The sequence below is a fragment of the Salvia hispanica genome, chromosome 4, assembly GCF_029641045.1.
Source record: "Salvia hispanica isolate PSC_SH4W2 chromosome 4, Shi_PSC_v1, whole genome shotgun sequence".
NCBI lineage: Eukaryota > Viridiplantae > Streptophyta > Magnoliopsida > Lamiales > Lamiaceae > Salvia > Salvia hispanica.
Window position 1 is genome coordinate 817,474 of NC_142695.1, and position 283,385 is coordinate 1,100,858.

At 35.3% G+C, this 283,385-nt stretch overlaps 30 protein-coding genes, 6 long non-coding RNA genes, 3 other non-coding genes and 2 pseudogenes across 56 annotated transcripts in view; 23 read left to right on the forward strand and 18 right to left on the reverse strand.

Moving 5' to 3' along the window:
* Positions 1–5,282: 5,282 nt before the first annotated feature.
* On the forward strand, positions 5,283–8,491 carry PEPKR1 (phosphoenolpyruvate carboxylase-related kinase 1). Of its 2 annotated transcripts, none has more exons than XM_048094297.2 (5): positions 5,283–5,435; positions 5,996–6,704; positions 6,782–7,078; positions 7,338–7,748; positions 7,992–8,491. In XM_048094297.2, exons 2-5 carry the CDS (start codon positions 6,134–6,136, stop codon positions 8,255–8,257), a joined length of 1,545 nt encoding a protein of 514 aa, XP_047950254.2. In that variant the 5' UTR covers positions 5,283–5,435; positions 5,996–6,133; the 3' UTR covers positions 8,258–8,491. The 2 variants fall into 2 exon arrangements, with proteins under 2 accessions (XP_047950254.2, XP_047950257.2); XM_048094300.2 differs by having other exon boundaries at positions 5,298–5,435; positions 6,189–6,704.
* A 428-nt stretch (positions 8,492–8,919) lies between these two features.
* Positions 8,920–15,547, reverse strand: LOC125197352 (tubulin gamma-1 chain). The gene is made up of 12 exons (XM_048096087.2): positions 15,319–15,547; positions 14,743–14,943; positions 14,256–14,367; positions 13,594–13,994; positions 12,604–12,657; positions 12,428–12,532; positions 11,199–11,273; positions 11,074–11,118; positions 10,321–10,449; positions 9,890–9,994; positions 9,719–9,804; positions 8,920–9,124 (listed from the first exon to the last, which is right to left on the reverse strand). The coding sequence occupies exons 1-11, from the start codon at positions 15,445–15,447 to the stop codon at positions 9,736–9,738; spliced, it is 1,425 nt and encodes a 474-aa protein (XP_047952044.1). The 5' UTR covers positions 15,448–15,547; the 3' UTR covers positions 8,920–9,124; positions 9,719–9,735.
* A 534-nt stretch (positions 15,548–16,081) lies between these two features.
* On the reverse strand, positions 16,082–16,153 carry TRNAG-UCC (transfer RNA glycine (anticodon UCC)). The gene has a single exon. It is a non-coding gene; the product is annotated as a tRNA-Gly (tRNA).
* Positions 16,154–16,285: 132 nt separating this feature from the next.
* LOC125196515 (Pleckstrin homology (PH) domain superfamily protein) lies at positions 16,286–22,743 on the reverse strand. Of its 3 annotated transcripts, none has more exons than XM_048095053.2 (10): positions 22,603–22,743; positions 22,377–22,516; positions 21,726–21,813; positions 20,675–21,038; positions 20,440–20,595; positions 19,584–19,640; positions 18,534–18,631; positions 17,601–17,726; positions 17,101–17,190; positions 16,286–16,799 (listed from the first exon to the last, which is right to left on the reverse strand). In XM_048095053.2, exons 1-10 carry the CDS (start codon positions 22,651–22,653, stop codon positions 16,683–16,685), a joined length of 1,287 nt encoding a protein of 428 aa, XP_047951010.2. In that variant the 5' UTR covers positions 22,654–22,743; the 3' UTR covers positions 16,286–16,682. The 3 variants fall into 3 exon arrangements, with proteins under 3 accessions (XP_047951010.2, XP_047951008.2, XP_047951011.2); XM_048095051.2 differs by having other exon boundaries at positions 19,569–19,640; XM_048095054.2 differs by lacking the exon at positions 22,603–22,743 and having other exon boundaries at positions 19,569–19,640; positions 22,406–22,516.
* A 4,169-nt stretch (positions 22,744–26,912) lies between these two features.
* On the forward strand, positions 26,913–28,055 carry LOC148926991 (F-box protein At3g07870-like). The gene has a single exon (XM_089070193.1). The coding sequence runs from the start codon at positions 26,913–26,915 to the stop codon at positions 28,053–28,055; it is 1,143 nt and encodes a 380-aa protein (XP_088926319.1).
* A 1,211-nt stretch (positions 28,056–29,266) lies between these two features.
* On the reverse strand, positions 29,267–32,141 carry LOC125197549 (UDP-galactose/UDP-glucose transporter 2-like). Its single transcript, XM_048096315.2, has 6 exons — positions 31,792–32,141; positions 31,481–31,509; positions 31,193–31,394; positions 30,085–30,327; positions 29,901–30,002; positions 29,267–29,816 (listed from the first exon to the last, which is right to left on the reverse strand). The coding sequence occupies exons 1-6, from the start codon at positions 31,915–31,917 to the stop codon at positions 29,454–29,456; spliced, it is 1,065 nt and encodes a 354-aa protein (XP_047952272.2). The 5' UTR covers positions 31,918–32,141; the 3' UTR covers positions 29,267–29,453.
* Positions 32,142–35,157: 3,016 nt separating this feature from the next.
* LOC125193677 (uncharacterized) lies at positions 35,158–38,648 on the reverse strand. The gene is made up of 3 exons (XM_048091521.2): positions 37,969–38,648; positions 35,975–36,095; positions 35,158–35,897 (listed from the first exon to the last, which is right to left on the reverse strand). The coding sequence occupies exons 1-3, from the start codon at positions 38,509–38,511 to the stop codon at positions 35,362–35,364; spliced, it is 1,200 nt and encodes a 399-aa protein (XP_047947478.2). The 5' UTR covers positions 38,512–38,648; the 3' UTR covers positions 35,158–35,361.
* A 1,277-nt stretch (positions 38,649–39,925) lies between these two features.
* On the reverse strand, positions 39,926–41,158 carry LOC125192801 (large ribosomal subunit protein bL17c). Its single transcript, XM_048090462.2, has 2 exons — positions 40,940–41,158; positions 39,926–40,491 (listed from the first exon to the last, which is right to left on the reverse strand). Exons 1-2 carry the CDS (start codon positions 41,121–41,123, stop codon positions 40,082–40,084), a joined length of 594 nt encoding a protein of 197 aa, XP_047946419.2. The 5' UTR covers positions 41,124–41,158; the 3' UTR covers positions 39,926–40,081.
* A 2,725-nt stretch (positions 41,159–43,883) lies between these two features.
* On the reverse strand, positions 43,884–44,596 carry LOC125196908 (dehydration-responsive element-binding protein 1E pseudogene; annotated as a pseudogene).
* A 10,794-nt stretch (positions 44,597–55,390) lies between these two features.
* On the reverse strand, positions 55,391–56,468 carry LOC125197218 (ethylene-responsive transcription factor ERF027-like). Its single transcript, XM_048095933.2, has one exon. It carries the CDS (start codon positions 56,370–56,372, stop codon positions 55,623–55,625), a length of 750 nt encoding a protein of 249 aa, XP_047951890.2. The 5' UTR covers positions 56,373–56,468; the 3' UTR covers positions 55,391–55,622.
* An 8,149-nt stretch (positions 56,469–64,617) lies between these two features.
* Positions 64,618–66,231, forward strand: LOC125193240 (protein DETOXIFICATION 49 pseudogene; annotated as a pseudogene).
* Positions 66,232–70,698: 4,467 nt separating this feature from the next.
* Positions 70,699–72,775, reverse strand: LOC125192548 (BAG family molecular chaperone regulator 3-like). The gene is made up of 4 exons (XM_048090155.2): positions 72,189–72,775; positions 71,503–71,759; positions 71,268–71,414; positions 70,699–71,179 (listed from the first exon to the last, which is right to left on the reverse strand). Exons 1-4 carry the CDS (start codon positions 72,403–72,405, stop codon positions 70,979–70,981), a joined length of 822 nt encoding a protein of 273 aa, XP_047946112.1. The 5' UTR covers positions 72,406–72,775; the 3' UTR covers positions 70,699–70,978.
* A 9,659-nt stretch (positions 72,776–82,434) lies between these two features.
* On the reverse strand, positions 82,435–86,975 carry LOC125192484 (lysophospholipid acyltransferase 1). Its single transcript, XM_048090071.2, has 8 exons — positions 86,489–86,975; positions 85,240–85,295; positions 84,603–84,823; positions 84,098–84,506; positions 83,466–83,551; positions 83,036–83,099; positions 82,836–82,948; positions 82,435–82,747 (listed from the first exon to the last, which is right to left on the reverse strand). Exons 1-8 carry the CDS (start codon positions 86,794–86,796, stop codon positions 82,607–82,609), a joined length of 1,398 nt encoding a protein of 465 aa, XP_047946028.1. The 5' UTR covers positions 86,797–86,975; the 3' UTR covers positions 82,435–82,606.
* Positions 86,976–87,951: 976 nt separating this feature from the next.
* On the forward strand, positions 87,952–93,440 carry EDA30 (O-fucosyltransferase family protein). Its single transcript, XM_048090070.2, has 11 exons — positions 87,952–88,284; positions 88,478–88,701; positions 88,806–88,893; positions 89,913–89,983; positions 90,064–90,152; positions 90,234–90,477; positions 90,783–90,895; positions 90,975–91,065; positions 91,496–91,624; positions 91,998–92,551; positions 92,718–93,440. Exons 2-11 carry the CDS (start codon positions 88,513–88,515, stop codon positions 93,139–93,141), a joined length of 1,992 nt encoding a protein of 663 aa, XP_047946027.1. The 5' UTR covers positions 87,952–88,284; positions 88,478–88,512; the 3' UTR covers positions 93,142–93,440.
* Positions 93,441–95,224: 1,784 nt separating this feature from the next.
* On the forward strand, positions 95,225–97,611 carry LOC125192069 (actin T1-like protein). Its single transcript, XM_048089523.1, has 3 exons — positions 95,225–95,414; positions 97,145–97,223; positions 97,343–97,611. Exons 1-3 carry the CDS (start codon positions 95,263–95,265, stop codon positions 97,406–97,408), a joined length of 297 nt encoding a protein of 98 aa, XP_047945480.1. The 5' UTR covers positions 95,225–95,262; the 3' UTR covers positions 97,409–97,611.
* Positions 97,612–98,148: 537 nt separating this feature from the next.
* On the reverse strand, positions 98,149–104,774 carry LOC125196022 (putative NOT transcription complex subunit VIP2). Of its 3 annotated transcripts, none has more exons than XM_048094370.2 (15): positions 104,638–104,774; positions 103,995–104,093; positions 103,654–103,765; positions 103,387–103,565; positions 103,259–103,307; positions 103,024–103,170; positions 102,465–102,674; positions 102,292–102,384; positions 101,444–101,550; positions 101,224–101,364; positions 100,742–101,056; positions 100,514–100,566; positions 100,385–100,426; positions 98,600–98,744; positions 98,149–98,514 (listed from the first exon to the last, which is right to left on the reverse strand). In XM_048094370.2, exons 2-15 carry the CDS (start codon positions 104,010–104,012, stop codon positions 98,455–98,457), a joined length of 1,671 nt encoding a protein of 556 aa, XP_047950327.1. In that variant the 5' UTR covers positions 104,013–104,093; positions 104,638–104,774; the 3' UTR covers positions 98,149–98,454. The 3 variants fall into 3 exon arrangements, with proteins under 3 accessions (XP_047950327.1, XP_047950325.1, XP_047950326.1); XM_048094368.2 differs by having other exon boundaries at positions 103,387–103,568; XM_048094369.2 differs by having other exon boundaries at positions 103,387–103,568; positions 103,995–104,085; positions 104,638–104,766.
* Positions 103,657–103,737, forward strand: LOC125197652 (small nucleolar RNA snoR35). Its single transcript, XR_007172185.1, has one exon. It is a non-coding gene; the product is annotated as a small nucleolar RNA snoR35 (small nucleolar RNA).
* Positions 104,775–108,234: 3,460 nt separating the features above from the next.
* On the forward strand, positions 108,235–112,134 carry LOC125196651 (PAS domain-containing protein tyrosine kinase family protein). The gene is made up of 15 exons (XM_048095246.2): positions 108,235–108,589; positions 108,932–109,346; positions 109,424–109,534; positions 109,603–109,707; positions 109,852–110,176; positions 110,261–110,301; positions 110,395–110,463; positions 110,544–110,644; positions 110,751–110,829; positions 110,942–111,040; positions 111,126–111,194; positions 111,296–111,345; positions 111,501–111,582; positions 111,660–111,754; positions 111,834–112,134. Exons 1-15 carry the CDS (start codon positions 108,330–108,332, stop codon positions 111,937–111,939), a joined length of 2,007 nt encoding a protein of 668 aa, XP_047951203.1. The 5' UTR covers positions 108,235–108,329; the 3' UTR covers positions 111,940–112,134.
* Positions 112,135–114,022: 1,888 nt separating this feature from the next.
* Positions 114,023–117,436, forward strand: LOC125193244 (protein IQ-DOMAIN 22-like). Its single transcript, XM_048091007.2, has 4 exons — positions 114,023–114,467; positions 115,907–116,101; positions 116,397–116,474; positions 116,570–117,436. Exons 1-4 carry the CDS (start codon positions 114,132–114,134, stop codon positions 117,230–117,232), a joined length of 1,272 nt encoding a protein of 423 aa, XP_047946964.2. The 5' UTR covers positions 114,023–114,131; the 3' UTR covers positions 117,233–117,436.
* Positions 117,437–117,553: 117 nt separating this feature from the next.
* Positions 117,554–120,240, reverse strand: LOC125196481 (RHOMBOID-like protein 2). Its single transcript, XM_048095011.2, has 5 exons — positions 119,760–120,240; positions 118,579–118,742; positions 118,307–118,470; positions 117,984–118,234; positions 117,554–117,886 (listed from the first exon to the last, which is right to left on the reverse strand). The coding sequence occupies exons 1-5, from the start codon at positions 120,044–120,046 to the stop codon at positions 117,775–117,777; spliced, it is 978 nt and encodes a 325-aa protein (XP_047950968.1). The 5' UTR covers positions 120,047–120,240; the 3' UTR covers positions 117,554–117,774.
* A 2,488-nt stretch (positions 120,241–122,728) lies between these two features.
* On the forward strand, positions 122,729–127,049 carry LOC125191786 (phytyl ester synthase 1, chloroplastic). Its single transcript, XM_089057264.1, has 13 exons — positions 122,729–123,526; positions 123,676–123,727; positions 124,245–124,300; positions 124,374–124,532; positions 124,614–124,718; positions 124,806–124,912; positions 124,987–125,108; positions 125,222–125,330; positions 125,433–125,563; positions 125,639–126,008; positions 126,120–126,233; positions 126,469–126,560; positions 126,627–127,049. The coding sequence occupies exons 1-13, from the start codon at positions 123,100–123,102 to the stop codon at positions 126,925–126,927; spliced, it is 2,145 nt and encodes a 714-aa protein (XP_088913390.1). The 5' UTR covers positions 122,729–123,099; the 3' UTR covers positions 126,928–127,049.
* Positions 127,050–127,154: 105 nt separating this feature from the next.
* On the forward strand, positions 127,155–128,980 carry LOC125191787 (acetylajmalan esterase 1-like). The gene is made up of 4 exons (XM_048089204.2): positions 127,155–127,682; positions 127,770–127,982; positions 128,061–128,209; positions 128,401–128,980. The coding sequence occupies exons 1-4, from the start codon at positions 127,424–127,426 to the stop codon at positions 128,869–128,871; spliced, it is 1,092 nt and encodes a 363-aa protein (XP_047945161.2). The 5' UTR covers positions 127,155–127,423; the 3' UTR covers positions 128,872–128,980.
* A 1,040-nt stretch (positions 128,981–130,020) lies between these two features.
* LOC125191785 (DNA topoisomerase 4 subunit B (DUF810)) lies at positions 130,021–142,497 on the forward strand. 6 transcript variants are annotated; one of them, XM_048089199.2, is made up of 26 exons: positions 130,021–130,270; positions 130,671–130,735; positions 131,667–131,949; positions 132,422–132,536; positions 132,666–132,816; positions 133,111–133,278; positions 133,665–133,757; positions 133,843–134,052; positions 134,120–134,221; positions 134,419–134,649; positions 134,775–134,855; positions 135,168–135,254; positions 135,336–135,518; positions 135,611–135,763; positions 136,788–136,880; positions 137,045–137,116; positions 137,227–137,344; positions 137,798–137,970; positions 138,584–138,668; positions 139,259–139,393; positions 139,882–139,988; positions 140,428–140,505; positions 140,592–140,687; positions 141,027–141,122; positions 141,196–141,379; positions 141,950–142,497. In XM_048089199.2, exons 1-26 carry the CDS (start codon positions 130,111–130,113, stop codon positions 142,099–142,101), a joined length of 3,471 nt encoding a protein of 1,156 aa, XP_047945156.2. In that variant the 5' UTR covers positions 130,021–130,110; the 3' UTR covers positions 142,102–142,497. The 6 variants fall into 6 exon arrangements, with proteins under 6 accessions (XP_047945156.2, XP_088912584.1, XP_088912585.1 ...); XM_048089200.2 differs by having other exon boundaries at positions 130,022–130,270; positions 132,470–132,536; XM_089056458.1 differs by having other exon boundaries at positions 135,168–135,518.
* A 441-nt stretch (positions 142,498–142,938) lies between these two features.
* LOC125193249 (F-box protein At5g49610-like) lies at positions 142,939–144,261 on the reverse strand. Its single transcript, XM_048091015.2, has one exon. It carries the CDS (start codon positions 144,259–144,261, stop codon positions 142,939–142,941), a length of 1,323 nt encoding a protein of 440 aa, XP_047946972.2.
* Positions 144,262–147,236: 2,975 nt separating this feature from the next.
* LOC125193566 (F-box protein At3g07870-like) lies at positions 147,237–150,848 on the forward strand. 4 transcript variants are annotated; one of them, XM_048091395.2, is made up of 4 exons: positions 147,237–147,581; positions 149,064–149,440; positions 149,705–150,353; positions 150,574–150,848. In XM_048091395.2, the coding sequence occupies exons 2-3, from the start codon at positions 149,136–149,138 to the stop codon at positions 150,345–150,347; spliced, it is 948 nt and encodes a 315-aa protein (XP_047947352.2). In that variant the 5' UTR covers positions 147,237–147,581; positions 149,064–149,135; the 3' UTR covers positions 150,348–150,353; positions 150,574–150,848. The 4 variants fall into 4 exon arrangements, with proteins under 4 accessions (XP_047947352.2, XP_047947349.2, XP_047947351.2 ...); XM_048091392.2 differs by having other exon boundaries at positions 149,064–150,353; XM_048091394.2 differs by having other exon boundaries at positions 149,064–150,353; positions 150,577–150,848.
* Positions 150,849–151,459: 611 nt separating this feature from the next.
* On the reverse strand, positions 151,460–151,531 carry TRNAC-GCA (transfer RNA cysteine (anticodon GCA)). The gene has a single exon. It is a non-coding gene; the product is annotated as a tRNA-Cys (tRNA).
* A 3,815-nt stretch (positions 151,532–155,346) lies between these two features.
* AT-HSFB2B (winged-helix DNA-binding transcription factor family protein) lies at positions 155,347–157,104 on the reverse strand. The gene is made up of 3 exons (XM_048096142.2): positions 156,857–157,104; positions 156,222–156,500; positions 155,347–156,137 (listed from the first exon to the last, which is right to left on the reverse strand). Exons 2-3 carry the CDS (start codon positions 156,459–156,461, stop codon positions 155,496–155,498), a joined length of 882 nt encoding a protein of 293 aa, XP_047952099.2. The 5' UTR covers positions 156,462–156,500; positions 156,857–157,104; the 3' UTR covers positions 155,347–155,495.
* A 2,413-nt stretch (positions 157,105–159,517) lies between these two features.
* Positions 159,518–161,804, forward strand: EMB1586 (P-loop containing nucleoside triphosphate hydrolases superfamily protein). Its single transcript, XM_048094588.2, has 2 exons — positions 159,518–159,628; positions 159,892–161,804. Exon 2 carries the CDS (start codon positions 160,001–160,003, stop codon positions 161,639–161,641), a length of 1,641 nt encoding a protein of 546 aa, XP_047950545.2. The 5' UTR covers positions 159,518–159,628; positions 159,892–160,000; the 3' UTR covers positions 161,642–161,804.
* A 271-nt stretch (positions 161,805–162,075) lies between these two features.
* On the reverse strand, positions 162,076–166,801 carry LOC125196992 (uncharacterized). 2 transcript variants are annotated; one of them, XM_048095679.2, is made up of 9 exons: positions 166,703–166,801; positions 166,507–166,627; positions 165,923–166,073; positions 165,556–165,622; positions 165,041–165,098; positions 164,442–164,536; positions 164,232–164,335; positions 163,408–163,536; positions 162,076–163,097 (listed from the first exon to the last, which is right to left on the reverse strand). In XM_048095679.2, the coding sequence occupies exons 3-9, from the start codon at positions 166,045–166,047 to the stop codon at positions 162,323–162,325; spliced, it is 1,353 nt and encodes a 450-aa protein (XP_047951636.2). In that variant the 5' UTR covers positions 166,048–166,073; positions 166,507–166,627; positions 166,703–166,801; the 3' UTR covers positions 162,076–162,322. The 2 variants fall into 2 exon arrangements, with proteins under 2 accessions (XP_047951636.2, XP_088912249.1); XM_089056123.1 differs by having other exon boundaries at positions 166,721–166,799.
* A 2,350-nt stretch (positions 166,802–169,151) lies between these two features.
* TAF11 (TBP-associated factor 11) lies at positions 169,152–171,398 on the forward strand. The gene is made up of 5 exons (XM_048094685.2): positions 169,152–169,213; positions 169,552–169,874; positions 170,718–170,805; positions 170,960–171,059; positions 171,142–171,398. Exons 2-5 carry the CDS (start codon positions 169,564–169,566, stop codon positions 171,267–171,269), a joined length of 627 nt encoding a protein of 208 aa, XP_047950642.2. The 5' UTR covers positions 169,152–169,213; positions 169,552–169,563; the 3' UTR covers positions 171,270–171,398.
* Positions 171,399–176,059: 4,661 nt separating this feature from the next.
* LOC148926992 (uncharacterized) lies at positions 176,060–176,865 on the forward strand. The gene is made up of 2 exons (XR_016137759.1): positions 176,060–176,117; positions 176,649–176,865. It is a non-coding gene; the product is annotated as an uncharacterized LOC148926992 (long non-coding RNA).
* A 1,016-nt stretch (positions 176,866–177,881) lies between these two features.
* On the forward strand, positions 177,882–178,581 carry LOC148926993 (uncharacterized). The gene is made up of 2 exons (XR_016137764.1): positions 177,882–177,938; positions 178,275–178,581. It is a non-coding gene; the product is annotated as an uncharacterized LOC148926993 (long non-coding RNA).
* Positions 178,582–189,915: 11,334 nt separating this feature from the next.
* On the forward strand, positions 189,916–191,262 carry LOC148926994 (putative F-box protein At1g53370). Its single transcript, XM_089070194.1, has one exon. The coding sequence runs from the start codon at positions 189,916–189,918 to the stop codon at positions 191,260–191,262; it is 1,347 nt and encodes a 448-aa protein (XP_088926320.1).
* A 1,335-nt stretch (positions 191,263–192,597) lies between these two features.
* On the forward strand, positions 192,598–193,216 carry LOC125193794 (uncharacterized). The gene is made up of 2 exons (XR_007171632.1): positions 192,598–192,658; positions 193,002–193,216. It is a non-coding gene; the product is annotated as an uncharacterized LOC125193794 (long non-coding RNA).
* Positions 193,217–194,486: 1,270 nt separating this feature from the next.
* On the forward strand, positions 194,487–195,096 carry LOC148926995 (uncharacterized). Its single transcript, XR_016137775.1, has 2 exons — positions 194,487–194,543; positions 194,860–195,096. It is a non-coding gene; the product is annotated as an uncharacterized LOC148926995 (long non-coding RNA).
* Positions 195,097–198,018: 2,922 nt separating this feature from the next.
* LOC148926996 (uncharacterized) lies at positions 198,019–198,621 on the forward strand. Its single transcript, XR_016137670.1, has 2 exons — positions 198,019–198,076; positions 198,275–198,621. It is a non-coding gene; the product is annotated as an uncharacterized LOC148926996 (long non-coding RNA).
* An 8,312-nt stretch (positions 198,622–206,933) lies between these two features.
* Positions 206,934–208,379, forward strand: LOC125193254 (F-box/kelch-repeat protein At3g06240-like). Its single transcript, XM_048091022.1, has one exon. It carries the CDS (start codon positions 206,934–206,936, stop codon positions 208,377–208,379), a length of 1,446 nt encoding a protein of 481 aa, XP_047946979.1.
* Positions 208,380–232,452: 24,073 nt separating this feature from the next.
* LOC125193266 (DNA-directed RNA polymerase III subunit 2-like) lies at positions 232,453–246,549 on the forward strand. 3 transcript variants are annotated; one of them, XM_089057429.1, is made up of 37 exons: positions 232,453–232,699; positions 233,268–233,336; positions 233,758–233,806; positions 234,623–234,665; positions 234,771–234,889; positions 234,965–235,057; positions 235,590–235,656; positions 235,741–235,831; positions 235,971–236,023; positions 236,235–236,299; positions 237,214–237,316; positions 237,402–237,512; positions 237,704–237,763; positions 238,534–238,602; positions 238,692–238,790; positions 239,285–239,344; positions 239,426–239,521; positions 239,627–239,725; positions 239,814–239,924; positions 240,006–240,125; positions 240,859–240,978; positions 241,090–241,170; positions 241,496–241,600; positions 241,716–241,796; positions 241,879–242,010; positions 242,101–242,145; positions 242,851–242,928; positions 242,997–243,136; positions 243,235–243,325; positions 243,782–244,108; positions 244,191–244,321; positions 245,087–245,212; positions 245,312–245,367; positions 245,475–245,545; positions 245,827–246,015; positions 246,108–246,236; positions 246,335–246,549. In XM_089057429.1, exons 4-37 carry the CDS (start codon positions 234,624–234,626, stop codon positions 246,383–246,385), a joined length of 3,411 nt encoding a protein of 1,136 aa, XP_088913555.1. In that variant the 5' UTR covers positions 232,453–232,699; positions 233,268–233,336; positions 233,758–233,806; position 234,623; the 3' UTR covers positions 246,386–246,549. The 3 variants fall into 3 exon arrangements, with proteins under 3 accessions (XP_088913555.1, XP_088913553.1, XP_088913554.1); XM_089057427.1 differs by lacking the exons at positions 232,453–232,699; positions 233,268–233,336; positions 233,758–233,806; ... (5 more) ...; positions 235,971–236,023; positions 236,235–236,299 and having other exon boundaries at positions 236,318–237,316; positions 243,782–243,891; positions 243,973–244,108; XM_089057428.1 differs by lacking the exons at positions 232,453–232,699; positions 233,268–233,336; positions 233,758–233,806; ... (6 more) ...; positions 236,235–236,299; positions 242,851–242,928 and having other exon boundaries at positions 236,318–237,316; positions 243,782–243,891; positions 243,973–244,108.
* Positions 246,550–257,749: 11,200 nt separating this feature from the next.
* Positions 257,750–271,050, reverse strand: LOC125196903 (DNA-directed RNA polymerase III subunit 1-like). Its single transcript, XM_089057341.1, has 25 exons — positions 270,916–271,050; positions 270,558–270,707; positions 269,813–269,990; positions 269,439–269,617; positions 269,204–269,316; positions 268,695–268,794; positions 267,152–267,379; positions 266,931–267,079; positions 266,663–266,804; positions 266,172–266,312; positions 265,279–265,467; positions 264,239–264,434; positions 263,690–263,783; positions 262,175–262,292; positions 261,849–261,947; positions 261,459–261,662; positions 261,076–261,357; positions 260,889–260,991; positions 260,672–260,814; positions 260,266–260,424; positions 260,027–260,140; positions 259,816–259,907; positions 259,252–259,456; positions 258,878–259,080; positions 257,750–258,069 (listed from the first exon to the last, which is right to left on the reverse strand). Exons 1-25 carry the CDS (start codon positions 270,916–270,918, stop codon positions 258,024–258,026), a joined length of 3,630 nt encoding a protein of 1,209 aa, XP_088913467.1. The 5' UTR covers positions 270,919–271,050; the 3' UTR covers positions 257,750–258,023.
* Positions 271,051–278,638: 7,588 nt separating this feature from the next.
* On the reverse strand, positions 278,639–279,093 carry LOC148926997 (uncharacterized). The gene is made up of 3 exons (XR_016137851.1): positions 279,000–279,093; positions 278,855–278,921; positions 278,639–278,768 (listed from the first exon to the last, which is right to left on the reverse strand). It is a non-coding gene; the product is annotated as an uncharacterized LOC148926997 (long non-coding RNA).
* Positions 279,094–282,527: 3,434 nt separating this feature from the next.
* Positions 282,528–283,385, forward strand: part of LOC125196994 (transcription initiation factor IIE subunit beta-like) — a 2,848-nt gene continuing 1,990 nt past the window's right edge. The window contains exons 1-2 of one of the 2 annotated variants that reach the window (XM_048095683.2): positions 282,528–282,686; positions 283,179–283,385. The exon at positions 283,179–283,385 is cut by the window's right edge and continues 39 nt beyond it. In XM_048095683.2, coding sequence (XP_047951640.2) covers positions 283,179–283,385 — 207 coding nt within the window. In that variant the 5' untranslated portion in view covers positions 282,528–282,686. Of the gene's footprint in view, positions 282,693–283,178 lie in introns of both variants that reach the window. The other variant, XM_048095684.2, reaches the window with a different exon arrangement.

The following is a 283,385-nucleotide window of genomic DNA, read 5'->3' on the forward strand; positions in this document are numbered from 1 at the left end:
TAATAAGACATTTAATGAAATGTGATTTTAGAAGCCAAATAATTTTGTTGATAAGGATAGGGGTGGGTCGATACGATATATCGTATCGAAAACGTTGTATCGTGTATCGTATCGAAAATATCGATATGAAAGAATTTCATATCGTTATCGTATCGAAAGTTTCGATATATCGAACTTTCGATATAAAAAAATTTCATATCGTTATCGTATCGATATTTCGATATATCGTACCGAAATTCGATATATCGTTAAATATCGATATATATTGAAAATAAAATATCGATTATCTAAAATATCGATATATCGAAAATTTGCAATATATATCGTATTTTCAATATAAAACTATATATCGCGATATAAGGAAATTCATATCATTATCGTATCGAAAACTTACGATACGATATCGAAAATTCGATAATTTTTCGATATTTTTCAATACGATATCATTTTTTCGGTATTTTTCCCGACCCTAGATAAGGATATATATTTAGTTAAATAGTATTTCCTCCGTCGCACAAGCAAAATGTTATACTCCCTTTTATTTTAATTCTTTTATACGTAAATGAAGATTTGTTCGAACCCGATTAATCCGCAATCTGAATAGAGCTAATCCAAGTAAGTAACATTTCAATAGTACTATTTGACGTTGTATATTAACATAAAAAGAGATAACTCTAGATTATTGTACTAAGTACTTACATGTTGTTGGATATGAATACCTATTTCTCACGTACTACTACTACAACAATTTATTAAAGTGGATATCTTAAATTCATACAAAGAACTTTAGCTGAAAAGTAGATTTTGGCATGCTCATCATTTAAAAAAGGTGAAATTCGAGGCTAAGTCTAGTGAGTAGGGGCAGAGCAAGTATCATGTGCATGATGGTGCACTGCACACTCACATGTGGTGGAAAACTATTGGTACGGACCCTGTCCTCTTCACCATGTTTCATATCCATGTCTGATTCTTTCATCAGTCACACGCCACGTCACCAATGTATTATGCTATGCCCCATCATTTTCTTTTTAGTAAACACTCCAATATTTGCAATTTTCGCTACTTCCTCTGTCCCATTAGAAATGAAACGTTTTCCTTTTTAGTTTATCCCATTAAAAATGAAATGTTTCCTAAAATGGAAATATTTCTATCTCTACTTTTTCATCTCTCTTACTTTACTTTCTCATCATTTACTCACAAAACAACACTACATAAAAACCTGTGCCAATTCACAAATGTTGCATATTTAATGGGACGGAGGGAGTACTTTTTTTGTCTTATAATCTGATTGACTAACGAAATCGGGTCTGATTTACTTAATTGGTATCTACTCCCTCGGTCCCCAAAATTCGTCACCATTTGACCCGGTACGGGTTTTAAGAAATGCAACAAAAAATGGATTGAAAAAGTTAGTGACATGTGGGTCCTACTTTTACATATTAGTTTTATAATAATATGTGAGTGAGACTAAGTTGGTGAAATGTGGGATCCATTACCAAAAATGGTAAAAGTGAAAGGTGACAAATTTTTAGGGACGGACGAAAAAGGAAATAGGTGAAAAATTTTCAGGAATGGAGGGAGTATAATATATTGCTCCACTATATGTAAAGTTATTTCACTTCATAACATAAATACAACATGTATGATTTTGTTGATACTACTATGCTAAGTTAGAATACAATTGTAAAAAATCATAAACATTGGAGGGTAAAATGTATTTTCGTTTATTTGATCCAAATGATAATATTTTTAGTCGTGATAGTACTCTATCATCTTGGGATACCCATAAAATAACACACTATTTAATTTTCTTTTTTTTTGTTTCATCACCTTTTTCTTTATACTCTATCCTCCTTTAAAACCCACTGTCGCACCATATAATATATACATCAATCTATCAAATGGAAAGTGTATAGTATTCAATAATCTATAATTACGTATTCTCTTTTAATTCTGGAATTGCATGTAATGAAAATCAGCAGTGCATCATTAATTTTTTGTGAGATTTAATATAGGATAGATAGTCAAATTTGGTATATATCATACTAAATTTATGGTCCTTCAATTATATAATGCACTAATTTATGACATGGGAATTAAGAGTATGGTAGTACTATTCAATAATATAATTACGTATAGCTTTTGTTTAATTCTATAATTGCATATAGTGAAAATCAGCAATCCATATTATTAAATCGTTGTCCAATTAATATAGACAAGATAGCCAAATTTAGTATATATAATAAATGTCCTTCAATTATATAATTCACTAATTTATGAGATATAAGGAAAGAGTATAGCATTCAATAATCTATAATTACGTATGGCTCTAGTTTAATTCTATAATTGCATATAATGATAATTAGCAATCCATCATTAATTTTTATCGTAAATTTTAATATACAGAGTAGATAGTCAAATTTAGTTTATATAGAATAATATTTATTGTCCTTCAATTGTAATCTATAGTATATGTAGCACGATATCAAGATAATATAGGTTAATTTATTGTTGTTTTCTGATTTTGAGGAAAACAAATCCAACTTTAGCCGCTCATCTTTATTTAAGTATTTTATAATGTACTTGTCACTTTTATTTTATATAGAATTGTTGGTACATTTGTCGTGATTCGATATTTTATTATAAAAACAACAAACATTTTCAATACAATATTTTACTTGCTTTGGATTTGTTGCTCCCAAAATGTAATAAATTAATTAAAGATGATTATGATAGTATCTAAGGCGCATCAAATTATGAAAGCATGTGACATATTTTTCAATGTTTAGATTTTCTAACCAAATCATCGACATTTGAGCGTGATTGAGCCGTCAGTATTTAATATACGATATTGTGATTTATATTTGTTAATAATTGTGTTTTTTTTTTTTTTCACTTTTTGAAGAGACTAGTGGATAAATTAAATTTAAATACTCACTTTTACGCTTTGTAACACACACTCTTATAACTTATATGGGACAATTAGCATAGAACTTGAACGAAATAAGAATTTGATTAGGCCATAATAATATAAAGAAAAATTTAACGTGTTATCATAGACGGATCTAGAAAATGATTATTGAAGGGGCAAAAATACATGTGGAGATATTTGTAGTGTTTGAAGAAGGGCATTTAAAGAAGAAACTATTATTAATTTTTTACTACAATATCTCCTCCTTGCACATTAGATCCGTCCCTATGTGTTAGACATTTGAAATTATGCCTTCAATATAATTTGGACTTGTGATTGTCTTTTTTTTCCGGATATTACTTATTGCTTTATTCGACTCTTCTATTTTGTTGTGGTTTTGCTTGGTTTGGTCAATCTGCTTTGTATATGTTTCGGTCGGTGAGTTGTTGCTCTTTATTTTTTGTTTGTGCCGATTTGGCGACTGATGTATCCGAGACCGAGCTCGTGTAACCTGTAGTAACATTTTTGTTCTCTATTAAATAAATAATTACTAGTAGTACATTTGTATAGCATGTGAACGCTTGTGATGAAACTTTTTACACCAGAAGACAAATTTGTTAGTATTGGAACTTGAATCACAAACTGAGAAATTTTATTCTTACAGTTGTGTGATGGAATAGGCATATTTATATATGTTTGGACCAAAATGTTATCCCTACTATACATATGTACTAGGAGTAATTATTTGCACTGTTGATCTTGAGTAATTAGATGATAATGATTGCTTTTTATGCAAATTAATGCCTCTCATACATTGTATATGTTCCTAGGTTGTGACTTGTGATTTTGTAAGATGAAAAGGGTAATTTTAAAATATGCTCCAAAATTTGGCAATATCTACTGAACTAGACTAGTACAGTACTTTATAAATGAATCATGATCTTTGTTAAATTTCATGTTGTGTATTTTAATGGGCTCATGCATAATTATAATGGGCCTTTTAGCCCATTTTTCAAAGTGGATTCTAGACATATCCAGGCAACATATTTTAGTCAGAAATACAGTCACATGTAATAATAGTCTTTACAGCTAAGCTTAGCATCATTAGATTCAGTACAGCTGGCTTGCCTTCCAATCCAAGATTCTCTTTCTTAAAATCTTGAGTTTTCAAATATTTATTTTTTCTTATATTAATATACTCCCTTTCTAAATTCTAATTGTACCATTTAAAGCAAAACATTTGTCATTCGATATGGTATTTTATACTCGTACAGTGCAGTATAAAATACCAAAAAAGAAAAATAAAAAATTTAAATTGAATCGAGCGAATACTAGTGAACAACATAGGGCTCAAGTCCCTACCAAGTGTAAAAATCGATTGAAATCGTTAGTATTATGAGCATATGACCACTAGGTTTGGATGAAATGAGAATAAATTAAATGTGATTTTATTTGTTTTAAGGCTGAGAATATATTACAGCGACGAAAATATAAAACGAAAATAACAACTAATTGATATATTTTGCGAAAAAAAAAAGAATTAAATGGAATTTTATTCGTGTTATACAGTTATTAGAGTTTTTGTCAATTACTAAAACAGCTAGTTGGCTTTTTTATTGTGGAAAAATGTTATGAAATAATTAATGAGGATGACTATATACATATCCATCATTATGCTTATAAAATTTAATTATTCTCACCCGCACGCAAGCATTCATCAATGCACGCTTACTAAATCAAAAAAACAGCCTCAATTATATTAAATCATAGTAGTACAATTGAATGCCCTTAAGGAAAAAAAAAATACACAATTAAAATATTGTATATAATATTGTCAAATAAAATAGACAGAGTTTTATTGCTTTTCTTAATTAGCCTCGGTGTCTTTCACCGCTTTAGATATTTACAAAATCAAGTTTATATTTTTTATATTCGAACATAGTTTGTCCTAGAATTGTGACAGTACAGGTTTATCATCGTTGTTTCACTCACCAAACCCATTTCCTCGGTCACCTGCCTCGGATTCAAAAATACCGTCATTAATTACTAATAAACCCTAATTAGTGGACGCCATCAAGGAAAATCAATTTAATAAAATACAAATATTACGAAATACATAAATTCTGATTTGCGTCAAACTTGGTCGATAAATTTTCGTGCCCTTTTCGTTAGGCGTCCGGGCATTTTCACGTATCTATTTATAACGAGTTGCATTAACGTACATCGAGATGCTTGAAAACACAATAATCAAGTATTAAAAATCCACATAAATTTACTCTAAAAAGAAAAAAAATTAACTAGTAAAATTTGCAAATTGCAACTAGATTGCCAAATTGTTCAAATAAAAGCATTAAAGAACCGGCATTTCCGGTTCTCAGTCGCTGAACATTAAAGTGAGGCTTTTTGAAGTGCAGTATTTTGGAGTAGAGTTTGAATCAAGCTGAGAGCTTTGGATTTGGGGATTCTCCCCAACGGACTTCTCTTCTTCCTCAACGCTTCTCCTTCTCTTTCTTTACAATCTCAGGTAGTTTATTTCGGATTTACCTTTTTGTGTTAATTGATTTTGTCTTTAACCTATCTGTTTGATGTTGATGGGCTTGTTTTGTTTTGGGATTGGAGCTCATTTTATCTCTTGTGTTGCTGTTTTGGGAAGAAATAAAGTGATGGGTTGTGTGGAAATGAAACAAAGTTTCGATCTTTGCTATGAAGAATTGAAATGCTGCTCCTTTTGTTTTGTTTTTTTTTGTTTGTCTTGAACTCTATTCTGGATCTACTGTGTCTTCTGGAAATATGGGTTTTTGTTAGGATTTTTGTGGAAAGCTTTAATTTTGAAAAGGTTATCAGTCTTTTGTTGAAAGATCAGAACCCTAGCAAGAATTGGGGAATTGGGAAAATGAATTAGGTTTTTATGAGCTGGATGCAAAATAGGTCTGTAGAGAAGTCTTGGATTGGGAATGTGGTATTCTTTGTTTCTGTATGCGGACAAGCTAAATTGTGTTTTTATCTTGCTGGGATGAACATGACTTACCGTGTCTACTTGGCTTTCGTTGGATTGATTAGTGATGCTTTTATTGGCTTAAGCAGGATTTTTGGATTTGTTTATCCGAAACTGAGGAAGAAGAATTGGATGTGTGTTTTGGAAGTTGAGAAAGCATGATTGGGGAAGTTTTGAATGGTGATCTTTGATGTAATAGTGGTATTGTGACGCGAGTTTTGACAGAGATGGGCAGTCGGGACATGACTCTGACTCACCCTTTTAAATGTTTTAAATCTTCAGATATGAGTAACACAATCTTGAATTTGAGCCAGACCGGTAATTTTAGGGAGCGGTATGTTCTTGGAGATCAGCTAGGCTGGGGGAGATTTGGAATTATAAGAGAGTGCTCTGATAAGTTGACGGGCGAAGTTTTGGCTTGCAAGTCTATTTCAAAGGAGAGATTGGTTACAGAGGACGACGTTTGGAGTGTGAAGCTCGAGATTGATATTTTGACTAAGTTATCTGGGCATGAAAATGTTGTGGATCTCAAGGCTGTCTACGAGGAGGAGGATTACGTGCATCTTCTGATGGAACTATGTGCTGGTGGGGAGCTTTTCCATCGGATTGAGCAGCTGGGAAGATTGTCGGAGCATGAGGCACATGCTATCTTCAAGCAGCTGATGGAAGTCCTCATTTATTGTCATGATAAACGCATTGTGCATAGAGATTTGAAACCTGAAAATATCCTATTAGTCTCGAGGTCTTCCTCAACTATCAAATTGGCCGACTTTGGTCTCGCAACACATATCGAACCTGGTATGATATTTGTTTATTAAATATAGTAGCATTCCATTGGATGCTTTATTCAGAATCTTTAGCTTCTCTATTAACAGGAAACGCACTGCGTGGGACCGTTGGGAGTCCTTTCTACATTGCTCCCGAGGTTTTGGCCGGAGATTATAATCAAGCCGCTGATGTGTGGAGTGCCGGTGTTATTCTATACATTCTGCTAAGTGGGATCCCTCCTTTTTGGGGGAAAACCAAATCGACCATCTTTGATGCTGTGCGAGCTGCAAACTTGTGTTTCTATTCTGATATTTGGGATCACATTTCGATGTCAGCTAAGGACTTGATTTCAGGAATGCTGTGTCTCGATCCTGCGAAGAGATTAACTGCAGCTCAAGTACTCGGTATGTTGATGCTCATTTTCGTAGACTTTAATGTGCAGTAGTTTGATTTTATCATTAACTAGGGTGTAATTATCAAATTTTCGAATTCTGAATCTCGAATATTCTTTAGATAGCGACTCTCAACTGAATCTTGAACATTCTATAGAAAATACATATACCAAATGTTTGGTTGAGTCTTAACTCTAGATTGTGGTCTTATTTACACAATCAATTAATTTGTTTTTCATGTTTTGATGGTGACCGTTTCACTTACTTGCAGCGCACACGTGGACAAAGGATGCTCCTCGGGATACTGATAAACTGTATAGACAAGATATTTTCCAATGTGAACAATCAGAAGTCGGCAGCTCTTCTTTCTCGAACCTTACTATTGCAAGGGATCAGGATCTTAGTTTCTGCAATGGATCGCCACCAGTTGTGAACAGTGAGCACGAAGATTCCCCCACTTTCTCATGCCAGTCATCATTCTATTCAAGTCCGATGAACCAGCGCACACCTTCCTCCAAACGAGATGGCGTTCATTCTGGTAGCTGCTGTGAATCGCACGGACCAGAATTCTCGTCTCCAATTCCTTCAATGCCCAGTTTTACCTTTTTCACCCCTATGCCTGCATTTGAACCAAGCGAAGAATCACTATGTTTCAAGACCAAAACACTTTCAATCGATAAAGGTACATCGTGTGCTCTAGAATGTCATCATATTTTTCTTCACATGTTTTTATCTTTCACTAGTATCCAAACACGTGCATAAGTAACGCGGCAAAGATGGAAAAACTGGATATGGCATTATTCGTTTCTATATTATTGTGAAAATGCCTCATCTCCAATTAAATGGAGAGTGTATATTCTTGTTCTGGTTTTGCTTCTTCGTGGATGCATGTCTTGACAATCGGGTGTTGTGCTTGTGCTTTCAGAACCAAATATTAGAAAGCTTATCCTACTGCCGGATTCTTCACCACCCGGACAAGACAAAGGGGAGCAGAAGTCCGAAGTCCGTAGGGGAGGATGGGCTGCCGGCACTTCAAAATCTACAAACTTGCAGAGCAAGAGGAACAACACAATCGGAGTTGGTGAACTCGACCATCTGGACCTCATTTCCACCGTTGCTGCAGTTAGCCGTTGGGCGTCCTGCACGCAGATTCCAAGCGCAACATCACTGCTACCTTCACTTGTTTGCTAGCTAAGAGAGAACTAGAAATGTATTACTATTTTAAATTAAACGTAGAAATGTGTTACTATTATTGTTAAATTAAACTTATATTATTCCAGGAATCATGTATGAGTATGACTGCAGCTGATAGGAATGGAGAGTGTATATATATGTTAGGAGACATTACTGATGTTGAAGGGGCAAAGCTAAGGATGGAACATTGCTTTGTTTTCTTGCTTTCAAATAGAATGTTTGCTTTGTTGATACGCTGATTTTGTTAGTACTTTTTTTGTTTACATTTGAAATGTAAGCTTCTTGTCTTTTTGGCTTGAATGTTTTCTACCAGGTAAAAGAAACTATGGCTGTAACAAATGAGTGTTTTTTGTTGAAAGTGAGTTGGAAAGCTAGTTCTTCATCATATTGTGATCATGGTTTTCAATGGAACTAAGTGAGAAAGTGTACCAATTAATTACAATGCTCAGATAAAAATCCTATTGCAATTATCAAATTGTGCCAAAAAAGTTGTGATGGATTCTATTTGCATCATAAGATTAATACTAGTAGTTCCTACATTTCTTCCCAGAAAATGCTAATTCATGGTTTTATCTGAAAAGTTCATTATAAGTTCGATTAGAAACGTACTAGTATACAAGCAAAACTGCAATAATATTTGACTCACAATGATCTCACAATAGAATAAAAATCACGCGATGAACTGATTGATTTCCATACACAAGCATGTTCGTTAGTACAAACGGAAACACCAAAAAAGGAGAACAAAAGATTCTCAAACTTCATATGTGCTCTGAATATAGGGATTCCTACAGACGATCAACAAGCATAACTGAAAATCAAATTCACTCTTCACCGTTCCTACTCAGCTTAACGCACAGTTCCCTGTCAAAACAAAACCCCACAGACTAAGTGGCAAATCTACAGACGATATATACTACAGAATGGTCATTAAAATAATATTGCAAATCCAATGAAGCAACCCAGTAATCTGTAAGCGAGACGAGAGGCAACAAAAGGTAGTCTCAAAGAAAATGTGTTCCTTAAATTAGTGAGTTATAAATCCAAACAAGTTAATCACTGATTGGAAAATTATGAACACCAATAACTCGAAAGCTCCAAATGTCCAAGCTGTGGCAATTTTTCCTGTTGATGGACTCCCAACATATTTGATGCCGGGCTTAAGCAAAGGCTCAACCGTCTAACTAGTTGGAAAATTCACTAGTAAATACTTACATTGTAGAAGTAGTTACTCAGATCAAATGCACCCAATATAACTCATCTTATATCAGATATGAAAATTGTTGTAAAATGGAACTCTATCGAGGTCTAAAAGTATCAATTGACACGATGCAAAGTTGACTACTATTCCACACAAAAACTGAATTTTAAAACCGACACTGAAGCAACAAACAGACACACAAGATAAAAATGCCATGGAGGCTGGAATAGTACATGGATGAGAAATAGGAAACAAACCAGAAAGAGTTACAAAGTCAAACTGATAGCTTTGGATCCACTGTTCCAGTAGCATTTCCTTCTCCTGACATGAGATGGTCAGGATCCTGCAACGAGTAACAATGACAGCATTAGTTTCACCGACTCAGTGTGTAAAATACACATAAATACACCAGTCTAGCATATGGTCACCTCCATTCCCCACTTGATGTAATCTGGGGACTCACAAGCCTTGTACTCATCGACAAGACTCTCAATCATATCTCTGGATTCATCAAATTCTGAAAGATCATTGTCCTGAACATGTTTCAACATTCTGGTTCAGTCAGAGAGTTCTGATAATTTAGAACTGTGGAAAACCTAATTATATATCCGTACTCAAACAAATGAGCAGCAGACAAGCATATGTCTGTTATCCAATGAAATTTTAAACTAGACATCAACTGGTTCTGCTTACACAGAAGAAAAATCGACATTACACTGTCTCTCTGGGAACAATTGAGCAGATTCACATGTCTTCATAACTATGTAGTGATATAAAATAAGTCATATAAATCAACATAAATTCTGAAAACATGGACTAAATACAGCAATCAACACAGAACAAATGATGGAGAACTTACAGCAAACATTGGGTGATTTCTGTAGTTATCAAGAAAAGCCTGCCTCTTTCTCAGCTTGTCGTATTGACTCAAGCACTTGGAGAATAAGTGGCGGATGCCAGTATGACTGGCTAACATGAGTCCACTCACCTAACAGATACAGAGAAATTATGATCAGGATCTTTCAAATTAAAAAATGTGATTTGTCTGTCTATATATAATACGGAACAGGTTGTATGAGTTTTATAAGTAAATTTTAAGCAGCGGCAGTGCTTAGAGTAGAGAATGAGTTGGCTGAGCAATTTCTCAGGTTTAGGAAATAACTTAGCTGAATTCAACTCAAGATTCCATCCTAGCGAGAATATTAACATTCTGTAGATAAAAACATAGTACTCCACTAAATAGTTGTTTTTATCACTACAGCACCACATAAGTTCTTTGTATTAGTAGGATAGAGTGGACATCTTCTAGTTATCACTTAAGCATGAAGACATAAGATTACATTAGCTATTCAAGCGAGGATAAACAGCACCCAGATATATTCTTGTATTGTATCATGCACTTAATCTTAAAATATTTAGGTGTTAATAAATGATTAGACATTGGAAATAATGTGGTCAAAAGATGCGGACCAACCATGAGGTAATTGGTTTATGGATGAACAATCATGAAACAAGAGTTAGCAAGCCAGTTGAGCAAATGGGACATATTGGCATGTTCCAAAGTCCTGAACAAATATTCTTATCGATGGAAACTAAACAAGTAAAGTCTTACACGGTGAGCTGTTTGCACGTAAGGAGACTTCCTAGACAGAGCAACCTGTCAAAATTGCAAAATAGCCTCATATAATAACCTGATCAGATGACCAAAATAAAAAGGGAAATAAGATCTAAGCATACCTGAATGCTAGCAGGGCCCCATTCAATAAAATTAACAAGTTTTCTTTCACGTATTCTCTGTAAACTATCATGGACCTGGTTTTAGGGAAAGTGAAGTCAGTACTAGAGATAGAACACACGTGCAACATTTAAAAAAGAAAGAAAGTATTCAAACCAGAGCATGTCGTAGGTACTTTCAGATGAAAATCGTAGGCAAGCCACACTTTTTACATGGAGTGTAGATAAGATTGATTTCACATTTACAAGTATAGAAGCATATCATTAATGAGTCTAATGACACAGGTGTCCCATCAACTATAGTTTCACATATTGGATTTTCAGTTGAGGCATTGGGATAAAACGCTGTAAATTCATCTGAATTTTGTACTCCATAGCTCTCATAAATTACCAGTCATCGCAGTTTGATGAAACACTGCTATTTGTACCATTCATACTTTATACTCCCTCTGTCCCATTAAAAATGAAACGTTTTCCTTTTTTGGTTGTCCCATTAAAAATGAAACGTTTCCTAAAATGGAAACAACTCTATCTCTACTTTTTCATCTCTCTTACTTTACTCTCACTTCATTTACTCACAAAACAACACTACATAAAATCCCGTGCCGATTCCCAAATGTTGCATTTTAAGTGGGACGGAGGGAGTACATTTTTTGTTAAGCTCCAGCAAAATTCAATAATATGTCTGAACTAATGTTGTACTGCAATAATAGCAGCTGAACTTGCAAAACTGTAGCTCATGGGACATTTCTTTGCAAAATCATCTGTAGACAAGCTCATCTAAGTCTTGTATTCTATTTTAGTCTTATAGTAAATGATGAAATTTGTAGAATCAGATTTTAATTTACTAACAATTGCAATGTTGAAAACTTGAAACCAAGAAGACAACACCACAACTATCTCAATAGTAGTCCAATGATCTACCATGCCAAATCATGTCAAGGGCATCGTTTAGAGTACAGACCAGACCTCTTCAGATTTAATACAAATAGCACCATCATGCCAAAATTAATGGGACATAGTTATACAAGAAAAGATTCACTGGGTCCAATTCTGAATAATTTTGCGTAAATACAAACCTCACAACCAGTAAATATCCTTTGCAGTTAAACTGTAGATTCTCTTTCACAGCCATAAACATGGTTGAAATAAAATCAAAATGCACTAACTTCCAAGTAACAAACAGTACCAAGGAACCATATCCTAATTTGTTGAGCATTTGGGATAAATACCTGGGTAGGATCCACTTCTCCTTGAATAATGTTCAAAATTGATATATATTTTGCCTGGCTAGCCTCTTTTGTTCGGGCACAAGATGAAACCATAATATTTTTTGTCTGTAAACAAGAATACCATGAGAGAATTTTTCAAAATTGAATTGAGAAAAATGGAGAGGTTTCTATCTTGCCTGAAGAAGTCTTCTCATCACATCAAGTACGGTTGTTTTCCTAATTACATTAGCCTGCCAACAGGAGCAGCTGCATAAGATTGCTAACTTACAAATTCGAAGAACTACACTTTATCGCTAAGCAACAATACACAACAGAGCAAAAAAATTTGAAGTCCAAAACCAAAAGTAAAAACATGAATAACGGTAATTGCTAGTGAGCAGAAATATGCTAATCTGAAATGTTTTTTACAATTAGAGCATTAGTTGTCAAAATACTAATAAACTTCATAAGCTCAATTCTCATCATGTAAAACTCTTTCTGTTAAGATGATAAACTGTGCTTCCACATCTCACACATAACTTTGTTTAGGGCAGAAAATCAAACTGTGATCTTGAAACAATGAAAAAACTAGAGTTCTCAGCAGTAATGGAGCTTAAGAATGTGCTATAGGAGTTATTAATCTAGCCCATGATGTCAAAGTGATGAAGCCATTGTAGCAATATGTATCCACACTCTCTTTCATAAAAAGAATATAACACCATTTGGTAATATCACCAGATGAGATTTGACACTAGAGCCACAGCGCAATAGAAGTTTTCACACATACTGTAACTAATAATGCATACATATGTTGCAATTGGACATTAACAAAAAAAATTGAAGGGGATTTAATAGAAATTTAGTCACTAAAATACAGTGGCAGATGCAGAACTGCGTGGGGAATTGAAGAACCATCTTAAATTACACTAACCAGGCACTGATTATATATATACTGTGTTATTAAGATCTTATAAATGTCAAAACCAATAGAACAGTTATGCATCTACGATAAATTATCTTTAAGAACTCATATACCACTTTGACATTAACAGAAAAACTCAAGCACAAAGAATGATTTCTACTAAAAACACAATCATTTTTTTTGTAATGGCTAAAAAATATTACAAACAACAAAAAAAAAGACAACCAACTAGGTAAATATCTATTGTTAGTTAATGATATCTAACCTGGCGTTCCACAGTAAGAGGCGTATATCCTGTCATTAAAAAGTGGCACCGAGGTGTAGGGATCAAAGAAGCAAGGAGGCCAACCAAGTCATTATTCATATATCCTGGATACCGTAATGTTGTAGTGCTTGCAGACATGACAGTGGAAACTAGAGAATTTGTTTGAGTAAAAGTGGGAGTTGTGATGTGAAGCCGCTCTACAGCAATCCTATTGAGTGCAGTATTGTCAAGAACAACCACACAATCAGCATTCAAGGTCAAACGCTTGAGCGTTAAAAGGGAATTGTATGGCTGTACCACCACATCACTAGTCTCGTTTTGGTTTGGAAATACACTATAAGTTTGTACAAGTTTTTTGCTGTATCTGTCATTCAAAGTTTCCAAGAGATAAGAACCCATCCCTGCATCAAAGAAAATCAATTTAGTAGTAGAAAGCAATTACCACCAGAACCTAGCTACTACATTGGCAGAATTATTTGCTCACTCCATTATGATGGCAACAAAACTAAGTCCTAGACAAGACTCAAAGCCTCAAATTAAAAGGATATCAAACTAATTCATCAATAGCCTTGTATTAAGCATAAAATACAATCCAGTGACTATGCTCATAAGTTTATGAATCTATACCATCTGATGCCACCAGTACTTTCATAATAAGTTACCTGAGCCTGTTCCACCAGCAATTGAATGGCATAGCACGAAACCTTCAAGACTGTCACTGCCATCTGCCTCTCTATCAATCATGTCCATCAAATCCTCCTCATATTGCTTTCCCTGATCAAAAGGATAAAATGTTTCAGGAAAAAAATATTGGAATTCATCAAATGGGTTCATCTAGCAAATGCAACAATCAAATATAGAAAACCAGCATAAAACCAAAACAGGAGATGCATAATTTAACATATCAAAGCCCAAGAAATTCACTAAAGATATAATTTCCCTTTTGACATATTGAATTTTTACTTTTGGAAAGATGATACAAATGCAGTGGGCACTAAGTTAAATTGTGGTGGCCTATAGGCACTAAGCAAGCCATGATGATTGATCATTTTGTTTAAGTGATATGAAAAGAAGAATAAAAAACAAGGGAACCCTACTAATTTCCCTAAGAAACCCCAAGAACTTGAGTAGTTAAATAAACAGCCGTACCTGATGGTATCCACTTGCCCAGTTATTCCCAGCACCTCCTCCATGATCCGCAATGAATACATTCTCATGATTGTAGAGATTCCTGTATTCGCCATTTTGTATGCTATTAATCACCCGAGGCTCCAAATCCATAAGCAACGCACGTGGTATATAATGCTGGTCATCTGCTTGATAGAAAAACACATCCTTACGGTCACCTCCCTGCACAATGCACATTCATCATGTAGATAATTTAGTGAATACAATCACCCAATAAAACTACATTACACAAATTTCCAGCACTTTGAACTGAGATAAAATCAAACAGTCACCTATCTTACTTGCTTGCCATTTTTACTTTCCAATAAGCCATTCCAAAAATAAATCGTGGATAAAACAGTAACACCGTAGTAGCATTAAGTGTGGCAATTAACGATCTTCTACATCTATACAAGTGGCACGAAGTACACAGAAAGAAAACTCCTCACACAAACGAGCATTAGCAACATAGACACACCACTCCCAAAATCCAGACCCCGAGAGAGGGAATTCAGCATTTATGCGAAAAACAAAGCGGAAAAGCAGGGATTTAGAAACCTGGGTTGCAAAATCTTCGAGAATGCCGTCTTTGCTGATGCCGTGCTCGAGGCAGAGCTGCTTCCAGAACTCCATTCCGATCTGGTTGCCACATTGGCCGACCTGCAGCGTGATGATCTCGCGAGGCATTTCTGGTTCTCAATCAGGGTAGGGTTTTAGCGGTTTTTGAAATTGAAATGAAGAGAGAAGAAGAGTAAAGCTACGAGTGAGAAAGATTGGGGATTTTGGAATTGGGTTTTGTTGGATTGGCGGGACCTTGACTATATACTACTCCCTCCGTCCACAAATAGGAGTCCCGTTATTCCATTTTAGTCCATCCGCGAATAAGAGTCTTTTTAGTCAGTCCGCGAATAAGAGTCTCGGTTCACTTTTACTAGTAATAGGTGAATAAGAGTCTCGGTTCACTTTTACTAGTAATAGGGTTCCACTAACTTATTCCACACACATTTCATTTAAAACTAATATATACAAGTAGGACCCCTATTCCACTAAAACTCGACTCGTGTCGCTCATGAATGGGACTTGTAATGGCGGATGGATGGAGTACTATACTATATATTTATGGACTAAAATTAACACTACAAATACTAGTTTCTTTTATTAAATGTAGCTTCATTCATTATTTTATGAATTCGTGATCATGAATTCATTTAAAATGGCGATGAAATAATCGTAAATGAGTATCATCAATTATGCAAAAAGTAAAAAACACATTGAAATGTGAACATTAAAATTCACATAGTAAAATAAAAAGTATAAATGTTGCGTTTGCCGGGAGTCGAACCCGGGTCTATTGCTTGGAAGGCAATTATCCTAACCGTTGGACTACAAACGCATAACATATTAATCAATGTTATCTAATGAATTCATATCTATTAAACTTACTCACCAAATATGATTCAAATACACTATTGTCTCTATATGATGACAAATAATGAAATATACTGATATCTCTAAAAAAAGAATCTCAAAAATTACCAATTGGCACTTTATCATTACAAAATAGTCGTAAAAGCTAATACATGATGATACACAATCCCAATTCAAAGCTTAAGCAAACAATGTAGCTACAATGGAAATACACCTCTCTCCGGAGTAAAAGTCTATACGCCCTTTAAAAGTCTTTAGGTTTGGATGTTAACTCGGTAGCATCGTCGGGAATTGACCGCTTTCGATGCTATCCAGAGTGCAAGCAACCCAATCGATCATCTGTAGGGCGTTTACGGCCTTCAGCATTTTGGGGAATCCTCTAGTTTTACACATCTTTTAAATACGGACCATCACCGTTGTACCACATTTACGCAGAATGGTGATCTTCAGCTAGATGTACAACACACAATGTTTTCTTGGCATTTCTCCGAAACTCAGCCTGCAGGAGCATATTCCTGAATTGCAGCTGCAAGTTTATCCCTGTCCTCCTCTGTCTTCGTTCTCATCAGAAAGGTCCGTGCAATGACAGCATCGTTGTTATCATCATCAGCCTTCAGGAAAAGAAGGGAAACTAATCAACTTATTCTTTGAGAAAGTGTCCATTAATTGCTGGGCAAAATATTAATAGTTGATCAATATTGATGTTTTTGTTTTATCCATATATATCTATACATTTGCTATAAGCAGCAAGAGCAAACCATATTTTGTTGTATTAGAAAATAAAAGGCTAGAATAAGCAGAAGGAATATATCAGAAAGATCCAGCCACAAAATAATGATTATTTAAAAAACACATGTCAAAGAGAGAGAGAAAGCAAAGAACAAAGGTGATAACCAAACTGCAGTAAATTACCTTAGTATGAAATATTGCTACTACTGAATTTTTTTGCTTGCTTGTTTTGATGCCCGGGTACAAAGAAGCATTTAGCAGCAGCTTTCCCACCTGCAATAATTGGAGGCCGTGAGCAGAATGATCAACAGACTTACAGTCTCAAGTTCATCATGTCAACTAATTCTTCAATCGATTCATGCAGTATCAGCACATATGTACTTAGGTAAAGAACACAAGTATCCATTATACAGACCAACTACCTCCTAAATTTGACTAAATAAACAATCTCACTTGAAATAAAAAATTGGTCAGGGCTTTAAAGCAGTACATCTTCATCTCCATTTCTCTATGTATTTCAGGCATATATGCACATAAAAGTAACAAAACTAAGGATCATTTCCAGTTAAATCACAAGTAAAATATCAAATGGTGTGTGGAGAAACAAGATTACAAAATGCATATTACCAGAATTAAATAATCGAATAAAGTGAAGGATTATCAGCATATCATAAGGAACCTACATCATTACGAATAACAATGACCGGTTTGGATTCCTTGGTGCCCTTACTAATGCCTTCTTTGCATTTGATATTAAGTTGACCCACGCCTTTATCTTTCCAGTCACCTTTGTCTTCTGGATCACTTGACTGGTAACAAAGAAAGCATGCACAAGAGTGCATGAAGAAGCATAAATTTTCTGATAAATCAATCATAATCTAGTTTGGAAGTCAGTACATCACGCAGATCACCTCTCATTGAAGAAAACAAGTATAATGCAGAAAATCAAGAATCTTAACGAAAAATAAAAGCTTTTTACTTCATCAGAATGTAATGATATGTAGCAATAATGCTACATTTCAGATTTGCTGAAACCAGAAAAGGAAAAAAAGATTCAAGACTTTTCTACAGCATAATGTGTTCATATTGTCAGACAGATTCATGAAATTGCAATAGCACATAAGGGCATACGAGCTCAAACATGTAAACACTGTCTTATAGGGCGGGTTGGTGAACAAACAACTAGCAACTGCACTTCGGAGTAAGTTCCACAAATTATATTTTTATAGTAGTGACCAAAGTGACTAGACGCCTTCATTAGGTTTCAAAAAAAATAAACATATAGATGTTTCATCAAGTAAGGTAATTCAAATTGAAATTAAACATTAAAGAAATCATTGCTTTAGTTCTTACAACTCATGGAACTAACTTTAGAATTTTGATCCTAAGGAATCCCTTTGGGTAAGTCAGAAGATTAGATGATGGGGGGTGGGGGGGACAAAAAAGGCAAATTCCTTAAGCATGTGAAAACTGTTAGCATGCATGTATACTTCATTAGACGTGTTGCGACTGTAAACAGTATTAAAGACATCTTCTTTCTGTTGACCAAGATTGGGCTCTTTCCTCTATGATCTCTCTCCAACAAGATGGTCAGTCTATTTCTACCACATGCGTACCTTAACATAAAGTTTGCATTTTACTTCATGCACGAGAACAATTCCTTCCTCTTGGCTTTTCTTTACAGATGGACTGCTAGGCTGTTCAACATCCTCATCTGCGTTTCATAAGACCACACAAGAAACAAAGTAAATAACTTAAGCAATCGATATGCAACCTCTTTCCAAACATCTTAAAAAGTAAAGAGCAAGAATTTTATCGCCATTATTCTTTGATAGAGGAACGAGAACTTGTTGCTTTCATGCCAATCAATGTTGCTAATGGCGGATGGTGGGTTATGACAGTTTTCCGAAAACCCACCATAAGGCTAAGGCAGATAATGTGGCAGGTATGATAAAGATAAGATAAAACTAAATTCTAGAGTTTAAACATATTGAACCAGTCAGAAAATGTGGGGGGTGAGAGGTCGTGATATAGCTTACAAACTAAATGGCAAGCTTTCAATGGGTTGGTCAAAATGGGTCAACGGTTTGGTTGCCCCAGATATCAATTTCTTTTCCTATTCGAACTAGCAACGCCATATCTACTAAAACTGCCATAGCTGCCACCAGGGCAGCCACCACAAGCCACCGCATCAAAACTGACATGCCACAGTGTAGTGATAGTGGTGTGGCAGAAACCTCAAAATTACCACATCCACCAGCCAATGCTCATAACAACCATTTAACAACATTGATGTCAGTATAGCAAATGCCACCAATAAAAAAGTTTATCTACCTAAAAATAAGATGATGTGAGGAATTAGATAATGTAGTCCTAGTTATAAACTATGGGATTTAGCAAGTACGGTGTGCGCAATGCATGATGGCTGGCCCTTAACAGAAAAATGGAGGGTCTGAGCTCTCCCCAATTATTAATTCAAATGAAGAGATGAGAAGAAACATAGAAGGGGTGAAAGGAAAAGAAAATTAATATCATATCTTGGTACATGTCCAACCTTACTATATGTGATGAGTCATCACATTGTGCAAGCATATAAGAAGATATAATCTTACTGAGAACCACTTGATCATAAAATTAAGTTCACCTCTTACCCCCATCAGCCTCACCAGAAGTTGCGTTACTTAGTGGAACTGCATGTGAATTTCCAGTGGCCAACTGATTTCCTGGAAGACACGGAAACAAAATCAGATTTCATTCAAATGAGTTAACTGGATTACAAATAACATATTTTATCATGAGGAGGGTTTACAAGGGTTTAAGGTTTAGGTGAGTCATAATGGAATTAGACGATAGAAAGACAAATCATACAATTATTGTTGAAGAGATGAAGACAAAGTGTTCTGCATAATGTATATTTTATCATCAGAGGGAACATTTATATTCGATTTATTATCAACAAATACATCCAAAATGACATTTAAAACAGATAGGTTCAATCAAGATTACCATTCCTGAAAGACTGAATACCATATCTTCAGATTGATTTATAAATCACACAGAGACGGTTAAAAGATTCAGGAAAATATATATTTTAACTGTTTCCACATGAGGTGTTACGATGCGCAGCAAAATTTTCCTAACTTAAAACAGTTTTGCATGTGATGGTGCGAGATACTACATTGCCTTCAGCCAATAAAGGTTCGATTTTTATTTTGAGTTACCATTTGGTAAATCCTTTTTTTGATGCATAGATCTATTTAAACTATTATTTTCACTTAGGGCATGCTATAGCTTTGCTTAAAACAGTTGAGGCTCAAAAAAATGACACATTTCCATTTCATTTCGCATCTTATCACAGAACAAAAGTACTCTGACACAAATATCTGAAGAAAGGACTAAATAGTGCATGTGACACCTGTCAGAAAAAAATAACAAAAAAGCACCTAATACAGAGACATTTGATTCCAGCATATTAGAGCAATTTGAGTAAGAGAACTGCCTAAATATCACAAACATGAATACCTCCAAACGAGAAAGGGGAATTTTTATTAAAGGCACTTCCAGGAGGCCAATTTCCGAAGCTTGGTGTTGTAGCTACAGAAGATTCAGGATTCCCAGGTTTGCCCGAAAATAGGTTTTGACCATTTTTATCAATTCCAGATGCAGGTTTAGAAGCACCTATAACAGAGAAATTTAATTATAGTATAATAGAGCAAATTGTGTAAGAGAACTTCATAAATATCACAAATATGAATACCTCCAAACGAGAAAGAGGAATTTTTATTAAAGGCATCTGCAGGAGGCGAGATTCCAAGGCTTGGTGTCGTAGCTACAGAAGATTCAGGAATCCCGGGTTTGGCCCAAACTAGGCTTTGACTACTTTTATCAATTCCAGATGCAGGTTTAGATTGAGCGTCATTCCCAAAATTCCAACTACCAGAACTTGGTGACAAAGCTGAAGAAAATGAAGGGAATCCCGGTTTGCCCAAAACTAACTTAGGACTGCTCTTTTCAACATCTGATGTGGGTTTCGTTTGAGCATCATTACACCGAAGCTCGCCTGGACTCTCTCCTTTTGCAGCATTTGCTTTCAGCCAGTTAACAACATCAGTAAATTTGTCCTGCAATTGAAGCCAAAAGATTAAAAAAACACAAACAATGTATATAAAATCTAAGCTGTCGTGCAATTTGCATCAATGCCAAATGTAGTATCCAAAAATATTTTGAGTTCAAATGCTAGATAAATTTAATCTTGGATTATCCTCCTAATATGCCATACACACGTGAAATAACCGATATCCCATCCCTGGAGAAAATATTCTCTGTAACTTCCAGTAAACAATAATCAAGTTACAACTTGATCGAGTAGGCTACCTGACAGCGTATATGATATCTATTTTTAAGATGCAAGAGACACATTCCATTGGTTAAACCTCCAGGTAATGTTCAGCAACCTGTTGTATTATTGAATCAAATGTGTAACCTCCAACGCTCACTCAAATTACATATAAATAGGCACCATACATAGGTTCAACAAATTTGGTAAATTTTAAATGCACATTAGAATTGAAACTTGATGACCAGAAGAATCTCCGTTCTTTTCCTAGGTGCTAACGTTCACTCAAACAACCTAGATCAATGATTCAACATCTCATGAATATGCCCACGAAAAGTCTGAACGATAGACAAACAGTACTAAAATTTCATAGGAATCAGACTCTTCTTTCACCATGACAAGAGGTATGTAGGAAATGGTGCAAGACACATGTAATATGGCCTAACAAGGTAAGGAGCTTCTAACCAATTACCATGATGCTTTTAGCATGATTTAAGTAGTCCTGAGCTCCATCTTCCCAAAGCTCATCTGGATGGTTTTTTAGCTGAGCTTGCACCCAACTGGACAGAGAAAGACATGTATATCAGCACGCACACTTCAAAGTTCGAACCATTCAATGCAAAGAAAAACATGGAGACAAGCATCCTGACAGCTTATACACCAAGAACACTACATAGATAAACAAGCTTAAACATATGCAAATTTGAGTTATGGATACAAGCAACATAACATTGTCCATAAATTTGATTGCATAACTTGAAATGCAGCAAGAAAGGAAGATGCAAGCATTAAAAAAAAAATATGAACAACAATGCCTAAAGTTTGTCACAATTGTCTAGACTACTGCTACCGATTTTCAATTCGAAACAAGGAATTGTACGTTGTTAGTTCGTTCAGCGCTTTCAAGCATAACAGTTCTACAAATACAGAATGAACTCTATCTACTAGTATACACTTCCGCATTTACACCATCTCATCCAATCTAATCTAATCATCAGTTTTACGAATTACACCATCTCATATTTTCAATTCAATACTAGCATAATAACAAAAAAGTCACAAAAAATATGAAATAGCAACCAATCGAGAAAAAAAATACAAACTTAACAGTAAAATTTAGGACCTTGCAAACTGGGTGTTGAGAGCTCTCACATGCTGTTTTGATGATTCAGCCCTCTTTGCATCCAACGGCAGCTGGGGGCTCGATTGATCCGGCTTGAGCGCATCAAGCGGCGAACCCATTGTTACTCTCTTGCTCTCCGACTGCACATTAATTTACAACAAAACAAGCTCAATTAAATAAATTAAATTACAAAAAAAGAGGTTGCAGAGTAAGAACACAAACTTACGAATTGAGCGGATTCGGATATGGCTGCTCGCTTCGTCCCTCTCGTGAACATCTCAGCTTTAGCGGTCTCGGCGAATGAAAAAATTAGGGTTATAAACCAGTCTGAATGGAGAAGAACATATTTTTTGAAGTATTAGATATTTTGGAAAATAAATAATTCAATAGTCCTTAATTAATTTGGGATTTTAGAATTAATATATATTCAAATTGAAATTTCATATCACACCCCAACCCCAATAATATACTATATACCTATGATAAACAAATAGTATAAATTAAAATAAATAAATTACATCACCATCAACATACTTTAATAGTTTATTTACAAATATTTTAAATTTGTATGCATAATCATAAACATAAATATCATATAGTTTGTATAAATATCATGACATCATATGTGATATATCTCTCTGTTCAATTTACTATTATGTAACAAATCAAATCTGGTGTCTGCTCGGGAATTCTATTGTATATGACCCGTAGATTTATTGTCATTGCATATATGACCCGTAGATTCATTGTCATTGATTCATACCCAGGTTAGCCCACAAACCCTCTTTAATCCAATGATGCATATGATTCCAATGTTATATGTAAACATATCCGTTGCACCACCCGCATATCCAGTATACTAAATATACATACCATATTTCACCAATAATTCCAACATAATATATATAACATATCCATACTAATTTCACACCATATAAGTTAATTACTCATTCAAATTCAACACATAGCACTAGACCAAATAATACAAACCTGATTATGAGATTTTATTTTAGCCGCTGAGGCCCTAACTTTCCTTCATAATCCTTGATTAAATATCAGTGAATGCTCGATAACATATTTCTTAAGTTTATTTGTTACCTATATAGCGTCTAACTAAAATATGAATGGATGAATGAGTATCCCACCCTAGAAAAACTCAACTATCATCCCTATATACAAATGATAATGCAATATACAAATTTTATAGTAGCTTAAATGAATCAAAAATATAGGCTTGCTTAGCTATTGAATAATTATCCACGTGTAAACATATACCGATACCGTCATTCAAATACATATAACAGACCAATGTTTAAATTTAGTAAGCTATTGCATATTAAAATATTGATAACTAGTGCATACATGTATTTTGTTCGGTATTTATACGTATACCATATTTCTAATATTTATATTCTTGACAAATGTGAAGCTAAGTAATATTATTATCTCATCTATAATATAGATATCAAGTCTATAATATACATATCAAGTCTATATATATTTATCAAATATTATCTTTGTGTACTTAATTAATTAGGCTAATAACAATATAAATATTCAATAAAATATAAATATATATAGAAATATATGTGGTTCGGGTCATGGATGCCACATTTCAGATTCATATGAAAATATTAGAAATCTGCAGTTATTTTCAAAGATTGTGTCTTAATTGAAATAGAAATATATATAAATTTACCATTTTTAATTACTTGAGTATAATGATTTTATTATTGCAATTCACAAGTTCTAAATTTATAATATAACTGTCAATTCAACTCAAATCCATTCAACTCAAAACCCAGAAACGAAATCGTCGCACTCGCACCCGAAATATTGCAGAACCGCAGTCGAGCGTCGAGCCCCAGGACGGGCGGCGACCGCAGATCTCCTACTTCGGCAATTCTGAGAAAGAAGAAAAAGGAGAAAGATGTGAGGTGGATGATTTTTAGTGGAAAATTGATGAAGCGGGTTTTTATTTTTTATTTTTTAAAATTAGTTAAATCAAAACTATATCGTTTTAGTGCATTATCTAAATTTTAGTGGCCACATCAGTTTCAATTTTTTTCATTTGGGAAAAAATCAGAAAAGTTTAAAGTTCATGGTTTTATATTCAAAAAGTAAAGTTTGGGAGAAATTTCAAAAAATGATGAAAGTTCATGTATTTATAGGTAAATAACCATTTATTAATAATAGAAGAATTAGTCTAGAGATTTACTCTGGATATATTAATATTGATCCTAGAAAGAATATGATTCAAAAGAATTAGTCTATAGATTTTCTCTGGATATATTAATACGATCCTAGAAAGAATATGATTCAAAATGACGGGTAAAAGGAAATTTAATTAATAAAAGAATTCGAAATAATTTATTAATAATAGAAGAATTAGTCTAGAGATTGATTCACTCTGCATATATTAATATCGATCCTAGAAAGAATATGATTCAAGAATTAGCATTATAAAATTCACAATCACAACCTGCCTAATCTTGTTCTCTTCTCTCCGAGCTTGATTAATCCCCAATTGCTCTAAACTATGGAAATCGATAGGTTGAATGATCTTCCACAATAAATCACCATCGACATCCTCGCAAGACTCCCCGTTCAAACCATCATGATTTCCAAATGTGTTTGCAAGTTATGGCGCGATCTAGTGGAGTCCCCTTACTTTGTCTCGTTGCATTCTCATCATGCGGCCTTGACCTCTGCCGCCTCCCTGTCTTTGAAGACCTCAAATTCTCAAGGGCTCACAGTCTCTTGGGGTTTATTGGTGGCAATGAAATTATACAAAAACCACCAAAAGGTTCATTTCTCTACACTCATACTTTTCCGGAGCCTAATAAGCCATTTATACATAGCTCGGTTAATGGCTATGTGTAAATGAATTTTACATTTTTCATTTAATTTAAATTAACAAAAAATCCCAAAAAGAGGCAGGAAATAAACTTTGCACCAAGCCAAAAAACAGTGAGAATCCAAAAGAAACAGAAATTTAATTCAAGAACGATACTGAAACAAAAAATTCTTGAAGTGAGAATACAGTCCAAACAGTGAATTTCAAGATTAATACCAAGAAACAGAAAAAAAAATTCAAGAATGTTTGATGATTAATAAACTTATATGCGCACCGTCGACGGCGACGATCTCACCATCGTTGTTGTTCGGAATAGACGACCGTAGTGGATCCATTTTAGTGAGCTGTTTTGCTTTGCTGTTGTGGAACTGCCCAACTGTTTTACGTACTTATAAATATTAAAAAAAAAATTATACTACTTTATACAATTTTTTCCTATTTTTACTTATTTTTTCTTATTCTTTTTTATTTTATCAATTTCTAGTTAAAATCCGTGCGTCCATAAATGAGACATTTTCTTAGACGGATGGACTATTAAACTACTATCTTCTCTTCGTCCTGTAAAAATAGGAACTTTTGAAACGTCACGATTTTTAACGCAAAATTGAAAAAGTATGAGAAATAGAAAGAAGAGTATGCTAGTGGAAAATGAGTACCAGAGAGAAAGAAAATTCTTTAAAAAAAAGTTTTTATATTTAGGGTATTGATCAAAAGGGAAAGAGTTTCTATTTTTAGGGGACGGATGAGGTATGTCGTTTCAAAACTTGCTACTCTATTAGTCTGTCAATAAATGTCTCATTGTTCCTTTTTTTGTCCATTCCCAATAAATGTCTTATTTCAGTTTTACTAATTTTGGATTATGGAGTCCACATAATCTAAATGGGGTCCATATATCCATTCTCAATCGTGGGGCTCACATCCATGCATTTCATCTACCAACTATGACTACTAAATTTTACTACTAGTAAATTTTAGTAGTTGCTTTCAAATATTTTTGGATATTCATCACGACATATGGCACTTTTATAGCTTGTAAATGTATTTTTGTGCGGCTCTAAAAGATAAATAAATAGTAGTACTACATATTTTTTTGCTCACATAATGGAAATGGAATTGCTTCTTATAAGAAAACAATTCCTGTTAAACTAGTATTTGGCAAAAAAAATAGAGTGATTGCTTACAATCTTCTCCACTAAACTATGTTACGTTGATAACCATTTATTAATAATAGAAGAATTATTCTAGAGATTTACTATAGATATATTAATATTGATCCTAGAAAGAATATGATTCAAAAGAATTAGTCTTAGAGATTTTCTCTGGATATATTAATACGATACAAGAAAGAATATGATTTAAAATGACGGGTAAAAGAAAATTTAATTAATAAAAGAATTCGAAATAATTTATTAATAATAGAAGAATTAGTCTAGAGATTGATTCACTCTGCATATATTAATATCGATCCTAGAAAGAATATGATTCAAGAATTAGCATTATAAAATTCACAATCACAACCTGCCTAATCTTGTTCTCTTCTCTCCGAGCTTGATTAATCCCCAATTGCTCTAAACTATGGAAATCGATAGGTTGAATGATCTTCCACAAGAAATCACCATCGACATCCTCGCAAGACTCCCCGTTCAAACCATCATGATTTCCAAATGTGTTTGCAAGTTATGGCGCGATCTAGTGGAGTCCCCTTACTTTGTCTCGTTGCATTCTCATCATGCGGCCTTGACCTCTGCCGCCTCCCTGTCTTTGAAGACCTCAAATTCTCAAGGGCTCACAGTCTCTTGGGGTTTATTGGTGGCAATGAAATTATACAAAAACCACCAAAAGGTTCGATTCTCTACACTCATACTTTTCCGGAGCCTAATAAGCCATTTATACATAGCTCGGTTAATGGCTTGCTCTTCATGATCGACTTTGAATCCATGTCGCAACTATTCATATGCAACCCAATAACTCGAGAGTATGTCACGATCAAGATGGGTCGTGATTGTTATTCATGTCAATATGCATTTGGGTTCGGAGTGAGCAAAAGTGGGCAGTACAAGCTTGTTAGGGTCTATGCTGAATGTAATTTTCCCGTTACCTGTCAAGTATACAATCTAGGAATAGGGCACTGGAAAAGCATCACAATTGAGAGCCAAATGACATTTTGGTATCAAAGGGGACATGCGCCTCTTTTGGTGAATGGGAATCTTCATTGGCTTCTACTTGATGCTTTCTTTTACCCTCAGAGTATTTACTGTCTCGATCTTGAAACCGAGCTATTTGAATCTTTTTCTTGTCCTCATAATATTACTGTTCAAAATCATGGTGGTAGTATGCAGTACTACTCGCTATCTGCTTTGAACGGACGCTTGTGCTTCAGCGACAATGCCGATGATGATGTGATTATAATATGGTGCATGAAGAAATATGGAGATGACAAATCATGGACTAAGGATTATGTTATCAACAGAAAACCATTTATGATCAGACTTCCTGAATATCTTCATAACCATACCATGACTTATATTCCTTATGATTTAGATGATGATTTTATTTCGAATAGGGAAAATCTTGATTTAGTTATAAAATACCAAAATCGCTATCATGAAATGCTTTATCCCGTCAAAGCATTCAAAGATGGCGGGATCTTACTCGCATTGCGTACATCTGCTCGACTATTTTACTACTCGGATGCGACTAAAGTTATTCAAGAGATCAAGAAAGAGAGGAACCATGCTAGTTCCAACTTAGTTATTCATAGTCCGAGTTTTGTTTCGTTAAAATCCTTGGTGATGGAGAATATGAGGGTTAAGTTGCTTTAGTTAGGATTTTATTATGGTTATATAGTGTCTTGTTTGTAAGGGTTTTATTTCATACTACAATTTTATATTGTTGTTTGTTAATTATTTATGTTGAATTATTAGCACAAGTGTAATCCAATTCTTATTATAATAGACCATCTATTTTTTTATGTTGGGTGAATGGAACGAATTAAAATTTGATTGTGTATTGATATGAATCTCAAAGAGAAGTAGAAATTGAGATGAAATCAAAAGAAAAGTTAAAATGGATGGATGGACTGAACACGCCGAAATATTAGAGAAAATAAAATATTCCATAAAAGAGGAAAAATTAGGATAAATAAAGAAAAAATAGAATAACACATTTAAATATATACTATTAAATTGGATTGCGGTTATTAATGGGAGACATAAAAACACGAAAGTTTGACATTTTAGTGGCAAATACTACTACCTGTTAAGCTTGACAAATATTTCTATTCTAATATTTTTATTTCTTCCTTTTTTGAACATGTAGGTATATGAAAAGATAATAAAGGTCCCCTAATATTATTTTAATTATATATAAAAATTAAATAAATAATGTAGGAGTAAAATTAAATTACAACGTCCAATCAGTTCTCGGGAGCGATTAAGGAAAAAATATATGGAGGGGTTTAAATAAGAATTTTAAAATTATTATGCATGAATGTAGAATTAATTAATTCGTGAAGATTTATCAGGTATATAATGAAACTCTTTATTGGATGAAATGCTTCAAGTAGGATCTCGAATACCATTATAAAAAAATTGTTTTATTTTTACCATAGTAAATTTTGCTACAAATGTATTGACTTTATACTATGTTATCATATTTTAACGAAAAATATACTACTCCCTCCGTTTTTTAAAAATAGAGACATTTAAAACGACACGAGTTTTAATGCACAATTTGATAAAATAAGAAAGAGGAAGAGAAAAATTGGTAAGATAAGAGAAAAAGAGAGAAAAATTGATAAAGTAGGAGAGAGAAAAAATAGTAATGGAATTAATGTTAGTGGATTATGGGTCTACTTTAAGTTGTTAATTATAGTGGTATAAGTGGTAAATAAATTGATACATATGAGAGTATAAAGATATCGTAAAATAGAAAGTTTGAAAATTGCTATTCGGTTGAAATAATGCCCATTTGTTGGTGTATTTTTAATTTGTAAGTGATGGGAAAAAGGAAATTGTAGTACAAGCCTCAACCATGTCAAAATATATTTATTCAATCTTTCCTTTTGAATTTTACATTTTTAACATATATGATTTAATTTAAATTAACAAAAAAACCCAAAAATTGGCAGGAAATAAACTTTGCACTTCTCTACTTGCCAAAGCCAAGCCAAAAAACACAAGTAAATGAAGAAAAATTAACTAAAATTCAATTCTTGAATCCTAAACCAGTGCCCTTTTCTCTTCATCTTCCTCTTCCTCTCCATCTTCTGTACTTCCCTTCAGCCCGCTGAATCGCCCCTGCGTGGGGGCAGAATCCGGCCGAGCAGCATGTGGCATGGGTTTACTGTCGAGGACGAGCTTCAGCACGATGCCCATGGCGATCAGGATCAGCCCCGAGCCGTGCTGTTCAGTCAGCGGCTTGGTGAAGATCAGGTACGACAGCAGCAATGTCACGGCCTTTCTCGCTGTGGTTATCATAGCAGTGGTGGCAGCTCCAAAAAGGGCAATGAGTGATAGAACAGAGACTTGGCCGATAAACGTAGCCATCGCTTCAAACACGAGCACTCCGTAGACGTAAGGATGCTGCACAAATACATCAAAAAAAACTGATTTAGCTAAAACAAAATAGGTAAAAGTTTTACGAAAAATTTAAATGAATCTACCAACCTCATAACAAGAACTCCATGCCCTGAAGAGCTCTCCAGTCAAAATCATGGGTGCCAATAGGAAAGGCAAGCCAACGACCGTCGAGCAAAATAGCATCTCCATCTGTGAACCAATGTACGTAGTCAAGACCACATTTTTTCGTCACTGCTGCAACATGAGAGAACTATAATGAATTTATAAGTACCTGGGTTGTTTCGGGATTCGTAGTAAAGATAGCTTCCTGGAAGTTCCCTAGAAACGAGTCCATGACTAGAGCGCCCACAATCATCACGATGCCAATGATATTGAAGTTGGGGGAAGTGTTGGCATCGGCTAAGGTGAAGAGAATTAGGCCGATAACAAGGAGGATAGCTGAGATATACTCGTGGATGGGATACTTTCTTCTCAACCCGGGGATAAACGCACCCATCACCATAACAGGGATCACCTAAAATCCAACATCGAATCAGCTAATCAACTAACTTAAAACATAAAAATTAGTTGGCTTCTTAGTAGAATCAACTAGTACTAACCATAACCAAACAGTTTCCAGACTCTCCACAGACAAATCATGCTACAACACATTGTTAAACAGTAATAAGTGATGCATCAACCAAATCAAAACCGAACCTAAACTCCAACATCAAACCAACCATCTTCTTAGTCAAATCAACTAGAAGCAATCATAGAAGTCTGTAACGATGAATTATGCTACAGCCATAATCGGAAATGTAACATTTTGTTATGTTTATCAATCAAAACAACTAGAACATAAACTCCAATACCAAATTAACCGTCATCTTAGTCAACTCAACTAGAAGTGATCAAAACCAACAGACTATATCGATGAATCATGCCACAGCCCATAGGTAGATAGTAGCCAACAATGCATCAACCAAATCAAAACTGAAAATGTTACAGTTCACATTATTATGCTTAGCAATCAAAACAACAAGTACCTAACTCCATCATCAAACTAACCATTTTCTTAGTCAACTCAACTAGAAGCAAAAGCAATCAAAACCAAACAGTCTCTATCAATGAATTGTGCTATAACACATAGTTAAACAGTAACAAGTGATACATCAACCAAATCGAAACTGAAAATGTAACATCAAAACAACTACTGTAGTACCTAAACTCCAACATCAAAATACCCTTCTTCTTAGATAGTAACCAACAATGAACCAATCAATGAATTATGCTACAACACATAATTAGATAATAACCAGCAATGAACCAACCAAATCACAAGTGAAAATGCAAACAATGCTCACAACTAAATACGGATCAAGAGTCTGCAAGGTTTATACCTTGGTGGACTTAAACATGATCTGAGCCGGGTAATTAAGATAAGCCAATGAGCCCTTCGTTAATCCATGGGAACCCATAAGCACAGCCGAGAGCTTCACATACGTTCTCCACGGATTCACCATTTGCTTGGTGGTGAAGCCCTGCAAGTATATAAGCACCAAATATACAAAGCCTTGCACAAAGGTGAAATACCAACCAAAGCTGCAAAAACCATCACAAAAATCACATACTATTATTAGAAATTTGAAGCGCCGGTTTGATAAAGTCAGATCAAGACTCAGCCAAACCTGAAATTTAGGCGATTGTAGACATATTCCTGCAATTGGATAATAAAAAAACAAGAAAATTCCATCATTAGTCAACTTTCTCATTCACCATCAACATAGCCTGAATTAGATCTGCATTTCATCAACTAAAATCAACACAAAACCCATCAATTCAAATGACATAATGCACACTCTTCAAGATTTCGAGTCAACGAAAAATCCCACAATCTAAAAAATCCCTCTTTCTCCTTTAATCCCACAATCCATCAATCCCAATTTCCACCCAATTTCACCCAAGATTCAAACCAAAACAAAAAAACACACACACACACCTCACAAATCCCATTGACGAGGTAGCCGAAGAAGAACCCAGAAGAGCAAATCAAGAACTGCTGCCACGTGGGCCTCCCAGTCAGAGAAATCCCCAGCAGAGACCTGGCTTGATCCTCCTTCTTCATCTACGAAACGAATAAAGACTGGAGCTTTTATACGGGAATAAATAGTTTAGAGGCAAGAGAGCATTTCTCTTTGCATGGGCTTCCCTGTCTCTAATGGCGGAAGGAATGAAAAAGACTAAAGAAAAGGGGACTTTTGTATTCGCAAGAAAAGCATCAAAATTTGGCACACACTTCTTTGTTTTTCTCTCTGTGTGTGAATATAAATATCTCTGCGCGTCTCTTGCTTCGTCAAAACACATAGATTTATATTCAATTGTGTGTGAGAGAGAAGATGGCGAAATCCATTTGAAAGATTTAAGGGTCAATTATCATTTAATTAAATTTAATAAACGGTAGGATAATACAAGTAAGGTAATACTACTATTAAAGATTTAAAAGTCAATAAAGGATATAAATCTGAATAAGAGATATTTGCAATTATATATCCTATGCTTTGACCTTATTGGAGATTATACCCAACTTTTAGATATTTTATTTGTTTTCTTAACCCATCACTTGGGTTTTTTTTACAAGCTTAGAATTTAAATTCAGACTTTGTCAAATGTCAATAGTTATATATTATTGATCGAGAATTATTCTCATCGGTTTTGTTGTGTGTGCGATAGAATTCGTGTTTTTCGATGATTTATTTTACAGTTTGGAACTAACTCACAATAAAATTGATAATACGAGAGGACATCGAGATAACTCATAAGACGTAAAGGGCTTCAATTGATCGAATTTTGAAAATGTCACCTTAAGCTCATTTAGTAAAACAAAACGGACGAATTTGTCACAAAGTGAAAAATGTGCATTATTTAAATACTTCTAAAAGCATTTGAAATTTAATTTGCAATTTTTTTAGGTACCCGTATATGAGTATTTGATTGATGTAGATTTTAATGAAGTTTTTTGGTAGATTATACGGAAGTAAGTGTGATTTTTGGAAAATAAAATAATATTTATAAAATTAAAATATTATGGAGAATGAAAGATCATGTTTATAAGGAAATACTAGTATATTGTTTTCGACACTAACTAAGATAAAAAATTCAACTTTCTAAATTTCAGAAAATTGTATTAGTAATTACGGATCTAGAAATTTTCGAAATATTAGGCTATAGTTTGAACAAAATTGATACAAACAATACGTAATATTTTTTGGGGTTGTTTGGTTAAATTAAGTCGTGTCAAAATGGAAACAAATCAAACAACGAAAAAAATGTACAAATTACAATCATTTATCAATCTCGAAGAGCTAATAAATTGAGATTTATAAAATTTAAAGATTTAGGAAAGAATGATTGAATAATTTAGAAATAATGTCGTTACCAAGAATCTTTGCCGTTATTGGAAAATTAAATAAAAGAAGATTCATTACTTAATTTATTTATGCTCGTGGTTTAATGTTTGTACTCATCCTAGCAATAATAATTACTTTTGTGCGTAGTTTGTGCGTCACAAATTAATGATTTTGGCAATGATGAATAAATCCAAACCGATTCCTTATTTGCATGCCTTGTTTTCAGCTATACAAAATTATCTATTTCGAAAATCACTTTTTCTTTTCAAAAGGTTTAATTGGATCTATATTTTATAGCTATATTACATTTATAGCACCATTTTCATTTTTCCAAACCTGGACAGAACAATACTCAATCTTTTAATTTATTAAATACTTTTTGAAATTTGAGACCTTTAATTCTAGAAATATTTGGTATATAATTGATGTATTGTGACAAATTTCACAAATAAGTAAACATTATTAGTTGCCATTGTTGAATCTGCTAAGACTCTAGAGAAATTTATACTACTACCAATTAACAATTATTGACAGTCAAGTCATAAGCCAAAATGCTATTGTCATGGTTGAATCAAAAGGCTCGAATAGTAAGAATATGGAGTACTACTATTTAAAAACAAAAATGGACAAATCAATTAAAATGGGAAGTGATATTATCACAATAAATCATAAGGAGGTACCATGTTTTTTAAATAGTTTTGTAATCATATTTTCACAATAACAGGATAGGTGGGCTTTTTTAAGGGCCCAGATGTTTATAGTTGGATCCAAATACTACCCAAAACGGGCTTTCTGGAAGGGCCCATAATATATCCAATGCATGATTTTAAAATACTATTCGAGGTCTGTATAAAATCCCAAATAATTACATTTGTGATGCTATTCCCTAATAGTAGAGGTGCCAAAACCGCCGGTTTCGCGGTTACGGTTCGTTCAGGTTTTAAAATCGCCGGTTTCGGTTCCGAACTGGCGGTTTTTCGGCATTTTTTTTATGGTTTTTCACAGTTCTGAACCGTCGATTTTTTGTGGGCTTGATTTCACGATTTTTCGGCGGTTTTTCGCGGTTCCGGTTCAAATTTTTTTTATCCTGAACTGAACCACGGTTCGAAAATTGACGGTTTCAGTTTGGATAAATTCTCACGGTTTCAGTTCGGAACCATAACCGGCGGTTACGGTTTCGATTTTATCCGCCGATTCGATAAACCTTGGGCAGGTCTACCTAATAGTACTTCATGCACAAAATTATAGTTGTTTGAAATAGAGTTGTAAGATAAATATGGGGATCGACCGACTTCACCGCCAACTAATGGATGCCTCCAAGAATCTTCATGTCAGCCACAGATCCCACAACAGCTCAGCCTTTGCCCTAAGTGTCACCAAGAAAGATATCTAGAGTGAGAAAATGATTTTGGGTTTTAAAAAACTAAATTTGGGCTCAAATTGTTTTGCTTGAAAGATACTAATTCCCTCCACTTTGATCGTTTAAGAAATAAAGTGCAGAATTCCTCATTGTCCGCGCATCCCTGCACCTACCTCTCTATGCATTACCAATCCCCTTTCTTGTTTTCCGGTGACTCGGCGATGATCGTCCATTCCCGTTGCCGTGAGCGCCCCCCATCCGGCCAAACTCTAACGGCCAAAGCCACTACCTTCACTATCATTTTTCACTATGTCCGATCTCATGAGTTCTGTTTCCTAAATCCATCATAGGTCATGCAATAGAAAGGTACTATACATATAATGCAACTATCCACACACATTAGGTCATCAAAATGTACAAGAGTACTCTAATTTAGTGAAAGAGATTATCTTACCTCACGTAACTAGAGAGAAAGATAGACTTTTCCTTGGTTATTATTCCATAAAGAGAAATAAATTTCAATTGGGGAGTCCATATGTTATAGACTATTCAAATGGGTCTCGGTATAGGTCTTTATCCACTTTATTCACCAAAAATATTAAAATCGAAAAAGGCTAAATTAATATTGAAATAAACAAGTACTACTAGCTACTAAAATTATTCTCAACAAGGGGTTGAAAAGCTGGTCACACTATAGCCATGGCCTAATGAAAATAAAATAAAATTGAGAAAATATAGTAAACACAAACTATCAAACTCATCATAACTTATATTTATTTAATTTCTAACTTGGTTTCCTTTCCTAATTCATGATCTCTAGCAACACCTCATTCAATAGGGCATCACACACCTCAATTTCCAACTCCAAAACCACCTCCTTATATTCTTGATCCAATCTCTTCCATTCTCCACCATGTTCCATGTCTTCAACATAAGCTTTCCTGTTCTTCTCCACCTCCCATTCCATGAACAACCCGAGGGGGTCATGCCCGTCCATCCACCCTCGGGAAATCTCTACTAACGCGTTATGATCAGATAGGAATTCGCCTCGTTGATCATTGGATATCCTTTCTCTGAAGAAATCTAACATCAACTTATCTGCCTTGAATTTTAGGCCATAAGATGGCATGATGGTCTTCACTTGATCAAGCAATTCGAGTGCCTCGTCGTCTTCTTTTTCATCATCACTTTCTTCTTCTACTTCTTCTTCGTCTAGGAAGGTGGATGATTCAGTATCGGATTCTAGTTGTGATTCAAATCGTCTAGTTAGGTTTAAGGGCTCGAGCTTCGCTAGACACTCGAACCTTTGAATCTTCTTCAGGAGTTTCTTCCTTGTTCCTACACAATAAAAGATTAAGAGATTGGGAAACAAGCTAGTATAATTTTTTAAAGAAAGAGGAAGGGGAAAAAATCACCTTCCATAAGAGCAAGCCGATGTTGGAAAGGCGAAGAAACTTCATCTTCCTCATCAAATGGACAGTCCAGCACAGACACAGGACTGAACTGCTCCTTCTCTTGATCACTTGTCCATTGCTTCTGTATTTCATCCACACATTAAACATAATTCCCTCATCTCAAAACGTCCAATAGTTAATTAGTTGTTTACATAAGCCAAATTTGCATTTTGAATCATGGAGGTGACATATTTATTGAATCCATTATTATGATGGACACAACTCAAATTTGTTTCCCTACATACAACGCAATCTTGGACATTCTAGTAAGTTAGAATTGTATGTCCAATCCAACAAGGAGGGAGTTGAGTTGGACCCCACCCTACCCCAAGGGCAAAGTTTGTTGATTGAGAAGTTGCATTTCATAACAATAATGTCTAATTAATGAAGAGCTTTTTCTTTGTCAAGTTCCCTCTACACTTGTAGGGGCCTCCCCCAACTCCTAAAAACATTATCAAATGTACTCCAAAATGTTTTTTTTAGTACAAAACACTCAATCCAAAATAAATGGCATGCTAGCAGTACAAAAACAGATCATAATAACAAAACAAGCCTTAAAATTTACTCCATCTGTCCCGGATAATTCGTCTCACTTTGACCGGGCACGAATTTTAAGAAATGTGTGTAGGAATGAGTTAGTGGAATATGAGGTCCATTACCAAAAGAAAGTGAAATGAGACAAATTATGTGGGACGGACCGAAATGGAAAAATGAGACAAATTATCCGGGACGAAGGGAGTAAAATACTAGTAGTACTAGTACATAAATATGAGAATAATAAATTAATGACAAAAAAAAGTAGTGATCTCATTGCAAATCTAAACTTAGAGTTTGGAACAAAAACACTACTTATAAAAAAAGATTAAAATATGCTGGGCCACATATATATGGTATTTTATTCAGTCAATAGAAAATATAAAGCCAACCAAACCAATATAAAATGATTGACTACTCTACTTATTATAATAATTAATAATTAATACTCGTCAGTTACAGGCCGGTATGGTATACCAATTCTCCTACCGAATAAAGAAAGCAAATTATATGATCTAAGCAATCATAGGGTGTCGATAAAATTCAATTTCACAATACTACTATATCTTAAAAAATAATTCAAGACTTCATTCATAGGTTTCAACTGTTCTCGTTCAATTATATACTTTGAGAAGACTTATTTGTTTTCAACGAAAACTGGCGACGGATAAAATTAACTATCGTCACCAGACTATGACCCCTTAACTAATTAATTTTTGTGAAGCAACTAAACAAATACTAAAATTGAAAACAAACAAAAACAAAGGCTAAAAATAGTGGAACAAGTCTAATATTCTCACACACATATTGAAAAATGTCAACGGATCAAAAAAAACATCAACAGGAAAATGTCAACAGAATTTCAACGGTAGTCAATAATTGATGCTATGTTGATATTGTGTTGACATTAAAATCTTGAAATTTTACTGTGTTGATATTGTATTGAAACTGCGTTAAAGCTGTGTTGAGGAGTTTTGAGTTTGTAAAATATATAAGTTTGCATTTTATCACAACCCTATCTATCTATCTAAATATATAAGGGTTGTGATAAAATGCAAACTTATATATTGTACAAACTCAAAACTCCTCAACACAGCTTTAACGCAGTTTCAATACAATATCAACACAGTAAAAATTTCAAGATTTTAATGTCAACACAATATCAACACAACATCAATCATTGACTACCATTGAAAATTCTGTTGACATTTTCCTATTGATGCTTTTTTGTGATCTGTTGACATTTTTCAATGGTGCAGATCATAGTTTTGAATTTATACAATATTTAGAGTTTTCATTTGATCACATATAAAATAAGCCCCCAAAGTCCAAATTATGTACATTTATTCAATTTTTTCTACTTCACATTGTAAATAAAAGCTGTAATTATGTAAATTAATTAATAAGTAAAAATGTGTAACCTTTGTTTGGGTAGAAGAGTTGTTATCTGAGCTTCCGCCGCTGCACGTAGTTGAATCGGCCTCAGGCGTCATAACGACGTCGTTTTTGAGCTGTGGCGGCAAATCCGAAGAGGAGGAATTCCCGCCTTCCGACGCAGTGAAACTTTTGCGATCCGGCGCCGGCCGCCATTCGTCCTCCTTCATCAGCTGCTCAAACGATTTCCACCGCCCGATCTCCTTCCTCTCCGGCCTCCTCCTCCAGAACAGAAAAAACGAGCTGCCGAGGCTGAGATCGCTCCTCTTCTTCATCCTCTCCGCGGCGCCGAGCTGGAGGCGTTTCACGGCGCTGATCGCTCTCTGGAGAGCCGAGAGCGCCGGATTCGCCGGCGGTTTGGCGAATCTCGATCGAGGTCTAGTCTGGCGGCGCCGGAATCCGACGGTGGTGCAGCATTGGCGGCGAGGGAATGATTTGAAGCCGTTGGATGAGCATGAGCTCATGTCTTCGAGCAGATGGTCCTTGAGCAGCAGCGGCGCCCTAATTGGCTTCATCGATCGATCATCCATCGCAACAATCAGGCTATGAAATTGAAAAATTAAGGTGAAGCGAAGCACAAGTGTTTAATTGATCAGAGCCTCATTGATTGAATGTTTGCATTTAAAAGTGATGAATGAGAGAGAGAGAGACGGTTTTAAAGGGTGAGAATAAGAAAGTGAGAATTGAAGCAGCTTCTTATATCGTGGCCAGAATTGAGCTTAAATTTGCAGACTGAGTGATCCAGACAAAGATACTCCCTCCGTCCACCATTAAATGTCTTATGAGTATTTGATAGGCACGAATTTTAAGAAATTGTTCGACTTTATGAAATTAAGTAGATACTCCCTCCGTCCCTGAAAATTTGTCACTTATTTCCTTTTCGTCCGTCCCTAAAAATTTATAACCTTTCACTTTTACCATTTTTTTATAGTGGACCCCACATTCCACTAACTCATTCTCTCTCATATTTTATTTTAAAACTAATACTCCCTCCGTCCGCGAATAAGAGTCCCGTTTTTCCATTTTAGTCCGTCCGCGAATAAGAGTCATGGTTCACTTTTACCATAAATGGTAATAGGGTTCCACCTTCCACTAACTCATTCCACTCACATTTCATTTAAAACTAATATATACAAGTGAAACTCATATTCCACTAACTTTTTTCCACACTTGCATTTCTTAAAATCCATGCCGTCCATGAATGAGACTCCTAATGGCGGACGGAGGGAGTATATAAAAGTAGGACTCACTTACCACTGACTTTTTCAACCCACTTTCTATTATATTTCTTAAAACCCGTGCCGGGTGAAATGGTGACGAATTTTGGGGACGGAGGGAGTAGAAAGTTTGGTGAAATGTGGGATCCACTCACTAAAAATGATAAAAGTGAAATGATATATTTATTGGCAGACAGATAATAGAAAAAATGAGATATTTAACGGCGGACGAATGAAGTTTGTTTTTTTGATATATGGGCCGGAAATGGGCATATAATTTATTAGTGTGATGTAGTTGGGCCTTTGTAGCCCAAACATAGAAGCTTTTCTCTTTAATTAAAACACGCACTATAAATTTTTAAATTAAAAATGGAGAAATAGATCACATGGCATTAATTAATGGGCTGGTCACACAACACAATCATATGGCTGGACTATGGTGAAAATTATAATTTTATCAGAAATGAAAATATTGTACTATTAAACATATAAAAGTCAATTAATTTGTAGTCAAAGTACCTGTATAAAAAATATTAGAATTTTGGTATTCAATCTCTTTGTTTGCACTCAATATAGAAATGTAGAAAAATGTACTAAAAATGAAAACATAAATATAACAAAGCTTCACATCAGACTAATAATCACTATACAATGCACACATTCTACTTCAACCGATTTGATTTCAATAAATGTAGTTAAATCAAATAACCAAATTACAAAATGTTCATACCTGCAAAGCATCCTTTAAGAAAGGAGTGCAAAAATGCATCAACTTTCACTTATAATTCCTCATTGCTCAATTAATTTACACGCACAAAACACAAGACACACCCAAAATCTCTCTACAAATATCACAAAACACAAGCTTAATATCGATCACAGCCTAGACCAGTTCGATGTAAGCCATAGGAGCATTATCCCCCCGCCTCGGTAATGTCCTGATTATCCTAGTGTACCCTCCTTCTCTGTCCCCGTACCTCTCCCCGACCTCCGCAAACAAGGCGTGGACGATTTGCTTTTCGTAGACGAAGCCAAGGGCTTGTCGTCTCTTGTGCAGGGTCCCGTCCTTAGCCAGCGTGACCATCTTATCGACATACTTCCTCATCGCACTAGCCCTGGCTCGGGTGGTCTTTATGCGACCATACTTGAGAAGCTGGGTGGTCAAGCCTCGTAGAAGAGCCTTGCGCTGGTCGGGAGGCCGGTTGAGCTTGGGCACCTTCCTCCCGTGTCTCATGGCAAAGAACCGGCTTCCATTGTCGACCGTGGGGAAGCAGTGCTCAAAACTAAATGAATCTGAGGATCAAATTAACCTTATGGTAAGTAAGTACATTACAAAAGGGTTGAATTCCATAAACATACAACTACATCAAAGATAATGATGATAAGATAACAATTGGTAATAGCAAGATTTTTGCAATCATCATTAATACTATGAAAGAGATGAGATAAAACAAACATATTCTTATCTAACTCATTCAACAGTCCAACAAAATCAAACCTTTTCAGTAGTATCATCAAATCCCTCAAAATTAAGCTAACTTTGACATCTGCGAAGACAATCACTTGTTCCAATTTTTTCATTTATTTTCGAATTCATTCATTCTCCAATATGTACAAAAACCCCTAAATTTATCCATCCATCCGAAAACCCCTAAAATTGAGCAAATAGAAAGCATCGCAAAATCAGTGATTAAACAAAAAGTCGAATTCCAATTCCAATTGCATAGTTTATTTGTGGTACCTGGAGAAGAGAAGATGGGCAGCAACGGAGCGAGACCGACAAAGGAGTTGAGCGGGCTTGGGGCAGACTTAGGGCGAGCGATTTTGAGGTTTGAAGGAGAGAAGCCGTTGGGAAAGCAAATAGAAGGAGGGGAGGGGAGAGCAGCACGTAGAGAAGAGAGGCTAAACGTTGAAGCAGACGCCATTGTTGGATATCTTGCTACGAGTTTGGGTGGAAGAAGAAGATATGCCGCTATCCGTTTTTTATAGTTTGGATTTGGTATAAAACGGTACCGTTTTGGTTCTATGGAGTACTTTTTTAATACTTTTATTTCCTTCGCGAATTCAAATATGCAAAATAAATTGGTTTTAATACAAATCATTTGGTATAAATATTATAATTAATTCAAACTTCCAGGCAAAATTAATTAGCTATCAGTTTAGATTATACTCCTTCCGTCCTCCGTCTCGCATTAGGAGTAGCACTTTGACCGAGCACGGATTTTAAGAAATGTAAGGAAAAATTGGTTGAAAAAGTTAGTGGAATGTGAGACCCACTTTTTAATATTAATCTATACATATATAAAAGGCGAGTTTTGGCCTTAATTTGAATATTTATGAAATCTGGGTATAAATTTGAACATTTATAAATTTTGAGTATAAATTTGAATATTTATAAATTTTAAGCATAATTTAAACATAATTAGTCAATACAGTTACACTCTATATAAAAAGAATAAGTTATTACCGTTACTAGCTTAAATTGATATGGGAATATTTTACTAATAATTATCAAATTTGGTAGATGACGTTTTATGTTATAATTCCATAAGTAATCAAATATTGAATTTTAATTTAAACATTTTATGATTGTGCCAATGGACGGTTTTCAATTGAATAATACTAAATGATTTACAACCGTTACAAACTTAAATTTATAGGTGAATATTTATATTTATGATAATAATTTCATAGGGTTTGTAACATCCAAAATAGTAGGACTCTTCAATATTGTTCTATAAATATGTAGCATGGGCAAGATTATAATTCACTTTTTTCTTGCCTTTCCTCATTGCATCAAAATATACTGCAAAAAAAAGAATTTGATGCGGTACGGTGCAATACTTTGTCAGTCATTCGATGCGGTGCGTGTGTGTTTATGAATTCATTCAACGTGGAGACAAACTCCAATGTAATCTCATTGGAATGTATTTTCCACGACCGTGTGGTATGTGTTTCGTTTCTTATCTTATTACATTTTTTTAGCTATTTATCTAAAACCATTAATTGTTTATTTTTTCCATGTAGGGCACTAGGATTCAAGCCATGTTTAAATCAATTGATCTAATCAAGCAGATCATGAATTCACAATTACTATGTGCTCTAGAACACGAATATCTGAAGTCAACGACTCCAAGTTTTCAAGATTTATGTATACATTTAAAACAAATGATCTAATCAGGCAGATAAAAAAACTGATGAAAAGCCACTCTTTAGTACTCCCTATTTTAGTACTACTGTTGCAATTGTATTAATATTTATTATTGTTATTATTATTTGTGTAATAACATTGTCTTAAAGGATGCACTATTTGACACTTTTTAAATATCTCTAAATTATAATATCATTATTTATTTTTTAACATTGTTGTTGCTTCTATTTTTTATATGTATTATTCGAGCAATTGTTGACTCTGGAAAGATTATTACACATGACAATTCTCAACTTATATAAATTAAAATTGTTGATTCATAGTAAGTGTTAATTCATTGGTTTTTTTTTCTTTTGTTTTCCAACATTTTGTTTTTGTTGATTTATCTAAATTCGTGTTAATAAAATTTATGTATATTGTTTTGCATAGTACTGACGATGCCATGCATAAGTTCTTTGTTTTTATGGGATGTTTTTTTGGCATAAAGAACCATTGGGGAAATCATCTTAAAACCAAAAGACCAAAATTTTATGTTGTTATAAGGGTAGAATAATAAGATTCTTCAAGATGTATGTTGCTTATGTTGTCTTTCAAGGTTTAATATTCTCTAAAGACTTCAAATGTGTTCATTATTTGAAAAATATTCTTTTATATTGTTGAGTTCACCTTTATGGGAGGTTGGATTGATAATAGATTGAACACGGGTCAGTTACTGTCTGTGTTTCGATTACATGATCAATAAAGTCTTTAACATTGTTAATAATATTATTTATTTAATTTTTATGTTTGTCTCTATTTATTTTTTATTTTATAAATATTATTTACTTTTATAAAATTTATATAATTTTATTTGTAATTTATAAATCTTGTATAATTTTATCTTTATTATTTTATTTATTTAATTGGCCTTTTAATTTTATGTGAATAAAATTCAATGGGTCGTGCAACGCACGGGGGTTGATACTAGTTTTATAATAAAATGTGAGTGAAATGAGTTAGTGGAATATGAGACCTACTTATCATTTATGGAAATTAGTAACTCTTAATTGGGAACTGAGCATTGTCCCCACACCTCTTAATTGGGGACGACTAAAATGGAAATTAGTAACTCTTATTCGGGGACGGAGGGAGTACTCATCTCTCATCATAAATAATAAACAATCAGGTTATTAAATGTTTAATTGATCAGAGCCTCATTGAATGAATGTTGGCATTTAAAACTGATGAATGAGTTTTAAAAGGTGAGAATAAGAAAGTGAGAATTGAAGCACTTCTTATAATTATATGGGCCAGAAATGGGCATATAATTTATAGCCCAAACATGGAACGTTTTCTCTTAATTAAAACACGCACTATAAATTTTTAATTTAAAAATGGAGAAATAGATCATATGGCATTAGTTAATGGGAATGTCACACAACACAATCATATGGCTGGACTATGGTGAAATTTCTAATTTCATCAGAAATTAAAATATTGTATCAAACATATAAAAGTTAATTAATTTGTAGTGAAATTAATTGTACAAAAAAGATTAGAATTTTATCTCTTTGTTTGCATTCAATCAACAAGAACTAGTACAATAACTAAGAGTAAGCCTACAAACTCTTTTTCACAATTTTGCTATGGCTGTCTAATCGATGAGTAATCCCATATTAAAAATTCGGGTACCCGAGCTCGAAAATAGCCTATGAAAAATATTTAAAAACTCCACAACTCCAACTCCACCTCCCCGTCACTCTCCACCTCATCCCAACTAAATCTCCGCCCCGGGAACGGCGGAGGCGACATCAGAACCGCCTCCGCCAGCCCCGCCACGCCCGGCGCCTCGCAGACGTCGTACATCCCCGCCTCCGCAGAGGCCTCCCCGCCCGGGCGGAAGGCCTCTGCGGCCGAGGCCGCCGCCCGCCTCAGCTCCCCGGCGTCCTCGGTGGCTGGGACCGCGAGGCGCCAGGCGGAGTCGGGGAAGTTGAGGCGGGCGGCGGAGCCCCGGAGCGCGAGGGCCGCGAGGTCGTGGGCCCTCGCGGCCATCTCCGGGGTGGGGTAGGTCCCCAGCCAGACGCGCTTCTGGCGGCGGGGCTCGCGGAGCTCGCAGACCCACTTGTCGGAGCTCCGGAGGCGCACGCCGCGGTAGACGGGGTGGCGCGTCTCCTTGAACTTCTTCCTGCCGGCGCGCCGCTTCGGGCTGGCGTCGGACGGCGTCGTTTCTTGAAATCCTCCCCACTGCATACTTGACTTGATTTTTGTTATTACGGTTATTTCAGTTAGAGAGTGTGGAGTGTGTGTGGATATATATATAGGTGCATGGGGTGTGTGTGAATGGAAAAATGGTGATAGTGAGAGTGAAGTGGGAAAACATGGGACATACGCAATACACACGATAATACGCGGATAAGAAAAGAGGAAGGTAGTACTTTTTATGTTGACGTGGCACAATACTTTTCTTCTAGTAGTACTACCAAACAACAAATTTGAAATAGGATAATTTAATTTTGACTAGAGATCAACATTGATTCTATGTAATAAGATAGTCTTATGGAGTATTAAGTTTGTAAAGTTTGGTCTCAAACAATATGTTTTAGTCTAAAATTAAGAACTCGATTAAGAACTTAACGATCACATGTATTTTGATAAAATTTGTGGCTGAATTCTGCATCTATATAACTCAATTAATCTAATTAATCTAATGATAATTAATCAAGTTAAATAGATTCAGAATTAAATCATTAATTTGATCAAATCATGTTTGACCATCAAGTTTTTAATGAAATTGTTAACCTTGAACTAAAACATATTATTTGAGACCAAAAAATAATAGACTTAATATATAAGAGTAAAATGTTTTTAAGAAAATGTCGCGGACCAATTTTAGATTTTAGTCTTTAATTTAATAAGCATATGGGCTTTGAAGATACAGTATTACTCTATATTCCTTCCGTCCTACAAGAATAGGGGTGGCAAATCATGCTTGTTGTATCGTTATCGTGTATTCCTTCCGTCCTACAAGATAAAGAATATGCATTTTTAGTTGGGTATGAATTTTAAGGTACAATTAGTAATTAACTAAGAGAGAGAAAAGTAGAAAGAAAAATAATTAAAAGTAACGTTAGTGGAGAAGGAGTCTCGTCTCATTAAAGAAAAAAAAGTTTTTAAATTTAAAAAATGTATATTCTTATGAGATAAATTAAAAAGAAATAGTGCATATTCTTATTGAATGAACTGATTATTATTTAGCTATATTTTATGTACCAATAATAATCTAGTAGTTTTGTTATATTAGTATGGGATATGTTTTAACATGTGCGAAGTAGTAAAATATCCATGAATCTCTGTCTCTTTCAAGCTCTCTTACCCCTGTCCTCTCCGACCCATCAATTTGGTTTTTCTCATTTTAAATCATTATCATGACTTTCCCACGTTTTATAAGTTTGGTAAGAACAAAATGGATTAACTGCTTGTAAAATTATGTGATTTGGTTATATTATAGTTTATGTCATACATTCCAAACTTTGAATGACCAATAAAAACATTCCAAGAAATTGGAACTACCCTATAACCATTTTCCAGGCAAACGGAATGTTGAATCATAAATTGGTGTACACGTAGGTGGCGTTCGATTTTTAAAATAAAATAATATCAAGATATAATCTAGGATTGAGTTGTGAGATTATTTTAGTCATAAGGGGTTAACTATGACTAATTATCCCATGATTATCCATCTAAGATTGAGTTATGAGGTTGAATCTCATGAACCAAATACACTATAAATTTAATCGTGGATACAATCTTGCACACCGAACACCCTCTATTATGGTGATTTAGATAAATAGTGACAAGCATGTGTATTAATGTGACAACGTGAGCGACTTCGTTCTAAGTCAAAAAACTTCTTAAATAATTTGTCAAATAAATTGGTTCATTATTAAGAAACTTGAAAATTCATGATTTATTGTTAAAAATTTGAAAGGTTAAGGATATATCATAAATGAGTTATTCTTCGTGACTATAGGTAATAAACTCAATCATAAAACTAAAATTGAAGTGACGAGTCAATCTATCAAACGCTCTAGTTTTGAATATTACAATTTCAAATTATGTAAAGAAAACATACCCAACTCAATCAAAGGTTATCACATTCTTCTCTCCATTTAAATCCATTCCACAACTCACTTATAAATTTTTTACCATCAAATCGATTAGACGATGAAGTGTAATTTATTTGGTAAAGACACTTCTTCATCTAAGAAGTTAACATTCAGAGTCGTGACGAGGTAGACAGAGAACCATTATCAGACTCTCTTAAATAAAACAATTGCCTCTCATTTGTTCGAAACTCTTCACACTTTGTGTTAAAGAAAATTTCATGATATCTCAGCTTTGCCACTTGATATTGAATAACAGTTGATTGGATCAAAAATAATGAAAGCCCATTGAAGAGCCTTGGTTTTTTTAAGTGTAAATGGGCCACCATATCTTTATTCATTATACTTTAGTAGAAGGTAAATCCCAATTATTTTAATATGCATCAAGTTTTATCAAAGACACTTTATTGGACAATTGAATTGTCACATGGTGATTTCGAGGATGATGTGTTATTGTACCAAAAAAAATTAAGGTGCACACTTGGAACAAATCGTCACTCTCTAGCGCCACATCATGATTTATTATCCAAATATGAAACCCAATAATAAAATTGATATAAAAATCATGATAATGTCAACATAAAATTGATAATATATGGAATACTATAAAGATTGGGATATTTTCATATTTAACAATATTTTCTATCATAACTTTAAATTGGGGCGTTTAAGGATAAAATAATAGGTGGATATAACATACAGTCTGTGCAAAAGCCCAAGTAATTAAAGGCCTTAATTATAAGGTCCAATACAATGGGAATATGAGACCAGTTTAATTAAGTTAGCCCAACCCAAAACTATTTTCCAAAACTATACCCTTTTATATATCGACATTATCAAACTACTATATATATGAGTGGTAAATCGATAGTACCACAACATTTATTTTCTATTTTTTTTCTTGTTGATAGAGTTATTTTCTATCGTTGCAACTAGTGTGTAATTATTAAAAAATTACAATGGTCTTCATGATTTTTCCTAAAGCTAGATATCAATATATGCACATAATAAAAGAATTAATGATTAATTGGGCCTATATAAGCTGGGGCCTTGGAGTTGTACTCCTAGAAAGGGATATTTCCACACTTGTTAAGATAAAGATGACCACTCACTTCTCAATAATTGTACAGTTCAAGTAGTATTACTTTTTAATTAAATAAATAAACACTTATTTTTAATCGTAGCATTATGAAATGACATTTGGTCTTAGTCATTCACCACTCTAACATTAGGCCAACACACCATATTTGATAGTTCAATACTATTAGTCCTAAGACACAGTATATGTTTGCTTGTTGAATTCTACCGAGAAAGTAATCTGATTCCAACTCATGTAACTTACCAAAAATTCTTTATGACTGTTGCCATTGATTTACTCCAAAATTGATATCAAGAAGCTTTAATAAAAATAGGAATTTTTAAATGGTGGTTTTATATTGTTCAAATTGTTGAACTAATACCTAAAAATTTATAGTAGGTCTAGGATGTAAAGTGTTGACCATAAAATAAACAAAAGAATTTTATGAATATTAAAACCAATTTATGCTACTTAGCTCCATTTCTTTGATTACGGTGGTTCTATTTATATGGGACTTTGGCATTTTGTAATACATTCCATCACAACACTCTTGTTCTTTAAATGATTGGATTGTTTTGGTACAACTAATTTAGAAGTATTAATTTGGATGGTAACTCAAACTGTTGAAGTTTAATAGTAGTAATATAAATTTTTGGTAAAGTTTGACTTAGATAATTGGATAGTTGTAGCTTGATTTTGATTTCATATTTAATTTTTTAGATAAATCGATCATTTGTGCACACTAGTACTAAGTTTTCGTCAGTTAATGGATTTACTATTTACTTTTCCATTAGAAATTGACTAAGCATAAATAGTTCCCACTAAAATGAAGCATCAAATGATGACTATACAAAATCTAACAATAAGTTGTTGCCCTAGACCAAAAACTAATTAGTACGAAAAGGAAATACCTCCAATATAATCATTTCAATTGATCAACTTATATAACATAAAGTTTTTAATAGAAAGGTCAAAAAAATCAAAAGAAAATTATATGAATGGACATAATAATTTGGGTAAGTAGGGGACATATTTTGGTGGGCCAATGATGGTTCAAATGTTGACACTTAGCAAAGTATTCCACTTTAAATATAATTTTGTATGATGAGAGAGAGAAATATATCCTCATTGGGATATGTCATTTTTGTCTCATAGATTGCTCCAAATGTTTATGTGTCTAAATACTTGAAAGTCAATGATTACATCCGAATATTAATACTTTAATCTTTCTCTTTTAGGGGTGTTTTTTCAAGCAACCTCAAATTGTTGGAGTAGCTACGAAGGTATAGTTAGTTAACTCACCCAGAAAATTATTGCAAAAAATAATTGGTTTAGCTTGATTTAAGTCATTTTTGTATTATAATTCGTTTAATTATGAGTTATTAAGGTGTATATTATAGATGTTTTTTTTATTCCAAAAAAAAAAACTTTAATAGTACAAAATTTAATTACTATACGTATTAAGTTTAATGCACATTCTATCAAACAATGGATTAATTACAAATATTTTGATACGCCTAATACTCCTATATATATACTAGTATAAAAGATTTCCGATTAAAGTAGTTTATTGAATTTCTAGTGTTACTAAAATCTTCAAATGAATTAACAAAATGACAATAATATACTAATTATATAGTATGCCATATTCAGATACAAAAATTCAATCAGAATCTCTCAATAATTTGAGCTCTATTTTATATGAAAAGAGTCGGGTGAAATTGTAGGAAAGAAATACAAAATCATTTTTAGCTCTTTCCTTGCAAAGATCTATATATATCTATATTTTAGCTCAATTGATCTTCAGTGGATTATCATGAGGTCATTATATATTTATATTTATAGTGTTATACTATTGTTGTATTAATATAGTACTATAAACTATGCAAATTATAATGATTAAAACCTAATTATTCTGATAAGTGTGGCGGCATGGAGATAACAATATTTTTAAGCAGGTAGTTGATATCATGCATGTTCTAGCCTCCAAAAATGGAATATTGGTAATAAAAAACTTAAAATAAAGTGATAGGATTTCATGATATGATTAACTTGGATAGGCCCATTTCTGGGAATCAAGATTGGCAGTTAGTTTTATATTCAATATATATTTGTCTGAATTCTTCCAAACAACCAATTCAGTATATAATTCAAACAAAAGAAACAAAACATACAAATAAAATACTTGATGGGTCATGCATGATGTGGATATTATTTACTGTCTCAATTCACACACACAAATACTACGTAATTGTAAAAATAAAGTTCGAATATTTTTACACCCTTATTTTCACTTCGTAGAAGAATTTAATTTGTAAATAAAAATGAAGGAAATTTCGAGAGTAAAAACAAATAAATAAGTTGAAGATCATAATTAACTATAGGTATAATTTAACTTTAATTAAAACCGAATTCAATTCCCACTTAAAAGTAATTAGTTCAAGAACATGATTAACTATTAATTACAATTCTATTCTTATTTAAATTAAATTGAACTTCTCTTAAAAATAATTAATTATGTTTATGATCATGATTAATTAACTATTAATTATAGTTTAATTTTTACTTAAAAGTAATTAAATTAATTGTGATTTAATTAGGAGGGATGCATCGACCGGAATTCGACTCATCGAATTGTAAGACAAAAATAATTGCAATTAACATTAAGAAAAATAACTGTCCATGAAATGAAATGAAGAATTAATATCATAAGATTTTTGATGTGTCACCTAATCCCTCTTTTCCAAATGCAGTCGTAATTCATTTCTTAAAACATTCAAAATAGGCAGAAAGAATATTGTCTTTTCATTTCTTTTCTCTCTAAATAATTCATTTCCCACTTGCAGATTTTAAAGCTTATGTTTCTTTACTCACATATAATAATATCATTCTTGTCCCTATTTGATTTAACTTAAACCAACTAATTAGATTAAATATGAATAGGGATACGATTAAACCCCACATCATGATATAACATATTCTTTCGCACTATATTATTATATGTAATAAATCCAAGTTTGACAAACTCGCATAATTCCTGACTATAGTTGAATTGCAAATCTATTGAGAAAGAAAGAAAAGATTCGATCTTGTTAATCATATGACCCATTAATGTATTTAGAAACACATTATTCATGTCGACGTAATTTTATGCTTCTATATGTGTCTTCATATATAGCTAAAAAATTGGTCTCCAACAATATACATCCATACCATACACATTGAGGTGGGGCCATGGCCCAACAATTTTGAAAAAAAATTGTAAGAGTATCTTGTAATTTTACATTTATTTATAAATTAAAATTATTTGATATAGAAAATAATTTATAACCACTTACACAACACAAATCTTATAACTTTTCATCGCTCATACAACATCGCATCGCTCATTGTAGTGCGAAGAAATCCGTCCCACATCAGTTAAGTATAATGACACAAGCGAGATGTAGTATATATATCAAATGATCCTTTCTCTCCTGATAGGTTACTCTTTTAGACGATTTATTAAACTAAAATCATCACAAAATTGTAAAATGGTTGATTTAGGCTAGTCTTTGGATGATTTATTTAACTCAAACTTAAATCATCACAAAATTGTAATATCACAATTTAGGTTACTCTTCTGGACGATCCATTAAACGAAAATTATCACAACACTGTAACATGAACGATTTACGCGACTCTTTTTTGACAATTTAATATGCTAAACTAATACCGTCACAAATTTGTAGTATTATGAATTATTTATGTGTCTCTTATGGACAATTTATCAAACTAAAATCATCACAAAATTGTATTTTGGACGACTTAGGCTACTCTTTAATAATCACAAAATTGATTATAGACAATATATATAGGCGACTCATTTTGATAATTTATTAAACTAAAATCATCCCAAAATTGTAGTAGTAGTATTATTTTGTATGACCTAGGTACTTTTTTGCTCTATTTATTAAAAAAATCATCACAAAATTGTAACATCGATAATAAACTAAATCATCACAAAATTTTACCATGGACGATTTACAAAATATATCGTAGAGTAGAAAAAGACAGTCCACCAAAAAACCAAGAAATGAGTATGAGAGGGTGTATTTTGATGTCGGCCATAAATATGTATTTTCAATAGTCAAAGGTAACCTCTTTCAATCATCCAAACATAAGCAATTTCCGGCTTTCTTCTTTCATCTTTGTGAGATTCTGTATCAGACAGAAAACCCCACCAAATATTCACTTTTCTTTCCCTTTTCCCTTACAATAATTACATATTACCCAATTGGATTAATTATTCTAATAAATATTTACAAATCAATACTTATATCATGTGACAATTTCGGACTACTAAAACAACTTTTTTAACATTGGCCGACCTTTACCAACTCTAATCTTCTCCAACCGTCGCCACCATCCTTTGGAATTCTTTTTCCTTATCATCATTATTATTATTATTAGTTTCATATTTATATTTGCATACAATACTTTTTTCTTTAAACGTTTCCATATCCATGAAATATTATTTTTATATTTTGCTTTCAATGATAGCTAGTACAGTATATATTATAAAATCGTGAAAGTAGAAGTACACATCTTTTAGTTTTTGTTAAAAACCTAGCTATATATAATCAAGTGGGTTTATGATAATAAAATCTTGAAAAAAAATCAAAATTAGCCACTTTATTTGGTATGAATTTGTAACGCAAACATCTCCAATTAAGCACAAACATTCGGCGCTAAAGTCCGACTTTTCTCACGGATGATTTTACAATTTACAAGTTAAGCAATTTGAAGAAACTGGATTTTTTATTCTTTAAATTTATTATTAAAGCTAGGCTCATTATGATCTCTTAAGTGATGTCAATATTATTAATTAAATAAAAAATTATGCCCACTACACCCACAATGTCACACGTATTACATTTAAATATCATTAGTTTCTCTACATTTGCTAATCCAATTTCCCACTAATTGATTCGAAAATCATCAACCCTAATTAAGCCATAATTGATTCGAAAATCATCAACCCTAATTAAGCCACCCTTGTTTTATTTTGGTCCGTGAACTTTGTCAAAGGAGTATCATTTTAGGTCCGTCAATTATGAGTTAATATCATTTGAAGTACTCCCTCCGTCTCAGATAATTCGTTTCAGTTTTCCATTTCGGTCCGTCCCACATAATTTGTCCTACTTCACTTTTACCATTTTTGGTAGTGGACCCCATATTCCACTAACTCATTTCTACTCACATTTTATTATAAAACTAATATATAAAGGTAGGACCCACATTCCACTAACTTTTTCAACCCACTTTCCATTATAATTCTTAAAACCCGTGCCCGGTCAAAGTGACCCGAATTATCCGGGACGGAGGGAGTACTTTTTTACTATTTCCAAGTTTTTCTGGACGAAAATACCCTCAATACCTTGAAGAGTATTTTAATAAACTCGATCACATACTCATGTTTTTTTATAAATATCTTAACTATATATTTTTGACAAATTTTATAAATATGATTTAACCTTCAATATTTAGGGATCCCTAATACATTATATATAATTATTAAAAAAATACATTATATATAATTATTTTCTGGACGAAAATACATTATATATAATTATTAAAAAAATAATGGATCCCTAATCAAATTTAAATTGGATGAATATGTATCTGAATTTTACATTAGTTTTACCCTCCCAACAAATGAAAACAAACAGGCAGGTGTGAAATAAATACATATAAATTATAATAAATTAATATATTCAATTTGGAAGATGGTAAAATGGTACTAGGGTTTACCCCTAGTAGACAAATGTCGTGCAAATCTATTGAATTTGAAAGCATTTCCTAAAGATGAGTTGACAAGAGCACGTTGTGTTGCCCACCAATTTCATGGTAAACTCTCTATCTCATTGTACGAGAGAGAGAGAGTCAATGTAGTGTCGAGTGCCCACACGTATACAACTATACATATACATGATACATTGTAATAAACAGATCATAATGTTCTGACTATTTCCTTTTCAAATTAACTTTTTTCTTAAATGTTTGACATCTTTTAAATGACCTAGTTGATGCTTACTGTTGAAACATAGGATGCGTTTGAATTCTTGAAAATTGATGACTGCTGCAATTTATTGCTATTGAGGGGTTTTTGTTCTTTGCTTTTGTCGTTATCCGGCCCTTCGTGCTTTTATCGCTTCTTTTTGCGGTTTTGCCTGTGTTGCTTTTTACGGGCGGGTGATTTGCGTAACAACTCATTTGGCTTGGATGAGATTGGCGAATAACTTCGTAATGTGCTGTATTCTTGTATTCGTCTGTCATTTTCTTTTTGTGTAAAACGTTTGATTTTGTCTTTTATGTTAATATTTTGGTTTTTTTGTTGAATTTTATATTCTAAATTGTTTCCGTACTGCTAAATTGAACAATAGTAACATTCCTCATAGTTATGTAGAGCCGAATTTCACGATCATTGGCGTCCAATGAATTCATCATCTGACTAAACTAATAGACTTATCAATGTTACAACCCTACCTAGATCAGATATAAATATAATAGGATGGTCCCCCCAATCGAAAGAAAATAAAAATAGAGTGACTGATTTTAAGACATTAAATATATCTTTCAACTTAGGGTAAATTCAGAAATGAGAATGAGGCCCACCAGATAAATAATTGCTTTAACTATTAGAAAACTATAAATTTCAAGACTTTTGACCAATGATTCTCTCTCTTGGAAGTAATGACATCTCTTTACCAAGCTACATATGGTCTTGTATCATATGTATACGTTCGATAAAGTTTATTAAAAAAAACTCACATGATTATACATATCCCAAACAGGATAAAGTTTGTAGTATATCTTTTACATATGTGGAACTCCACTAATTACAAATTTAAATTATATGATAATTGGATATTAATTTGTGGAATTTAATCATGAGAATGAAACACAACTCAATTGACTATAATTAAGAAGTGTTTATAGGTAATTACATATTTAATTAAACGACTGATAATGAAACAGAACTCAATTGACTATAGTTAAGAAGTGTTTATAGGTAATTACATCTTTAATTAAACGACTGACAATGAAACACAACTCAATTGACTATAATTAAGAAGTGTTTTTAGGTAATTACATCCTTAATTAAATGACTGACAATGAAACACAACTAAATTATAAGACGTATTTCGGATCAATAAGTTGGTTTAAAAGAGAGGAGAAAATCAATGCTTGATGATGATAGTAATTAGTATAGATAATTTGTGATATGGTTTTTTTGCTTGAGGCAAAAGCAACTCTAAGGACGATTTGGTTTGACCATTACATGTCTAAAATTTCGGAAAGGCCTTTTTTGTTTCTCATCATAGCATCAGAGAAACCTTTTTGTCCCAAACTTATTGATCCGTTGAAACCCTTGTCTAACATGTCATGATCAAATTCAACTTCACCATTTCAAATCAACATTACAAATAATTGAAAATTCAAAATAAATATAACGCTCTCATGTTCAAATCAATTGTGAGAATTAATTTAAAATTAAAACGCTCTCAAGTTTAAATCTCACCAACGGTCTCTAGGTCTAGCCGGTCAAATTCGAGTCTTCAAATCTCTCTCGTGTTTTTGCCAAGTTGTGGTTTTGCATAGGTTTGATGTAATAGAGAGAGATATATAACAATATTCGATCACAATTAGAACCTTAATTTGATGTAATTCTTCCATGCATCCATTCTCAATTAGGGCAAATTATCTCAAAACACAAGAAATTAATTAATATTAATTCGTACTAGTTTATTTCACACACAATGATAACACAAATGCAACTATTCTAAATATCGATTGTATTAGATTTGAATCTAATTAATCAATTACAAATCTTCAAACCGAAAATTAAGAAACTGAAAGGAAAATAGGAATAACAAGAATTTAACCAAATTGAATTATGCAACCAATTTTTTCCTACTTGAACACAAATGAATGTGTCTTTGTATATTATATATATAATCTTCTGCAATAAATGATAGTACAACAATCTTACGTGTCTTGTTTTTTTTTTTCAATAGCTCCACAAACTCTCCACATCAGAATTCTCCGGCGAATCATCCGACGGCGGCGACGCCATTCTCGGCGGGCTAACCAGCATTCCCTCCGCCATATCCACCAGCAGATTCGGCATATGAAACAGCGCCTCCTCATCAATAAACTCATGCTCCGCCTCCGCGGACGCTTCCCCGTCCCGAGCAGCGTCCGGCCGATGCTGCTGCTCATCATCAGCATCAGCCGGCCGCTGCTCGTCCGGCCTCATCAGGAGGGCGGCCGCGGCGGCCGCCCTCCTGATGTCCAGGGCCGCGGGGGAGGCCGGGGCCGGATAGGCCGCGGCCTGGTCCGGGAAGTTGACGGCCGCGCCGGGGCCCTTGAGCGCCAGCGCGGCCGCGTCGTACGCGGCCGCGGCCATCTCCGGGGTCGGGTAGGTGCCGAGCCAGACGCGGGTCGTCTTCTTCGGCTCGCGTATCTCGGACACCCATTTCCCGCTCCGGCTCCGGATGCCGCGGTACGTCGGGTGCTTCCCCCCGCCCGGCGGCCTGGCCGCGGCCGCGGTCTTGACCTTTTTCGGAGACGGAAGCGATTCGCTTCCGATTGAGGGCTGCAAATGTTGAGATTGAGATTGAGCAGTGTTAGTACTCCGCGGCGGCGGTGGTGGCGGCGGCGGCGGAGGAGGAGGAGGGGGGGTGGGTTTAGGGGAAATAGGGGGAGGGGGGGAATGGTGTTGTTGACTCATGTTAGAAGGATGTGGAGAATGGGACATATATATTTATGTGTGGGCACACAATACACATATATAGTGTCGTACGTATAAAGAGTTTAGTAGTTGTAGTATCAAATTTGCTATATATGTAGAGAGAGAGAGGGGTGAATAAGGAGGAGGGAAAGGGGGGGGGGGGGGGGTTTGGTATATAAGTGGAAAGTTTGATGTGGGGAATGAAATTAGGCCGTGGGGAAGTCGTGGTTAGAGATATGTGAAAATGGCAGCTCACACACACACGCACTAGGACAACCTAGTTTTTAGGCGACAAGTGCAAAAAAAACACGTATAGGGAAGAAACAACCTATTCTAACCTGTCCAATGCTCATCAGCCATTAATACTTTCTCTACCCTCATGAAATTAATGTATACATACATATATACATATAAGTTATAGTAACTATTTTTTGGTTGTGGCATGGTTTTCACCAAGAGTTTAAAATGTTATAACTATGTCAAGGTTTTCATCGACGGATTCGGTGACTAATTTCTCTATTGATATGTAGGTACTTGGAAGAATAATTGTTTAATCCAAGAGTTTAGCTTATAGTAACTACTCTCTCCGTTCCAGATAATTTGGGACACTTTGACCTGGCACGGATTTTAAGAAATCTAATGGAGAATGAGTTGAAAAAGTTGGTGGGATGTGGGTCATACTTTTAAAGTATTAGTTTTATAATAAAATGTGAGTAGGAATGAGTTAGTTGACTGTGGGGTCCACTACAAAAAATGGTAAAAATTAAATAGAACAAATTATGTGTGACGGCCCGAAATAAAATATTAGGTCAAAATATCTGAGACGAAGGGAGTACTTTTTTACAGTGAATTTTCATTGGCGAATCCAGTGACTAACAGTCTCTTACTGATACATCAGAAAGAATTAATGGTCCAAATGTTTTGATAATATATTGAACTATTAAGTGAAGTCACATCATATGGACTAAAAGTAGCTTCTTTGAATTACATAATAGTTGCTCTTTTTTTTGGATATATATTTTAATTTTTTTTTTCGTTCAATTGCATAAATTTATACACTATTTGTTTCATGTCATTTTCCTAGGATTTAATCATCGGAAAGAGATATTGATGAGGCATCGAATCAGCTACTAATTAGACATTTCATAGTAGTCATGTCGATGCCAGATCAGTATCTATTTCATAGAATGGTTAAATCCCGAGAAATCGCAAAACATATAAAGTAATTTGTGTATATATTTAGAGAAAAAATTGAAAGTTTGTGTGCAAAACCAAGTGTTTGTACAAATAAGACTGATTATTATTTCTAATAGATTGATTGTATTGGGTGAGTTTAATTAACCTAAGTATAGGGAGGAAGTATCTATTTTAAAAACCCTAGGGTTAATAGTTGTAAAGTTTCTCTAGCTTAGCTCCAAATTATAAAAGAAATTATATAATATTAGGTAATAATGTATTGGTTAGAAACGCTATCATAAATGAAATATTCTTAGTATATAAGTGAACAGTTTGATTCAGATTCTAATCCTTATTAAATTCTATTTAATCAACATGTTACTGTATATGTACATGCAGTAAGCAGTAACTAATAATATAATCAGTCTGGACTAAATTATAAATCACTTAACTCTTAATTCATTGGCCGCAGAAGAATATGTATTGCCCTACCTTCTTAAATTAGTATAATTAAAATAATACTAGACTCTATTATTTGAGCACTAGTTCATATTTATATATATGTATGTATGTAATTGTTGTTCAATTAGTTGATGAAGTCTAAAGACTAGGCTTTAACATCACTGTTTGAAACTCCAAAAGATTTGAACAACCTTAATTAGTTTATTATGTTGAGTTTACTATATTGATTATAGCAACTTTCTTTTATCATTTCCATTTATTTTTTACTTTCTGGTATACCATTTAATGTGATGGTTTACATGTGTATGAAATTGTTTTAAAGAGAATTCTAATTATTAAGAAATATTTAGTACTTTCATTGTGAAATATCTATGGTAAATACTGAATAAGTATAATGAATCAGTCATAGAATTTTACTAGTATTATCTAAGAGCTCAGGTAAATTCTTAGTTTTAGTCATAAAAAGTGTCTTAATATAGTATATTAGGTAGTACGTATTGTATATAATATCAAATCTCATCCATTGATATTGTTAATCCAATGATTGATAGTTGTCGTATATATAAAATTTTAGATGGATTTTTAATGATAAAATACAAAAAATACATGCAGTACTAAATACCAAGTTCCAATAACTATTACTATATGAAAGAATGATATAAATATACTCTCAATCATTGAAATTGGACATTATTCTGAAATAAGAAAAAAAGTATCCCAATCCCATTTTGAAATAATAGTTGCCGTGGATATAAATCACTTGATATGTGTCTTCCTTTATGACCCTATATATATATTGAAGTACAATTGTTTTTTTCCCTCATGGTATTATTATAAATTGAAGTACAATTGGTTGACAATTCTGTAGTTATAAGAAAAAATGATTTCTAACATTAATTATTTGGTAGTACTTGATTTCTTGTTTGGTATGTAGCCTAATTGGCTAATTTTAAATTTTCTATTCCTTGTTGTGGCTCGAAATCAACCACATAGCCTCTCTTCTTTGCAATCGTGCTATCCATCCCCCACCAAATATTTTGAATTGTAAAAATAAATCGTGTAAATATTGTGAATCAAACTTAGGTAGAGTTTGCATAAATTTGATTTATTAATTCATATTTCGAATTTACTATTCATAATTAAATTCTAAATAGGATGAATACACAAACTCATATGGAATGGAAATATGAATTAATTTGAACCTGAACCATAATTTTGTTATAATTATTATTATTATTTAAAAATAATGTTAACACTAACAATTAGAATAACACAAAGGTATCATCCACAAAATAATTTAAACCCTAAGCAATAGTCTTGAAAACGACTCGTCGGAAATAGGTTTCGATGTGGCTGATTCGAGTCGACGTTGCTTTCGTCGGCCCATTATAGTCTGGGCCGCGTGCTATTGGGCCAGTATAATTTTTCCGGCCCGCAAACTATTTAATTATTAAGTTGACTGATAATGGGCTTTGAGCCCAGATATTTATTTGAATAGAAACAGCCCAACTACTTCAGAGAGGCCCAAAGTTTTTTAAAAAATCATTATATAAATGGATTGTGTAATTCAACATAAAAAATGCCATTCAAGTTTAATTTATAAGCAGTACTATAAAGATAAAATGTGGAGTATCACTAACATTAATGATCAATAACAGAGCTATAGAGGATTGGGTCATCTTATATTATTTCATTCTAGTACTACAACTATTATTAATGCAATCCACATCAGCAACACCTTTCATGTTTAATTTTCTTGAATACCTGAACTCAATAATATTTTTATTGTTATTTTAATTGGGTCAATGCCATTTGCAGCAATAGATTAAGGGTTGACTTTTGGTTTTGGGGTTTACTTATTGTAATTCAAACAATAACAAAATGATTTCCCCCCTACTCCATGATATTCAATGTGTACGTCGTAGTATTATTTTACTCAGATTTCAATTATATAAAAAAATGACTACATTATTATATCTAAGCACACGACATTATATAGTATATACCAAGTATATATATAGAATGAATACATACATAGAGATATGGTGAGTGGTTCTAGTGAGAACTTTGAGAACCAAAATTTTCTGATATATTAATATCAGTTAACACAAATCATATTAATTATTAATATTAAGTGAGAAACTGATATAGAGTGAGAAACTATGAATCAACGAACTAATATTAAGTAAAAATTGATACCATGTTTTATGATACCAACTGATATCAATGTATTTATGAATTGATACAGTATTCCGGCTTTAAACAAAGTTCTGTCATAATTCATCTCTAATAATAATAATAATAATAATAATAATAGATCTATATGAGCTACAACTCAAATTATTAAAGACCCAAATTCTAATAAATGAATTATGATCCACGGGCCTAATTAAGTCGTGAAGTCGTGCTACAAGATTTTACTTAGCTAGACCGAAGCGATTGTAGTGCAAACTAATTATACAACCTTTGAAATTAGTCTTTCGGAGTACTTTTTTAGGATGCTTCTATTTTTGTCCCATAATTTTAGTTGGAACACTAAAAATAAGGACACATTTATGAAGCCTTGGTGGTATAATTAGATACAAACTAGCGTTCTTAATAGCATTAAACAGTGTCATTATCCGATTTTTTTTGTTGCAGTGATATTATTATGTACTTTTCCAAATAAGATACCATAATATAATAAAATTTTCTCTAAGATAATACGGATAATATATCACTGATTAAAGCATTCGGCTGAAATGCTAAATAATACTGTAATCTTAATATTTTTAATATACTTTAGATATTAAATATACATTAATAAAAATAAATAACTAAATCATCGATGTGAATATGCCATTGCGTGTAAATATATATAGAATTGAAGAAAACATCTTGTTGCTCTTAGTTTTATTTTTCCTATGACATGCTCGTCAAAATTTTAAGTATTTTGCATTTAGCTTTAAAAACAAAACACATTTTATTAGTACTATATCTCATTCGTATGCACATCATATAATAATAATCTATTAACTTCAATGCAGTACTTTTTCTTCTTCTTCTTTTTTTTATTTGAAGCGTTTACTTGCAACAACAAAATAGAGGCTTGAGATCAACACACTCCACTACAAATAAAGCCAAAATTTAACAAAACCAAAATTAATAGTTGATGGAATAAAGATTCTCTAAGATATTGAGAACGCATCAAAGAATAATCTTTGTTGAAACCTTTATCTAATTAGTTCGTCTCAATTTACATTTACATATTGTATATGCCTTAATTGTACACACGAATGTTTGACATTTGTAAGTAAACAGTGACATATAGTGAAAATTAAATCAATTCTAATAAAGCCTTTCCCATACCTCACTATATACGACATTTAAATGAATCCATAACTATTTAATTAATTTATGCCACATATAATAATGCCTTTAATTTTAAGTCAAAATTGACCAAAATTAAGTCAAACGTTTTTTATTCGAAATCACCATATTAATATAATCTTTTATAATAATAATGATAACTAATCTAACCATACATAATATGCGTATCCACGATGCCATTAAAACTTGATCGATTTTCTTCAACTTTATTCGACTCAATATCATAATATATTTTATTTTTGACTTATGATTTTTCCTTTTTTGCAATAAAATTAATCTCATGTAATCTCAAGCCGATTAAATTTCGAAGAATCACGTGATAAGTTAATATCGAGTAATCGAACACCACTTCAATAATTGCGTAGGCCCTTGTATAACAAAATCGACCGATTCTCTACGATTTTTATTCGATTTGAGTTATAAGTAATGGTTTTATGATTCTTTTTATTCTGATTATAGGCATTACGTATAAACACACTTATACGTGCGAACGAAAAGATACACAACGTTTGACATTTTTTAATAAACAATCGACATATACTAAGGAAGATATTGAAATCAATTTATAGAAGTTTCCATAAGAAATCTAACTAAATCATGCCACATACAGCCTTAAGTATTTAATTAGAATTGACAAATTGAAAGTCAAAACATTTTTTAATCGAAACCACTCTATTCAAGCTGTCAACCGGTCGTATTATTGTCTATAACATGGCCACAAATTTAAGTAGTCCCTCGTCCTTTATAAATAAAGACATTAGAAATGAGGATGGCGTTATATTACTAACTATTTAAATTGCTAATTCTGTTAACTCATCAATACAGTGTATTAAAAATGTCGATACGGTGACATCAAAATGACAACATATAATATCAACACGTTATATTGAAGTTTAACAAAATTATGTGTTAACATTTTAATGTCATAGTATTGACATTGTTAATACACTGCATTGATGAGTTAGCAAGTTAGCAATTGATCACACTCCTTAGAAACGATATATAAAAATATTACTGTAAAATTAATCAAATAAGAAGAGAAAAAAATAATTATAATATTATTAATGGGTAATAAGATCTCGTAGTAATTTGTAGTGGAAACATTTAAAATTGAATTTAAATAATTTTGGTTGACAGACAAAATAGCAAAATAGACTAATTTTAGAAAATATAAATCAAATAGGTTGAATTTATTTCAATGAATATGGAGCATTAGATTAATGAAGCTAATCAACATCCTAATTTTCGATACCTAATTCAGAATTAGCCAATTTCGATAATTTTGATAATTATTAGTCTTTTTAAGGGTTGGTTTACATTCCTTTCAATTTTTAATAATATTGATCTTGCCAACTTTATATATTAATCTAAAATCCTGATTTTGACAAAGTACATCCTAATAGATTTATTCCCTTTTTTTATAATTAGTCAGAAACGGAAAAATTACTTGTAAAAAACCGACCCATTTAGAAAGTCAAAATTAAATCATCATTAATAGAAGCGTGCATACAAGATTTTGCTTCTAAAATGACGATTGAGGTTGACATAAAAATCATATATTCTCTTCGATTATTTGTTTTATCTTATCCCATCATCCCATGATAATGTTTATAAAATTACATATCATGAAATGGAGATAATTTATGTGAGTATCATTTGTGAGCTATGCTCTCGTTTAGCCCACGTTAATCTTTTTTGTTTTGTTTGAAATATTTAATTTGAATTTATTATGATAAATATTATTATTAGTTTTATTACTATTGTAAATTAAATAAATCAAAGCTTGGTTTTTTTTTATTCATTTATTTGAAGTTTTAGAAAAAAAATGCAAAAGATAAGTTTTAATTTTCATATGATATTATAAAATTAATGGTGTCAATATTAAATCTCAACGTATTAGATAAGTTTTATGGACTTCTATCTAAAAATTTTATATATTTTGATTTTTGAGACCTTCTTTGAACCTTTTAGTTTTAAGATTTATTTCGTATTGGGAGTTTGATTTCATTTGATTATTTCATGACTATCCATTTTAGATCTTTAAATACATTTTTTTCTGTATTAGGAAACACATTCATTAATACTAGTATTAGCTTAACTTTTTATTGAGCCGATATTGCAACTGAATTAATTTCAAAATAATTATGCGAAAATAGAAAAATAAATAAATATAATTAATACAAGAAATGTTATATAAAATTTTTAAAGTTTATTACATAAAGATCCAACCAAATTTAAAATAAAAATATTAAATTCTCCTAAATTTAAATGCATTAGTATAAGGAACAAATGAAACAAAATACATTGCTACAAGGATTATGAACCATAATTTTTTTAGAATAACCTAATGAAAAAAAATGTAATAGTATAAGGTCCTCTAGATGTGTTTTGCCATTTATTTTCTACTATTTTGTTCTATGCTTAACAATACTAGTACTACAAACGTTTTCACACCTACAAGTGACATCAATAACTTGCATAAATAGTGTGACGAAAGAAGACAAAATCCTAAACCATACTCTACTTTTTTTCTTCGATATATGTAAAAAAAACACGAAGCTAATGAGAATCTAAACAACAATAAAATTAGAATAACTTCAAATGAACACGAAAAGAGTAACGCATGATCTAACGAAGGACAAAACTAATTAACAAACGCAGTAGACAACAAAAACCATTTCTTTTAGCTGAGATATTAATCTCGAAAACATATTATTCGCAAAACATTTATATTGGGATCAATTGGCAATTTTTAATTCGGCAATCAACATTTTTTCGTGAATTTAAAATCCTACTATGTTACATCAATCTTTCTTCATCTAATTTTAAAATATTTATAAAATATTTTCATTTTGGTTCCGCTAGGAATACATGTCTCATTTACTTCTAACGTCGGGGTATTATCTTTTAATAAATTTAATCTTTAATATATAAACGTAGAAAACTCATATTCCACAAACTATTTTCATCTTCTTGCATTTATAGTTTTTGACATTCAAGATGATAAGTCAAGGTAAGATAAGTAATCACTAATCCAAACAAAGAAAGTAATTTACATTAGTCAAAGAGTTATACATTACTAGAGCCTGTGTTTCACTAATTAATATTATTGTATATAATTAGAAATAGCAGTCTTAGCTCTAACAAGCATTTCACAACCCTAAATTAAGATTTCTTCTTCTTCTTTTCTTCCTCCAAAAAAACGACAGAATCCACTTACTATATAAGTAGAGGGGATTGCAACAATAACATCAACACCACTACCCTTAAACACACACAAACACAATCCCCCTCCAAAAAAAAAATGTTGAATCCTTTGGTTCCCTTCTCTCCAACATGTATTGATCAAAAACCACCAAAAACAACAACAACAACAACAACAACAACAACAACAGTACCAACGCCGTCGCCTTCCAATATTTTGAAGGAGGCCAAAGCAATCTCGGACGTGTCCGTCCCAATGATCATCACCAGCCTCATCCTCTACTTGCGCTCGTTGATCTCCCTCATGTTCCTCGGCCACCTGGGGCCCCTCCCCCTCGCAGGTGGCGCCCTGGCTGTCGGCTTCGCCAACATCACTGGCTACTCTGTCCTGTCCGGCCTTGCGTCCGGGATGGAGCCCATCTGCGCCCAATCCCACGGGGCCCACCGCTTCAAGCAACTCGGCCTCGCCCTCCAACGCGCCACCCTCCTCCTCCTCCTGGCCTCCCTCCCCATCTCCCTCCTCTGGCTCAACATGCACCACATCCTCCTCCTCTGCGGCCAGGACCCGGCCATCGCTGCGGCCGCCCGCTCCTACATCCTCGCCTCCCTCCCCGACCTCGCCGCCAACTCCCTCCTCCACCCCCTCCGCATCTACCTCCGCACGCAGTCCATCACAATGCCCCTGGCCTACTGCGCCGCCCTCGCCGTCCTCCTCCACGTCCCCATCACCTACCTCCTCGTCACCGTCCTCTCCCTCGGCGTCCCTGGCGTCGCCGCCGCCGCCGTCATCACAAACCTCAACCTCGTCCTCTGCATCCTCGCCTACGTGGCGAGGTCAGGGGCCTACAAGAAAACATGGGGCGGTTTCTCCAGCAAATCTCTGACAAACTGGGGACCGCTCCTGAACCTCGCGGTCCCCAGCTGTGTCAGTGTTTGTCTGGAGTGGTGGTGGTATGAGATCATGATCCTCCTATGTGGCCTCCTGGCAAACCCCAGGGCCACTGTGGGGTCCATGGGGATCCTGATCCAGACCACCTCCCTTATTTATATTTTCCCCTCGTCCCTGAGCATGGGGGTCTCGGCCAGGGTCGGGAACCAGCTCGGGGCGGGGCGGCCGCAGGGGGCGAGGACGGCGGCCGTCCTCGGCCTCTGCGCCAGCCTCCTCGCCGGCATTGCCGCGCTGGCGTTCGCGGTCTCGGTGAGGAACGTCTGGGCGGGGATGTTCACCGGCGACGCCGAGATCGCGGCGCTGACGGCGGCGGTGCTGCCGGTGATCGGTCTCTGCGAGCTCGGGAACTGCCCGCAGACGACCGGGTACGGGGTGCTGCGGGGGACGGCGCGGCCGAGGATGGGGGCCGGGATCAATGTGGGGTGCTTTTACCTGGTGGGGATGCCGGTGGCGGTGGGGCTGTGCTTCTACCTTGGGTATGACTTCAAGGGGCTGTGGATGGGGCTGCTGGCGGCGCAGGCGTCGTGCGCGGCGGCGATGCTGGTGGTGGTGATGAGGACGGATTGGGATGAGGAAGCGAGCAGGGCAAAGGAGTTGACTGGAAAAGCCGACCATGAAAGCGATGGCTTGATTTCTTCATCGGATGATATCAAAATGATGATTCTCAGGCTTGAAATTGAATGATTATATTTAATCAAATTAATATTTTGTTAGTTCACCAATTCATTCTCATCTCCTTTTTTTATACTATTTTGGGGTTAGTATAAATTAAAGGATGGGGATAATGAGATGATAGGAATAAGAAATGTTTTTTTGGCAAATAGTCATAAAAACAATAAAGTTTTGGTGAAATTCGGTGTTGAGATTTTGAAAATCAATTTTAATATAAAAAAGTTTTGATTGTTCTGACATGAAAGTTGAAAAATCATACATAAATATTATCGTCAGTGAGTTAAACGATATTATCGATTGAACAGCAACTAGTGTCGTTTAATTATTGAAAAACTACGGTTTAAAAATCTGTCATAAACCCATAAAGTTTGAATTAGTTTGCAAATATTCAAGGACAGAAAAATTAGTGAAATTATATCTGATGTTAACGCTAGTGAGTTAAATGATGTCGTCAATTCAAAAGCAAAATAATGTTATTTGGATTAGATTAAAATATCAACAATATTATATACATGTATGGTCATATTTTTTAGTCTTATTGCGAATAAATCAAAATTTCATGATTTTTCTGACTAATTATTAAAATTACGGCCAGATAATCTGTTAAATTTCATGATATTTCTAGCAATTTACCTGATTTGGCCTTTCATCTTAGTGTTTTTATACCATGCACAGGCAGGAGAGGAACAAAGATTTTGTGTTGATATATGTGACATGCAGACAATGTAAATTAAAAAGGTGTTTATTTAAATCAAATGCATATAATTGATAATGCAAATTAAGCGTGTGGTAGATGTTACGTATGGTAAACTAATATACTCAATTTATGATAGATTTGCATTTATAAATGCGATTCACTACATGTGTGTGATTATATATTTGTGGAATGCATGAGTGGTAAGCAGCAACAACATATGCACTCTTATTTTTTGAACGCTTATTTTTGGATTTCTACTAGGCTAGTTATAGTTTCATTAGTTGAAGTGTATCTGATACGTGAAAGGCAAATCAAATAAACTATAACCAAGCAAGAGTTGATTTGATATTTCCATAAGTCTAGTTATAAGTTTTATTAATTGAATTGTTTTTTATACGTGAAAGGTAGATCAAAGGAAATGATCAATAATGGTATCGAAATATCCCCTTGATGATTCAAATCCCTGACTTATTGGATGAAGGGACAACGTTTTATCGATTCGTCTAATTTGATATTTAAGTTAATTTATTTTACTCCGTATTTTTCAATATAAAACAATTAACACGTGAATATCTCAACATTATCTTGTTATAGCAATTGAAGAAAATCCACTTATTTGCAACCATTATCTTGTCCATATTTGGAATGTCTTAAAATCACCAATAATCAATAATATATGGAAAGAGGAAATGGGGCACCCATTATTGAGACAAGGAATCTGAGATTCAAAGAATTGGAAGACCAAAACATCAAGGTTCTTACCTTTTAAGTCGAGGATTTTGATTCGGTTGGACAAGCTAAGGGCTCTCAACTTACCAAGTATGGAAATTTGACAAAAAATGATGGACCATTCAATCTTCTCAACTGCCGGCTTACGTAGATGAGTAAACAACCCCATTGCTTTTCACACACACACATAGAGAGTTTGAGATTGAATGAGAATGTCTAAAGCATTGGGCTACATATTGGCACGTATTTGAACGGTACCACACAATTTAATTAATAAGACGTTTCTCATCGAATCAATGAATTAGCTAGAGTTTCAAGTGGCCACGATCCACGACCGGTGGTTTATTCGACATATTTTTGGAGGGTGCAACAAATAGTTATATAAGAACTTGTAGGTTGTTATTCGAATAACGAAAATAAATTTAGAGGAAAAATCAATCAAGGTACATATCGCGTAGAAAATCAACTAGTGTAGCATTTAACGCTACAAAGCGTTGCGTTTTAAATTGAGAAATATGGAGCAATATAAACAAAATAATATATTCTCGAGATGGCATCATTTTTATAAATTATTTTCGCAAATTCCAAGTATATTTTCTAACATAGTATCGAAGTAGCTAACGGTACATAACTAATCGTTAGTTTGTTCGTTATCCAACTGGTGTCGCCTGGACAGTTGGCGCCATATCACCATCGAGTGCCCACCAGCATGCCGCGACAACTTTCTTTTTATTTTGTTCCATTTTTCCTCTCTCACGTTATTTGTCCAATTCTTTCATGTATTTCACATTCTAATTTTAGATAAATGAACCGTGGAGTATGTATATTGGAGATATTATTGTATAATGGATTGTTCATGATATAACTTATAGTAATAAATAATTATATAATGTTCCATGAATTTGAACTTTTTTGTTTCTATTAATTTAAATTTAAATGTTTCGAACATGCCTGAAATTGGGCTTTCCCACTAACCAACTTGTCAAATGTCAATAGATTGCATTGCATGTAAGAATAGGTATGTTGTCTTTAATACCCCAACACCCTTCTTATACGTCACGTGTTTATTTATATATAACGTTACATTGAATTAATATATCAAATCAAACTCGCAACTTTGCACGTCTCCTACTAACTTACGTAGCTATTTCTACCTGAATTTCAACTTTTTTCACCCCACCATTTGTCGTCTATAATTTTAGAGGTGTTATATTTGTTAGCCCGACAACAATTAGCTATAAATAGTGTTGCTTTTATATTATTTTCTGCATGTTGTTCGTTTTCGGGGGAATGTAGATATGTGAAATGGTATTGTTAATTAGTTATAACGCTAAGATGGCGAACTAATTATAATGCATAAATTACTCAAAATATATACCATTTTTGGGTTAAATAATTAAATTATTCACCTATTGAATAATAAAAAATAATTAAATTAAATTTCCTTAGATATATTTTGCCTAAGTGCTATTAAATTAAATTGCCTTATATGGGGTATATATTTTGCCCAAAATATTAGCATTGTGTATGCAGTTTTTTTGGCCAAAAATAGAAAAAAAAATTGTGATAATTGTTCACGGTGGGACAATGTTTACTTTGCCCAAAAAAATTTTATTCCTATTTTCTGTAACGGTGGGACATTGTTTACTATTTCAAAATATGATTAACAAAAAATTATTTATTCTAAAAATTCTAATAAATATGCTAAGTTGCTTTGCAATTATGATGAGTTGCATAAATAAATTTTTATTGTCTTAGGTCTCTCTGGGCTTATCAATATCTCATCTTCTCTAAAAAATCGACCAAGCACATTAGAGAATCCTAGTTTTGGGCTTTAATATATCATTGGGCCTATAAAGTTTTCTTCCTTGGGCTATAGCCAAAGCATTGCAAGAATCACAATAATTACTCAAATAATATGAATATTGGGAGAGTATTTTTTACATGCGTCTCATTACAAGTAAGGTGTATTTTTTTTTACATTGTCTTACTATAAATGAGATATTTTTTTTTATGATAAAAATCAAAATTCTATCTCTCTTATTTCGACTGTATCCTACTTTTTCTTTCTACTTTTTTTCAGTCTTAATATTTGTGGTTAAATGAAATATCTCACATGTAATGGGACGAAGGAAGTATACTATATTTGTCTATGAATTAGGAGTATTAAGGATTCATTAAATATATATGGTCTAATTAGTTTTCTCATATATGTGGCCATGTGGGCCTCTTGCCTAGCTAGGTACTTATAAACCAGTACTACTACTATATTGGCTCTGTCATCCTAAATAAATACTCCCTCTATCTTTGATTTTTATTTAAGAAAGGCAAAGAAAAGATAGATAAATGTGGATTATTATTATATAATAGAACTATTAATTTGATAATGAAATATTAGTGGAAGATATTCCATAAATATTTAATAATAGACGGAGAGTGTACTTTTCATTTTATCACTTACTCTATTCTTCTAAATGGTAGTATTAAATACTTAAATCGATGACATAAACTTTATTTTATGGTGCAAAAACATGAAGTGAAAATGAGATATCACTAGTGAAATTTCTCACGCCTGAAGAAAATAAAGAAATAATAATTAATAAACGATATCCTGTGGGCTTAAAAGTCAAACAAAGATTATATTTTGAGAAAAAAACAGTGTAGTTTAGTGAGTAATGTCAAAAAGATGATTAAATTTATGGTTGGTTCATTGTTCCATCAACTTTTGCTGCACCAACAAAAACATTGGAATCTTTGTGTAGGAGATTAGGTAATGATTTTGTCTTCATCAATTACACCAAAATCCTAAATTATTTTCCCACAAATCGAAAAAATGTTTATTTTTTGGAATACATATTCATGAATCTAATGTATAGTTATAATGCCCTTGCTTGTAAAATCATCGGTTGAAGTTAAGATTTTAGTTTTATGTAACTTAGTTAGTTAGATGTTCGAGTCATCTTGCATACGTGAGTGTTTGATTCAAATAGCACTATAAAAATGGAGTATATATTTTTCTGAATTAAGCTAAAGAATTATTTTAACAATATATGTAAATCAAAAGTAAATTGTATAAGAATCCCTTCAACCTCCACTTTACACCAATTTACACCAATTTTTATATACAAATTGGAAGAAGAATTTCACTTCACATTCTAAACAAATAGAGCATCATACAATCACCAAAATCTTAGTGCAGAAAATTAAAGAATGTAAAAACAATCATATTTCCCAACACCATCCATCCATCCATATATATTCAAGATTTAACAGAAAACATATGTGCATAATACTTTCTATACCATTAAAAATCAAATTATATAACTTCTTTTTTCATCACAGCAACTTTCTTGAACTTGAAATTTTTTTGGTTCATCAAAATGTCTCCCATTTTGTTGTAACCACCACTTGCCCATGATTGAAACCCCCATTAATCCTCTTCATTTCTTGCTGTTTTTGGCAAGTTTTCGACACCGGTTCCTTGTAAATCTTCTGGTATTGCTGCATATTTTCTAGGTTGGAATTCCTCATCTTCAGCATGTCAAGAGTTTCTATGTACTTCTGCACCCTTTTCACCTTCAAGAATTCATCAAAGTCAAAACCAAAAAAAATAAAGAAGTGATTTTCATCTTATTTTTTATTATAAATAAAATTAATATGTAACCTGCATTCTTCTCTGGAGCTTTACATCTCCATCAGCAGCAATTGCATCCAACTTTATGAGCTGTTTCATCAACAATTCAATCAAGCCCAAAAAAACTGTCTCCACAACTTTCTTGCCTCCATTAATTTCCAATTCAATTGCTCCCACCTACCAATTCACAACCAATCACATCTCTTCAATTAAAACTATTATTCAATAAATGAATCAATTTTTTTCTCAAGAATAATGGTAGTACCTTTTTTGCAAGGGCATCAACCTCAAATCTGATCTCAGCAATCTCCTTTGATGCCTTGTCCAATTTAGCATTCTTTCTTGATTCAAGGCATCTTTTCTCTCTACTCACTTCATCTTCAACCATCACAATCTTTGAGCCATCTCTTACACCAACACTATCAAGAAATGATTTTGAATCTCTCTCCTTTTCCTTGTAAATCATCTTCTGATCTTGTGTGTGCACCCCAGTTGCCCCTGCCACCATCTTCTTTAGCTCACCTGCATCAAAACAAAAATTCAAATCCCACATTCAAGAACCAGCCAAATCATCATAAAAAAGCAGTCTTTAGCAAAAATGGCATGAGAGTTGATCGCATCTAAATAAAAATTTAAATCCCACAATCAAGAATCAACCAAATCATCATAAAAAGGCAGTCTTGACCAAAACTGACTTCAGAGTTGATCACAACTACATAAAATCTAAATCCCACAATCAAGAATCAACCAAGTCATCAAAAAAATGCAAATAACTGGCTTGAGAGCTGATCACTAACTACATAAAAATATAAATCCCTCAATCAAGAATCAACCAAATCATCATAAAAATGCAGTCTTTACCAAAACTAGCTCGAAAGTTGATCACAACTAAGTAAAAAATTTAAATCCCCACAATCAAGAATCAAATCATCATAAAAATGCAGTATTTACCAAAACTAGCTTGAGAGCTGATCACAACATCATGGTAAACTGAGCCATGTTTCACTCTAACTTTGATGTTTGAAACAATGTGATTACAATCTGAGTTCCTCTTCTGCACCAGCATCCCACCTGGCCGGACTTCCCACCCTCCGGCGACCTCGCCGCCGCCGGTGGGGGATTTGTTGGCCTTGTTGGGTTTCATCCTCAAAATGTAGTCTTTGTTCATGGTGGTGGGAATGTGACACCTTAGCTTATATGGTGGTGAAATGTGTGAAGAAAGATTGGGAAAAATAAAGTGATCAAGAAAATTGGATTGAGATGAATTTGGAAGTGCTTGTGTGCTAAGCTAAGAACATATATATGTATGAAGAATAGAACCAAATTCTGACCCACAAAATGTCAGAGCAACAACAACAACAACAACATGGTATCTTAAGTTATGTACTATATACTTTATACTTACAAAACCCTTAAGGTTTAATAAAAACACACAAAAAAAGAGTACTTTGTTAAGAAATCTGTGTTTCTAGCTAGTTATAGAGGGATTTGTTCTTGGAAATTTTAGAAAGAATATGATATAGAAAGAGGCTTGGTAGGATTGAATTCATTCATATATGTATATATATATATAGAGGGGGTGGGGTGGGGGTGGGGAAAGAAGAATATGACAATATGTCTTGGTTGGGTTGTTGCTGGTTTTCTTTTTTCTTTTTCTTTGTTTAATGATTTTTATTTCTCTTTTTTTTTTTTTTTTCTTTTGTTGTTTGTGTGTTGGTGTTTGGTATGTTAATTTGATGGAAATCATGAAATTTAATCTAGTTAGTTTAAGCACATTATAAACGCTGCATTAAAATTATAGCAACAATTTGGAGAGAGAAAAGTGTAAAATAAAAAAAGCTGGTAGCTTTCATATGGCTTTGGTCTCTATTGGATTCTTTGCTTGGATATGTCTTCTTTATCCATATTGAGCATTAATATCAAATTATTAATGACTTTTACTAATAAATTAACCTTTTTGTCTTCTTTATTCTATTATAAAGCTCTATAGATTAAGCTTCACTGTTTCTCTACTCCTACATCAGAATAAAGTAACAAGTATAATTATATTCAAATATTTAAAATTAGGTAATAAATGTCAATGAAAATATTTGATTATTTTTGTAGATGTCAATATTATAAATAAATTTTAGATTTTAGATTTTAAACTATCGATAAATTATTAAAATAGTCCAATAAAATAACTTTAGTGTGGATGAATAATTTTATCATTTCTGATAAACTAAAATTAATAAAGTTTGAGTTACATAGATGTATTTGCCCACTATAGAACTATATATTCCATGCTATTTCAATGAAAAAACATCTGAATAAGAAATAGACATTGAATATAAAATGTACTTTGAATTAGGTATTCTCAACAACATCATTTAGCACAATCTCTATGACCTCAACAAATCAAGAATAATTAATATATATGAACTCTATACATATATCTCTCTCTCATGGTTGGTATATGATAAGGCTAATTTCATGCATTGGTTATGTAGTGAAAAACATCACATTTCTGCTGGATCTAACAAGATTTGTTAAGCCAGGTGTGTGTGTAGCGCTAGATCCAGGAGATGCTGGAGGAGGATATCTAGCGAGGAGCAGGAACGGAATCACGAGGAAAAGCTAGAGGAAGGAAGCCAAAAGCTGAGGGCAATCAAGTCAATCAATACCTCGCTGGGCCCCACCTCGAAGCTTATAAATAAAGGAGTGCGCAACAAGAATGGCAGATCGGTTACACTCCACACACAGTCACGCTCTTAGCACACACACTAGGGATATGGGAAATTTGGGGTGGTTTTCGTTTTCAGGAGTCTCGTATCAGTGCATCACCGTCCCTTGAGGGCGAAGAAACAATTGTTCTTTTAAAATTTCTGTTTGGTACTCAGTTCAGTCTCGAACTTCACGTTTGGAAGTCGAGCTTGTTGTTTTGTTGCTGAATCAGTTTATCCGTTCTGTTTACGTTTGATTTGCCTTGATGAAGTTGGATTTCGTGTTGATTATTATGACGCTTGCTATTTTGGTTTGTTTATTTGAGATGTTCTCTTGAATTTGTTGCTGAATATTTTAGGAGATTCGAGAATCGTGGTATTGAAGTTGTGTTCGGTTGGATTTTTGTTCGGATGCTTGGATCCGGAGTGGATTTAGCATCCGAAGTGTGGATCTGAACAGGGGAGGTGAAATTTGTGCATGAGATTATGGGGATTTTGTTCTGCTTGGTTTGCTTCGTCTAGTAGTGTGATTTCCGTCGTTGTTTCGTTTACCGTTAAAATTATGTTTCCAATCTACATCTGAGTTTGTTTTTCTCGATCTCTGCATTTATTTGTGTTCGTTGAAGAAGATGAAGTCATTTTCAGTTGATGCTTTAGTTAGTTAGGCTGCAGATTCGATTCTGTCCGTACTTACCTTTTTCAGAGTTTGGTCCCCACTTGTTTTAATCTCCTTGGTCTAGAGATGTTCGTAGAAGTCCCAGATCTAGTAGTTGATTTGATTTAGTTCTTATACATAATTCATTTTTTTGCCTAGATCTAGCAGTTAGCATAGCATACTTTATTTCCAAATTCACTTAGTTAAATTCCTCAACCCAAAATATGCGTGGCAGCAGCCAACCCAAAAATAGTTTCCAATTCTCTACGCATGTATTTTACGAGTCCATCTCTGTGGGATCGATCCCTACTTCCCTGTGCTAGTTTAGTATCTGTGGTTGAGGGTTTTGAAGGTTTGCTTGCGTACCAACGACCAGACTTCCAGTCTTGTGAGTCTCTAGACCTTGTGATCTAGTTGATTTACTGGATCTAGGAAGTGTGTAATTAGAAATTGATAGGATACAGCAAGCAAGAAAATCAACTCTTCAAATGGCGCCGTTGCCGGGGATGGATGGCGTAGTTTGTTTATGTGTTTAGAGATTTGGTGTAAATAGTTTTAATCTTTTGAATTTCGCTTTTGGCAGTTTATGAGCAAGGGCTCAAGGTCAGGAATCTGGAGCAACCCATCTTGGTCAAGGAACGTGCAGTTGAAGTGGCAAGTTAAGGAATCAACATCCGCCATAACTACCAGATCGGGGTTGTCAACTGTAGATCCATTTCCGTTTGAATCAGGGAGTGAAGAAGAGTGGAATTCATCGGGGAAAGAGGATTCACGGTCGTCGTCAGAAACTGAGCATTCGGAAAGGGAGGAAGAGGAGTCTGTAATGGCAAACTTAGTGGACCTAGACCCAGAGATTGGTTCGCTAACTGCACATCTCGACGGAGAGCCAGCTCATGCCATAGTGTCAAATCAACGTCAGCGGTCTATTGAGATCAAGACGAATGTGCTGGGCGTTTTACCTACATTCTCTGGACGGAGGAATGAGTGTCCTTATGAGTTTTTGAACGAGTTTAGTAAGCTATGTAGCATCCAGAAAAGGCCTAACGAAACTACCGAGGAGGACTATCGCCTGCGAGCGATTCCATTTGCATTGAAAGGAGAGGCAAACACTTGGTTGCTGAGGCTTCCACCTGACTCGATCACCACATGGAGGGATTTCAAATTGGAGTTCCTGGACTATTTCTTTCCGTCCAATAAGACAAACGCTTTGAAAAAAGAAATTCAAGAGTGTAAGCAGGACTACGATGAATCTTTAAGCCAATATTGGTCTCGGTTTAAAGGCCTGCTTGACGCTTGCCCAAATCACAGGATGACGGAGGCTGAAACATTTTATCTATTCTACGAAGGGGCAAATCCTGAGTCCAAGGACTTAATGAATTCCTCGAGCGGGGGGAATTTCACCAAGAATAAGGCAAGCGAGGCACGCGAGATTCTGGGAAGATTAATCGACGCGAAGAAGGCGTATGACTGCCCGCGTGCTATCATGAGGAGAAGCTCCGCGAACACAGTTAAGGAACGAGAAGGAGAAGAGGTTAGAGACAGAATAGATCGACTGGAGAAGGCACTGCTAAATGCCATTGAAAAGAAAAATACCCCTGGGTCGACTGATAAGGAAAAAAACCCAGGTCAAGAGGAACATCAGCTTCAATTTTACAATAATCCCTCACTCGATGGAGATTTCCAAGCTCAAGTGAATGCAATGGGGATTTTGTTCTGCTTGGTTTGCTTCGTCTAGTAGTGTGATTTCCGTCGTTGTTTCGTTTACCGTTAAAATTATGTTTCCAATCTACATCTGAGTTTGTTTTTCTCGATCTCTGCATTTATTTGTGTTCGTTGAAGAAGATGAAGTCATTTTCAGTTGATGCTTTAGTTAGTTAGGCTGCAGATTCGATTCTGTCCGTACTTACCTTTTTCAGAGTTTGGTCCCCACTTGTTTTAATCTCCTTGGTCTAGAGATGTTCGTAGAAGTCCCAGATCTAGTAGTTGATTTGATTTAGTTCTTATACATAATTCATTTTTTTGCCTAGATCTAGCAGTTAGCATAGCATACTTTATTTCCAAATTCACTTAGTTAAATTCCTCAACCCAAAATATGCGTGGCAGCAGCCAACCCAAAAATAGTTTCCAATTCTCTACGCATGTATTTTACGAGTCCATCTCTGTGGGATCGATCCCTACTTCCCTGTGCTAGTTTAGTATCTGTGGTTGAGGGTTTTGAAGGTTTGCTTGCGTACCAACGACCAGACTTCCAGTCTTGTGAGTCTCTAGACCTTGTGATCTAGTTGATTTACTGGATCTAGGAAGTGTGTAATTAGAAATTGATAGGATACAGCAAGCAAGAAAATCAACTCTTCAGTATATTGCAAAGGTGTTCCCTGATCTAGTGAACATCTGTGGTGTATTGGTTGATAATGGAGAGCCACTTTTGTATCTAAAATGATTAAAGAGGATAAAAAAATAGTAGGCTAAACGAATAGTAGAGGAATCAATTTCTTAAAGCAACTGTTTTCAAATTTGATTGGTGAGTGAAATTGATTATTGTGGGATGAATCATCCCTAGACAATTATTGGCATTTATTAAAAATTAAAAAAAATTAGTTATTTTTTTTTCATGGATTGTTTCTTTTTTTCTTACCTTTAATTTGTGGTTATCGAATTTATGTCCCCTAAAATAGATAGAGGGGTTTGACAATTATCACGTACAATCCTTGGCTGTTATTTTTGTTAGGAATTGTGTTGTTATTTTATTGATGTACCTTCGAGCATTTTTACATTCGAGAAAAGTATTATTGGTATTTATTAATAGTGTATTGAGATGGGATGTAATTAAATGTAAATTCTAAATATTATATAAATTCTAAATTATGATCTGATCATTAAAAAATGTCAACAGATGACAAAATAGTATCAACAGAGAATGTCAACACAGTGTCAACGGTTGATGTTGTGTTGATATTGTGTTGACACTGTGTTGACATTTTTTATTGCTACTATTTTATCATCTGTTGATATTTTTTAATGATTCAGATCATAATTTAGAGTTCGTACAATATATGAATTTGCATTTTATCACCCGTATAAAGATAGTAGATACTTTTCGTAGCAAAAGGCACAATCCCAAGTTAATTTTCTTTCATCATTAACCATGATGACTTTCCATTTTCTAGATTAGTATACTTCAAGTCAAGACAAAAAAGGAAAATTTTCACTTGCAAGCATAGTACTAAAAGCATCCATATCTAAATATTTTAGCAAGTGCAATGGGTATATGTGCATTAAACTATTTCGATTTAGAAATTAATTTGAGACAATGATGATAATAAGATATAATTGGCTAAAACTTATCCTAACTTTCAAGAAAATTAAATTTTACTAACCTTGCCATTAAAGAAAATGGAAGACTCATTAAATGAAGCCAGCAAATAACTATGCAAAAAAAGAAAATTGTTTTTATTAGTAAGCTGAGGTGATGATTAATTGATGCATCAAAATCTGTGAGAAGTCAGCATCGAAATTTCAGAGGATAATTATAAGTTAGTTAGTTGTCATTTCAATGTGCCAGAGAGACACACAAACATCACAAATGCACTGCTTTGTGAAGTTCCAATCTCTACAAATTTAAATGCTCTGTCACATTTAACTATTTATGTTCACTCTATCTATATGCTTAAATATTCCTCCTAGAGGTAGAGTTTGATTTAATTGATTATAACAACTACCGAAAAAATACTATACTCCTACTATAATAAATAGAATTTTATACTTAATCTTAAAAGACCAATATATAGAATTAGTCTTGATTTATGATCTCGACATAACAATATTAATCTCGGATCAATTTAATTTTGAAATAATTTAATCTTGAATAATTTAATCTTGAGTAATTTAATCTTTAGTTATAACACAATATTTAAATGTTATTATAACAAAAAAAATCTTCTTTCACATCTCTGTGTTTGAACTAAGGATTAAAGAAAGTACTAGCACCAAATTTTATGTGATCGATATCTGAATTTAGGTCCATTTGATTTTATTTTATTTTTGTAATAAAAATATTATTTCATTTTTTTTTATTTTGCTACAACCACTAGAATCGATAACTTGAGGTAATGAAATACGTCTGTCAATAATCACTAGGATCCTCACATTGTTATGTTGATTACCGATTAATCATAGTCCTGCCTATTTATTCCTCTCCACCTACTAATAATTAATTTAAACAACTAAGTGATTAAAGATAATCTCTTATGGTTTGGTTTGGCCTTTATGGTTTCTCAAGAAAAGGGATTGCTCTTGTTAGTGATTCCCTTTTCATGGTAAGAGAGAAATATATCTATTGCTTGGTTTGACTTCAATGTTTTCTATAGTTAAAATTCAGATGTTTGGTTTGTATTTTACGCAATTAAGAATAGCTTGTAATACCAAAAATATCCTCATGTATTTTACTTATTTCCAATTTTATCCTCATCTAACCGTTGCAATAAATTGGTTGAGGAGCTGGATACTTAGAGAAGGTTGAGCGCTTCCGAGCTCTCGAAAAATATTTCTAGGTTATGTTGTTTGTCTATTGTTTTTGTGGTCGAACCATATCTGCATTTGCACAAAAGCACAACTGCAATTAGGTAATTCACATATACAATTTCGAAATTCAGTAAAAGAGCTATTGAATTGCAGTAATTGTAGTTTGTAATCTGAATCACAAGTTAGGGCTTAATTTGATACAAATCTGAAACTGTTTTATCAAAACCCACAAGATAAACTTGTGGGCTTCACTCTTCACTCACGAAATTGATGATTCAGCGGAGAGAAGACGAGAAGAAGAAAACGATGCCAATTGATGAGAGGAAGAATACGCAGGTGGAAGATAACCTTGGTCGTCGTGGGTATTTAACTCGAGGTCCTAGAACAAGCCGATGCTAATTGATATTCAGCGGAGATAAGACGAGAGGAGAGCAGGCAGCGGCAGCAGGCAAAAAAGTGTAGAGAAAGGGAGGTTGAAGAAGATGAGGAGAAATGAGTCATTTAAGTTTTCTAATGAGTGGAAAATTTTTGGGCAGAAAACGTTTCTTCCCAATTTTGGGAGATAAATTATCTAATGAAATGGGCACAAAAGAGGCGGGCCGGACTCATTAATGCAGGCCCCAATGAAATGGTATTCACCAAACCAAACATGAGAAAAGGTTTGTTTTTGGGCATTTAATACTCCTATTTGCCAAACCAAACACCTCCTTATCTCTAACATATCACTAACAACTATTCCCCTCGTCGTATTACTTATAACACATTTTCTTTCGGACACAAATTACTAATAAGTATTTAAGCAGAGTTAAAAGTTGTGTGAATAATAGAAATGTTTTAAAAATTGCAAAAAATTACTCCCTCATCCATAATAGTAGATGTGTTTAATCTTTTGGACGGAATTTAAGAAATTGTGTTATAAGTGAGTTGAGTAAAAGGAAAATAAAGTAAGAAATGAAAAAAGTAGAGAGATAGAGAGAGAATAAATTAAAAGAAAGTAAAATTAGACAGAAGAAATATGTTCGTTTTTTTTTTTTGCAGAAAAGAAAAAGACTCAATTACATATGGACAATCTATAAAGGAATACGACACTACATAGGGACGAAGGGAGTACTTAAAGACTAATGCATGTCACGAATAAAGATGACTTAAAACGAGTTCTGTTAGTGTGTTGTACATACTAGTATTTGTTTATACTATTGAATTTCACCAATCTTAGTAGACTATACTCGAATTTCCGACTTTAAGCATTTTGACACTCATAAGAAAGAGAATTCTCGAGTAAAATATTCTTTTCGTGTTCAAAATAAACTCATTCATGAGCGTGGTAAGAATATTGACTGCAAGAAAAAAGGTACGCTGATTTAACTTTCCAACGCTAGATTTCCGGGCAAGCCAAATTGAAACCTTATGCAAAGTTTGGGATTCTATAAAAGTAATACTTAAACTTTGGTTCATTTTCAAGAAAAGGCTTCAAATTTCAAATCATAATGTCACATTTCATATAAACAACCAAAACAACTCCAACACAAAAAAAAAAACACGATCACACTCTTAGATTCCTAAATAATTGCAATAATAATTTGTCACACATAAATAAAACACTCACATATTTTGATATATATGGTTGAAATTATTTGTCTAGAATTGCAGCTTATCCTTTGAGGAGTAGGGTGGGGTTAAGGCCAGTTCATCAGCTACAACTGAGAGAATGACTATACCAATAATGCTGTGGATCAGCACATGTTAAACTTCGAGAAACAAACACTTTTCTATCTCTTGCATGAGAGAGAGGTCCATAATTGATGATGACATTATTACAATATTTATTTATTCGTAAAATTGGCTTCCTAGTCTGCTATTTTTAAAGAAGATCAATAATGGTTCTTCATTTATACTTGTAGTTTTAGTGACTCTGATTGTGGCCCGAAACACGATACACGCCTTCAGATGCTATCCTTTCGTACAAAATTGGTTTCAAAGCCAGTCATTCATGCCAATTACTTTTTCAAAGAAATTAATCAGTAACGGCTCCCCATATACACTTGTAGCTTTGATGAGTCGAACTTCGCCTGTTAATTGTGGCCCGGAATAAGATTAAACGCCTTCAGATACTACCTTTCCGCGAGTGGGGCCCACAGATAGGGTTGTGGGATCTGCCTCCATTTCATGTGGACAAAACAAATTTTAGTCTAGTAGGGTTTTAGTGTTAGGGATGAAGGAGAATTTAAGGGTTATGTTTGGACTTTTGTTTTTTTCCCATTTTTGTTTTTTTGTGCCATTTTCAAAATGACTAGTGTTAGAGGAACCAGAAATTGATTTCGTTCATGTTGTTGCCAGTTGGATTAATTGAATTATATATCGGTTGTTTTTTGTATAATTTGGTTTGAGGTGGATTATTGGAAACTTTATTTGATCTTGACACCAGAGACACTTTGGATCACACATGGTTATATTCTTATTTGATTGGATTTAAAGATTAAGAAATCAATGAATATTAAAAGTTAATTATTTATCAAAAAAAAAAAGGGTATTACCTAAACTTGTATTTCAATCTATTTCAATTCTAGGCAAAACTAATAATGGAGTTGTATAGTATAGCACTTGAAATTTTTAAGTCTAGTTACATTCCATGTGTCGTTTGCAAGTCATTGGGTTTGGCTTTGATTAAAATATATACTCCCTATTCTCGTCTACAAATAATAATCTCATTCTTTTTTAGTTCATTTATAAAAATTAATCTCATTTCATTTTTATAAGTTTCTAATAATAATTTTTAGTTCATTTATAAAAATTAGTCTCATTTCATTTTCGATAAATTCATCTCTCATATAACGCGGGATTCACCACCACTAATAATAATATTATTTCAATCACTCTTTTCTCTATGTTTCTCTAGTTTATCAATTTTGTAGCATTACTACAATAAAGGTTAAATATTAAAGAATTAATTTAACCACAAAATAGGGCAAATTCTAGAAAACATCATAAAATTTAATCATATTCTAATATTTCTCATAATTTTAAAAAACAGGCAGAAAAATCACGAAGTTTGAATTTATTGACGGTCGAAAAGTCAAAATCACGAAGTTTGAATTTATTGACGGTCGAAAAGTCACGTGAATGTCACCGCTAGTGAATTCAACAATGTCATATGTTCGGACCAAAATTTAACCAAATTTCATGATTTTTAAAACTATTTTGACCTAAAAATTAATATGAAGATTCTTTTGAATATTTGAAGTTTATAGAAACTGAGATCCATTCCCTGGTGTGGTCACTTACCCTTTCAAAAAGAAAACACTCAGTTTGATTTATGGAGTAAATGAAAAAGACCATAATTTATATTATGAAAAGCAATTCGATGTTTGGGATTTTCTTGCCAATGCATAAAATACAAAGAAACAATGAGATGCAGATGAATCTAATCTCTTTCTGTCAATAATCTCAACCCAAACCTCTCATGGATGAAACGGTGGATGCAATTCGAGTTTTCACTCAGCTTTTCGAGCTTTTGATCGAGCTGGCCTTGCCGGCTTGATGATTTTTCCTAGCAGGAGCAAGACAACTGGAAGAACAGTACCGATGTAGTAGACACTCCCATATGCAGTGAGCGTCTCGTGCAGACTCAGTACCTGTGTATCGTGTGTACATCATCAGAGTTGCTCATGTTATCATTTGTCTTGTGAAGCAACGAGTATAAAATTGGAGAAGAGAACTAACCATGAAACCAACGGCTGAATAGTTCAACACGAGAAGGGTGTAAACGAAGTTGAATAAACCGAGTAGCTTCTTAACCAGACCTGCTTGGCTGGCTTGCTGCCATCTATAAAGAGCTGCTCATGAACGAACGATGTTAGGCATTTTGCCTTTGAGAAAATGCTTGGCCATCATAAGTAATGTTAACACTTAAAAGAAGATACCTCTTGAACCAGCAATCATTAAAGCGGATTGAACAAAGAATATGATGTACCCGGGATACAGTCCCTGTGATGAATAAAAGTAAATAACATCAGTATATATATTGCTAAACTCAATTCAACCACCTGTATAAATCTGTCAAGGAAACTTCTTGTACAGTAAGATATTGTTGACGGATACATATATAGTCTTGAATATATTAGTCAAGAGCAGATGTAAAATATGGAAGATGGAAGCTACACTCGATTGAAGGGTGGATACATTTACTTGGAAAATTTTGTGAATATTATTATACAACAGTCGTAACAATTTGTTTGTTAAAATTGCTCAATTCTTAGCTTTAGAGGAGAACTTGGCAGCTCGTCGGACACAGATTTACAAAAGAAGTCAAACAAAAACACAACACAGTACAAGGACGGGATTTATACTTACATGCCACACTGCGCTCACGGTTTGAGTAGCTAGCAACTGGAGGAATCCCGGTTTCTTACCTTTCTGGATCAGCCTCTCATAGACATCTAAATAAAACAACGATTAGATGGATATTAAATTTATGTTTGGATAATCAAAAAGATAAGGCATAGAGCTATAGCACAGCCATATCCAAATCACATGGGCAACATATTTAGTCCACCCCTATCACAATCCTGCAAAGCTCTTTACAGTTTTTCTAACATTCTTGTTAAACAATTAAAACATTATCAAACTACAAGGCTTAAGTTGCACACTGATGAAATTTAAATCTCTAGTAAACAACTAAGAGAATCGGCAGATTGATTAGATTGACAACAAAATAAATTCCAGCCAATCTCTTGATCAGATATTATGTAGAATATCTTTGTGAAAGTACTTCAATTACGATTGTGGAAACGTAAATAGAAGATCATAATATCTAGTTTGGTTAAACAAGTCTAAATTAGTACTCCATTCATCATGGTCCTATGATTTGGAAAAAGAAGTCTTCAAGTAAGATGAAATGCATCCAATTTTCATCATCAGGATTATGAAAGGAGTTGGTTCTTTCAACCAGCAGGTATGCAGTTTATAAATGAGATTGAACTTACAGTGCCTAAGCCAGGTGCTGACTTGAATATTCCACACAAGTGGTATCTGCACTGCACTCTTGGCCAACTCCAGACCTAATATATCGACATTTATTGCACGGTCCCATTTGGGTTTGGGTGGATTTGAATCTGTCCAGCCACTGAATCCCAGTCCGGAAATAATAGTAGAAGCTTCTGAAATTGACCAAATAAAATAATACTTCCAACGAGCAGTGAAACCTGCCATGTACTGGTAACTTAATTTCTTCAAGAACCCATATTCTTGGTACGCTGGCTCTGTGAATCGGGAAAGTGGGAATTGTGGTACAAGATATAGGTACAAGCCCATGCAGATAGCAGACTGCAGAAGAGCTCTGAGAGTTGCGAAATAAGGGGAGGGTGACCGTCCCTTATCCGAAGGCTGCCATATCTATTAAAGTTGATATTGGAACTCTATTAGTATAAGTTTGTATGTTCCACAAGACTGGCAAAGAATTGATATAATAATAGAAATAAAATACAATACCCCTTTCCTCTCAGTCCATTCAATATAGTCTTTCATTTCATAAACAGGACCCGCAAAGTGACTTCCACAACAGAGGCAGTAGCCAAAGTATTCCAATAATGATGGCATCTTCAGCAACCGATTTTTCTTTTGTGCTTCACGTAGATCCTCATCTTTGAGGATTCCATCATTGTAGTTTATGACACATGATATAATTTTCAGAGTTATCACCATCAGAGCACCTGCAAATTGCAAACCCCAAGGACATGAAAAAAATTCACTACAAAATGATGGAAGTTTATCCATTTGAATGGGAGTAGGTTAAATAGATAACTTACTAAAAGAAAACAGCAATAGTTTGTACTTTAAAATTGATGAGCTACTTATAGCAAATAAACACCCATATAGGATTATTGGTTATGTTTACAAGAGTGGATTATCAGAAGATAGCAGACAACCAGGTAAAGGAAGTTGAAAAGGATGCAAAAACATGGCTGTATTACTGGGTTCCGAAACTATGTGCTGTAGAGAAGTTCTTTACATAGGTCATAGAGTTTCACTAATGCAGGTTAACATCAGTAATGGACAAAGATAAACCTCTGAACACAAAAACGGAAAAAAGTCAAAATTCAGCAATAAATAAATGAACCAGTCTGACCTGTAGCGTCAATACCTCCTTCCTTCCATGCATCACCACTCATGTAGTAGACATGGCTACACAGGTATTTCAAAAGTCAATTTATAATAAATGCACAATTTAGCAGTGAGCAAAAAGGATCATATTATCATATGTGATCTTTTAATTAAAACAAATGAATGCTATATCACTAAATAGAGAGAGGCCCTCATTTCTTTTATTTCTAAACCAAAAAAAGATGGCTGCAGTTGAGTGGCTTGCACTCTTCACACCAGTGTTGCAGTGCATGAGTTCAGTTATGTCTTGGATTAAAAAAAAAACAAAATACTAAATATTAGGGTCTGAGCCTCTGAGTAATAATGTGATAAGGCACACCACATTAGACCTCAGAAGTCGACCCCCAGCTACTGATGTCTCCACAAAAATGGCATTACTTGGTACCACAAAAATTAGAGTTAACACCATGTGAGTTCGCTTTCATGTGCCTAAGATAGCTGCTAATGAGTGTAAGAAAATAAAATTACATTTTGTGTAAGAAAATAAAATTACATTTTGTTAATGTAAAAAAATAATGATGAAAATTGAGTTTACACAATTATGACTTTTTGTATTATTCTTCAACAGCTGAAAGTAGAACTCAAGTTCCTTCAAATTGGATACGGTATATGCTTTGCTTATGAAGGAAGTACCCATCTCACAGCTGGCTTTTATTTACAGCCTTTCAAAATACTTTGCTTAAACGAGTAGGTAGAGCTAGAGTTACAACTAACTTAATACTACATCGCATTAATTATAGAGGCTAGCTTCTAGCATTTCAACGGCAAAAGATAGAACACTTCTTATTAGAAATGGGTCACTCACCCCTTAAAAGGCCTCATAAGGGGGAGGGTTATCCACACTTATACAGATTAGATTGGATCATCACCAAGTCGATGTGGGCCAGACTTTTTAGAGAATTTAACACTTCTCCAACCTCTAAAAATCTAGTGTAAGACTACAGTACTGAACAAGCATGCAAAACAACACCTCACAAACATGGAGAAGAAAGAACCAAAATTTGAATCATTGTATTGTTTTCAGTTCCAATTACCACGAAAATACCTTGAATTGAAATTTGAAACATTCCCCTAATCAAATGACAATCCTTCCGATTCTTCGTTTCGCTTCCGCAATTCAAAACAAAATTCTACTATATTCTACAGCAAATAAGAAAGGCAACAAATAGATACGAAAACCGAACAGCAAGGAACGAATCAGAGCTGAAACATACCATCCGATAAGGTACCCAAACGCCAGGAAAAAGGTGATTATCCCGCAGTACTTCCGGCAGAGCGCCATCGACGCGTAGCCTAGCAGCATCGGCACGACGAAATGCAGATTGGAGGAGAATCCGAAGGAGAGGTACGAGAGGGCGGCCCCGGTGGCGGCGGCGTAGAAGTGGCGGCCGGTGGGGCCCCCGGGGAAGAATCGGTGGAGGAAGCTGACAGGAATGGTGGCGACGAAGCACAGAAGGAAGCGGAGGACGGGGACCGAGACTCCGATCGCCGACGCCATGGAATCCATCTCCGGCAGCTCCATTAGCGGCGCCGCGGTGTGTGAATAAGTGCCGATTCGGTGAATAGGAGCTGTAGGGCAAGCGCCGGCGACCTGAACGAGGTGATTGTGATCGTATCGAAGGAGAGACAGAGTCAAGTTTGAAGCTTTTGTAGAGAGAGATTTTGGAGAAGAGAGAGAGCTGTTTAACCAATTGTTAGGTTACTATTTAATGTGCAAATTTTATTTACAATATATATAACCACTGTAGAGGCATTTACTTACATAGATGAGATGGGTTAGCAAATCATTGAAGTTATCAATGATACCATATCGTAAGATTTTGATACAACAACGATATGGATTTTAATATGTCACGATAAACTGAATATGCAGTGTGTATCGAAACTTTCGATATATCGCAGTATATACTGAATACTTATAATAATATTCTAGTACATAGGTAAATGCAATATTGTAGCACTATAGAATATTTTTCGATATACGTAAGGTATGAAACTTTAGATTGAAATTCGTTAGATTATGAAGTATGAGAAGTTAATGTACGATGTTAATGTTGTAGGGTTGTAAATACTAAATGATCTAGGCTTTTGTAAAATTTGTCTGTGGTTTCAAATCTAATTATATTAAACAAAATTTGCATAATAATTTTTCATAAGTTAAGATAGTGAACATCAAGTACATCACATGAGAACAAGTTCAAATATAATGATATTTTCATTCTATTTTGAGAGAACTTTTTATTCATTATTAGAAGCTGGTTTACGACGGAGTGGATATCCTACTCCAACTTAGTTAATCCATTTATACTCCACTTCTCACAACTTAAAAAGATAAGAGTAAAATATGTATGTGATGGTTAAGTGATGGTGGAATTATTTTATTAAGTTATGAGTGGAGTAGGAATGAAGCAGGAAAGTTGGGGTAGGAGATCCGCACCGGGTTTACGAGTATAATTACGAATCAATTATATAAATACTCCTATGAGATAAATAAATCAACCAATGCACCATTTTGAACATTATTCACATTAAAAAGTACTCCTATAATACTATAAAAATCAATCTTTTTCTTAAAATATTAATATCATATATTCATTTTTATAAATGCACTCTATTATCCAAACTTGGATATGAAAGGAAATTGATTTCTTAGATTAAATTATCATAATAAAATTTACGAGAAAAAATTCATAAAATATCGAGAATGATCGGAGCTGCCGACTGCCATCTCTACACTGTAAATCTCTAAACCCCTTTCACTCCATCTCCCACTCTTCACAAGGCGAAGCTGAAATTGAATCAATCCTTCAAATTTTATGGGGGATTGCATCGCGACATCGATCCAATAAAAGAAATTACAATTTAATACACAAATGGTTTCGTGATTTTGACGAAACCCGGATTTTTTAAATCTGCATTGGTGCTTGCTGCATTGGGAATTGATCTTCCTTTCTCTTCAATCACCTGTTTAACTTGCTACTTGGCGCACTGTAGCTGAGCTGCGATGCAGGTTTTCTACTTAATTGCTCGTTTCTCGATTTTATTTCTGTTGCAATTTGTTTGATCGGGATTTGGTTGAACTCAATCCAGATCACGTTAGGCTGGGCAGTATTCATGTATTGCAATTGCGGTTGGTGTTGATTTGCTTGTGTTGGAGGGCTAATTGATTTAGTTACTGTGGGTTTGTTGATTCTGCATTGCAGTTGTAGGGTGAGAAAGTGTTGGAGATTGGTTTGGTATGGCGTGGTCTGAGAGGATTAAAATGAAATCGAAGATAAAATGGGCGGCTCTCGCGGGACTAATGTTGTCGTTTACTTCGATATTGGTGCATTTGTTCCTTGCAAAGTCGAGTGCCAGTCTTGTGATGTACAGTGCAGTCACTGCTTTCAGTGAGGATTTAACTCACTTTGACGGCCCCGTCAGAAAGGTTATTACTTGCTGGGTGCTTTATTTTCACTGATGAAGAAGCTTGTATGGTTCTTTTTTTGGAATGTGTCGTTGATACATGGATGTTTGTCGATGCGAGTGTAGGGTGCTGGTTATAGAAGGTTGTGGGGAAGAGTCAATGCTTTGGAGCACTTACAGCCGTATGCAAACCCAAGAAGTACTCCATATCTCGGTAATTTGTCCAAGTTGTTGCTATAGGATTCATGAGTTTCTAATTGTGGTACTTGTATGAATCTTGTTCTTAATTGAGTTTGTTTGTTATGTTTCGGATAGTTATGTGATCGTGCATTGTCTGTTTCAGCTCTGGGACTTTTTCTTGCCGTTTAAATTTTCTTATATTTGTGAATTTAAACAAGTGATGGTGCAAATTTGCACAGCTTGAAGGAGTTTATACTATGATTCTCATGACTTATTAACTTTCTTTAATGTGCAGCTTTACGATTGCCTCAAAATAGCGTTGAACAGAAAAAAAAGTTATTGCATTTCCGTGTATATACAACTTGAAACAAATTTTAGGCTGAATGATTTGCGGGTATAGCTTATGCAGTATATGTTAGGGACAATGAATTCATAGTTTGCATGGATTAGCATGTAACTTCCAGATACTTTGCCCTACTACTAGTGCTACACGAAACCAAAGCCGCTTTTCTGAAGATAGATAGGATGTTAGAGCCTATAACTGGGTAATCTAATCCCATTCTACTTAGGATCTGACTAAGAACCAGGTTGAAATTGATTACAACATCATCCATAAGAACAATTCCTAATTCATGTATTCTTGAAGTAAGATGTAATTTTCTGTCAGTTCCTTTGGACCGTCTTTATATGCTCAATTGAAGATCTTTCTTGAACTATAGTAGCGATCCTTCAATTTGAAATGTTTCATGCACTTTCTATTTGTAGCCAATAGGCTAGTATGAGCTTGATACGAACTCATTGTTCACTAGGTGTTGAGGCAATTCAGTTTTCCTATGTTTGTTACGGATGCTGTATTGAACTTACTAAGTGATTGCAATTAGAAACTCCACACTTGTAATTTTAGCTTTATATGAACCCTTGATATATTCAATTAACTTTAAGTTGAAGGGAGGTGGTTTGCAACTTGCTTAAATTATCTCTGTGTGATATATTCTTATGTGTGAACTACAGCTATTTTTTCAAATCTGAGATCTAATGGCATCTTTGTTTCAGTTCCCAATAAACAGAACAATGGTTTCATTTATGCTAAAATTCATGGCGGCTTTGAGAAGATTAGAACCTCGGTATTCTCAGTTTACTTTTCTATTCTTTTGATTCACATTCCATGGTTAATGTGATGTTTTAATTGGTTTTATCTTTCTAGATCTGCGATCTTGTTGCTGTGGCGAGGCTTCTAAATGCTACCCTAGTCATACCAGAGATCCAACAGAGCCTACAATCAAAAGGCGTCAGGTTTTTATTAAGTTTATGTAGAAATCATTAATAAACTCCAGTAGCATTTCCAATTACTGAATTGCATTTAATACTCCACAGTTCCAGCTTCAAGAGTTTTTCTTACCTTTATGACGAAGAGCATTTTGTGGAAGCTCTGGTAAGTGATGTAATCGTTGTAAAGAGCCTACCATCTCACTTGATGGAGGGCCGGAAACAGAAACAATATCCAGTCTTCAAACCCAAGAGTTCTTCCTCTCCAAAATTTTATCTGCAAGAAGTTTTACCAAAACTAAAGAGTGCAAAGGTCATTGGCCTAATACTTAATGATGGAGGAGGCTTACAGGTACACCATATGTGTAATTGTCTTTTTTTCATTACATTCTTTGACTTGTTGTACAGAAACTATGGTCACCTGATAGTATTATTTTAGTTCCTGGGTACTATCAAGACTGCAGGTGAAACGATTAGGAATCAGTGTCTAAGTCCAGTCAAAAAGTGAAGTTGTAAATAGTTTGTCATATTGTTTGAGTAAAAGTGTTGTGAGTTTTGTCAGGAAAGCTGACAACTAAACTACCATGAGGGTAAAACTCATCTTTAGATGATTGATAGTGGCTTGTCTTGTAACCTTTGCTCTATATTTCTGATCAGCCCATCCTCCCCTCAAGCTTGGTCGAGTATCAGAGGCTCAGGTGCCGAGTTGGATTTCATGTGCTGCGTTTTCGTGCAGAAATTTTGGAAGTTGCTCATCAAATGGTAGCAAGGCGAGTAATCTTTGGTTTTATGCACATCTTTAAACAGCTGCTGCAGTATAAGCTTCTGACATGTAGTTCCATTCTACAGGCTACAAGGTTCTGGTCAACCATATATTGCTTACAATCCCGGGTTGAAGAGAGAGACCCTAGCTTATCATGGTTGTGCTGAACTTTTTCAGGTAGTTAATGCGTCTTGATCCTCAATGCTCATGGTTTTTCTTTATTTGTTTCTTTGCTTCCACTTTTCCCCCTTCATTCTCAGTTATTTTGAATAGAGGTGGTGGGATTGGATATTTAGAGATAAAAATGTGTATTTTGAACAATTGAGGTTATATTTTGGAAGTATCATCAACTGTGCTTTTGATTTTGTATGCTATTTGCTTGTGGTTAGTTGAAAACTTAATGTATCTTGTATTGGTTTGTAGGTCATAATACAGTGATGGATTGTTTAGCTATTGTAACTAAATAAGTGATGCATAAATCTTTCACATAGTTATGGGAGGATATACACTTGCTGCAAACACAAGATTATTACTGTGGACTTTGTTGGTTTATTTTATACTTATATCAGCTTTGTCCTACTCTCAAAATCTTATATTATCTGATCAGGACATACACACAGAACTCATTCAGTACCGTCGAGCACAGATGATTAAACAAGGATTAGTTAAAGAAGAGCTAAGTGTGGATTCATATGCTAGAAAAGGAAATGGTTCTTGCCCACTGATGCCAGAAGAGGTATTACTTTCTCGTGTTTCCTGACTTTTGTCTTCTAGTCTGGGTATTTATGTTAATAGCTAAGAAAGTGTCGTGTTAGTATTTTGTGCTTCAGCCCTTGCCTTTTGATGTAGTGGGTTCTTAGCTTTTCCTTGTTCTGCTAGATTGAGATATGTATATGCGTTATCTGGAAGTTCTTGACTGTTTTTTACTTCTTCCATTTGCTTAAAATGTTTTCAAGTTATTTTGTAAGATAAAAAAGAGGAAAATAACAGTATTCTCGGTCAAAAGCTATAACATACGGTGTATGGAATCAAACATGAGTCATACAGCATTTTGCTATTATATGTTCCTACTTGAAGCATGATGCTAATTCCATATCTAAACAATTTAGGTTGGACTTCTCCTTCGAGCTATGGGTTACCCTCCTAGAACAAGAATATACTTGGCAGGTTCTGAAACCTTTGGTGGTCAAAGAGTACTGATTCCTTTACGTGCCATGTACGCCAATTTAGTGGATCGAACTTCTTTGTGCAGTAAACAAGAGTTGGCAAATGTAATTGGCTGGGAAAACCAACTTCCCACAGATTCTTATGTATTTCCAGCAAAAAAGAGTGCAAAGCAACCAAAAGAAGATTGGAAAAGGGCTGGTCCGCGTCCCCGTCCTCTCCCTCCGCCTCCTGATAGGCCTATTTATGGACATGAGAGAGAAGGCTGGTATGGATGGATTTTGGAAAAAGATTCAGAACCAGACCCTTCCCCAAATGATTTAAGGGACCAAGCTCATCGTTTGCTATGGGATGCTCTTGATTATATAGTCTCTCTGAAGGCTGACGCATTCTTTCCTGGTTTCGACAATGATGGTAGTGGATCTGCAGATTTTTCCAGCTTAGTCATGGGACATAGGTTGTTTGATATGGCCTCAACTAGAACATATAGACCCGACAGGTATATTGCCCGAATTTGATTTATTTAAGATTTTGCTTACTAATTGCTTTTGTGTTTTGCTCTGAGTCCTTAGCTTTTTCTGGGATGCTGGGGACTATGGTGTTTCTTGATCATGTTTCGTAAAATTGTTACCCCGTCAATGACATTTTCCTGTACATTTATACAGGAAATATATTACCGAACTCTTAAACACCACCAGTGATCACATTTACCGTCCTCCACGCAATTGGACTCTTGCTGTAAGAGAACACCTCAACAATAGCATGGGAGAAGACGGCCTTGTGAAAGGGTTTCGTCGGGTGAAACCAAAGTCATTTCTTTCGCACCCCCTGCCCGAGTGCTTATGCACAACCATCAAGCGTGCTGATCTTAAGCAGTTGCAGAAGAGCAGTAAATATAAAACCATATACGAAGGCCAAGATGAGTGCCCCAACGGAATTGCACGACCTGGGCCACGAGAGAGCAGCGATGAGGATACCGAAGCACAAGAAGATGAAACTGATACAGATATTATCGAATCTGATGAAAGTAGCCCAGCTGAGACGATTCCCTCCATGGAGCAGGACGAGGAAATGGACCCCGATGATTAAGGTCAGTGTATAGTTACAACTCTGCTTGATATGGCCAACCGATACTGTTCTATTGAGTCGAAAGAGTGGACATTTTCGTGAAGAGTGTAGCTTTTCGAGGCGGTAAGAAGGCTTCACTTGTCGAGTCATACACAGGTTTTGAATATAGCTTTAGTTGAATATAGATTGATGATAATTGATAGAGAATATGGCATACACAGATTTTCTACACATAACTCATAGCAGTGTACATTTTTTCATTTGTTATCCTACATTTTTGGAATACACTAAATAGTGCCATTTTGTGGTTTCTTTTCTAAGCGTTGATTATATGTGTAAATACTCCATTCGTCTTTCAAAAAACAGTTTTATTTGTCATTATTTTGTCATTTAGTCCATCCATCAAAATTAATCCACATTTCTAATTTTGAAAATTAGTGAATTTCTAAGGCTTATTTGTTTTGTTATAGGTCCAAAATTAACTCACGATAAAGGCCCTCTTAAAGAAGAATTTGAAAAATACAACAAATTTATAAAGTTAAAAATTCTTGGCTTCAATAATATAGGAGTAATATGTTATGATTCGAATACAATTATTTAGCTCCCACGGTTTGGGTTTTTCTCGATCATCTCATGACTAAAAAACTCAAGTCGCTTAATGTACTCCTAACATATTATTGATATTTTCAATGAACTGACATTACTTTCTTTATAAAAAGACGACATTATTTTAACTCATTTTTTGTGACGTTCATATGTGATTTTTAAATGTCATATCAAATATAGTCTCACCAACTATTTTTGTTGCGAGAGTAATTTCAACAATTCAAACTTCATATTTTTTTGACTAATTTTCAAAGTTGCGTGACAGTCCAAAATTTTACCATACTTCGTGATTTTTCCAATAATTTGCCGCTATATTTATCAAAAGTATAATATTGTAGTAACTTCTTGTTTATATTTTTGGAATTTGATTTTGTAAAATTGTAATGATGATATTGGTTTCATTGTAAATATGTCATATCCTTACCAATTGACCTCTCCACTCATAAAATACCTTACCCATTAAAAGGATATATTTACCTCAAAATTTAATAAAAAGTCTAAAGACATAGTACTAGTATATAAATACTTCATAGGTAGTATTTAAAAAATATGTTACATATTATTATAAAAATATATTATAAATGAAAAATAGCAAAATGATAGGACTTTATATGCCCTCTCCAGATCGCCCCTCATCACAAGAGTCTTGTACTCGATCAAGCTGAGCAGCAGGGTGTATCCAATAACACTGGAAAAGAGGATTCATATAACATATGAGCAATCTAGAACAAAGATAGAAGGCTCTCTTTCTCACTTAAAGGGTAAGAAGATTCAGGTTTGTACAGAATAATTTAACAAAATTATGCACTTTTACAGAACATTTGAGTTAAATTCTTTGTGGATGTTTTGATTAGCAAGATACCCAAGCAGGTACATAGGTCGGTCTAGATGAAACATTGTTGTCACCTACGATAGCATGTAGATAAACATAGACTTGGCATAAAGATGTCATAATTTGAAGTATAATAACTACAGAACATTATAGTATACCTCACCACCAACGCAGTAATTAAGCCTCCAAGAGGAGTTATTGTAGATAAAACTCGTTCACTAATTTCATAAAGAAGCTCAAAAGCATCTTCCACCCCTTGTTCATCTACCCATCTCCCACTGTCCAGATGAGTAGAAACAACATCCCGCTGCAATATTTTGTCACTGAAAAATTCTTAAAGATAAGCACATTTAAAAATATCAAAAGCAATAAGCACCAATTTTACGTATAATGAAACAGAGTAGGTATTAATCCATAAAAAAACACGTTATCCGAATGCAGGGTAGCAAAGTAGTGTGGCAAATTGAGATTAATTAACACCAAACTTAACTAGAAAATATTATAAATGGTCAAACCACCGTTGAAATTAATCCGAAAAGTTTTAATAAATCATAGTTCCAATACTTGGGCTAGGCTTTTTCAGGTTTGGGCTTTCATCAATTTTAAAAGCTCATCAATCAGCCCAGTTAGAAATCAAATTTAATCTCTTAAATAAATTGATTTCAGTTTCAAGGAGATAAGGCAGCGGCTGAGGAGAAATAGAAATGGAGAAGTATTTCGGAAACGCTTATCGGGGCGACCCGGGAGTTCCTCACGCTGACCCGGAAAGGTTCGTCAACATATGGATCGGCTCCGCCGCCTTCTCCGCCCTTACCTGGGTTAACCCTTACATCTGGACTCTCTCCAACCAATTCAAGTATACTTTCTCTCCGCTACTGAATTGAATTGTGCATAATTCTGGTTGATTGATGGATTTTAATGCTGTGCTTACATCAAAATCTCTAGGATATTATGTGAAATGTTAGCTCATATTCTCACAATACAAAATGCACAATGTTTATTTGTCACCAAATGTCTTTTTATCAACCCTTATTATTGTATGAATAAATGGGAAAACAAACTTCATTGTCTTTCTATCACTACACAGCTGCAACTTGCTATACATTGAAGATGACATCATAAATGTATCAACATCTTATTCTTGTTAGCACAGCTTACTTATTCCATACATGAACATCTATGTATCTCCATCCATTGTTGGATAGTTCTTGGCTGAAGCTTTATGTCAAGCACTTGCACTTTGCTTCTTTATTACTTTAATCTGCCCATTTCCAATGTCCATAAATTTTGCCATGAATTTGAAATGCTTGCGTGAATGTATCTTAATTAGCATCTCAAGTTTGTAACAGTTCAAATTGAGTTGAGAATTTGGGTTTAATGTGGTTATGGTGAGAGCTTGGAGGCTCTCTACGTCTAAAACATACTGATATTCCCAGCCTGGGTGGTCCGGTTAGTTTGGTGGTGTAGTTGTTATTTCATTTTCAGATTGATTTGGTGTCAGCTGGATTATTGATCCTCTGACCACCCAGTCATTTGTGCTCCATATGTTCCTTTAGATGTTACTAGAAGAGGAAAGGGCATTCTGTTTCCAATTGGTCTTTGCTTCTTCATCTTACTTGTTGTTCAGAGTCTTCCAAAGCAAACACTTTTTATCTCTTCCATTTTGACCAGTGTTATTAAATATCTGCCATGCCACCACCATGGCATTTTCTGTGGCTGTATATTGTAAAAAACACCATCGCCATGAAGATATGTGGCAGATTTTGATGTTGGCCACCATGTCTGTGGCGCCGTGGTGGTTATGGCAGTCCTTTTGTCATTTTCAGCCCATTAAACTGCAACCTTCCCTGTTTACCCAAGTAACCAGACCCCTTTTAACAATTTAAAATACACTTTTTAGTCCCAAAATGGTAAAACCTGAAACTTCATCTCTGTCCCCCTCTCAAACCCTATCCATGCTGCTCATTAACTCACTAACTAGTACTCCGTAATTATGTATGCTATTTGTTGTAAATTGCATTTGTTATAACTATAGTGAATGTTTTTGCAACTTCAAAGCCAACTTGTTATACAAAATTTTTGTAACTGTAACTTCAAACTGATAAGAATGTGATATAGTAAAACAATAACGCAGATTGCAATAAAACAATATGATCCAGTAAAAGAATGTATAATGCAGTAATTCAGTAAAACAAAATTTCTATAACAATATGACTTTAATATGTGGACTTGTTGAGGATGACTATATTGAGGTTGATTGTTGTGCTAAGACCTCAACTATTAGACACTTGTTTGTGTCTTTATGTATTAACTATTGTTCTAAGGTTTGAGATATTATGTTTTTGTCATTTTCTAAACTTTTACTTTATATTTCATATACTATCATTTTTTATATATGCTAATGATATTATTTTTTATTAATTTATTTATCGATCGCCATATTCTGCCATGCCGACCGACATAAGCCATTAATAATATCTGTTTTGACTTGCTACTACTTCTATTTCTTTGAGGTTCACTTTCTTACTATTTTTACATCTTTATGGATCCTTTTAGTTCATTTGCACATTTTCCTTAACAATGCAGCTGGCATGACAAGGCAATGCTTTTCGAACAATATCACTGGAAGAAAGCGCGTGCCAAGAATCAACCATATCAATTCCAGGTACTTCCTTCTCAAAGTTTCAGACGTAAACAATGTCGGGGAACTCATACTGCTATATTTGGCTTCTGCGCCTCTCTAGCCTGTTATTTCTTGCATATGATTTTGATTCTCTTCAACAGTGGAATCAAATGGACAAGAAAGTGCGAGACTCGTACTACTTCAACTGGCCTGTCTACTTCCCATAGTCTTCTTCACTACCATATGCTCTTCTTCTTTACTGGAGGTTACTATCTTAGAGGAGTAGGCATAAATAGTCCGGATCATTGTGTTGTTAAATTCCCTTTTTTAACTGAATTCTTATTTAGTGTCTGGTTATGGTTCCTTCAACTTTATGCTACATCCAATCTTTAGCCATTAATACAACTTGGATTCTGTGTTTTGCAACGTATGTCTCCCTTGTTCCTGTTTAATTTGAGAAATGGCCGGTAAATGAAAAGGTAAAGGGAAATAACTACTATATTTACCTTTTTCCAAAAAAATTCATGCTCCAATGGAAAGGGTATATGGGGAGGTATTATATATTTTTTCATTTTGCATTCATTTAAAAAGTTTTCCTCTCAACTTTATCCACTTTTTCTCCGTATCTTTCTCTTATTTTACCTATTTATTCTCCTCTCTTACGAGGATATAATATATTTACGGCCTGCTTATAACGTGCCCTAGATTAACATCAAGATTTAAATTGTACTCCGTAATCAAAAACTAAAATTTAATGTTAAAATTAATTTTATATACAATGTTTAGTGTATACTATTAAACCAAGATAAAAGATGATGCCTTTATTGTTCAAATTATTTTGTAGATTTGAACCATTCATAACCATATTGAATGAATCATGGTCGTGGATAATTCCAAATGTGGCAAAATTTTCCCACCTTTAAAATTTCATTAGAAAATACAAGCTGCCTCATAAGTCACATTGTCGTAAGACAAAACCATCAGAAATTGGAATAACATAACATCTTTTCTTCACAAAATTCAGCCAAATAAACACAATATCAGCATCAGATTACAGAAATTTACTCTATCCTGCACTGCGACATATCTAAAATCGCGACACGCTCGTAGAGGTGACATATATCATATTACAGAAATTTACTGTATCATGACATGCTCCTCCGAGAGGTGGCGCATCGAACATCACCCAAAATGGTACCAATATTCTCTGTTATGATGTATACAGCTCTAAATAGTGGATTAGACAGCGAGGGAGACTGGGAGAATAATACGGTTATTGCTGAGGCAGCACAGGTCTTTTCTCAACCATTTCATATTGCAGGACGAAGTTATCCTGCAACAAGAGGAACATCCACTTATTCCTCGACCCACACGAAACATATACAGCCAAAACATATTTAAAACCATGTAATACAAACCTTTCTTGCTGTTTGCCACAGATTGGGGTCGAAACAGAAGTAGCAACCCCTCTCGTAACTGTTTGTTTTGACCAGAGGTTCCATATTCTTCACCCGCGTAAACCATAACCTCAGATCTTTGTGGTAAAACCATCCTCTGTTGTACCTGTAACAAAATTGCAAAGACGTGGCGTTCAGATATTTGCACCTAACGTATAGTAAATATTTGGGAAAACGTATCTTTCGTCCAGTTTAAATATTTGGGAAAACGTATCTTTATAGTAAATATTTGGGAAAACGTATCTTTCGTCCAATGTTTAAAGATAATCCAAAAACATCCCAATGTTTAAAAACAGTTTAGCACCTAAGTTCAGACACTAATAACAAAGAAATATGCCGATTCATGTTTAGACAATAATAACACAAAAATATGCTGACGACACATAGATTTTGCACATTTGAAATACTGCGACTGTGAAACATTTGTGTCACTGTCTAGATGTAGGCACGGACATTTTTGGGAACATCTTGAATGTTGGGAAAATATCATATAGTTTGAGTTATTACTTGAAGGTACAAAACAATAAAAGCATTACATCTTTAAGAAAAAAATAAATGCAGCGAACAAAAGAAACAAAAAAAAGTGATAGTACAATATAATGACTTACTGGCAAATTGGCAATCAAGTCAATGTTACAAAGGGACTTATTTGCTAGGGGGTGGTTAGATAGGACAAAAATGAAAAGTATTTGAGTGTCCCACCCATTAATGGTTCAGGGGATGGCATGTACCTAATCCCTATCCAAATTATTCCCATGGAAAACCACATCCAAACTTGAGAGGTCACACATATATTTAACAGCTTAAGGCAGTGAAAAGCATGAATAAGATCGCAAAGAGAAAATAGCAGCAATCAAGGTTGTCCTAACTAATCAGTCCATTCAACCACACATAGCAACTTATAACTTCACATCACTTAAATGGTGCTAATGTTTGTACTGAATCTCATTAATTTATGTGTCCTACTCATGTAATCCGTGTTATGAAAATCACCATTCCAACTCCATCTCTTTCTTCACAATCTTGTAAAGGTGGCAAACTTTCCCATAATATAAACACGACATTTTCTTACTCCCTCCGTCCACCAAAAAGGCCTAAGGGTGGTGCAGCGCGGGTTTTAATAGAAGTGGTAGGAGTATCGTGAGTGGAGAAAATGTACCACCTTAAAGGTAATGTTAGTAATCATTAAAAACTGTATTGTAAGTGAATAAAGTGGTGGGTCATGCAATAGAAAGGGTAAATAAGTTGATATATTGATGGCAAGATGTTATCGTTAGTGTTATATATGGAAAGGGGCTAATGTTTTTGACCTACCAAAACGGCAAAAGGGAATACTTTTAAGTGTGTAAGCAAGCTCACTCATAGTTATACAAGTAGATAAATCCATTCGTTGAAGTTTTGAACAAACTATATTTATCACTCGTCTCCACGTGATTTTCAACTGTAATGGACAAGAGCGGACTAATAGATTTATTTTATTTTTTATGGAACTTGCGAAGACATCATAATGAAGATGAACTAGTACAGATATGGAATGATTGGTGGTGGATGCACTTTATGTTGCACAACAATGCTTTTGACTAGCACTTCTGTTATACGGAAGTCGGAGCATCACTAAATAAGTAATAAATCAACGAAACTTCCATTATTATCTTTCCATTAATGGAATTTCACTTCTAAATTTATGTGTACTGTGTGAGGAAAAGCTGAAAAGAGAGACTAAGAATTAGGAACATAGAAACTTACAGTTCGTTTGCTGCAAAAAGTTGTGCCTCATCTTTTGGCATGCTATAACAGGAAATTATAATTACATAATTAGTGTGATCATTAGTCATTACAAATATTGAATTGTCTGAGAAACTGATAATTCGGTACCTGTAAAAGATGTAAAATAATGTTTCTGGACGGAATCTTGCGAAATAGGTTTGCTGTAAATACAAATAAAACACCCTTAGAGAGGATGGTAACAAATACTAATATTCTCCCCCCTGCTCGCAAAAAAAAAAGAGAGTAGACAATCTTGCTTTTGATTGTGGAGGAGCTTGATTAGTGTAATAAAACCAAGTATTCTTGCATATTGAAGCTAAAACATAGTAATCTCACCTTTAAAGGAGGAGTCTGTTTAGTATAATAGCACTCCGGCACACTGAACTCAGGTTCTCCTCTGACAGGTTCATCGGACCACGGGGATGCAAACTTCTTGTTAAGAGACTCAGATGAGTTCAAATTTAAACCTAGGGTCGTCAGATCAAGTCCCAGAGCAAGAGTGCTCAAAGCTGGCTTTACCATTTTTATGACGCTTAACAGACCAACTATCCCATATTGATCCAGTGCACTTTGGGATCCTGGCGTGGCTTTTATGTCTTTATCTCTAAATGGATTTATGAAACGAGATTGAGACTGCTGAAATTGCTGATACTGTTGCAGAAGATTATCATAAGATCCCAAGCAATTATAAGTCCCAAAGCAATGATTGCCAGACTTATTATATGGCCCTTGGCAAATGATGTTCATCGCATTATAAAATAAGAGAAGCATTGAGTCACAAATAGTTCCGGCAATAACAAGCATAGGCTGTCCCATACCTCAGGACCATGAAAATGAAGATCTGAGTTGCCCGATGTTAGATAGGAAACCCCTGATCCATTTATTGAGGAAGCACGATGTTGTTGAGGATGATGTGATGAATATGAGCCACCAAAATTAAAACCAGAAGACCTCCCCATCTGGAAATCAAAAGCATCCAAGCATTAGGTCACACTCACAGAGTCATGTGTGAACAAATGTTCAAGTACAGTAACTTACAGATAATTGCTGAGACTGCTGCATTAAATTTGTCATATTGTCGTGGATTTGTTCTTTTTGGTGAGCATTCATGGTATATTCAGCACTACCACCAACATTAAGACCGCCTACAGAACAAATCAACTTAAAACCACCAAGGCACTAACCATTAAAAAAATCACCAACTTGATCCAGCATATGTAATGGTCAAAATTTAAAAGGGGGTATGTCTTTCCATGTATGTTATATTTACATCCAGTATACGTTGTCAATTTAATGTCTGCTTTTACATAGCTTTTACATCCAGAATGGCTAATAGCATGCCCTTCCTCTGGTGGGTCTACACCTATCCTACTAATGCAGATACACCAACTAAGACATATTTCAAATTTCAATCTATAAGTTCAGCCAGACAGCCAATTTAGTGTTCCATGAAAATCACATATTTATTGGGTAAATACTCCTCAGAAGTCAAGCTAGGAGTGAGGACTTCGGACATTTTTCAAAATTTATGATAAAAATGGAAAGGCCTAATGAGTATGACCTTAACCATAATGGACAGTTATTTAATGAGACAAGAGAGTAATTGCTTTGGTCGAGGAGACACTATCTATAACTATTACTAACATTAATCTAAAATTTCTATTATCATAAGATTATAAAAGGTATTCCACTGGCATACTATCTTTGATGCAATAAAAGGCATATGATACTTAATGAGAAATAATAGTCACTTAGAATCTCTTTGAGGAAAATGGAATTACATAGAACACCACAAACCATCTGGACTTCCATCTAGAATTGGAGTGGTTCCCTCTAAGGAGCCATGGTAAACATATCCCAGAATTTGAGTGCAGATATTGAAGTACCTTTGTATCCCGGTAAAGCAGGGAAATCTTCATTTTGGATGCTGAATTCTTGGTTCTGTTGACCAAAACCGATGTTATGCTTTTGCATCATACCTTCACAGCAAGGAGATTTGAAAATAAGTAATTCTGACACTTCAAAAGGGAACAAAAAAACATTTAGTAAATTGAATAACCTATTTGACCATGAGAGCCACCAGCTGACGGGGGACGCCCTGATAGCTGAGGAAAATCATTTACATCAAAAGTAGCATTGTCGTGGGCATTTGACTCATTTAGTAATGCCATAAAACTAAAACTATTATTCCCAGCTTGAAATTGGTTTTGTGAAAGTGGCACACCAGCACCAGAATAAGAATTTCCCAGCATGGATACCACCTGCGGAGCTGAAATATCAATCTGTCAATCAATAGTAGTATTAAGAAAAAAGGGAAAGATGCAGACTCTGATTTGGATTCCATAATTTCAAATATCTTCTCTTAAGCAATACATAGCAGATTCGGATACAGCATTCCAAAATCCAATACCAGCAAATGATGAAAAGTCACCGTTATAATTTAATTTTTTTTATGGAAACTAGTAAAAGAATTCAGTGAATGATATATGTGCAGTTATGTCTAGATTTTAAAAGACATAACTGCATCCCCATGATATGCATTTTATTTTCAAATTAGGCTATGATCAATACATGTCAGAGCCACCAGAAAATCGCACCGAGAAACAGCAAATAATTACCTGTCAGATTCAAACGAGAAGCCAGACCAGGGATGTTTCCAACGCCCGTAGAGCTTGACCCCCTTGAAGCATTGCCCCCGCCCACAAGACCACCAATAGTATTTGCAATTCTTCCTGAATTTCCCATATTTGGAAGTACACCTGGGCCTAAAAGCATCCATTTGTGGCAATTAGTCCTTGTAACCCAGGACAGAATACAACATATGCAAACCAATTGAACAATCAATACTCATACCCCCTGTATTATTAAGACCTGAATGTCCATGTGAACTTCCCAAAGACAGCTGCATCAAAAGGTCATCACCAGGATAAGGACTGTATCAAATTATTAATCTCATACCAAATCTAGATATATATACTTACCTGAGAAATTGCATTAGGGAGACTATTTATCCCATATCTCCCATTAGACACGCTTCCTGGAGCTTGTTGAACACCATTTGGAAGACCACCAATATTTCCCGAATTTCTTGATGCATAAGGCCCGGGCATGTTTGACATGCTAAAACTATTATGGATATTGTGAAGCCCCTGAAGATTACCTGCTGATGAGAAAATACATTATTTACTCCATTCATCTGTATAGAAAATAAATATCAAGTCTCAACTCAAGCAATTTATAGCGCATACCACCGGACTGGTTTAAGGCAGCTCCAGATGAACCTGATTGCGCAGAAAAGGAAGTTGCAAAAGCTCTTCCAGCATTATCCGGAATATTTGAATTCGATCCATTCAAACCAGACTGTGTCCACATTTCCATGTTGATTTAGTTTATACGTAATCCAAAAACAAATGTACTTAGATTGGAAAGAAAAAATAACCTATTCAGTTAAGTGGCACAATGTATAACAGTCAAATTCTATTTAGTTTTCTTTTCTTAATTTTACATCTATTATATCATAAGCATGAATTAGCTAGTTGGCGGAATCAGAACCTCTAACAAAGTGGGCTATAACGAGATAAAAACTTACACTTAGTACCCCTGACATTGTGAATCCTCAAACCAAAAGGCAAAAGGTCATTCTTTTCCAGAGAGCTCCTATTACCTCTAATCCGAATCTTCTAGTGACCTGATGTAAATATCAGACAACATTCCACAAAAATCTATATGTATATATATAAAAGCACACACAGCCATGTTTTCCGCTACATCATCACGGTTTATCTATTGTGTAATCTGCAAAATAACGTATTCATATGCTGTGTACCTTCTATAAACTATAGAATCCAAACATGCCAATGTTTGGCGCCTACACTCATCCACAATCCACAAAATACTTGCTCTATGAGCTTGTTAACGGTTACTACACATCAAATTCCATTTCAGAAAAAAACAAAATCAATCGTTTCTTCGAAACCTAATATTGATCACGAAACCAAATCAAACAAAAAATATATATATACATGTGAACTAACCAAACAATTCTACGACAAATTTCAATATCTCACAAATAACTATTATCCAATTTTAGATGCATAGATTCCAATTCAAGGAAAACGAACAAACTTGCAGATCTCATCACAAAAGGAGTGGAGTGAGATGGAAAGAGGAAGGCGAATAAGAAGAAGCGCCACTGCAGAAGAAGATGCAACATTGGTGAAGAATAAGTTGACCTTATAAACAAATAGGAATAAGGCCTCTTTGATGTTGTTGCGTGTAGGCTGAGAAGAGGGCGGCGAGCACAAGTCCACGGCAATAGCGGCGGAAGCTGACGCGCTGGTCGATCGCCCGATAATAATGAGAAAAGGAGGGGCTGCGGCGGTGGTAGCGGTGGTGGATTGCCGAGTTTCGCCGGAATTTTTGTGAAGAAGAAGGAATGTGAGAGAGAGTGTGTTTGATAAATGGGCCTGATTTAGTTTACAGTATTATTCAATAATTAAATGAGAGAAAATTCATTTTACTATAGTAATTACGAATTTTAAATTTATACTATGATATGGAGTTTAAATGATGCATATATTGTTAGGATTAATTAGATTGATTTTCCTGCCAAATTCATAAGTAATTTTAATATTTTTTTATTTAAAATTAATTAAAATAAGTAGATGGAAAGTTGTTAATCAATTTAATTGATTTTAGTTTTTTTTTCCTTGAATAATCAGGATTTCTTTTAGTTTAGCTTATTTAGATTTTATTTAGTTTATTTCTTTTAAAATTTATTTGATTTGTTTATATAAAGATCTTATTGTTGTACTAAAATGAATATACTATGCTTTAATTTCGTCGAGAAAATCTCATTATCAATGCCTTAATCATTTCAAACTACAGCACTTAAATAGCCAACTACACAATTTGAATCGTGGAAATATTCATTTCAAATTAGATTATGGATAATTTGAATCGTGGAAATATTCATTTCAAATTAGATTATGGATAATTTGGGATTGTTATATTATTAACTCATAATTTAATTGGTAATTATAATTAAATAATAATCATTAGATATTCAAATTAAGGACTTAGAATCATCAATCTTTAAATGTCAATATTATCAACGAAAAACATCAATAAGGCCATAGGATTAATTATAAAAAATATCAATATGGGTATTAATGTCAATTAACTACATGTTTAGTTCTAACTAACTTTTAAAAGAAATCCCAAAACTTTAAATTCATATAACATATATCAAATTAAAGATAATTTCATACGGATTCCAACGATATCTTATATACATATGTTCTGACGTCAAAATTTGAAAAAAAATTCGAATTTTTTTTATTTTTTCATACAACGGAAGTGTCAACATACTATATAAAATATGTCAGTATAATACATGTAGAATGTCAATATAAACAATGAGTTAACATTCTTAAAGTATTGTGTTGATATTTTCGAAACACTATATTGATATTTTCATCCAAAACCCTAATTTAGAGTTTTTTTAATCTTTTTTTATTCTATTAATAAAAACAAAATATATATATAGCAAATTGTAGATCACGCGTTTTCTAAAATCCTAAGACCTTAAATGAATTATAGTTAACAATTAAATGATGAGTTAAGAGCATCCGCAATGGTCGGCTAGCAACCGGCTAGCCGATTCGTCGCGCTAGCCGAACCATTGCAATCGGCCAGAGCGAAATCGGCTAGTGCTTCGGCGTGGGCTGGCCGATCGCTCGTCGCTGGCCGATCCGTTGGCCGCCATTGTGGCGGCCCGATCGGCCAGCGATCGGCCAGCGCCGATTTTTGATATTTTTTATATTTTTTTTAAAAAAAACCTATATAAACGTGATTTTCGTTTCATTTTCATTTGCATCACTTGTTTTAACGAGTTTTCTCTCTCTCTAACTTTCTGTAGAAGAGCATCATCGAGCGATGGATCACAACAACGAGTCCAGTCCAGCGACGAGTGGATCTCAGACTCCCACGGTACCTGTGGGATCTGGGTGGGGGCAGATGGGCCCGGGGTTTAACATCCCTTGGAATCAGATGATGGCTGGTGCGACCGGGGGGGGGGGCGATGGGGGGGAACCGGGGGGGTATGCCGTGGAAGATGCCGGGCGGCGGGCAGTCAGCGCTCGGGTGGGGGGGTATGCCCCAGATGCAGCAGCAGATGATGGGGATGATGTGGCAGGGCGGGATGCAGCACGGTATGCATCCCGGGATGCAGGGGGGGTGCAGGGGTCACCGGGAGGGGACACGGTATATCGGCCCTCGCTTGATTTTTTGACGGCTTCGTCTCACACGTCGATCCCGGTGGAGACGCAATTCTCTGGTGATGACCTTCTGTCATTGCATGATATGGGGATCGATCTCGGGGAAGATGATACTCCCGTTCCAACGACGCGGACCGCGCCGAAGAAGAAGACGAGGGGGAAGGGGAAGGGCAAGGCGGTCGGCGAGTCATCGCAGCCCGCTGCCACTGGCCGGAGGAAGTGGATGGAGGATGAGTACGCCGGGGTGGCCAAGGGGTGGTTGGAGGTGTGCGACGATCCGCTGGTTGCGAACAACCAGCGGGTCGTCAACATGTGGGCGAAGATCAGAGCTGCCTATAGGAGGCACTGCCCGCACGAGAAGGACTTCAGCAACGAGGAGGTCCGGAAGGGGTGGGAGCGCACCAGGGCCGCGGTGGGCCGTTTTGCGAATTTGTACGCCAACGCCCTCCGTCAGCTCAGAAGTGAGCAGAATGAGGACGACGCCCGGAGGATAGCCGCGAGTCAGTTCCCCTTGGAGGGGAAGTATAAGGAGTTCACCTTCTGGGAGTGCTTCTTGTTGTTGAAGGACTCCGAAAAGTTCCGGGCGAGGTGCGACGCTGGGTGGCCGAAGAAGCAGCGACTGAACTATAGCGGCGACTACAGCGGCAGCAGCGGCGGATCCCACGACCTCCCCCCGGATGCTGAGGAGTTTCCATCCCCTCCTTCATTTACTGGTCGCCCCCGCCCGGTTGGACAGAAGCGGGCGCAGCGGGCTGCGAGGGGCGGATCCCCCCTATCGCCCCGCGAGGTCCAATCCTCCGCCCTCCCACCCGCCCCACTCGAGTACACTCTCAATTCGCGTAACCAAACGCGGGCTCAGATGTACAAGGCCTTTCAAGAGTGGAAGAACGCCACTGACCCCACGGAGAAGATGTTTCTTCACGAGATGCTCGAGAGCATGCGTGTTGATTTGGAGATCGCGAGGGCACGGCTAGGGGGTTCCGACGTGGGCTCAGATACCACGGGTGGCGGCAGCGGCAGCGGCGGCGGCGGCGGCGACGACGACGGCGATGAGGAGTAGAGAGTGGCGGGGCTCGTGTGTTGAAGCCCTTTTTTTTAAAAAAAAAAATCATGTACTTTTTTTTTTCTAAATCTTTGTACTTTTTTTTAATGGAATGGATTATTTTTCCGTATATATGTTGTAAATTTAATTCCGTATTTTAATCGTAATTTTAATTCCGTAAATATAGTATATTTTGAATTATTTTTATTGTAGCTGGCCTATGACTGACCTAAATCTAATGTGGCAGGTGATTTTTTTAGTATTGCTAACGTGGCAGGAGGAGAATGGCTGGCCTATGGCTGGCCTAAGCACCATTGCGGATGCTCTACGTACTTAATCTTATTATAGATGTTTAATGAAGCAATAAAAAAGTCAAAACTCAATAATTTAAACACCTTATTCATCTTCGACATGAAGAAAGCCGCCCGCAGAAGCCACGTGGCGGAATCCTGTTTGCCGCAACGACGCATGCAGAATTTTATAATACTCCATATTTTAAAATTAAATCACCGAAAAATGAAAATAGTTTTCCTCTACAAAAACCCCGAGCTGATTATCCGCGCCACCGCCATATGCAATTTCCGCGCCGCCGCTCATCGCCGCCATGGACGGCGGAGGGGAGTCGTCGGAGAGACTGATGAGAACTCTGCTAGATCGATTCGAGAGCCTGGAGGCGAGCCACGAGAAGCTAAAGGAGCAGTTCGAAGTGGTCGTGCACGAGAAGGAGGAGGAGGAGGCGCGGTATCCTGGATGGGGAGACATGCCGGGGGCGTGCTTTGCCGAGAGCCCCTACAGGAGGGTGTTGGAGTACATGGGTCATGCGCTCCACGTCACCAGAATTGGCTCCGGCGAGATCATTTATTGGTATTGCTTTTTTGTTTTTTAATCCAGCTTGTTGATTCAATTCGATTTAACTTTAGGTGAATGAATGTCTGTTGAGCTGATTGATTGCATTGATTTGTTGGTTTTAGGGTGTTTGGGATGAAGATGTTGGTTGAATTGAATTAGGTCAAATATGGTTGGGGATTTTTATGCATTTTAGCTGTATATGCTTTGTTTCATCATTGTTCTATGTATCAAAATGAAACGCGAATGGAACTTTTTGGAGTACTTATTTATGCAAACTTCAAACTTTTCGTACTAACATGAAACAACTTGTATGAAAATAGTGTAATTACTGCTGAAAACTGCAAACTCGTGTTGCAGGAATCGTGCAGCTGAAAAGCTCTTTGGGTATAAAGACTATGAAGTATTAGGACAGGGAGATGTTGAACTACTTTTTGATGAAGAGCATCATAATCTAGTTCTGGGAATCATGGAGAGGGTGAGATTTGGAGAATCTTGGTCAGGGCAACTCCCTCTCCGGAAGCGATCTGGTCAAAGTTTCATCGCACTGGTTACACAGAGCCCGCTGTATGAGGATGGTGAGCTCACCGGAATAGTTACTGTATCAAGTGATGCTGCTGTGTTTAATAAAGCAAACTCGGGGAATATGAGAGCGAGTCAAGAGAATGCTAATGAACAATCTAAATTTCGTAGAATAAATTTGAAGAACATCCAGTGCCAGCAGCGGCAACAAATTGCAGGAGTGTCCAACCTTGCGTCTTCTGTTTCGAATTTGGTGCTTACATTATGTCCCTATGTCTCTTTCTGCATCATGTTTTTTTGCGTATATTAGAGTTTTCTGATAATGGTCAGGCCTCGAAAGTTTTATCTCGGACACGAGGGAATGTCTCCTCAACCTATGAGACATGTGGAAGTGCAAAAGACAACGAGGATGCTGAAGCAGATAGACCACCAAGAGCCCCTGTGAGTATTAGTCGATCAAGTGTTGATTTATTACGAGGGAATGTAAATGAATCGAGAACTATGTGCAGATTGCTAAGGGCACTTTTGGGTTGCCCATTGGGAGGAGTAGAACTGAAGGATCATGCTTGGAAAAGGAAGAAACAGCATCTGAATTTTCTCAGCCTTCAAAACTTGTATACTATATTCTCCATTTTTCGTAACATTTCGTCTACTATCCAACCTTGTCCATTGGAGAGATTAGCTTCTCCTGTCTGCCTTATTAAGTGCTATGAACTGTATTGTTAATTTCCAATAAGTTCGTGTATCCTGAACTGCAGGCAGTAAAAATCTTAGGGAAGTTGCATATAGGAGCAAGCAGCAGCTCAGAGAAAGTCGTGGCCGAGAGAATACAACAAAATGGTTTTGAGTATCCTTCTAGTAGGAAAGAAGCAGCAAATGGGACATGTTCTCCAAATTCGAAGTCACTGAATTTGGAAGATCCATCTAATGGGCAGTCAGATTCTCAAAAAAATCTAGGTCCAGCAGAGAGTTGTGGCAGTGAATGTGGATGCTCATCGAGCAAATGTGAAAATGATCCGCCTCTGGTAGTCCGTTCTGCGATAGAATGGGAGGATCTACAGCTCAAAGAGGAAATTGGACAAGGTTCGGTTTCACGAAATTGTGTTAGAAGCTTATGTGTTTTTTATTAGTACATTATTGTTTTTGATGAACATTGTTTGCTTTCAGGTTCGTTTGCAGTTGTGTATCGTGGAATCTGGAATGGATCGGTATGTACCCATATCCATCGGTAGCCTTACTACAAACTACAGAGAGCTTTCTCGTCTCGGAACTTAATGTTCTATTTCCTTCAAACTTTTCAGGATGTTGCAGTTAAGGTTTACACCGGTACTCAGTATGACGAGGAGACATTGGTTGACTACAAAAAAGAGGTGAATGAAAGCAATACGGCATGAAGGAGTTGTTTCAAGTAACTCATGCATTACTGACTTTGAAGTACCATGTTGTTTAGATTGATATTATGCGAAGGTTGAGGCATCCAAATGTATTGCTGTTCATGGGAGCATCGTGCACGAAGGAACGAATTGCCATTGTCACTGAATACATGAACAGGTAATTAAAACAAGGAGACTATGGGAGGAAACATGTTCCCGTTCAAATCTCCTTTGAATAGTTCCTTGTCAACTATGCAACATTTACAGCCACATGATATGAGCAGGGGGAGTCTCTTTAAAGCATTGCATAGGGGCAACCAACCGCTTGACACCAGACGTCGTCTGAGGATAGCTCTTGACGTGGTATGTCACATTCTCAAGTCGATCATTTTCCCTCAGCTTCACCGTATTTTTGGGCCAGCCATGTGTATAAGCTGGTTGAAGCAATTCAATCTCTTTCATTTTTTGTTTACAGTCTAGAGGGATGAACTATTTGCATCACAGAAATCCACCGATAGTGCATAGAGACCTGAAATCTTCAAACCTTCTAGTTGACAAAAGCTGGAACGTCAAGGTACTAATAGGAATATTCCATTGGATCACATCATTTCACTCAATCCAAGTATTTAGAGCAGCCACTCTAAATTACTTCTTTTCAGGTTGGCGACTTCGGCTTATCAAAGCTCAAATATTCAACTTTCTTAACAGCGAAATCCGGAAGAGGCACAGTTAAGATCATTGCTTGTACCCCTCTTATTCTACGGTTCCCTATTTTAACTGAGGCTTTTCTGTACACGTTGTCTGATATGAGTTCTGTGAATTACTTCAGCCTCAGTGGATGGCCCCCGAAGTCCTCCGGAATGAACCTTCAACAGAAAAGTAAAATTTTAATATTTGTGTGTTTAATGTAGTTAATCTCTGTGGTATTGATTGAGTTAGACATATGGGGTGTAGGGTGTAAAAGAGTTTGAACATGCATTTCGCACGGGCGTGTTACATACCGGGTTGCTCATCTATTCTCAACCTTTTAACAGGTCGGATGTCTTCAGCTTTGGCGTCATCCTGTGGGAACTAATGACTGAACTCATTCCATGGAGCAACCTGAATGCCGTGCAGGTAACTTCACTACAATCAATCCACGCAGTAGTTTTGTTGCTCACCTATCAAACATTATCCACTTCGTGTTTATGAAGGTTGTTGGAGCTGTCGGCTTCGCGAATAGCAGACTAGATATTCCACACAACGTTGATCCCCAAATCGCTTCCATCATATCGGAATGTTGGGCAAGGTAATCTAAGCCGTCAACCTGGCTATCGACATGCCAAAATCTGAAAAAACTGATTTGAGTTCTGTCAAACTTTCTGCAGCAACCCTGAAGACCGGCCATCGTTCAAAGACATGATCCCGAAACTGGAGAAGTTGTTGGTTCAAGCAAGTGGTGGGGGCGTGACAAGAGCAGCTTCCCAGCCTTAAACTTTTCGTCCCCTGCTGAGCGGAGCAGCACCTCTGTCCTTGCCCTTAACAGGAATCTGAATGTGTTGTTTCATCAGTAAGTTTTGCGTTAACATGCTGCATCCCCCTTTTAGTTATAGAGAAAAATATGCTAATCCAAAGTGTACATTACTATGATCATATAAACGATCATCATAACTAACATATTTAAATATCTTTAGTGGTGTTCGATTTAGTGGATTAGATGAGATCGAGTTTTATGAATTTGTCCTGGTTGGGTGGATCAGTATTTAATCTCGAAATAATACCACGTAGGATTAATCTTGGCTTATGAGTTATCACCCCTAACAAACATAGCCTAATATATTAAATTTTGTTGGATTTTCGGATTATATTTCTTTTTCTCCATAATTCAAATTTTCAGTTTTGTTCATAATTCTTCTAAATTCAGATTTCTCTTTACTACATATATTAGCCGAATTCGACTTTGTTTGACTCAGTTGCATTCCCACGGCCAGACTTATTATTTTAAATTTTCAACGACCATAGGTCCATTTTCATGTTATTTTGTCCAAAAATACATAAACAGGAGAATGATTCAATGTTATGAATGTCTATAATGATTTATGATGTCTAACTAAATGCTGGAATACATGCATGTGGAGTATATTATTCAATTCTCAACATAAATAAATATTTCCCCAGCGTTTGATTTTATGCCTTCCACGAACCATAGTACATCTTTATTTGTGGTTACTTACTTTTCTGATTTATTTTAAATTAATCTTCGATTTAAGAAATATTTATAGAGATGAATGGAAAATTTTGGATGAGAATTGGAAGAATTGGAATTATATGAGAAATGAGAGAAAATAGTACTTTCCTCTGTCTCATTAAATATGAAACATGTGCATTTTCACATGTTTTTAAAAAATAATAATAAATAATTAAAGTGAAAAAAAAAAGTTAAAAAGAGAATAATATAAAGAAGATTCTCTTCTATATTATTTTCTCTCTTACTTTAATTTTTCACCACTTTAATTATTTATTATTATCTTTTTAAAATAAGCGTGCAAAAGTAAACGTTGCATATTTAATAGGATAGAATGAGTTAGGGGTGGCAAATCGTGCGTTTTGGGTCGTTATCGTGTCGACACAATAACGACACGAACACGATAACAACAAACACGAACACGCCCCGTTAAGAAAACCTCAAACACGAACACGAACACGACCCGCTACCCTCAGACACGAACACGACACGAACCCATTAACGACACGAATTGTTTCGGGTCAACACGACACGAACACGACACGAACCCATTAATGACACGAAAATAAGTATTGAAAAATGAAAATAATAAGAATAATAATATTAAAATATTATGTGTTAATAAGAATAATAATATTAAAATATTATTTGTTAACGGATAACACGAACACGACACGAACACGCATTGTTAACGGATAACACGAACCCGACACGAATTTTTCGTGTCCTTAATGGGTCGACCCGATAAGGACACGAACACGATAAGCTCTGATCCAAATTCATTAATTTTATGCTGGTTCGTGTCGTGTCAAGTCAAAAATTATCAGTCCTAGAACGAGTACTTATTTAGTGAAGAGGAAACTGAGCTTCAGTGATTGTTAAAAAACATGCAAATTATTATATGAGAAATTAAATGAGAAAATAGTGTTGAAGAAAGAAACTGATCTTCAGTGATTGTTAAAAAACATATAAATTTATTTTAATCAATTTTTACATCAACTCAACATAAATTGTTATTAATATCACTTATGTTGATCCTTATATACACTTTACAATCACATTACTAATATTTTCAAAATATAACCAAAGACTTAGAATAATTACCAGGATATACTCCATTTATTAGTTGAAAAAGAAACGTACACTACTTTGAACTACATTCCATAATAGCTTCCTCAAATTTAATTAAATTGTTCCAATCTCAGAATAATTCAAGATTATAATTAAGGAGCAACATTCCAAACCAACAATTGTTTTGTATTTTAAAAATGAAAATAGTAATAAATTTATTGTTTTTCATATTAATTTCTATAAATTAAAATAATCAGATAGAAATTGTAGGTACTTCCCGGTTAACTCCACTCCTCACACACTCTCTCTCTACTTTCTCTCTCTTCTCGTCGTCTTCTTCTTCCCGACTCCACCGCAGGAGCTTTTTCCCATGGGAAAAGCCGCCAAATGGTTCAGAGGCCTCCTCGGCCTCAAGCCCTCCGACGCCGCCCACCGCCCCTCTCCCAGGAGGAAATGGAGCTTCGCCATCTCCTGCGCCAGCGATCGGCAAAGGCACCGCCACGACGTCGTTCCGCGACACGACGACGACGACGCCGAGGCGAGCAAGCACGCCATCGCCGTCGCCGCCGCGACCGCCGCCGTGGCCGATGCGGCCGTCGCCGCCGCTCACGCCGCCGCCGCGGTGGTCCAGCTGACTAGCAGGAGCGCCGGTGGCCGGGAGGCGAGGGCGGCGGTTGCGATCCAGTCTCAATTTCGTGCCTATTTGGTAAGTTTTTTTTTTTTTTCAGTTTTCACTGTTTTTTTTACGTCTGCCTTCACACGTTTCATGCCGTTACCGTTTAAATGTACCGTTATGCCCTTCCTTGCTCGTCGAATTTTCGGATTTTGCCGCGTGAATTCACCCCGGGTAAGGGCATAAGTGGGATTTCACTCGCGCTTTCATGGCGGAGCTGTGTTTATGTGCAAATTCACGAGAATGTTGATTACGCGTGGCTGCACCAAACGGCGCCGTTTCACCTTTCACCTGAAACTTTCTTAACAAAAGTGGGCGCTCACAAATTTATATATAGTCAAATTGCATAAAAAGATACTACTCCCTAATTTTAAAAATTTATATACTTATTAATTTAAATTTAATGTAGATTAAATAAAGTAGAATAAAGGGAGTATGAGATAAAATAAATTATGTGAGATTAGATATAATTTTATCTGCTATAAGTTTGGTCTAATTACAACTCTAAGAATAAACATAAAATTTGAACTCCGTGTGCGAATAGGAGTCACGGTTCACTTTTATCATAAATGGTAATAGGGTCTCACATTCCACTCGCATTTTATTTAAAACTAATATATATAAGTGGGACCCACGTTCCACTAACTTTATTCCATCCAATTTTCTTAACATTTCTTAAAACTCGTGCCGCCCATAAATGAGACTCCTAATGGCAGACGGAGAGTGTAACAACTAAATTCTTTTATAATCAATCATAATTTGACCAAATTTTTTTATTTATTTGATCGTTTGGCTGTATATATGTAACATATACTCCATATTTGTGATGCATATTTGTATGGAGTCAAATTAATTATGGGGCTAAGCTTTTTCTTGCAAAATAGTGATGTTGTTGGAGTGGAGCTTTCATATCTGCTGTTGGATTTCGGAACCAAGTCCAAATTGTACTTGTTTATTCATTTAAACAATCTGATGCATTAATGTTGTTTGTCCATGGAGATTGACACGGTCGTTCTTAGTCGGTGCAACATCTCATTTTACAAATATATTCAACTTTGTGTCACTCAACCACTCCCACAAGTCAAACATTTCACACTATGTAATAGTGGTGATGTAATGGTGGTAGTACTTCTTTGTCCTCTACCCGAGTCGTGAGTCCTATTTTTATATATTCATTGTACGATGAATTGAGAGTTAAAAAAAAAATTAGTGGAATGCAAAATTATTTCCCCAAGTTGTGAAATGAGAGTTCTTGCTTGAGAATGTGTCCTTGTACTAAAGGACAATTTAGATCTTGGAATGGATACAGAGTTAGGATAGCTTTAATACAACATTTATGTATGGCTCTCCTTTTCACTCTGCTGTGCTGACATTTACTAACATGTCACCATCCCATATACACTGTCACAGTGTCACACTTTTAGCTTAAAGTGAACAAAAAAATTATTTATATTGTTTGTTTGCTTGCGTAGTCGAGGAGAGCTCTGAGGGCGCTCAAGGCGTTGGTGAAGCTGCAAGCGCTCGTGAGGGGGCACCTTGTGAGGAGGCAGACCGCGTACGCTATGCGCCGGCTGCAGGCGCTCGTCCGAGCACAAGTGAGGGCTCGGGCAGGGCGGGCGCTGATGTCGGATTCCCCTCATTCGACCACGAAATCCTTCAATTATCCGGTGAGAAAGCTGTTCCATAAAGGGTACCTAATTAGAAGGGGGACCATTTCTTCACTTTAATGCTCTAACACTGTCACAAACAATTGCTAGAACTAGAATCTATATATTTGACATCATTTACATATATGGATAAATTTTCTAGCAAAAAGCAATAGCCAGTTGGAATGATGTAAGTTTGTTTTCATTGTTGTGGTGCATAAGTTGGGGGTCGGTGAAAAGACGTTAAGACGCGTCTCCTCCAACCAATGAGTGATCTCGTATTTCTTCGTATAATGAATGGTTGGTTACCGTGTAGGGGCCAGAGACGCCTGAGAAATTCGAGCATGCTCTTCGGTCTAGGAGCACGAAGCACGAGCAGATGATGATGCTGAAGGTTTGTTGTGGAGGGTTCTTGATTGGTTTGGTTTGGTTTGGTTTGGTTTGTTAACTGTCTCTAACCTAACTATACCACTGATCATGAAAATGCAGAGGAATGGTTCGAGATCAAGCGGCTTTATCTCGCCCCACCACCACGATCCCGAGAAGCCACGTGCCAGCAGAAGGTCGTGGGAGCACGGTGATGATAGAAGCGGCAAGATTCTTGAAGTGGATACCGGTAACGTCCACATGAAGCGCAGGAGCCTCTTCTGCTCGTCTCATCTTAGCCTAGGCTCCGAACAGAACTTCCCGAGCTACACCACATCCAAGGACTCCACGGCCCGCCAGTCAATACGTAGCCTGTCATCGGGCGAAGTTCAATCTCCGGCCCCCTTGAAGTTTGCAGAGGAGGACACGGATGAGAGCGCGACATTCTATTCCGCATCGTCGAGGTCCAAGAGCGATGGCACTAGAAGCTGTCTAAGTGGTTACTCCGATCACCCGAACTACATGTCTTACACAGAATCATCGAAAGCTAAGGTGAGATCCCTCAGCGCTCCGAGACAGAGACGCTACTATGAAAGATCGAGCTCTGCCAAGAGGTACTCGGATCACGGCTATGGTGATTCGGTGCCTACTCAGGGAGTGTCTACCTTGCACGCCAACTTCACTAGCAAGGCCTACCCGGGATCCGGCCGCCTGGATAGGTCCGGGATGCCCGTTCGAGGCGACTTCGAAGGTTTCAGTGGTGGTGCTAATTGGCAGAGATTTTGAGGTCAAAACTTGGCACATATTTTCCTTAAGATTTTTAACTAATTGCTAATGTAGCCATGTAGTGTGTTCTAACCATGGTTTTATCGTGTCATGTCATTTTCGTATCAACAAATTAGAACTAGACATAAGAGTAAAATGTAAAATAACTTAGTTAAAGTTTTTGTGATATGTATTCATTGCAACCTTTATGATATGATTTTATAACATGCTTGTTTATGCTATCTTTGGTAATTGCTTGTTTATTGCAATTGAATTATTCTATGAATGTTCATTCTCACCAACAAAAATGATCTGATCACACACTTATTGTACAACAACTAATTCTAAGGGGACAAATAAATCAATTCAAATTTCAAGCCAAGAACAAGAATACAATCTATCAGTAATAAAACAAAAGAATAGTAGCAGTTCCAAATGCCAAATACAAACTATGAATTGGTAGAGAAAATGAGAAACTAACTATATACACATGACAGCAAGTATAGTATGCAAACACAATACTGCACCGCGAAAAACGCAGAGGCGGAACCACCCGGAAAACATCAGTAGTTGCAGCTCCATCTCGAGGTAGGCACGCAGCTCAGGTAATGGCACCAGCTGCATTTATCATTCCCCTTCTCTCCTCTAAACAGCATCAAAAGTCCTACGCTGAATCTGCAGCCATTCGGGAGAATACGGGATGCATGAGTTCAACAAACCATGTATATACAACATCTGTAAGATAACGTTTGGAGGCAGAGGAAAGCCTTACCCGACAATAAAGAGAATGGTGGCAACGATCCACATGACATATTGACACGCCGTGTACTTGGACTTGAGGCGCAAGCGACCTGGGAGATGACGGCCTTCCTTCCAACCAAACTGGGGTCGGACCAGAAATATGAATCCCAAGAGTAACCCGGTCAAGAACCCTCCGATGTGAGCAAAGTTGTCTACGTGTGGGAGAATCCCGACAGCAAGATTGATTGCAATGATGATCACGAGAGTAAACAGAGCTGCCCCCTGTAAGAAGAAGATTGATAAGTCTGGTTAAATTAAACCCGAGGATAAGTTTTCCTATGCGAAGAGGCTTACCTTGTTCGCGTAAATAGTCCAGTTGGTGAGCAACTCCGACAGCATTGCTCCGAGAAGTCCAAAGAGAGCACCCGAAGCTCCAACTGATATGCTGTTCTGTATAAAGAGCGAAGACAGAATGCTGCCCCCGATTCCTGATATTAGGTAAATCAAGCCTACTCGGACTGCGTGGAAAAAGAAGAGCTTGTTAAGCAGAACGAACGATATGGACACGAGGAGCTAAGAGACGCAACCAATGTCCGAGTCCAAAGGTTGTTAGTCAAGATGCTTACCAAATCCAAACTGCTGCTCGAGGCGGATTCCAATGAAGACCAAGCTCAACATGTTCGCGAGTAAATGAATTAGACCAGCGTGCAGCCAGATGCAAGATACGAGCCTCCATGCTTGGTTCTGATGCACGATCTTGTTCCATTCGAGAGCTCCCAGTTTATCCAGTCTGAAACAGCAGATCGGATGAGTCTCGTTTAAAGTAGAACGATTGAAATTCTAATATCACGAAGGCACAAAGGAATGCAGTGGAAACTGAGACTGCATAACGACATCCAAACAAACTAACCACATTTTGCAAAAGCTCATATTATCACAGCGAAATATTGGGAGATTATTGTCTCAGAATTCCAAACTCATATATAGCCTTTACCAAAATAAATTTCTACGTCTCAACGTGTCTACAACTAGAATTGATGCCAATGATACAACAAAATAAAACTTTTCATTGCTAAAACTGACAACGATTCAATCAAGAATGGAAACTAAATGAAGTCTCGGATCAGAAGAGAGCAACCAAATATATTTGTAGAGAACAACAAAACTTCACAGTTCACACACAAACTAATTGTCAGAACCCCTCAAAATAAACTACCTAATCAAAAAACATAAGGATTTAAGGAGTCATTGCTACAAATCATGGGTGAGTCAGTCCCAAACATTCAAGATTGAAACTTTACACCAATCTGTTGGAATATGGAGCCTAAAAGGAAGTGAATCAGTCCAGAGCTACAACGACACTTTTGGGTTCGGTCCTTTTGACTATATATAACTGTTCTCGCATTGTAAATTGCATCCGAAAATATACAGTGAAATCTCTGGCTTGACATCGCCTTCGCCTATCAAGTCATGTGTTTATTTCGCTTATGTTCGTGATTACTTGTGTCTATTTTCTTAACACAATCACCATACCCAAACATCCAAGATTGAAACTTTACACCAATCACCATTCCCAAACACTCAAGATTGAAACTTTACACCAATCACCATCCCCAAACACTAAAGATTTAAACTTTACACCAATCATCATCCCAAAATATTCAAGATTGAAACTTTACACCAATCACCATCCCCACACATTCAAGATTGAAACTTTACACCAATCACCATACCAAATATTCAAGATTGAAACTTTACACCAACCAATGTGTGTGTGTGAGAGAGAGAGAGAGAAGAAGAAGCTTACGTAGAGGAAGAGGGGCCGAAGAGGGGGTTCTCCCTAAGAGGCTGAAAAGAGAGGCGGCCAAGAAACTTAGCAACGCAGCTACCAACGCCATCATGATTCTTGGGACAGTTGTTGACAAACATGATCACAGCAAACATGGCAACATTGGCCACCACAATCATGGGCACCAGCCAAGAAGTCCATTGCCTCTCCGAATAATCCACATCACCTGAGAATCTCTGGTTTCTCCCCTTTGCCGATGTGCCCCTCTCCAAATCTCCATTCCCCACCATCGCTCCTGCGCTCATCTAACTTCTTCGATTGAAATTTAAATATGGGGCTTCTTGATTTATCTGTCCCTGTTGAGAAAAGGGTGGAGTAGCTTCGGGAGAATTCAAGAATTGGTAGAGAGAGAGAGAGAAGAGTTGCTTTCAGTGCTTCCGGAGATTAGTTTTGGAATTTTTGATTGAGTGTGTGTTTTTAAGGTTTTGTTTTTGTTGTTGGTGAGTTTTTGTCAGTGGAAGATGAAGTTTCGTCTATGCTTTATTGAAAAGCTTTTCTATTTTACACGAAATATTCGGAAATATTATTCTCCATAAAAAAAAGATACTCTAATTTTACATTTTTTATTTATTTTCCCCCAACTTTTTGGTTTTTTGACCTAAGTAAAAAAATAATTTTGATAATATATAACATGAACTATAATAGAAAATTGGTAAAATAAAAGAAATTGAGAAAAATCATTGAAGTACATGTTTGATTTATATATTTATGAATACTTCATTTATGCCAATATCCAAATTTGAGATAAAATATGTACGTATCTCACAAAAAATTGTGTGTGCAAATTAAACACAAGTTTCCATTCACAATAAAGAATCTTTCCATCACAATTCTAATATCTCAATTTTAAATAAAGTACATTCTTTATTAGAGACGTGGTCGGTTTAAATATTAATGACAGATTTTTTCTAAATCAAAAAAAGGTTAACAATTCATGTATCTAAATCGAAAAATAAAAAAAATTAAAATTTATGTATTTACAGTTAAAATACATTTTTTCTATTAAAGCATTCCAGCTTCATTTTGGAATTAAATTATTTTCGATAAAAAATCAGAGAATTTGATAATTTATATGTTTAAATTTTTAAAAAGCTCGATATAAAAATTCAGAAAATATTAAAGATTTGTGTATTTGTCGATAGATAAATTTTTTTAAGACAGATGGATATTAGCGCTGACTTTACGCTGGCGCAATCTACTTGTAATAAATTATGATTATTTAAAAGGTGATTTAACATATGCATTAATAATATTTGACTTTAATTTTGGTCAAAAATTAAATCCAAAAGTCGAATAAGATTACAGGAGATTTAACCAAATTAATGAAGGCAAAATCTGTTTCCTCTAAGATATGATAATAATAAGAATTTCTACATCAATAATTCAATTTCCGCAATTATTAATAAAACATTTGGAAAGTTGTGATATGCATAAAATACATTGCGTGATATGATTATTATGTTTACCCGTAAAATGAAATAATATGTGCTGTCACCTCGTTGAAAATCGCACTCAAAACTTTATGCCTTATTCGGGGTATTTCGCTTTCAATCAGAATTTGATTAAATTCAAGACTTAGGAAAAGAAATGAAAATAAATGGAATCGACCTTTGTTAGGTGTGAATGCTGAAAATAAGTATTTTTCAGAAAACTAAAAATAGAATAAAAAACCTCTATGGCTTGGTGTTGTTCAATTGGGCTGAAATATAAAGACCTTGTGAGAGTGCCCAAACGAAAGTGGTAGATTCTCCTAATTGGGCTGTCTTATGTGGGCCTACAATAATAATTTTACTATTACTTCCTCCGTCCACGATTAAGAGTCTCATTTTCAAATGGCGCGGATTTTAAAAAATGTTAAGAAAAGTGGGTGGAAGAAAGTTAGTGGAATAGAGGTTTCACTTGTATATATTAGTTTTAAATGATACGTGAGTGGAATGAGTTAGTGGAATGTGGGGTCTCTTTACCATTAATGGTAATTATGAACCGAGACTTTTATTCATGGACGGAATAAAATGGAAAAACGGGACTCTTATTCGTAGACGGAGGGGGTACAACTTAAATTTTGTAAAATAATACTCCCTACGTCCTAGATTAAGAGTCACTTTTTGGAATAAAAGTCCGTCCCAGTTTAGGAATCACATTTAGAATTTTCATATTTGGTCATATAATTTTCCTTCATTGTTCATCAAAATTACATCAAAATGTCATTATCTACATTAAAATAAACCAAAACAAAAATAAAAAAGTCAAAAGGGACTCACCTTCAACCATCTCACTTCATTTATTATACATTCCACCATCTCAATTCATTTATCACACACTTTAACTCTTTCTTAGAATCCAAGCCATAACAATAAGTGACTCATAATCCGGGACGGAGGGAGTAGTACTTTTAGATTTTAAATTATTGGCGAACGAATAGAATAATAAAATAATAGTTTAATTATTGCCCCTAAATAATTTTGGTGGATAAAATGAGTGTCAGAATAAGGGAAAATATTGTACTATTTATAATTTAATTTCTGTTGGGGGATTATTGGAGATGATATTAGCTATAAGTATGTAAGAACATTTGATTTATTATCATTATTTTTATAAATAATTATTAAAATATTTCTATGTCGCAAGCCATAATTTGGCTCAATATTTTTATATCTTTTCGGTTATATATTAATGAACCATAATCAAGAATGTAAACAGTTTTGAATTTAATCAAATTCCAATTTTTTTATAAATTACGTAAAATTCATACCAAAATAAGAAAAAATGTCACAAATTAAATGTGAGGTAGATCCAAAACTCCGACAAATATGTCATGTAATAATAAATTAAAATGAGTGTCCATTTTCCTACAATATCTGCATTAATTATCATGAAATCCACTTATCTCCATCATCCAAAATGGAATAACAACGTGGAGTTCGCTGCATCGTCACAAAAAGGCCCCTCAAGATAATAAAAACGGTGCCTTTTTCCATTTCTTGCACAAACTATTTCAACTTTCCAAGATGTTTGTGTTTTGTCTTCCATGGAAGAAGTAGTAGTGATTGGGCATATCTCACTCCAGTGTTGATTTCTCTGTTGTTTATAGTGACACGAAACTAACATTTTGAGTGGTCTCTATTCATTTTCTTGCATCTCCTCACTTTTTTTGTATTATTCTAGAATTTAGTATGTCTATCTGTATAAAGATCCCTTTTTTATACTCTCCAATTCCATGGCTTCAACAGTGAAAAGTTTTTCTAGAATTTAGTATATATATCTATGTAAAGATCCCATTTTTACACTCTCCAATTCCATGGCTTCAACAACAGTGAAAAGCTTTTCTCTTTCACCACCAAGTTTTGCTTCGAATTTAGAGAGAAGGGCTCATTTTAGACACTCGGTTAGGTGTTTATCTAGTAAGGATTCTTCTTCCACAGCTGCATTATCTGTGGATGATTCTGTGAAGATTGGCAATGGTGCAGTGAATGGAGCTGTGAGGGAGAGGGTTGCTGTGGGCAGTGATGGCCCTGTTGGTGAGGGAAAGAGGAGAGAGAAGGAGGAGAGGGAGGAGGTAAAGTTGGAACCTTTGTGGGATGATGGATATGGGAGTGAGACCGTGCAGGATTATCTTGAGTATGCAGGGGATGTCATCAAGCCGGACGGTGGGCCGGTGCGGTGGTTCACACCAATCTCCTGTGGGCCCCACTTGGGAGGCTCTCCTGTCCTGTTTTTCTTGCCTGGTAAATGGTGTTTGTTTGATTTCTGAATTTCATGGGGTTGGAGAAAGTGGCTCTTTTTTTTTACTATGAGGATTTGGGCATGTGGGGATAGGTTGATTGCTGTTTGGGCTTAAAAAAGTTGTGTTTTTGAAGCTCCTCTGTTGCTACAGGAATGGATGGTCTTGGACTTGGGCTTATTCTCCACCACAAATCTCTTGGAAAGTTAGTATTTTATTAATGATTCATTTGATACCATGAAATTGGAATTGAAATTGTGTTGGAATCAGAACTATGCAGGGATTGAATTTGAAGTTATAGTTGTGCAAGTGTAGGTGTTGACAATGTGTGTATTGCATGCAGCATGTTGTTATGTCTGCAGTGTATGTGCGTGCACGCACGTGCAGTTGCGTGTGTGTTTGCGAGGTGCTCAATTCTACAACTATTTGGAATTTCTCAATCATATACATTGGTTATGAAAATTCAAATTATAGAATTAGGAGGATTTGGAATTGAAATTTAATTCCGTATCCAAATGATGTTCGGTTTTCATGATCCTTTGCGTTGAAGAATTGTGTGTTCTTTGTTTTAGTATCTATATATCTGTTTCAAGCAAGAGAGCTTATCATGATTAGAATATGGAATGCTTTAAGAATGAAAGCATAAGTGGTAGCAGTGTGTATCTTGCTTCCTTTAATTTGCCACATGAGTTCATTACAGTGGTTCTTTTCTTCGGTTTTAGGGTCTTTGATGTACGGTGTATGCATATCCCGGTGCAAGATCGAACCCCATTTGAAGGTATCCACGTTTATCAAAATGTCTTCAATGATGGTTCCATTTGAGTAACACTCTTTTATTCATAAATCTATAGAGTTGGTAGTATGGGTTGAACGATCTTTGAGAGACGAACACTCTTCGTCTCCTAATAAGCCCATCTATCTGGTGGGAGATTCCTTCGGTGGATGCTTGGCTCTCGCAGTTGCAGCAAGAAATCCTGACATCGACCTTGTCGTGATACTAGCTAATCCAGGTCTGTTTCAGAACCACATATTCGAACCTTTTTCAGATGCATCGTTCGATAGGGAAGCTTAACTGATTATTTATTTTTCAGCAACATCATTTGCCAGGTCACAGCTGCAGCCTTTTCTACCGTTGCTGGAAGCATTGCCTAACGAACTCCATAACGCAATTCCTTATCTCCTAAGCTTTGTTATGGGTAATTACTCTACTGGAAACGAGTAGTCGAAAATTTTCTGGAAACAAAGCTTTCCGAGTTGTAAACTGTCTCCCTTCTCAAAACCAGGTGATCCGCTGAAGATGGCTACGGTGAATATTGATACAGCACGCCCTCCAGCCCAATATTTCGAACAGTTAGCCAACAACCTCACTGCTATGCTGCCTCGTCTTTCTGTAAGGACATCGTTGCTCTTGCTCGATCTCATCTGCACTTTGTTTTTCAAAACTTAATAATGAAACATTAATAGGGCTTGGCTGATATCATACCAAAAGAAGCCCTGCATTGGAAACTGAAGCAGTTGAAAACCGGTGCTGCTTATGCGAATTCTCGTCTTCATGCCGTTAAAGCTGAAGTACTTGTTCTTGCTAGGTTTGTTCTCTATCTCTCTCTGTTACTCGATACAACAGACAACCAATCTTCTTTGATGTTGTGCACATTTTTGTTTCCGAGTCTTTGAATTAATGACGGGCCATACATCTCAGTGGCAAGGATGCCATGCTTCCCAGTAAAGACGAAGCTTGGAGGCTCTTAAAGTCACTGAAAAATTGCAACGTACGATACTTCAAAGACAACGGGCACACCATATTATTGGTAGGTGAGGAGATTACGTTTCTTGACTAAACGGCTGAGAAACCGTTGGCATAAGATTAATGATTCAAGTGTTTTGAAACACTATTTCTTGTGTTTTTGCAGGAGGATGGTGTTAATCTATTGACTATCATTAAAGGTACTAGCACGTACCGTAGGTCCAGAAACCATGATTATGTGATGGATTTCGTACCGCCTAGTAAATCCGAGTTCAAGCAAGCAATCGAGGGAAACGGGTAATATACCAACACAATTCTTTATCCTTGTGTTTTTCAGAGTAAATAGTGAAACATTCGTCTATATTTGAACAGATTCCTTCGGAATTTCGCTAGTCCTGTGTTCTTGTCTACTACGGAAGACGGGAAGATAGTGAGAGGCCTAGCCGGAGTTCCCGAGGAAGGTCCAGTCTTGTTAGTTGGTTATCACATGCTTATGGGTTTAGAACTCTCACCATTAGTCGAACAGTTTCTGCGAGAGAAGAAGATCTTGGTTCGTGGCATAGCACATCCATCTTTGTTCTCGGATCTCGTTGAAAGCGAGAGCAAGGAGTTTTCGTTTCATGACACCATCCGGTTATATGGCGCGCTACCTGTCAGCGCAAGCAATCTTTTCAAGCTGTTCAAGACGAAATCTCACGTACTGCTGTATCCCGGTGGCGCTCGAGAGGCTCTCCACAGGAAGGTTCGTATCGTATGCGTTGTGTTATTTCGTTTTTCTTCATAAACATGTTTGTAACAATATCAAGATATCAGCGTTTTAATTATGCTTGCAATGTGGAACTTTGATGATCAGGGTGAAGAGTATAAACTGTTCTGGCCGGACCAGCCGGAGTTTGTGAGGATGGCTGCACGATTCGAAGCCACAATCGTGCCATTTGGAGTTATCGGAGAGGACGACCTAGCTGAGGTACTTTTTGTGATGTTATCAGCTAACATATTTTGCCTATCAATGATGAGTATCACTAGCCTTGCATTTTTCCTTAGACTAACGTTTAAAATTGATCTCGTACATTTGCTCAATTTTGGACTTTAAAACGCGCTTGGCCGTTAAATATGGACCAAGATATAATGTTTGGGACCAAAAGCTAACAAACTTAATGTGTACGACCAAATTTGAACTTTAGTCTTTTTCTTATCGGCAGTTAGTTCTCGACTATGATGACTTGATGAAGATCCCGTATCTGAGTGACCAAATGCGAAGCAACAACGAGAAGTCTCAGCAATTTAACGTCAGGTATGCAGGCCTCACCTTGCTGTTGTAACATGTCGAAGCTGATAGCTGATATCGCGGTTGCTGTAGGGCCGGGATGAGTGGTGAGGTCGCAAATCAAGAGCTGTATATCCCGGGGCTCTTGCCAAAGATTCCCGGGCGGTTGTACTACCTATTCGGGAAGCCGATCCCGACCAAGGGAAAGAAGGAGATGCTCAAGGACAGAGAAAAGGCGCGAGAGCTCTACTTGGAGATCAAGTCTGATGTTGAGACGAGCATGTCGTACCTGCTCAAGAAGAGGGAGCATGATCCGTATAGGAGCATTGTCGATAGGACCGTGTATCGAGCCTTTCGTGCTCCCGTGGATCAGGTCCCGGCTTTTGAACCATAGGTGTTTGCAAGGTAACTAGGTGAAGCTGTTGAAGATTTGTTGTTGTAGTGTGATATCTTCAAAAGTGTACATTCATTACATTTACATAGTATAGTAATTATATTTATTGGTTTATAGTGAAATGTAGTACTAGTTGATTTGTTAGGAAAAGGTTTTGATCCCTAATCGAATTGACATATCACTTAATTGATACTCATAAACCACCGAAAAATTAATTTAAACTTAGTCTGTAATATTTCTCGATCCCTTGTAATACGCATAAAATTAATACTAATATACACTATTATATTCAATATAAAATTAAATACTAAAATATCATTTAAAAAATCTAACTACTCCATGTATCATTGCTAATCCTATCAGACTTCGAATTCGATAAGCCTCTTATAAATACTGGTATTTGCCTCTTTCTTGTCATAACTTGGAATTCGATAAGCCTCTTATATACATTAGTGTTTGTCTTTTTCTTGTGATAATCCACTTTAGGTTTTTGTCGATGGCATTTAAAGTTATATTCGGTGTTTTAGTTGTTTTCTGTTTGGTTTTTTCTGCTGGTGCTTATCGCAACGTTTTGGGATACTGTCACTTTAATCAAATATATCAACTTGGAGACTCGATGAGCGATGCAGGAAATTTGATTAGAGAGTACCCGGTCGGGGCCTCCACAAATTTCGCGCGATTGCCGTACGGCCAAACCTTCTTTGAGGAAGCTACAGGGCGATGCTCCAATGGCCTTTTAATGATTGATTATATTGGTAAAATTCGTATTAATTTGTTTTGGTTAATTATTATAGTTGCTTTTAATATAATTACAATCACAATTGTTAATATATGATGAACAGCAATGGCTGTTGGGCTTCCTTTGCTCCCACCGTACAAACACATGGGGACTTGGTTCGAGAAAGGAGTCAACTTTGCCGTGGCTGGTTCAACTGCATTGTCGTCTGAGGCGTTGGCTGCTCATAACGTAACGAATCCGGTGACAAATAGTTCACTTGGCGTTCAATTGGATTGGATGGAATCCTACTTCAATTCCACCAGCCTTGATGAGATAGGTAAACAATATATATCCTTTGTTTTACTATCTACTCTATATATATGTAGTAGAATAATTAATATGGAGTATTATATAGATCGTTTCAAGAAACTCCGAAGTGCTCTGTTCATGGTGGGAGAAACTGGTGGGAATGATTACAACTACGCAATCTTTCAAAGGAAACAAATGGAGGAATTGAAAAGCATGGTTCCTCAAGTGGTTGAAGCTGTGATTAATGGAACTAAGGTGAGTTGACATATTGATATTTCTATATTTCTATGCATCAATTAGAGAAACTTGTCCTTTTCCTAATCTATCAATTTTCTACCTTTACAATTCCGAATTAATTCGTATCCAAAATTTTGCATTCCTCTACATTATGATGGTAAGTTTGCTAGATGATTCACTGAAAGTTATGATTATGAATACTTTTGCAGAGAGCCATAGAGATGGGGGCAGTAAGATTGGTTGTTCCTGGTAACTTTCCAATCGGTTGCCTTCCGATATACAAATCAGCATTCCAAGGCGCACCCCTTAACGAACAAAATTGCGTGACGGAGCTGAATGAATTTGCAGAGTACCACAACAAGCTTCTGCAAGAAGCCATCCTCAAGCTCAAACAAGAGAATCCCAATATTGTCATAGTCTACGGCGACTATTACAATGCTTACCAAGATCTCCTCCGAAAGGGAAAAGAGAGAGGATATGAGGTCGAGAAGGCTTGCTGCGGAATAGGCGGGAAATACAACTTTGATCTGGAAAGAATGTGTGGAGGAGCCAATGTCAGCGTGTGTGAAGATGCTGATCGACATCTGAGTTGGGACGGCGTCCACATGACTCAGCAAAGCTACAAACACATGGCCGCATGGTTGATACCACGCTTCTTTGCTCAACTCGCCTGCTTCTGATCATTTATCACTTTCTTTTCAATTTCTTGCTTTTTATCATTCATTTTATTTTTCGACTCCAAATTTTCGTGCTACTTAGTTAAATTTATTACAGTTTGTTTTTGGATTTTTTTTGTGCATTACTCCTTTTTTTTTTTCCATTCCTCTACTATTTACTTTCTGCATGCTCCCAAACAATTATAACTAAATAAAGAAATATATTCAAAACTATTATGTATTGGTGTCGAGAAAATTCTATGTATATAGACTCCTATATTAATCTAAGTGATATTTTTAGAATGATGACACACTAAAAAAAATATTACGCATCTTAGATTGATAGTATTATATTAGTCCTATATCGACGTATATTATGTCTAATTAAGAGTCAATGTCAAATGTAAGTTAATTTTTATGATTTAAATTTAGTGATTTAATATTTTAATGTTAAAATTTATGGGACAGCCAGATTTTGATCAAACAATTTGATGGGTTCTTATATTTTTCATCTAAGTACTAGTATATAATTATTGACACATATAGTTTTAAAATAAAATCATTTAAAAGGAAAAATATCTGATACGATAATGGGAAGATGTTGGCTAGCTAATGACATCGAAAATAAGTAATGAAATATTGTTTGTATATAATGATTTTGGAAGGTAAACTATTATCTTATTTCTTAAGTTACGAATGAATAAAATAGATTCATAGGTTTCGGATTTCCTAGTCGGTCCTCGACTTTGATGAGTATGACTCATGTAACTACACAAACTCTTGGAAAAGATATAATGGAATTCGAACTAAATCAATGATAGACAAGGATGTTCATTGTCTCGGTTCACTCTTTCAATAAATAGTACTAATAAGCTTTACATTCAACCAACCTTATTTTACTCATATTTTATTATAGAATTAATATATAAAAATGACATTTATATTTCAATAACTTTTTTCACTATTTTTTTACATTTCTAAAAACTCATAATTATAAATATATTCTAGGGCCCTAAATATTAGATTTGGGCATAGGCCCAAACCAAAAGGCCCAAACCAAAAGCAACAAAGAGAAAAATACTTTATGCTTTATGCCGTCGCCTTTTCGCGCTACTCGATAGATAGAAAAAAATAAAAACAAAAACAAAAAACGAAAATGTCATTTTTTTCAATAAACAAATAATTGACACAGTGTGACTTTGTGCCTTTTTCATTGTTCAAACCGCAGCAGGTTTCTGTGCTATGTGATAATCGGAATTCGCGATGGAGTTCTCGAACGATCTGCTGCGGCGCTATCGCGACGATCGCCGCAAGCTGCTGGAGTTCCTCCTCTCGTCTGGCCTCATCAAGGAAATCACCGCGGCGGCGGACATCGAATTCGATCATCTCAGCGCTGATTACGTTCTCGAATGCATCCAGTCCGGTATATGCATCTGTATACAGTGTATTGCGTGTTTGTGTGCGTGTGTTCGTGCTGTGGATGTTTGTAGGCGTGTAATTTTCAGCTGTGAGGCATGCGCTGAACTGCTACTTGTTGTTATTTCCGTTTGATGAATAATAATTGTTGAGCTGTAGCGAGGAGCTGTGTCGAGACCTAAAATTGCAATTGCTTTATTGTTTTTTAATTCGTATTTTGGCGCGAAGAGGTGCGTCGGGGAATTATGGTTTTGATTTTTGAGATTTTAAATGATCGGAGTCTCATTTTGGCTGTGGAGAAGTATATTTTGCTCGATTGTTTAAATTTCTACTATTATCTATTTATTGTTTTGGTGTTTTTTAAAATTTGGTAGAATGAATGGTTGTTGTTGGTACTTGGTGGTTAGGTGGCGTGCTTGATGTTTCTCAAGCAACAAGGAGGTATCATGAGGAGTCTTCACATCCAATAGCGGTAAGAAATCCGGTGGGAGGTTGTTCCCACTTTCTCCTTTTGTTGTCTAATTATTGTTTTTTTTGGTTGATCTATGGAACTTGAAGTCCCAAGCTCTGGACTTCATTTATTATTGTCATCCTTGATCCTTCTCTTGTAGTATTTGTTTTGTAATTCAGATGTTATGTATGAGTCCTGCTTCTTTGTATGCGTGGCATTAGATTTTTTTTTTTGTCAAACTACCATTGAACTTTCTCTGATTATAAGTCCAGTTTATCTTTTAGCTTGATTAGTACTGCAGACTGCAGTTCTCTGTTTGTTCCATGGAGCAGATAAATATTCCCCTTTTCAATACATCGTTGGCTACTAGTTCTTACCTAGTACCTTTAATTAATTTTCTTCTTGGGCGCTTAGAATTAACAAGAGCATTTTACATACCCATTTTACAGTTGCAGAAGAAATTATTTGGTATGGTCTTATACCTGGAATTTGTTCGTCCATCAAAGTCAGCGCCAATTGTTGGCTATGTAATCTTGCTAGCATCGTGTTCTACATTTTCCCCAGTCCTATGAGATGCTTCTAAATTTTTTGTATCTTGCTTTAACTTTCCCTTTGGAGGATGCAGGGTTACTGTACTTAATATACAATTTTAATTGGGAAAAACAAATATAGCACTCAATTTTCTGGTAAGCTAAAAATGCAATTCTCAAAAGTTTTAAAACACATTTTACTCCTTCACGGTTACGATACTAGATTAATTGTAGGAAAATATAGTACAAGATTGAGGTGCATGTGTATGTACGTTTATATATAAATGAATTGAGGTCATGGAGGATATGAGGTACACTGCCTGCTACTGTTTAAACGTGCCTTTCATTTTCTCCAGATAGATTCAGTTATACTTTTGAGACTATTCTTATTGCCTTGAATACTGATTATATTAATTTTGTAGATGCATTTGCAATCAGGAGATGTTTTTTACCTCCTCTCGGGAACAGAATCAGCTGGATCTCCACCTCGTCGTGTTGCACCGTCAATCCCCCTGAACCGGAAAGCAAACGAAAGTGACTTTGTTGAAAGGAACAATTTTCCTGGGCCTACCTATCCAGCTGCAGAAAGATCATATATCTCCAGTCAGGAGGCTGGGAATAATTATCAAGAAAATACTATCCCATGTGCAAAATCATTGGATAATAAACTTACCCATTCAGTAGGATTACCAAATCTAAGAACAGGTACAGATATTTCTCATTGTATAATTATTCCCTACCAACTAAACATAGTCAGCTCAAGACAAATCATTAAAATGAAGTTAAGAAGCTTCAATCAGATCCATTTTCTCCTTCTCAACTTATTTGTTTTGTTGATTTTATTAATAGAATACGGTCTTTTATTTGATTACTGATGATCCTTTTGATACTTTTTTTTGCTTGGCTTTAAATTTAAGTGGTGGATATAAGCATCCCTTTTAAGGTTTGTAGTGATTTTGCTCCTTCTGTAAGAGACTTAAAACGATGTTGTAACTTGTAGCCAATTCATTTTCCCTCCCTGCATTATTTTATAGAGGGCTAGGAGACATAAGAAAGACTTAGGTTGGTCATGGAGGGGCTTCTCTATGATCATTGAACTCAACCAGATTTAGAAAGTTTGAAGGTTCTCATAGATTATTCACAGTGTTCTTGGTTTATTGGCTGTTTTGCAAACAAGAAATTCCAGTTTTGAGTAAACTGATGCACAGTTTTAGGATTTGTGAAGGTTTACGGGATGATGACTTGCGGGAAACTGCTTATGAAGTGTTTCTTGCATGTATGCTTTTTTCCGGGTAATCTTTTCTTCTCTGTGCTACTTAGATAACTTTTTGGTACTTTTTTTGTTCCACCCCTCCCCCCTTCTATTCATTACACTATTGGCTTTTGTGTCTCATTTGCTTTTTTGCTTTCTGTTTGTTTAGGTTAGAAATTCAGACAACTGAGGGTAGAAAGAGAGAAAAAAGTTCTAAGTTCCTTTCTGGGTTAAAAAATAGGAAAGAGAAACGGCATATGGAATCGGCACCTATTGAAAGTCATTTGAAGGTCCTTGACACAATTCGCTTACAAATGCAGGTATTTTACTCTGTTCCTGCGATATTACATTCTTGTTCTTGCAGGGTTTCAAACCCCGGTCTACCGATATAACGAAAAAAGAAGATCAAATAGTTGTCTGACATAGTGACATGGAAATTGCTCCAATGGGGTATTAAAGCCCAGTTTACTGAAGCTCAGCACTTTATTCTTCTAATTGTGATTGAGCTGAATACTATCCTTGTCTCTACTCATTTAGTTCCTTAATATTTGAAATTTTCTTAACAAGGGGGCATGTTTCCACTCTTAAACTGACCCTGTCCGTGTTTTACACAGATATCTGAAGCTGCAGATGCTTTTATTAGGCGGAGATTGACACAGTTTGTGATGGGGAAAGTATGCACTCAAATCGATGTTCCACAGTTGTCCTTGGTTCTCTTGACTGGTTTATTAAGATCTGATTTTCCAAGCGAGAAATCATACCTCCATTGGAAGAGCAGACAAGTATTTTTTTCCCACTGGGTTTTGCTTTTTTTTTTTGTTTGCAGAATTCTCTTTTGTTTCATTATGCTATTTTGTTTGTACAAATAACTTATTTTCTTGTCATGGAGCATGTGATACCAAGAGACATGCAAATGGTAGTCCAGCACTAAATAGAAAAAGTTAAAATTGCATTTTTTCCTTTTTTGCAAACCTGACAATTACAGTGATTTAAGGCCTTTCTAAGTTATAAGTTAAACATCGCTGGATTAGCATCTGCAGCACACAAGAACATTTGATCTTCCTTCTTTTATTCCTAAACTTCATTTACCATAAGCATTCAACAGTTTGTAATATTTTTTCTGGTGCCTAGGCTTGTTGTTTTCAGTTTGTGATTCTAGCTTCTACAGGTTAATATTTTTGAAGAACTAGTTCGTTCTGATCATATGAAGGCTGAAAAAGAGATGATCGAGGAGTCACTTGCAAAAATAAAAAATTCAAAGGTATATCTTGAATTTAGCTTTGTTTGACAACAGCACTGGTGGTTGCCCTCTTTGATAGTTTTTCTTTCTTCTTTCTTATGGCCAGGAATGGGATATGAAGATGTCCTCTTCACAACGGAGGGATGTTCTTTTAACTCTTCGACAAGTTGCTTTGGCATTCTCATCCATACCTGGGCGCTTTGGAATAGAGGGTGAAACATACTACTGGACCAGTGGTTATCATTTGAACATTAGACTCTATGAGAAACTGCTTTTCGGTCTATTTGATGTTTTGGAAGAAAGTCAGATTATAGAGGTTTGGACTCTGCATTTTATGTGTTGTTCTGTTACAAAATATATGATTATGTTTGAATCTGTACCAGGAAGCAGAAGAGATCTTGAAGCTGGTCAAATTAACTTGGTCAATGTTGGGCATTACAGAGAGACTGCATCACACATTATTTGCTTGGGTGCTTTTTCAACAGGTATAAACTTTCAGATGCATCATTTTATCTTAACTAGTTGGTGCTAGACGTTTTCTCAAAATGTCGAAATCTGCCACAGAAATTTGATGTTAGATTATAATGGAACTTGTGCATAGATTGTTTTGGGTGACTTTGACACATCTCATCAAACTTTTACCTCTGCTCAATTTCCTAATGAAAATTTGTTTCACTTGAAGTTTGTCACAACTGAAGAGGCAATACTATTGGACCATGCTATTCGCGAAGTGAAGCATGTTTTATCTGCTGACCTCAAGGATGACAAAGAAGTGTCCTACATGAGAAGCTTAACGTGCCCAACCGTTGGCATTGAGTGCGAAACTAGATTTGATTTGCTGCAGTCCATATTTTTCTCAATTAGTTTGTGGTGCAACAGTAAATTGCAGGATTATCATCTATATTTCAGTCAGGTTATTTGCTTCATAACTTGTCAGAGCATCCTATATCGCTTGTAGTTTAGTGATGCTCGAGACTTCGAGCAATTTTGAAGTGGTGCTCGTTGTAATATTATTCTGAAGGGATCTTAAATTTTCAGAAATCTTCGTTCTTTGAGAGGGTGTTGACAATGGGGTTATCCACTGGGACTCAAGATTTTATTCCACAGAGAAATCCCCAGGTACCAACACTGCTGAAAAATCGCTATAAATTTGATCCTATATGGTGTGAGAGAAGTGATTTCCATATTGGACAAGTGTGAATTTCCACATATCAGCATCTTCTTTAATTTCTGTTCTATGTAAACTACAGAAGTCAAAATTTTGTATTAGGCTACAGCTGATACTTCTTCATTCTCATCTGGATCTAGCTTAGCAAGACGTTTCAGATTGTACATCATGTCTTAGCCAGGAGTTTAGTTTTTCAGTAATTTATTTTCTCTTGTTGCTGGTGAGAGCTAGTATCATCCAAACTAATCCTGTTGTCCCTGTAGTTTACAGGATATTTCCTTCCTAATGATGTTGTTACTCAAAAGATAAGAGTATACATTGAGAAAACTCAATATGCTGCCTGCAGGAGGGTAAGGCTTGTCTCTACAGTAATGATGGAAGCATTAACTTCTTTGATTATCATCATGACAAAGTTTATGCCTAAATTTCAGGCTATTGATTTTGCTACTGGCTCTATGAATGGTAAGATGCATCCTCTGGCTATTCTTGCAAGTGAACTCAAACAAATTGCAGAGAAGGATCTATCCATATTCAGCCCCATCTTGCGTCGTTGGTATCCTGGATGTGCCATGATCTCAGCCAAGATGTTACACCAACTTTATGGTGAAAGACTGGTCTGCTTGTGGTGAAACTAAATGTTTTTTCTCAACTTGAAATTCCATGTCGGTAATTATTGATGTATTTCACTTCTTTCCTTTTCCTCTAGAAACCCTTTATGAAGGATATTACAAGCATCACTGAGGATGTCAGGAAAGTGCTTCCCGCAGCTTATGGTCTTGAGTGTTACCTTATTGAACTCTATTCTTCAGCTTGTGAAGAAAACAATTCACACCATAGCAGAGGATTTGAGCGTTATCAGGTTGGTTTCTTTTGCAACCCTTCAAACAATTCACACTAATATAGTTTGATTTTGAGAAAAAAAATTGATTTATTGATTGTTGAACTTCTTCTGATCTTCTGATGATATTTTTTTTACAAAAAAGTCTAATAGCAGGAGAACAGTCACTTCCTTTCACCTCCGGTCCACCTCTGTCTTTGTGTGGCCTGTGTTTATAGAGAATCCAAATTAGAATGCATTCTTATACAGAACATATTAGTTTTTTTGCATCTTGTATGTTGGTATGCTTCTCAAGATGCAATATATCTTCATGTTAGCATAGTCAACATATCTGGGAAATCTAGGGAAATTTCGACCTTTTACTTAAAAGCTACTGTATTTCTTTTATGTTTTTTAAGGTGGCAATCTATGCTTCCTACTGCTGAGACCCACATCACTGGAATATCTGTTCATGACAGACTTCAATGAGAATAATGCTTTTCACGTATGCTAATTGGTTGCTGTTTTCGGAGGACTGTATGGTTGGGGTTACTGGTGGTATCTGAAGTCTTCTTTAACTCCATTTAGTGGTATATGAATAGAAACCACTAATATACGTAGATTGTAGAAGTCATATTGAGTTCTGCAGCCAGATGGTGATGGACTGCAGCCCCCCTCCCTCCTTTCCCAACACACACACAATTCGTGCTAACTAAAACAATGTAATTTCAGATTTTGACATTGTAATAAAGGATCACTATTCTTTTGCCCTGAAATACACCTCCATAAGTCATCACCTGATTATTCTTGTGTCTTGTAGTATGTCGATTTCCCAATTTTATGAAACAAATTATCCTGCTAAAAAAAGTTTTGCCCTTTCCTGATGGAACTTGGCTATGGCAAAAATGGCTGTTGTATTATTTACATATTTATATTTATTGACATCATGCTGCAAGCCCAACCCAAAAATGATGGGTTGTAATATGTATGAAGTTGATTCATTTGTATGATTCATGATTGTCTCACACTTCGTTTATGCTCATTCCTTTTTTACTTCTCGCTGCAGATTGCTGAAATTTCAAAGCCTTTCATTCTGGATTGGGTAGTTGCACAATATGAAAGAATTCTGGAATGGACTGGGCGTGCTTTTGATCTTGAGGTCTTTCTCATATTCGGTTGACACAATATTATGATGAGAAATGAAGTATGCCGGCCCTTGTTTGTGAAGCTCTTATTGCTGACACAAATTTACAGGGAAAATACAATGTGTTATTCTGGATCTCTATATAGCATGTCAACCGATTTCTTTTCCCATGTTGGCAGGACTGGGAACCTCTATCAGCTCAGCAAAAGCATGCAGCTTCAGCAGTTGAAGTGTTTAGAATCATAGAGGAGGTATGCACAGTTTCTATATAGTGACTGATAGTCTGATACACATTATTTGTGCTAAAGGAAATTTTGTTCTACTTTGATAATTCAAAGATAACATATCATTTATTTTGCAGACAGTAGATCAATTTTTTCAGTGGAGCCTCCCAATGGACATAACTCATTTACAAGCTCTATTATCGATAATTTTCCACAGCCTGGATACTTATTTGTCGAATGTAATTAGCCAATTAGGTATGGAACTTCTGAAAGTGCGGATTTTTACTGTATATAGGTATTGCTGCAAGTATGAAAACTGCCGTGCTCTGTTTATTACTATTTTAAGTTGGTTCTTACCCGTCTTTGATGTGAAAAACCTACATGGTCTTGTTTTTAATAATATTGCCTATGTAATACTTCACCCATCAAATCTCAATAAAACTTTTGTTTTTTGTTACAATAATATAAAAAGAACATACAGACTGAGACTAGTCTGGTGGGATTTGAGAAATTGGCCTATGGATGGGCTAGTGAAAGTATTATGTTGAGCTTATCAGGGCTTGATCGCTTATCTATTCTCTAGGGATTTCTTTGTCCATTAATTCCACTGATGATTTAGTCTCTTCATGATCTTCTGAATGTATGGTTCATTTTTTCTTCTGCAGCCAATTAACATGAGAATATAACAGTGTAACTTTTGCCGTACAGTTGAGAAGCAAAAGTTGTACCCTTCTACTCCTCCACTGACTCGCTACAAGGAAGCAACATTTCCTATTATCAAGAGAAAGGTGGCTGAGAGTTCAATTATTGATCATGAAATATATAAAGAGTTGGATGAGCTGACTTCTTCCAAGCTATGTATCAGATTAAATACTTATCGAGTGAGTTGAAGTTGGCTCTGATTCATTTGCTATAAATTCAACCCACCATTTTCACTTTTTTATTAATTGATTCAGGTGTTATTTGACTGGTTTAGGAAATACTAACACAAAATTGATGGTTTCTGTAAGTTCAACCATTGTTTCAAGGGTTGTGCTTTAGAGTGCTGAAATGAAACTGGCATCTTTCATTTACATTCTATCTAATAAAAAGGAACTCACCTATAAGTCTTTAGTATGTTAATTTAAGTGCTGTTTAGAAGACATCAATTGAGAAGAAACAATAAAGATCTTGATGTTCATGTATATCCAAAGAAACATGTCAAGTGCATCATAAGTTGGACCAGAACAATAATGATGCTGGGGGTTATCATGAATAATTGTTAACAATAAAAGAACATTTGTTTATGATCCAGTATATGATCTTTTTTAGGGCAACTGTCTGTATGTCAGTATGCAAGTTACCTAAGTACTTGATATAGATAAGTATGCATAAGAGGGCCAGTAACCATAGTTCTAGGAGCTGATTGACATTCTAAGCTCACCATCTCTGAACCATTCCTTTATCTGAATCTTGTTGCAATACTTACACAGAGGCTGATGCTTATTTTTGCAGTATATTCAAAAACAAGTTGCGATACTTGAAGAAGGCATTAGGAAGTCGTGGGAATCTGTCGCATCAAACAGAAAAGACAGATATTGTAGGTTCTTTATAACTCCAAATTATCCAATCTAATTTATGTAATCTTATTCTTTCAGATATTATCATGTTCTTAATGCTTCAGAAAACAAGTGTACAATTTCCACTCCTCATTTCATCCAAAGGTCATCTAAACAGGCCATTGGAGTTGGGAAATTACCTACTTATTGTTAATATCTGCATCAACCAAAGCTAGTGAGTGTAAATGAGTTCCACTTGTGAAGTCTTTAGGTTCAGGATCAAGCTTGCTTTTCAGAAGATTATGTTAACTCACCGAGTAAATAGACTTATGCTGGGGGCATTCTTTGGAAATGTCACGTGAGACTAAATTTATGCTCAAGTAAAGCTTATTGTAGGAAGAAGCCATTATGCCACTTGAACGAATCGGAATAGTATTGCATATGATTTATAAATATCAGTTTCATGGCATATATATTCATTTATAGTTTTCCGTAATGACATGGTTTTCTTAAATGACTTTGTAATATGGAAGAAATCACCCTAGATCAACACAAACTTCCATTATGTGATAAAGTATCCCTGTAATAAATCAAAGGAAGCTTACATTAACACACTGTTCATCTCATTCAGCAACAGAGAGAACTCCTGGAACTTTGGAGCCAACAGATTTAAATGGTGAATCAGTTTCTGAGCTTTTTGTTGCCACTTTGGATTGCATCAGGGATTCTGCAGCTCAGGGTATTCAGAAGACTAGCGAATTTTTAGGTAATCATGGAAGATCCTAATTCGTGGTCTGTAACCTCTGCTAATTGATAAAAGTAATTGATGCATTAATTACAATGAAATACTCCTGAGGCATCTGTAGTTTTGGAGCGGTTTACATGAGATAAGCAAATTATTCTTTAATCTGTTCTTTGAATTCAATATCGTCTCTGTTCTAAATAAGCAAATGATTCTTTAATCTGGTTACCCGAAGCATTTATGTTTACGGTGCATATAAAAGTATTGTTTTCTTTGACCAAACTGATGGTGCAGTGTAAACTATTTGGGACTGTGCCAACCTTTGGTTAAATACTTTACCTCGTAAAATCATCATGCCTTAAGTGTTTTCCAAGAGTTTTGGTTTATGGAACTAACTATAGAGGTCTATGAAATGTGTGGTATGGCCATATGGTATGGAACGAAAGGCATAATTGTGTTTTCTCTCTATGTGCTTTAGAATTGAGCTGTGTCAATGTTTTTTGAATTTCCAGGTGCCAAAGTTGTATTCTGGGATATGAGAGATTCATTCTTGTCTTATCTATATTATGGGGGCGTCGAAGGAAACCGCATAGAAGCTGTACTGCCTCAATTTGATAAAGTGAGATTTGTCCCTCCCTAATGTTTTTAGCTACGAGCACCTACTTTGTAGTCTTGTATGTAATCTCTTCCCCTTTCCCAATCTAATGCTACTATTTTCCTAATCAATAAATGAACATCAAAACATATGGTCTGATATCTGAGCCTGCTTTGGTGAATCAAACAACTTTCTTCAGTGTGTCTAATATATATTTTTTTCCTTCCAAAGGCTTAGTACTTACTGTAATATTTTGCTGAACATCATAATGTCGAAAGTACTTAAAAGTGTTCATAGTTGATAATGATGTATCACGTTTTTCTTTAGCGTGCTTCCATATACCTTTGCTCAATAAATTATAAATGGAACTTTTAATGAAGACGGATTCAGGAAATTGAATAGAACTACATTAACTATTTCTTTACTTATAAATTTTCTGAAGCATTCCCTTGCATCTTTATAGGTCCTGAATGATGTATGCAGTGTGATTGACGATACAATCAGGGACCTTGTAGTGTCAAACATTTGGAAGGCATCATTGGTATGATCTTGCCTGTGATATCTGTAAATTTTGCCTTTTTTACACATTGTTTTTTCTTCCTGATTTTATGTTTCAATATGCAACAGGAAGGTTTTATGTGGGTTTTACTTGATGGAGGCCCTTCACGTGCATTTTCTGATTCTGATACTGTATTGATTGAAGAAGACTTTAATATGCTAAAGGTGATCCCATACCACTGCCATCTGAGGATTTTTGTATTGTCATGATTTATTCTAATATCTAAAACTTAATACTACTATTAAATTTGTTGTCTTCAGTAACTGGTAGCTTAGAAATAGCTCAGTCATGGATCAATTCATACAAATATTCCTGGAAATCATACCATGCCAAATTTGTTTTTTCCACCAAACTAGTGAGATGGAAAAAGAATGTATAGTTTGTGTCCAACTAGACTCTGGTCCTATTGGTATTATTTACCTCAACAAGTTTGATGGTGTTACAAGGTTGTAATACGTTGAATAATTTTTTCTTGAATAATATACTAATTCATAATTTTGCAGGAGTTGTTTATTGCTGATGGAGAAGGCCTCCCTCGTTCATTGGTTGAAGAGGAAGCAAAATTTTATCGTCAAGTTCTTAGCCTGTTTTCCCTTCAGGTAGATTTGTTCCTAGCTTCCAATCACTACAAATGCGTAGTTCTCATTTTCCCTGATCATTCTCTCGTGGCAGACTCAATCCTTGATCAAGATGCTAATATCATCCAGTCAAAACATGTCAGCCGGTGTGAATAGTTATAAAAAGGGTCAAAGATATGTTGGGGATACTCATACTTTGCTTCGAGTATTGTGCCACAAGAAGGATAAGGAAGCTTCAAAGTTCCTGAAAAAGCATTATCGGTTTCCTGCCTCTTCTGGTAATCATCTATTCTATTGCTTAATGATCTAGGATAATTTTCAATCTCACGTTTAGCGATATTATCTGAGGAGCAATTCTAAGAAGAAAAAGAAATAAATCACTTATTAAAAAGGAAGAAACAAATATGACCTAAGTTCAGATGACTAATATAGTATGAATAAAAGCTTGATAACATTTATAATGACACTAGTGCCTAAATCCCGAAGAAGGTTGGAGTGTGAAAAAAGTGTACGAGAGATGAGATTTGCGCACATAGTAATACCCCTAAAATCGAAAAATATTCGGTGGTGTGGTGATAGACAAGTTACATTTACATCATAGGACGTGTGGATGAGTCTTTCTTGAGACTGCGTCATTAAGCGGAGTATTTAACATGAAACTGTAGGATTTTTTCATAGAAAATGCTTCTATCAAATGATTATGTTTATATTCTAAATATTCGTTTAGTATGCATCTCGTTATATTACTATTTCATGTTGATCATCACTCACTTTGCGATTCAAGAAACCTGCCCAACTTTACGTAATTAGCCTATCTATTGCTTAGCTTTTCCATTAATTGATTGCAGAATATGATGAGACTGCAGTGGAGAGTTCCAGTTTCGGTTCCCCTTTTGTTGCAGACATCTTGAAACGCGGTGCCTCCTTCAGTTGGTCTGAGAAAAGCCATAGCAGCTTCAGGTCCATAACGAAGAGATTTCAACAAGTGTCGTGGAAATAAGACCTGTGGCACGATGAAATATGATTACATTTGGCCAGTAGCAAGCATATAAATCGCGCGAAAACTGCAACAACTGATGCCTCAGCTAGCTTAGGGCTGTAGCAGAGTCCTTTCGACCAAGAAGAGGAGAGGGTAGTGATGCTTGTAGAATAAAATTAGCCGGAAAGGCGTATTCAAACATGCCTCTGATCAGCCCATGCTTTGAGCAAATGCTCGAAAGCCGGAACTGGTGGAGCGATTTTGGCAAAGGAACCACCTATATTAATCATTGTCGCTCATATAGTTGCACTTACATATACTTCCTTACTATTTGAGAATCGGTTGTTTATGCATACACACGCACAGTGAAAATCAATACTCCCTTCGTCTGCGATTAAATATCTTATTTTTTTTTTCCGTTTGTCCGCCAATAAATGTCTTATTTCACTTTAACCTTAATTAAAGACAATAAACGATTTTACGTACAAAATTTAAAAAATTATACAATAAAATGTATTGTAAAATCTCTATTTATTCTATCCTCTATAACAATTATATGACAATGAAAATAACCCAACAATATAAATACTCCTGCAATTTTATTCTAGGTTTAGAAGAAATGAGATACTATATGGAGCGGCTACTTCTTCCCCAAATATCTCTTCCTCCTTGGTCTTAATCTTAAGTATAATAAAACAGTAACAACAAGGCCAAAATAGATTATTAAAAAGGACAAAACAAAGCAATCAAAAAGAGTAAATACATTCATATACCAATATAACTAAAAAGAAATAATATAATTAAACTCTAAAATATACCAATATAACTAAAAAGAAATAATATAATTAAACTCTAAAACTAGTAAACGTTCATATTATCCATCACCAAGGATTTGAGGGAAACAAAACTAGGACTATAAATAACTAAGTTGGAATCATCATAATAGATCTCCGCGTTTGCGATCTGTCGCATAGGTTTAGTCGCGTCATTCGGGTAGTAGAATAGTCGAGCAGATTTATCCAATGAGAGTAAGATCCCGCCATCTTGCAATGCTTTAATGGGATAAAGCTTATCATGCTCATTTCCGAGTAGTAGAATTTCATCAATAATATCACCAATTTCATCCTCGTTAACGTGCTCACGCATATTATATTTTAATATATGACGAAGAATATCATAATCAACATGGAAATCTAGTGCAGTGCGCCCCATTTTGAATGCGTAGAATTCCACAAGAACACTGTGAACTTTGTCTACTGGCATATTTTCATGATATCTGAATGCATGACGAACACGTTGACCAATTTCGAGCATTCGCATATCTCTCTTGATAACATAATCAAGAGTCCAAGATTTGTCATCTCCATACTCTTTCATGCACCATATTTTAATCCCTTCTTCATATGTATCATCACTGAAGCACAAGAGACCCCCCAAATCAGATATGGAGTAATACTGAAAATCGCCTTTTTGTTCAGGACAAGAAAAAGAGGTAAATAGCTCTGTTTCAAGATCGAGACAAGAAATCCTAGCTTTGCGACTATCAAGTACAAGCCAGTGAAGATTCCCATTAACAAAAGCAACCTCGTATTCCACGTCATACTCAAACTGGCTCCCAATCGCGATGCTTTTCCACTGCCCCGTGCCTAGAGTGTATACTTGACACGTATTTTGAGATTGAGAAATCATAACAAGCTTGTGTTGACCACTTTTGCTTACACCAAATCCAAAAGCATATTCCCGCAAATCACACTCAAGAATAAAAGTGACATACTCACGAGTGATTGGATTGCATATGAATAGTTCAGACGCGGAGATCAAGTTGATCATGAAGAGCAAGCCATTAGCTGAACTATGTATAAACGAGTTAGGGTTTGGCCATTTATGGGAGAGAACCAAACTATTGGGTGTGTTTTGTATCACTTCATTATCATCAATAAACCCCAAGAGGGAGAAGGTACTGTATGAGAATGTGAGGTCCTCAACGGTGGGGAGGCGGCCCGAGGACAAGGCCGCATGACGAGCATGCAACGGGCCAAATTCAGGGGACTGCACCAGATCGCGCCATGCCTTGCAAACACACTTGGACCTCATGATGCTTCGAGCGGGGAGTCTTGACAGGATGTCCACCGTGATTTCTCGTGGAAGATCATTGAATCGATCTCGATTCTTGATTTTCATATTTTGGAGCAATTGATGTATGTAACGCTTCGATTTTCCTACTTCTACAACTATATATATTTGTTAATTTATGTGGCGATATTAATTTGTTAAGTACGTGATTCCTATAATTTATGATTATTTAAAAATATATTAAATAATATTTACCATAACTCAATGTAATTATGACCAAATTTTTACTCCATATATAAAATATATACTCCAAAATCTTGTTTCCATGTTAAAAAATTATAATTACCATAATTCAATAAAATTGAAATCTAGTAGTACATTGCATCGATCCTAATAAATATAATTTTAATTATGTTTAAAGTAGCCTACCTAATGCTAGGTTATGTATATTAGTTAATGATATAACATTATTAAATGAGTGTTACTTAGAGATAAAAAAATTAAAAAAATAATAGTGCATTGTGGATGTACATCGCATCCATCCTAATAAAATTATAATTATGTGTTGATAGGTACGAAGATAATGGTTGAAATTTTTTATTGTTTACAATAGATAATAATTTACAATTTGTATTTTATCCTTCACTTTAGGTAGATAATAATTTATAATATTGGAAAATATACTGTGTAAAGATAAACTATGATGTTAGGTAAATATTGCTTAGGTGTTTTGAACCTCCAAAAGTAAAAAAAATGATAATCGTTATGGAAAGCGGAAAATAGCGATTATAAATAAGATTATATAATTTGTTAATGGAATTTTATTTCTATCTTTCACATGCACAATTAATTATGATTCTATGATTTTTATACACTACCATCGCCCCAACTACTTTGATTCCTTATTGAAAAATGCGGTGTGAAATGGAGGAAACGTATTTTAAGAGAAATACTTTATAAAGATAAACTATGATGTTAAATAAATATTGCCTTGGTGTTAATTGTTATGAAGTTTAAATCCCCAAAAGTAAAAAAAAAATGGTAATTATTATTTATTTTTTTTGTAATTATAAAGTGTAAAATGAAGTCGGAAGTATAAAGATTTATATCCTATAATAAAAACATTGCAATTTTTTAATGGAAAGAGGAAAAGAGCAATAAATAAGATTATAAATTGGTTAATGGAATTTTATTTCTCTCACATTATGATTTTTATGCACTACCAATGCCCCAACTACTTTGGTTCCTTGTTAAAGATTGTGGAAAATATATTATATAAAAAAACTATGATGATACATAAATATTGCCCAGATGCATTGAACACCCAAAAGTAAAAAAAAAGGTAATTAAATTTTTATGGAAAGATGAAAATAGCAATAAATAAGATCATAAATTTTGCTAATTTAATTTTATTTCTCTTTCACATACACAAGTTATGATTTTGAATTTTACTATACACTACCATTGCCCCAACAACTTTAATTTCTTACTGAAGAATGTGGTGTGAAATGGAGGATACGTATTTTAAGAAAAATACTGAAAAATATATTTTATAAAGAGAAGTTTGATCCCCAATCGGCCAAAAGCAAAAAAATTGTGTAATAAAAACATTGCATTTTTTTTATGGAAACAGGAAAAGAGCAATAAATAAGAATATAAATTGGTTAATAGAATTTAATTTCTTTTTCACGTACACAATTTATGATCCTATGATTTTTATGCACTACCAATGCCCCAACTACTTCGATTCCCTATTGAAGATTGTGGAATAGATATTTTATAAAGATAAACTATGATGTAATTGGTGATTTTTTTGTAATTATTAACTGTAAATGAAGGAGGAAAATAACAATAAATATTCCCTAGTGTATTATGGACCCATAAAAAGTTTTAAAAAAAATTGGTGAATTTTTTTTTTAAATTATTAAGTGTAAATTGAGGAGGAAAATAACAATAAATATTGCCTAGTGTGTACTGGACCAATAAAAGTAAAAAATTGGTGAATATATTTGGAGGAAAATAACAATAAATATTCCCTAGTGTGTACTGGACCAATAAAAGTAAAAAATTGGTGAATATATTTGGAGGAAAATAACAATAAATATTCCCTAGTGTGTTTTGGACCCATAAAAAGTTAAGAAAAAGTTGGTGAATCTTTTTGTAATTATTAAGTGTAAATTGAGGAGGAAAATAACAATAAATATTGCCTAATGTGTTTTGGACCCATTAGTTGAAAAATTGGCTCTCTTTTTTTTGTGAATTATTAAGTGTAATTGAGGAGGAACATAGCAATAAATATGGCCTAGTGTGTTTTGGACCCACAAAAATTTTAAAAAATTGGTGAATCTTTATATTAACTATTAAGTGTAAATTGAGGAGGAAAATAGCAATAAATGTTGCCTAGTGTGTTTTGGACCTATAAAAATTTAAAAATTGGTGAATCTTTTTGGAAATATTAAGTGTAAATCAGAAGGAAAATAACAATAAATATTGCATAGTGTGTTTGGGACCCACTAAAAGTAAAAAAAAATAGTGATATTTATTGTAATTATTGTGTAAATGAAGAAGGAAAATAGCAATAAATAAGAGATCATATTCTTCATGGCAAAAGTAAAATAGAATACTCCCTCCGTCCCAGTCTCTCAGATAATTCGACCCAATATTTCGTTTCGAACCGTCCCACATAATTTGTCCCACTTCACTTTTACCATATTGGTAGTGGACTCCATATTTCACTAACTCATTCCTACTCACATTTTATTATAAAACTAATACTTTAAAAGTAGGACCCACATCCCACCAACTTTTTCAACTCACTTTCCATTAGGTTTCTTAAAACCCGTACCGGGTCAAAATGTCCCGAATTAACGGAGGGAGTACTTCCTATACTTTAACCCAAATATTACCAAAATTATTTATCAATAAAAAAATTCGTTATATCATCAATTGAAATTTTTTGTAGTCATTTAGCCTAACTTGAAAATAAATAAAAAATATTTTGTATTAATTGTGTGTTTTACCCACATAATGGTTGATTAACCAACTAATTAATGGGATTAATTCTAAATCCAAAATCATAATGAAATCACAAAACAGTAAACCTCTGAAAAAAAATGGTGACTTCTCAATCGAAATCAAACCCTCATCATCTCCACCCAAATGTTGCGGAGTAATTTCTGTAATTAATCGAAGAAAGCAGTCGTATTCTCCTACTCTGTGGCAGAAATTAGGAATGAGCCTTCAGTTCTATGTTAGAGTTCATGAATTAGTTTGTTTTGGCTGTGTTTTGAGCTATGAAGAAAAAAAGAAAACGAAATTCAAGCCAGTGTGGCGAAGAATTTAGGGAATGCAGATGTTTTAATTGAGCAATTAGGAATTACAGGTGAAAGTGAAAGGATGCTTTGCCGGATTAGCAATGCGACGCTGAGGTATGAACATTTTGGAATTTGGTTATTTGATTTAACTACATTTGTTGAAATCAAATCGGTTCAAGTAGAATTTGTGCTAAATCATATTTATGCTTTTGTTCCAGGTCTTGATTGTATAGTGATTATTAGTCTGATGTGAAGCTGTGTTATGCTTAGGATCTAGTTGTGATGAAGGTCTTCATGTTTTGGTTATTGCTAATTGGAATGTGATTATTTGAGAATTCTACATATCAGACTAATGTGGACAATAATTTTCTTAAGACTAGAAGGAAGTAAGAGCAAATGGTTAGAAATTAGAATGGAGCTTCACTATAATCGACGAACCCTTCTGTAGTGCATGGCTGTGTGTTTAGTACATTTATGTAATGTAGCTGTTGAACTTTAATGGCATCGTTTATGATTCTTAATATCTGATTGAAGATTTGAAGTGCCATCTATGCGATTGCAGTGTTAAGACTTAGCACTAACTCTTTGGTTTAGACGTGTAGTTAATAATCTTCACTTATAAGATATAGCGTCATATTGGAAACCTCATGTTTTCATCGAGGTGATGGGAGTATAGCTATTTTTGTTGATGGAACTAAGGATCGGAATCAAAGAATTTAATTAAGAGATATGGGTTCGGGTGCAGGTAAGGAAATCTCCACCAGTTTTTTGGTAAATATCTATGCCGGTATGAATATTACTGTGAGCTTGTACCATAAAGCAAATATATAGAAAATATAAGCTAAGATCATGATAGTATTGGGAACGTAGAAATGGTGTGAAAAATATAGGGGAAAGATTGAGAATATCATTAAATTTTTCGTATATTTTTACCTATTGATCTCTTTAAAATTAAGATATTGGATATTTACATGAACACCTTATATTTTTATACTTGGCAACTAGAGCTATTTGAACTTTAAGTATGTGGTTAAAGTAAGTAATTGGCTACACTCTGGTCATCCAAATATGCATGAGCGAGTGAAAAGCATTTTCCTTACTGGTTGTGCCCATATCTACATGCGTTTACATTTACGTTACAACTCTGTTTGGTGTATTGTAATCAGTAGCGGACTTACGTGAAATCAGCGCTCATTATGAAGCTGTTTTCAATTGAAAATCTTACACCAATGGTCTTGACTAGACTGTGAGCTAAAGGGATTTTTTTTGCGGTTTTTCCATCTCATTTTGAGAACATAAACAAGATTACGGATGAGATTGAGAAACTTTTTCTTAAAGTTCATATGAGATATTATATGGCGAACACTTTTATATTTAATTAATTGAATCTGCCAAGTATCATACATACATGAATACGCATCGTCATTTCTAACCGCCAAAAAGTCATTTCTACCGGAAGCACTTTACAATTTATCATCTTATTGATATATGCATTTTCTCTTTTATTTAAAGGCCTTTCTTTTATATTTGCTCTCCACACGCGTTTCATATCTGTAATATACTTTTGCTGACCTCATTTCATTGATTTTTGTGCAGCCCACATCGCTATATTAAATGCGTCTATTATAAATCACGCCCAAGTTCATCAGTTGCAGAAAGTGTGAAACAATGGAGAGGTCCCTCACCGAGCTACCTCCAGAAATTATCTCAGACATCCTCTCAAGGCTTCCCATCACGAGGCTGCTTACATGCAAAGCTGTATGCAAAACCTTTCTTGATGCAACATCCTCCAATCCATACTTCAACTCTCTGCTTTCATCAAAAATGCCCCTCTATCTCATAGTCCAGCTCGGAAACTCCACCCATCCTACAGGGTCAGTCCATTTGATTGACTCTGGACTAGATACTGCATTTTTGTCGACTGAGATGGCCGAATTGAAACCTTTGTTTCATATTCCGGATTATCCTGGCAGGTATCATAAGTGTTACAATATGTATGCTGGGGATCAAAATAATTTTTGTTTGGTTAATTCATGTGATGGATTACTGTACTTTGCTGAACGAAATTGTTGTGAGCGCTCATTTGTTTGTAATCCTTTAATGGAAGACTATCTAACTCTGCCTGAAGTTGTTAAGGATAGGAATCTGTTTCAGCTAACAATGGGGTCATGGTTTGGGTTTAGTGTGGGGGATAATCGATATAAAGTTTTGAGGACTTTAACCACTGTAGTTGGTAGACCTCAGGAATTTGGGTTCAAGCAGGTGTTTTCGGCTCAAATTCTTGTGGTAGGGTCATCTTCGTGGAGAGATATCGGAGAGCAGCCACCTTCCGAGCATCTTACATGGGATACATGCTTCATTCTCTTGGATGGATCTGTTTATTGGCTCTGCCAGCTTCCAGAGCTATCAAAATTTATAGTCTATTTTGATTTCCATCAAGAAAAATTTGGGGAAATTCCGTGTCCACCTGAACTCAGAAATGGTTGGCGAATAAATCGACATTATACAAGCATGGGAGTCCTTGGAGGTTGTCTATCTCTGGCTGTTAATGTTCAGTCACTTGACATATGGGTTTTGCAGAGGTACGGCAGTCAGGTGTCCTGGACCAGACAGTATGTTATTGATACATCGGTTCCTTTGGGGAATCGTCTCGTTCAAGGCACGTTCAAGCCCCTGCAAGTTCTCGACAATCGCTACGTAATACTGATGATCTGGTCTGCCCTTGCCATGTTGCGCTATGATTCGAAAGAGAAGACATTCAAGATTTTCAAGTTTTATGGGGTCGGGCCCGTCTGCAGATCTGCTCTGCTCAAGCCTAGCCTTGTTCCTCTGATGGATGCCCTGCACATTGGCGATGGCGATGAGCAGAATTTCAAGTAGAAAAAGGTATGAATTTCCATTTTGGCACCACAGTGATTTCTTGCTTTGCAGATTAGTGGTTGTACTGTTTTGTCAATATGGTAGTTATGAGACCGCGTGTTGGTGTTCGTTTAATTGTGCTATTCTGCATGTACGTTACAACTTGTATACAGATAGGTTTCTATTCATCATCCCCAACTTCTTTGACGCTTTTCACATCTCCTAACCTTTTCTCTTTTTTTGCCAGAAGCATCCAGGTTGCGTGCTCGTGGTTTAGATCTTCCGCCTTAAAGCATTTGCCTGATCTCGAACGCACATCCAGTATCACCCTCTTCGATTTCAGACCTATGTTCTTCAATTCAGCACTGTTTTTTGATGATTTTGTTTCTGCAGTGATGTACTGGTTCTTAAGTACATTTTTAGTATTCTGTTTTTCAAAATAAGTAGTGTGGTTATGTAATGTTAAATGTGGATTATTGGATCCTTCTGATTGCAATTTGCTTTGAATAAATGAAATATGAATTGGTTGAAAAATCAAGGTGTTGAATGCTGGTAAATTACTGTATTTGCTCTTTATGTGTATGGCAAATGATTTTTAATATCTTTCTCTATTACTTTCAACCATCCGTTGTTAGAAGTCTCATTTGCTTTCGGCGATAACTTTTACCTTTAACTGAATTAGACAAGTGTGTTAAAAGTGGAATTCAAATCTCACTTTTTATTAGTAATATATTTTGAGTTAATTGACTTATGGATCGTGAAATTCGGTTATTAAAAATAAAATGAAACTTTTAATCGAGAACGAGGAGTACTATTTTTCATAAACAAATAATCTAAACTGAGAGTGTGAGGAAGTCTCACTTGCTTTAAACTCATTGAATTAGATTAGTGTTTATTAGTAAAATATAATACGCACCTTTAAGAATATGATATATTGGATTGTGAATCTCACTTACAAAATATAAAATGAGACCGTCAAAGATGCATAGGGAGTTATGTTTTTCCTAGAAAATTCAAGCAAATAAACCAGAAAATTCAAGCAAATAAACCAAACTTATAATAGTAACTGTAAGAGTATTTCTGAAATTACTTAGTCAAAAATTTAAAATGAAAAAAAATAACAATAATAATAAAGGGCCCAACCGGGTTCGAACCGGTGACCTATTGATCTGCAGTCAATTGCTCTACCACTGAGCTATGGACCCTTGTTGTGCATAAATCACTTGTAAAATTAAATTACTAATACCATTGATAAATTGTTTATAATATAAAACCATATTTTTCATTAGTTTCTTATTAATTTCATAACATTTAAAATTAAAATCTAATCTAACAATAAAATCACGTCATTTTAGATGCATGGCCATCTTTCATTATCAATGATATCATCGATATTTCACTTTAAATAATTGAGTTGTAACTTATTCGGAAAATAAGTTACTAACAAGTATATTTATACCTTAAAACGATTGATAGAGTTGATGGGTTGTTTTTAGTTGAAATTGTTAATAGTACCAAAACTTTAATGATAAATAAAAACAATTTAAAATCACTATAATAGCCGTAATAGTATGAAAATAATCCAGCCGAGCGTCTTCTCTCATTCGCAATACTCTTGTATAAGTATAATAAAAAAGCAACACCAAGGCCAAAATAGATAATCAGAGAGGACAAAACAAAGCAATTAAGAGTAAATACATTCCATATCAGAAGAAATAATAATATAAGAAAATTCATATCGTTATCGTATCGAAAACTTATGATACTCGTATCGTATCGAAAATTACGATATATCGAAAATTCGATAATTTTTCGATATTTTTCAATACGATACGAGCGATATATCATTTTTTCGATATTTTTATAGATGAAAATGATATATCGCGATATAAGAAAAATTGAAACGATATAGAAAATGATACAGCAATTAAAACGATATATCGCGATATAAGAAAATTCATATCGTTATCGTATCGAAAACTCAAGGACAAGCTCGAGGGTCCCACCATTCTATTATCCAATTTAAATACTTCAATTACTAAAAATATTTCTACAATATAAATATACATTAAAATATAAAAAATACATAATTAAATCATAAAAAATAAAAATTACATAATTAAAATTAAAAAAAAATACATAATTAAAAACTTAGAAAATAAAAAAAAAATAATTAAAATCCTACAAATTAAAAATTACATAATTAAAGACTAATAAATACCCTCATGGAAGACTAGTCTTCTATTCCGAATGTTCTTCGGAGCCCCCGTATCATTGCCGTATTTATAGATGAAAATGTGAATTTTGGAAAAAAAAATTGAAAAAAAAATTTAAAGTGTGTAGAATACTGATATAATTTATTGGGAAGTGATTTTTTTTTATACTATTTTTTAAATTAATTTTGAATTTTTTTTTTAAAAAAAAAACAAAATTGCCAACGGCTATGTCGTTGGCCAATCGCAGCCCGCCACATAAGCCTGCTCAGAGGCACGGACGTGCTCTTATTTAAGAGCACCGTCCTGCCACTGGCACGGACGGACAACGTGCAGCGGCGTCTATCGGCTAGGTCGACCGTTGCGGATGCTCTAAATATTATGCTTAATTTTTTTTTAATTATTTATAAGTATATCTTTGTTAACTTAGGTAAAATATATATTGTTTTAATTATTTATAAGTATGTCTTTGTTAACTTAGGTGAAATATATTTTCTTCCTTTTTAAGTTTAAAGGCAATTGGCCAAAGCATAAGATTTGGTTAATTTCTGATCAATTTTGTACTTTAAGTTTGAAAATATAAGTATATAATTTTAATATTTTCCTCAATTATCTATTTTTTAGGTTTTTCCGATTTAATTAATCGAAACTAATTATTTACAATTTATCTATCAATTAGATATTTGGGATATATTTATTGCACATAATCAAAACCCCACTATATTAGAGCACTCCCAATGGAGTTCCCTTATTTCTCCCTTATTTCTCCCTAACTCCTGCCACATCAGCGCCACATCAGCATCACATTTTATCCCCAGTTTTTAGCCAACCCCTACAATGGTTTCTCCCTTATTTCTCCCTTATTTCTCCCTAACTCAACATTTCATTTTTACATCATCACTAATTTAATTGTTTTATTTTTATATATAATAAAGCTAGCTTATTTAATTTATAAAGATAAATCAAATAAATAGTAATAAAGTTCGTTGTATTAAACACGGGTACACATTACAACGAAGAAAATTAAAAAAAAAAAAAGTACACGAATGGAAATAAAAAATCAAAAAAAAAATTCAAAGAAAAAAAAATTCAAGGGCGGTGGGCGCGGTTTCTATTTGCCCACAATTCTTCGATGATATCGTGTTGTAGTGCTTGATGGGCCTCCTTCTGGTGTATGTCCATGAACGCCTGGAACCGTTCATGTTCGTTGTGCGGTACACCCTGGCGGGCGGACTCGGTTGAGACACCGTGACTCGATGATGCAACACTTGGGTCGTTGGTGACGTCGAGGACGCCTTCGTGTTCATCTTCGATGATCATGTTATGCATGATGATGCACGCATACATGATATCGGCAATATCCCCCTGGTAGAAAAAGCGCGTCGGACCCTTTACCAGTGCAAATCGCGATTGGAGCACCCCAAATGCCCTCTCCACATCCTTGCGCGCAGACTCTTGCGCTCGGGCAAAATACCTTCTTCTATCTCCGAGTGGGCATCTGATCGTCTTCAGAAACACGGGCCATTGCGGATAGATGCCGTCAGCCAGGTAGTACCCCATGTTATGCACATTGCCATTGGCCGTGAATTCGATGGAGGGGCCTAATCCGTTGATCCGCTCGTTGAAAAGGGGCGAGGAATTGAGAACATTTAGGTCGTTGTTCGACCCGGCTATACCAAAATAAGCATGCCAAATCCAAAGCCGTTGGTCGGCAACGGCTTCAAGAATGATGGTGGGATGCGTACCTTTGTAGCCGGTAGTAAACTGGCCTCGCCACGCGGTTGGGCAGTTCTTCCACTGCCAGTGCATACAGTCGATGCTGCCGAGCATCCCCGGAAAGCCGTGGGTCCTCCAGTGCCAATCCAGTAGGAACTGGCAGTCAGCTGCGTCCGGCGAGCGAAGGTAGTGCTCCCCAAATATCTCTCGCACGCCCTGACAGAAATTCTTCAGGCACTCGTTGCCAGTCGTCTCGCCGCATTGCAGATACTCATCGAACATGTCGGCGGACCCTCCATATGCCAACTGCCGGATGGCAACAGTGCATTTCTGTAGGGGCGATAGTCCGGGCTTCCCTGCTGCGTCTCGCTGGAGCCGGAACTCGGGGTAACGCGCGGACAACGCATTAACAATGCGCAGGAAGAGGGAGCGGCGCATTCTGAACCGGCGACGAAATACATCTGCCGGATAACGTGGTTCCTCCGCGAAATAATCGGCGAACAGCCGATCGTGCGCACCAGTGTGGTTGCGAGGGATGTATCGGCGCCGCCGGCGGATTGGCCGTTGGGGGGGTGGCTGCTGCATTCGAGCGATCTCGCTTTGTATGCAGCGGGAGATATAGTTGTTGATTGGGTTGTTGGCGAAACCCGCTACATCCCATCCGGTGGGAGCGGGAGGTACCTCTTCTTCGGAAGAAGAATGTGATATTTCCTCGTCGGACTGAGCACGAGACGATGAATCAGAACTCATTTAATAAAGATGGAGAGAAAAAAGATTGAAAATTTGTGTGAATGAAGTTTGTGGGTGATGAATGGAGGAAGAGGATGAAATATTTATAGGGGTGGGATAAAATAGCCGTTCGGCCAAAAAAAAAAAAAAAAATTTTAAAAATCGCCGATTATCGCCGAGCGTCGCCCACAGTGGCCGGCGATCGCTCGGCGATAATCCGGCGATAAATCGCCACTCGGCGAAGCAACGGTAACATTATCGCCGAATTATCGCCGACTTCGCCACAATGGCCGGCGATAATTCGGCGATAATCGGCGATTTATCGCCGAGAATTCGCCACCTCCATTGGGAGTGCTCTTACATCATCATCAAACTCTATGACCAAACACATAGCCATCCAATCGGGCCGCGTCGATCCGGGCCGGGCCAACTCATCACCGAAACGGTCAACATCAAAACCATGGCCCATTCTATCAGTACAATGTTTTCGAGCTAACACGTATAGCCACTATCAACAGTAATTGACGATTCTACCCCTGGGATCGCGCTCCTCGCTGCTCCCCCCATCCGACGGCTCCGATTTCACGTCCTCCCCACGCGCCGCCGTCCGATCTCCTCCGCCGCCGCTTCTCTTGTACCGCTTCACCCCGATCGACACCCCGAACAGCCTCGGGCACATCTCCTCCAACACCTCGTCGTCGTCGTCCTCCTCCTCCGCGCTGCTGCACGCCGCCGCCGCCGCCCGCGCCTCCGGCATCAGCGCCAGCGCCTCCACCGGATTAGATCCGTAGCTCGACATCAGACTGTAAATGCTGCTGCACATTCCCCTCAATCGGCTCAGCTCCTGCCTCAGCTGCGAATTCTCTCTCCTCAATCTCTCGTTCTCCTCCATCATCTCCGGCGTCGATGTGCACTGCCGCGGCGGCGGAGTCGTCGCCGCCGCCGGGGAAGAGTTCGACGAGAGGACCTGCTCGTCGCCGGAGGTCGCAGGGGAGATCTGAATCGCTACCGCCGCAGGCACCGCCGTAGTCGCCGCCACCGCGTTCGCAACCGAAATTTTACGGCGTTGGATGTCTCTGAGCAGCGCCTTTTCGCCTCTTCTGAAGCAATCGTTCGCGAATTCCCACCGATCGGGAACGATTTTTCGGAATCCCTGCAAAATCGAATCCGCAGAGACGGTTAATCGCAAATTCCGGTGAAACATTTCATCGGGAAATGTTGCTGAAATTCAACTCACGTAGGTGTTGAGCTGACGAACAAAACTGGAGAAATTGTTGTGTTTGAAATATCTCGGCAACAAATCCCTCGCGAATTCAGCCGGCCGCCACACGATGAAGGTCGTTCCATCTTCATTCCACGAGATCAAATCGTTGAAGCTCGGATCGTCCACCAGCTGATACGTCTTCGTCAGAAACGGCGTCGGAACCGACCTCTGCGACTCTCCTCCGCCGCTCCCCGCGCTGCCGTCGCCGCTCATCTCAGATGAACACGCGATCGATTTATGAATATTCAAACCCTAAAAAAAAAAAAAAAAAAAAAAAACTCAGTATGTTATTGCCAGAAAAATGTACAGCAGCATACACAATCCAGATTCTTCATCATTTACCATTCTCAGAGGCAAAAAACAAACACAAATTAACTAAAATTGCTGCAAATTAATAGACGTTTCAATTTAAAAAACAAACTCGTCATTAATCAGCTAATCCCTAACATAGATTAATATCAATTCACAATTGAGAAACAACGGAAAAGTTTCCTATAATCTATTAACGCATGAATAAATCCAGCAGTTTCAACTAAAACATAGACGATTCAATGCACTAATTAATCACGCATAGAAATAAATCTATCGAGATTAAATCTCCATATTACCTTCACAGCAAAACAATCCACAACTCCAACGGCTTATCTATCACAGCTTCGCTTCAAAATCTGTGATTATAAGCAACAACTTTCCGTATCTCGAATTCAATCTACAGATGAAATCTGAAGAACACGCAGAACCACACACACTGGAGGTGCGAGTGCGGAGGCGATGGAGTCTTTTTCTAGAAAGTTCGCAATGGGAGAAGAAGGGTGTGGAAAGAGCGGTTTAAAAATAGAGTAAATTAGGCACCAATTTAATTATTAATGTGGGAGAGAGAATTTGCCGGGCGTTCGAGAAGAAAAAGGGGCCGGTGGGGCCCGCTTGAGAAGCTACCAGAAGAATTAAAATAGATGAGATCTTCTCACTCTATTTTTAGTGCGACGTTCTATTAATATTTTAATAATTTTTTCCATAATATGGTGTAGATGAAATAATTTAATATGGTAATGTTGGTATGATTTTTTTTTTATTTCATTATCTTCTAAATTATTAGTGATGGTGTTAGTTTTAAATTACATAAAAAATAAACTTCTATTCATTCATTTTCTTTATATTAGTAATAGATGGATGAATAAGAAATAAATCGAAATACATTTTTAGGGGCACGTTGCCACCATTCCTTAAAATAATATCATACCATCATTTTTAGCCAATTATTTGTACACGTAGACGAATAATAAGCTGCCACGTGGCAAAAAAATAAAAAAAAATCTGAAAAAGACGGCCAGCAATTTGTTGGTCTTTATCCAATAATTTTTCTTGTCCAGCAATATCCGACACTACTATGTAGCGTTTATAATATCAATGTATAAATGATATCACGGTGTCACTTTAAGAGAGGTTGTCATTCTAACACACACCTACATTTTTATATTGTTTGATAAATCAATTATAATTGAAAACTAATTATGAGAAATTGAATTATGACGTACTCTATAGAACGTAGCTTGGTAGGATAATTTTTCTTTGATTATTAATAACATGCTAAATGACTAGAAATGAATGATTTTTGTATAAAATAAAACAAGTGGAAATGAGACGTTGATTTAATGTGAATATAAAAATATCTTTCTTTTTCCAGAAGTTTCTTGCTTCGGTTGATGGAGTAAGATTCAACGTGAACATAGAAAATATCTTCTCTTCCAGAAGTTTCTTGCTTCGTTGGTGGAGATATCATCCTGTGCGGAAGGATCTTTGGAAAATCATGTGACTTCCGCATTATGAGTGTTGTACGCTTTGACTAAAGGGTTGATTCTCAATCATGACGGCGGCGTACAATGCTGAGTAGCGTTGGGGCAGGGTGCATAGGGAGGGTGGTGGCGCAGGGGACGGTGATTTTTATATGCTATTGATTTGGGAGATTTAATATGAGGTGTTATGGATAAGGACGGCTGGTGAAGTCATTGTAAGATTTTTTTAGCTTCAAATATAGTGATGTGTAAAATATAATTAAATGTCCATATATGGAATGTATACACATAACACATAGTAGGTTGGGGCAAGGCATAGGGAGGGTGGTGGCCTAGGGGGTTGTGATATTTTATGGCATGACTATAGTCTAGTCCTAAATAGAGTATATAGTTATTTTATGATATTGGTCTAACATATGTGTGTTTGAATCTTCTTATCTAGGAAAATTTAATCTATTTTTTGTTTTCTTCATTTAGTCAATAAAATAACTGGTCAACCTAAATCAAGTTATCTTTTATTTTTGAATAATAATTTTAAGTTTTTTAAAAATTAAACTAAAACACATCATAGGGGTGAGCATTCGGGTTGCGGTTCGATATTTTGCCAAAATCGAATCAAACCCGAAAAACCGAATTTAGTTCAAAATCTAAACCGAACCGAACCGAAAAATCAAAAACCGAACTTAAAAAACCAAACAAAACCGAAATTTTCAAAGAAAAAAAACTGAAAAACCGAAAAAATATAGTATATATTAATATATATAATTTATTTTATTTTATATATACTAATAGAATATAAATATATATAATATAAAATTAATTGAATATATATAATACATATTATATAAAATATATTAAAAGAATATATTAAATTACTAGAATAAATATATATAATATTATATTTAAAATATAATTCGGTTTTTCAGTTATTTTTTTCGCCCGGGCCGAATCGAAAAACCGAAATTTTTGTATTTTTAAAACCGAATCGAACCGAAAAATCGAAAAAACCGAACCGAATTTCAAAATTTCGATTTGGTTCAGATATTCGGTTTTCGGTTTATTCACTCACCCCTACACATCATAGAAATTGGTTATCAACCAATAAAAGCCTATCCAAAAACTATTTCTTTCTTACCTTCCTCTTATTTCTCAAAAATCCTACTTCTGTCTCATTAAAAGTAAAATATTTTTTAAAATGAAAACAATTCCATCTCTGCTTTTTCATTTCTTTTACTTTATTCTCTTATTAACTTACAAAAACACTACATAAAATCTCATGTCAAAAAGCCAAATATTTCATTTCTAATGTGACAGAGGGTGTATAATAGTATAACATTATAACTCAACTAGAACACAATTTATAATATAACTCAATTAGAACACAATTTATTTCGATTGTAATATCAGTATTCATAGAGGTAAATGCAATTACCAAAGCTTAAGGCCCTTGTCCACAATTCACCACAAATATTGATCCTTATCTTCGAATACCACGAACTTCAGGGGCTTATCTGCAAATTAATAAATACTGTGTATTCACCCATCCATTCACCATTCACTGCTGCCGCCATTTCTATCATCTTCAACGTAAGCTCTCTCTCTCTCTCTCTCTCTCTCTCTCTCTCAAACACACACACACACACACCATTGCCCACGCAGTCTGAATCCTATGCTGCCAAATTTTTGTCTTCAAAAACCGATGATATATATAAGCAAGTTTTTCAATTGTAGTCGAGGTGTTTGATAGAACGCCTAAGAGATGAATTAATTTCCCCAATTGTGCTCATCTTTCTGATTGATGGATAAAGATTTGGTTTTTCTTATTAATTGTAACTCTCTCCTGATTACAGAGCAAAGCCAGAAACCGATTGCGCCCCTGAAAATCAAGTAATCGTTTTTTTTTTCAATTGATTTGCAATTTGAAGTAGCTGTGGCAGTTAGTTGCAGATTGAATGAGAAATGCCTGCTTTAGCTGCAAGTAGAGTGCTTCTTCTTGTTGGTGACGCTATATCATCAGGAAAATCCTGTGTGTTTTCACGTGTAACTCTTCGATACAGAAGATATGGTCGTGTTAGTAGCGAGAGCAGCAAGTCTCTCACTCTAAAGAGTCTCGGATTCAAGAGTGAAGCTCCGAGGAGTGATGGAAATGAGAAAAACAAACTCAGTAAGGGGATTTCCACGATTGAGGTGCCTAGGAATAGAGAGAAAAAGGTAGCAATTCCTAGAGAAGCCAATGCAGTTAAGAAGAAAGAGAGGGTTGATGTATCTGCATTAGCTCCATTTGCTGCACAGTCTTTCTCGGAGCTCGGCCTTCCGCCTCTGTTGGTTGAGAGGTTGGGGAAGGCAGGCTACAACGTTCCAACAGACGTGCAGGCTGCAGCGATTCCCACCATTCTCAAGGATCATGATGTTGTTATACAGTCGTACACGGGTTCAGGAAAGACGCTGGCGTATGTGCTCCCCATTCTCTCGGAGATTGGCCCGTTCAGGGGGGATGACGAGCATAGGAGCAAGATGGGCGTGCAGGCAGTTGTCCTCGCGCCATCAAGGGAGCTCGGGATGCAGATTGTGAGGGAAGTTGAGAAGATTCTTGGACCTGAGGATAAGAGACTAGTGCAACAGCTTGTTGGTGGTGCAAACAAGTCGAGGCAGGAAGAGGGGCTTAAGAAGAACAAGCCTGTGATTGTTGTTGGGACGCCTGGTCGCGTTGCTGAGATAAGCGCGTCCGGGAAGCTTCAAACGCATAACTGCCAGTATCTGGTTTTGGACGAGGTGGATGAGCTGCTTGCGTTTAATTTCAGAGAGGATATGCACCGTATACTGGAGCACGTTGGGAGGAGATCCGGTGCAGGCCAGAGTGTCGCGAACAGCCCTAAAGCCAGGCGAGCAGAGCGCCAGACTATAATGGTGTCTGCAACAATACCCTTCTCAGTGATCCGAGCTGCTAGAAGTTGGGGTTATGAGCCTCTTCTCGTCCAGGCCAAGAGCGTTGTCCCTATTGAAAACATCCCTGCTCCTACGCCAATCAGGCCGTCTGAAACGCCTACTGACTCCACCTCCGGTGGTGCAACCACGCAGGGGCAGGTGCAGAGCTTACCGCCTTCGCTAACACACTACTACTCGGTCACACGGCTGCAACACAAGGTGGATGCGTTGAGAAGGTGTGTGCACGCACTTGATGCAAAATGCGTGATAGTTTTCATGAACCACACGAAACAGCTCAAAGACACTGTCTTCAAGCTGGAGGCACGTGGGATGAAGGCAGCAGAGCTGCACGGGGACCTCAGCAAACTGGCTAGATCAACGATTCTGAAGAAGTTGAGGAAAGGGGATGTGAGGGTGTTGCTAACCAATGAGCTCTCTGCTAGAGGATTGGATATTCCGGAATGTGATCTTGTGGTTAATCTGGAGCTGCCTACGGACTCGACCCATTATGCTCACCGGGCTGGCCGGACAGGGCGGCTTGGTAGAAGGGGCACTGTGGTTTCTATATGCGAGGAGTCGGAGGTTTTTGTTATGAAGAAGATGCAGAAGCAGCTTGGTGTTGTGATGGAATCTTGTGAGTTTGCTGAGGGAAAACTCAGTGTCAATGGAGATTAGAAATTGAATCTGCTCAATTGTTTTAACATCTATGATAAGGGAGCTTTAGTGAAATCTTGATACAAGTATAGGGAAGTTTGAGGTTTGTTTTTTTTATTGCAATATGTTGAAATCTGAAGAATTTTCTGTGTTTCTTCTCCAAAATGGTTTTTAATTGTGATAATTGCACCCAATAACATGCCATTTACGATAATCTGAATGAATTGGTAAGACGCTTCGTCTCTATTGAATAGATCGGAGGTTCAAGTCACCATTATCATATAATATATGAAAAATAGTACATCTTGATAATTTTTTACAAATATCATATCTTAATTATACTCAAAACGGAAACTATTATACTAATGTCGAAACCCCTTTTCAGTTAAATATCCTAGTAATATTAGGCCCTAGTAACCAATAAAATTTCAATGACAAACACCTGATAACTTTGTAATAAATCATAGAAAAGATGTTTCATATACATGAAAATTTCCATAAAGGCTTATTGTATAATGGCAGCTTGCTGCATACCTAGCAGAAACAGCAGAATTTACTGATCTGACTTCAGTTTTTTGGTAATACATGGTAAAATAAACCATTATTAACTGGAAGAATATCAACAATTCATGAAGGATATTACTCAAGAACAAGAACAAAACTGGTTTCAAAACTCACTCATTTTGAGGGAGTCAAGATTAACTATTTACGATCTTCAAGTTGTGATGAACCTGGAGTATGACATTCAACAGAGCTTGAATCCCACTCCAAATCGAATGCACGTTCGAGGCGTCTTTCCACAGTAACCGATGGACCAGATCTGGTGTCACGGTAAGGCATGCGACGTCTCTTACTCATCAAACTTGAGTACCACATTGGAGGGCTAAAAGAGCGAGAGCCAATCCCGCTAGCTACTTCTCTGTATGTCTTCCTCCGTATGAATGAAGGTGTATTTCTGTAACTCATAGCAGAACTCTTAAGCATGGATTCAGGACTGTCGGTGTTGCTAGAGATAGACAGTGACAGGTTAGTTGGGTAGGAATCAACGAGCTGATGACCGTTCAGCTGAGGTGGATCAGAAGGTGATTGACTTATCCAGCTTCTCTTTCTGGTGTTTTTACTGTTGGCAGTGTATCCACATACAGACAGACTTAAACTGGTATCAACTGGCGAGTGATCGCACCTGTCATCTGTTACACATGGGCTGTTGTCTCTGGAAATTGGAGGAGATGTAAACGCCTTGCCATTGACGTTACTCACTTTCTCAGTACATCTGCAAGAATCCAGTAGAGCAGGTTTTGCCTCTGCATTGTCGAAGGCCATGATCATTGAACAGGAACCAACGGGCTTCTGAACAACCGTTTTCTGGTCTGCATCAGGCGATATTATGCCACTTTCCATTGCCACAGGAGGCAAATTCAGATCAGGCCTCTTCCTAACCGTGCAATTCCAGTGATTTTTTATAGCATTATAAGTCCTGCCAATGCCAATATACATTGTCAAATGCTAATCGACTACATTCACATTAAACAGATGGGAATCAAGGGATTCAAGAACATAACCCTCAAAATACTCATGGCTAGACTAAGGGCGGGACAACCTTTTGTTCCCTTCAATAAGTCTAAAAGAGCAAAGATATATAGTTATTCTTTACGTAATTAAGAACCACCTTCGAAAGTAAAAAGATTCAACAAGAACGATTCAAGTAACAATATCCTTCACATACACATGTTAAGTTTCTAGATGCAATTACTGTGCAGAAATGAAAACTTAAAATAGATACCTACCTTCCAGGGAGAAACTTTGCAATTTCTGACCATTTGTTACCAATTAGTTGATGGTAGTGTCTTAAAGTTTCTTCCTCCGTCTTCGTCCATGGGTCTTTATTGATTGCTGGATCCAAGTGATTATGCCACCTAGACAGTTATGTAGAGCAAATCAGAAGAAGAAGGAAGTAACCTTTATAACGATAAGCATACAAATCAGAGATCACAGTAATGCTTCAATGCAAGACTGTAAAAAGCACTTTTAACTGTTCTGACAAGCGTGTTAAGAGCTAGTCGTCAACATGCAAATATATACCAGAAACATCGCCAAACCAAACATTAAAATCATGAAAACATAGAAGAGGTGACACTATATCCTGAAGTTTTGCCTATCACCTTTTAAGAAATCAAACATGAACCTCAGCTTTGAATAGGATTATTTGTCTTGATACATAAAATTTTAGTTCTGCATTTCTTTCAAGATAAAGTATTATTTCGACACCAAAAAATTGATGACCATTTGGCATCAACTAGAAAGGATGCAGAGACATGGAAGTGATCTAATATATAGTATAAAACAAGCTAATTACACATACTTCCAACAGGTTCATTTCATTTGTAGAAGAGTACACCACTATAAACTTATCACTCCGTCCAAAAAGCACAATCATCCTTCTTTTTGTTATATAGCAGTTGCCAAGATGAAACTGGTAACGTGGAAGCATATCTAAGAGATAATAGGTGGCTAATTAAAGAAATGTGTACTTTGAACCATAAGACTAAGATGTCTGAAGTTTATAGTTTATACCCCATCAAAAATCAATAAGCATATGCATATAAATCACCTTTCGCGGCACTGCTTTCCATTTCGACCATCTACAAAGTTTGCAATAAATGACCATTTTTTATTACCAAACCTCCGAACGAACTCTATAACACGGTCATCCTCCTGAAGAGTGAGAGGAAAGAAACCAATATTGCATTAGAATCTGATGCTCGGTTAGAGGTTTATGTTACACAGAAATCATAGCAGTAAAATGAGGAAATAACCATACCGCCTTTGTCCAAGGGCTTTTTATGAGGTCTGGATGCAAAACCTTCTGCCAACGGTGCAAGCATTGAACATCTGTCCGTCCAGGAAAGTGTTCAGCTGCAAGAGAAAATATCAGTTGGTCAACGATGCCAAATTTTTAGAACAATATGAGAGTGATAGCTGATCAAAAACTAGAATCTCAACAGGACATGCACATCATGTATTAATGGCTACAAGACATGATATAAAAACTATTTAAAGATTAGGAGATGAAGTTGGAACTAAAATATAAAGGCAAACTGTCCACCAGATTCAAAACTCATATACTGGCTTCCATATTTCAAATTAGAGCCATTAAGACACTAGATGACGACCTCATATTATTAGAATAGATAACGGATTTTACAGGACAAATTGATCTCCACAACTTAAGAAGAAGCAGAGAACATTGAGAGTTCATATTGGAAAGAAAGATTCACTCAGTACAAGTATACGAGAAGGCAATAAAATCCAATCAATGAGAGAATGAGATTTGGTACAAAGGCATCAAAGATGGGCAAGACGTGTTTAAGAAAGTTATTGCAAAGTAACTAGAATGAAAACACGACACTGCAGACTCACATATTTTTTTCCAGTTCCTGGCCTTGAACCACTTCACTACTTCAGCAAGCCGCTTATCCTGCCAAAGCATATAGCATCAATTATCATCTCAGGTAAAAATAGAAAAGAACTCTATTGGTGTCAGCAGTAAATTCCAGTATTTAATAACTCAAAACAAGAATTCATCTTTCATCAACAAAAATGGTCCTAACTCTGGATTGACAACTTTCCCTAATTAAACATATTTAAAACAACTATATATGGAACATCCTTATCATTCCAACAAGTGCCAAAAATTGCTCAAATTATCTATGTGATATAGAAAATTATATTACCACACCAGGAGAAACAAACAAAATTATGGCTCAATCCTACTTGAATCAAAACATCAGCACAGTAATGTGGTGTGGCAAAATTACTACTTGTATTTAAAATCCCAAACTCAAGATGTAAAAAAAAGGGCAGACTTTATTTCAAATTGATTTCATGATCACATCTAATTGGGGTTTGTCACAGATCAAAAACTAGATGCTTACCTCATCATCCGTCCAGCCTGCTTTGGAGGAACGCTTTGGAGTTAGGGAAGATCCCCCGGCATTTGAACTACACACAAAAACATAATATAAGGTAGTAGTATTAAAGAAACAATATTGTGATGACTTTTTCATTCTTTGAAATTCAATCACCATTTTCCCAATATAATCGTCCCCACTCCTCACCACGAATAACCCAATTACAGAGCAGAGATCATCACAGAAGGGACACTTATCAACTTATCATATTAAGCTATACTCTCTTCCATCCACAAATAACTAAGAATAAAATAGAGAGTGGGGAATACATATAATTCTGAGCCAATGATGTAAATTTTTATATCGTAACACGAAAGGGAAAGATGCATACCGAGAATCATACGAAGATTTTGGAGTCACAGCATCATATTTAGTGTGGTAAAATGCTGAATACCAAGGAATCCCAACATGATTCATCAACTCTTCTTTGGGTATTTCCTTTTTTACTTGGATCATAACTTCCTTCTCAACGGCCTATCAATCTTCAACAAAACCAAAATATAAAAAAATCCAACATATTTTTCACTAATAAAACATTTAGAATCAGGTGTGCATTCACAAACATCCATAAAATCTTCATAACATCTTTACCCTCAAACATGTAAACAGGCCATCAATAAAGCATCAAGGCTCTACTTTGTCAGTAAAACCCCCAATTAATAAACGGCTGTTGATCTAACAGTTACCTTCAATCAATGCTACACTGATAACAACACACAGAGACCAAATCAAGCTCAAACAGTCACAAACATAAGAATGGCAAACAAATCCCCACAAATTAGCAAACCACATGATCACACTCTCAAAACCCCTCGGTTTCAGAATCTCGGCGATTTTCCAATTCCAATTCCAATTCCAATTAAACCGCCAAAAAGCAATCGACTAAAAGTAAACGTAAGTAACAGAACACCAAACCTCAAAATTGGCGTTTCATCAAGCTCCGAACCACATCCAATTTCCGAACCGAACGAAGACGGAGAGCATCGAAATGAGATCATGCACCGCTAGCATTCAATGCGGCGAGCTAGATTAACACCTGTAACCGCAATTGAAACAGCAATTCTCTTCAGAATCCGCAAATAGAGATAGGAATTCAATGAGGAAAACTCACACAAACAGAGAGAGTTACGGAAGCGGTGAGACGATGATGATTGATGACGGAGACATTGAGAGAGGAGAGAGCTCTGTTTCAAATAAGCAGCGAACCCGCCATTATATTTACAGTGTCATTATTTAAAGGAATTTATATCTCTCATTTAATGCCATTTTCCTCTTTTAAAGAAGGGAATTTACTAACAACTTTGCCTACTAAATATTCTCTAAGAATTTAATTAGTTGTTGAGGTTGTGCACTATCTCCGTCCCTCAAATATTGTCCCACTTTAATTCGGCACGAGTTTTAAGAAATTTAATAAAAATTGAGTTGAAAACATTAGTGGAATATGAGTCATACTTTTATATACTCCCTCCATCTCGCTTTAGCAGTCCCATTGACTTTTCTGCCCTCTTTTTGTAAAAATAATAAAAAATAGTTAAAGTGGAGAAATGATAAAGTAAGAGAGACAATAATGTAGATAAGACTCTTCTCTATATTATTCTTTCTCTTAATTTACTATTTCTCCTCTTTAACTATTTTTTATCATTTTTATAAAAAGAAGGCAGAAAAGTCAATGGGACTGCTAAAGCGGGACGGAGGGAATATTAGTTATTAGTTACATAATAAAATGTGAGTAGGAATGAGTTAGTGAAATACGGGATCCACTACCAAAATTGGTAAAAAAGTGAAATGAGATCAATTTTATGGGACGGACGGAAATAGGAAAATGAGACAAACTTTCAGGGACGGAGGCAGTACAACGGTTAAAGTGATTTAATAAATTGATAAATATTTGCAGATAATTTGTGGCGTATAGTTGATGCAAAATTATTTAAGGAATATTCGCGTTGAGTATGTAACGCTGTGCGAGCTTAGTGAAAGGATTGTATCACGAGATAAAATAATTTCATAAATATTTTTGGAGAATTTGGTTGGTGTACAAGCTTAGTGAAAAGATTGTACTCCCTCCGTCTCACAAAAGATGTCACATTTGTGGGACGGCACGAGATTTTAGAAAGTTTTGTTTTATGTGTTAAATGGAGAGAGAAAATACAATTTTTATATTCATGTGAGAGAGAACTTTTTCCAAAAGGGAAATGTGAGATCTTTTGTAGGACAAACTAAAAAGGAAAGTGTGACATCTTTTATGGGACGGAGGCAAATAGGACAAGGTGGTTTGAATTTTTTGTATAGGATCCAATTGGCGTATCTGAAGTTTTGTGAGCTTATAAAAAGTAGTTAAGACGAGACAAATTTTAATAAATATTTGATGAGAAACAGCTGAGCTCACTCAAAAGCTTTTAAGGAGGAATAAAGTGATTTAGTAACTCAATAAAAATTTGCTAAGATGCTATAAAGTGGTTAAGTAAATAATTGCAAAGAATCTAGTTGGAGTGTGTAAGATTGCACTAGCCAATTTAAGGTTCTGTCATTTGTGCGTTGGAAATTATCTAAATTCGACATAAAATAAGTGAGGACTCGTACAAGGTGAAATCCCATGTACGGTTCTATTTTGGGGAGAGTTTAATGAATTCATTTTACATAGAGGATAATTGAATTTAACTAGTAATTTTTCATTTTCTATTAATTTCAAAATCTATGACATTTTATGTGTACACATTTTTAGCGTTAGTTACTTCAGGTTAAAGGTTATAATAATATTTGATTTTTGAGAGAAAAATCTAATTTATTTGTACTATAACACTTAAGTTCGTATAAATTAATTATTACTATGATTTTTAAAGTTACAATTTATGTACTTACATTCACACATATTAAATAACTAGAACACACAATTTACCAATTTCCATCCCCAAGTACAAAATAAAGCTAGTACATCCCATGAAATCGACACTAGCTTAGGGTTGGCACAGTATCGAAATGAGCATACCGCATACCATACCGAAAAGTACGGTATGAGAAAACACGATACCGTACCGTGCCGATTTTTTCGGTATATACCGAAAAGTCGGTGTATCAAAATATGAAATCCTTTACCTTACCAACATTTCAATATACCATACCGTGATGCGGTATACCACAATATACCACAAGTTTAGGGTATATACCGTAATTAATTACGGTATATATATATATACCGTAATTTTGCGGCATATACCGTAATTGCGGTATGATGTGGTATACAACGGTATATGTAAAATTCATACCTTTGTCGTACCTTAATCTACCGGTAAGGTATCATACCGTATCGAAAAGTGCGGTATGCCGAAAATTCGGTATTTTCCGTTTTATTCACCTCAATATTCAAAAGAATCAAGTACGAATACGCTCAAAATACATTTTAAAATTTATTTATACTAATTTTCCGTTTTATTAATAATTAAGCTATATACATTAAGTAAAATAATAATGATGGGCCCAAACAAAATTATTTTAGCTGGAAGCCCAGCCCAATATCATAAAGCCCAGCCCAACTCCTCTCCCTTCACTAACTGTTCTGCAATTCCTCCCCAAATCGGCATAACCTGAAATTTCCACCTTCCGGCGTGAAGGAGAAGCGGCGACGGTGAGTGTTCTGTATACTAAAATTAGGGCTAAAACGTTTTTTTTTCTGAATTCAATATATGTATTTCACATTCGGCAAATAAATAAATTAAATTGCGTATTCAGAAATTAAATAGGGCGTATGTTATCGTTTTCGTTTTCGTATCTGTGCTTCAGATGTGAGAAGGGGAAATCAATTGACATAACTAGTCATAATGCGCGGCAGATTTCTTATGCTTTGATTACTGCAATTTAGAGACTCCGAAAATTGTGATTCAATTTGTGTATTGGCTGCTATTTTGCTATAATCTCCGTTGAAAGGTTGATAAGTATTGAGGATGTGTGTAAAACCATATGTAGGTAATTATTAGTATGAAGAAGTCTAAGGATCCGTTTGAGATTGCTTTCGAGGAGCAGGAGGAATCGCCACCGGAGTCGCCGGTGGGTATTGATGAGAATGAATCACAAGCTGCAGCGGGGCCCGGTGGTGGGGATCAAGACATGAATGCGAATGATCTTGCCGCTGGTCCGTCAACTGCAGCTGCTGGGTCAGTTCCCATTGGGACAGCTGCCCAAGTTGGCAAGAATAAAGAAGAGGACGAGGACGAAGAAGAAGAGAACATGGATGTTGAGCTTGGAAAGCTTCGACCTAGTGGTGATCCTACGAAAACAGCTAAGATGCAGTGAGTTGGCTAACTTATCGGTGTTGTCGTTCTGCTTATATTGTCTTGATTTTTACAGCTTGTGGTTTTGTTAGCAATGCTGTTTAGAGAGTGATTAAATGGGGGTTTTCGCAGGGGAACTTATTTGTTGAAAGTAATGTGTATGTTCTGATTTGGTGGTTGACCCTTATATTTGAGATATGCAAGTATGCTGAGAAGCCTACAAGGCTTGATGTTGCTTGTTGTTTTGTTAGCATTGCCATTTAAGGAGTGATTATTATAGCTTAAAATATGGTCGGAAGCCTACAAGGCTACAACCATTGTCTGCCGTTTGTGGAGAACTTTTTTACCTAACATTTGTTTAACATGCATGTACATTTATCTGTTGCATAAACTACCCGAGGATTAATTTAGATATAAACTAAAGACATGCTTGGTATGATGGAATGGAATGAGTGGGGAATGAAATGAAAATGGGTATGCAATGGCTAATATAGTGGGAATGGAGGTTGAGTCACTTGAGTGCCAAATGGAGGTAATACTAAGCAAAGAACTGGAATCACCATTTCATCATACCAAACACCTCCTAAGTGTTTCTGATGAGGTTGCAGGTGACACTGCAAATGGAATTGGATAGCTACAGATCTCAAACTGAGATTTTTCTGAAATCTCTATAAGATTATTTGCGTCTCTTGTGTGCATAATTATTAAGAGTATTTTCTTGCTTTGCTCAATTTTTGTTAATACTGTTTGATGTTCTTATTATCAAATAAGATGCAGGTGTTGGTTTCTCTCTATTTATTTCATCCCTTATCTTTGTCAGACTCAGTTTATAAGATCAATTAACAATAGTTTATTGTTCAGGGAAATTTTGTCTCAGTTTACAGAGGAGCAAATGAGTAGGTATGAATCGTTTCGAAGATCTGGATTTCAGAAATCTAACATGAAAAGGGTATGCATAACCTCATTGCTGTTTGTAATACCCATTCATCAACAAATTGCCACTCCATCTTCCATTTAAATTATGGTCCATCTCTTTTCACATGAGATCATAGTTTTCCTGTCCAATATCTGATATAGTGTGATGCTTGTATTCTTAAATCCAGTTATTAACAAACATGACTGGAAGTGCTAAGATCTCCATACCTATGACTATTGTGGTATCTGGAATAGCAAAAATGTTTGTTGGTGAGCTTGTCGAAACAGGTACAATTGCTTTTATCCGTAATACCCCACACCCCCCCCCCCCCCCTCTCCATCTCTCACATTTTCAGAGTTATGGTTGCAGCCAGAGTAGTGATGTCGGAGAGAAGGGATACAGGGCCGATCAGGCCGTGCCACATGAGAGAAGCATATCGTAGACTAAAGCTTGATGGCAAAATCCCCAAGAGATCGGTACCTAGGCTTTTCCGATGAAAGAAGCACCAATGTCTATGCATCATCTCCTTGTCTACTTTCAAGAATATGCATATGATTTTATTTAGGGTCTATTTGTTTTTCAGGATTCTATCTCATTCATTGATTTTCATATTTTGATGTATAGCAGCTTTAAATGTTATTTAGGTATTTAATAGGTACTACTATTTTATACAACTATAGCTGCAAACTAATAAGTAATTATAATAGCTAATTAAATTTTTTAATATAATTTTAAAATTATGAATTGTACTACAATTATTACTCCTTATAGTATATTAGAATTTTTTTTATTATGTATCAAATTAGCCAATTACTAAAATGATGAATTATGATAATAAAAATATTTTTCAATTAAGCAAATATTCATATAATTTAAATATTCTAAATACTATTATATGTTTGTGATCAAATACAATACGCATTCTACACATATGTATATGAATAAGTTATAGAGCGTGAGCCATACATGCTCATTGAACATGCAACAAATGTACTTAATAGATTTTGATTTAATAGATTTTGTTATTAATTTTCACACGACGCAATACTTTTTTTTTTACAAACCACGTTTAATAAAAATGGCCAAAAATAAGTTATCAGATTTTTGCAAATTAAATTATATTGTGAAATAAATTATTGCCTATATATAAACAGGGACATGCATGTAATATAGTTCTAACAAAAAATCAGGCAAAATGGTTTCACTAACTCAATCTTTGTGTATTGTTTTTCTCCTCATTGCTGCCTTAGGTAAACTAGCAATCGAATATTATAATTTCAATATTTTGATACTTTAAACTCTTTTGATTTGTAGTACCTCCTATTACTTTTATCGTACTGCGTTCTTGTGACAAAAAAAAAATACTTAGTATGTTGTGAATTTCAAGATGTTTACTTGAGCTTGAGTCCGATATAGATTTTTCCATCCTTTCTTTTTTTTCTTCTTCTCGATCTATTCTAATCGTTGAGTTTCAAACTTAATTATATTGACATTCTCACACACAACATAACTAATGTATTATTTGCATATTTATGTTTCTTGTGTTCAATTTAGGAGTGGAGGAGACATTTGGTGCAGATAGTTGTAGACACCGATTTGATAAATGTGGAGATTGCAACATGACATGTTGCAATGAAGCTTGCAAGCAGAGATTTGTAAATCAAAGACCCGTGGCATTATGTTTATTTAAGTTTTGCTTTTGCCATTACGATTGTTGAATGAATTATGTGTTATAAATAATAAGCTGATTTGCAATAAAATTTATAAACTCTCACGTTTGTTTGTTTCTAAAGAAAATTATTGTAAAATTCAGAAATCTTATTCCACATCCCTTGGCCATATTAGAAGAGTTATCCTTCTATAATCGAATATAATCATGATTCATGTGTAACGTGTGTTAATGACAAGATAAACTGCCTATATATATCGTACATATTTTCAATATAAAATTAAGCAAAATGGTTTCACTAAGATGCAATCTAATTTCTAAATAATAATGTTATTTAAATTCAGATTTTTTTTTCCCCACATTCCTTGTTTAGATTAGAAGAGTTCTCATTCTTCGATTTTACAATGTTATATTCATACGTACACAACTCACACATACAAGAAAAAAAAGTGAATTGGACAGCGGTAAAGTGTTAATACTGAGACTAAAGATCTTAGATTCGAGTCCACTATAGTGCGACCTTTTATTTTATATTCAATCACAAAATTACCTATAAAAATAAGATAAAAGTGTAGATCCATCATATATTTAATTATATTTGAGTAGGTCATTTTCATAATAGTTAGTAGTAGTACTATTTTAAGAATATGACCTACTATGGTTTATATTTTATCTTTTGTCAACAAAAATTGAAATTAGAACAAATTTAACATTTTTAAATTTTCAACATCCAACATGAGCAAAGGCGAGGACATATCTCTCGACCTTTTTTTATTTTGATTTATGAATTCAATTTTTTATTGAAATTTTCATTTCTTAGTTGTATTTTAAACTATTATTTCCTGATTGATGGCAATTAACCAAATGATTCTCAATTATTTAATGTTAATTGATTCTTAATTATAGGGCTTGATGGACTAATTTTTAATTTTCAACATATCTAAAAATAATCAAAGACAATCAGTAGGAAGCTATTTGAATTTTCAAGCTTACCAAAAATAATTTATAACATAATCTTGTACAGGATTGCTACGTAATAAATGGAATTAATTTGTACTTAATGAGATTAATGGGGTTATTTTGTTTCAATGCTTTTTTTTGTCAATTCTCAAGAATTAAATAATCTTCCGTTACATATAGAAAATACAATTCCGTTTTGTATTAATACTAGCAATATTAACAAATTTGGTCAGAATCAGAATCATAGTAACAGGGATCTTTATGTCATTTTGATTTTTTAAATTTTGGAAAACATACAAATTATATAGTACTACTCCATATCATTAACATATTAATCTCTATAGATTTCATATGTTAGTATACTTTTATTTCTTTTCAGAATCGAATTTTATTATACGTCATGTTTGAATCTTTTTTTTTTATTAGTTACATTTGTTATACTCATAAAGTATTTAATTTCACGTTCTTAATGTTTCATATTGTAAGATTAATTTTATGTCATTTTGATAATTAAATTGATAGCTTTTAACATCATAAAAAAATCCCACTATATTTATTTATTTATTGATAATATATAGCGGAGAAAAGTATGTGCTGTGGTTTGACAAACATTTATTTATTTTTTTAAAATTATTTTTATTCTTTTAATGGAATATCTTTTTTTTTAGTATAGTACTATAATACACTAGATTTAATTATGAAAACGAGTTAAAATAAATAGCAAAAGCTTTACTTCAAAATAAAATATATACAACTGAAACTTGTGATAAAGTCAATAATACAAAATAATTATGAAATATGAAACATAAACAAAAAAGGTTGAAATGATTAAAATGATTGAATTCAAAAGCATTTTTAAGTATAATAAAAAACAAAATAATATAATTGTATAAATTATGTCATAGAGATTAAAGATATTATGTTAGAAAAATTATTTTCCAAAATAAATACATTTCATTAAGTCACTAAATTAAATTTAAATAAAAAAGGAATGGAGCCAATTATCACCTCATAATATGGCTATCCCAACCTTAATTGATGGAAATCAATCATGCATTAAAGATAAGATAACCGATGGAATGGGTATGTGGTATACTAATATCTCTATATAAATAGGACAATTTGCCTACATAGTTTAAGCATAAAAATAATTCAAAATGGTTTCACTAACTCGATCCTTGTGTATTGTTTTTCTTCTCATTGCTGCCTTAGGTAAACTGAGTAATGCAATATTATAATTTGAATATTTTCATGTTTTAAATTCTCTTAATTTGTAATACTATTTAAATAGTTTGGTATTTAATATTTGCAAATTTATTTTTGGTGTTTGGTAATTAATTAAATGTCTATTTTTTTTGTTTTTTTTTCAGGTGTGGGGGAGACGTTTGGAGCCAAAGAGAGATGCAGAATACAATATGGGGAATGTGGAAACTGCGACTTTAAATGCTGCCAACACCATTGCTTGTCACAATTTTCATTTCAAAATGCCGAAGCACTTTGTACACCTCACGGTTGCTTCTGCACTCATGATTGTGGAGAGGGTGACGCTCCTCCACAAAATTAATCTGATTTGCCGTTGTAATTTTTAAATTCCTGTATTTGTTTGATTCTAGTAATAATAAAGTAATTCAATTTCAAGATTCTTATTCCCTATCTCTTGTCCGTATTAGAAGAGTTCTTCAATTCCACAATTTTATACTCCCTCTGTCCCACTTTAGTATTTCCGTTAATTTTTATGTATTCGTTCTATTAAAATAAAGAGAAAAATATATCAAATTGTAAATGAATCTAGTAGGGTTTTCAAATTTCTTTAGGACAATTTTATTAACCATAAATATGGTTGACTAAAGGTAATTACTTTAGTGGGCCTCCAATAAGTCGTTCGTGGGCTTGTGAATGAACTTGAAGCCCAAAGCTTTGCTTCAAGTGTTTGAATATAATTTATGGGCAGTATGATCTATCTATTAAAAATATTGTATGGGCAGTATGCTAACGATTTTAAGGAGGAAATATCATACTTACAGAAAGCATAGATAATTGGGGAATAATTTATGTATATTAATGTAGCTTTAACTAATTAATTTTTATCCTGAATTACTAGAGTTCCGAAGCGTTTAATTACCATACAAGAATAAATTGGTTTTTTTAATATTATTAAACCAAAAATTAATCAATTTTATATAATAGAACTGTCAAATAGAGATTTTTTGTAACTAATTATCATTTGCGATTTTTAAGTGAATCAGTCAACTTTTATATAATAGAATTGTGAGATTTTTTTAACTAATTAGTTAATTAAAGAAGTACTAGGAGTATGCCATAATTAGAAGAGATAAACGGTTGTAGGGACAAGAATGTACGTATACAAAATATTAATTAAATAAAAAATGAAATCCTATTAAAATTACTACTTAACCCCCAATCCCCATTATGGCAATGCCATAATGTCAAAAATTCATTTCCCTTAACTTTATAGGTCTTTGATTTAATGGCAAATTGTAATTAATTTAATGTTCACACGAAACATTTTTTGAAAACTGCATTTAATAAAATATGCCAACATTAAGTTGAGATTTTTGAATCATAGTTATGCTAGATAAAACTGTCTTGTATAAATAGGAAATGCATACATAGTTTTAATATAAATTAAATTGGGAAAAAATGGTTTCGCTAACTCAATCTGTTGGCATTGTTTTTCTCCTTATTTTCGCCTTAGGTAAGCTAGCAACTGAATAGTATTATAAATTGAATATTTTGCTTGTTAGGGTTGTTGTTTTAAATTTTAGGAATTCTCTTAATTCCTTTATTTGAAGCGTTTAAATTTTAGGAATTCTCTTAATTCCTTTATTTAGGTAATTTCCATTGAATAACTATTATTTCATTTTTAGGAATAAAGTATTTTATAAAAAGTTTCGTTGTGTTAGCCAAAATACATTATTTCATACACAATTTCTATATAGATAAGGGACGTGAGGTCTAAAAAATTTACCAATTCAAATACATAATTTGTATTGTAAAATGATGTGTTTCTCAATAAGCTCACTTGACCTTGAGTTGGATACATTTTTTTGTCATAGATATCCCTTTTCTTCACTATCTATTTGGGCCGGTTTATAAGTTGCGAAAAATGACACTCTTGGTTATATAGAAAATAAAATATGGCTTTACAATTTAATATTTGGAGAATTATATTTTTTGGCGTTTGATGATTTGTTACGTGTTTTTTTTTTTTTTTTTTTCTTTCTAGGTGTGGAAGAGACGTTTGGAGACAGATGCACGGCAAGATTTGACAATTGTCCAGGTAGTAAGAGTGGAATGGATTGCAACTTTCAATGTTGCAAAGACATTTGCAATGAAGATTTTGAAAAGGACCATCCTAAACCCTACTGTCTAGTAAAGTATTGCTTTTGCGATCATGATTGTTAAAACGAATTGTATGCAATCTGATTCCCAATTATTACATTTCCGTTTATGGTTTGATGGTAAAAAGAAAAAAGAAACGTAATGTGAATTTAATTTTTAAATTTTTGTGTTTCTTTTAATTATATGAAACTAGGTGAAAGTATTATAATTCCTAAAATTAGGAAAAATTATTGTAAAATTCAGGGTTCGCTTTCCTTGATTATAAAAGTTACCTTCTATTTTATTCCCATACAAATTTTCTTTTCTTTTCGTGCATCATTCTCATGGAAATTATCCTCATTAAAATTATTCTCTTGTGTTTTTGCGGTTATTCTCTCTCACGACATTTTAATGGCGATTATACACCCAAGAAGAATATAGGGTGACGAAAAACACACATCTTCTAACAAATAGTATGGGGTATTATATTTTGGTATTTTTTATTTGAAAACAAAAAATTTAAAGTTAAATATAAAATTGAAAGAATGGACACTAGTCCGCACCACTGCAGGAGGCTAGTTCGGACTAAGAAATGCTGATGTGACGGGCCACTGGATGTCACTAAGAAATGCTGATGTTGCAGATCATTGTGGATGGTCAGGTCTAAGAGAAGATAATAAAACTTTTGAAAGGTGCTTCTACTCTTTTGATGATTATTATTCTACTCTTTTGATGATTATTATTTGATAAATATCCTATTTTATTTTATACTCTGATTTGAGCCTTTTTATGGGTCATAATTAAATTAAGTACGCTTTCTACACATAGTATAAGACTTTCTCATTCATTTAATATTGGTAAATTGCAATTAATCTTCACACGAAACAATTTTTTTTTTGGCAAATTGTATCTAATAAAAATTGCCAAAACAAATTCTTTTTGCAGATTTTATCTAATAAAAATTGCCAAAACAACTTTTTTGCAGATTGTATCTAATAAAAATTGCCAATGTTAACTTATTAATTTTTGAAAATTGAAATTCTATTATCGAATACAGTCATGATTCATGTGTGACAAGATAAAGTGCGTATTATAAATAGGATATACAATGTACTTATTTTTAACATAAAATTAGACAAAATGGTTTCACTAACTCAATCATTTTGCATTATCTTTCTCCTCATGTTTGCCATAGGTATACTGGCAATCGAATTTATAATTTGAATTTTGACGTTTTCAATTCTTTTAATTTGAATTGTTTTTTTATATATTCTCATGACAAAAATATGTTATTTTTTCAAGATGTTCACTTGAGCTTTAGTTAGATATAGAATTTTCCTTCTATTCATTTTGTTCTTGATCTATTCGGGCCATTCGTCAATTTCAAATTGAATTGACATTCCCACGCATTGCATAACGACACTCATATTTATGTTGAGAATGAAACATGACTTTCGAATTTAATATTTTTGCAAATCTATATTCTTTGGTATTTGGTCATTAATTGAATATCTATTTCTTGTGTTTCTAGGTGTGAAAGAGACAGTTGGAGATAGATGTAGAGTGCGGTATGATTCATGTGGAGATTGTGACATGACATGTTGTAATGACTCTTGCAAGTCAGGATTTGCAAATTTCAATCCTTCACCATATTGTATGTTTAAGTATTGCTTCTGCGACTATGATTGTTGAACAAATTATGTTGTTATTGAAAAATAAGCTGATTTGCAATTATAAATTTTAATTTTCGTCTTTATTTTACTATAAAAATATTAAGGAAGTAATGTAATTCCTAAATTAAGGAAAATTATCGTTAAATTCGAGATTTTTTTCTCATATCCCTTGTCCGTATTAGAAGAGTTGTTTTTGTTCGAAGTCTAAAATTTTATATTCCCTACGTACACTACTCACACATACAAGGAAAAAGAAGCATGCGTGTGAGTTGGACCAGCGGTAGGTGGTAATACCTAAAGTCAAATGTCTCGGATTCGAGTTCACTTTAATACTACAATGTTTAAATTTATATTCCGTTACCAAAAAAAAAGAGAGAAAAAAGTGCCAAATTTGAGTATGCCATTTTCATATATAATAGTTACTCTTACGTTTACGACCAGTTATGGTTTATAATTTATCAGAACAAATTTAATTCTTTTGATATTGTTTTTAGAATTTTGGTTTATGTTATTTAATTTTTTAAAATTAGGAACATCCGGCATTAGCAGAGGAGGACATCTCGGTCGAGCAATATGATTTTGATTTCTGGATTTCATTTTTCATTGAAATTTTCGTTTCTAGATTAATGGAGTTGATTAATATTCTATAGTTAATTGGTTCTCAATTACTGTAATTATTGAATGTGAATTGATTCTTAATTTAAGGGATTGATGAATTTTGTAATATATTATATATTTTTATTTTTCAATATTACTAAAAATAATCAAAGACCATCACTGGTGGGAAGCATTGTATTATGGAAAAGCAAATCCGATTCACAACTATTAAATTTCTATTTATGGTTTGATGATAAAGAATAAGAAGCATAATGTGATTTTAATTTAATAGCTTTGTGTTCATTTAATTATATGAAAACTAGGTAAGTGATATATTCCTAAACTCGGGAAAAATTATTGTAAAATTAGGGGTTTGCTTTCCCTTGATTATAAATCAAAGTAGTTTACCTCTTCTTAAAAAAGAGAAAAAAAGTGTAAATTAGATCGTGGGTTACATACTAGATATAGTTCCACATCATGAGCATGTAACTCCTAACACTCTATAAGATCTATTGTCCTTATCTTAGTCTCAAATATCCATAATTATATTGATCTAAGTGTAAATTAATCATATGCCATGTACCAATACTAATCTGTCCGAGTCTTGTAACAACACAACGAATCATTAACTTATTCACCAAACATTCAAAAGCATTAGGAACATGAACTAAAAAGATAAATAATAAAAATAACATTAGAGTCAACTATTTTCGAATCCAAGCTTAGAGTTTAGCTACTCATAGACAAAAATAAAAACTAAAATAGTGTATGGATCTGAAAAATTAATGGTATTACCGAAAAACTAAAATAACGATACAATTCTTCTTCGATTTATCATCATAGAGATTAGATTATTTGAATAATTGAGTTTTTAATCTAACTATACGTTTACACACACAAACTCAAAAAAATTACGTTTTTGGATTTCCCTTTGCGGACGATTCGATCTTCTTTTTCACCGCAAAGTAGTATTAGATATTCATCGGAGATGGCCTCATTGACTATATTAATTTCTTACAATATCTAGCAATTTAATTCTTACAATATCTAGATATCTAGCAATATCTAGATAATAAAACTTTTGAATGGTGCTTCTACTCTTTTGATGACTATTATTTTGATAAATATCCTATTTGATTTTATACTCTGATTTGAGGCCTTTTTAATTTTTATGGGACATAATTAAATTAAGTAAGCTTTCTACACATAGTATAAGTTATGGTATGAACTTTTCTAATTCAATTAATATTGGTAAAATGCAATTAATCTTCACACGAAACAATTTTTTTTGCAAATTGTATCTAATAAAAATTGCCAACAATAAATTCATCAGATTTATCATACAGTCTATATAAATAGGACATGCGTACTAGTTTTAGCATAAATCAGGGAATATGGTTTCACAAACTCAATCATGTTGTATTGTTTTTCTCATTATTTTTGCCTTAGGTAAGCTAGCAACTAAATACGGCTATGATTCGGTCTAGAAAATTTACGAAGGCCTTCTCGATCTATTTGAGTTGGTTCATTAGTTTCGAATTGAATTGACATTCATACTCATAACATAACGACACTATTGGCTATATATAGAAAATAAAACATGGCTTCTTAATTTTATACGGAATATATGTAGTTTTATAATTTTTGTTGTTTGGCCATTTATTATTAATGTCTCTCTTTGTGTTTTCTTTTTAGGTGTGGAAGAGACGTTTGGACAAAATAAGAGTCGGAAGTTAGTTGGGAAGACGTGTCAAAAGACATTTGGACATTGTCCTATTCACCCATGTTGCAAGGATGGTGATATAAATTTCCCCTTTGACTGTTGCAAAACCTTGTGCAAGGATGCATATACATATCTCAATCCCAAGCCAACTGTTTCAGTAGACATTTGCATCTGTGACTACGACTGTTGAATGGATTGTGTTCATAAATTGTGTTGTTACGAAGAAATAATGATTTTCAAGTAGTAATAAATTTCCTTATATGGTTTGATTACAAAAAAAAAAGGAAAATAAAGTCAAAGAAAATTATTACCAAAATTTCGGATTTTTTTCGCTATCCCAATTGAGTATTAAAGTTCCCTTCTACTTTCTCTTACAATTCTTCTTTTCTTTCTGTGCATCGTTCAAATCAACTTGCTCGGGTTTGGACCAATCTTATCGGTTTTGTCAGGCTATTTGGCTACGGGTAATCCAGATTATAAATTGTCAACCCTGACCTAGGACTTTCGAATTTTAAATACTTCTATTGGCTACGGGCCATTTGAGCTAAGAATATTTTATACATTTTAGAATAATATACTTCTATTGATGGTTTTATATACTTTATAATAAGTGAATAAACATATAAAATTGTGTTATTTCAAATCGAAATCAATGGACTGCACCAACTCAGCGGACTGTTGGAACTATACTGGACTCTCAGTACATTTCCAACGGACCATCAAATTGGTTATGTGCAAAGTCAGTGTGGGGCTTATTTACCATTTATGGTAAAAGTGAAATAAGACTCTTATTGTGAGACGAGCTGAAATGATAAAATAAGATTCTTATTATGGGACGGGGGAGTAGATAATACTCCCTCCGTCCACGAAAAATAGAGCTATTTCATTTTTATCACTCGTTTTGGAAAATGATAATAAATAATTAAAGTGGAGAGAAAGAAAAGTAAGAGATAAAATAATATACAGAAATAACGAGGGATAAAAATGGAATAGCCTTATTTTTCGTGGACGGAGAGTGAGTATTAGATATTCTGGATGGTCTCATTGACTATATTTAATTCTACAATATCTAGCGATTTAGTTGTCGGTAATAAGAGAAGATAATAAAACTTTTGAATGGTGCTTCTATTCTTTTGATGATTATTATTTTCATAAATATCCTATTTGATTTTATACTCCGATTTGAGGCATTTCTAATTTTTACGGGTCAAAAGCTTTCTACACATAGGAGTATAAGTTATGGTATGAACTATAACTATTTTCATTCATTTAATATTGGTAAATTGCAATTAATCTTAAGAGGAAACAATAAGTTCATCAATTAATCTTAATATTGTGTAAGAATGCATTTACGTATCTCAACCCCAAGCCCACTGCTAATTTAGACATATGCATATGTGATTACGACTGTTGAATGAATTGTGTTCATAAATTGTGCTGTTATGAAGAAATAATCTGATTTTCAAGTAGTAAAAAATTTCCTTGTATGGTTTAACCCCTAATTGGCATTTTTTTACAATGTATTAATACTCGTAGTTGTATGATCTTGTGTCTTAATTTAATGATTCAAAGCCTATCATTTAGTTGTAGTTAGCAATTTAATAGTGAGTTAAACGATATAACAAACTCCAATATTTAAATGTATTAACTAAGTATTATACTTCATTACTAGCTTGATAAATGTAGAGATTACAAATCTTGATTATATATAGTGATTTGAGGCATTTTTATTGGTCATAGAAGTTATGGTATGAACTATTCTCAGGGATTAAATGATCTTCAGTGGCAATTGGCGCTCCATACTAATAAACACTAGTCATCAACACTAGTGTCAGTAACATAATTAATATTGACTTATTGTTCAAACCAGACTACATAAATCAAAGCTCATTTTCATAAATTAATTTGTTACCCGTTTTAATAATATTTTATGTCCATTAATCTTGCTTTAATTAATTACTCCATTTTTTTTTATCTATGAGTGTTAGCGTTCCAAAGTGTTTATTAAAGCATTAGCAATGGAGCGCTGATGGGCCCCACCATAGTGGAAAAGGGGTGGAAAAGGGGTGCACCCCTTTTCCACTATGGTGGGGCCCATCAGCGCTCCATTGCTAATGCTTTAATAAACACTTTGGAACGCTAACACTCATAGATAAAAAAAAATGGAGTAATTAATTAAAGCAAGATTAATGGACATAAAATATTATTAAAACGGGTAACAAATTAATTTCTGAAAATGAGCTTTGATTTATGTAGTCTGGTTTGAACAATAAGTCTCTCTCTTTCCCCCATATGGCCAATATATAGGCCCTAGCCGATGAGAAGGCCCTTCGATCGGCCCTACATTGTGGGGGAAGGGCCGCCGGTCGGCCCTTTGATCTTATTTTTTTATTTTTTTTTTGTGCTGAAATAGAATGAGAGAGAGGAAGAAACATGGAGGAAGAAGAAGAAGAATGGAGGAAGAAGAAGAAGAAAGCGGCGGTTGTGATGAGGAAGATTAACCCTATTAATTTATATTTAAACTATAAATTAGTTGGCCTATAATTTTATTAAATAGATTGGACTATAAATTAATGGGCCAATAATTTTATTAAATTAATAGACTAATTTAGGTTTTCATTTAGTTAATTAATAAGTTAGTCAAATATTTGAGATAAATTAAAATTTATTTAATGTACTATAATATTTTTACTTTTTAATTTAATTAAGTTAACATATTAAATATAGAAATGCAAATAAAATAAAATAAAATAAATGATGATGTGGAAATGAAATGTAAATGGAAGGGCCTTATGGAAGGGCCCTTCCATTGTGGGAAGATAGGCCCTCTCCAAAATTGATGATGTGGAAAAAAAAAAGAAGAAGGGCCCTATGGGAGGGCCCTTCCATTGTGAATGCTCTTACTCCCCCCGTCCCACTTTAGGAGTCACGGTTGAGTTCGGCACGAGTTTTAAGAAATGTAAATGAAACTTGGTGAAAAAAGATTGTTGAATGTGAATCCTACTTTTTTATATTAGTTTTATAATAAAGTGTGAGTGGAAAAAAGTTAGTGGAATGTGAGGCCTAATACCATTTATAAAATATTTCAACCGGGACTCCTAAAGTGGAATACCCAAAAATGATAAACCGGGACTCCTAAAGTGGGATGGAGGGAGTACTATTTAGTAACGGGGATAACTTTCAACTAGCTTGTTTTCGTACAATAACTATCCTATTTGAGTAACGATTTCAAATTTTTAAGTTTATATAAAAATTTAATAGTGTTACACTTATTAATTTGATAAAATGTACTCCCTCCGTCCCGTAATAAAAATCTCTTTACCTTTTGCACGCGATTGGAGTTTTCTTTTCACTGCAAAATAGATTTTAGATATTTATCGGAGATGGGTCTCATTGACTATAATTAATTCTTACAATATTTAGCAATTTATTTGTTGGTAATAAGAGAAAATAATAAAACTTTTGAAAGGTGCTTCTACTCTTTTGGTGATTATTATTTATAAATATCATATTTGATTATATTGGTAATCAAATATAATCGTATAAGTCACTCGTTATTTAATATTGGTAATTTGCAATTAATCTTCACACGAAACGATTTTTTCTGGCAAATTGTATTTAATAAAAATTGCCAGCAATAAGTTCATCTTTCCAAAGTAACTTTCAATTTTCAGGTCATTATTGATTTAAGGGAAAATTGCAATTATTTTCACACGAAACAATCTTTTTTATTCAAACTGCATTTTATAAAAATTGCCAACAATAAGTTGTTCAAATTTTTGATATGCTATATATGTGCTAGATATAACTCTTAATATGAATATTAAAAGTTGCTTACATAGTTTATACATAGAATCAGGCAAAATGGTTTCACTAACTCAATCCTATTGTATTGTTTTTCTCCTTATTTTTGCCTTAGGTAAACTTGCAATTGAATATGGTTGCGAATGTTACTCAAGCTAGTCCACTCGGTCTAGAAAATTTACAAAGTCTTTTTGTTTGTATTAAAATTGTTGCATTTCCTAAATATTTTCACTTGATCTTGAGTTAGATATAATATTTTCTTCATGTCCATTTTCTTCTTGATCTATTCGGGTTGGTTCGTCGGATTCGAACTGAATTGACATTCTTACTCATAGCATAACGACACTCTTGGTTATATGAAAATATAACATGGTTTCATAACTTAATATTTGTAGATTTAAAATTTTTATTGTTTGGTCATTTATTAAATTAATGTATATTTTTGTTTCTAGGTGTGGAAGAGACTTTAGGACAAAAAAGGAGTCAAAGGATAATTGGGCGCACATGTTCAAAGACAATTGGGCGATGTCCTGGTTACGCGTGTTGCATGGAAGGAGAACAATGCGAACCTAAATGTTGCAAACACTTGTGCAAAGTTGCATATGAAAATCTCAATCCCGAGTCCACTTGTTCAGGAACTTTATGCATCTGTGATTTTGATTGTTGAACGGATTGTATTCTTACGAAGAAATAATCTGATTTTCAAGTAATAAATTTCCATGTATGGTTTGATTATAGTAAAAAATAAGGAAACTGAAGTTAGAGAAAACTAATTCAGGATTTTTTTTTCGATCCCAATTGATTATTAAAGTTGAGTACCTTCTTCTCTACTTTATGTGCATAGTTCTAAACGGAAATTGTCGACCACTCTTTATCTTAGTCTCAAATATCCATGGTTATATTGATCTAGGTGTAAATTATTCATATGCCATTTTTTATTACTCATTTGTTGAGTTTTGTAACAACATAACGAATCATTAACTTATTCGCCAAACAATCAAAAGCATTAGCAACATGAACTACAATCGATAAATAATCAAAATAACATTAGAATCAACTATTTTCGAATCCAAGCGTTCTAAGAGTTTACACTACAAAAAATCGTGCATTTACCAAGCACCGAAGTGCTATGAATAACCCTAAAGTGCTAGGAAAAATCGAGGTTTCCGAGCACATTTTCGAGCACACAGGGTGCTAGTAATTTGCTCGCTCGGAATTATTTCCAAGCGCCTATCCGAGCACTGAGAGAGAGATCAAAGCAAAAACACTATGATCAAAAGGATTTTAAAAATAATTAAAAAAGTAAACAAAGTAAACACAATATGTTCATTGCACGGAGGATTTGACACAAACTTAGCATCAAAATAAAAAAAAAAATCATGCAGAAGATGGCATCAATCCGCAGCAATAGCAAGTTTTGATTGCAGAAAGGTTCACCAGTGAAGATTCACTTATGTTTAACCAAAATGCACAACTCATGCATGAACTAGCTAGATCTGCAAAAATGAAGTACACATGCAGCTCATTATCCATAAACAAACACATAAACACAATAAAACAACAAATCAACAACACAATCTCCGAGCATTGTCATAGTGCTAGGCATTTTTTGCCGAGCACAGTCATTGTGCTAGGATTTTTTCCGAGCAAAGTCAATTTGTGCTCGTAATTTGCAATAGGCATTCCTAGTACGTTGACCATGCTCGAAATATGGTCGCATTGTTTATAATTCCAAGCACATATTGGTGCTCGGAAATATGTGCTAGGTAAATGCACGATTTTTAGTAGTGTTAGCTCCTCATAGACAAATAAATTAAAATAATTAAGAGTGAACATGTTCAATACTATAAAGTAAACTAGATAAAGCCTTGCGGAATTATATCGACATCAATCTTCCTTGAATCATATGGTGTGTGGATAATGGAACCGTGTAGGACGACTAGGTATACGTCAAAACTTGGGCTCTAGGTCCTTATTTTTAGTTGAGAACAATGACAAGGGATTGGACTTTAAGAGACAAGATATATATATAGCGAAATTCGCATTTTCTGCACGAAATCAACCGACTGACTACACCAACTCGATTTATCATCATAGAGATCAGGTCATTTGATTAATTGAGATTTTAATCAAACTATGAGAAAGTATACGTTAAATATCCTCTTTGATTTTTATACTCTGATTTTATACTATAATTATGTATGAACTATTCTCATTCATTTAATATTGGTAAATTGCAATTAATCTTCACACGAAACAATGTTTTTTGCAAATTGTATCTGAATTGCCAAAACAATGTTTTTTTGCAAATTGTATCTATTATATTTGCCAACGAAGTTATCAGATTTTTGAAAATTAAATTTTCTGTTATCGAATACAATCATGATTCATGTAACATGTGTTAATGACAAGATAGAGTGTGTATAATATAAATAGAACATACAATGTACATATTTTTAACATAAAATTAGGCACAATGGTTTCACTAACTCAATCATTGTGTATTATCTTTCTCCTCATGTTTGCCTTAGGTAAACTAGCAATCGAATTTATGATTTGAATATTTTGATGTTTTAAATTCTTTTAATTTTTGGGAAAATACTACAGTATAAAATTAAATAATTATATAAGGAAAATATCCTACAATCTAGTATAAAAAACGCATTACAATTTATATGTAATCATTCATTTCGAATTTTGGGAAGAATTATAGTGCAATTAATATTTTTCAATTTATGACTTTTAATTAATTTTGTAACGTGTATTAGTTTATTCATATATATTAGAGCATCAGCAATGGTTAATAGGCCAGCCATAGGCCAGCCATCCTCTCCCCTGCCACGTCAGCAACACTCAAAAAACCCCCTGCCACATCAGATTTAGGCCAGCCATAGGCCAGCCGCAATAAAAATAATTCAAAATACACTACATTTACGGAATTAAAATACGGAATTAAATTTACGACACATATACGGGAAAAATAATCCATTCCATTAAAAAAAAGTACAAATATTTAAAAAAAATACATGATTCTTTTCTTAAAAAAAAGGGCTTCAACACACGGGCCCCGCCGCTCTCTACTCCTCGTCGCGGTCTCCGTCGCCGTCGCCGCCCCCGCTGCCGCTGCCGCCACCCGTGGTATCTGAGCTCACGTCGGAACCCGCAAGCCGTGCCCTCGCGGCGGCTAAATCGGCACGCATGCTCTCGAGCATCTCCTGAAGAAACATCTTCTCCGTGGGGTCTGTGGCGGCCCTCCACTCTTGTAAGACCTTGTACATCTGATCCCGTGTATGGTTACGCGAATGGAGAGTGTACTCGAGTGGGGCGGGTGGGAGGGCGGAGGACTGGACCTCGCCGGGCGATAGGGGGGATCCGCCCCTCGCAGCTCGCTGCGCCCGCTTCTGGCCAATCGGGCGGGGGCGACCTGTAAATGAAGGAGGACCTGGAAACTCCTCGACATCCGGGGGGAGGTCGTGGGATCCGCCGCTGCTGCCGCTGTAGTCGCCGCTATAGTTCAGTCGCTGCTTCTTCGGCCACCCAGCATCGCACCCCGCCCGGAACTTCTCGGAGTCCTTCAGCAACAAGAAGCACTCCCAGAAGGTGAACTCCTTATACTTCCCCTCCACGGGGAACTGACTCGCGGCTATCCTCCGGGCGTTCTCCTCGTTCTGCCCACTCTTGAGCTGACGGAGGGCGTTGGCGTACAAATTCGCAAAACGGCCCACCGCGGCCATGGTGCGCTCCCACCCCTTCCGGACCTCCTCGTTGCTGAAGTCCTTCCCCTGCGGGCAGTGCCTCCTATAGGCAGCTCTGATCTTCGCCCACATGTTGACGACCCGCTGCTCGTTCGCAACCAGCGGATCGTCGCACACCTCCAACCACCCCCTGGCCACCCCGGCGTACTCATCCTCCGTCCACTTCCTCCGGGTCGGGGTGCGGTCAACAGCGGGCTGCGATGACTCGCCGACCACCTTCGCCTTCCCCCTCGTCTTCTTCTTCGCCAGTGAACTGCGTCTCCGCTGGGGTCGACGTGTGAGACGAAGCCGTCAAAAAATCAAGGGAGGGCCGATATACCGCGTCCCCTCCCGGTGACCCCTGCCCCTGCAACCCCCCCTGCGTCCCGGGATACATACCGTGCTGCACCCCCCCTGCCCCTCGCCCTGCCACATCATCCCCATCATCTGCTGCAGCATCTGCTGCTGCATCTGGGGCATACCCCCCACCCGGGCGCTGACTGCCCGCCGCTCCCCTGCCCGCCCGTCATCCCCCACGGCATACCCCCCGGCGCACCAGCCATCATCCCCATCATCTGATTCCAAGGGATGTTAAACCCCGGGCCCATCTGCCCCCATCCAGATCCCACAGGTACCGTGAGAGTCTGAGATCCACTCGTCGCTGGGCTGGACTCGTTGTTGTGATCCATCGCTCGATAATGCTCTTGTACAGAAAGTTAGAGAGAGAGAAAACTCGTTAAAACAAGTGGTGCAAATGAAAATGAAACGAAAATCGCGTTTATATAGGTTTTAAAAAAAAAAAAATCGGAAAACACCGCTGGCCGATCGCTAGCCGATCGGGCCTCTGCAATGGCGGCTAGCCGATCGGCCAGCGGATCGGCTAGCGACGAGCGATCGGCCAGCCCACGCCGATGCGCTCGCCGATTTCGCGCTGGCCGGTTGCAATGGTTCGGCTAGCCGATCGGCTAGCGCGACGAATCGGCTAGCCGGTCGCTAGCCGACCATTGCGGATGCTCTTAGGAGTATATTATTCCATAGTTTTAGGAATTCGTTTTTATTATTACCTGATTTTTATCTCTATCCAAAATATTTATGAATACTATATAGTTATAAACAAAAGAATATAAAATTATTATAGTATAAACTAATTATTTTTTTAACATGGAAACAAGTTTTTGGAGTACAGTATATCTTATATATATAGTGAAAATTCACTGGTCACAATTACGCTGAGTTATGGTGACTATTTTATAATATATTTTTAAATAATCATAAAATATATGAATCACATACTTAACAAATTAATATCGCCTTGTATATATTCGGACTATATTATTCCATAGTTTTAGGATTTAGTTTTTATTATTAACTGATTTTTATCTCTATCCAAAATATTTATGAATACATTAGTTTAAAAAATAAAATATATTTATAAACAAAAAAATATAAAATTATTGTAGTATAAACTAATTATTTTAACATGGAAACAAGTTTATTCCTTATATATTTTTAAATAATCATAAATATAGGAATCACGTACTTAACAAATTAATATCGCCTCATAAATTAACAATTATATATAGTTGTAGACTTGTAGAAGTAGGAAAATTGAAGCGTTACATTCATCAATTACTCCAAAATATGAAAATCAAGAATCGAGATCGATTCAATGATCTTCCACGAGAAATCACGGTGGACATCCTGTCAAGACTCCCCGCTCGAAGCATCGTGAGGTCCAAGTGCGTTTGCAAGGCATGGCGCGATCTGGTGCAGTCCCCCGAATTCGGCCCGTGGCATGCTCGTCGTGCGGCCTTGTCCTCGGGCCGCCTCCCCACCGTTGAGGACCTCACATTCTCATACGGTACCTTCTCCCTCTTGGGGTTTATTGATGATAATGAAGTGATACAAAAGCTACCCAATGGTTTTGTTCTCTCCCATATCCCTAACTCATTTACACATAGCTCAGTTAATGGCTTGCTCTTCATGATCAACTTGATCTCCGCGCCTGAACTATTCATATGCAATCCAATCACTCGTGAGTATGTCACTCTTACTCTTGAGCGTGATTGTTGGGAATATGCATTTGGATTTGGTGTAAGCAAAAGTGGTCAGCACAAGCTTGTTATGATTTCTCAATCTCAAAATACGTGTCAAGTATACACTCTAGGCACGGGGCAGTGGAGAAGCATCGCAATTGGGAGCCAGTTTGAGTATGACGTGGAGTACGAGGTTGCTTTTGTTAATGGGAATCTTCACTGGCTTGTACTACATGATAGTCGCGAAGCTATGATTTCTTGTCTCGATCTTGAAACAGAGTTATTTACCTCTTTTTCTTGTCCTGGACAAAAAGGCTATTATCAATTACTCAATTTTCAGTATTTCTCACTATCTGATTTGGGGGGTCTCTTGTGCTTCAGTGATGATACATATGGTGATGATACATATGAAGAAGGGATTAAAATATGGTGCATGAAAGAGTATGGAGATGACAAATCTTGGACTCTTGATTATGTTATCAAGAGACATATGGGAATGCTCGAAATTGGTCAATGTGTTCGTCATGCATTCAGATATGATCAAAATATGCCAGTAGACAGAGTTCACAGTGTTCTTGTGAAATTCGACGCATTCAAAAGGGGGCATCATGATTTCCGTCATGATTATGATATTCTTCGTCATATATTAAAATATAATATGAGTGAGCACGTTAACGAGGATGAAATTGATAATATTATTGATGAAATTCAACTACTCGGAAATGAGCCTGATAAGCTTTATCCCATTAAAGCATTGCAAGACGGCGGGATCTTACTCTCATTGGATAAATCTGCTCGAATATTCTACTACCCGAATGTCGCGACTAAACCTATTCGACTGATCGCAAACGCGCAGATCTATTATGATGATTCCAACTTAGTTATTTATAGTCCTAGTTTTGTTTCCCTCAAATCCTTGGTGATGGATAATATGACTGTGCACTCGTTTTAGAGTTTTATTATATTATTTCTCTTGAGTTATATTGGTGCATAAATGTATTTACTCTTTTTGATTGCTTTGTTTTGTACTTTCTAATAATCTATTTTGGCCTTGTTGTTAGTGTTTTATTATACTTAAAGATTAAGACTAAGGAGGAAGAGATATTTGTGGAAGAAGTAGCCGCTCCATATAGTATCTCATTTCTTCTAACCCTAGAATAAAATTGCAGGAGTATTTATATTGTTGGGTTGTTTTCATTGTAAGAATGATTAGAGATTTTACACTACATTTTATTGTATAATTTTTTAAAATTTTGTATGTAAAATCGTTTATTGCCTTAACTAAGCTGGTTAATGAGATTTGTTGAAATCTCTATGGTTAATTAAGTATGTTGTATCCCTAAGTTTTTGTATTAGACGTAAGAAAACTCATCTCAATTCATTTATATATTTTGTATTGCCTAATTGTATTAGTAATTAAGGAGTATTAAAATACATTCCCAGAATGCGATGAAATAATGTATATGAGTAAATAAATATATTTGGAATATATTCCTAAAATCTAGCCCTCAAAAACGCTGCCAACCCTACAATTAGTAATTTAGTATGTAATCTTTCATTTTCAAAAATTGAAAAAATTGTGCATATATGAGGAGTATATTATTCCACAGTTTTAGGGATTCAAATTACCCTAATTGTGATACAAAAGCATGTCACGTGAACTTCATATTAATATTTATTTAATGCTAATCTGTATTAATTGAGTTTTTAATCAAACTATTAGAGAGTATACGTTTTCACTGTTCACAAACCCAAAAAAAAATTACTACTTCCTTTTTTGCACAATTGTAGCTTCCTTTCACCGTAAAATAGATTTTGAATATTCATCGGACATGGTCTCATTGATTATAATTAACTCTTACTACAATATCTAGCAATATAATTTAGTTGTTGGTGATAAAAGAAGATAATAAAACTTTTGAAAGGTGCTTCTACTCTTTTGATGATTAATAATTAGTATTTGATAATTATCCTATTTGATTTTTATACTCTGATTTTATAATATAATTATGTATGATAAACTATTCTCATTCATTTAATATTGGTAAATTGCAATTAATCTTCACACGAAACAATGTTTTTTGCAAATTGTATTTAATAAGAATTGCCAAAACAATGTTTTTTGCAAATTGTATCTAATAAAAATTGCCAACGAAGTTATCAGATTTTTGAAAATTAAATTTTCTGTTATCGAATACAATCATGATTCATGTAACATGTGTTAATGACAAGATAAAGTGTGTATATAAATAGAACATACAATGTACATATTTTTAACATAAAATTAGGCAAAATGGTTTCACTAACTCAATCATTGTGTATTATCTTTCTCCTCATGTTTGCCTTAGGTAAACTAGCAATCGAATTTATGTTTTAATATTTTGATGTTTTAAATTCTTTTAATTTTTGTATTGAATTTTCTATATATTCTCAAGACAAAAAAAAAAATTATGTTGTTTTTTTAAGATGTTCACTTCAACTTTAGTTAGATATAGATTTTTTTTCATCTATCCATTTTCTTCTTAATCTATTCGGGTATTCGTCAGTTTCAAATTGAATTGATTTCACACACATAGCATAACGACACTCATGGTTATGGAATAAAACATGGCTTTCGAATTTAGTATTTTGCAAATCCATATTTTTTTGTTGTTTGGTCATTAATTGAATGTCTATTTCTTGTATTTCTAGGTGTCGAAGAGACATTTGGAAAGAGATGTAGAGTGCGATATGATATATGTGGAGATTGCGACATGGCATGTTGCAATGAATCTTGCAAGGCGGGATCATTTGCAAATCTCAATCCTACACCATATTGTTTATTTAAGTATTGTTTCTGCGACTATGATTGTTGAACAAATTATGTTATTGTAGAAAAATAAATTGATTTGCAATTATAATTTTTATATTCTTGTCTTTTTTGTGTGACTATAAAAATATAAACTAAGTAATCTAATTCCTAAAATTAAGGAAATTATTGTCAAATTAAGGATTTTTTTTCCCTGTCATTTATACAATATTTAGAGTTTGCATTTGATTATATCCATATATATATATACTCTCTCCGGCCCTAATAAGCTAAAAATAGTCTTATAATAACCTTATATTCTCTTATAATGACCTACTATATTATTTGGTTATGTGTTCAACATCTTATGTAGAGAGATGTCAATCGGATCAACTCGCTTAGGTTTGGACTAATCTTATTGGTTTTGTCGAGATTTTTGGCTATGGGTTATTCAAATTATAAATTGTCGACCCTAATCCAAGACTTTCTGATTGGAGACAGCCAGCCAATCAGGCTAGAATATTTTATTTAGCCCTAATATAGACTTAAAACCTATATTTTCTTTATTCTTCTGCACAGTTCATCGTCATCAATATTTTATGTGTTCATCGTCATCACTGCTCATGCACCAATCTTCTTCAATTTTCGAAATAAAACATAATCAACTACCCTGGAATGCAAATTCTCAAGTGTTTTGCATTTTTACAATTGAAAAAGTTTGTTTGTGGTCCACAGTTCACGTTTTCACTGTTCATACTCAAAAAAGGTTTTTGAGTTTATTTTTGTGCACGATTGGAGTTTCTTTTTCACTGCAAAATAGAATTTCGATTTTCATCGGAGATGAGACCAATTGACTATATTTTTCGAAAATAAATCACCGGACCACACAAAAGTCGCTATAATTAATTCTTACGATATCTAGCACTTTACTTGTTGGTAATAAGAGAAGATAAATACGGAGTAAATTTTTTGAAAGTTACTTCTACTCAATTTGATGCTTATGATTTGATAAATATCCTATTTGATTATCGACTTCAAATATCCAAAGTTCATTTACATGTTTAATAGTATTACACTTACTAGCTTGAAAATGTAGAGGTTAATTAAAATCTTGATTTTATACTGTGATTTGAGGCATTTTTATGGGTCAGTATAAGTTTTGGTATGAGTTATTCTCATTCATTTACTATTCAACAAATATACTTTATAGATCTTGATTTAATGGGAAATTGTAATTAATTTTCACACGAAACAATTTTTTTTTTTTGCAAATTGTATTTAATAAAATTTGCCAACAAAAGTTTATAAGATTTTTGATATGGTATATGCTAGCTCAAACTTTCTATATAAATAGGACATGTATACATAGTTTTAACATAAAATAGGCAAAATGATTTCGCTAACTAAATCCTTTTGCTTTCTTTTTCTCCTCATTTCTGCCTTTGGTAAACTACCTTATCAATACGGCTATGAATGTTACGCAAGCTAGTCTTTTAATTCGTACTAAAAATATTGTGTTTTCTGAATATGTTTGCTTGATCTTGAGTTAGATATAATTTTTTCCGTTCTATACTTTTCTTCTCAATCTATTTGGGTTTGTCGATTTCGAACTGATCTAATTGACATTCCTACTCAATAGCATATCGATATTTTTGGTTATATAAAAATTAAAACATGGCTTTATAATTCAATATTTGTAGATTTGCAATTTTTTATGTTTGTACATTAATTAAATGTGTCTCTGTGTGTTTTTCTTTCTAGATATGGAAGAGACATTTGGATTAACCAGATGTTCGAAAGTAATTGGGGAATGTCCTGGTCAGTCATGCTGCAAGGATGGTGGATCACACTGCGACTTTCCATGTTGCAAACTCTTGTGCCAGGATTCATATGCGAATCTTAATCCCAAGCCCTCTTGTTCAGTAGATTTGTGCATATGCGATTATGATTGTTAGAATAGATTGTATTGTTATAATAAAATAACATGATTTTCGAGTAGTATTATTAAATTTCCATATGTGATTTGATTATAAAAAATAAGAAAAATAATTTAATTTCAGAATTTGAAATTTCCGTCTTTTGGTTAGTAAGAAATTAAGAGATGTAATCTAATTCCTAAAATTAAAGAAAATTATTATAAAATTCAGGATTTTTTTTACCTATTGATTCCCTTACAATTCTTCGTTTCTTTCTTTGAGTCGTTCTAAATGGAAATTTTCTCCAAACTTTTTGTGAAGAAGTATTCAAAATCTATCATTGGCATTGTAGCAATTTTACTAAACCCTGATTCTGTTGGAAACCAGCACAAGAAATAAGGGGAAATAAACACATGAATTATTGACCCAATTTAGTAAGATATGTATCTATGTTCGGAGTCGATATTAGACTAGAGATTTCACTAAATATTTTTCGTACACAATTTACAAAGTAAGAAACAACTATATGTTGGAATATATGTCGGTCAATGGACTTTGACTAATTACAATTTCTACGAAATATTTAATTTTTGTGAAATTAAATGATATAGCGTCAATCTACGTTCGGAGTAGATGACCGTGGTATATTCATTTTCTCAAATCCGATTCCCGGTGAGTGAGAAATAATGGATTAAAGTTGTGCAAAATTGCAAACTTAACGAGCTATGAGAGAAGCTTAGGGAATAATTAAGATAGTTAATTATCCCACATTGAAAGTTACAACCTTATTAAACTAGTATTTAATAAGAAGGATTATTACATGTAATAATTATAGTGGACTAAGATGGGCTGTAAGAGCCCACACGCGCGCGCGCACGCGCCGTCCGCCCCGGCGCGTGCCTCGAGCCCGTGCCCTTGGATCTTGGCAATTGGTCTTTGGGTGGTCGTGGACTAGTCTAGTTCTTTTTAGACCACCACCGTTTCCACGTCAGCGAGCCAAGCGGGATGACACCTCGTCAGTATGATGCGGTAAGCCAACGTGGCTGACACGTGACAGTCCACGTCATGATCGAATCTAGAAGCTTCTAGATTTAGCCTCTCAGCTCTGTAACGACATGTAACGCCTCGTAACTGACGACCGTTACGGTCTAGCATTGATGACAACATCAAGGCTGTGTTGACCCCTGCAGTGGACTGAGCCTATAAATAGGCTAGTCGTTATAGCATTCTACACACCAGAAACTAGAATAGCACTCTGCATCATACACTCTCTCCTCTCTTCTGCATTGTTTTCTATCGAAAGCTCTGCCCTCTCCTCCGTCCAGTTCGTCGGAGCTCTGCTGATAGCGGTGTTGCTTCATCAGAGACGTAGTCGTTTTATCTTTGGACGAAACGCCAATCCGAAGAGCACTACTAGGGCGTATCTCGTCTTGCGAAAAGAGGACTCGTCGATTCGGCTAAACACTTTCACGGTTTACTTGTTTTGCATTTTTCTTGTAATCGTGTTTCAGTTTTTCCATTTGTATTTCTTCTTGGGTTGTATTACGCCCGACTAGTTTTATATCTTGTAATTCCAGAAACCAACACTATATATATAAGATCGATGCCCCAACATCTTATTCTTATGTAGGGATATTAATCGCGCCAACCCTCTCAGGCCTGAGCCAACCATATCGATTTTGTCGGGCCATTTAGGATTTCAAGTTACAAACTTGTCGACCATACCTTCGCTTTCAGGATTAGAATTGAAATTTTTTATAATTTTATTCAACTAATATAATTCTATTAATTACTTCTTCCCTCGCATAAAGTTTGTCACTTATTTTCATTTTTTTCCGTCCCACAAAATTTGTCATATTTCACTTACATTATTTTTTTGTAGTGGTCCTCCCTTTCCTAAAATAGAAATTGTTTCCTTTTTATTTCGTTTCCTATAATAAAAAAAAATTTATTTTCAAAAATTTCTTTTTCTAACGAGGCGAAATCCATTAATCACTGACATATTTTTCATTCTATCTCTATTCTACTTTACCAATTTTACATTAAAATCTATGTCGTTCAAAAGTTCTTACTTTTAAGTAACGGAAAAAGTATATAAAAGTAGCACTCACGTCCTTTTTCGTCTATAGATCTAGGAAAAATAAAAAATTGGGAACTCAATTCAAAACTGTTTAGTTGCGGTTATTTATGTTATATTTTAGACCCTTTTTGAAGTTGTTCTTATCAAAATTAATCGAAATTGAATTTGAGCAGTTATTGCAAAAAAAAAAAAAAAAAATCATAAATTATTTCCAAAGTTACTTTCAATTCTCAGCTCATTATTGATTTAATGGAAAATTTGTAATTAATTTTTTGAAATTGGAGTTGAGTAGCTGTTGCAAAAACACATTTTATAAATTATTTCCAAAGTTACTTTCAGTTTTCAGCTCATTAGATTTAATGGAAAATTGTAATTAATTTTTTGAAATTGCAATCGAATAGCTATTGCAAAAAACATTTTTTATAAATTATTTCCAAAGTTACTTTCAATTTTCAGCTCATTATTGATTTAATGGAAAATTGTAATTAATTTTCATACCATTTTTTTTTTGCAATCCGCATTTAATAAAAATTGCAATTAATAAGTTGATCAGATTTTTTACTGATATGTGCTATTTTTTTAAAAAATTATTTCCAAAGTTACTTTCAATTTTCAGCTCCTTATTGATTTAATGGAATATAGTAATTAATTTTCGCACCAAACAATTTTTTTTTTGCAAACCGCATTTAATAAAAATCGCAATTAATAAATTGATCAGATTTTTATATGTTCCAAAGTAACTTTCAATTCAGCTCATTATTGATTTAATGGAAAATTGTATTCACACCAAACAATTCTTTTTTCAAACTGCATTTAATAATAATTGCAATTAATAAGTTTATCAGATTTTTTATATGGTATGTGCTAGATCAAATTGTTGATATAAATAAGACAATTTGCATACATAGTTTAAACATAAAATCAGGCAAAATGATTTCACTAGCTCAATCCTTTTGTGTTTTTCTTATCATTTTTGCCTTAGGTAAACTGGCAATCGACTATTTTTATTTTAATAGTTTGCTTGTTAGGATAGCTCATAGCTATTTTTACTCAATAGTATAATCACACTCTTGGTTATATAGAAAATAAAACATGAATTCAAAATTTGGTATTTGTAGATCTATACCTTTTGGTGTTTGTTCATTAATTAAAATGTGTTTGCTTGTGCTTTTCTTTCTAGGCGTGGAAGAGACGTTTGGAGAACCACGATGTTCCCAAACTTATTGCTCTTGTGCAGCCGTTCGAGCTCAAGCTCTAGGCGTTCGACCCCATGCTAATCTTACAGCTTCGAATGATGATTGTTGCAAGGAGGGTGGATCAGTTTGCAACAACGATTGTGCCAATCGCAGGTGCCTCAAAGACCATCAAGATAAAAATCCCCATCCCTATTGTGCTGAAAATATTTATTGCTTCTGCGATTATGATTGTTAACCGGATTGTACTATTGGAAAATAATCAAATTTCCAATTATTAAGTTCTCATGTAAGGTGTTATGATAAAAAATAAGAAAAATAATTTGATTCCAAATTTTGATTTTTTATTAATTCCAATTTATCCCCCACCAAATTCTTCTTTGGGACTTTTAGGACTTTACAGTCAGTCTCTCGCGACAATTGAATTGATTTTATATATGCACGCGAAAAGAGTCGGGTATCCTTGTCGCTGACCTTCAATTCTTATGTATGTATGTATGTATGAATGTGAGTAAGAGAAAATAGAAATTATATTAGTAAATAAGAAATAATATTAAAAAAAAATTAATATGTGTTGAAGTTTTTATATACTTTTGTATTCAAATGTGCAGCAATCATGTAGAGAATAATTGCACTCTTATTATTCAAATGAGAAAAAGATGTTATTGGCGTCGACATACCTTGTCAAAGTAACTTTGTGTAGCATCACCAAGTTTTCTAGTCACTTTGGCCCGGGGTTCAATTTATTCCAACCAAGATGTCCCATTATTAAAAATGAAAATACTTTTATCTCTATTTTATTTATTCTCTCTTATTTTACTCTCTCCACTTAACACACAAAATAAAAGAGCATAAAATTATGTGCCGCCCGAGAAAGGGGTCATCTTCCTTAGGACAGAGGGAATAGTATATAGTCTGTGAAAAATTGTGGGACCAACATAATGGGCATGTAAGCATTCCCAATGGTCGGGGATAAATCCGGGGATAGCTCGCCACATGTGCGCCACGTCACCTATTGAAGTTATCCCCGAATTATCCCCTAACCCCCCAATGGTATTGATAGGGACCTCGATCTAGCAAATCTCGCCGAAGATCATCTCCAACATATCTTTTGGGATTTATTTCTTATTTTAGTTAATTATCTTTATTTATTTTCCATATCGTTTGTTTTAATGGTCTTTCTTGATTAGCAAGACATTTGTTAGGGTTTAGAATTCTATATAATAGAATTTTATCGTATTTTCATTCATTGAGAAATATGAATTAAACTTCTGTTCTCATTCTGGTTCTGGCAGAAACCGCCCCTAGCACCTCAGCTAGGGTTTATCTTGTTATTTGTTTTGTTATAATCGTTGGTGCTCTAGCTCGATAGATCAAGAGTCTATCAGGTATCCCCGAATTATCCCGAAACCAATTTTTATTCACATTTCCAAGACTCTCAATATTTTATTTTTTACAATTCTTAATTAGTATAATTAATAATTAAATTAGTAATTATTATTTATAAAAAATTGAAAAAAAAAATTAAAAATTGAAAATCTATCCCCCGGATTATCGCCGAACCTCCACAATGGTTCGGCGATAATTCGGGGATGCATCGGGAGATCGACGGCGTTGTATCGGGAGGAATAATAACGCTAAAACATCCCCGAAACCCTCACAATGGGTCGGGGATGTTTCGGCGATGTCGGGGATGTATCGTCATGTGCATCGCTACTCCCATGGGAGTGCTCTAGTATTAAATTTCACCATGGTGAGTTATTGTTTGAGTGATTGAATTTTTTTCCCATATGTCAGAAGCAATTATTGTCGATTTCTTCTTAAATTGTTTAGTAATTTATGGAAGCTGGGTAGAAAAAAAAGGTACTACCACCCCTACCAATAATATGGAGACAAAACAACTGTTATGACAAATAGGGCAATTGTGAATCGAGAAACAAAAGAACGTAAATAGACACAGAATTTACGTGGTTCACCAACGTTGTGTTGGCTACGTCCACGGGCAAAAACGGAGAACAAATTGTATTATGACTGCGGTTTTCAGATTATGCCTACAGATTGGATCTGTCAGATCAGATCACATAATTATGTGCTCTACTCTCATATATATAGACACACATTAGACAGACTGGGCCTAGGAAACATAATCCTATCTCAATTAGGAAACCTAATCCTATACAAATTCAAGGCATACTAACAACAACCTTTGCTAAAAGAAATTATTGTTCATTATCTAGATTCCTTTGGAAAAATCTCAATTCTCATGTCTGATTATTTCATTTGGATAACATGTTTTGCTGAGGTTGGGATTTTCTCTATCTCAATTTACTTTTCTCTTATTCAAATATTCCAACTCGATTACATCTCGAAGTAATGTATCTAACAATATGAACACTGTTCTAACAATAAACTTTTGGAAATTATAAACAATAACAAAAAGAATATTATGCAATGCATTAATTATTGTTAATAATGATCGAATGGAAAGAAAAGGTACCAGGGTAGGTAACCAATTAATTCTTGTAAATTGAAAAGATGTAGAGCATAATTTACTTTTTTTTCTTTGTAAAAATATCACTTTCATTTGCCCCATACATGTCCTGGGTATATATATTTACTAGTACCATGGAAAATAAAGACATGACATATTGACATGTGAATGTGAAACACTAGCTATAGATACCAAATTTAGAAGCATGGGATTCTTTTATGAGAAAAAGTTTAATTGCAGAGATGATGGAAATGGAAACATTATTTTGTTGAGAGATTGCAGAGAAAGTTGGGAGTACAGAGATGGTTGATGATCACATGTGAACCTATATTATTGTGTGTGTGTGTGTGTGTGTGTGTGTGTGTGTGTGTGTGTGTGTGTGTGTGTGTGTGTGTGTGTGTGTGTGTGTGAGAGAGATTTAGAGATACACGAAATACTCCCTATTTAGATCACATACAAGTTACAAAGAGTGCAGAGAAAAGTAGTATTTAAAATAATATTTTTGAATGATTGTGAGTACTAAGAGAGAATTAATTGAAACGACAGATTAGTTCAGACTCTAAAGCACCATTTTTTTAACATTAGGGTATTAAAGTATAGAAGTATAAAAGGCAAAGGATCATAACAGAGTGTGGATTATTTTGTTGGACAATATCACTCAACAACAAGCTAGCAATCAATCATTGTGAGGCCATATTAATAATTGAAAATAATAAATATATGTAATAGAATTATCATGCATCATATAACAGATCCATCATTGTAGGTTTTCCATTCCTTACACTTGCAAAATGAAGAGGCATTTTGAAGAGTTTGCTACTTTCAAAACCTAACATGTCCTATATATTTTGAAGAATATAACTGAATTTTCTCTGGATACTTAAGCTTTAGATTAAAAATGATAGATTCTTACATCTTATTATAAAAGAATTCTTTATAGAAGTGTGATTGTTTCCTCATTATTGGGATCATATACTGTGACAATTTTGGAATGGAATTATATCTTAATTTGCATCCACTACTGATCTACTTGAATAATATATATTGATAACAATTTTGATTAGTATGCACATTATATATCCATTTATCAAAATATATAACTAAAAATATTATATAACTTCATCAAAATGAGTAAATCCAGTATAAGTAATATACTGTATATATAATTCAAGATCATATAACATTCTGGTGATTCAGTGTGACATTTCTGAAAAAGTATTTTTAACTCAAGGCCTGGGAAATTGATTTACGAAAACCCTAATATACAATTTTGTTTAGTAAGGTAACTTGAAATATAAAGATCAATTTAACAAGTATGAAAGAAATCGAATGGAAAACAAGGATATATTAAAACAATATATTACAACCATAAAACAATACAACAACACATAATAGAGAACATTATTAGAAATACATGAAACATCACAAACACGAACACGAACACAAACACGAACATCATAATAGTCTAGTCGATTATTACGACCTTGCCCTGATAGGTAGCGCGCAGTTGACTGTTGAAGAACTCAAGCTCTTGACCGCGGTGGATGTGCAGCTTGGGCCTGAGCTCAGCTCCCGGCGAATCTCTTCCAGTGAGCGTTCGTCCTCCTCGACCGTCTTCTCCAGAGTCTTGATTCGGGCCACGGAGGAAGAGAGCGAATAGAAGGCCTCGTACGCTGGGCGCATTTGCTCCATCTTCTCAGGGGGAATGCCGAGCTTTTCCATCGCTTCGGTAGCAACACGGCTCAATTCGGCACGGTCGATCGGGTCCGGGTCCATTTCAGAGGAGGAAGAGGAGAAGAGAAGAGTAGGTTCAAATTAGGGTTAGGATTCATTCAAGGCTTTAAATAGAAGTGGAAATATGGGCAGAGAGATAAATGATTTTGTACATAGAGCCTAGGGGTGGCAAATCGTGCGTGTTGTGTCGTTATCGTGTCGACACGATAACGACACGACACGATAACAACAAACACGAACACGACCCGTTAAGAAAACTCCAAACACGAACACGACCCACTACCCTCAGACACGAACACGACACGAACCCATTAACGACACAGACCACTCCGGATCAACACGACACGATAACAATACATATATGACACAACACGATAACAACACTATAATAATAATATTATAATATATTAATATTATTTCTAATATGAAAATTTTAATTTTAATTTTAACTTTTTAAATTTTTAAAATTTTAAAATAAATAAAATTAAATTTAATAAGTATTATATATACTTAACGTGTAACACGAACACGACACGAAATAATATTATAGTACACTTAACGTGTAACACGAACACGGCACGAAATTTTCGTATCGTTATCGTGTCGACACGATAAGGACACGAACCCAATAAGCTTTGACACATACCCATTAATTTCGTGCGGGTTCGTGTCCTGTTATCGTGTCGTGCCAAAAATTGCCAGCCCTAAAAGAGCCCACTTGGCACTTGTAATGTTAACACTATATTCATTGCAAAGCATCACTTCATCTCACTCTAAGACAACCATCAAATTTTCAAAAGATGTCTTATTATTTGAGAAATTTTATCTCATCAATTAAAAACATGTAGATAAACGCATATTTAAAAATCTAATAACGCAAAAATCTCAACTGAATGTCTATTTTTACGTATATCTTAAATAATTCATAATTAAATATCTCAACTTATGATGCCCATTCTTTTATTTGAGCATAGACTCCGTATTCAGTATAATATTAATTCGCATCCAATGAGATATTAATATTAGGGATATAAGTATAATTCTTCTTAATACTTTAATTTGATATTCAAATTTAAAACTGAAATGAATAAACTAGTGTACTTTTTTGTAAATGGGGAAGCATCTCCCGTGACTGTTTCACCTTACATTATGAGTATATCTGTATTGGGCAATATTACTTAAATTGATCATAATATATGTAATTTGAGATTACTTATTTACTTATGCAGTTGAAAGCCATACAAATTTTAATACTTATAGATCGATGTAAAGGGTAAAATCATAATCAAAGTGATGTATAATAAATCTATGTATGTGTGATATTGAGATACTCCTAAAATTGAGGATGAGATTCGCATTCAATGTCAATAATTCATCTCCCTACCTCCCGTGAGCCTACGGTCTACCTTACCTCATCTTCAATAATTCATCTCCCTCCCGTGAGCCTATCTTACATCATCTCGATTAACACACTCAGAGCATTTTTAAGGGAAAAGGTAAATAAGGAGGTAAAGAGAAATAACTACCATATTTACCTCTTCTTAATAAAATTTTATGCTCCAATGAAAAAAGTATTTGGAGTGTTAAATTCTCTCAATTCTGTCCCACATCGACTTGGTGATGATCCAATCTAATCTATATAACTGTGGATAACTCTCCTCCTTATGAGGCCTTTTAAGGGGTGAGTGGCTCATTTCTAATATGGTATCAGAGCGGACCCAAGTCGATGATGGATTTCTCTTTATTTCTTATCTACCTCACGAGTGGAAGACGGATGTCCTTTCCGGCCCACATCGATGATGGTTCTCTCTTATCTCTTGCATTGCCTACCTACGTGATGGAAGACCGATGTCCTTTTCGGCCCACACGTGAGGGGGCGTGTTAAATTCTCTCAATTTTGTCCCACATCGACTTGGTGATGATCCAATCTAATCTATATAAGTGTAGATAACCCTCCCCCTTATGAGGCCTTTTAAGGGGTGAGTGGCTTATTTCTAATATGGAGAGATATTATATCTTCTTTCATTTTGAGAAGGTATCTTTACCTCTTCTTGGAAAAAAAGGTAAAAAGTTGGGGTACAAAACAACATACTCTTTTTTAAGAAGAAAAAGACTTTTGAAATGTGAAAGTTGAAAATAATGTACTGATGTTATTATAATTGCAGAGAAAAATGGGTGTTTAGAGATACTCAACATTTTATATATGAACCTAAATTATATGTGTGTGTGTATGAGAAGGAGAAACATGGAATAGTATAGTTGGAGTACAAATGCATATCTCTTTTATAAGAAAAAACAGATTGTTAATTGTGAAAGATGAAATTATTGTACGTTAAGATATTGCAAAAAAGAAAAATAGGTAATATTATAAGAGACATAATAGAAAAATATATCAAAGTAGAAGAAACAAATAAAAATTGAAAAGTAAACTGAGAGTAACTAATTTTGGTGGATATGCGAAAATGGAATGGTGAAACTATATTTTGTGAACATATATCAAATTTTGGCAGGAAAATGGAGTGTGTAGTATAAATCGGTACTAAAATAAGGTATGTATACATAAATGATCAGCAACGAGTGACATGTGATAAACACTCTTTTGATCTTCATGATCTTTCGTTGCCTTGTGAACCTTCTTTATCTTATTAAAACGTATTTGAGTGTCTTATTGTTCATTCTTTCATCCCCTTTCTATCCCCTCTTCTTTTTCCCATCTCCTAGTTACGATTCACCGAGCAATGCTATCCTTAGTAAGGTGCGGTCGTGACATTTGTTGATCATATTAACATTTCGTGGTTGATAATCTAAGCCTTTAATTTGAATATCTAATAACTATTATTAAGTTGTAGTTAGCAATTAAGTATTGAGTTAGCAATACACTACCCTGAATAAAGTAGGAAAATTCTAAAGTTACATTCAAGATAACGTCTAGTCAAAAGTAATCATGATAACAGCTAGTGTCATAGAATTGTTATAGAAGATAGAATTAGTAGAAATTTTACACTACATTTTATTGTATATTTTTTTAAAATTTTGTATGTAAAATCGTTTATTGCCTAAATTAAGGTGGTTAATGAGATTTGTTGAAATCTCTGTAGTTAATTAATTATGTTGTATCCCTAAGTTTTGGTATTAGACATAAGAAAACTCATCTCAATTCATTTCTATATTTAATTGTATTAGTAATTACTAGTAATTAAGGAGTATTAAAATACATACCAAGAATGCGATGAAATAATGTATATAAGTAAATAAATATATATGGAATATATTCCTAAAATCTAGCCCTCAAAAACGCTGCCTACCATACAATTAGTATGTAATCTTTCATTTTAAAAAATAGAAAAGATTGTGTATATATGAGGAGTATATTATTCGACAGTTTTGGGGAGTCAATTAACCCTAATTGTGATAGAAAGCATGACACGTGAGCTTCATATTAATATTTAATTTAATGCTGATTTGCATTAAGCTAAATTTGTCACTAAACATTAAAATATGACTGAGATAGAAGATGAGATTTATTTCAACTTTCCAAGTACATATAAGGGAAATGTAGATTGATTGCATCATATCAATAACTTAATGAGAGGAAAATACTACAGTATAAAATTAAATAATTATATAAGGAAAATATTCCTACAATCTAGTATAAAAAACGCATTACAATTTATATGTAATCATTCATTTCGAATTTTGGGAAGAATTATAGTGCAATTAATATTTTTCAATTTATGACTTTTAATTAATTTTGTAACGTGTATTAGTTTATTCATATATATTCGGAGTATATTATTCCATAGTTTTAGGAATTCGTTTTTATTATTAACTGATTTTTATCTCTATCCAAAATATTTATGAATACTATAGTTATAAACAAAAAAATATAAAATTATTATAAAATAAACTAATTATATTTTTAACATGGAAACAAGTTTTTGGAGTACAGTATATCTTATATATATAGTGAAAATTCACTGGTCACAATTACGCTGAGTTATGGTGACTATTTTATAATATATTTTTATTCCTTATATATTTTTAAATAATCATAAAATATAGGAATCACGTACTTAACAAATTAATATCGCCTTGTATATATTCGGAGTATATTATTCCATAGTTTTAGGATTTCGCTTTTATTATTAACTGATTTTTATCTCTATCCAAAATATTTATGAATACATTAGTTTAAAAAATAAAATATATTTATAAACAAAAGAATATAAAATTATTGTAGTATAAACTAATTATTTTAACATGGAAACAAGTTTATTCCTTATATATTTTTAAATAATCATAAATATAGGAATCACGTACTTAACAAATTAATATCGCCTCATAAAGTAACAATTATATATAGTTGTAGACTTGTAGAAGTAGGAAAATTGAAGCGTTACATTCATCAATTACTCCAAAATATGAAAATCAAGAATCGAGATCGATTCAATGATCTTCCACGAGAAATCACGGTGGACATCCTGTCAAGACTCCCCGCTCGAAGCATCGTGAGGTCCAAGTGCGTTTGCAAGGCATGGCGCGATCTGGTGCAGTCCCCCGAATTCGGCCCGTGGCATGCTCGTCGTGCGGCCTTGTCCTCGGGCCGCCTCCCCACCGTTGAGGACCTCACATTCTCAAACCCTAACTTGCTGTTCCCCGAATTCGGCCCGTGGCATGCTCGTCGTGCGGCCTTGTCCTCGGGCCGCCTCCCCACCGTTGAGGACCTCACACTCCCAAACCCGAACTTCTTACTCTTGGGGTTTATTGATGATAATGAAGTGCTACAAAAGCTACCCAATGGTTTTGTTCTCTCCCATATCCCTAACTCATTTACACATAGCGCAGTTAATGGCTTGCTCTTCATGATCAACTTGATCTCCGCGCCTGAACTATTCATATGCAATCCAATCACTCGTGAGTATGTCACTTTTACTCTTGAGCGTGATTGTTGGGAATATGCATTTGGATTTGGTGTAAGCAAAAGTGGTCAGCACAAGCTTGTTATGATTTCTCAATCTCAAAATACGTGTCAAGTATACACTCTAGGCACGGGGCAGTGGAGAAGCATCGCAATTGGGAGCCAGTTTGAGTATGACGTGGAGTACGAGGTTGCTTTTGTTAATGGGAATCTTCACTGGCTTGTACTACATGATAGTCGCGAAGCTATGATTTCTTGTCTCGATCTTGAAACAGAGCTATTTACCTCTTTTTCTTGTCCTGGACAAAGAGGCTATTATCAATTACTCAATTTTCAGTATTTCTCACTATCTGATTTGGGGGGTCTCTTGTGCTTCAGTGATGATACATATGGTGATGATCCATATGAAGAAGGGATTAAAATATGGTGCATGAAAGAGTATGGAGATGACAAATCTTGGACTCTTGATTATGTTATCAAGAGACATATGGGAATGCTCGAAATTGGTCAGTGTGTTCGTCATGCATTCAGATATGATCAAAATATGCCAGTAGACAGAGTTCACAGTGTTCTTGTGAGATTCGACGCATTCAAAAAGGGGCATCATGATTTCCGTGATGATTATGATATTCTTCGTCATATATTAAAATATAATATGAGTGAGCACGTTAACGAGGATGAAATTGATGATATTATTGATGAAATTCTACTACTCGGAAATGCGCATGATAAGCTTTATCCCGTTAAAGCATTGCAAGATGGCGGGATCTTACTCTCATTGGATAAATCTGCTCGAATATTCTACTACCCGAATGTCGCGACTAAACCTATTCGACAGATCGCAAACGCGCAGATCTATTATGATGATTCCAACTTAGTTATTTATAGTCCTAGTTTTGTTTCCCTCAAATCCTTGGTGATGGATAATATGACTGTGCACTCGTTTTAGAGTTTTATTATATTATTTCTCTTGAGTTATATTGGTGCATAAATGTATTTACTCTTTTTGATTGCTTTGTTTTGTACTTTCTAATAATCTATTTTGGCCTTGTTGTTAGTGTTTTATTATACTTAAAGATTAAGACTAAGGAGGAAGAGATATTTGTGGAAGAAGTAGCCGCTCCATATAGTATCTCATTTCTTCTAACCCTAGAATAAAATTGCAAGAGTATTTATATTGTTGGGTTGTTTTCATTGTAAGAATGAATAGAGATTTTACACTACATTTTATTGTATAATTTTTAAAAAAATTGTATGTAAAATCGTTTATTGCCTTAACTAAGCTGGTTAATGAGATTTGTTGAAATCTCTATAGTTAATTAATTATGTTGTATCCCTAAGTTTTGGTATTAGACATAAGAAAACTCATCTCAATTCATTTATATATTTTGTATTGCCTAATTGTATTAGTAATTAAGGAGTATTAAAATACATTCCCAGAATGCGATGAAATAATGTTATATAAGTAAATAAATATATTTGGAATATATTCCTAAAATCTAGCCCTCAAAAACGTTGCCAACCCTACAATTAGTATGTAATCTTTCATTTTCAAAAATTGAAAAAATTGTGTATATATGAGGAGTATATTATTCCACAGCTTTAGGGATTCAGATTACCCTAGCTAATTGTGATACAAAAGCATAATACCTGAACTTCATATTAATATTTATTTAATGCTAATCTATATTAAACTAAATTTGTCACTAAACATTATAATATGACTGAGCTAGAAGAAAGATATATTTCAACTTTCCAAGTAGTTCACATTAATATTTATTTAATGCTAATCTATATTAAACTAAATTTGTCACTAAACATTAAAATATGACTGAGCTAGAAGATAGATATATTTTAACTTTCCAAGTATATAAAAAGGAAATGTAGATTGATTGCATCATTTCAATAACTTAGTGAGAGGAAAATAATACAATATATAAGGAAAATATTCCTTCAATCTAGCCTAAAAAAAGGCATTAATTGAATTTTGGGAAAAATAATAGTGTAATTAATATTTTTCAATTTATGACTGTTTTAATTAATTTTGAATAAAGTATATATAAAATACTCTTATATTTTAAACCGGTTTTTATTTAAACCGGTTTTATTATTTTCTTTCCAATTGCCCTTATATTTGTTGTGTGTGTAGAAATAAATAATTGCGAGTTGGATAGCCCAAGCTTCTTTTTGGTGCTTGTTGAATATTGTGGTCTACTTCGGTGGGCTCTTGTATTTTAATGTTTGGGCTGGCCCCAATAGATTAAGTACTCCAGCCTAATTTTGTATATGGGAAGCCCAATCTGGCTTGACCCATTACTTACCTTGACCACACCGATGCCTACCACGTGGAGCTCTCACCCAGATCATGAATTGAGGCCGTTGATCTTGAGTTGTGTTTGTTAATTGAGGATCCGACTCCTCACTTACCCTAATTCAGTATAGTCTCTTCTCTCTCTCACTCCAGAACTCTCTCTGCCTTCTCTTTTCTTTCTCTCTCTTGTTTTCAGGCGATTTCGCCGGTGAACTCCTCAGATCTTTGGTTTACACCGGTCAATCCTTGTTTTAGTGTGTTCTATCGGTTTAGATCTTGAGTTTGGAGACTTTCTCGGTTTCCATCAGAGTGCTTGGTTGATTCTTACCTAGGGTTTGAAGTTGGTGAAGTCTGGTGGTTGTGAGCTACTTAGACGTTTTGGTGGCAGTTAGGTTTCTCATCTTGTGACTTGTGGTAGAAGCGTGTGGAGAGGTCCTTGGCCTAGTGTAGTCACTGTTGTGACCTGAGCCATATCCTTACTATTCTATCTTGGTTACTAAAAGGGTCTTGTGTTGGTGTTTTGACTTGTCTATCTTAGTGTGCAGGTTCTAATTGGCTAGGACTTGGATTCTAGATTGGTCAAGAATCTGGAAAGAGTTAGGATTCCAATTAGGGTTACGATTTGTAATAGTTAGATATCTCAGTGTTGTAGATTACTTGTAATCTTGAGACATCTCTTGTACTTGGCTTGTAACTTCTGAGATTAACCATCTCAGAGCTCAATCAATAAAAGAGGTCCTGGTAATTAGTGAATCACGAGTGATCTGATCCCTACAGTGCTTCCACTAAAGGTTCTTTGCCTGAAGTAGAGGCTAGGGATATTTTGTCACGATCGCACTTTGCTAAGGATAGCGAAAGCGGGTAAACCGCGACTAATGAGAGGGATTAAAGAAAAGGGAAGAACTTAAGAATTTGCACGATGGCCAAGTCAATAAATATCATAGAAAAAAAAAAGTCAAACATGTCATTACATGGTCTTAGCAATAGTACAAGCATAACATCAATGAATCTGAGTTCGATGGTGAGATTCTAAGACTTCTCACTTTACAAAAGAGCAACGGAATAATTCCTTACTACACGACTTCGTGTATGAAGACACAAATCATGAAAGATCCATTGGATTTATTTAATAGCATCGACTTCGATCATTTCTCCATCCTCATGACGTTCAACCAGCACATTTATAAATACATGCAGGGCTGAGTACAGGAGTACTCAGTGGGCACATGCCGAAAAACAAAGCATACATTATATAGATGTCGTCCATCCACAGTATTACACGGGGGTTTTTCTTAAAAGGCCCGAGCATACTAAATTCTTTTGTAATCTTAAAAGTCCGATTGCGGTCTAAGTTCTTTCAAAACTCTCGCCTTATCTGAGAATCGTGTACTGTGAAGGTGGCCACCTTCAGCAGACACATTCCCGGCCAACATTTGATGGCTCACGACCCTCGTGCACACTATTCCAAACAGGATTTGCGATCCTATTGAGAACCGAATTCGTTAAACTAGGTTTGGCATCGCCAAACTGACTCAACTTATTTTAACACAAATGATACCCGCAAGTGTACGAGGCTAGTGTAGCAATTAGCAAGCAAGAGTATCGTATCCCACAGAGACAAATTCGTATCAACTTAACTACCACGAACAAATGTTGACTAATATCTAGAGAATCAGGAAAGGTTTGGTTGTTTTCTAACACTAATAAAAGCATATAGTAAGCAATAAATTAAATGAAAGCAAGTAAACACAGAGTGAAAAGATATATGGAGAAAATTGTAGAACTCAAGGATCCGATGCACAATTCCAGGCTCTTATCCAATCAAATTGTCTTACCTTTTGGTGTCTCTAGAATTACTAAGTCGACCACAATTATAGATTAAACCCCCTCCCGAGGTGAGAAACCTGTAGATTAGGTGCTAGGATTGAAGTCCCCTTCTAATCCTAAAACCCCTAACTCCCAAAGCTCGATTAGGTCAAAGACCTCACTCAAAACCTCAACTCTCCCGAGTTTTATTGCATTAAGGCGTGAATTATTCTTATTTCCAGATTAATTATTTCATCTCCCGATTAATCTAATTAATCATACACAATCAAGTGGTGATCAAACAATTGAAAGGAATAAACCCAAGAATAATCAAATAACTACAAGAGCAAGGCAAGAACAAAATTAATTGGATAAAAACTATGAAACTAGTGCATCTTCACCAAGAATTCTACAAAAAGGTGTTTAGCTACTCATCTTCTTCACAAAAACCATGTTTAAAACAAAGAATTCAATGAAAGACATAAGAGATGGATACTAAGAACTCCTGTGGAATGAATCTAGGGATGAAGTCTTCAATCTTCCGATCTAGAGTCTTCAATCTTCAATTCTCTCTCTCAAAGTGTTCTTCGGGGTGTGTGTGAGTGTTGGAGGCGGTAGATGTTAAAATGAATCTCGTCCCCTCCAACCCTAGCCCTTTTCTTCTCGTTTTTCCACTTCAAAAATCGCATTTTAAGCTTTCAGACGCGTCAAACAGACGTACCCAGCCGGGTGGAGTTTTTGAACTATAAATTAACCCGGCCGGGTGCCCCCTTTCAAGCATCTTCTGCTTCAAACTCTACCCGGCCGGGTAAACTTTCAGTGCTGTAAATTCACCCGGCCGGGTGCCCCCTTTAGAGGCCCTGCTGCCTCCTATCTTCAATTGGCCGGATTTTTGTCTTTTTTTTATTATCTATTTATCCTATAACACTCAACAAACACATGAAACTCCAAAAGATAGTTTAATTAGCTGGAAATAGACAATTCAAGCATCGAAACTCAACATTAAGCACCTCAACATACCAATTAAATCGACTAAAACATGAGTTTATCAACTCCCCCAAACTTGAAACCTTATTTGTCCTCAAATAAGAAGAAGAAGATCACAACAATAAACTCATACAAGAGGTGAAATTGGGCTTTGCTTCAGATATAAATTTAAAAGATAGCGGCATGAAAATATGCAAAGATCAATCAAACATTACCTTGAGTTACTGTCTCGTGTATCACTTGGTTTCAATGCCCTCACAGGTTTATGAAGTGTAAAAGATTTTTTTTTTTTTTACTTCTCTCACTCTCAACTGTTTAGAGGCTCAATATTGACCACTCAAATCAAAATACAAGAAGTGTTTACCATAGGCTTGCTCAAAATCAAACATCTCCTCTACTAGAGTGTGAAAGTGAATCTAAAATCAGAAAGGACTTTATTAAGGTTGTAATGTGGCTCTTTGGACGGTAGGGAAATTTTAGGCTAAGTGGTTGAAAAGAATACGAAGCACAGGTACCACATATTGAATCTCCCAACAAAAGACCACTTCTCAATACAATTCTCAGATAAGCACGACTTTGTCAACTTCTTCCTCCCATCCGATTCCCACTTATTTAGAGACCCAACCAAAAGCTCCTCTAAACTTCGTCTAGCTTATACCTCCACTTTTTTTTTTTTTTTTTTTTTTTAAATTGCACTCTAGACTTCGTCTAGCTTATACCTCCATCATCATTATTATTATTATTATTATTATTATTATTATTATTATTATTATTATTTTTTTTTTTTTATTTTTTTTTTTTATTAACAACGCCCGAAACGTGCTTCTAAGTTTTGTAGGCTTGTCACTTTTGAGAGTGATTTAACAGTGAATCAACAATCGACACTCTTTTTATAGGCTAGGAGGGTTAACTAAGGGTTACGACAATTCACACACTTGTGAAGGGAATAACAAAGAATGCCTAACGTCATCTCCTAATAGGTGGCTCGAGCTCGTGTTGCAAAAATTCGGTGTCAAGCACCGAATCACCACTCCCTATCATCCTCAAGCAAATGGCCAAACGGAGTTGGCTAATAGAGAAATTAAGGGGATACTTGAGAAGACAGTGAATGCTAATAGGAAGGTTTGGTCGATGAAGCTCGATGATGCTCTTTGGGCATATAGGACGGCGTACAAGACGCCGATTGGCATGTCACCATATCAATTGGTGTTTGGCAAATCTTGCCATCTTCCGGTGGAGTTAGAGCACAAATCCTATTGGGCGGTGAAGCAATTCAATGCGGACTACTACAAAGCGGGGAAGGAGGGACAACTTCATCTCAACCTTCTTGATGAATTCAGAAATGAAGCCTTTGAGAACTCTTCCATTTACAAGGAGCATCTCAAGACTTATCATGACAAGATGATAGAGAAGAGGGAGTTTGCCCCAGGCGATTCCGTGCTACTCTTTAATGCACGAATGAAGCTTTTCCCCGGAAAGTTAAAATCTAAGTGGTCAGGGCCGTTCAAGGTGAAGACAGTGATGAAAAATGGAGCCATAGAGCTTCAAGGAGATGATGGAAGGATATTCACAGCTAATGGCCAAAATGTGAAGAAATTCCATAGCTATGAGCAGAACGAAGAGGTGTTCGTGCTCATATTGAAACATGTCCAATGAGCTTAAGGAAGCGTCGAGCATACGACGGTAAAAAGTTGCGCTATAGGGGAGGCAACCCCTAGTAGGTAATTTTATTGCTTTGGTGGTGTGTTTTTCTTAATTTTCTTTAGAGTATTTCTCTTGGTTAGAAGCCGGAATTGGTATTATGCTGGGTATGGTGTTGAGTTTTGTGTAGGAATTCGAACTTTACAAGGAAAACGGATCGAGGAGAACAAAAAGGAAGAAACCGCCCAAAAAGAGCCACCCGGCCGGGTTATTTACACTTCATAAATTATACCCGGCCGGGTAGGTGGAAACGTCCTTGTACGTCCAGAAAAGGGTCGAAAAATGGCACCCGGCCGGGTGGATTTATAGTTCAAAAATTCCACCCGGCCGGGTCTTGGGAATGCGTAGACGGAGTCCAGAAGGTGTTCAAAATATGACACCCGGCCGAGTGGGTTTGTAGTTCAAAAACCCTACCCGGCCGGGTCGGGTGTCGCGAGCCCTAAGTCTTAAGAGGTACGAAAATTTTCAATTTCTTCACTTTTTCCCCTCCAACCGCCGGTAATCCCTCCCATTCCAAAAATTCCTCCGCTAATTCACACACAATCACTACAGCCACTCCAAATTCACCCCACCCATCACCATTACTTGTGATTTAGAGGATTTTCACCGATTATTTTGGAGATTTTGCTCAAGAAATCAGAGAAGAAGCAAATTTTTGAAATTTCTCTACTATTAAGCACCAAAGATATGATTTTCTCTTCTTATCTTCATTCTCCATGGGTGTATTGTGAATTTTTGTAGTGGGTATGAAGTTTTTGCACTTATAAGTTGAATTATGAAGAGCTATGATGTTGATTCGTAAATTTTTGCTTGAGGTGAAGCTTGATTATGAATTGATGGATTTTGATGTTACATTGTTCTTGAAATTGAGTTGATACTTGATGATGGATGTGCAATTCTTGCTTGTGTGATATTGAATTGCTTGTGGTGTTGTTGTTTGAGCTTTTGCTTTATAGTGGGGGGGGAATTGTGATAGTTTTGTGAACCATAGGGATTGAGTCTATCTCCCTAATTTGACGGAATTGTGGCATGGGTTTTAGAGATCGAGTCTATCTCTCTAAATTCCTACTTGCTTGCCTGCCCTATATGTCTTGCTTGGTGTTAATGTTTCTGATTTTAGGAATTGAGTCTATCTTCCTATTTTCACTTTATCTTGCCAGCATTCATACATCGTTGTTTATGGACGAAAGTTTGGGGGAGTTAGCTATTTGTTGTGGTTTATTTCAGGTACATCAAACATGGTCAACCTAGCTAACCCCCGGAATGTGAATGTCACATTAAGGGGCAAGGAGCAGAAGGCTCGATGTGCCAAAAACTTGACTCAACTTATTTTAACACAAATGATACCCGCAAGTGTACGAGGCTAGTGTAGCAATTAGCAAGCAAGAGTATCGTATCCCACAGAGACAAATTCGTATCAACTTAACTACCACGAACAAATGTTGACTAATATCTAGAGAATCAGGAAAGGTTTGGTTGTTTTCTAACACTAATAAAAGCATATAGTAAACAATAAATTAAATGAAAGCAAGTAAACACGGAGTGAAAAGATATATGGAGAAAATTGTAGAACTCAAGGATCCGATGCACAATTCCAGGCTCTTATCCAATCAAATTGTCTTACCTTTTGGTGTCTCTAGTTTTACTAAGTCGACCACAATTATAGATTAAACCCCCTCTCGAGGTGAGAAACCTGTAGATTAGGTGCTAGGATTGAAGTCCCCTTCTAATCCTAAAACCCCTAACTCCCAAAGCTCGATTAGGTCAAAGACCTCACTCAAAACCTCAACTCTCCCGAGTTTTATTGCATTAAGGTGTGAATTATTCTTATTTCCAGATTAATTATTTCATCTCCCGATTAATCTAATTAATCCTACACAATCAAGTGGTGATCAAGCAATTGAAAGGAATAAACCCAAGAATAATCAAATAACTACAAGAGCAAGGCAAGAACAAAATTAATTGGATAAAATCTATGAAATTAGTGCATCTTCACCAAGAATTCTACAAAAAGGTGTTTAGCTACTCATCTTCTTCACAAAAACCATGTTTAAAACAAAGAATTCAATGAAAGACATAAGAGATGGATACTAAGAACTCCTGTGGAATGAATCTAGGGATGAAGTCTTCAATCTTCCGATCTAGAGTCTTCAATCTTCAATTCTCTCTCTCAAAGTGTTCTTCGGGGTGTGTGTGAGTGTTGGAGGCGGTAGATGTTAAAATGAATCTCGTCCCCTCCAACCCTAGCCCTTTTCTTCTCGTTTTTCCACTTCAAAAATCGCGTTTTCAGCTTTCAGACGCGTCAAACAGACGTACCCGGCCGGGTGGAGTTTTTGAACTATAAATTAACCCGGCCGGGTGCCCCCTTTCAGGCATCTTCTGCTTCAAACTCTACCCGGCCGGGTAGACTTTCAGTGCTGTAAATTCACCCGGCCAGGTGCCCCCTTTAGAGGCCCTGCTGCCTCCTATCTTCAATTGGCCGGATTTTTGTCTCTTTTTCTTATCTATTTATCCTATAACACTCAACAAACACATGAAACTCCAAAAGATAGTTTAATTAGTTGGAAATAGACAATTCAAGCATCGAAACTCAACATTAATCACCTCAACATACCAATTAAATCGACTAAAATATGAGTTTATCACAAACCCCGCAGGCTACAACCCCAACATATAGGCCTCAAAACAAACATTTTATTGCATGACAACATCTTTAAAATAATCACTGTTCCATTTTGAGAAAAGATGATTTTCATAATTTTCACAAGTATTTGCTTTATATACACACTATAGTGCTGGATATTGAAAGAAAGCCCACCTAATATGCTCATATCTCAACTCAATTACTCGCTTTGGCTCACCTGCCCTTGAGCAATTTATCCATTGAAAATAAATAGCGTGACACGCTAATTAATACTTGAACTATTTTTCTTGAGAAAAGAGTGCATGCATCCTATTGGATAGCACCTATATCTTAGTCTCGGCTTATAGGATTTTTCTTAATCCTACCCCGGCTTCACTACTCTGCAGAGTTTATTATTCACTTTACTAACTTTGGAGAAATTCTATTTTCTCTAAAATAATTATTTGGGCACTTATTTCATAAAATATGGATTCTCGGAAAATCCTTTCTTAATTCCTTTTTCTTCGGATTTTTCTTAAGGCCGCCCATAGCGTCGCGGGGCGACGCCGAGCATGGAGTAGTTGAACACGGACCGATATGTCTTCGGCTGTAAGGTTAGCACCAAAGGGTGGGTTCATGATTGAACATATGCTACGAAACACATCGTCGGGAACGTTTCCATTCTCCCTTTTGCGTCCCCTCCGCAATGAAATCAACGTTGAGAGTAGCATTGTATCCATTTCGCACGACCACTTACCTCTGTAGAAGAACATTGATTGTTCAAGAACTCTGAAATCCATGGCACCGAGATGGGTTGGGGGTATTACAGAATGCCTTTGGCGATGGTAGTGCAGATTGCTTGTGTTGAGTGGAGTATCTACTTATACAATGCCATTGACCTACTTCCATTTATGGGGTATGGTTGAGCAATAAATACGCTCTAGGTAAATGTCTAGTCTACTTCCTAAAAGGGCGCATAATTTGCTTTGTACTATGAATCATCGACGAGGTTTTGATGATTTGAGTCGAGGATGTAATATCGCAACTCCAAACCAACACAACATTACATGGTGTATCGTTATACATGTGCGTGGTATCTAAAAGAGGGTGTTAATCGAGAGGAAAAATTGGGGAAGAAGAAATCATTTTTATTTCTGTTGTATTTTCTATACAGCCTTTGCATCCTTTTATAGGTAGACTTATGTGTAACTAAGGCAGAGAATAACTCTATTCCTAATTGGAGAAATTACATATCACAATTGTGATACTTTCTCGGCTTAGATTATTCTCTGCAATCTTCTCCCGGCTTAAATTTTTCTCTGCAATCTTCCCTTCTTGACACTCTCCCTCAAGTTGAGCAACGGCATCTCCGTTGTTCAACTTGCCCAGAACTTCCTTGAAGACTTTGGTGTTGACTGCCTTGGTCAAGATGTCTGCCAATTGTTGTTCGGACTTGACGAATGGAAGCTCAATAACTCCATCATCTAGTTTCTCCTTGATGAAGTGACGATCGACTTCAACGTGTTTGGTTCGATCATGTTGAACTGGATTTCCGGAGATACTGATTGCTGCCTTGTTGTCGTAGTATAGTCGACTACTTTGGGTAGGTGGAAAACTCATTTCTGAAAGTAACCTTCGTAGCCATAAGATTTCTGTTATGCCACTTTTCACTCCACGAAATTCGGCCTCCGCACTTGACAAAGCTACCACCTTCTATTTTTTACTTCTCCACGTCACTAAGTTTCCTCCAAGAAAGGTGAAGTACCCTGTAGATCTTCTATCATTTGGATTGCTTGCCCAATCAGTATCTGTGTATCCATCAATATCTAAATGTTTCTTCTTCTCAAGGAATATCCCATATCCAGTTGTGCCTTCCAAATAGCCCACGATCCTCAATGCTGCTTCCATATGATGTGACTTTATTGGGGTTGGTGCATGAACTGGCTTACTACCCCAATAGCATAGGCTATGTTCGACCGAGTATGTGCAAGGTAGATCAATTTTCCAACTAAGCGTTGGTACTTTCCCCGATCAGTCAACTTGCCTCCTTCTTCAATTTTCAATCCATGGTTCAGTATGACTGGGGTTTCTGCCGGTTTACACTCAAGTAGACCAGTCTCTGCCAACAGATCTAGGACGTACTTTCTTTGTCGGAGGAATATGCCATACTTTGATCTTAAGATCTCGATTCCTAGGAAGTATTTCATTGCTCCTAGATCTTTCATCTCAAATTCTTGAAACAAGCTTCTCTTCAAATTTTCGATTTCTTCCTCGTCATCTCCAGTGATAATCATATCGTCAACATAGATGATTAAACACGTGATCTTGTCGCCTATTTTTTTCAAGAATAGTTTGTGATCAGAGTTGTTTTGTTTGAATCCAGCGGAAGTCATAGTCTGACAGAATCTTCCAAACCATACTCTAGGGGTTGCTTGAGTCCGTAGAGAGTTTTCTTCAATTTGCAGACTTCTCCATTTTTGAACTCTCCAGAGTAGCCAGGAGGAGCTTCCATGTATACTTCCTCATTCTTTTTCAGTTCTCCATGTAGGAAAGCATTGGTCAGATTAAATTGGTGTAGCGGTCAGTCCTTGCATGCAGCCACAGAAAGTAGCACCCTCACAATGCTCATCTTGGTGACCGGGGAGAAGGTCTCATTATAGTCTATCCCATAGGTCTGAGTGTATCCCTTTGCAACCAATCTATCTTTGTATCTCTCAATTGATCCATCTGCTTTGCGCTTGATGGTGAACATCCACCGACATCCTACTGGCTTCTTCCCTTTAGGCAAGATATGTTTCTCCCATGTTTTATTTTTGATCAAGGATTCTATTTCGTTCTCCATTGCTGCCCTCCAGTGCTTGTGTCCCATGGCTTTCTCGACAGAGCGAGGTATCTCTTCATCTTCATATAGAGCTGCTTCAAAAGCTCTTGCTATCTCAGTCAGCTGCCCAACCACAGTATAGGCTGCAGGATACTTCGGCTTTCGTCCCTGCAATTCCGGAGAGTACCGTTTGGGTGGGACTTCCCTAGTACATCTGTAGGGCAATTTGTATAACCCAGTGTCTGGGTCCACCCCTTCATCTTCATCCCTTCCATTGGTCCCCCACTCACTTCTAGTTCCATCATCCTCCTGTCTCACATTGTTAGTCTCATTAACAAGAGAAACATTACTAGGACTTACCTCAGGAGCAGAAGACGGTGAAGATAAATTGGGGTGCAGAATATGAGACGTTGCGGGCGGCTCAGTGGTGCTGCTAACCTTCTCTGTGGGACTGACATCGAGCTCCTGACTTGACACCGGATCGGTTAGAGGAACAACGGGTGAAGGTGAAGGTGGCTGTGGAGAATTGGTGAGATCAAGGCAACTTGGAGGGTCTCTTGTTTCTGTCTCCCCCTAACTTCCAAGTTAGTGGTAGTAGTATTTAGTTTCGACAAAGTCACAATTCATGGTCGTGTGAAGATGGTGGGTTTTTGGGTCATAGCACTTGTAGCCCTTTTGATTGACTCCATAGCCAACAAATGCGCATTTGACCGCACATGGTGAGAGTTTTGATCAGTCGTGTTTTGGAATATGGACGAATAATATACATCCACAAATTTTGGGTTCTAGTTGTTAGAGTTTGTATACTAGAAATCACGTTTCGAGTGATTGAATACTGTAAAACTCTTATTTTATTTTCCAAGGAATAAAACAGATTATTTATGTCGTAATGTTGTTACGTTTTAAATTTAATGGATGTTCATGCATGTTTAAATGTATAAGTTAACTTAACAAAGTCTAAGTCTTTGTTTTAGTAGACCGGTTGTGGGCGGCGTCCACTTTAAGGTAACACGGTCAGTTCTAAACAAAGAAAAAGATGAATTTCACAACCTAGTTGGAATTAGACTATCCATCGAGAAAGGTTTCAATGTCAGTCCGCATATTTCTAAGCCTTACTGAAATAAGATGACATTGGTGTGGTATAGCACTGAACGGATCTAACAGCAAGACTTGTCCTTAGGCTATCTACTGAAAGGCGAGGTCTTGACAAATATTTGTTTCTTAATCAATGTAGGTTAGCATTGAGCATATGATATTGATTATGCATTACTTTGACTTATCAAATGGTGCGGGTTTTTCGTAACCCAATGATCCTGATATATTGGGTAGTGGTGATTAATATCTAGCGGTTCTAGGATTGCTATTATATTGAATCGTGCGCGAGGAGAGTCTCGTTTGATAATGTTCTCAAGAGGAGCGCTAAACAAGGTTTTATTATTCGGAACCTAGCTAGTTGGAGTTTGATTACTCTATGAATAATAAATAAGCGTTTCATGCTAAGTCCACTCTTGAAATTAATAAGAAGTTAATTAATTAAGTCCATAGCAGACATTAATTAATTAATGAATATTTTTATCTTAAGTGCGGGAAATGAAAGTTAAACGGAAACCCGAATTACTTATAATTTCAGATTTGGATGGGGAGAGTTCAATATTACTTATGTAGTGACTGTTGGGGATAATCGCAATGGAAATTGCAAAACAAATAAATCCACATAAGAATCTATTTAGGTGATTATGTGGGTCGATTCAATTTCATGCTTGAACATGTAAAAACATATAATTGCGCAATTAATCACATAATTTAATTTAAATTATGATGTTGAATACTTACAATAGTGATTCTCCAAAGAATCGAAGTGGCTTGCTACTTCTCCACGTGTAGATCTTCGAAGCTTGATGCAAGATCAAAGATCTTCTAACCTATGACCCTTAACTCTATAGATCTAAATTCCTTGTGGGAGGAATCTCTTAGAAATTATAAGAATCTTGAAGGAGAAGACAAGAAAGCCAAGTGTGGAGGCTAGGGTTTGTAATGATGTAGTGCACTTGTCTCCTCTCCTTATATTCTTATTTATAGAGTTTATGATGAGCTAGGTTAGGGATCTATGGGGCTTGGATTGGGCCTCCCCTATTGGACCTTCTTTACTAATTAAATTATAACCCTTAATTTAATATAAGGCCAATGGAATATTTCTTGTGCCACTGTAGAAGAAATACTGACCGTCCATCCAATCCGTGATTATGATGGGCTAGGTTAGGGATCTATGGGACTTGGATTGGGCCTTCCCAATTGGACCTTCTTTACTAATTAAATTATAACCCATAATTCAATATAAGGCCAATGGAATATTCCTTGTGCCACTATCAAAGAAATACTGACCGCCCATCCAATCCGTGATTACAAGCAATTCGGGTTAACCTCTTTAATATATAATTTCCCGTGTCTAAGACTTTCTATATCCATTAATTAATTTGTAGTCTTCTATAGACTTTAAATTAATTAATATCTTTTTATTTCCAAGAGTTTGTCTAGTACGAGATGTATATCAAAATATACTTTTCCTTTTCTATTTATTCTTGGATTAAATTCAAACCGGCCGGGTTTCTGAATAGTAGAACTTCTCTCGAACATCTCTTGGGGATATAGTCAAACCACGCAGGCACACTATTCAATGTAATAATAAAACTGACACCATACTGGTTATTAATTACTACTACCCAAGATATCAGGAATATTGGGTTGCGAAAAACCCGCACCTATTGATAAGTCAAAGCAGCGTATGATTAAATAACGTGTGTCCTATATTATTACAAAGATTATGAAATATTAAATCTCCAAGACATCTTCTTACAGTAGATAGCAACAAATACGTGTCTATACTTTAGATCCATTCAATGCTATACCACACCAGTGTCACTAGTCATTCTCAAGGTAAAGACGAATTTCGGATGGACACTGCAACCTTTCACGATAGGTAGCCAAGGTCTATCTAGGTTGTGAAAAAGTTTTACTTATACAAGGTACCGGTTGGGCCACCTACTGTGATGACCTGTTCCACGACCCAACCTTCAATGTAGAAGACTTAGACTGATTTTACTTTGAGGGCGTTTTAATTATATAATTTAATATATAATTAGATACGGTCAATACCCATTAAAGTAAAATACACAGTATGAAGAAAACATTTATTATTCTTATTAAATGAAGAGTGCTTACAATATACAAACAATTTATCAAATTCAAAATAAACTCGAAAAATGCTTTTTAGTATATCTGTTCCAACATATATCACAAAACCCTTCTTTACCTCCTGAAACCCTAGCCGCCACAGTTAGCCCTCGTCCGACTTCGGTCTGATGTGCTCCATCCCCTCTGTGATTTCCGATCGTCGTCACCGATGGAGTTGAGACCGGTGGCGTGATGCTGCTCGCCGGGGTGATACTAGTTTAATATAAAATTGAAAGTTATTAGTTAATAATGTTATAAACTTAATCAATGAAGTGTGAAATTAGGAGTAAAAAAATAGAATAATAGAAATTTTATCAGATTTTCAGGTCAGCCCATCGGGTTTTCGGATCTGGCCCTAACGGGTTGCGGGCTAAACGTGTTTTAATTTTAGCTGGCTAAAAATTTCTGGCCCTAACCCTACAAATTTGGCAGGCTATTCGGCCAGCCCACGGGTTACGGGCTACACTGACATCCCTAATTGTTGTTTTGGAATTTGGAGCACAAATCAATCCCATATGTATGTTCCACAGTTAGTAATAATCTATTTATAAAGATTTAAAAAGTAGTATGTAAAGTTATTAATATGCAAATCCAATATACTAATAAATACGTGTATAATATTATAGTGAAATAATAAATTAAATACTACCTCCGTCCCAATAAATATGAAACATTTGGTTTTCGGCACGAGATTTAATGCAGTGTTGTTTTGTGAGTTAATGAAGAGAGAGTAAAGTAAGAGAGAGGGAAAAGTAGAGAGAGTGATGTTTCCATTTTAGTAAACGTTTCATTTTTAGTGGGACGACCCAAAAAAGAAAACGTTGCATTTCTAATTGGACAGAGGGAGTATAAAATTTCATCAAGATTTTATCACAACAAATTGGTCAAACATGTGTGGTATTGAGAAATGTATAAAAGTGGTGAATTAATTATCACTTTTATAACTTATGAGATGAACCAAAAATCATTTAAGAAATTATGATTTAATTGACTAATCATAAAATAGATATAAATAATTTAATTAGACTATCATAATGTTAATAATAATATGTTTGCATATTTTTGCCAAAATCTGTTGGGATTTGTATACTAAAAGATGCTTCGAGCGTACATGCCTTTGTACAGTCAGCTTGTGCATGTATACAAGAAACGTCACGCCCACTTGTTTGCCTAATTATGAGAATAAATAATATAATATAATGGTTTATTATTGAAATATGATAAACAAGTCTAAGGCTTTTTACTAAGAAGGTCAAGTAGGGAAATTCGATGAATCTCCTCATGAGTTTTCCAGTAGGGGACTTGGCCAGATCTAGTAAGAAGAAAAACGTATCCACAACCTAGATAGGCCCTGGCTACCTATTGATACGGTTGTGGTGTTTGTGATAATTCTCTCTTACCTAAGAAGATATTAGTAACACCGGTGTGGTAAAGCACTGAAAGGATCTAATCTGAAATGTATTCTTTATTGCTATCTACTGAAAGAATATATTTAGAAAGTTTAGTATTTTCTAGTCTATGATATTAATATCAATATTGTTTATTCAATCAAACGCCACTTTTGACATATCAATATGTGAGAGTTTGTACGTAACTCAAGTTCATGATATCTTGGGTGGTGTGTTGGGACTACCGCAGCGGAAGACACGGAAAACAAACAGGTCCTTGACCGGATCTGTTTAGGTGATTATGCATTCGATTCCAATTTCATGCAATTAACATAGATCAATAGATATATCATCAAATAAACACATAATCATGCATATTCGATGTAGATTCGATTGTTACCTCATAATCCATCATTGGATCGACGTTGCTAGCTACACCACCCGGAGATCATTGGTTTATCAACCGTGAATCTTCCAACCTATTCCCTAGTCCTTGATTATTCATCCGTGTGGGCGGATCTCGAAGAACCAAATAAAAGTGATATGAGATCTAGGGAAAACCAATACAAACACGAGATTGTCTTGATCTAATCCTATGAATTAGGATAGAACAAGAACAAAAACCAACCCTAATCTCCCTCGTGCAAAGGCACGAAAATCGAGGCAAGAAGGGAGAGAGAGAGCGCCGGTTATGGCGGCTATGGTTAGGGTTTGTGATGTGTGTAGTGCCTCCTAGGGTTTCCCATCTTTACACTATTTATAAGCATGGATTTGTTGGGCTAGGATGGAGATCCATGGAATGACTTAAGTGTTGGGCTCACCCATTAGATAATTAACTAATTAAATCAAATGACCCATGATTTAATATATTATCAATAGAATATTATTTTGTTTCACTAAAGAATAATATTGCACTCCCACTTAAATCATCAAATTACTAATAGCTTGGGTCCATTTTATTTTATAATATTTCCCGCGTTTAAGATTATCTTGATCCATCAATTTAGATCTTTTGTCTGCTATGTGACTAGAATTAAATTAATTCTTCAAAGAGTTTTTCTAGTTTGAAACTTTATTTATTATTCGTGGAATAAATTCCAACTGCACAGTTTTCTGAATAATAAATTCCTTTTTCAAACACCTCTTGGGGATCACCCCTTAGGGATTTAATCATACCACACTGGGCACGCGAATTCTATGAAATAATATTCCAATACCTTCATGTTCTTCAATTACTACGACCCAAAATACCATGAACTTGAGTTACGTACAAACTCTCACATATTGATAAGTCAAAGTGGCGTTTGATTGAATAAGCAATATTATTGATATTAATATCATAGACTAGAAAATACTAAACTTTCTGAAATATATTCTTTCAGTAGATGGCAATAAAGAATACATTTCGCATTAGATTCTTTCAGTGCTTTACCACACCGGTGCTACTGATCTCTTCTTAGGTAAGAGAGAATTATCACAAACACCGCAACCGTACCAATAGGTAGCCAAAGCCTATCTAGGTTGTGAATACGTTTTTTCTTCTTACTAGATCTGGCCAAGTCCCCTACTGGAAAACTCATGAGGAGATTCATCGAATTTCCCTACTTGACCTTCTTAGAAAAGCCTTAGACTTGTTTATTATATATCAATAATAAACCATTATATTATATTATTTATTCTCATAAATAGGTAAACAAGTGGACGTGGCATTTCTCGTATACATGCACAAGCTGACTGTACAAAGGCATGTACGCTCGAAGCATCTTTTAGTATACAAACCCCAACATGGTAGTAATTGAATAACATGAAGGTATTGGAATATTATTTCATAGAATTCGCGTGCCCAGTGTGGTATGATTAAATCCCTAAGGGGTGATCCCCAAGAGATGTTTGAAAAAGAAATTTATTATTCAGAAAACTGCGCAGTTGGAATTTATTCCACAGATAATAAATAAAGTTTCAAACTAGAAAAACTATTTAGAGAATTAATTTAATTCTAGTCACGTAGCAGAAAAAAGAATTAAATTGATGGATCAAGATAATCTTAAATGCGGGAAATATTATAAAATAAAATGGACCCAAGTTATTTGTAATTTGGTGATTTAAGTGGGAGTGCAATATTATTCTTTAGTGGAACAAAATAATACTCTATTGATAATATATTAAATCATGGGTCATTTGATTTAATTAGTTAATTATCTAATGGGTGAGCCAACACTTAAGTCATTCCATGGATCCACATCCTAGCCCAACAAGTCCATTATAAATAGTGATGAGATGTGGAAACCCTAGCACACCGTTCAACACAACACTCCTCCCCAAAACCCTAGTAGCCGTCGCCGGCTCTCTCTCTCTCTCCTTGCCTCAGTTTTCGTGCCTTGGCACGTGGGAGAATTAGAGTTTTGTTTTGTTCTTGTTCTATCCTAATTCATAGGATTAGATCAAGACAATATTGAGTTTGTGATTGGTTTTCCCTAGATCTCATAAAGACTATTTTGGTTGTTCAAGATCCGCCCACATGGATAAATAACCAAGGACAAAGGAATAGGTTGGAAGATTCACGGTCGATAAACCAAGGATCTCCGGGTGGTGCAGCTAGCAACTTCGATCCTATGATGGATCAAGATAAGGTAACAATCGAATCTACATCGAATATGCATGATTATGTGTTTATTTGATGTTATATCTATAGATCTATGTTTATTCCATTAAATTGAAGTCGAATGCATAATCACCTAAATAGATCCGTTAAGGACCTGTTTGTTTTCTGTGTCTTCCGTTGCGGTAGTCCCAACAAAATCACCAATCAATATATTTTTGTTTATTTTTTTTCTTTGTTTGATTTTATATTTTTTAATAATTATTTTTTTATTTTAAATATTTATGATTTCAGATTTTGTACAATGATATTTTTATGAATTTATTTTACATTATAAAGTAAGTTTAAATAAAAGAAAATGGGTCGTGCATCGCACGTGGGTGATACTAGTTAAAATAAAGCACAACCCAATATAATTATAAGCCAAAAAAAAGTAGAGAACCCAATATATTAGGATCATTTTCCAAAACATTTTACTGCTTAATTAAAAATAGATCTTAATCATTTTCGGAATGATGCTGGCGGTCGAGTGATGGGCGAACATGGTTGTTTCCAGTTGCCGCTGCGCACTTTATAATTCGCCACTAATCTTTTTTCTTTATCTACTTACGCTTGTCTCTCCATTTTAGTGGTGCATCCATTTATTTACACCGAGCCAAATCAGTTTGGAAGGGTGCAAATTAAAAGTTTTAGCTCTAACTAGTTCTACCACCCGTGCTATGCACGGGCCAAGTAATTTTCAAAAATAAGAAAATATATTTAAAACAAATTAAATGAAAATAAGGAATATACAGGAAATATATAAAAATTATTGAAAATAAAGAATAGAAACTATTTATATTTTGTATTCAAAAGATTATAAAGATTTATAAAACAAATTATCAAGATTACAAATGAACCATTTTATATTTAGTATATGATTTATATAATTATAAATCATAAACTGTTGCTTAAAGAAAATACAGCTACTATTAACGATCCTTAAATATAGTGTATAAAAGGACATGAGGGAGGAAATTCAAAGTTTAAGCCTTGGGAATAGTCGAGATAGTGGAATCGAATTAGATTGCGTTCATATTTTACTAAATTTGGGAATTTTGGTTTGGTTTGGGTCGAATGTTTAATATCTAGATAATCTTAATAGCGCATAATTTTACCTGAAGTTTGTTAACGTGGAGGAACTATGAATCTGTGATTAATGGCATAGCTTAAACAAAAAAATCTTAATTAAAATTACATAACATTTATAAATATCAATACACTAAAAAAATACCCCAATATAAATTAAAACAAATACCTAAACAAAGAATAAAAGTGGCCCAATCGGATTTATTAAATTGGACCAACATACATGTATAACAAAACTTTCTTCGAAAGATAAAATTTACTCATTTAAAACTAAAAATACTAAATACATACATTCCAAATTGTACAATACATCTAAAATATTAAGGATTTAATGCAAATAATATATTTATAACCACATAACTACGTAATTACATAGACATTATAAAGACCAATAAGGGCCAACAAAATTTAACATGCCCAAACATAGAAAATCAGTGGCCCAAACGAATTTATACAATTGACCCGTTCAGCATTAAAAGGCCCACAAAACCAGCCCAAACATATGACATTAAATTAGTACCAAATTAATTCAATTAATTACACTTTAACTAATTAAATTACTACACTTAGGAAATAAACCATAACATTATACATGCATATAAAAGCCTTTTCAATCATAACCCACCGACGCGCCGTTTGGGAGACGAAAACCCTAGCACCCATATCTACACTCCATCCCGCCGAAAAACCGGCGACGATCACCAAATCGCCACCACCACCAGGCCAATAGACACACTATAAATTTAGTGTAACCATACTCCCCACAAGGAAACAACAACGAATACAAATTAAATTTTGGATTGTACATAATACTTTAAACTTAATACTTTATACTTCATTGTACATAATATACCAAATTACATAATATTATGGCTGAAATAAATAAAACAATTTTATTAAATACATAAACTATTAAATAACTAAATAAAACAAAATAATAGTATAAAATAGGTTTGAGTTTAGTGTAATAGTTGGAGATGCTCAAATTTCAACTTTAACATAAATAGAAGGAAAATTAAAAGTTAATATATAAATATAATTACTTAATTATTAAAATTTATTTTAAAATTATATACTACGTATATTAATCAAATTAAACATATGTAATATACTCCTATATAAGATAATACTCCCTGCAAACCCTACATGATACAGGCCGCCTCCCTCTCTCCCTCCCCCCCTCTCAATCGGCGGGAATGCCTTTCCTCGCCACGCTCGCCGCTGCTACTTACGCCCTGTCGGGTCGCTCCTCCACCACTCCACTGTGCTGCCCCGCTGGATTTCTCTTTCCTATCCTTTTCTCTCTCATGTCTCTTCTTTTTCTTCTTCTCAACTGTCCTTCCATCTCTCTCGTTCCGGATCCCACGTTTTCTCTCGCTGCTCCACCATCGCGCCGCCTCGCCTTCCTCAACCGTCGCGCTAGCCCACCTGCACAGCCGCATCATGGGATAACAGTAAGCTCACATTTCTAAAGCTTTCACCTTTTAACCTTTTAGATTTTTCCAGTGATTTGGGTAATTTTGATTTTGTTCTTGTTGTGAATTTATATTATCCTCCCATGTTATTTAATGCCTTGTATATTTAAGTTCATTGGAGCCTAAAATAATAATTCATGCGTTGATTTAATACATTGGAGACTTTTGGTCTTTTATATTCTTATAACTAATAGTATCATCTTAATTTAATAGTGATTAAAAAGATATTATATGAATTTAAATTAAATATAATTACGAAGGCATTCTTGTTAATTTTCCTAAACCACCCACTTTATATATGTAATAATAATAATAATAATAATAATAATAATAATAATAATAATAATAATAATAATAATAATAATAATAATAATAATAATAATAATAATAACTAAACCAATCAGTGCAATGTTATTTTCGTGTAGTTTATCATCTGAATTTTTTGTGGTCATAATTTTGATATTTTGAATATTATAAGTTACTAGTGTTAACCTACGTGCGATGCACGACGGAATATTTTTTTAATACGATTTTAAATTGTTAATCGATTAAATAAAATAAGAAACAATATAATTATATAAGATTTAAAATAGAAAAATAAACTACTATATAATAAAAATTCAATAAATATATACTCCCCAATTCATTTTATACCTAAAGATATTAAATTAAACATATTTAAAATGGAATTAAGACAAACACAATAATTTGGACAATGATAAAGAGATTATATTAAGTGTTGATATTTTTGAAAAATATGTTTAAAACAATCCTTCATATTTTTCTAGTAAGAATAATAAATTGTGTAAAGATGAAGATATATTTAAGTTAGGGATGTTACAATTCTTCACTCTCTAAGAACTATAAGAAATATTGGGATAAATTTTTGGAACTATATATACGTGGTACTCTAACTATTGTAATCAAAGAAAAAAAAACAACAATAAATGAAATGAAAATTACAATGAAAATCAGTTAAGAAAAACCCTCTTTCCACAAGATAAATTACATCACGTTTAGTGCTCTCGGATTGACGTATTTTCCCCAAGGATGAAACGACTTCCTCCTACCGTATATAACATCTCAAACCTGCTAGACACTTATAAACTTGATGGGGCTCCAAAATCGAGGAATACAATGTTCCTAAAATGTGCAATAAAATAGATAAATTACATCACGTTTAGTGCTCTCGGATTGACGTATTTTCCCCAAGGATGAAACGACTTCCTCCTACCGTATATAACATCTCAAACCTGCTAGACACTTATAAACTTGATGGGGCTCCAAAATCGAGCAATACAATGTTCCTAAAATGTGCAATAAAATGTTGAGAGCGCTCCAAAATCGAGCAATACAATGTTCCTAAAATGTGCAATAAAATGTTGAGAGCGCTCCAAAATCGAGCAATGAAAAATATTTGTTAGTGTGTATTTTATCCACAACTCTATGCCTTTTATAGGTAAACAATTAGTACATGAGAGATCATGGAATTAAAACATCATAAATTAAAGATCAGGTTACAAAATTTGTTAAATGCTCATTATTTTATTTAAATATCTGTAACCACCAATGAATCATTGTAGTGTTTTAAGAATTAGTCAAATATTAATTAAAATATCTAAATAAATATTCATGAGAGTTATTTAAAATATTCAAATTGGTCCATAACTTATAAATATCTCAGAATAAGAACATAGCATATAATTCAAAAAAAAAAACAAAACTCGCCTTTTATATATACTAGTATCACCCACGTGCGATGCACGACCCGTTTTCTTTTATTTAAACTTATTTTATACTGTAAAATGATTTTATAAATTCATAAAAATATCATGGCATGAAATCTAAAATCATATATAATCAAATAAAAAACAACTATTAAAAAATATAAAATCAAACAAAGGAAAAAAAATAACACATACACGAATGAGAAATAATATTATTATTTCAAGTTTTAAAACCACAAATTTATACAATAGCAATTTATTGTATCAATAAAAACTCATATAACAAAATAAGTTTATAAACTAAAAATTGCACACAAATCACATATTATTTTAATCACTTTTAAATCTATATTACAAAAATCAATCACAAACACATGTCAATAAAAATAATGTATAAATATATATTAGAAGATAGCCAAATCGATCAAAACCATCAACAAAAATACAACAAAATAGCATGGAATATACAACTGATATCAATACACATGCATTTAGTCAGGAAAAAAAAAAAACTGGTTTCATACCCTAATAGTTTACCCGCATCGCCTACTTCCTAGCTGCTACCATCCATACCATGTCCATGAAAGACAAATGAATAAGAGCTACCATCCATACCATGTACATGAAAAAATTATACATTCAACACTTCACAATAGTACATGAAGAAAAGGGGAAAAAAAATCACATAATTAAACTCAACATTTCAAAACATACGTCACTTACACCTTAAAGACTTGCAAGGCCTTGCTTTTATGCTTATCTTTAATAAATCCTCTGATTCTTCACCGATTCTTACTGCACCCTTTGTTGGCACCCCGATTTCTCCCAATTATGTAGAAAAATTTCAGATCTTTCTCTAACCCTTCTCTTATTTCTCAACGTGAGTGGTGGAAGTTGGTTTGTTATCTGAATTTGCAATTCATTTGCTAGCTCCATTTAATCATACGTGAGAAACATGCCACATTGCCACTAGTTTTACCACTAATCCACTAACTCTGGAAATTAAATAACTAACTCTTATCCATTATTTATGAAACTAAATAATTGACTCTAAACTTAAACACGTTGTCTTCAATATTTATGTATATATTTAATTAAATAATAGTAGTATTTATTTTTAAAAAACATTTTCCTAAATACCCTCGAAACTCTTCTTATTTCTCTAAATATCCCAAAACTCTGCTTTTAATATCCCAAAACTCTGCTTTTATATATTGTGTAGATGTGTAGATGTATAGATGATTCGTTATTTTAGCAGAGAAACATTCAATTTCGCATATTTCTTTTAATCAGGCCCATATTAAGATTAGGGCTTGTATCTCTCAACCCTAAAATGGACCTTATATAGAGAGGGACTTCATTTATCCAGTCAAATCGAACGCTCCCTAAATTTCTCCCGCGTCTCCCAACTCGCTTTCTCCGTCTCTCCGTCTCCCAACTCTCTCTGGCCTCTGCCGCTCGCCTTCGTTTCTGTACAATCTTGTCCATTGTTCCTTATAGGCTATCCCTTCATGTTTCATATTTTTGTATTTCATTCTTATGTTCGTTTTTCGTTTATTCATGCATCGATTTGGAGGTATTTGTTGTATTTTGGAGAGAAAATGCCTACTAAAAACATCAATATCTCTAATGCATTGATTGTTGGAATTTTTCTTATACGAAGATCAGTTGAGTATTTTTTTTCTCCAGATCGTTTTAAATTATTTGGGATGACGATTGATCTAACCGTAATTCCTTTATTTAATCGAACCAAAATATTTATATTAATTGAAATGTGCAATAGCTTTTCGTATAGATTTTATTTAGTTGATTTATATAATTATTCTCATTTTGCTTTTTGTCTATAAAATATTTTAATTCTTTTGTAGACACTTATTTCATGTATCTGTTATTGTTCATGAATGTTTTTTCAAAGTGTTTACAATATCAACGGTATTTGCCCTCAAAGATTTGATTTCTGAGAACTTCTTAGTTGTTAAATTTCAATGGCTTATTTTATCATCAAATCTCAACTTCTTTTCCTCCCTTTGCTGAATGCAGATTTGATTTGTCGATAAAAGCTGTCGGTGTAGCTTCTCAAACAAGATCGGGGGTGTGTCATCTTTTCTGGTAACACTATCATCGTTATTAGAAAAAATAAAAAAACTGTTTATATGAACAATGTTAGCAAATAACAGATTGTATTTAATTTGTTGCTCTGATTTAAAAGTTATAAATATCAGTATCATTATATTGATATTAACCACTGGTATTAAAAACGTAGCTGCATTTTCTAAAATAAAAAAATATTAAATTATTTAAAATGCACATTATTCACCAGGTATACTGTTGATATCAGAGTTTAAGATGATGAAAAAAGAGATTACTCTGTTAGTTTGTAATGAAGGATATATAGTTAAAATTTACAGGGTAATATCATTATAAAATATTGGAGTCATTTATACAATTAACCTGTTCTTTCGCTGTTTGCTATAATTCTCCTTCCTTGTATTAATTTCTCAACTTATATCCTCCTTTTTTTTGTGTGCAGTGGTCTGTTACAGATATCTGCATAAAGACTTAAAGAGGGAAGATATTGTGTGAGTAGTTCATCTAATATTGATGTATTTTTATATGCAGCACTATATGTAATAGTTAGGTGCATACAATATTAAAAAAATACAACAAACTAGAACTGGAAAACAGTAAATTTGAGAGAAAGAAAATTGAAAGAAAAAAATAGTGAAAAAGTATATCTAATAGATTTCACCTTAACTATCTGCAAAATATATAATGGTCTATTTATTAAGATAAATAGTGAGATATTAATGAGTTACATTAAGAATAATGGGTAACTTCTATCTATATTGTCTCTTATAATTTGAATTTTAAATTTTTGGTTCTATGATTGAACTGAGTCCCCCAATGTTTTAGCTCCAAGACTCTCCCTTATTAGGGTGAAATCCTGCATTTTTTTTTCGCTGGAAAAACCGTCAGTTTTTATTGGGTTGGGTAAATCCTACAGTTTTTTTTTGGAAAGTCTTGTTATGATGTGATGTTTATATGTTTGATTTCATGTTTAATCAGCTTTACAACATAGATGGACTCTATTTACTCCTGGTTTTATGTATAAAGTTAATGCTGTCATTTTAACTAATGGTCAATAAATAAATAAATAAAAATGAGAGCAATGTAAAGAGTGGTTGGCTGATTGCGTTTGCACAATTCCCTCCAAAAGTTAAATTTGAAAACTGTGATAAAGACCCTTAAAAACACAGTTTTTAAGTATAGTATTGATCCCCCCAATAAACCCAGCTTTTAAGTATATGTTAGATTAGATTATTTAACACAGGTATTTAATTTTATTATTGGAGTTTTTAAAAAAGTGAATTGTAAATAGCAGTTTGATAGTACAGGATGGCTGTGGATAAGCCTGATTTAGTCTCTGAGTATTTGAAGGTATGATCCTTTTTCATCATTGTTTATGTTCTTTGTTGAGTTTTTTCTCACTAATTTTTTCTTCACTGATTTTTTTGTGTTTTGGCTGCTGATGTCTATATGTAGAATAGAGGCCTTGTCCAAGTACATTTGGACTCCTTCAATCATTTTGTACGGACTAAAATAAAGTCGATTGTTAAAGAGAAGATCATCAAGCATGATAAGTTCCCAGAGGTTTACTTGAGGTGAAAAAATTATTTGTGCCAGATTTACTATAGTTTGTTCTTTACATATTTTACAATCTATTTTCTTTGCTGCAGATACAATGATGTTTTCATTAGTGAACCATTAATCATGCGGAATGGTGTCACAGATCTGCTAGACCCCCAGAGGTGTCGTCTTTCCGACCATAGGTGAGTCCCCTATGCATCTTCTCAAAGTTGCTTCTACTTTTTATCTTGCAACATAATCGAATAGGTGTGTCCCAGTATAAACCTTTTGGGAAATTATCAGAGGGCATGTTTATAAATTATTAGTGATAGGTTTTTTTATTAGACATAAAGATCTAGATATCACGCTATCCTTTTGGCATTCAGCTTGTAGCTCATCTTTAAAAGTTTATGCAGAAAATATGAAATAGGAGTATTTTTATGCAATAATTTATTCGTGGCAACCTCTATTACTCAACTATTACACCCCAAAGCTACCTTATGGTTGCCGCGACACAATCATGTTCGCTATTAACTGCTATTATGCAACTTGAATTTAGCAACCAGGGTTCTCTTCTGCTCTATCCTCTTTCATTTCATCTTCCCTGCACCTTTTAATAATCTAGGGAGCTAGCTTGAGACATTCCTTTGATATGTTTTTTCAAAAAATTAACTGCCAATTGACTTTAGCACACACCACAATTCTCAGCTTATGCATTTTTATTTAATTTGGCAGCTATTCTGCTTCAATATATGCGAAGATAGAGTATAAGAATGGAGGCAATCAATCAATCCAAAAGATGGTGAATTCATGCTTTATGGATGTGGAATGTTATTTTTAGGATCAACGGTATATGCACACTAACTATTTATGCTAAATTTTCCAGAACCAATTCTTAATTGGGAGATTGCCTATCATGCTAAAGAGTTGCTGTTGCGTATTGAATGGGAAGGGTGAAGAAGAACTTGTCAGATATGGTATAATATCCTAAGGCTTTGCTATTTGATATTTATTTATTTCATACTTCATATTATATCTGAGAGCTGGAACTATTATCTTTTCATCTTTGCATTTCCTTTGCATTTCCTCATTTTAATGAGTGCATCTGTTTCTCAGGTGAATGCCCACTTGATCCTGGAGGATATTTTATAGTTAAAGGAGCAGAAAAGGTGATATTTGTCACATCATGACCTTTTTCTCTCTTGATGACAAGTGTACTTGTAATGACAGTAATCCATGGGTTTTGTCCATCACCGTGGCTAAGGATATTTAGTTTTAAGAGGTTTAGTTTGAGGCATTGCAATTTGCTTATTGGATTGATCGTATTTTTCTAAGATCATCAATTTTTTAACTGTGTTTATTTTCCATCTATTCTCCCAGGTTATTTTGATGCATGAACTACCCGCGGAGAACAATATAGTCGTTGAAACTTATCAAAAAGGAAGGCGAGATGTTTTTTATATTTGATAGGCGGTTTTGAAATGTTTTATGTTTATTTTCCTTAACAGCACTAGCAGTTTATAAATGCATACTGTAGTTTGAAGCAATAAACATAATGTTTCAGATTTCCTAAGATTAATAGCTAGAATAGTCTCTGTATATTGGAGAATGGGATCTTGTTGCGAGGTTCAACGTGCTCAATTCCATCTGTCGTACATGGTGTACTTATGCTTGATTGGAGAATGGGATCTTGTTCTGAGGTTCAACATGCTCAATCGTACGTGGTGTGTACTGGATTTACAAATGGGGCGTTATGCAAGAAACATGTAGCCATGAGTTGCATTTATGCTTTGTTTTAAGAATTTTAGATTAGATGTTATACTTTATTATTTTCTAACTTTTGAATTATATATAAATGTATAAGTGTTATTTTATTATTTGATTATTGACTTCCATATCCCTCCATATGAATACGCTATTTCCCTGTTGCAGTTTTTAGGCGAAATGCCATAAGCTGCCATACGAGAGTGATAACATTGTCCTACACGAAAGGACATTTCATTGAATTATATATGGAATAAAACTTGATATCCATCTGTTCCATCCTATCTATCATATACTTCAGATGATAGCAGACAAGTTGCAATGGGAAATAGATCTTGACTGTGGACTGCCCTCAGTGCTTGTTAATAGCATTGACTGATTATAATCACATATTTTGAAGTAGTAATTTGTTACTATTGTGGCAACTTTATTGTTGGATGTTCTGAAAAATATTGTGTCAACATATCCTGGTGGCTTGATTAAGGATATTCAAAAGATAAGAAAAAATAGAACAACTGAGCTTTGTAATAACTTTCATTTCCATCTTGTGATTGTTGTGTTCTCCGACTGAATTCCTAGCTCCTTTTCATTTCAGTATGCAAGCATCTGTTACAAGCCTTTTCCAAACCGGAACCACTAATATCATAAGGCTTGAGAAAGAGATGATATATCTTTACCTGAATGAGTTTACAACCAAGGTTGACCTTACTCTTTGAATGTTGCATTTACAAACCGGAAATTGTATTGAGTGTTGCACTTCCTATATCCTTGTCATATTTGTAGGTTCCCATTATCATAGTCCTGAAAGCTATGGGTATGGAAGATAATGAGGAGTTTGTCCGGATGATTGGGAGCCACAAAAAATACAAAATATTGCTAGAGCCTTCTATTTTGGTATAGACTGAAGTACTCTTCTGATAATTCTGGTCTTTCTTTACTTAAACTTAGCCTGGGATTGTTTCTAATGCAACAGAAATTGGATATATGAGAGCCTTAACTGCTAAGCTTCAATGCTCAGTAATGTTGTTTGTACTGTCCACATTCTGAATATGTACTTACATAAGTATATCATGCATTGATTCCAGGAGAGTGAGAAGGAAGGTGTACATACACGAACTCAGGCCGTGAACTTTCTTCGCCGAAAGGTTTTGATCGCTGAAGTGTTCACTTGTTTCTTTTCTTTTTCCAAATTACTGAGAAGAGAAAATCTGAACTGATAGGCAATTGCTTTATAAAAATAATCAAGCATTTATATGCATAAATTAGATCACGAAACTGCGAATGTGTATATCGATCATTTCATTTGAATCATGTTTGCAACATAAAGCTCTTGAAGAAGCTATGCTATAAGCTATTCTGTTGCAATGACTTTTTATTCTTTTGATGAGCCTTTTCTTTTCTTTTTCGAGATATTTTGGAGATACTTTGGGTAGTTACTAACGATTGAAACATAACGGGATGAATATCAATATGTGAATTGCCTTGACACACCTTAATTGCTCTAATCTTAGTTGTTCATCTAGCTGGTGGCTCAGTCTAGAGTTGTAGATAGATGTTTATAATGGAGTATTGAATATAATGGTGGCAGATGTTGTAAAAACAGAAACAGGGTGCCACATGTGCATGTATCATGTATGTGCATTATGCATTCATAATCATGTTTTGCACATGAAGATGCGACATTTTAAATCCTAGGGCATTGTTAAAGCTCACTTGTATTTGATATGAATGAGTGTAATGTAACTGATAACTACTTTGCTAAGGGGCTGTTTACTTTGAAAGATAGGATGAATAGTTATCATTTGCCTTGATAATTAATTATTTTTGAACTTGTTTGGCCATCTTATCCTTCAAATACTCAATCGTATATTATTATCTAGATATTTAGCACTAATGTTATTGTTTCCTGTTGTAGGTTAAGAATCCTCGATTTAATACACTTGAAAAGATTCTCCAAGAAAAATTTCTTGCCAAGGTTCCTCTGGTACGTTCATTTGAATCTTTTATTGAATGTACCAATGTAGACCCATCCCGCTTCTATACCTCTCCAACCTAAAATACCCCTTCTCACAGGAGCATAAAAACGATTTACGCCCAAAATGCATACATGTTGCTCTAATGCTGAGACGCATGTTTAAAGTAATATTAGACGAAGATACATTGGATGATAAGGTGCTCTATCCATCCCTATTACTTGATGTGTCTATTTTCTGTTCTACTAGTGTGGGGGGATAACAAATTATTCAGTCATCGTATTTTAACTTAAATTCTGATTACTGAATTGGATATTCAGTCTTTGCTCAAACATTTTATGATTGAGAGACATCAGTGCATATTTAGGCTCATATTATGATTACAACCTTTCTCGTGCACTCCTTTGGACATTTTCTTAGATACTTCATGAGCTATTTTCTGTGATTATCTTTAGAAAGAACCAACTAACCCAGAGGAGCAATCAAGATATTTCTATTTCTTGTGTAGCTGTTTCACTGTTTGTATCACACATTGTTAGTGACTGGACTCTGACCATCTTGCTATTCTGTTATTCTTTGTTTTGTTGGAGCAGAGATAATATTTGAGGAATTTAACCTTTATTATTGTTCCATTGTATATTTCAGAAGAGCCTCTTTGTGCCATTTTTTAGTATTGTCATTTGTTCATTCCAGGATTATGTGGGCAATAAAAGACTGGCGCTATCTGGCCCATTGCTATCATCACTTTTTGAGGTATGCAAGTGTTCTTATCTTTAAAATATTCCACTTATATGATAAATCTGGTAAACTCTCTTTCTTTGATTTGTATTCTAGGACTTATTCCAGTCAATGAATGAAAGGGCCCATAAAGCAATTGGAGTCCACTTAAACAAAAAAACTAAGACATCTCCTCCATTTGACATTACCCAGGTTTGTCCTAATGGCTATAGCTAAGATATCATTACATTGTAGTAAGGTCTTGATAAATGTTTAAAACTTAACTTCCAATTTCTAACCATTATTGCGTGCTTCCAGCATGTACATGCTCACAACATAACTATTGGTCTAGAAACAGCTCTTTCTACTGGAAATTGGAAACTCAAGTCCGGGATGAACTTGAAAGGCGTGTCACAGGTGTGCATGACATTGGATGTTTATCCATGTTCGTCTTGATGATTGTAGTTAATATCGCTTATGCTGTCTCTTTTGGTTACTTTTACAGGTTTTATCTAGACTCTCATACATAGCAACTATGGGGCACATGACAAGGATCGCTCCAGTATTTGAAAAATCTATACACGTCACTGACCCTAGAGCTTTACACCCCAGCCAGGTGAACTGATAACTCTCAGAGTCATTCTGTATTTTATTCATTTAGTATCTTGTTTGAGTCACTGAAAGACTTCATCTGCAGTGGGGGATGTTTTGCCCTTGTGATACTCCAGTAGGTGAATCTTGTGGATTGGTGAAGAATCTGGCACTGATGGCGCATGTTACGGTTGGTGAAGAAGATACAGGCCCTCTCATGGTTCAGGTACTCAGCTCTAACTTGATCTGTGATTCAGCTTTTGAGTTTGTTGTTGCCAAAGATCACATCATATTCAGGCCCCACCTAAACAATCACAGATAAATTATCCTTTAGCACCTTGGATGTGAAATAATTTATTGGAACTAGGGGTATCTACAATCCCTGACTTACAAAGTGCCTTGCATTTTGATTTTTCATTGGTTGGGGAGAGAATTTTGATTCTGAAAACTACTGTAATGTAGGCTATGTAGCTTGTAAATGCCCCGTGATCAAAATTCTAATTTGGGCTTTACTTTACAAAGATGTCTCAGACATTTCTATCAAGCATATCTATTGATTTGAAATTTGTTACTTGTAGGTAGTTACTATAATGCATGCAGAATATGTCAATACAAACTGAAAAGTTTTGTTTCCATTTTTCTCTTTTATCCTCTCTTTGTGGGGAGTGGAGAAAGACTCTTGCTCTAAGTCTGTAATTAGAACATAATAATCAGAAATAGAAGGAGAAAAGCATTATTATGATCTAATTTTTAGGTTGAAGAGATTGAAGGATTTTATAAGTTAGAGGCACACGCTAATTTGTTTGTTAAGTCAAAATGCACGTCTTCTTTACGTGCTTCTGTTCCCCCCTTCAAATTGGCAACTAAGCTCATTCCAATATGTCAACTTTGCTTCCGTACTACTATTGTTGGATGACAATGAGATTTGGCTTAATAACACATGCATTCTCGTGTGATAGTGCAAAAATCTTGGGATGGAAGTTGGCTTGATATCCTTCTCTGCTGAAGAAATTAAGACTTCATATCCATATTTTGTTATATTGGATGGTGTTATTATTGGCAAGCACAGGGATCCACAGGTATGACTCTACAAGCAAAATGTCCTTTTATGCTATGTTCAACTGGACATATTGTCACTATTTTTTCTTCCCTTTTGGTGTTAATTTTTATTATTCACTTGTCTTTATCAGGAATTCGCCTGTTCAGTGAGAAACATGCGAAGGGATGGGAGAATTTCCGAGTTTGTAAGCATTTTCGTTAACGAAAAGCAGGTTAGTCGTCATCCTTTCGAATCCAAATCGATATACATGAGAATTCAGCATCCTGACGTTGATCTAGCTGTCAATTGTATTTTAACATTGAGCTTAAACCTCAAAAACAGTATTACCGTGTGTTTCAGTCTTTTCTTAATTTGGAGCAGATTAATACTTCTAAGTAAAAAATATTCTGTAGGGTTACATTGTGCTCCCAAAATGTGCCAGAGAGGATTTCTTATGTGTTGATCACATATGAAATATTTATCATTCTTAAAAAGTTTTACCGCTCTAAATTTTAACAGTTACTGCCTTGTGATCAATAGAATATATGCTTTTGCAGTGCTGTGTTTACCTTGCTTCCGATGGTGGTCGTGCTTGTCGTCCTTTTGTAATTGCCGACAAAGGTGTATCAAGAATTAAGGAGCACCATATGGAAGAGCTGGAGGTAACACTAATGGATGCTCTTTATATTACTTATATGATTTTGATCACTGTTCTGATGCTCTTTATATTACTTATATGATTTCGATCACTGTGCTGAAAATTTTGTTTGGATGAAGCGTGGAGTCCGCAACTTTCAGAGTTTCCTGAAAGAAGGCTTGATTGAATACCTTGATGTAAATGAGGAGAACGATGCTTTGGTGCGCACCTGTCTCTATTTATTAGATTTGTTCAGCTTTTAGATTCCCCATCGTAGCGTTCTTACCTATACACCGTTGTTAGATCGCCTCACATGAAGAGGTTGCTAAAGAAGAAACAACCCATATTGAAATAGAATCTTTTACCATGTTCGGCGTGGTTGCTGGATTGATACCTTATCCTCATCATAACCACTCATCAAGAATTATGTATCAGGTACTTTTCTTTCTTTCTTTCTTTCTTTCTTTCTTTCTTTCTTTCCAAGTTTACTATCTAATTAATTATGCGCATTGCTAAATTTTGAAGTGTTCTATTGGGAAGCAAGCTATGGGCAATATTGCATATAATCAGGTAAGCTACTTAACATGACTCGTCTTGTTAGTTAAGTTGTATGGAGTTACTATTTTTGGAACTTTAACATGACTCGTCTTGTTAGTTAAGCTGTATAGTATTGCATATAATCAGGTAAGCTACTTAACATGAAGACCGTGTTGTTACATACTTACATGGCTTTCTCTTCTTTGTTACTTTGTCACATAATGGCCAGATTCTTGATGGATGTTGTTTGGTTTACATGCATTTGTTCGGAAAATGAAAGAAATGAGTAGATTACAATTTTTGCTTGTGTAACAACATGGTCTTCAAACTCCTTGTAGATGGCTTATATTGGTCCCTGTGATCTATGGACTAGAGAAGACTACCACACGTTGAACTTTTGTTATATTTTAAACAACACCCGCTATTACTTCTGTCTTCTGGTGCCGTGGAGTGATTCAGACACCCTTGATTAGGCATCTTAGATTATTCCACCGGCTCTAGCAAAATATCATCCCGTAGGTCGACTGTTTTGATTGCTAATACCAAATATGAATCTCACCTCTTCTCATTGTTTATACATGGATTCTTATTGCTGTGCTTCCCGTTGACATCTAGTTCGGAACAATATAACTCATAAGTTGAGATGTTTTGTTTAAAGCAACTAATTTATTCTGTCTGCTGAAACGAAACACTAACATGCTTGCCCAACACCTTATGCGAAATTGCTTATCTTTGCAGCTGTGTAGGTTTGACAATTTAATGCACCTCTTAGTTTATCCACAACGACCATTACTAACTACACGAACAATTAAGATGGTTAGTGGATCTGATTTGCCTTTTGTAATATGGAAGTAGTGAGCACACAACTAATGAATTCTTCTCAGGTCTCCTATGATAAATTAGGTGCTGGACAGAATGCAATTGTTGCAGTTATGAGCTATAGTGGATATAACACAGGGGATGCAATTGTAATGAATAAGTCATCATTGGATCGCGGTTTTGGTCGATGCATTGTAATGAAAAAGTACATGCCTATATCCATACTTAATTTTTAACTATCAGTTTAAGGTGTCTTTCTGTAGAAAATTCTGATATATGTTTGGAATGTGTTCTGGCCAACAGATTAGTAGCACTTAAAAAGGACCCTAGGCATTACAATCCTGATCGCCTTGTTAGACCCCGAAGAGATGGATCTGATGCTAAACAAACACAGGTATTACGTCAAAGGATGACTGCTCTGTAAATTGATCTGCAGAATTGGAAAGTTGGCATGCTTGGTAGGGGTGATAACTCATCTAGGGATGGAATTTTATGAACAAAAATGTTTTTGTTCATAAAATTCCATCCCTAGATGAGTTAATCACCCCTACCAAGCATGCCATCCATCCCCTGAGAAAAGGTTAGTTGGGAGGTCCATGACTCTGAGTAAAATGTGGTATAAAATCCAGTATCTGAGCATGATCATCAAGATTCTAGTATTCCCAAAATTAATTAAACTAGTCGCACATAGAATGTTCTGTGGTTTGAGAGCTTTAGGGACTTTATCTTAATCACTCAGATTCAGTACCAGTTCATAATATTTTTCTGACTTCACTTCATATAACATTTTCTTGAGACTTTTAGACAATCAGAAACCATAACCCTGCATCTGAATATTCTTCTTGCACAGATTTTGGATGATGATGGACTAGTATCTCCTGGAGAAATAATTCGTGACGGTGATATCTATATCAACAAGCAGTCCCCCATAAACCCAAAGAGTCTATCCAAGCTGAATAGGTTCTTCTTAACTCTCAGTCAATATGGCCTGATTTCTTCGGTAGAATCATGCAAACTTATTTTGCATATTGGTAATTTCAGACATTATAAGTGGAGTAAGCAAACATACAAAGGTATTGAAGGAGATACAGCTGTCGTGGATAGAGTGGCACTCTGCACTGACGAGGATGGCAACTTATGTATCAAATATATGATTCGTTCTACTCGTAGACCAGAGGTAGTAAAATCTTTTGGACTGATGATTTTTTAGATCACAAGTGCTTTCAAGCATCATCATTAAATAAAAAACTTTTACATAGGTTGGTGACATGTTTAGTAGCCGTCATGGGCAAAAAGGAGTTTGTGGCGCCATTTTTCAGCAGGAAGATTTGCCTTTTTCTGAATGTGGAGTATGTCCGGATTTAATCATAAATCCTCATGGTTTTCCAGGGTAAGAAATTACTATCTGCTTGAGCTATTAAATCTTGTACTTGAGTGTGTTGACTGCTGAAGTAAAGCTTGCTGTATAACAACCCCAATCCTCAAATAAAAGCTAAGATGTTTATAAAATAAGCCTATGTGCTGTGGAGGGTTACCATTGGAATGGAAAATTCTGGTAGGGTATGGATATTGTTACTATTAAATCAATATTTTGGTATACAAAGTTCATGAATTGCTAAAGTGACACATATATAATATGTATGTGTATATATACGGAAAGGATCCGGCGAGATTGAAAAATATTTGTGAGAATTGAGCTTGGCACAAAAATATGACTTACACATGCATAAACACGTTAAATCGTGCATAAGAAATAAGCACCGGAGTTCAGGTTCAAATATACTGTCGATGCATCTTCTAGTTGGATAAAATATTTTCTTTTTCCGACTGCAGTTTCACTATGAGTGTAACTTTGTGCGTCTAGTGAAGTGTGTTCATGAAAAATATAGTTTGATTACACGCACAGATTTGTATATATATCTGCATCTATGTGTGTATAGATGACTTAATCTGGTAATCTGAGGCGATGTTGCAAAATTGTCAGTTATCTCAAAAGTGATAATGGTCCATGTTAGAGCAGTAAAATGTGCAAATATCTAGAGGATGCTAAAGCCTACACTGTATATTGTGATCATCTTCTTTTTGATAGCTTGTGATAGAAAATTAGAATCTCTAATAATGCATTAATCTACATTATTATGCTGTGTACTATCAGACATATGACTGTCGGGACGATGATAGAACTTCTTGGTAGCAAGGCTGGCAGTTGTTGTACAAAGTTTCATTATGGCAGTGCATTTGGGGAGCGCAGTGGTCACGCAGATAATGTTGAGGCTATAGGGTACAAAATGCTGCTTACCTTTAAGAACTCCATTTTTTCTTATCTTCAGATGTCTGCATTTCATTCATTTTTCTCCTGTTTCACTAACATTTTTATCAGTGAAACCCTTGTGAAGCACGGTTTCAGCTACGATGGGAAGGACTTTCTCTACTCAGGTATTTCTATTGTACATTTTTACTTAAGTGAAAGAACATCCATGTATTGTGTTCTTGAATCTTGAGGTGCTTAGGTAAATGTTTGTCTTATAGTATTTCTTTTGCAGGCATCACTGGTGAGCCACTGCAGGCGTATATTTTCATGGGTCCCATCTACTACCAAAAGTTGAAACACATGGTATGATTATTTTCTCGACTGTGCATATAGAAAAAGATTATTTAATTGTTATTTAATCATGTAAATAGTTTTTTAATACTAAACGTGACTCTTACATTCCTTTATATATTTGGACTTGTTTACTTTATAATTGTAAAGTTATTTTTGGCCTTGTGTTTTGATTTAATCACATCTTATCATTTATAAACCAAACACTTCCTAAGTGTATTGTTTAACTAGATTGAAGGTTTGTTTATGACATTCTGTGTAATATGCTAACTATAACTTTAAAACTTTGAAAGGTCATTGATAAAATGCATGCTCGAGGTAACGGGCCACGTACTATACTTACTAGACAACCCACACAAGGCAAGAGTAGAAATGGAGGTCTGAGAGTGGGTGAAATGGACCGGGATTGCTTGATTGCGTTTGGAGCAAGTATGTTAATCCAAGAGCGCTTGATGCTCTCAAGTGATCCTTATGAAATTCAGGTATTCTGTAATATCTTCTATTTCAATTTCGTTAACACCGTTTTGTCTACAACCGGTGCATTCCGAACTGACGTTACCAAATCGTGATGCAGGTATGCCAGAAGTGTGGGCTAATAGGGTATTACAGCGAGAAGCTTAAAACAGGGATGTGTTCAATGTGCAAGAATGGGAAGAATATGTCCACCATAACAATTCCATATGCTTGCAAGCTTCTGATCCAGGTAATAATGGTTGTTTTTTTTTTGTGTAAATTTTCATTATGAATAAGCTTTGAACACATATAAATAATAAATACCATGGGTTTTTGTATGTGGCTCAGGAGCTCCAGTCGATGAACATCGTGCCTTGTTTGAGATTAAAAGAAGCGTGAATGTGGCGTCACTGTATGTAGGAAAATTTTGTGAACTTAAAACCCAATGCAAATTTTTTTGGGTAGGTTCTGTGCAAATGAGACACCCCATTCATAAGGGCACACTCAAAAAATTCTGATATATGTTTGGAATGTGTTCTGGCCAACAGATTAGTAGCACTTAACTAGAAGTATGAAAATTACACATCTGATCGCATTATTAGACCCCAAAGAGATGGATATGATGCTTTCCTGTGCTTTTTGTAGAAAATTTCTGATATATGTTTGGAATGTGTTCTGGCCAACAGATTAGTAGCACTTTCTGTATGCGTCTTCCTGTGGTTTCTGTAGAAAATTCTGATATATGTTTGGAATGTGTTCTGGCGCTACTTAACAAGAAGTATGAAAATCGCACATCTGATCGCATTATTAGACCCCCAAAGAGATGGATATGATGCTGATCACAGGTATTACGTCAAAGGATGACTGCTCTGTAAATTGATCTGCAGAATTGGAAAGTTGGTTAATGCTGTATGCTTAGTTTATTTCCATCCCCTGAGAAAAGGTTAGTTGGGAGGTCCAATGACTCTGAGTAAAATGTGGTATAAAATCCAGTATCTGAGCATGATCATCAAGATTCTAGTATTCCCAAAATTAATTAAACTAGTCGCACATAGAAAGTTCCGTGGTTTGTGTCTGTTTCTGGTTTGTGTCTGTTTTTTGTTTAGTTTTGGTGATAAAACTACCGTGTATGTTTATCCTTCTAGTTCCCTTAGCTTCTGTAATTTTAATACTATAATTCTGTTTATTGACATTAATCTTCTCAATGAATAAGCAAGAAAATCATCTACTTGTATTGTGTAACACCTTTCATGGCGTACACGTGGATGGATGATCTACCATTTTCACTTGCACAATAGTAGTAAGATTTTGCATGAACTAAAAATAAATAGAATTGTTATAAATAAAAGAAAATAGTTATTCAAATCACTAAGTTTAGTCAAAATAATGATACAAGGTTCGAAATTAGGCTATTAAGTTATGGGTTTTTTTTTTCAATTATCTCATCAGAGTACAAACTAATAACATAGAATGATGCTCATAATAACTTCATAATGTGTTCTTTTATTTAATTAAATAACCTCATTTTGAACTTTATAGAAGATGACGTTTTGCATATAGCCAAAACAATTAAGAGAAAAACAAAAAATTTATGATTTAATAATATATTTTCAAACTAGTGGGACAGGCACAAATGTTTTACTAAATTTCGTAGATGATTATTATCTCTAAATAAAATAGAATACAAATTAAATATCAACCCATTCAATTACTAACCGCAGTAAAAAAAAATTAAAAAAAATTGAATGATTGATAGAGAAGATTCGACGTTACAAAAGTGAGACCACAAGCTCAACACATCAACACATTTACACTCTTCATTTCTTCTTCACCTGCACTATTTGTCGTTTACATTGTGACATAAATCAATTATCAACCTACTGTGGCCTATAGCAAAGTTAGTCGTATTTATTTACTTTTGGCAATAGTACATGAGAATTTGAACACTAGCTAGAATTGTCTTGTATGCATGGGATGTTTTTTTTTATGTCCGGTGGATTTATGAAACAAAACTCGTCGAATTATATTAGACGATAGATGGCGGACTAACAACATAAATCCTGTAAAATTAGGGTGGAGCCGTGGAGTTGCTGCACTATGAGATCTCCATAGGTTGACACCCGACCTCAATTCTATTGTCTACACTTATTTACATAACAATTTTACTTAAGATTCTTTTATTAATAAGTATTACTTTAAAGTATAATAAATGATAACATTGTGACAATAGAACTCGCACTTCATATAAATTTTGAAAAAACATGCCCTTATCGCATACCCAGCATTGTATAACTACATCAAATTTGATAAGTGATCCAATTCTCAATAAATTTGAATGAAATGCAAAAAAAGTAAATATAGGTTAAAAAAAACTATAGAAATTTGATCACCTTTTGCATTATGAGAATGGAAAAACCGTTTGAACCAAATTTGACAAAAGCAATCTGATTTTCAATGAATATGAATGAAAAGCAAAAAAAAAAAATAACAGTAAAATAAAGTATAAAAAGAACTTTAGAAATTTTATCACCATATATGCATTGTGCAAGAGACTCTATACGTCATTAATTAATGTTTGAAAATAAAAATGAAATATTGGCACTACTACAACCAGGGATGGACCTACATGTGCTGAAGCTCCATGGGCGTTAAAAAACAGATTTTTTACTTTATACGTAGTACTACTATTTTATATATTCTATAGTAGTATATAATAAACTTAATCTATAAAATTCATTTTATAAAAATACTACAAATTCATAGTAATTGGTTCTACATATCCATGGATAGAAAAATATGTTTTAAAAGTTGTCTTGTTCATTATAATAGTACTTCTCATTTAAAATGAAACATTTCTTTTTGCCGCATGTTTTGAAAAAATAATACTAATAAATAATAAGTGTAATAATTAAAGTGGAGAACGTGTGAAATAAGAGAAAATAATATAAATGAGTTTCTTCTTCATAATTTAAGAACATGGTGTTTAATTAGTTATATGAAACAAAAACGAACTTCGAGAATCAAATTGAGGAGAGAATAAAGTGCTAAGTTTTGTCAAAAAAAATTAATGAGCCCCTTATCTTGACATGCCAAAGGGTAGAATCAGTTAATTAAAGGAAAATGGACTTTATTAAAGAAGTGTAAAATTCCGTCTAGCAACATTTACACCACCTACATTTTATTATAAATAGAGGTGTTGGAATAATTGAATGAACAATTATATAAAGTTCTCTGTGATGATTAATCGAGAATGATGGAGAAGGAGCATAAACTGTAGAGCGGAAGCGTACCTTGATTCATAACGAATTGAACGGTGGAATTGCTTTGCAGCGGCTATGGATCTTCCAAACGATCAGAGACATTCTTTGCAATAGTCTGCCGAGAGAATACAGAGATATCGAATGTTCTTCTGACGTCTGGGGACCATAACCCTAGCTTATATTTATATTAAATATAAACCCCTTTATTTTCTATTTGGTCCCTCATCAAATAGAAAATCACTTTATGGTATCCACACTTATTTCCATAACAATTAAATACACTTTAGCCCAAACTTTAATCTTTAATGGATCACTTTAATTGGGCAACCGAAAGATAGCCATACACATTAAATTAGTCATGTGGAAGCCCAAATTTCTAACAATCTCCCATTTGTGCAACACATGACACCAAATAAATGTGTACAAACTGAATGAGCGCTCAAAAGTGCTATCACATAGTGTATTTCCGAACAATCTTATCATCAACCATATCGACATAGGACTAAATGGGCAGTCACCATATTTTTTCACGATGAAACCCATCAGTAATCACGTATGCAAATATAATCAACAACAGATCAAATATGGAGCGTAGCATGGAAGTTTCATGCAATGTGATCATACATGCCTATTTCCAACTGGTCCTCCCAAAGTGAGATCAAACCAAAAATAATGGACAAAACATAATACTTTATTTCTGCAGAGAATAACATGAGTTTTAAACTACATGTTCAAAACACAATATAGAGCAATAACCAAAACTACTCCCACTGAACAGAAGTATCCTTAAACAACATAACACTCATTTGGGCTACATGCCCATGAAAGACCTTGGGTGATAGTCCCTTAATGATTGGATTTGAAATCATCAAATCCATTCCCTTATGCTCTATATGTATTTGTCCATTCCAAACTCTTTATTTAACAACCAGGAAGCTCCTGTTGTTTTAGAATATAATACTGCAGAGTTATTGTCACAACATAACTTAAGTGGTCTTTCCATACTTACAATACGCAGCCTAGTGACAAAATTTCACAGTCATATTCATTAACTAGATGCTCCAAAACAAGTTACGAATTCTGTTGTCATGGCAGAAGTAGCTACAATTGTTTGCTCAGCACTTCTCCATGAAATGGCTCTACAGCCAACAGACACACGTAACCTAAAATGGATCCTTTACTGTATTGGCATCTAACAAAATCAGAATCAAAATGCCTAAAGATCTCTCCAAATGATCTGATTTTCTGTATGCGAGCATGTAATGCTTAGTTCTCTATAAATATCTCATAACCCGTTTTGTTGTTTCCTAATGATCCATATTGGGTTATTGAAATATCTGCCCAACATATAAACAATTAAAACCAAATTGGGTCTAATACACACTTGAGCACACATTAGGCTCCCAATCACCAAAGCATATGGAACCTTCTGCATTCTAAATCTCAAGATTTATCTTAGGGCACTGAATGAGACTAGGTTTGTCTCCTTTAGTCATAGGGGTATTTCTTCACTTGCAATTATACATCTCAAATACTTTAGGCACCTTTTCACTATATCCTTTATGTGACAATCGAAAATTATTTCTTTCGATTCCAAATACAAAAGAAGCTTCCCCAAGATCTTTCATCTCAAATTTCTTCGAGAGAAAATTCTTGGTGTTAGTGCAATATATACTTATCGAAAATTATTTCTTTCGATTCCAAATACAAAAGAAGATGCATTTGCTCCCACTGAACTTGTGATACACACAACCATCAAGAGCATTCTTTCTGAATCCAAATGAAAGAGCTACTTCATAAAATTTGTGGTACCATTAACGAGAGTCTTAAATGAGGTTGTTGAGATTGACTTTAAATGATATCATCCGCATGAGATTGAATGTTTACAACAATATCATCTTAAGGTTCTTAATATGCTTATTCTTCAATGATAGTAATTGATACCTGATCATTGTCAGAAGCAATAGTAGGTGTCTATACAGACTTCTCCTCAAAAGTAATATTCTTTAACACATTCTTTCCCCCAAACTCAACATCCTCAAGGAATACTATATTTCCCGTCCCAAAAATTAGTTCCTTTTGTGGGATCATAAAATTTAAAACCCCCTAAATTTTTCTGGAAGACCAAAGTGAGAATATATGCTACAGTTTTTAATGCCTCTCTCTAAATCGAATGCGACAAGGAAGAATGATAAATCATACTCCTTCACATATCTTTAAGAGTTTTATTTCGTTTATTTGTTACACCACTCATGCTAGGTGATCCCGGCATGGTGTACAAAAGGACGATCCCATACTCTTCCAAATAGAAGGCAAAAGGTCTTTGACATTGTTTATCTGATCAGTCATTTCTGTCGTAGTATTCACCACCACGGTCAAATTTGACTTTCTTAATGCCTTTGTTGAGTTGGAGCTCAACACTAGCCCTTAATATTTTGAACTTGTCTAAAGCCTCAGACTTTTAATAGATTAAATGTAGGTGCCTAAAACAAGAATATTCGTTTGTGAAGAACCGAGTCAGTTATTGGTCCAGTTGCTTGAGAGCTCCGGCTATTGGTTCGATGGCCTGGAAAATGTGGATCGGGACTGCCTCTAAGGTGCTCTTGATAAGCGCCAGCCTCCCACTAAAGGAGAGATGTCGTGTGCCCATCCAGAGATTCTTCTAGCAATCTTTTCTCAGAGGAACATGAACATATCTGTTCTTTTGACCCCTCGATAAATAGGGACACCAAGTTACAAAAAGGGGAAAGTACCTCAAGAGAAACCACCTCCGGTTTGGATTGAGCTAGCTCATCCTTCGTGAGCTTCGCTATGTAGAAATGCTCTTGTTGAGGTTGATTTGCTGGCCCGATACCTCCGCATAATCATCAAGGCATATTCTGAGTCGGCGAAGGGAATTCGTCGCCGCTTGGGTGAATATGATGATGTCATCGGCATAGGCAAGATGGCTGATTTCCATACATCGGCGGGTTGCCTAAATGTCATTTCTCTCTGACCCAAGATGAGCCTGTCGAGGGCCCTCAAGAAGTAATCTGCAGTTATCACAAACAAGGCCGGGAAGATAGGGTCCCCTTGCCTAAGCCCTCGGGTGTATTTGAAGAAGCCCGAAGGGGCTCCATTGACGAGGATCGAGAACCAGCAAGTCCCCTCACATCTCTCGATTAGGGAAACCCATGTATCCGAGAAGCCCATACGCCTTAAGACCTTGAGGAGGAAAGGCCACTGGACTTGGTCATATGCCTTGGCCATATCAATCTTAATCGCATCATTCGGAGCTAGGGCACATCTCGGTAGCTCATGGAACATCTGTTGAGCGAAGAGAACATTATCGTTGAGGAGCCGTCCCTTCACAAATCCACTCTGGTTTGGAGAGATAACCCGTGGAAGGAAAGGGGTGATTCTAGCAGTTAGGATTTTGGTGATGAACTTATTGATGACGTAACAGAGGCTGATGGGTAGATAATCAACCCACGTCCTCGGTGATGCCTTCTTGGGGATGAGAACAATATTTGTCGCCGTAATACTTCGGGGAAGGAAAGCTCCGTTGAAGAACTGCTTGACCGTTGCAATTACATCCGGACCCAAGACTATCAACTGTAATTTACTAGAAACTGACCCTTAGCAGTCAGAGGGAGAAAATAATGATCCTACAAATAATCATGAGGATTGTCTAAGTTGGTTTGTGCCACCTCCAAGCCCTTCGATTGAGGATCCACCCGAGCAAGCCTCCCTAGAGTCACCTCAACCGCACCTTCCTGATCTTCCTCAACCAATATTCGAGTTATGTCCGAAACCAGTCTTTGAAGAAAAAAAGATGTCTCACTTTCCTTTTTAGTTTGTCCCATTAAAGATATCACATTTCCATTTTTGGTAAAAGTTCTCTCTCACATTTTAATATAAAAATTATATTTTCTCTCTCCACTTCACACACAAAACAAAACCTCCTAAAATCCTGTGTTGTCCCACAAGTGTGACATATTTTGTGGGACAGAGGGAGTAATAACGATACAGAGACTGAGAAGAATGCTATAGATGGCGATACAGGGAGAGATGTCCTGCCCTAAACCCTTACCAGAGTACTCGAGATATCCCTACTAAAAGGTAGTCTCCTGAGAAGATTGGGGCAAAAAGCAGATATAGAGTGGCAAATTTTTTCCAAGAAAATCCGACGAATATGGTACGAGCTTTTGAGTTAGCACTATATGAAGAAGAGGAGATTCCACAGACTACCAAAGAGGCAATGAAGCATAAGCATTGGAGAGAGACTATGTTAACAGAAATAAAAACCTTGATGAGAAACAATACCTAGGAGAAGGGAAAACTACCAAAAGGAGTCAAGGCCGTGGGATGTAGATGAGTGTTTACCATCAAACGGAGACCAAATGGTTCAATTGACCGATATAAGGCTCGACTTGTGGCTAAAGGATATACCCAAACATATGGAGTTGACTATGCTGAAACTTTCTCTCCAGTGGCAAAGATCAATACTGTACGAGTATTATTCTCGATTGCAGTAAACAAAGACTAGCCTCTCCACCAGTTTGATGTCATAAACGCATTCTTATACGGTGAACTGCTGAAACCCGTGTTCATGGTTCCTCCTCCCGGATTCACTGAAGAGTTTCAGCCTGGTGAAGTATGCAAGCTGATAAGAACATTGTATGGGCTAAAGCAGTCTCCTGGGGATTGGTTCGGATGATTTACGAAGTGATGAAGAAATATGGATACAAGCAGATTAATTCTAATCATACACTATTTCTCAAGAAGAAGGATGGAAAGATTACGTACCTCATCATTTATGTTGACGACATGATTATCACATGAGACGATCAAGAGGAGATAGGCGAACTAAGGAAAAACTTGTGCACGGAGTTCGAGATGAAGGACCTTCGCCCTCTCAAGTATTTCTTGGGCATTGAGGTTCTGAGGTCAAACCGGGTAAATCTTCATCAATCAGAAGAAGTATGTGCTCGATTTACTCGTGGCAGTTGGGATAATGGATTGCAAGCCTGCAGACACTCCGACGATACAGAATCACGGATTACAAATATGTGAAGGAGCAAAACTTACTGACCGGGGGAGATATCAGAGATTGGTAGGAAAGCTCATCTATCTTTCACATACCCGACCGGATATAGCAAATGCGGTAGGAGTTGTCAGCCAGTTCATACATGCACGCAAGAAGATCATTTGGAAGCAGTTATGAGAATTGTTCGGTACTTGAAGGGGACAGTAGACCATAGAGTGTTGTTTGTGAAACACGGTAATTTAGAAGTACATAGGTTCACTGATGTAGACTGGGCTGGAAACCCCAATGATAGAATATCAACCGCAGGGTATTTTACTTTTGTAGGAGGAAAACTTGTCACTTGGAGAAGCAAGAAGCAAAAGATGGTTGCACTGTCTAATGCTGAAGCAGAGTTTCGAGGAATAAGAAGTGGTCTCACTGTGATGAGATACTGTGGCTGAAGAGACTCATGGCAGAACTTGATCTTCACTTATCACAACCATGCAAGTTGTTTTGTGATAACAAGGCCGCAATTAGTATTTCAAAACATCCGGTTCAATATGATAGAATCAAACATGTGGAGGTGGATCGACAATTTATAAAGGAGAAATTTGAAGCCAAAATTGTCGAACTGCCATTTGTCAAGTCAGAAGATCAATTGGCCGACATATTGACTAAAGTTGTGAACTCGAAGTCGTTCTGAGAAGTATTGGACAAGTATTGGAAATCTATCACTTAACTTGAAGGGGAGTGTTGGAAGATACCAAGAATAATGGAATTGATTGTAAATTGATTTGTTATCATAGATAGAATAGGATCCCTATAATCTAGGTTTACGCATATTTTATGCCTATAAAGCAATGTAACACATTGTTGATCTTCAATAAGTAAATACACGAAACCTTCCCCCAATCTTTCTTCAATAAGATCTATAATGTCTCATCGTCCCTACTATCTATATATGTATATATATTGTATTGTAGGCAAGAGATGAAATGAGAATATGTGGGTGAGAAATGATAATTGTCTTCAGCCGTTTGATCACAAAGTCTTTGGCATTAGATACATCTTCTTAATTATTTGATGAATGTAGCATTTGAGTTCAAATCTTGGAGCTAGGTAGTAAAAATTTTATATTGAAATAACATTAATGCTCTTTATGATAATTGCACACCATATATAGATCAATTGTTTAGATTAATTTCAAGTACTTACTACGAGAGAAATGCCACAGTTTGGAGACCAGCTTCAATCTTGAAATATATAATCACTAAATTTCTTCTTATATCTATTAAAATGGGATTATACGGGATGCACTGTGTCAATAAGTTATATTTTGTCAAAAATCAAAGTAAATTTCAGTTCTTTGATCTTTAGATTGGATGGTTGTGATAATAATATCCGAGCTACTTTATTACCTAAAAGTGTTATATTATTAGGCGAGCTACATTATTAGAATACACAATCTACATTATTTGACTAAAACACGTTACATTATTAGCCGAACTACATTATTAGACTACACAATCTACATTATTAGATGACACGTGACATTAATCTAACGATTATATCACAAGATTCAATGGCTAAGATTTGCTTTGATTTTTTAGTTTCCTTTTTTATTTGATCATGTCCCTAAGATATATATGACACATAAATCGTTAGCCTAAGAGATAAAAGGAGCAATTATTATTGCAAATATTGTATCACCACATCCTTCCTATTTTTCAGTATCATATCAATTTACTTTCTAGCCTCAATATATCACCACTTGTATAAACTTGCAATTGAAGCTAACTCTTTTTTCCCTCTTCCATCTATATCCATTTCATCCAATAATAACTAGTTAATGATGGGAATCTCTTGGTTAAAAGAGGTCAATTATCACTTTTAATGGTTTTTATAAAATCCCATAGACCAAGATAAGATATAGTACTACTAATCTATAAAAAATATTATATAAAGATCTAAAAGCTACAAGCACCGGTAAGTGGCGAGCTTAGTCTCGCCTACATAAATCATCATCGACAAGAAAGAAACATAGAACAACAACTCACAATCAAGGACACAAAGAAAACAAAACAATGGGGCACCCTCGCCAAAAAAATCTAGAAAAGCCACACAAAATGCATAAAAACAGTAAAAAAAAAAAGCAAGAAATGACACCAAGAAAGAAGGCAACCAAAATCTCCATATTGCACCAAAGACAGAAGGCGAGCTTATTTTCGGAATTAGGACTTGTCCTGAGTCTTTTGAGCTTAATTAGGTTCCTAATGATTTTCGAATGAATTTGAACTGGAGTGTTGCTTTCTTGTTGGTGTTGTGCATTTCTTTGCATTCTTGTTTGTTTGGACATGTTGCTCGCTGCGTTTTGTCGATTTTGTGTGCATTTTATATTTATAAAAAATTTCACCAAATTAGGTCAAAAAATGAATATGTAGTTATATTTGTGGATGATGCATGTTGTATCCAACTTGTCACATTTTGAACTATTAAACTGGTCACATTAAACTATCGAATATCAATTCTTGACAACTTTTTTGGTGTGCCTTATACACGGGTGTGTTTTGGTGTAGGTGCTTAGAATTCCAAGGGATTATAATTCCTTCTTTGCAGTTAAAGTGGATAATGCAAATCCTTAAGTTAAAAAAGTAGTAATTGCTTAGCAAAGTTTAAATAAGAGGAAAGTGAAGAAACTTCCTCTTGCATTTGAAAGCATGCTAAAGGCGCTGTGATTAACATCCTCTACTCCAGGTGGAAGATACCTGTTCTGGATGCAAATTAAAGAACATTAATTTTGTGTGTGATGGATACAGAGTAGAGTATGTTTACTTACGGTTTGTGCTTGTTGTTTGTAGGGGGATCCTGATTAAAAACATTAGCTAATGCTTCAAAAGATGGGAAGTCCCTGTCAGTTTCCCAGATTGTGATGAATGTGGCTGGGTTTTGCATCAGTGAGAGTGCGACTGTAGTTGTGACGTGGTATGCAAAGAGGCGACTGAAGGAGCTACAGATGCGAGAGGAGCTTTTGTTGCACTGAATGCAGTTGAAGTGCTGCTGATGAAGATGAAGGCATAAAAGATATGTATCAACCAAATTCACATATAGATTTATGTGTACTCGACAAATGGAAGCACAGCCTTTTCAAACGGTGTTGTTCCTTTCTTAATGTCAATACATATATTTTATACCAACCCATTTTTTTCATTTTAATTGTAAAGTTATTCAAATGACATTACTTTGGCTATATAATGTTCATATTTTTTTCTTAATTGCTCCCAATGACTGATTGGACGTTGTAATTAATTTTACTAACATAACTTATTTAAAAATTTTAATGTATAATTAAAATAATAGCAGTGGACCTCTTTTATTAGTATTTCTTATTCCTACATTTTAAATGGAAGAAAAAAAAATACTACTCATAGTTAAGCTTAACGGGTACTTGCCCCACTAAAATGTCAACTTTTCGAGTTTTCTTGTCACCCGCAAAAATTAAGGAAATGAGAAATTTTGAAATAAACTGAAAGTCAACCAAAAATATACAACTAACTGTTGCATTGGTTAGAAATAAAGCTGAATAAAGAGAATCAGCTTAAAAGAGCAATCTTCGTAGTATGTGTATTTATGTTTCCGATTATGCCCACAAACCAAGATCACATTTTTTGACATAAATGAAATGTGATCCCTAATGCCGGTTTCTCCTTGAGCTGTGAGTCCGAATCCGATCTCATCTTCACTACTGTATATTGTCTTGGCATTGATGTCATCATATGATTGGATCTGGAGCGTACGTCAACTCAACAGACGGCACACTGCATACATAAGAGTCAAAGATTAGCACAGCAGTTAAGCATATAGTGTGAATTCAAACTGTCATATACCAATTCAAGAGTAGAGGTTAACGGCCGAGATAGGGTTGTTCGGCATTAATCACTAACACATCTATAGCATAAAAAACATGCCGGAGGAGAATGTTAATACATGGGTCTAACACATCATTATATATAGCTAAGTCATGGAAGAAGTTACAGTTCAACAAAATATTTTACAGTCCCACAGTTTCTTAAATACAAGGTGTGAATATTTTTTTATAATTTCTGTACTGAAATTTCATATATGCATAAAACAAAACCCAAAGGTTTGGACTGTATATGGCATGAGACAGAATGCGTATATGAATGGTTTTGTATTTACTATATTAGTTAGCCTTAATGAAGTCATTTTATATAAGTAGATGGTTGGAAATCTTTAAGGATGTTCCTGGATTGAGGGATTTGAATGTAAATTCGGAAAGTGCAGAGTCTATCTACAATCATCAATTTAATCCTTGAAATAAGATTCAGGAAAAAAAATGTTGAGGTTTCAGTTTGGTGTAGGGATTCCTAGTCTTCATATACAGAAGGGAGAAAGGCGCTCTTTCACCGGAGGCGGCCAAGCAAAACATCAAGATAGGACATTTTCATGATACTCCATTGGTAAATGAGATATTAGATTAGATTGATAGAACAGAAACGGATTGGATTATTTGCATTATTTTGTAATGTATTTGCATTGATTGATTATTGTTTAGGATAAATTGAAGGATTACGAGTAGAAGAAGCTCATCTACAGAAAAGTCACCTTTGCATCACTTTAAGCATTCCCGTACCAACTTGCATGGGTATGCCCATGATGATGCATTCAGAGACTCCTTCAATCTTATCGACTCTCCCATTCACAGAAGCGTTGAAGAGGTGATCCGCAGTCTTTTCAAATGAAGCGTGCATCAAAACACTGTCCCTCATTCTCTCCATGCCAAATCTGTTCATACCCAACACTACACCCTGAAATAACATATTCATCATATAAATCAAAACATGTTATAGAATTAAAACTGACAAACATAAAAGGTAGGATAAACATTTGAGGCAGTCTGGTGTTCATGCTAGGAAACAAATCATGTCCTTGCGGTCATAAACAAGAAACCGTTCCAATTTGAAATAAAACAAAGTAACCTGGAATGACATTAAGTCAGCCAGCAGCATCACGTGTCGTGTGTCTATGGTCATGCCATGGCTTGACATGTTGTAGTTTATCTCATCAATTATTTTCTTCCTTGCAGCTTCAATTCCAAGTACCTGTTGTACTTCCATGATGTTATTACTCACTGTCGTTTGAAAATTAACACCTTCAGTCCCCATGACAGACAAAAGACCATTCCTGCACATAAAAACACCATGCTGAAATTACATGCCTAAAAATATTACATACAGGAACTACAAGGAAAATTGAGGAGTTGATTATAGTTGCATCATCAACAAACACCCAGCTACGCTATCTCTGGTGCTGGGTTTTTAAATTTCACAAACTACAAGTACACATTGAGGGAACAAAAACCAATAATCAAGCCCAATCAGAAAATCAAGTATACCTCCCTCTCAAATTCTGTCACAAAAATCTCTACAAGGGTTTCCCTTATCAAAGTACTCAATAATCGAGAAAAAGAAAAGAACAAGAGGGGAATTCAAATTAGGGCAGTAAATGCAGAAAAGAAAATATGATGTTTTACTGACACTTACCCCTCTACTAGTAATGTCAACTTTTTGCACACATCAGGATCTTTTTCTTCTGATTCATCATGTATTGTAGAGCAGTAAATGGACCTGATTCCCTGCCCATAGAAAATACCCACGAAAGAAATTAGTAGGGGTCATGAATGAAACTATCAACAGGCCAGCCAAATACCAAAGGTGAAAAGGATATTAAAAAATTAAATTCTGTTAGCTTCACCTTGACTACAACTTTGGCGAGCTTACTCATAAGCTCGTGGAGTTCAAATAGAAGTTTACTTTTATCAGCCGCCAGAGTGACTTCAAGTTTTCGTTCGTCCAATACTCTAATTTGCTATAGTTAACATGTAGCAGAATCAATGATAACAGCGAGAGTTAGGAACAAATACAGTAGAAAGAGTAGCATGCCAGTAAATCCATAACTAACACCAACAAAGTGGCAAGGCAAGATATTTGCACCTGCTCTTTCAGTTTTAACTTTGGAACGGATTGTAGAATTGACTTCTTTACTGAGTGCGCGTCAATATGTAGGTGAGCCTCTTTTATTTTATCCATGTCAAGTGTTACAACAATGGATGCTGACTTCAATGATTTTGAAGCCGTTATGATCTGTACTACCTACAGAATACGAAGAAGACCAAGACAACAACTTTAGTAGTTTCTAAATGATAAATTTAGAAAACATATCACAGAATATATACAAAGCCCAAAAGTAAAAGTTCAATCGATAACAAAGGCCAATTTCTTTTACTTTCAGAGAAAGATCTAAAATGCAGCTGCTAGGCTGGTTGAATACATCAAAATTACATTAAACAAGATCTAAAGCATGCACTCACAACCCAATCGATATATTGAATTCATATACCTGCTTCAGAAGGGTTATCTCAATACGCGCTTTCACCATTTTAGCTGTTATGTCATTGTTGTTATCCTCCAGATGTGTAGTAATAATGGGTTTCTTGATTTTTTCAGAACCATCAACAATTTCTTTCATCCTAGGAACCCATTCTTTTTCAAGATTAAGTTAACAACTTCATACCGGATGAAACCATATAAAAGGTTAGATGAGTATTTTAGGATACTCATGCTTGCGACTCCGATACTCTGAGCTCCAATGGCTCCTATTGGAGTTCCAGCTTCAATTTTCTTGGAATTGTAACAAGATATACAAGTTTCTAGGAAATCCTGAAACCAGAAGGAAGTAGCAAGTCAGTATGATAAAAAGTATGTAGGAATGCTAACAGAGAGAACCATGTAGAAGAAAACTACCATTAATTGTCGCTGAGTTATCCCAGATATATTATATGCAACATTTTCCAGATAACATCTATCTTCTTCAGAATGTCTTCCTTCACTCAATTTAAGTTTCTTGCATATTGAGCTAGGCCCCTTCTGCTTAATAAAATTTCTTATTGACTCTGCAAAACCCGCCAAACATTCATCTTCAGGAGTCATGGATGATTTTACTAGTCTTCTCTCAATAATGTTTTCAACTATTTTCTCAATTTCATCAATAGTTAAACTCTTCTGCTCTTTTGCGGGGCAGGTAGCCTGTCAAAACATAGCACACAAGAAAATATATAAGTACTTTATCAAAATCCAAACTTGGTCAAGAAAGTTAGCTATTAATGCAAAAAGATTGACCACAGTACCTTGGCTTTCAAAAATAATCTTTCAAAGTTCAGCGGGAAACCACTTTTATCTTCCATCTGTGCAGGATCCATGGAATCAACACCGTAAGCAAATTGCACAATGCAAGCACTAGCATTTCTCACTGTATTATCATGACAGATAGATAGGTCCTCCAAAGCCCTCATCAATCTACGAGACACATAACCTGTATCGGCTGTTTTGACCTGTAACAGCAAAAAAAAAATTCTAAATGTCTATGATATTCAGTAAGAGCCTAAGTGGCATGGGGTAATTGTTATTATTCAGTAAGGTTGCATAATTCTCAAAATTAGTATTCTGATAAAGACCATAGCACCCATAACTATCAATCAAATGAGTAAATTCCAGAAAAGAAAGAAATCCACACATACCATTGTATCGACAAAACCTTCTCTACCACACATGGCGTGGGAAAAAAAATCAGTCACAGATAAACCAGTGTAGAAGGAATTCTGAACAATGCCTTTAGCCTGACATTAAGCATAAGATGAAGTTTAGGTGGTGTGGAGGGTATTTCTCCATTTGAAAATGTATGTTAGACATACTAAGGATAATTTGACCATATTTATCTGCAATGTAAATGTCGAGGTACTCAAATTGAATAAGCAAGAGATGATGCATGACCTATGCCCAACCGATACTAAATTTTATACACCCATCAGACTCGGATAAAAATGAAATAAGTGTAAAAACTTACATCGGTGAAGTAGCCATACTCATTATCCACAGTCTCCATCTTCTCCTTGTTCAATGTAGCCTCAGGTTGAACATCATTGATCCCAATTGAAAATCCATGATTTCCTATCCATCGTGCACTATAACATAAATGTAATTAAAAAAATCAACTTTCAATTCCTTCAAGGGAAGAATGCAAGTATACAACTAACATATTGATATTTAAGTCCTACCACATAAATTTTATTATTAGGCTAAGTGCCTGAGTCTTATACCATACACCTCATTCCACAATTCAATACCAAAGTTCCAGTAGGTTCCATTTCTTTTCTTCACCTAACATCTGAAAACTTTTGGAGCCAATGAGATGTGTCATTAACTCTTTCTAGTTTTGGGCAAGAAAGTTGCATAAGTACCCATATATAACTGCATGCATTATTTGCTGAGATCTTATGTCATTTCAGTCATTAAATACGTGAATATATATATTATACATACTCTTCCTGGTTTGCAGATATGAGAACATGGGGAACTATCTTGCATCACCTAACAAAGAATGATCCAGATACAGCAATATAATGGTTGATGTAAATGCATTCTAGTTAAATATATATATAACTGCATGCATTATTTGCTGAGATCTTATGTCATTTCAGTCATTAAATACGTGAATATATATATTATACATACTCTTCCTGGTTTCCAGATATGAGAACATGGGGAACATTCTAATTGGAGTGTTCAACATCAATTTACAAGACAGCGTGGCCAATAAGAATGATACTAGTGCAGACGCATGGTTCATATTGATCATGATGCCTTTTTCACGTGATTCTACAAATAGTGAGTTTGGCAAGTAATGCTTTTCAGATTACAAATTAATTACCTAACTTGCTCAAATGAAGCCTCTTGTTATTCAAATATGCCTAATAAAAAACCTCCATCGTAGCTTAAAGGGGATCCGTTTTAACCATTTTGGTACGTCCTCAAAAATTAGTCCATTTCCATTTATAGAAATTACCCACCACCTATTACCCTCAATATATCAACTTATATACTCTTTCTAGTTTCTACCACGTGGCCGGTGACCCACCATTTTCTACACTCAGAATATACTTTTTTAATTATTTACTAACACTAAATTTAAAAGTGGGATACTTTCTCCACTCACAAGTCACAATACACCAACCACTTCTATTCAAACCTGTTCCACACCCCCATTAGGCCGATTTTTAGGGGACAGTCGGACAGAGGATAAAATTTGCAAAGTTTCAGGTTGCATTATTTAACAATATCATCACTGAAATAGTACTTACTTAAGCAGGCAAGTATTTTCTACAAAGTAGTATGTTTCACATCTTCAAGGTGGTAACCTTGAAAATGATGAAATTCAGTGAAAATGGAATTTTACATCTAACGTTGCATAAGACAATAAAATCACAGAGCTGTACATGTTGTCTCACAACAAAAGGGAGTGCAGATATTAGGACAAATCAAAACGAAGCAGAAATTATTTTACAATACTGATATATCTCACCTTAACTTTGCCAAGCGATTCATGCAGGTAGCAGCCGCATGTGGACCATAATCCCTGAGAAGAACCGAGTAAATACCGTCCTTATTCCCATTACCTGTTATGATATATGGATGAATAAGCAATTTAGCTAACACCAAAAAGTAAAAAAAATGAATCTCTCCATTTACAAAGTCCCATATCCATAAAGCAAAATCTTTAACTATGGGTCAGCGGTTGGTGGTGATTTTGGGATTCTTTTAATGCCCTGTTTCAGCTTGCTTTCCATATTCAGAGTTTTCCATCAATATAATGAACTGAAAAGATGATGAGTCGCAATTTAAGAAAGATCTTCCCAATAACCAACTGATGATACACATGCAATCCCTTCAGCAGTTAACATTCACTTTTCGTTATAGACCAACATGCCTATACTGCAAACGTATGAACTCAAATAGTATAATGCATGATTCAAAAGACGTGTTTCCTTAAACGATTGTAAGACAAGCAAAACAGTAATTCGGGGGGGGGCTAAAATGCACCCTTGATAAATTGCAAGCACATGATACTAACCTAATGTGGCCTTTCCAAGCTGCCCGCTGATAAGCTCACTATTGCGAATATACACAAAACCATCCTTGGAACACATAGTTTCTCTAGACTTCCCATAAGACTTTTCTGCTACAGTAAGATTTAAATATACTCTCATGTTTGCATGGGGACGCAATAGCACACTGAATAATTGTTTGCCAGTCCATAGCTCCACCGGCTACAATGAGATACATCTAAATCAGATACAAGCATACATCAAGCACATGAGGAAACATGAGGAAAATGTGTAACTATAGCAGCTTTTTAATCCACAAATTGAAGTGACTCTTTAGCAGCAAAGTACAGTACAAAACAACTCTAGTCCCAACGATCAACTCATATCCACAAATCATAGATGTGTCAATGATGATTAAAAGTACGGTTTAAGTTGCAAGCAGCATTAGATCTTAATAAAAGAAATACAGATTACTAGGTATCACATTCACCAATGCACGTGGTGTTGAGGCATCCAATCAAACCTCTCCTCCCACCCAGCAGCACAGCAGTCCCAAATAATAACAAGTAACTGGGAGTGGATAACCTCCTAAATATTTAATCCATAACAGAAAAGTAAAAGGTAGAATTCAATATATCCCTTGCAATTTCTATACTTGTTACCAACTCCTGATCACCTATAAAGATACCAAATTCAACCAATATGTGTGCTGTTACTAAGGAAAAAAGGGTACCATATTTGTACAGACCTTCACCTGAATAGATCTTTTTTTAGCTACATAACTTTGGTTCTAGGTTCTGGTCCTAGATGTTATGAGAAAACATAAATGAAAATGTATCAGGTGTATGAACTAACTGCACCAGACAACACAATGCATTTAATGACATATAAGAACAGCGAAAATCAATTTGGAAACTTAGTTACAGAGAACATAGACGGATGGGATGCAGGAAATAGTTTCACCAAAAATACCAAAAAGAGTATTAATGAACACAAGCACATGGATCAATGCAAGAGCAATGCTAGACAATACTCATAGCACAGTGGCATCATAATTTATGTTTACCTTACATAATGCTGGGGTTGGAAAATCAATTGGCTCCATGGCATCACCGATATATGAACACATGAGTGAAAAGTCCGAGCGGTCATAAAATGTGTCTTTTCGTGTTATAAGAAAGGAAGAAGTTAGAAAATCCTGTGTCGATCCAACCAAGATTTCTCCATTTTTCGGGGTGCACAAATTGTTCAGCACCTGCACAGTGTCAACGAAGATCACAACAAATAAACAATGAAAACATGAAGCAGAAAAGCTAATAGACATGTGTTACTTTTATATTCCTCGTAAATACAGCTTACATGTAAATCATCCATATACCAGTAATTACAATTTCACAATGATATGACAATATATGGTTTTTGACCTAGGTTAATTAGTAGGAAATCAAGTATTATTGCACCTTAACTAATATAGCAAGATATTGGACAATTCTATAGCCACCCACCATGTTAACCTCTCAAACTTAAACACAGAACCTGACTCTCTACTTAAATGTTGCAGACATCCATGGTCACCTTGAATCAGCTTGTATAAGATTTTAGCTAGTAACAATTGTTTTGTATGGTTTCATTGCTGAAAAAACTAACCACAGCTGTAAAAGGTCGGCAATTTAATATTTACTCCAAGCTACTAACCAGAAATATCAAAAAGGTATTGCAGCTAACAGAATCTAACGAAAAGGGGCAATGGATAAAAGATAGTACCATCGAGAAAATTATAAACTTCAGTCTTATTCATGTTCGCAAAATGTGTGCTGTAACTATGGATAAAAAGATTCAAGCAACACTCTCTTGTATTGTTAAAAATGCCCAGTTTAATGAGGTAAGGTCAACTATTTTACATGATTATGTCTTATACAGTAGTCAAATCAATGAACAAACTATTGATATTTCACATACCCCTGTTAGCATAAGAGCCTCAGCACGGGCCTCTTCTGTTTGTGGTACATGTATGTTCATCTGATCGCCATCAAAGTCTGCATTGTACGGATTGCACAATGACTGATTGAATCTCAGTGTGCGCCCAGGCATTATCCTTGCCTGAAGACAACAAATAAAATTAAGCATTTGATAACATCTTACTGTTATTATATATTACCTTTGTCCCTTAAAAATAGAAACTATTTCTATTTTGGGCCGTCCCTTCAAAATAGGAACTTTTTAAACTTTCAATTTTAGGACGTGGACCCACAATCCACTATCGATACTTCCACTACTTTTTCTCTTCCTCACTTACATTACCCAATTACCTTTTCCTCTATCTTACTTTACCAATTCTTCTCTCTTACTTTGCCAATTATTATGCTTTAAAACCTGTGCCGTTTCAAAAGTTTCTATTTTTCAAGGACAGGGGTAGTAGTATAATATCAATGTTCACTAGCAGTAAATACCAGATGGGACATGATTGACATTCGTTGCAAACTCGGTTGTCTATTAACTAGAACCACATCTCCATCTTCAAGATGACGATGCACAATGTACCCATACTTCAACTGATCTGCATGATGCTTCCGAGAAGAATGCATCAATGATCTGCAGGGAAACCAAGAGCAATAGGAACTTAAGCCTGCTCCAAGACCGAAAAGGAAGAAAAAACAAAAAAAAAGAACTAAAACAGGAAAAGAAAAAAAAAAACTTATGAAACCAATAAACACTTACATCTCATAACCATCAGGTATCGTTAAAAACTTAGCACCAGGGTATTTTTTGGGGCCATTGCGAATACACTGCCGCAATTTCTCAATATTATGTTGTGCAACTCGTTCAGGATAAGTCAAAATCCGAGCCATTAAAATTGGAATACCAACCTGTCGGTCAGAAGGTTTGTCACAAAACGTGAAGCAGCTTAGTATGACAAGAAGATAAGTGAAATACTTTACCTCGGTAATTTTCAAATTTGGATCAGGAGAAATAACTGTCCTTCCAGTAAATTCGACACACTTTCTGGATAGATCAAAACAAAATTTCCCCTGCTTTCCTTTAAAACGCTGAACAAAACCACTCAATTTATGTCCAGAACCATCTGCAGGTTCAGATTCAGGTTCCAACCAACTAACATCATTATTCAGATATCGTGCAACCTCCTCTTGCAGATTCTGCCAGTAAACCTGGTTCAACATATCATGAAAAATTGAAAACACTATGGCAATGTTTGGTTGACAAGAAAGTAAAATTGGCAAGGAAAATAATTTCTAGGAAAATGAATCTTGGGAATATGATTCTTAGCAACTTTACTTTCCTGTGTTTTGGAAAATACCAATATTTTAAATTTATATTTAATTTAAACACAAACTAAAAATATACTTATTATTTTTTAATTTATAAAAATAACAATAATATAATTTTTTTAATAAATTATTAATTACAAATAATAATAATCATATTATTATGTTTATTATTACGATGGATAGTTTAAATATGGATTACTCATCATAATAAATAATAATATAATTGTAATTATAGTTACATGGAGGGGTAGTTGGTAAGGTCATTTTAACATGCATAACTATCCATGACTAGAATATCAGTAACCTACAAGATAGCAGCAAAAGATCTCATAGACATGAATATTCAATATTCATAATATTGCAAATATATCAATCTAGTGTTCCAACAATCTAGATACATCGACATAAACGCACAAAAATTAAACAAGTTTGAAAGCACTTGTATATAGATCGGTCATCTTGTCTAAAATCAGTTCGTTATTTGCATCTGACGTCATATTATCATTTAAGGAAAGTAAGAATAAATCGCAGACCATTTTCAAGCATTGAAGAATTATAACTTCCCACCTTGCAGTTATGGTCCAGTATTATTCAGAATAGAATTCAAATCAACAAAATGTTGAATGCTGATGTGGTTGTTTTATAAACACCAAATTCTCTGCTAAGACAAGTTCTTAAATTCACTCTTGAATGGAAAAGCAGTCACCAGCCATCCGACCAAGAAAAGAGTTCTTAGAAACTAAAGTATGACCATCAGAATCCAGAATGTGTGGATCTAATTTTTTTGAAAACATTAAATGTTCTTGGTTATATCTACTGAGCAAAAGATTATATGGGGACTTAGTTGACTGGAAAGCTTGGCTGAATATGGTAAACAAACTCGAGCTTCACAGCTTGGAGCAGAAAACGAGAAAATTAAATGCAATGCTCAAGTAAACGTGCAGAGAAAGACATATCTGAAATTACAGCTGAAGGCATGCTGGTCTACTACAAGAATCAGTTGATTACCTTTATTCATCACTAATGCCTCATGCATAAAGCAAAGTCATAAAACTATAGTTTTTATCAACTTAAGTTGATGACATATGTGGAATCGTTGACCAGAAACAATTTTAACCTTTTAAACTAACAAAAGTGAGCAACTCCTTGGAAGAGAGGTTACAAAAAAGGGACCAAATCATAAACAGCATTATACCATGCATCTGCTTTGAGAGTCTGTTTCTGCCATTTCTGAGCGAAGACTAGCATTGGCTTTAATAATAGATTTTAGTCTCTCTGTGATGTCAGTTTCATTCCTGCAGAGGCCAAAAGAAAGGTCAGAAATGTGTTGTGAAAGACGAGATAATGTACGTGTGTGAGCTTGAACAAGAAGATCTATGCAGCTTTTTTCGATCTTCATACAATCAATGCTCGTTTTTGTTCCTAACTTAATGGGATATATGCTGGTCTAAAACCAAGAGGCATGGAAAAAGTTCTCTTCAATAACAGAAACCAGGTGATTTATAATTTATGATTTACTAAACATCGTTTGAGAATTCAGATTTATCATCATCATTAGCAGATTGCAAAGTTATTAAAAATTTCAAAAAAAGATGGAAAGATCAAAGGTTCATGCAAACAAATATCAAAGAAAATTGATGTCTTGTGATTTTAATATTTTTTAAAAAAAGGCAAGAGAATGTGTGTATCCATGCTCAGGATTACCTCTGTGTTCCACCATCCACAAAAACTGAAGGTCGTATGGAAGTTGGTGGCACAAGAATACTGGTGAACATAAGATTTTCAGGTCTATCATTTAGATAAAGCAACTCACAATCCTGATTAAAAATAAAATGGAGATTAACAAGATAATAAACGAATGAATAAATAGATGATGGAAAATATGAAAAATATCAGGTATTGCTCTCTTAACCATACTGAAACATAAATGTGGGAGTACCTCATCACGCATATTTTTCAGTAGCTCATAGACCCTTTTAGGATCAAGAATTAAAGGCAAGGTTATATTTGCATTTGTGTGGGAAAGAGCTGACTGGAATTCCTCCAAGCTACAATCAGTACTGTCAGCAACTCTAGCACGATCGTGTACGATTTTCATTTGTTTCTTTTTAACCATACCTAAAACAATTTTTTGTTAAAGACATCTTTATTAGGAGCAAATAATAACAATAACAATGTAATTAAGCTTCTGCAATGTCTTTTAGTTCAATTTTAATAACAATCTCATGTTCATAATCATATCCATGCACAGATTTTTAACAAATTTAATCAAATATGCAATAGTGCTGGTTTTTAAGAGGTAGGGTACTTAACCGTTAATATATCCACATCTGGAGCACACAACAGAGCGCCTAGTTCCTCCCAGGCTATTACACCTTTTGACTATTGTTTCCAGTATCTCAATCTTCTTCAAGTGCTCAAGTTTAGGACCTCTCATCTTCTTAAGGAAATCTAGCCGTTCATTTTCTTCAAGGAGCACTATGGAGCATTTCTGTTGGTAGAGAAAAATGAGAAAAACGTATGAGAAGTTTCCATCATGCTAAATCACCATCTAGGGCATCCACTCTTGATTTCAATACATTATTGATCACGAAGGAGAGAGCTAGAAGGACGAAGACAAACAATATCACAAGATATATGGCAATGACTATGCATGCAAAATAGTTATACATTATCAGAGAATCATAACAAATAATCACCACCTAAGAGGAAAGATGAAAATTAATATAAGGATATGCCAAGGATAAGTTCTATACAAGAGACGAGCTTAGTTTCAAAAAAACAACTTCAAAGGTTTACTTGAAACAATATCTTAGTAATTTATGCATCAACTATTATGTATAGTTTGAATACTTTATATTAGAACAAAACTAGAGCATGAAGAGCAGCATCCCAAAAGTGAGACAATTTAAGGGCAGTAAAAATGTCTAGTAAATGAAATGGATTCAGTTTGAGATCAAGTGACAATTTAGACTATTTTTCAGATATCTAGGAATGAGAAGTCTGATATGATACAATATAACATTGGGGAAAGAGATAATGACTCAGATTTTGATACCTTGCAAATGCACTTCATTATGTCAACGATCGTACTCAAAAATCCGACATTATATACAGGAAGGGCTAGAGTTATGTATCCATAATGACCTGGGCAGTTACGAAAATCCCCACCACATGTTTCACATTCGGCAAACTTGTTTGGTGGTCCCTGAAATAACAAAATATGACATGTAAATGTAATACACTGCAGTATCGAATGTATCTATGAGCTCTGAAAAACCCTCCCTATCAAATGTCAATACCTCACAGTAAATTTAGATATTTGGATAGACAAAAAATACTTGAATAATATGGTGCTGATAGGAATAAAGAAACTACAAGTGACAACTTTGAAGGAAATAGAAAGAAGATATTACCATATGAGGATCTAATAACCCATTAGCTTCAGGCTCTCCGAGGTCATTGTAGTAATTGTCATAACAAACTAGAACTTCAGAAATCTTTAGTATTTCTTTCTCGGATAGCGTACAGAACTTAATACTTTCTCTGGCAATGACAATAGAATCCAACCAAAAAAATGTCCCAAGAAATGATAAGCTTGTCGATACAAGAGTATAACGAGAAGTAGTTACATCTTCTGGGGACCAAGATCTTCCATATATGGTTTGGTGAACTGCATACTCATCTCCTCCTGTATCGGCCAAAATAAAATGATGAAATACATTAATCATACTATTATTTTCGAATAAAAAACTTTTTTTTTGCCCTGAATCACTAGAATCCTAAAGATTGAAAACTTTTCAAAAACTTTGAATCACTACATCTCCAATCATACCCCAAAACCCTTTGCAGTTGAAAACATAGTTACCTGATTCATGGAGAAATCGGTGATGGAAGAAATTTGCCTGACGCGCGAAAGAAAAACGAAAATGAGAGATGTGTTTTCATGTGTACCAAAATTTTAGGGTTTTATTTAGGACTCGGAGATTTAATTATACGTATTCATCTATCAATATATAGAGGGAAAATTGTTCGGATATTAAAAGAAACCATTTAAGTGCCATTTTGGCGGGAAAATGAATGAAAAAGAGTAAAACTCGATTATATCTCTATAAATCAGAAATCAGTACAGATTGTGTACGGGGTAATTACACCACACGTACAAAATGTTTTATCAATGTTACTCCCTCCGTTCCTTCATAGTTGAAGCAGAACTTTTCGGCACGGAGTTTAAGAAATGAATGTTGAGTATGTTAAATAAATAGATAAAAAAGTAAGAAAGAGAAAAAGGTAGAGAGAATAAAGTAAAAAGTGAATAAAGTAGAGAGAATAAAGTAAGAGAGAGTAAAGTAAGAAAGAGGAAAAAGTTACTATAAATGGAAATGACTCAACTATGAGGGAACTTCCCGAAATGGAAAAATGACTCAACTATGAAGGAACGGAGAGAGTATAAATTAGTACATATATCATACAAAATGTTTAATTAGGGTCTCATGTTGGTACATTCCATCCAAATTAGTTTAACACCGTTAGTTTTCTTGTTTGCATTGTTTGTATGGATTATGATGACAGCTTCCAAGAACGAGACTCACTATATTTTACGTAGATCTCCACCGTCATTATTCGCAAAGCTGCAGCAACTGGCCATGGTGGCGAAAGACGTTCTGTTAGGAAAGAAAAGGTTCTACTTGCTTGGTTGACGGATACCGTATTGATGTGGTTGTCGAACGAGGATGAATTTTAGGGTGTTCTGGAGCACGAGTCAGCTCCTATCAGCCTAGTCTGGTTACAACTGATGTCACCGATGGGAACACAAATGGAGATACATTCATGAACACCTGCGTTACATATTCAACTTACAAGAACTAGTCTCATTTCTCCTAATCCATATAAATAAATGTCACCGATGGCAACACAAATGGAAATACATTCATGGATATGAAACCAACTGAACTCTCAAAAGGGGATAGTAGTATAATTTAATGACACATCTAAAGAGGATTAATATATACTGTAGTATATATGCATTCAATAAGGAGGAATAAATTTTCATTATCTAAGCAAATGCAGTATAGCATAGTGAACTGGATGAAGTTAACATACTTAGAAATAAGAAAATTAACGGTGTTAAACTAATTTAGATGGAATGTATCAACATGTAACACTAATTAAATATTTTGTATGATATATATAAACTTAAAACATTTTGTACTAATTTGTAACATTGGTAAAACATTCTGTATATGTTGGGTAATTACCTTGATTGTGCGCATATCACAATGCATTATGTATTTACCAAAATCTTAAACCAAGTGCAGTTTACATCTATCCTAAAAAGTTTTACTACTAAGGGCATGATTGGTAGAAAATGGTTAGGTTTATGAAGTTCCCATATAGTGGCTTTTTCTATGATTTTAAATAGCTAATCATTGTTATGATGGCGTTTGGTACAAATGTTTTGTGAGTTAAGAGCATTTCCAATGGTCGGCTAGCGACCGGCTAGCCGATTCGCATCGTTGACCGATCGGCTAGCCGAAACATTGGAGGCGGCTAGCCGCAAATCGGCGAGTCGATCGGCGTGGGCTGGCCGATCCTTCGGCGCTGGCCGATGCGCTGGCCGCCATTGTGGCGGCCCGATCGGCTAGCGACCGGCCAGCGCCCGAATTTATTTATTTATTTTTTTAAAACCTATATAAACGCGATTTTCGTTTCATTTTCATTTGTACCACTTGTTTTAACGAGTTTTTTCTCTCTCTAACTTTGTGTACAAGAGCATCATCGAGCAATGGATCACAACAACGAGTCCAGTCCAGTGATGAGTGGATCTCAAGTGATGAGTGGATCTCAGACTTCCACGGTACCTGTGGGATCAGGATGGGGCGGGCAGATGGGCCCAGGGTTTAACGTCCCTTGAGGGCAGTTGATGGGGATGATGGCCGGTGCGCCCGGGGGATTGCAGGGGGGGAACCGAGGGGGTATGCCGGGGGGGTATGCCGTGGGGGATGCCGGGCGGGGGGCAGGGGAGCGGCGGGTGGGGAGGTATGCCCCAGATGCAGCAGCAGATGCTGCAGCAGATGATGGGGATGATGTGGCAAGGAGGGGTGCAGGGGGGGATGCAGGGGTCACCGGGGGGGGGGACACGGTCTATCGTCCCTCTATGGATTTTTTGACGGCTTCGTCCCACACGTCGACCCCAGTGGAGACGCAGTTCACTGGCGATGACCTTTTGTCATTGCATGACATGGGGATCGATCTCGGCGATCCGGACACTCCCGTTCCAGCGGGGCGGGCCGCGGCGGAGAAGAAGAAGAAGAAGAAGACGAGGGGGAAGGCCAAGGCGGCCGGCGAGTCGTCGCAGCCCGTTGTTGACAACAGCCCCGGCCGGAGGAAGTGGACGGAGGATGAGTACGCTGGGGTGGCCAGGGGGTGGTTGGAGGTGTGCGACGATTAGAGCTGCCTACAGGAGGCATTGCCCGCACGGGAAGGACTTCAACGGGGAGGAGGTCCGGAAGGGGTGGGAGCGCATCAGGGCCGCGGTCGGCCGTTTTTCGGCGTTGTACGCCAACGCCCTCCGTCAGCTCACTAGTGGGCAGAATGAGGAGGACGCCCGGAGGATAGCCGAGAGTCAGTTCCCCTTGGCGGGGACGTACAAGGAGTTCCACTTCTGGGAGTGCTTTTTGTTGCTGAAGGACTCCGGGAAGTTCCGTGCGGGGTGCGACGCTGGGTGGCCGAAGAAGCAGAGACTGAACTATACCGGCGACTACAGCGGCGGATCCCACGACCTCCCCCCGGATACTGAGGAGTTTCCATCCCCTCTTTCATTTGCTAGTCGCCCCCGCCCGGTTGGACAGAAGCGGGCGCAACGGGCTGCGAGGGGCGGATCCCCCCTATCGCCCCACGAGGTCCAGTCCTCCGCCCTCCCACCTGCCCCACTCGAGTACACTCTCCATTCGCGTAACCAAACGCGGGCTCAGATGTACAAGGTCTTCCAAGATTGGAGGACCGCCACTGACCCCATGGAGAAGATGTTTCTTCACTCGATGCTCGAGAGCATGCGGGTTGATTTGGATGTCGCGAGGGCACGGCTAGGGGGTTCCGAGGTGGGCTCAGATACCACGGGTGGCGGCGGCGGCGACGGCGACGGCGAGGACGGCGGCGACTGCGATGAGGAGTAGAATGTGGCGGGGCTCGTGTGTGGAAGCCCTTTTTTGTAAAAAAAATCATGTACTTTTTTTTTAAATCTTTGTACTTTTTTTAATGGAATGGATTAATTTTCCCGTATATGTGTCGTAAATTTAATTCCGTAATTTAATCGTAATTTTAATTCCGTAAATGTAGTATATTTTGAATTATTTTTATTGCGGCTGGCCTATGGCTGGCCTAAATCTGATGTGGCAGGTAGATTTTTTAGTGCTGCTGACGTGGCAGGGGAGAGAATGGATAGCCTATTGCTGGCCTATTGTTGGCCTATGTAGCATTAAAAAATCTACCCTGCCACGTCAGCAGCACTAAAAAATCTACCTACCACATCAGATTTAGGCCAGCCATAGGCCAGCCGCAATAAAAATAATTCAAAATATACTACATTTACGGAATTAAAATTACGATTAAATTACGGAATTAAATTTACGACACATATACGGGAAAATTAATCCATTCCATTCAAAAAAAGTACAAAGATTTTAAAAAAAGTACATAATTTTTTTATAAAAAAAGGGCTTCCACACACGAGCCCCGCCACTCTCTACTCCTCGTCGCCGTCGTCGCCGTCGCCGCCGCCGCTGCCGCCACCTGTGGTATCTGAGCCCACGTCGGAACCCGCTAGTCGTGACCTCGCGATTTCCAAATCAACCCGCATGCTCTCGAGCATCGAGTGAAGAAACATCTTCTCCGTGGGGTCAGTGGCGGCCTTCCAATCTTGGAAGACCTTGTACATCTGATCCCGTGTATGGTTACGCGAATGGAGAGTGTACTCGAGTGGGGCGGGTGGGAGGGCGGAGGACTGGACCTCATGGGGCGATAGGGGAGATCCTCCCCTCGCAGCCCGTTGCGCCCGCTTTTGTCCGACCGGGCGAGGGCGACCAGCAAATGAAGGAGGGGATGGAAACTCCTCGGCATCCGGGGGGAGGTCGTGGGATCCGCCGCTGCTGCTGCTGTAGTCGCCGGAATAGTTCAGCCTCTGCTTCTTCGGCCACCCAGCGCCGCACCCCGCCCGGAACTTCTCGGAGTCCTTCAGCAACAAGAAGCACTCCCAGAAGGTGAACTCCTTATACTTCCCCGCCAAGGGGAACTGACTCTCGGCTATCCTCCGGGCGTCCTCCTCATTTTGTCCACTACTGAGCTGACGGAGGGCGTTGGCGTACAAATTCGCAAAACGGCCCACCGCGGCCCTGATGCGCTCCCACCCCTTCCGGACCTCCTCCCCGCTGAAGTCCTTCCCGTGCGGGCAGTGCCTCCTATAGGCAGCTCTGATCTTCGCCCACATGTTGACGACCCGCTGGTTGTTCGCAACCAGCGGATCGTCGCACACCTCCAACCACCCCTGGCCACCCCGGCGTACTCATCCTCCGTCCACTTCCTCCGGCCAGGGGTGTCGTCAACAGCGGGCTGCGATGACTCGCCGACCGCCTTGGCCTTCCCCCTTGTCTTCTTCTTTGGCGCGGCCCGCCTCGCTGAAACGGGAGTATCCGGATCCCCGAGATCGATCCCCATATCATGCAATGACAGAAGGTCATCACCAGTGAACTGCGTCTCCACTGGGGTCGACGTGTGAGACGAAGCCGTAAAAAAATCAAGCGAGGGACGATATACTGTGTCCCCTCCCGGTGACCCCTGCATCCCGGGATGCATACCGTGTTGCATCCCCCCCGCATCCCTCCCTGCCACATCATCCCCATCATCTTCTGCAGCATCTGCTGCTGCATCTGGGGCATACCCCCCACCCGGGCGCTGACTGCCCGCCGCTCCCCTGCCCCCCGCCCGGCATCCCCCGTGGCATACCCCCCTGTTTCCCCCCCTGCATCCCCCCGGCGCACCGGCCATCATCCCCATCAACTGCCCCCAAGGGACGTTAAACCCGGGCCCATCTGCCCCCATCCAGATCCCACAGGTACCGTGGGAGTCTGAGATCCACTCATCGCTGGACTGGACTCGTTGTTGTGATCCATCGCTCGATGATGCTCTGTACAGAAAGTTAGAGAGAGAGAAAACTCGTTAAAACAAGTGGTGCAAATGAAAATGAAACTAAAATCGTGTTTATATAGTTGTTTTTTTTAAAAAAAAAAAACAAAACAAAACAAAAATCGGCGCTGGCCGATCGGGCCGCCACAATGGCGGCTAGCCGATCGGCCAGCGCATCGGCCAGCCCACGCCGGTCCGCTCGCCGATTTCGCGCTAGCCGCCTCCAATGGTTCGGCTAGCCGATCGGCCAGCGCGAAGAATCGGCTAGCCGGTCGCTAGCCGACCATTGGAGATGCTCTTAGTCATTCCACTAAAAAAGTACTATATTAAAAGAAATGGCTTCCACTAGTTTTGTTTTCCTGCTATTATAAAACTGAGTATGTGGAAGAATGGATCCATCGGTACTTATAATTCTCTTTCCAAATTTCCTTCAGTTATCTACTCAATCTCATATGGAAAAGACAGATAACAAAGTGAATTGGAAGAGAGGAGTGCTTGGTTGTAGAAGAGAAGCAGTCGCAGCCGGCGGTTTCCGGCATACCAACCCCATAGGAAGTGACTATGTTTTGCTCCTTCTCTATTTTCTCTATTTGTATAATTCGTGTATAAATGTAGGTGAGCAGAAAAGTGGCGGCAACAATGGCAGAGAGAAAACGAGAGGGGAAAGGAGGTAGATGGCAGCGCTACCTTCAAGCACGATGATTCGCCGTCGGTGTTCTCTAGCTGAGAATACTGGACCTTCCTCCAAACCCCGTTATTGCCGGTTTGCCGGAGAAAATTCACCTCTTCGGTTCTTCTGTCCCATCAAAGCTGAAACAAATTTTGTAATTCACACATCTCTCTTAATAATAAAGTAGGGTGGAAGCTTTTGGTGCTTGATTTATTTATTTTTCGTTATGCACATTTTGATAGTTGGAGGAAATAATAATAGTGGTAGTTGATTGTTTCTCCAGATTATCTGAACAAATTTTCTTAAGCAGATTTCAGATTCTCTCTAACACGTATCACAATATTCATTCCTCAGCCGACTCCAGTGCAATCCGCCCCGATAAAACTCCAGCTATCCACCTGCTCTGAGGAGTTCAAATTGAGGAAAGGACACAACCTGGATGCATATGTGACTGAGTTTTAGGTTCTATTTATTTCAATTATAAAATTATGAGAGTACATATGGTAAAGTCAGTGGCGGAGCCAGGAATTTATTAGTGGGGGGTCCAAATTTTTTTATTGATAATTGTTCAATTTTTTTAGTATTAACTTTCAATATTGTCCAAAACCAATGAGGCATAGCCACATAAGCAATACGAGGGATCGTTGAGAGGAACAAATATATAGTGATAATTAGTAAAAATATGAACAATAGAACCTATAAACACATAGACAAAGTCAATGTGAATTAATTTATTTTCTTAAATTGTAAAGATAATAAATTTAGTGTGTGAATTCATTACATAAAATTACTGTTGTGAAAAAATCAACAAAACTTATACATAAAAATTAACGAGGCTAGTATTATAGTAGTAATTACATATTTATGGGACGATAAAATAATTTTTATTTATAGATAGGTATAGATAAAGTTTCAAAAAGAAAGAAAACAATGATATTATATGTTATTTTATATATTTATGAGGTTATAGAATAAATTCTTTTTCTTAAATATATGTATGATTTTAAATTTTGGAATGAAAAAGAATAAATATAAATATATAATACCATAACATAATATAAAAGCAATAAATGAAAAATATCAGAATCTGCGACCAAAGAGAGTCGCACCTGGGAGCTTTTGGAGGCTAGACTGAACAAGGGACCAACTGAGCTAGAAATATATCTTGTTATAGTTGTATACATATATTATATATACGTAAAGTTATAATGGCTGAGGGGCCCAAGGGCCCCCGGCCCCAGCGTGGCTCCGCCACAAGTATATGAAAATAAACAGCAAATTACCTTCCATGGCAAGCCAGCAAATGAAAGCCAAGGTGCCAATGTAGGAGGAAAAATATGCTGATAAAGAGGGCCAACTCTATTATCCTCCACAGTCACAGCCTTGTTCGTTTCAAGAAAAGGAAAATAAAATTTATACCTGCAAGATCAGCATTGGTTCAAGACAAGTATCTTCTACTAGTATTCATGCAAAGAATGCTGATATAACTTGTTTTCATGACTCACCCCGTGCAATGAAGGTTTTATCTCCGTCGTGGAAAGCCACTGTGCCATCTCTGTGAACGCTTTTGATCTGCGGATGTTGCTATGTCAGCATGGTGTTGGAAGGTTTCTCCAAACATAGACTTAGAGGACTTAAATCTGGCTTAACCATTGAATGTAGCCAAATGTTATCATGCCCCGGAAACTTTCCAATTTTGTCTACTTCTGCTGATCTAGATGCAACATGGACTTCTTTCGCAAATAAATATTCTATAAACATCACTAGTATTAAAAAACAACTAAAATTAATTTTAATCACTTATCCACAAAACTTGACAGTTTGAGGATACTTTAAATTTCCTAATTTGATGAGTCATAATCATGCGCAAAAGAGTAGGAATTTGGACAAAGATAATTGATTTAATGTTAAAATAGCATTAGGGTAAATTAGTCATAGTATAAAATGTGTATTATGTCAAAATATACATAAGGGTATGCCACATTATGGCATAGTGACAATTATGTCTCTAAATCTCTTAATCAAAATGTACAATAAGATCTAGCAAGCATGATTTTGTGATTGCTAAATTTGAAACAATGATATGTGGTCCATAAAATATTTGCTAGATCTAGCAGTTAGACATAATTATGTGTGTTGGTTCTCATGAAAATTGATATTTTCAAGAAAATATAATATAATAAATGAATACTCCATATAATTTAATAATATTGTACTATATGATTTATCTTCTTAATATTATGATACTATATGCGCAATAAATTAAATGATACTACTACTCCAATTATTCAATATTTAACTACGTGTTAAAATTAATACATCTAATTAATTTCTTTTAAATATTCTACAAAATTATTGTTTTCTTTTGTTAACTATAATAAAAATATAACTTTTAATATTGCAGCATCACTTAATGCTCCAAAAAAGGAAACTCGTTACTCAATATACGAAATTTTCTTTTACCAAATAGTACTATAAATAAATTTTCCGGAAGGACGACAACATTGAGATTGAATTTTATTTTGGTTAAAAGAATAACAAAATTGCATAATCGATGAGAGGCAATGCGCTGTTAGTAAAAAGACGGCTGACCAAGAATACAGCTTTGTTTATAGTAGCATGTTTTTATTTCTAATTTTGTCATCAATCTTTTAAAATAGTACTCGTAGGAGTAATTAATTTGTATGTGCATGTTAATTATTTAGCATGCTAATTATTTAGTATGCGTATCTATACAATATATAAAAGGGGAGTTTTGGGGGAATTAAGAGAAATATTCTTTTAAAAATAGATGAATGAAGATTATTACGTGATAATTGATACTCCTATATTTTCATTTTATTAATTTAGTAGGTAATTATTTGAAGTTAGTGGGAAGTTATTTAAAGTTAATAGGGAGTTAATGGATGGTCACATCCGGCTGTAATTATTTAGTCTAATAAATTTACATAAAAGTAAAATATTTAAATTATGTCTTTTTATTAAAGATTTTAATTATGTGTTTTTTTTTTTTAAGATTTTAAATTATACTCCCTCCGTTCCATAGTAATGGAGAGATTAAGAAAATTTGTGTAAGGTGAGTTAAGTAAATGGAGAATAAAGTGGAAAATGAAAAAGGTGGAGAGATGAAGAGAGAAAAAAGTAAGAGAGAGTAAAGTATGTGTGGAAAAATGTGTTATCTTTTACTAAAAAGAAAAATGACTCTATTACTATGGAACGTACTAAAATGGAAAATGACACTATTACTATGGAATTGAGGGAGTAATTTTTTTTATTTAATAAAGTGTGTTTTTATTAATTGAATTTGTTGAAAATAAAAATAAAAATAAAAAATGAAATTGAATGAATTAGTTTAGGAATGAGAGGGTTAAGAGATGGAAGAATACAAGTGTTATCTCTCAGTTAAGAAATGGAGTGAAAAGTACAGTGGGCCCATGAATAGTGAAGGGATGAGACGGTATTGAGACGGTTAAGAGACAGGGATGCGGATGGCCTAAGGTTTTCAGTGGCACCATTGATTTGTTCGTTGAGCGCTACCAAAGTAAGAACATTGCTGTCGTTGTTGGTACATTTTTCTTCCACTTTATTTGTCTTCTTGCAGTTGTTAGAGACATGTGTTCTATTTGTGGCCTATTTCGTTTCTTGTGTGGTCCTGTTTTTCAGATTTTTTTTACCTATAAACCATTTATCTTGACAACGAATTGTTCTTTGAATCTTTTTATGTGTTGATTTTATGAGAAATTGAGCTTCAGTGGGGGAGATGATGTGTTCTGACTTTGTAATGTGGAGGTTTAGGGCATTAGCAATGGAAGGGCCCTCCCATTCTACATCGGCATTTAGCCAATGGGCCTATCTTCCCATAATGGAAGGGCCTTCCCATATGGCCTTCCCATTCCATTTCATTTCCATATCATCACTATTTTGTTTTAATTTTTTATTAGAACCAAAAATATTAATACGCAAATCTTCGTTGGTTCGCTTCTTCACGACGTCGTGCCGCCCCGGCAAGCACGTGCTGCACCACTCGATTTATAACTTCGTCGACGGAATCGCTACTGGAAGATATTTAATAATGTACTAGAAAGAGAAAGTGTATTGAGATAAAATGAGAGAAGATAAGATGTTGGTGTGGGAAATGTAAATAATGGGATGTGGTATTTGTAGTCGAAAAAATGGAATAAAAAATACTCACCTGTCCCATTAGAAATGAATTAAAAATGAAACGTTTTCCTTTTTAGTCGGGGGGAGTTTGTTCGAGAAATCCCGCTCTCGACTCGGATCCCCGAAGACGCCAACATAGAAGCGTACTACGATGGCCCGGGGACAGTGTTCGAGATATTGGTGCCTAAACTGCGCGAGGGGCAGGAGGAGCACGAGGTGCGCGTCTATCTTCGTCCTCACCACAGAGGGAGTGATCTCAAACTGACCCGAAATCGAATGGAATTTGCTTTATATTATGATTTGTTATATATTCGGTTTTTGAAGCTCTTGAAATGTAGTTTGATTTAAGTTGTAATTGTTTTTGTTATGGAAAATTATATTTGAATTTATCAGCTCTAAGAAAAAAAAAAGATGAGGATTTTGAGCACAATTGATTCCTCCTCGTGCCCTAATTTTTGTGGATTTTTGGTTGTGGAAGCTTATCCCAAGAGGTATTCGTCCAAGATCCCTTCCGATTTGGTCCTTTTCCTGGGCCTGGGCTTCATAGATTGGAAATACGTCTCAATTTTTATAGATATAGTTTCAATTTAGAGATTTCCCCCTTTTTCTCCACCCCTCTGTTCGTATATAATATGGTATCAGAGCGGGTCCAAGCCAATGATAGATTTATTTCTTTATTTCTTCTCTTGCCTACCATGTGATGGAAGTTTGATGTGTCATTCCGGCCCACACATGAGGAGGCGTGTTAAAATTCTAATATCTTGTCCCACATCGGCTTAGTAATGATCCTAGCTCATCTATATAAGTGTGGATAACCCTTCCGGACGAGTGGCTCATTTCTAATAGATTCAACTAAGGGATTGAGGCTCGTGGCTTTATATTCGGTCCCCTTATTGCATTAGCGAAGCTAAGTTTGTTCCCAGATAATCTTAATCATTGATTTCCCATTTATTTTATTTTCATATTTATTTTATTTCCATATTTATTTTATTAGTGTTTTATATTTCCACAGTTATAAATATAAGTCATATTTTTCTCAAAATCTGACCTCATTATTCTCTACGCCTTTCTCTCGATACAAACATCCGACTCACATCGCCGCCGTAGCTCTCACACCAGCGCCGATCCTCTGCGCCGCCGACAAATAGATTCTACTTCCGAGGCCCTGTGCTGCTAGTAAAAGTTCACCCTTTCCAATTTGCTTTTCAATTTATATCTTGTGTATATGCATTTTTTTGCATATATATGTACAAGTTTCGATCCATATTGCAATTGACGATCTATTCTCTGCAATATTGTTGCCTATTTTATTTAATTGATTTTACACCTCGTGATCAATCAATCGATGAAAACCTAGATAATTTTATTTAATTGATCGAGCACCTCGTGATCAATCAATCGATGAAAACCTAGATAATTTTATTTTGTCATGTGTGCCTGTTCATATTGCCTGTGTTTATTTGATGAAAATAAACTTACATATTTTTGGGGAAAAAAGAAGCGGCTGTGGTTTCGGTGTAGTACATAGATATAGATTTGGTTTCTTCATCCAATGACACTTTTTTAGTGGATTGAGTAGTAGAGTTGAATATTGTTGGCTATGTTTTATGATTGCGTGTTACATATTTTGACATTTGACAGTTATGTGCATACTTGTTTTTTCTTTAGATGGCGTCTTCGAAATATCCAAAACAGCCAGAGAAATCTCAAGCAACGCTTGGTAACACAGCAGCTAGAGCAGGGAATACTAAAGCACGGTCTATGCCCTTAAGCACGTCAAATTTGGCAAATACAAAGTCTGCTGCAGCTCCAACCAAGTTCTCGGAAAATACAGAACATCTTCAAGAAATAAATAGCATAAGGAAAGCTCCTGTA

Excerpts from the sequence above, each read along its gene's own strand:
- PEPKR1 (XM_048094297.2), top strand. The coding sequence starts at position 6,134 with ATGGGCAGTCGGGACATGACTCTGACTCACCCTTTTAAATGTTTTAAA. Across the intron at positions 6,705-6,781 it reads CGCAACACATATCGAACCTG|GAAACGCACTGCGTGGGACC; the intron begins GTATGATATTTG and ends CTCTATTAACAG. Across the intron at positions 7,749-7,991 it reads AACACTTTCAATCGATAAAG|AACCAAATATTAGAAAGCTT; the intron begins GTACATCGTGTG and ends TTGTGCTTTCAG.
- LOC125197352 (XM_048096087.2), bottom strand. The coding sequence starts at position 15,447 with ATGCCTCGCGAGATCATCACGCTGCAGGTCGGCCAATGTGGCAACCAG. Across the intron at positions 10,450-11,073 it reads ACGTGCAAACAGCTCACCGT|GTGAGTGGACTCATGTTAGC; the intron begins GTAAGACTTTAC and ends TGTATCTGTTAG. Across the intron at positions 9,995-10,320 it reads GAAATCACCCAATGTTTGCT|GACAATGATCTTTCAGAATT; the intron begins GTAAGTTCTCCA and ends AAACATGTTCAG.
- LOC125196515 (XM_048095051.2), bottom strand. The coding sequence starts at position 22,653 with ATGTTCACGAGAGGGACGAAGCGAGCAGCCATATCCGAATCCGCTCAA. Across the intron at positions 21,039-21,725 it reads ATCATGCTAAAAGCATCATG|GACAAATTTACTGATGTTGT; the intron begins GTAATTGGTTAG and ends CTTCAATTGCAG. Across the intron at positions 19,641-20,439 it reads TTCCCCTTTCTCGTTTGGAG|GAAATCAGTTGGCCACTGGA; the intron begins GTATTCATGTTT and ends CGTGTCTTCCAG.
- LOC148926991 (XM_089070193.1), top strand. The coding sequence starts at position 26,913 with ATGGCGCGATCTAGTGGAGTCCCCTTACTTTGTCTCGTTGCATTCTCA.
- LOC125197549 (XM_048096315.2), bottom strand. The coding sequence starts at position 31,917 with ATGAAGAAGGAGGATCAAGCCAGGTCTCTGCTGGGGATTTCTCTGACT. Across the intron at positions 31,510-31,791 it reads TCGTCAATGGGATTTGTGAG|GAATATGTCTACAATCGCCT; the intron begins GTGTGTGTGTGT and ends ATCCAATTGCAG. Across the intron at positions 30,328-31,192 it reads TCATGTTTAAGTCCACCAAG|GTGATCCCTGTTATGGTGAT; the intron begins GTATAAACCTTG and ends GTTGGATTTTAG.
- LOC125193677 (XM_048091521.2), bottom strand. The coding sequence starts at position 38,511 with ATGGATGATCGATCGATGAAGCCAATTAGGGCGCCGCTGCTGCTCAAG. Across the intron at positions 36,096-37,968 it reads ACTCTTCTACCCAAACAAAG|AAGCAATGGACAAGTGATCA; the intron begins GTTACACATTTT and ends GATGAAATACAG. Across the intron at positions 35,898-35,974 it reads TCGGCTTGCTCTTATGGAAG|GAACAAGGAAGAAACTCCTG; the intron begins GTGATTTTTTCC and ends TTTATTGTGTAG.
- LOC125192801 (XM_048090462.2), bottom strand. The coding sequence starts at position 41,123 with ATGGCGTCTGCTTCAACGTTTAGCCTCTCTTCTCTACGTGCTGCTCTC. Across the intron at positions 40,492-40,939 it reads GCCCATCTTCTCTTCTCCAG|ATTCATTTAGTTTTGAGCAC; the intron begins GTACCACAAATA and ends TTTGATCCTCAG.
- LOC125197218 (XM_048095933.2), bottom strand. The coding sequence starts at position 56,372 with ATGTCCCATTCTCCACATCCTTCTAACATGAGTCAACAACACCATTCC.
- LOC125192548 (XM_048090155.2), bottom strand. The coding sequence starts at position 72,405 with ATGAACAAAGACTACATTTTGAGGATGAAACCCAACAAGGCCAACAAA. Across the intron at positions 71,415-71,502 it reads TTGATGCCCTTGCAAAAAAG|GTGGGAGCAATTGAATTGGA; the intron begins GTACTACCATTA and ends GTGAATTGGTAG. Across the intron at positions 71,180-71,267 it reads AGCTCCAGAGAAGAATGCAG|GTGAAAAGGGTGCAGAAGTA; the intron begins GTTACATATTAA and ends GAATTCTTGAAG.
- LOC125192484 (XM_048090071.2), bottom strand. The coding sequence starts at position 86,796 with ATGGAGCTGCCGGAGATGGATTCCATGGCGTCGGCGATCGGAGTCTCG. Across the intron at positions 85,296-86,488 it reads TTTGGGTACCTTATCGGATG|CCATGTCTACTACATGAGTG; the intron begins GTATGTTTCAGC and ends ATACCTGTGTAG. Across the intron at positions 83,100-83,465 it reads CCGTGAGCGCAGTGTGGCAT|GGACTGTATCCCGGGTACAT; the intron begins GTAAGTATAAAT and ends TATTCATCACAG.
- EDA30 (XM_048090070.2), top strand. The coding sequence starts at position 88,513 with ATGGCGTGGTCTGAGAGGATTAAAATGAAATCGAAGATAAAATGGGCG. Across the intron at positions 90,153-90,233 it reads CTACAATCAAAAGGCGTCAG|TTCCAGCTTCAAGAGTTTTT; the intron begins GTTTTTATTAAG and ends AATACTCCACAG. Across the intron at positions 90,896-90,974 it reads GCTCATCAAATGGTAGCAAG|GCTACAAGGTTCTGGTCAAC; the intron begins GCGAGTAATCTT and ends TCCATTCTACAG.
- LOC125192069 (XM_048089523.1), top strand. The coding sequence starts at position 95,263 with ATGGAGAAGTATTTCGGAAACGCTTATCGGGGCGACCCGGGAGTTCCT. Across the intron at positions 95,415-97,144 it reads ACTCTCTCCAACCAATTCAA|CTGGCATGACAAGGCAATGC; the intron begins GTATACTTTCTC and ends TTAACAATGCAG. Across the intron at positions 97,224-97,342 it reads ATCAACCATATCAATTCCAG|TGGAATCAAATGGACAAGAA; the intron begins GTACTTCCTTCT and ends TCTCTTCAACAG.
- LOC125196022 (XM_048094368.2), bottom strand. Across the intron at positions 102,675-103,023 it reads TTCTCGTTTGAATCTGACAG|CTCCGCAGGTGGTATCCATG; the intron begins GTAATTATTTGC and ends TTGATATTTCAG. Across the intron at positions 100,427-100,513 it reads TTATTTTACATCTTTTACAG|CATGCCAAAAGATGAGGCAC; the intron begins GTACCGAATTAT and ends TTCCTGTTATAG.
- LOC125196651 (XM_048095246.2), top strand. The coding sequence starts at position 108,330 with ATGGACGGCGGAGGGGAGTCGTCGGAGAGACTGATGAGAACTCTGCTA. Across the intron at positions 109,347-109,423 it reads CGTCTTCTGTTTCGAATTTG|GCCTCGAAAGTTTTATCTCG; the intron begins GTGCTTACATTA and ends GATAATGGTCAG. Across the intron at positions 110,302-110,394 it reads GTGGAATCTGGAATGGATCG|GATGTTGCAGTTAAGGTTTA; the intron begins GTATGTACCCAT and ends CAAACTTTTCAG.
- LOC125193244 (XM_048091007.2), top strand. The coding sequence starts at position 114,132 with ATGGGAAAAGCCGCCAAATGGTTCAGAGGCCTCCTCGGCCTCAAGCCC. Across the intron at positions 114,468-115,906 it reads CTCAATTTCGTGCCTATTTG|TCGAGGAGAGCTCTGAGGGC; the intron begins GTAAGTTTTTTT and ends TTGCTTGCGTAG. Across the intron at positions 116,475-116,569 it reads AGCAGATGATGATGCTGAAG|AGGAATGGTTCGAGATCAAG; the intron begins GTTTGTTGTGGA and ends ATGAAAATGCAG.
- LOC125196481 (XM_048095011.2), bottom strand. The coding sequence starts at position 120,046 with ATGAGCGCAGGAGCGATGGTGGGGAATGGAGATTTGGAGAGGGGCACA. Across the intron at positions 118,743-119,759 it reads TTCGGCCCCTCTTCCTCTAC|ACTGGATAAACTGGGAGCTC; the intron begins GTAAGCTTCTTC and ends CTGCTGTTTCAG. Across the intron at positions 118,471-118,578 it reads CGAGCAGCAGTTTGGATTTG|TCCGAGTAGGCTTGATTTAC; the intron begins GTAAGCATCTTG and ends TTTTCCACGCAG.
- LOC125191786 (XM_089057264.1), top strand. The coding sequence starts at position 123,100 with ATGGCTTCAACAACAGTGAAAAGCTTTTCTCTTTCACCACCAAGTTTT. Across the intron at positions 125,331-125,432 it reads ACGGGCACACCATATTATTG|GAGGATGGTGTTAATCTATT; the intron begins GTAGGTGAGGAG and ends GTGTTTTTGCAG. Across the intron at positions 126,234-126,468 it reads GAGAGGACGACCTAGCTGAG|TTAGTTCTCGACTATGATGA; the intron begins GTACTTTTTGTG and ends TCTTATCGGCAG.
- LOC125191787 (XM_048089204.2), top strand. The coding sequence starts at position 127,424 with ATGGCATTTAAAGTTATATTCGGTGTTTTAGTTGTTTTCTGTTTGGTT. Across the intron at positions 127,983-128,060 it reads CACCAGCCTTGATGAGATAG|ATCGTTTCAAGAAACTCCGA; the intron begins GTAAACAATATA and ends AGTATTATATAG. Across the intron at positions 128,210-128,400 it reads CTGTGATTAATGGAACTAAG|AGAGCCATAGAGATGGGGGC; the intron begins GTGAGTTGACAT and ends ATACTTTTGCAG.
- LOC125191785 (XM_089056458.1), top strand. The coding sequence starts at position 130,111 with ATGGAGTTCTCGAACGATCTGCTGCGGCGCTATCGCGACGATCGCCGC. Across the intron at positions 134,650-134,774 it reads ATCATCTATATTTCAGTCAG|AAATCTTCGTTCTTTGAGAG; the intron begins GTTATTTGCTTC and ends TTAAATTTTCAG. Across the intron at positions 141,123-141,195 it reads TTAGCCTGTTTTCCCTTCAG|ACTCAATCCTTGATCAAGAT; the intron begins GTAGATTTGTTC and ends CTCTCGTGGCAG.
- LOC125193249 (XM_048091015.2), bottom strand. The coding sequence starts at position 144,261 with ATGAAAATCAAGAATCGAGATCGATTCAATGATCTTCCACGAGAAATC.
- LOC125193566 (XM_048091392.2), top strand. The coding sequence starts at position 149,136 with ATGGAGAGGTCCCTCACCGAGCTACCTCCAGAAATTATCTCAGACATC.
- AT-HSFB2B (XM_048096142.2), bottom strand. The coding sequence starts at position 156,461 with ATGAGCGGCGACGGCAGCGCGGGGAGCGGCGGAGGAGAGTCGCAGAGG. Across the intron at positions 156,138-156,221 it reads TTCGTCAGCTCAACACCTAC|GGATTCCGAAAAATCGTTCC; the intron begins GTGAGTTGAATT and ends TCGATTTTGCAG.
- EMB1586 (XM_048094588.2), top strand. The coding sequence starts at position 160,001 with ATGCCTGCTTTAGCTGCAAGTAGAGTGCTTCTTCTTGTTGGTGACGCT.
- LOC125196992 (XM_048095679.2), bottom strand. The coding sequence starts at position 166,047 with ATGATCCAAGTAAAAAAGGAAATACCCAAAGAAGAGTTGATGAATCAT. Across the intron at positions 165,623-165,922 it reads AAATCTTCGTATGATTCTCG|TTCAAATGCCGGGGGATCTT; the intron begins GTATGCATCTTT and ends TTTTGTGTGTAG. Across the intron at positions 165,099-165,555 it reads CAGGCTGGACGGATGATGAG|GATAAGCGGCTTGCTGAAGT; the intron begins GTAAGCATCTAG and ends ATGCTTTGGCAG.
- TAF11 (XM_048094685.2), top strand. The coding sequence starts at position 169,564 with ATGAAGAAGTCTAAGGATCCGTTTGAGATTGCTTTCGAGGAGCAGGAG. Across the intron at positions 169,875-170,717 it reads ACGAAAACAGCTAAGATGCA|GGAAATTTTGTCTCAGTTTA; the intron begins GTGAGTTGGCTA and ends TTTATTGTTCAG. Across the intron at positions 171,060-171,141 it reads TGGTGAGCTTGTCGAAACAG|CCAGAGTAGTGATGTCGGAG; the intron begins GTACAATTGCTT and ends TTATGGTTGCAG.
- LOC148926994 (XM_089070194.1), top strand. The coding sequence starts at position 189,916 with ATGAAAATCAAGAATCGAGATCGATTCAATGATCTTCCACGAGAAATC.
- LOC125193254 (XM_048091022.1), top strand. The coding sequence starts at position 206,934 with ATGAAAATCAAGAATCGAGATCGATTCAATGATCTTCCACGAGAAATC.
- LOC125193266 (XM_089057429.1), top strand. The coding sequence starts at position 234,624 with ATGGCTGTGGATAAGCCTGATTTAGTCTCTGAGTATTTGAAG. Across the intron at positions 246,016-246,107 it reads GTGATCCTTATGAAATTCAG|GTATGCCAGAAGTGTGGGCT; the intron begins GTATTCTGTAAT and ends ATCGTGATGCAG. Across the intron at positions 246,237-246,334 it reads CTTGCAAGCTTCTGATCCAG|GAGCTCCAGTCGATGAACAT; the intron begins GTAATAATGGTT and ends TATGTGGCTCAG.
- LOC125196903 (XM_089057341.1), bottom strand. Across the intron at positions 261,948-262,174 it reads AGTATGGCTACTTCACCGAT|GCTAAAGGCATTGTTCAGAA; the intron begins GTAAGTTTTTAC and ends GCTTAATGTCAG. Across the intron at positions 259,081-259,251 it reads CTGACTTAATGTCATTCCAG|GGTGTAGTGTTGGGTATGAA; the intron begins GTTACTTTGTTT and ends ATGTTATTTCAG.